A 236,701-nucleotide genomic window follows, 5' to 3' on the forward strand; every position below is an offset into this window, starting at 1 on the left:
GCCCCCATTTCTGCCCGGGCAGACCCCGGCATCGTGCACATCCCTGCCTCGCTCCATGCCTCAGTTTCCCCACTGTACCCTGAGGACGAGCCATCCCTCCAGGCATTTTGTAGGGAGTCATGGCCACCCTCCAGGGCCACGGGCAGGAGAACAGGGTACGGGTGGGAACCTGACCTCCACCAAGGGACAGACCCCAGGCCCGAGCACGCTGCCAGGAGGGGTGGCCAAGGGACACATTTGCCCATTGTTTTCTCCGTCAAACGGAGAGGCAGGAGGAAGCCGGGCTCAGGTTCCACCCCCGGGCTCAGCACCCCAGGGGCCAGCACTGGGCAGGATCAGCTTTGCCTCCCCTCTCTGGAAGGATGCTGGGGTCTGTCCTTGAAGCAGGGGACTGAGGACCACTGTCACCTCCCCTGAATGGCTCCAGGGGAGCAGGGACACGAGGGACAGCTCTGCACCAGCGCGGGAAGGTGGCTGTCCTTGGGGCAGGAGGTGGTCCCGGATAGGGGACCCTGCACTGCGTTTCGACCCCGTGCTCCTCTGCTGCAGGAGCCGGCTGCCACCACAGAACCGCCACCGCTGTCCCCCCGCCACAGCTTCACATTGGATGTGAGATGCTGACACCTCTGGGCTGGGACATTCATGCCCTTGGGCTCGCGGCCAGGGCTCATCCCCCTGCCATTGATCCCCGCCACATCCCCGGTCCCCCCGCTCGGGGAGCACCCCCGGCCTGGGAAGCTCACCCCAAACCCCCACCTGCCCCTGGTTCCTCGAGCTCCCCCTTTGGGTCCCATCCACTTGCCAGCAGCTCCAGCGCCCCATGGGGACGATGGCCAAAACTAAGACAGGCCCTTTGCTGGGAGCAGTGGCTCTGATCAGGCTAAATTGGAACCACTAATTAACAGCAGGAGAGGACATCGATAAGGGAAGCGGCTGGTGCTGCAGCTGGGGCCGGGGCCGGCTGGGCTGGGGCTCCTCCTGCCGCCCGGGGTGCCCTGTGGAGCCCCGTTCCAGCACCTTCCAGCACCGCAATGCCAGGTCTCTACTCTCATCCTGCATCCTCAGAGGAGGAGGATGGGAGATGGATATGCAAGGACAGAGCCAGGTCCCACAGGGAACCCATCACCAGCCTGGGGGTGATGACGGGGGGGGGAACCCCCCCATCCCACAGACCCCAGGCCACGCGGGTGACGGAGACAGAGTCAATGCTCCAGGTCGGGGAGCTCCGGGGTGGGAGAAGGAGTTAATTCCTACACCGAAAAGCTCTTCTCCGGCATCTCGTCTCTAATGGAAGAGTCATGTTGGATTAGCGGGCGGCCGCGCGAGGCGCCGAGCGAGCGCCCCGTCTGCCGGCACCTGGCCCCAGGGAGAGCCGGGGAAGCCATGCGGAATGGCAGATCTGGGCCACTGTGCCAGCGCCAGCGGGGGACGCGCCACGGCAGGGACCGCGGCTGAGGAGGGGCACGAGGAGTCCGCCACAGCAAGCTTTCACGCCAGTTTTTGTCCCCATCGCTGGGTCTTGGCATCCAGCCGTGATGCACCCGTGCATCAGGATGCTTTTCCTCTATTCCCATCCAGCCCGGAGAAAATGGGGTTTGGAAGCAAGGACACCCCAAACCCTTGCGTCACAGCAGCTCCAGTGAGCAGCAGGGCATTCGCGGCTGCGCTCCCTGTGCCTCCGCCGCTGCAATCCAATAGCCGAGGGCGAGCGGTGCCTGGGCGGTGGAAAGTGGGTCAGGCACATTGGACACCATGTGCTTCGCCTCCCCTTTCACACTCCTTATCACAGCCCTGATGGTAAATAAACCAGCGTCTCCCCAGCAACCCAGTGGGCCGCTGGGCCGTGCCGGGAGCGGAGTCCAAGGTGAGCTGCGGTGTCAGCGATGGGAGCCAGCCCGGCCAGCCGGGATCCAGAGGATGAACAATAACCCCCAGCCCATCAGCACGGCACAGGGAGCGGGGTCTGCCCGGCAGCTGAGAAGCGCCGCCCCGGGCACCGGCGTTGTGGGTGGGGTGGGAAAGGTGGGTAAGACCCATTTCTTGGTGTGATGCTGCCTCTGCAAAGGGCACCGAGTTCCCCAAAGCCGCTCAGCGGTTCTGGCAGATCCCGAGATGGGAAAACTCTGGAAAATGGGAATATTTGCCACCAAAAAGCACAGCAAAGTGTTCGGAGCACCTTTAGGGTGAGCATGTCTCTGAACCGGGGTCCCTCCAGTCCCCGGCAGCAGGAGCAATGGCTGAAACCATCAGAGCATCCCTGACCCACTGACCCATAAAAACGAGGCATCCCGGAGGGGCCGCACCCTGTATCATCCGGCTGAGCATCCCCCTCCGCAGGTGACCCCAGCGGCTCCCCCTGGGTAGGGCTGGGCCACCCTGATCCCCCCCTCCCAGCTGCTTAAATCAAGCAGAGCCCTTTGTTTTGTGCTTTCATATTATTTAATTCTCCTCTCCTCACTTGCACTGCAGGGGCAGCGGCTAAGCCCAGAGCTTTGCTAAGCCGGGATCGTATTAAAAGAACAGAGAGGAAGAGAGTTTCTGGTGCAAAGCTGCTTGCGGTAACAGAGATGGATTTAAGGAAACTGCTCCCATAGCGATACTATTGCCCAAAAGCACCCGGCCCAGGGGAAGGCGGCCGGGGATGCGGGGAAAGGCCCCCGGGCTGGTCCTCAGCAGGATGCACCGGCACCGGCACCACAGGGTTGGGGGGGTCTCGCCTGAGGCCACCCAGCAAAGCCCCGTGGGGCTGGGACCCGCAGCTGGGGCTGGGACCGGCCCGTTTGGTGCTGGACGGGCGGCACAGGCAGCGGTGGGTGGCTCACCTGGGCTTTGGTTGTATTAAAAGCTAAGTCCTCCGGCACGGCTTTTTCCAGAGCGGCAGCCAAAAAGGTGCTTACAGGGCCGAGGCGGGAGCCTGCCAAGCCCTAATTAGAGACGCTCAGCGGTACAGTGTGCTAATACGCAACCTTTCGCCTCTGGAGGCCAGGATTTAAACCACAGAGAAATCATCTCGGGGACACGAGCACTGGGGTTGGGTTGTTTGGGCAAGAGGGGAAAAACCTCCCTTCCCTCCCCAAACCGTGGCGGACCTGGAGCTGTTGAGACTCCTCGGCCCGTCCGTGCTTGGCATCCCTGAGGCGGCTCCCCGGCGGGATGCAGGACGATCTGAGCCCGGGCAAGGGGAGAAGCCAGACAGATCCCCAGTCGCTTTCCTCTCCCCTGCTCCCAGCCCCTCTCTTCCTCTCTTCCACATTAACGTGTTAACTTTGGCCAAGAGCTTTTCCCACTGACCTACTGATCTTTCCTATTTCAGTCCCCGGAATTAAGGGATTGCTGAGATTAACTTGCGCTAAAGCCTCCAGATCAGCTCTGGAGCGGGACGCCCAGGTACGGGCGCAGCGGGCAGCTGGGGTCACTGGCCGGCAGAAGGAGGAAGCTGAGAGGTGGCCGATGGCTCACGCGTGGGTGGGTGGGTGGGTGCAGCACCCCACGCTTGAGCAACTCGGGTGCTCTCGGCTCCTGCTTCTCCCCTCCCCGGGGTTTTGGACCCGCTGCGGTCAGGGCTGAGGCTGAGCACCCACCAGGCGATGAGGAGGGTGAGGATGCCCAGAAGCCCCCCAGGGATGGATGGGTGCTTTGAGGACCACCCTGCACCCAGCCTGCCAGGTACTGTCCCGGCAGCAGGGATGCGATCAAGGGTCTGGAGCCAGCGGGGCTGTGCGAGGCTGCAAACGCAGCTGCATTCTCAAACCCCTTCCCCGGGAAGCAGCCGGTTCCCGCGGCAGAGCCCCGAGTGGACAGCCAGGACGGGGCCCTCGGCCAGCACCGTCCTCCTGCCACCAAGCCCTGGCCCCGGGGTCCCGCAGCCGTCCCCGGTCGAGCCCCTGCGGGGGGATGCTCCCGGCACCTGCGTGGCTGCTCTGCTCCCAGCTCGGCCCCTGCAGACCTGCTGGGCAGCTGCCTGAACCCCAGGTCCTCTGCCTGTCCCCCGGGGCGATGCCCCAGTGTCACCAGTCCCCAAAGCCCTCGCTGTCACTGGCAGAGGGGTCTGGCCACCATCTCGGCTGAGCCAAGGGCTATTTTTTTTGCAATATTTCCACAATATTCTAGTTTGGGGGCCAAAAAAAAAAAAAAATCCCAAAATATCCCCTTTTCACCCCAGTTTGGAAACTCCCCCCAAAGGCAAGCTGCTTTTCTGCCTGGAGGGACACCCCCAGGGAGCCCCCATCCCATGTCCCTGCCCCAGCCCCCGGGACCGTGTCCCCACCGCCGTGTGCCCCCATCTGCCCCAGCTCGCCCCTTCCTCGCCATGGGGCACGGGAGAAGCGGCATCACATGAAACTCGGCAATTTTGTGGCTGGGAAGTTCGAAAAGATGGAGGCGAAGCAGGGGGACGGGGTGGGGGCAGGAACAACCCGGCTTTGAAGGTGCCTGGAGATTAACTCAAGGCCACGGTGGAGGCTTGGAGACTTTTACAGCAAAACCTCATTAAGGCGGGAGCGGGGGGGGGGGCGGGGGGAGCAGGGAAATCTTCCAAGCAGGAGGAAAAATGTTTGATTCAGCAGAAACAAGTGGGAAAAAAGCCCCCTCGGGTCCCCCCACTCAGCTTTTATCTGTCTCAGGGGGATCAGGGCGGAATATGAAATCTGCCCCTTTCCTCTTTCCTGTTTATCTCCTAATTATTACGCTGGAGATTCGGCAGCGCCGTGCGGTGCCCGGGCCGGTGCCGAGCGGAGGCAGTGCTGCCCGAGCCGGGGGCGAGTGCCAGGGGGAACCGCTCGGGGAGCCCCTCTGCGCGCCCCCACGCCACCGGGCTGAGCCTCCCGGAGCAGCAGGGAGGGAGGGGGCGGCACGGGGAGGGGGGGGCACAGGACCCTCTTTCAGGCGCCATTATTCGGGCATCATTTGTGCAACGAGGAGCTCCAGGGCTCTGCAGCCCGGCCCCGGAAGACACCGTCTTTGCCGCCTTCCCAGGGACCCTGGAGCCCGGCGGGGCGAGCAGGGCGATGGGCTCGGTGGAGCGTGAGGGCGGCTGGGGCTGGAGGCCGAGCTCCCCCGGAGCGAACCCCCGGGGGCAGATGCTGCGGCCGCCCGCGGTTGCCCGGCACGTCGGCCCACTGACCTACTTTGAGCATCGCTGCGCTGCAGGCGTGCGGGGATGGGGATGGGGATGGGGACGGGGACGGGGACGGGGACGGGGATGGGGATGCCACGCTCCAGCCAAGCAGCGAGGCGATGCTCCATCCCACCCCACGGGCACCCACAGCCGCTGCCCGGAGCACAGCGGGGTCCAGCCCAGCCATGCTCCCCCCTTACACCCAGCCCCTAACGAAGGCTCAGCAGCCACTAATTGCTTGGGGCCCCCCTCGGGGTGCAGGGTGAGACCGAATGCCCCTTTCCCGGCCCACCGGCAGCTCTGCCGGCCACGGCTCCAATTAGCCTCGTTATCCTGCGTCACCGCTGATTAAGGGACGGGTAATTGCTGCGGTGTTGGATGTCCCTTATAGCCACGCGGCAGCAGCTATTGCATAAGTGCCGGGCAGGCGTTATGTGAGCGGGTCAGGCCAGCCCGGGGGCTCCGGTTACACCTGGGCCCGCTGCCCCCCCAGCCCCCACGTAGCCCCCGGCCCCGGGTGGGGACAGGGACAGCCCCGCACGGGCTGCGGGACTCTGGGGCGCACCCCGCTGCTGTCTCAGTTTCCCCCTTCTCCATGCTCTGCTTTGCACCCGCCACCCAGCCTGGTGTGCCCGAGCAGCACCCACCCTGTGCCACGGCCCCGCGCCATGGCCCCGCGCCACGACCCCACACCACGAGCCGTGCCAGCCTTTGCATAACGAGCGCCGTGGGACGGTGACTCACGCCGCTTTGGCAGGGCCACGTGCCCAGTGCCATGCCAGATCCGGCCGGCTGCCGGGGGTTGGCGCAGGCGGCAAAGCCGCGTCTTGTCCCTGTGGTCTGAGGGCGCTGGCCCTGTCCGGCACAGCGGGGGGACCCTTGTCCTACACCACCGGAGCGCTTCGGCAGCGGCGTTGGGAGGAAGGGTGACACCGATGCCATGGAGAGGACAAAGCAGTGGGTCCCTGTCCCTGAGCAGAGGGTTCTCCATGGCGTTAACCCCGCAGCCGGGGGGCCATGTTAAGGCTCGGTGGTTGCAAGTGCCACGGCTCCCCTGCAGCCACCCGGCTCCCACTGCCTGCACCCACTGCCCAGCCTGGCACTGGGGGACAGGACCCCCGCCCAGGCCTGGGGCTGGGGGCTGCCACGGGGCACGTCCCCACACCAGCACCTGAGGATGAGGTTTGGGGGCACCAACGCTGTGGCCCCTGTCAGCGGGTTCACCCCGTGACCCGCTCCCCGCCAGGTAGGTCAGCCGTTCCCGACGGGAAACTGAGTCACGGCGAGGCAAAGCGACCTGGCAGTGCCCACGGCGGGGAGCCCGCGGTAGAGCCACCCCGGGGGCCGGCTCTGCCAGTCAGCTGTGCCGGGGCTCGGTGAGCGCAGGGCAGCCCGGCACAGCCCTGACGGGGGGCTCGGCAGTCTCCGAGGCCGGGTGAAGGGCTGCGGGTGCAGGATGGGGTGATGCTGGCTGGGCGGGCGGAGAGGTTCCCCTCTCGCTGGGTGGGGTGTGAGCGAGAGCAAACAGTGATTAAGGTGCGGTGGTGTCATTCCAAATTCCTGCTCGCCTCCAGGCCAGCCAGAGGCCGACTGGGCTGATCCTGGCGGCGGAGCCATGCTGGCGGTTGCCGCTTCGACGTGGCCACGGGCTGGCAGCGCCCCGGTGTCTGTCCTGGCCCTGACCACAGAGAGTTGGCGGCGAGGCTGGGCCAGGGAGGAGGGGAAAGAAAAGGGCTGGACGGTGGCAGGGTGGCAGAGTTTTTCCTTCTTATCCATTCCCGGTGGCTGTCTCCTCCCCACGCCACCGATGCCCGGGGCTGCTGGTGCTGCCTGCGATGGGCTGGATCCAGCCCCACTGGACACGTCCCCCGGCATCGCCCAGGCGAGTGCAGCTCCCCAGCACCGAGCCCGGTTCTGGCGGCACGCAGGCACTGGACTGCAGCTCTGGCCCCTCTGGCCCTGCTGCTTCCCCATCGCTGGGAATGTCACCGGTTGATGCCGGTGTCAGCGTCTCTGCACCGACTGGCTGCGAGCGGAGCGGCACCGGGCTCCGCATCACAGCACGTGGAGGGGGAGACAGTTTTTAGGGGGGGTTCAGTGACCTCCAGTGCTGCCACATCCGAAAGAGCCCTGAGCAAGGGGGGGGAAGGCTGCTCCCCTCTTGGGAGCAAATGTTATGCCAGGGGCTCAACTGTCACCACTGGTGAACTGACTCCACCTCTGTTCTGGCTTTGCTGGGACCAGGAACCTCATTTAAACCTGGTCGAGTCCGCAGAGTGAGGCCCCAGTCAAGATAAAAGGGGGTCCTGCTCTGTCATAACCTCTCCTCCTCCACCCCTGTGGCCCCAAATCCATGGGGCTGAGTCCCAGACCTGCAGCACCCAGCACCCGCTGCCCCACGGGCCATTCCCACTTGGATGGCCCCTCAGCATCTCCTTTTCCCCCGGGACTTTCCCTGGGCCACGCCAACACCTCTTGGTGTTGGAGGTTGGGCGCCGCACACGAAGGGTTAAGGAGACGGTGGCGGGGAGCGGGTGCGTGGGTCCGACGTTGCTCAGTTGCTCACCGCAGGTGTGGTGCCGCTTATGTAACCTCATACTTTTGGGTTGTGCCGGGGCACTCGGGGAGTATTTTCGCTCTTGCTCTGGTGCGATTTGGCCACGACTGTCCCAACAGCGGCAATTGGGGCCGTGCCGGGCGAGCCAGCGACCGCCTTTCGGGAGGGGCGAGTTCGCCGGGGCCGGACCTTGCGTGCCCCAAAGAGTCACCGCATTGCTCCCAGTCTCAGTTTCCCCATCTATGAAATGGGGCTAATGAGGCTGACCTCCTTCAGGCAGCACCTGTGACCTCTGAGGATGGGCAGTGGCCTCGTGCCGCGCACGCTGCCGGCACGGGGGCTGCCCCCAACTAGGGTCAGTCGAGATGTACGCTGGGGTGGGATTTCAGGGACCGTCCGGGACGCGCTTGCAGAAGCCTCGCTGGAAGCGGAGCCTGTAAAGACCGAGGCGAGACGTCACCCCGCGTCCTGTCTGCGTGCCCATCCATGCGGAGCACAGCGGGGAGGAGGGAGGAAAGCCGGGAGGAAGGAGCAAATCTGACCGGCAAGAGCAGCGAACCCGTTCCCAACCGCCATCAACAAAATCATGTCAGACAGCAGCACTGGAGCGCGGCAGGCGGCTCGGCCCCCTCCGCCCCCCACACCCCTCCACCCCCCGCCCAGCCAACGGCGTCCCCCTCCCCGGCCGCAGCCGCTCCCACGCCGGAGCGGAGCAAGGCAGTAACTCGGCACGCGGGTGGGAGCACACAAAGTGCCACCGTGGCTCAGCCCCTCTGTCCGTCTGCTGCTGCCGCCCACCCACACCGCTGCGGGGGGACAGTGCCGGGAGCGGAGGCGAGAGCTCCTCTGCCACCAGCCCGGCAGCATCCCTGTGCCCCCGGCTCAGCCCCAGGCTTTGGGATGGTCATGGGTTTGAAATCACCCTCTTCAGCCATGCTTAAATGGTATAATTTAAGGGTTTGGGGGCCATGGTGCCCCCTGAAGAGCCCAACCGCGAGGGCAGGGGGGAGTCCTGGGAGGAGGCAGCGATGTCACGTGTGTGATGGTGGTGGATGCCCACGGCTGGTGTAGTGTCTGTGCCCATGCCATGCCCGTGGCCGTGACTGATGCCTTGCTTGTGCCCATGGCAGATGCCACATCCATGGCTGTGTTGGATGCCGTGTCCATGGAGGATGCCATGCCCACGTCCATGGTGGATACCATGCTCGTGCCCATGGTAGATGCCATCTCTGCACACAGCAGGTCTCCAGGCCAGTGCCACTGTCCCCAGGACCCAGGCATCCCTTGGCGCTGCTGAGCACCGCGTCCCTCGCACCCTGAGCCCTGGCCCAGCCCGTGACACGGACCAACCGCCTCCACCCCTGTGATGTGGCACCATGGGGACTCTGGCGACCTGGTGCAAGAGTCACACTGCAAACCCCAGCCATGGGGCTTTGCCCCGTGCCGACACCTCTGGCACTGCACCACAAGGTCTCGTTGCGTGGTCCAGAGCCAGCATTTCTTTGCATTTATTATGGCAGCGCGTTGGAGTGCCCTGTGATCCAGGATATGACCCCAGGCCCCAAAGCCCTCTGTGTGCATCGCAGCATGAAGGACGGGGTGGGAATGGCTCGCTGCCATGTCCAAAGCTCCCTGCTGCTTCCCCTGTGCGCTTTCCGAACTGCAGGTCTCCCAGCCAGGACCACCCCTCGGACCTCAGCATCGGCACCCCGGTGCGGGGACACGTTGGGACTGCTCAGGGTCCCCGCGCTTCCCACATCCCCCCAGAGCTGGGTGTCTGCACCTTCTCCAGGGTCCCCCCACCCTGTGCTGCCTGGGGGTGAGCATCCCTGTGCCGAGCGGGGCACCCCGGGGGGGGGCAGCGGAGCCGCACGGGGAACGGGGTGAAGCAAGGAGGTGGGGTGATTCAGCGGGACACGCAGCCGGCCCCGTGCCTGGGCGAGCCGGGACAGGACGGGCACCGGCACGGCCCTCCCATGGGCGGGCAGCACCCCGGGGGGGTGCAGCGCCGAGCACCCCGCTGCCGGAGCCGTGTGCCCCCTGTCCCGGGGGGTCGAGCAGCCCCCGGCACCGAGGAGGCGCCGGGCACCCCCAGCCCAGTGCCCATGTGCAGCGCCGAGCACCGGCACGGCGGGAGCGGCGGGGATGGAGATGGAGATGGAGGAGGAGAAGGAGGAGGAGGAGGAGGAGGAAGGGCAGGAGGTGGGGCTGGAAGTGAAACCGATTTGGGGGGGTGGGGCGGGGCGGGCTCGTCATGTGAACGGCCGCATGCTCGGGCAGAAGTGGGTCAGCGGCGCCGCGGAGGGGCAGGTGCCAGAGCCGCCCGGTGCCTCCCGGTGCCTCCCGGTGCCGCCGCTCCCCGCCCCGCCGCAGGGACCCCCGCGCCGCCCCATGCGCCCCCCGGCGCGCTCCTGACCGCCGCCCGCCACGATGCGAGGTGAGTCCGGGGAGGGGGGTCTGGGGGCACCGTGGGGACCGCCCGGCTGCGGGGGGGGGGGGGGGGGGCAGCGGCAAAAGTTGTCCCCGGTGGGAGACGGGGGGGACCCCGCATCAGCCCCGCCGGAGGGGGACCCGGCGTCAGCCCGGCCGGGGACACGGGGGGGACCCGGCGTCGGCCCCGCCGGAGAGCGACAGGGTGGGGGGGACCCGGCATCGGCCCCGCCGGGGTCGGTCTGGCTCCTCCAGCCCCCCCTTTCATTAGGAACAGAATTCTTGTTTATTTTGCTTTGCTTTCCGACGCCGGCTTAGACCCGCTCGTAAGCTTTTCCTCGCACTAAACCCCTTAATCTCCTCTTCAATATGTTGCTCCCACCAGGGCTGGATTTATTGTGGGGTTTTTCCCCCTTTTCCCTCTCCCAGCGGTTTCGGGGGGGGGGGGGGTTTAGGGCCGGGCCGGTGCAGCCGGAGGGAGGCTCCTACGGGGACGGGCGAGGGACCGGCCGCAATTTCGGGTGCCCCTTATCCAGGGAAGGGGGTGAGTCGCCTGCCAGCGCCTGCCTGATTTTATCCGTTATTAAAGGCGATTCCTACTTTTCACCCGTCCGCTTTGCAAAGCAGGCGGTTGGGAGGAGGAGGATGGAGGGAGGGAGGGAGGAAGGCTCCGGCAGGACGATCCACCGGGGCCCGGTGATGGTGACGCAGCGGTGGCCGGACCCAGCTCTCCCCGTGCCTGTTCCCGACTGAGCTGCTGGGAGCACGGCTGGGACCTGACGCTGTGGGGTGGGATTTTTATCCCCTTTTAAAGCAGTTTTCCATCATCGCCTGCCGTGCCCGAGCCCTTCACCCCCGCCAGGACTTGCTTGTGCACGTCTTTAGGCTTGTTTTTTGGGTGGATGTGTTTAGGTGTAGTTTTGGGTGCAATATTTAGGTGCATTTTTGGGCGTACGTATGAGGATGTACATCTTCGAGCTCCTCAATTTGGTTTTTCTCCCTCCCTGGCGCGGCTGCGGGTGCTGCGGCTCTGCCAACCGCCGCACTCTTGTGTAATAGTGGGGCCAGGGCTGGGCGAGGGCGAGGCGAGCCCCCCGGGTCCCCTTCCCGCCCCGTGACATCCCGGGATTTCACCTTTATTAGTACGGAGGGAAGCATTAACGCCTGCCTAATTAATAACACCGCCTGGCTCTTATGTCGCACTTGCACAGCCGGCACCGGGCTTAATTAGCAACTGGGTGAACTTTTCCCTTTTTTTTAATTTTTTTTTCCCCTTTTCCCCCCCCAATTACTGTGCATTGGCCCTAGTTAAGGGCCAAACCCCCCTGATATCACACCATTTTCCCCCGTCGGGCGTTTTTCCTGCAGTCCCGCCCGGCGCAGGGTTCCCATCTCTCGCCGAAGCCCGAGCGCCTCATGGCGATGCCGAATCGGTTCAATCTCCGTTTTCTTCCCCCAAACCGCCTCCGCTCTGCCCCTTTTCCCGGGGGCCACAGCAGCTCCTCGCTCCTGTCCTTCCCCGCGCCGGGGCCGGGCGAGAGGCTTTGCCTTGTATAATCCTATAGGGTTTCCAACCCTCTTGCTCGCTTGTTTTGCAAGCGGCGTGGCAAGGAGCGTGCGGTGGCTCGGCAGCCTTTCCGACTTGTCCTAGTGACCTAGATCTGTCATTGGAAAAATCAGAGAGTGGAGGAGGAGCTTCCCTGCCCGTTTAGGCAGCGTGCTCATGCTGGCGCGGGCGAGGACAGCCGGCACCCATCGGCCCTCCCACACGACGGCTGTGCCCTGACCCGAGTACTGCGGGATGGGGATGGGGATGGATGTCTGTGCCCTTCGCCTCCCAAAAACAAGGTTGGAGGAGAAAGGTGGCCCCCAGCAGCGTGGGGTCCCAAGGGATCCAGCCAGGATTTGGGATCCTCGACCCTGATAACCCCGGGGAGCGGCAGCACCTGGAGAGGGAAAGCGCAGTGATGGGGAGAGGCTGCCACCCCTGGGGACAGGGACCAACGGGTTAACCCCACAGCCCAGCCATGCTGGCAGCATCCCCTGCCCGTCCTGCCCGTCCCTCCTCCCCATCGCGTTTAACTTTGAACTCGGCAGCGGCTATTTGGAGAGCTGCTAATGTCTAAATCGTGCCTGGTTTATTGGATGTGGTGAGCAGAGCCGCTCTCACTGCCTCTATTTAGCCCCATGGAGATAACTCCACCTCGATTTAGCTGCGGGTCCAGGGATCTCCCACCCCAGCCCGGTTTCTCCCCACCCCAGGCTGGCGGCAGGTCCCCTTCCCCGCCGCCGCACCTTTGCCACCCTCCTGCGCCAGCCAAAGTGCAAAGGGCTGTGTCCCACGCCGGCGGGGCTGGCCTTGGAGCGGTGCCATGCGGCACAGGAGCTGGTGAACCAGCGCAGCCGGGGCAGGAGCCGGGTGGCCGTGGGGGAGCCTCATCGCCCGCTGCTGCTTGTGGGTGAACTGCTTGCTACGATTTCCAAGCCGGGGACGTGCACTGCACCATGGGACAGGGAAAAAACAGCATGTTGCCAGGGATCGGGGCGGCTACGAAGCCACCGGCCACGTGGCCACCAGCGAAGGTGGCTGAGGGTCGCCCTGGGGCAGGGGGCGAGCAGCTGAGCCCTGTTCTGGCCCAAAGTTTCCAGGAAATCTCTGCTAATCAATTAAGAAACGGGCTCCCACCTCCAGCATCACAGCCCGGCACGGGGCCGGAGTTGCATAATTTAAATTTTCCTTATTGCCCACGTGGCCCCTGCCCGGTGCTGCCGGTGCCGCTGCGGCCTGGAACATCATGCCGGGGCCGTGCCAGCCTCATGCTGCAAACCGCCCCGGCCTCGCGCAGCCCCAGCCCGTTTGGGTTTACCCGCGGGACGCATGGATGGGGATGGGATTTGCCGGCGGTGATAGCTGAAATGCTGGGATGCTGGGGGACCCTGGGGCGCTGCAGCGCGGGAGCCTGTTTAAAAGCAAAACCAACAGCAGATGTAAAGGGGTGATTGTTCCTTTTATTTACTTATTTATTCCTCCTCCGCCCACCCCTACCCCACGGCCACCTTCCCAAAATAGAACGGTGGCTAATTGCTGTGGGGAAGCGCGGTGGCTCCTGGAGGGCGGGTGCAGCCGGGAGCAGCGCCGGGTCCTGGGGTCGGAGGTTGCCGCAGGGGACGAGGGAGTGGAGCCGGGTTTCGGGGCAGCGATGGGGAAGTGGGATGGCACCGTAAGTCCCTGCGTGTCCCCGTGCAGCCTGGACCCATCCTCCTCCCCCCCCGCTCTGGGTGCACCGCGGGGATGCTGAGCTGGAGGGGAGAGGACGGTGGTGGCAGAGCATCAGAGCATCCCCTGGCTGGGGCTGGGGAGAGGAGGGAGGGAGGGCTGCGGGGCTGCTGCTAATTACCGGAGGTGCCCATCCTGCGGCATCGATCGCGGCAGCGCGATGGGGCACAGACCTACTTTCCCAGCAGGTTCACCGGGTAATGAGCCAGGGCACCGGGGAAGCCGCCTGCCCCGGCTCTCGCCCCAGCAGCCGAGGGGGTATTTGGGGCAGGGACGGCCACAGGGACACGGAGCTGCTCGCCCCCCTGCCCTGGCAAGGGGCACCCAGGCCCTGGGGGTGGGTTTGCTCCCGTGGCCTCATGTGGCCCACGCAGGGGAGGGGGTGGCCGTATCCTGACCCCAGCCCCATGGGTTGAAGGGTGCGCGGGCTCGCCCCGGGGCAGTCTGCGCAGAGGGCTTTGCAGGGACCTGCCAGTGCCCCCCAAACACCACCCCCCCCAGGAGTCCTCACCCCTCAGCCAGGGGCACCCAGTCCCCATCGAGCCAGCTGGAGGTGGGGGGGGCAGCTCCAAAAATCCTCCAGCAGCAGCAGGGTCATGGCACATCCCGGGGCTCGGTGGGGTGCTGAGGGTTTTGGGGTGATCTCCCCCCAGCACCAAAATTATGCGGCTGAGGGGAGGGATGGGGGGAGGAGGAGGAGGATGGGGCCACCTGTGGCCCGTGCACCACAGAGGGAGGGTCCAGACCCCCGTGGCCGGATCCTGCAGGGCCTGCCTTGTTTTGGGGTGCAAGAGGGATGCCCGCCCTCGGGGCGGAGGCGATGGAGAGGAGGGTGTGCCGGTGCGGGAGGAAGGCCGAGTCTTGCTCCAGGGTGGGCGGCTCTGGCTCTGCCGAAACCACCGGAGCTGCCTGCCCAGTTCAGGGCAAGCGGTGCTGGGCTGGAGGGGACACACACGGCCGGGTCCGGGGGGTGACAGGGGACCCGGGGACTGTGCAGGGATGGACCTGTGTCCCCCACGGAGAGCTGCACCTTGGGGTGGCAAACGGGTGTCCCCAGCTCGAGGTATCACCCCAAAATGCCCCAAAGGCCCCATCCCCAGCGGCGGGAGGTTGGGGTGCAGCCGCGGCTCCGTCCTGGTGCGGCCGTGGCCGTGGGAAGGGTTAACAGCCGCGGCGTTACACAAGTGTGTGGGGCCACGGGCAGAAAGTGTGTCAGTGGGACAGGATGGCTCCAGCCGTGGGGCCACGCGCAGCCACCGGACCGGGGGCCAATTGCCGCCGGCACGGCCGAGCCCCATGGCCGGACGGTGCTGCGGTGCCGCTTACATAAAGGCTGGCCGGTGGCAGCGGGCTGGGAGTTGGGCAAGAAGTATTTACAGTGGGAGGAGAGCAAATACCACGGCCGGGACATTTTAATTGCCAGCTGGAGATTATTATTTATTTTTTTTAAAAGTGTTTTTTTTTTTTCCTGTCCCCTGTTTTAGCCCCGCCAGCCCCTGGGAGGAGTTTTGCTGCCTGCCCTCCCCCGGGCAGGGGGAAGGAATTCGCCTCCACCTAAATAAACCCCCCTTTTGCACAGTGTGGCCGATGCTCATGGGGTTGTGGTGGGAGGAGGAAGAGCCTAGTGCTCCGGTGGGGAAACTGAGGCACGGTGGGGGGGGAGGCCATGCCCGGGGTGTGGCATCTGCTGTGATATTTCCCCCCGATAGTGGTGAGATTTGGGGGATGCGGGGTGCCGCTGTGGCCACCCCACCAGCACCCACGTCCCTCCCCGTCCTGCTGGGTTTGCCCTAGGGGGATGTCCGGCCCGCGCGGGGATCCCGGGGGAGTCGTGGCCACAGCACAAGGGGATGCCGAAGGAGCCGGCGCGGTGATTCAGTCGAGGCTTACGAACAGAGAGGCAATTAAACGCTGTTCTGGGCTGTAATTGCCGTCACGCCGGGGTTACGGCCATATCTCCACGTCAGTTATTTGGGGCGAACGTCTTAGGAGCGGGTCAGGTGCCGGCTGTGGGCACGGCCATGTAATTAGCAGGATGCTAATTAGAGCCCGAAGAGGCTGCAGGCACACGGTGAGCGGTCAGGGCTTCTCCTTCACGGCATCTGGGGGTGATGCTCGGCTCCGGAGGAGCCAGGACAGCGTCGTCCCCACGTACCCTTAGCTCTGCCCACGCTGGTTACGGGCGTCTCTCGGGGGGCTCCCCTCCACCTGGGCCTGGGGGTGCGGGAGCAGGATTTGGCCATCAGCATCACACGAAGCCATCGCCATCGTTGGGAGCCGGCGAACGGCGTTCGGGGCCCCGTGGGTCGAGCGGAGCGGCACCCTCGGGCTCTGCTCGCTGCGTGCTGGCGGGTGCGAGGGCCGCGCTCAGCCCAGCTGTTTTGCCGAGTGCGCGGTGCCGGTAATTGCGGGGGGCCGGGAGTATCGGCCGCGGGCGTGAGGGCGCGGCACGCCGGCGATGCATCACCCCAGCGCTCCCGGCGGCTGCAATTACGTTGCATAACGAACCGACGCCGCTTCCTGCCGGGGGTGGCACCACCTCCCTGTGCCCCCCACGGTGCCACCACCTCCCTGCCATCGCCGCACTCCTCCCCAGGCGATAGGGACAGGGCGTTGGGGCGGGGAGGGGTCCCCACGGTTTGCAGGTTGCACCCCTCTCCGGCGGCACGGGCGAAGGTGGTGGTGAGAGCCGGGGAATTGGGGGGGGTGTCTCGGTCGTCGGAGCCCACTGGCAAGACGGGGGTGGCCGCACGTCGCCCTGCCAGTGCCTCCGTCCCCCCGCCAAAGGGGTGACCCCGGGGCTGCGATGCCAGTGCAGAGTCGGGGGGGGGGGGGGGGAGCTGGGACTGGAGGATGGGAAGATGCCCTGGCCATCCCTGCCTGCTCCCTGCCGGCCCCGGGTGGGTGGCTCTGCTGCCCCAGGCCCAAAAATACAGCAGAGGCACTGGCAGAGGCTTTGGGGAGGGGCAGGGGTGGGATGTGACCCCCTTGGGTCGGGAGGCACACGGCGACACAGCCCTGGGAGCAGCCCAGCTCGGCAGCCCTGGGAAGAGGGGGGCGAACCCCAAAATTGCCTGGTGTATTTGGAGCAGGAGCTGAGCAGCGAGTCAACGGATGGAGGAGGGATCTGTCCCTCCGCTTGCACCCGGACTTGAGGCAAGTCCTTCCCCCATATGGCTGGGAGCAAATCTGCCCCAGGGGGGGACCGATGGCATCCCCAGGGGACCGATGGCAGCCCGGCTGCGCCGCTGCACGGCGAGGCTCAGTCCAGCCTCCCCCAAAGCAGCGAGGGACCCCGGGGCACCGCTGGGTGCCGGGGGTGCAGGCGGTGCTGGCCGAGCACCGGGGCTTGTCACCCACAGAGGTGGCTGGCAGCAAGCCACAAAACATGTCCCTTGACCAGAATCGGTTGCTCCCAGGGGAGGAGAGAGGCAGAAGGGAATTACCCGAGCCGGGGATTTGCACAGGCCCAGGAGATTTGAAATAACCATAATCTGGCCGCGGGGGTTATTTTGGCGCGGTGGCGGCTGCCCAGCACCCTTGAGAGCGACGCCAGGCTGAGCCTGGCCAGGGGGCGCGGGGGCTGGAGCGGGGATTAGAGGGTGCAGAGATGCCGGGAGGCACGTACGAGTCCCGGGGGTGCCCCGCGTCTGTGTGTGTGTGTCCCCCCCCCCCGGTGCGCGCGGGGCGGGCAGGGCCGGCCCAGATCTGGGGCAGCTGGAAAATGAGGAGGACGAAGCCTATTAGCAGCTCAGTGCCAGCGAAGCAGAAGCGGGGAGGGAAGCGGATTTGCGGGGGGAAGGGGGCCGGGACCTTGAGCCAGCGATGGCTATATCGGTCCTGGCTTTTCTAAGGAGCTGCCAAGGGGGGGGTCGGGGGCCCCCCGGCCCTTCTGCTTGGGCCAGACCCCCAGCAGGACAGCGTCCATGGCTGCAGGGACAGGGATGGTCCCTGTGCCGAGGATGTCCCTGTCTGTGGTGCCCCCGCAGTGTGCACACACTGGTTGAAAAATAAGGGGAGTGATTCCAAAACGGGGTCCCGGGCAGGCTGGTGCACAAACATGCTGTACTCTTGTAGCTCAAAGGGCTTTTCTGCCCGTCTCTTGGTGCTGGAGAGGATGGGGGAGCACATGGGGGTACCCCATGCCCTGCAAGGGCCTTTTTGGGGTCCTCTCTGAGGCACAAGCATCCTTGCGGGGGTCTGTGGGAAGGGCTGAGCTGATGGCCGGTCCAGATCTCGTGCTTCGGTTTCCCCAGCTGCCGAGCAGGGCTGCAGCTGTCACGGAGAGAGGGCCGTCTCCCTCGTTCGGTTCGGCGGCGGCCATCATTAACCACCGTGGTTTTCCCCCTTTTTCCTCTCCGCCGCAGCCCAAATCGAAGTGATCCCATGCAAGATCTGCGGAGACAAGTCCTCGGGGATCCACTACGGTGTTATCACCTGCGAAGGCTGCAAGGTGAGCCCAGGGATGCCCAGGGACGGGTGCCAGCGGGCGGGCAGCCACGGGGGCTAGCATCCCGCCGGGCGCTTTTTCCAACGCCTCCCCGTCCCATGCAGGGTTTTTTTCGGAGGAGCCAGCAGAACAACGCCAGCTACTCCTGCTCCCGGCAGAGGAACTGCCTGATCGACCGCACCAATCGCAACCGCTGCCAGCACTGCCGCCTGCAGAAATGCCTGGCGCTGGGCATGTCCCGCGATGGTGAGTCGTGCCCTGGGGACCCCAGGAGCCCGTCCGCTCCTCCTTGGAGTGAGTTGGGCCATCGGGGCCGGAGCTGCTTCTCCCGTGAGGCCAGCCCGGGGAAAGGAGGGGTTTGGGGAGCAAGAAATGCTTTTGCATTTTCCACGGGAAAATTTAAATTGATTCTGTTCCATTTGACCCAGGGTCAGTCTGGGGCAGGGGGCGCATCCGACGGGGCCCCTGTCCCGCTCAGGGCTCATACACCCCCAAACCACGCGCTCCCCCAGGAGCAGGGACCCTTCCCAGGGCAGGCGGGTGGTCGCGGCTGCCGCTCTGCGGGGGCGAAGCTGCCCTGACGCAGCCGGCATCTCCTCCCCGGGCAGCGGTGAAGTTCGGCCGCATGTCGAAGAAGCAGCGGGACAGCCTCTACGCCGAGGTGCAGAAGCACCAGCAGAGCCAGGAGCAGAGCGGCGGTGCCAAGGATGAGCCCGAGCCCCTGAGCCGCGTCTACACCACCAGCGTCAGCAGTGGGCTCTCGGACCTGGACGACATCTCTACGCTGTCGGACGGGCTCCTCTTCGACTTCCCCCTCACCCCCGATGGCAGCAGCACCTACTACAACCTCGACCTGCTCGCCTCGGCGCAGCCCTCGCCCGACCAATCCAGCCTGGACATGGCCGATGCCACGCTCATCAAGCAGGAGTCCATCTACGAGCTGATGCTGGAGCCAGCCCTGTTCGCGCACGGCGCGCTGGAGGGCGGCCAGCTGGCTGCCGATATTTCCATCCTCGAGATTGGTGAGCATTGGCGCCGTCCCGGCGCGATGCCGGGCACGCACGGGGCTTGCAGCCCCGGGGATGGTGTTCGGTGCAGCCCTGGGTGCCCACGCAGCGCCGGGCACGCTCACAGCGAGGGACCGACCCAGCCTCGGCTCTCGGAGCAGCCCCAAGCCCATCCCCTCCTCCAGGCTGAGCACTGATGGAGCTCGGTGCACCTGAGGTCGTGTGGGGCGTCCCCCGCTCTGCCCCGGGGACAGCCCCCGATGCCCCACCTGTCCTCAGATCCCTGTGACATCGCGTGTGAGCCCCTCTGCCCCTCCAGCCCCCAGCAGCCCCACAGGACGCCCGGGAGGGGACGATGTCGGGGTGTGGGGACAGAGGGGCCGGTGGGGTCCCCGGGACTCATCACCTGCTGCCCTCGCCTTGCAGACCGGGTGGCTCAGAATGTGGTGAAGTCGCACCTGGAGACGTGCCAGTACACGACGGAGGAGCTCAAGCGCCTGGCGTGGAGCCTCTACTCCCCCGAGGAGGTCCGCACCTTGCAGAGCAAGGTGAGAGCCGCTGCCACGGCCCCCCCGGCTCCCCGCCACGGCCAGAGCCACCGCAGCCCTCGGCAAGGGCCACCGTTGTCTCCCAGGGCTGCGCCGAGGCAGGGAGGAAGGCGAGGAGGATGAGGGGGGTCTTTCGGTGCTTTGGGAGCTGCAAAAGCCCCGCTGGGGAGGATGTGGGGGTGTAGGTGGCAGGTCATGTCCCAGGTGTCCCAGTGCCACCACCCCCCGTGGGTGGCACAGCACCTGGGTCCCTTCCCTGCCCTGTGCAGTGGGGACAGGAGGGACAGCGGAGCCAGGGTGATGTGGTGGCAGCAAACCCCAGGTGACGGGGTGGCAGCGAGCCCTAAGGGACATCCCCACTGTGTTGGCAGAGCTGCGAGGCCATGTGGCAGCAGTGCTCGCTGCAGATCTCCAACGCCATCCAGTACGTGGTGGAGTTTGCCAAGCGCATCGACGGCTTCATGGAGCTCTGCCAGAACGACCAAATCATCCTCCTGAAAGCCGGTAAGAGCGGGGGACCCTGCCGTCCCCCTCGCGTCCCTGCCGTCCCCCTCGCGTCCCCAACGCCTCTCCCGAGCGTCAGCCATGGTGCCAAAGGCAAATCCCATCTTTTCTCTCAGCTAGTGCTTTCCTTTCTGGATCTCCCCTCCCTCACTGCCCCGGTTGCCCCCGGGCTCGACATCGGTGCTCGGTGAGCAGGTACCGGGCTGGAAGGAGTTTAAGGTCATTTTTAAAGGCGATGGTATAGAGAAGGACGCGGGGAGTGGCTGCCCCAGGCAGAGGCTTTTCTCCATGGTCACCCTCAACCAAATGTCACCCAGAAACCAGGAAGGAAACGAGCACAGCGGGTTTTCCCTCAAGAAAAGGGGTGCCAAACCCAAAGGGGAGCAGGGAGGGAGAAGAGGAAAGGATTGGCCTCTTCTCCCAGCAAGAGACTGGGAAGAAGAGGACAACGGCAGCGCACACCCGTGTCCCCCACCCTTCCGTCTGCCCGAGCCGGTGACACTGTGCCCAGGCGAGGAAGCTGAATGTGCAAAAGCCCCAAAATGCCAAAAAAGGTGGAAAAGCTGTGCAGTTTCTAAACTTTCGGGGCTGGGGAGCTGAGAGCCTCACCCAGCACAGGGGATGTGTGCCAGCGTCCCGGCAGGGTGCTCTATCCCGAAGCCAGAGTTGGCTGTGCCTGACACGCTGGAGTTTAACTCATTCTTTCATTTCTTCCTTCCATTTGCTTTTTATTTATTTTGTTTTCACCCTCTCCTCTCTCGGTGCTCAACCATGACCTCGGTCAATCTCTGTGTCCGGCTGCGAATGCCTGGATAATATTTCCCTTTGGTGAAATATTGTGGTCGCAATTGGAAACCTAAAAAAAAAAAAAAACCCAACCCCGAACCCAAATTGGATTTATTGGAATAACCATTCTGCTCTTGGGAATGAACAATTTGGACTTCAAACTTGCACTGGGGGCTTTCCTCTTTCTTACATTTGGTCCTGGGATGATGGAAACCCCCCTGCCCTGCCCTGCCCTGCCCTCTCTCTGCCTACATCAGGTTGCCTCGAGGTGCTCCTAATCCGCATGATCCGTGCGTTCAACCCCTTGAACAACACCGTCCTCTTCGAGGGGAAGTTTGGCGGCGTGCAGATGTTCAAGTCGCTCGGTAAGAGCCCCTTCGCTGCGCCTCTCTTGGGGCTCTCCTCTCCTTTCGACACCCGGACGGGGCTGGGGTTTGCAGCCAGGTGAAATGCAGCATCCCTGCGGCGGGGCTAAATCCCTGGGGCACGGGAGGGGGCGAGACTCACCTGTGTTCGCTCCCGCTGGGATCGGGTTGATGTGCGCTGTGGTTGGGACCTGCTTTCCGCTCCAGCCCGAAGCCCAGCCATGCCGGGCATCCTCTGCTGGGGACACCCCCTTTACCCCTCTCTTCTCCCAAAAGCTTTCCGAGCCCCGGGTGCCGCTGGGGTCGGCCAGTGGGTGGGATTGTGGGGGTGCCGCTGGGCAGTGCGGAGCCGTGACGTCCCCCTCTTCCCCGCTGTCCCCCACATCAGGCTGCGACGACCTCATCGGCGCCGTCTTCGAGCTGGGGAGGACCCTGTGCCGTCTGCAGCTGTCGGACGAGGAGCTCGCCCTCTTCACCGCCGCCGTCCTGCTCTCCCCCGGTACGGAGGGGCTGTGAGGGGGACGCGGCAGCTGGGACTGGCCAGGGAGGGGGGGGTCTCATGCCAAAGCTGCGGAGAACTGACCCGTAAATCTCAGCACTGCTGGATGATTTAAGTTATTCCCAGGAAAGGAGGTTGGGGTAAAAACGCATCTAAAAATGCACAAAACGCATCTGCCAAAATTCCTCGGTGGGAGGAGGAGCTGCATCCCCCACAGCAGACTGGGGGGGGGGGGGGGGGGGGGTGGAGAGGGGCTGCCTGGCTGTGCCACTGACCCCAAAAACATCCCAGAGGGCGGGAAGGATTAAAAGAGCAGGAGGCCACCACACCGTGTCGGGGGAGACCCCCGTGGCGGCCCTGACCCGGCCACCCGCTGTCTCCCGTAGATCGCCCGTGGCTGACCGAGTCCAAGAAGGTGCAGAAGCTCCAGGACAAGATCTACGTGGCCCTGCAGCACGAGATCCAGAAGAAACACTCCGCCGAGGACAAGCTCTCGAAGGTAGCGGCGCTGCCTGCGTGCGGTACGGGGAGCCCGGCCGGGGCACGGCACGTGTGCCACGGGGAGATGTCTGAACCGGTGGATGTGGCTGTGCTGCAGCTCATTAGCCACGCGCGGGCGTTTTTTTGGGGGGCCGAGCCCTGGGACTTGTTGAAGGAGAAATTCTCTTTCCAAGGGCCGCGCATCTCTGTCGCGGTGCAGGCGGAGGCAGCCGCGCCGTAGGCAGCCCCACGCCGCTGAGCCCGGCGGTGCATTGGGCAGTGGGGGTTTGGGGCAAAAGGAGCCGTTTCAGGAACGCTTTGGGCACGACAGAGCTGGGACGGGGATGGGGGGCACTGAGGGGCTCCTCGCGCCCTCCCAGGCGCTGGTTTTCCTGCGGAAAGATGAGGGTTTGGAGGCAAGGCCACGTTGCTGCTAGGCTGCCCGAAGGTGGGGGGTGTCCTCTGGTGCTCCCGGCACCGGGCTGAGCCAGTGGTCACCAAACCCACCGGCTTGTCCCCAGGGGAGGGGGAACGGTGGTGCGAGGGATGCTGGCCGGGAACCGAGTGGTCACTGGTTCCAGCTCCTCCTTTCCCCGCAGATGGTTTCCAAGCTGCCCTTGATGAAGACCATTTGCAACCTGCACCTGGACAAGCTGGAATTTTTCCGTCTCCTGCACCCAGAAACCGCCATGAACTTCCCACCCCTCTATAAGGAGGTCTTCAACTCGGAGCTTCAGTACAGCGACCCACGGGAGAGCTAAGGCTGGGAGCCACCGGCCCCCTTCGAGTTCCCCAAAATTCGGAGATGAACTAAACCTCAGAGGTTTTGGGCAGTTTATTTAAATCAAATAATCAAACTCAAGAGAACCTGGGGGGCTGGGGTATCTCCCTGGCCCCGTTTCCTCGCTGTGGATTGCAATAGCTCTTGAATGTAAAGCACCTTGAAGGAAAAAGCAAACGGACTTTGCCATACCAGTGAAATGAATGTGAAATCTCCGCTCGGGAGAGGAGATGCTCCTGGCGGTGGTAAGGGACTGACTCCCCCCCCGCAGTGCACGGATCCAGGGGAGCGCACACCACGCACAGGCCGCCGCGCTCACGGCACGGCCCTTCCCACCGTCCTGGCTGCACTCTCCATCTCTGATTTTTAATTTTTTTTTTTTTTTTAGTTGTTATTTTTATTTTACTTTTTTTACCCAAACACAGGGCATGGGATAAAGAAGGGGCAATGCAGACTCGGCCGGATAGGGGTGAGCCAGGCCAGTGGGGGCAGCTTTGGGCTCCCGGCTGGAGCCAAGGAGAGGGCGAAGGCAGAGCCTTTGCTTTATTCCTTCTCCCACCGGGCAGGAGGTGACCTCAGGAGCTCGGCAAAGAAAGACCCAGCTGTGGCCCGGGGGGGGGGGGGATTCAGCACAGGATTTCCCCGTGGAGGAGGCTGGTTCAAGGGAAAGGATGCCCAACACGGTGGGGGAGAAGCTTTGCAGGGTCTCCATGCCCTCTGTCATGGCATTTTCCCAAATGCCCGGCCAACTCCCCATCCAGCTGGCCGACCGCCTGGCTTTTCGGAGCCGATTCGGCAGGTCCGCCCGCCTCGTGCCACCTTTCCGCATCCCGAGCGCTTCTCGAAGAGGGGCTTTGCCCTTGCAACTGTGGCCAAATCCCAGCTCCCGGCTGCTCCACAGCAGAGGCAGCCGCAGGCGTTGGTGCAGGCGCCGGGGCTCGGTGCCTGTCCCCGTGCATCGTCGCAGGCAGTGGCTCTTTGGGTGCCGGCTGTCGTGTGTAGTTTTCTTATCGAGACCGTTAAAACTGTCCCGTGGCTCAGCACCCAGAGGAGGTTTTGTGGCCTTTCCTCTGCCCAACCCGCAGCCGGTCCTGCTGCCGGGTCCCCGCTTCCCACGCCGGGACTGCCAGGAGCGCCGCCGCCGCGGCTGCTGTCACAGGTTGAGTTGGACCCAGGCTTTTCTCCTGAAGGAGCTCTTTAGAACTGTTATTTTGGGGTTTGCTCTCTATTTAGCAGGACCCGGGAGCCTTTTAGGGGGAGAAACTGCCCGTTGGGGTCAAGGGGAAGCGAAAGTTCCTTATTCCTTCCCCAGGAAGTCGCGGTGTGGTCGGGACCTGCTGCTCCGAGCTTAGGAGGCTCAAAAGGTGAAGAAGGGATGGATTTGTGGGGCGATGCTGCGATAGCACGCAGCCGGCGGGGTCGCTTGAGGGACTCTATGGCCAGGCCCTGCAGATGATTTTTCCGTCCCTGTTCCTGCTCCTCCTGCAGCGAACGCCAAAAGCTACAAGGGAAAAACCAGCTCCGAGGCAGCCCCAGTTTCTGCTGACAAAGGGCTAAAATTCCAAGCCCCTTCCCGCTTCATGTTGATTTCTCGTGCGTCCGACCCCGTCCTCCAGCAGCTCGGATCATCCCCGAGCGTGAGCCGAAGACCTTCAGTTCCATAATTGCACCCCTTAAACTAAACGAGCAGCTTTCTTAGCGATGGTAAGGGATATTCGTGCTTTCGGTTAAAAGACCTCCTAGGGAAGACCATGGACCAACCTCGACCAGGGAAGAGTCGCCAGGAAGCCGACGGGGTTTCTGCTTCGGTGTAAGGCAGAGAAAAACTTGGGACCATGCCACTCCCCGGCAGCTGCCGTCCGCCACATACAGCCGTGCGCTTTCTGGTTTTGCTAACCGCCGTCTGAGCCGCTTCTTGGAGCCTATCTGAGTTTCGTCAGCCTTGTTTTTCTCCCCGATGGCGTTAGAGCCCAGGTCTCCGGTGAAGGCTGGCGGCCCCATGCGATGTTGAGTGCCAACGCGTCGTTCTCCAGCGCAGCGTTCGCCGGGGCGGGGATGCGCAGTGCTTGCTTCCTGCCCTCTCGGATCCTAAAGCTTTGACAGAAGTGAGAAGTCAGTGCTGCCTTTTTCGTCTATAGGGTTGTGCCTTTTTTTTTTTTTTTGAAGCATCATCTCCGACAGCACCGTTCACTTCCCGGCTCCTCTCTGTGGGGGAAAAGCACTCGAGAAAATGAATGTGCTTTGCGGTGGGGGCTCTCGCCCTCCGTTCCTGCAGGGCAGCAGCGCTCCCTTTCTCGGAGGAAACAGCCGCGGGTGTTTTGAAATGTTTTTTGGGGAAAAAAAGAAGCACACACCCTTATTTACGTCCTCGGTATTCGTCAGCCAACGTGCACCAATGGTCAACGTCACTGTTTTCATTTCATCTGGCAAAGAAACCAAGAAAGCACCTTAAATCAGGAAAAGACCGAGCCCTTGCCACTGGTTGCGTTTTTCCGGCTTACGACACAGCATCCATCTCACGGGAGAGATTTTGGATTCCGAGCAACAAAAGCCCCCGTGGGAATCTAGGGAAGACTTGAAGTATTTAACACGTGTAACTCAACCTGCCAAACTGCGGGAACCTGCACTTTTAAGTTCTCTTTAAAGGAACTGACTTGTCGATTAAATGATTTCTCGGGAGGGGATAAGTGATTAAACGTCGATTCAAATGATTTCTTGCCTGGGACGGGCGGCGCGCGTCGAAAGGGATGGCAAGGGCGCGCCGAACCCCCCGCGGCACCTCTGCTGTCTGCAGCCTCTGCTTTCGGCTCGCCTGAATACGTAGGGCAGCGGTGGCAGTGCCAAGGTCCCTCATGCTCCCTCTGTGCCACCAAGAGACAGCTGCTCGGCAGAGCCAGGCATCGAGCTTGTAGGGAACGGGCGAGCGAAACAGCCCAGGCAGAAACGCCCGAAAAAGGGAGGTGTCCGCTCTCCCCTGCGCTGGAGCTGTGTGTGGGGCCGGCGGAGGTGACGCACGGGAGCCCCGAGACCCCCCCCCGACTCGTTTCGATGCTGGGGTCCTCGGCGTCTCGGAGACGTTTCCGTCCCACCGGCCGCGAGACGTTTTGCTGCTTTATTTTCAAACGGACCTCGGCAGCGGTCCCCCTGCGCGGGGCGACCTCGGCCGCGAGGGATTGCTCTTTTCCGGATGAAGATTAATTTTGTGTTTGTTTGTTTGCTCTGGCAGTTTAGCTGAGTGTGCATTTCCACCTCCAGAACCCTCACACTGTGTATAAAAACGGATAAAATATATATAATATATATTCTTGTGAATGTTGGTGCAAAAGAGAAAAATATATAACGTTTCAGTCGGTTTTACGTTATTTTTTATCTATATGAATGAAAGGAAGAAATGGAAAACATTTTTTTCCATTTACCACCCTCCACACACCCCTACCTGTAGATACCGACAGGTTTTATGGAAACGTTTTACTTTTTAGATTTAGGAACATGCTTCTGTTCTCATTGAATGTTCTGTCTTGTAAGATTGTAATTTCTATTTTTTTAAAGAAAAGAAAATAACTAAATAAAATTTCCTCTTTCCGACCAGTCAGCTAGGAAGGGAGGGCAGGGGAGGGAGAACTGTTTATTTAAGGACAAAAGCATTGTCTGAATTTTTCATGACATTAAATAAAAAGTAATATAATGTATGGACAAAAAGCTTTTTATTGAGGTGTATTCTATAGCTAGGTAGATGGATATTGCGCAAAATTTACAGGGAGAAAAATAAAGTCTGTTTTACAAGGTAAAAAAAAAATAACAACGTTGGAAATAGTGACTGTGATTCCAAATTTTAGCAGAGGGTGAGACTGGAAGCGAAGCCCTCAAAGTCACAGAAAAGCCTTTCGTTTCTGCAGCGGGCTCAGGACCGAGCTGTACCAGGAGCCCCGATCCAGGGCAGGATTTGGACACGAGGCTAGATTTTTGGACGTGGTGTCATTGGGTCGCTTAAAGGCAGGCGCACACGGGGAAGGACCCCGAGATCTGGGAAGGGGCTTCGTCTGGGAAACCTCTGTTCAGACACCACCAAGCTGAGGACAGTGACCGCACCTGGCAGTACCGGGGACACGTTTCAGGGCAGGGGGTACGTGGATTCCTTTTCAAACGGTACCCGGTCCTAGGAGGGAGGGAAGGAAGATAACGCGCCCTGGATGCAAGGGCTCCTCTCCGTCAGGACGCGGGTGGTTCAAAGGTGTCGCTGGGTATCAAGCGTGCAGATCTCGCCTTCGTTTCCCCCTTCCGCTTCCCCTGAAAAATCTCACCTGGGTGCACGCTCCCTGCTCCCTGCGCAAACCCGGAGCAGTTGTGTCCCCCGGCAGCAGCAGCTGAACTGTCCGGGAGCTCTGGAGCCGGGAAAAACGATGAAAAGGGGTTCCTCGTACCAGCGGGGTCAGTAAATCCCAGGGTCTTGCCTCACCGGCTGCCCAGCCGCTACCGCTCTGCCACTCCCAGGAGGCAGCACGCGTCCTCCTTCACGCTTCCCACCTGCGGAGTTCAGATATTGCGGGATAAAACCTGGCTGCTAGCGAGGGCCAGGAACAGCCAGAAACACGGCACGGCTCGTGGAGGCACGGGGAAGGGTTATCATCCCGTTCGGAGCGGGAGGGAGCCGAGCTGGGGCGGCCGGGACTGCGGGAGCACGCAGGGACCAGCCGGAGCTGCGGCAGCGATGCGGGCGTAGCAGCCCATGGCCCCGCCAAGCTGCCGCACACTGGCACGTTTATTTGGTTTTCCTTTTTAAAAAGATGTCTTTTTCCACAAAAATCACGTTTCTTCATTTTTTTTTGGGGGGGGGGAAATAAACAAAGCATGGGAAATTAGTTAAAAAACTCCTTGCAAAGAGCTACTCTTTAAACAAAACACTTTTAGGAGAAACTGCCTTTCAGTTCCAGGGGAGATGCTGGGAACTGGCGAGAGGAGCGTTGACATCCGCAGCCCGCGGGAGCCAGCGGAAGACGGGTTCAGGGGGCCCCTGGAAGCCCAAACACCTTCAGCAAGAGGCGGCAGGACGCGGCTGCCCGAGCGTGTCTGTCCCACGCGGGGCACAGCCAGGGCAGGAGCTGCCGGTACGAGGGTGACCCGGATGCCGGGTGTCCCCATCCCTGGGCTCTGCCGCCCCTTCCCCCAGTAAGCACTCCCCCCCCTCTTGGATTTACTGGATTTACTGGGGCGGAGGGACCTCTACTGGTTTATAGCTAAAATATTCCCTGCATGTCCGTGATCCGATCTAGAGATCAATGGAAGCAGGAGGCTTGATCCTCCCCTCCCCAAAAATATTTGCCCAGCTGGCAAATACCGCAGCCGGTGGCGCTGCCTGTGCCCGCTTTGGGGAGCCAGCCCCAGCCCAGGGGGGCAGCCCGCCTAAAGCAGGGGCCGAACGCGAGCAATGAGCCCCAAGACCTGCATTTTCGGGGAACTTTGCAGATTAGGGGTGCGAAGGCCTCAGCGTTTGCTCAGCCAAGTGTTACGAGGGACGAGTCTGAATCAGGCAGCCAGGAGCTGGGAGTGCTGCGTTTACAGAAACCGCAGCCCCAGGGCTTGTAGACGTTTTTAAAGTAGAGTAGGGTTTATATACGGCCGACTTAACAGCATTTATAGAGCTGGGACCTTGGAGATGGACTGGTACCTATGCGAAGGAGTCTAACGTAGCGTGAATAAGGAGTTAAGGAGCTATGGAACCAAAGGAAAGGGTATAAATCCGGAAAGGGCGTAAATCCAGCCGTCAGCGTGGCTGGGGTAGGGGCTTCCCGGTACACGGCTGCCAGCGCAGAGACCTCCGAGCGGCTGGTCTGTTCCACCCTCGCCGCCCCGTTCCGCTGAACCGCAGAAGGGGGCAAGTCGCCCAAGCACCGGGCACCTGCTGCGCTGTTGCCGACGACGATTTCCCCCCCGACCTGTTCAGAAGCGAAACCGGCAGTTAATGACGGATGTTGCGAAGAGCGGCCTGCTCGATGACCACGCGCCGCCCCGGGGTCCCGAATCCAGCCGTCGCCCGTCAACCCTCGTAAACTAACCCAGCAACGAAACCCCGGCGACCCGCGGAGGGGCCCAGCCGGCAGCTGGATGCCGCAAGGCTTTTGGGAGACAGGGGCCTCCGAAGCGGCTCCGTCGCTGGTGTCTCCTCTGCAGGGTGCTGCCAGGGAGGGGCACGGCACGAAGCCCCCCGCTCCCCGTCCCCGTCCCAAACCCGCTCCGGCCGTCGGGAGAAGAGAACGATCCCGAGACGGAGGCCCGCGGCCTGCGCGGGCGGGCAGCACCGCTGGCGCCGAGGGCGGCGGGTGCCTCAGCGCTGGGGTTTTTGACAGTTATGCCGGGGTCAGGGCGAGGGGGGGGTTGGGGGGGGGGGGGGGGGGCCCGGGCCCGGGCCCGTGCAGGGCTGCGCCTTGCCGTCCGCAGCTCCCCGTCCGTGGGGGGCCTCTCCTCGGCCCCGGCGCCACCGCTGAGGCGCCTCCGCCCCTCAGGGGCCATCCACGCACCCGTCTGGAGAACGGACGGGCTGTGACAAACCCACCCCCTCGGTGCGGCAAAGCCCCCCCGGCGGGGACGGGGACGGGGACGGGGACGGGGACGGGGGCGGGGGCCAGGCCGAGGCCCCTGCGCGCCTCCCGCCCCGACATTTCTGTCCCTCTCGGCCCCCGTAGCGGAGTCATCCGCGCCCCAGCCCACGCCCCGTGGCCGGCTGGCCCCTCACGTGACGAGCGATGGGAGGGGGTGCCGCGATGCACACTGGGAAGTGTAGTCCACGACGCCGGGAGCGCCGCGGCGGCGGCCATTGGCGGGACTCTCTTTCCCAGCGCGCCCCGCGGCGGTCTCGGAGGAGCGGGGCTCCGGCCTTGAGGTGGGCACGGTGAGCGGCGGGCCGGGGCCGCGGCTGCGGGGGGGACGGGGCCAGGCCGGGGCAGGGGGCAGGGGGCAGGGGGCAGCGGGCAGCGGGCAGCGGGCAGCGGGCAGCGGGACGGGGCTGGGGCTGGGGCTGGGGCTGGGCTGGGGGCCGGAGGGGGCAGGCTCGGGGGAGGAATGGGGGGGGAGCTGGGGGTCGGGAGGGAGCGCGGGCGGCCTCGGGGACTCGCGGTGCAGCGGGGCCGGCCCAGGGGGTTCGGGGGGGCGTGACAGGGCTGCCTCAGCCCTGGGGGTGTAACGGGGCCTGCCCGGGGAGGGGGGACGGGGACAGCCCTGGGGACAACAGCGATGGGGGTAGCGGGGGGGGGCGGCGGGGGAGGGGGTGTCGGGGGAGCCTGTGCTCGGGGAAGTATTGGGGACAGGTCTGGGGGGATGGCGCGTGTGTGGGGAGGAATCGGGGACAGCCCTGGCGTGGGGGAGGGATTGGGGTCAGCTCCGGCGGGAGCAGCTATCGGGGGCAGCCTGTGCGGGCGGTGCTGGAGACAGCCCCGGCGGAGGGCGGGGGGGGGGGTCCCGTGCCCCCCCCCGGAGCACGGTGGCAGGTGTGTCGAGGCTGCTCCCGTCCCCCCGGGGACTGCGAGCACCCCGGCTGCGCCCTCCGTCCCCTCCCCGAGGGGCGCTCGGTAATTTGCCTCTCACGGCTGCTTTCTGCCCTGGCCGTGTGGGGCCGGCCGGCTGGGACACATCTGCCAGGGCCGGCGCTCGGGGGCTCCCGGGGGAGCGCAGGGCAGGCCGAGGGGATGAGGCCGGTGTGCTCAGGGCAGGGTGAGCACAGGCCGGCTGCGCGGCTCCTGCTGGGGAGGTTCACGTAAGTGGTTCTCCAGGGACTGTGAGGAGCGAGGGTGAAGCTTTTCGACGTGCGTGGTTTGTGTAACGGCCCTTTCATGTACTGCCCTTGATAGAGGCAGCAGATGGACATTGTCATCTTATTTCCCCCTCTCTGGCTCAGTTTTTTGGTGAGCATTAACTAGCTCAAGAAACTCTTATCTGACCCTGTGATGAAGAGAGCAGTAGCTTAGAAATTAAGCGGGTAACTGATGGATTAATTTATCTGCTTTTTAGTGCTATTCTGCGCCAGCTAATGTTGTTGCTACTGTCTGCAGCCCAGGTCTTCTACGTGAGGCCTGTCCGAGCAGGTGACAAGCGGTGGAATAGGCTTGTGCCCTGAACACGCGTGTTTCTGTGCTTTCTGTCTTCCTCTTGAGCCTTCTGCGGTTCTGCCCCTGAGCGGCCGAGCTTTGCTTCTGGAAGCGGTCGTACCGAAGTCAGTATTTGTCTGCTGTGGGTTCCGTAGTACCTAAGTTAAGGCTTCTGCCCATCTGCTGCGGCAGTAGATACGGCTGTGTAAACGGGCTGGGAGAGACCTGAGGGGAATTGCTTCCGATTGTGCTTTCTCATCCGTTCCAGGATGGGAGATGAGGGGGAGAAGGGGCAGCAAAATGCCCCGTACAGCCAGGCATCCCCAAGAGGCTCCGGTAACTTGGAGCCGTCTGTCAGACTGACGTGGGAGGAGGCTAACCCTTGCTAACTTTAATGTTCCCTGTGCGTTTTCTCAGCGGCAGTGCTGCCGTAACCAGTTTCCCCATTCTCACTGGTCGTGCTGGGTGGCCTTTGGAATTACTTTTTTGGCTGGTTTTGTTGCCTCATCTAATTTGAAGCATGGCCCTGCAAGTGTTGCGCTGGCGTCGCCGAAGGGGCAGCGTCCCACTCTGTGAGGGTTGGCAGCGTGCAGCAGGGAGGGGAAACGCTATCGAATACAAACTGTATCAGCTATATAAAGTCTAGGCTCATAAAGCTGAGCCAAGCGTTTTGGTGCCTTGCAGAGTGACCTCTGCTGCCTTGGGCTCTCTGGGAAGCTCCTGATAAGAGTTGGGCATCTGAATGAGACTCAAAACCAGCCTTTTCTCTTAAAACCAGTGCAGAGTCACCACTTTCTTTTTAAATGCAACTGGAGAGGCATACGAGCAAGGCATTCGCTTGTCTCGGGAACACTGGAGGCTGCACCGATTCCCTGCCAAGCCTGGTGGTTTCAAATCCACGTCTCCCAGATCCCTGCGGGGTGCCCTTGCTTTTAGGCCATTTACTCTTCTGAAATGTCTGGGGTCTGCTGGCTTGCAGCGTGAAGTGACTTCCGAAAGCCTGGTCTCTGGTGATAGCCCTCACCAGAGGGGTAAGCTTGAACCACTTTCAGGAGATGAGCGTTGTGCCCAGGTCTTCTCATTCCACTTGTGCTCTAATCATTAAATCATTGTCTTACGAGGGAGTGTTGGCAAGTTCTTCTGCCGTTGCTGTTATGTACGGATCCTGCCCCTCGATTTGCTTTTGGCAAAGTGCTCTAGATTAAACCCTTGAGTACAGATCTGCGTAGAAGCTCTTAGCCTCGCTACAGTCATCGTATCGGAATGAAAATATAAAAGCAGTACAGAAAATATCCTAAAGCAAGACTTCAGAAGCTGGTGAATTTTGCTGGCTGGAAAGGTTACGATGTCAGGCTCTGCTGGGTTTGGCTGGGACATCTGCGGATGGCACGAGAGGAGCCGGTGTCCTGTGAATCTGGTCTTAGGGGACTTGCCCCAGGTCACCAGGTGGGTTTATGGCAAAGCAGGAATGAGTTCAGCTCTCCCACCTCCCTGTCAGCACTCCTCTTTTGGCCTGTCCTTTATTATTTCCCCTACCGCCCTTCTCTCTTTTTGGAGAAAGGAGTAGAGAGAAAGAACTGAAACTTTTAAAATTATTTACTGTAATACAGGCAGAATAAACAAGGGGACTAAACAGTAACATACATACAGTCATACAGTGTGCCTCAAGCAGATCGCCGCAGGTATTCCTTCACAAAATTTTCCCTAATCTGAGACGGTGAAACGTGTTTCACACTAAAGTCACATTCAAAGTAATCGTGGTGTTGTCCGCCTGGAAAAACAGTGCTGCTTGCATACGTGTCTTGGTTTAAAAGGAAAATGCTGTCTCTTAAAATGGCACAGGGCATTTTTGTCTTTGAAACACTGGTGAAGAAAAGCCCCGGCTGTCTCCAGTGGGCTCTTGTGAGTTACGTGCGTTGGACTGTAAACTTTGGAGTTATTCATTGACCGCGGATGAGCACAGTGGAAAAAGGAAGTTCACTTCACACTGTGGTTTCCTTCGCGTGTGCGGTTTTTTTTTCCTCCCTCCACAAATAGTGGATTATATATGAAGAAATCTCTGCAGTGGAGTGCAGGATGTTGGGTTTTGTCTATTCCCAATTAAACTGAAAATGTTCCGGTGAATAGAGAGCTTATTTATATGTGGTGTTATCTTGCACAAATTCACACGTGGTTGGACGATACCCGTTCATGTACCTGGTTTATCTGTTTTTGCTGCGAATCTATTTCTTTGTGCCAGGATCTCGCAACTGGAGCTAGACGTGAGGAAGTTTAGGCTGCACAGTGAAATTTTCCCCCTAAAGCAGCTTTAGTCACTGGCCATCCGAGCTGAGCAACGTCATCACTTGTTAGACACAAGATTTTTCCCTGACTGTACGTCTGAGGCCTGTTATCTCAAGATAACATATCCCAAGTTAAGCGGTGAGCTGGGGAGGTATGAAAACAGCGAATCCTGTGCAAGTGTATCTCGGAGCACTGAACAAAAATATCATCGGGTTGGATCCTGGAGTCTGAGTTCGTGCCCACGAAAGGTTTGAGCTTGCTGCCGTAGGTGTCCGTGGGGGAAAGCTCCCTTTCCTTTCGGTGGGAGCTGGGCCGGAGTCTCGGTGCAGCTGAGCCAGTGGAAGGTCAACGCATTTCAGGAACTGATTATTCAGTGTAAAACTTGGTCATATGCGCTTGTCCTTGCAGAAAGAAATATTCTTAATGCCGCTTTGCGGTTCCAAAACACGTCTTTCTGTAGGGAAATTACAGTTGTTGTCCCAGGAACTTCTGTGAGATTACTCATAAAAGCAAAGGTTGCTGAAGAGAGGACTATTCAGTCATAGCTTCTTTACATGATAATGTACCCCGCCTTCAAAGCATTAAACCGTGGCTGAGATTTATTAGGAAATGAGCAGGTAAATGAGAATAACTGGGTAAGGTGAGGAGGGAGCGGATCACCAGAATGCTGCTTTCTCTGGTTTTTTATTTATTTATTTGAGTTAAAGCCACTCAACAGCACCACGTTTGTCTCCCTGACAAGGGAGGGCACAGGAGAACTACTGTTTGGCCACGATGGCCCCGTCAAGCCAGGAATGTGTCCCTCAGTCTTTCCTTCTGGTCCCTTTTCCAGTGGACAGACTGACGCCTCCCACCGCTCTGCAGCTGTAAGACACTGGCACTGAAGTACATGAACTAAATAATCCCCTTCTGAAGAAGGACCTTACTCGTTTGCTCATCTTTCGGTGAAGGATTCTTTTCTCTTTGTGCGTTAGCGTAACTGGTGTTCCTGTGTCGTTTGCTCTTCCCCCAAAATTTACAGATCTCAGCTGGGAGCAGCTGCAAATGGGTGGGGTGAAGTTTTAACTGTATTCTTAACTGTCTTCACACTTTATTTTCTATTCCACATTTAAAAAAGGCAAAGCAAAATGCTTCCATTTCTAAATCATAAGTTATGAAACTCTGGTCAGACACTGGGTAATGTCTGTATTGTGGGAAAGCCCGGAGGCTTCAGCTGCGACGGGGCCCCTTGTGCGAGCCGTTAACCAGGGAGTCCCAGCCCTGAGCAGCTCTCGACTGACATAGCTTTCCTGTCCACACTCTGTTGCTTTCTTTAGACTGGTACAAGCAAAATAATACGTTCTCCTCAATGTAGACATAGTTAGGCTTGTATATAACTGCATCTCTACGTACAGGAGGAATAAGCTGCCTGTACAGGTCCCGCTTCTTAGCAGAGTGCCGTCGTCTCCACCAAGGACTGTGCTAGAGTAGCTCAATTAAAAAGGAAAGTGAATGCAACCCCAACAAAATAATTGCGCCAGTGTAAACTCTGCAACCTCCAGACCATACACGGGGCACGCAGGAGGACAGCACAGAGGTGCAGAAAAGGGAAATGAGCTGCTGTAAATCCCGAGGGCTTTGGCTACAACGCAGCTATTCTGACCTCGGTGCTGCAGTTGCTGTCGGTGCCGGCAGCAGCCTGTGGTGTTTGTTGTGTTTTTGTAGGGGCAGTTTTTAGTCTAGACTTCCTTCATTCTTGATGACTCTTGTCAGACCCCGCAGTGCTGCTTTAGAGGGTTGTTTTGTGGTATTCTGTGTTTCCATTCTAGGATTTGCAGGTAGGGGCACACGGTGTTTTTATCCTTAAAGAAGAAGGGGCAGAATCAAAGCTCAGCACAGACCTCTCTGCGGCTTTCATCTGTGTGATCAGTTCTGCCAAAATCAGCAACACGGCTGACACGGAGTCAACTTTGCAGGATTTGATTCTTCCAGAGTTACGGTCACGTTCAATGGCGGTAACAGGAAGAACGAATCTGCGTTTTAAGAAGGGTTGTGCAGAATTATTAAAATAATGAGGGATGTTGGGTTTTGTGTACTAGCTGATTTTTTTTTTTTTAACAGCAGTTTACTTCCCAGCTAACAGTGACTATCTGTTTGTTTCAGCAGCTGGGAAGGTCCACAGCGAGCCAGGAGCTCAACACCTAAATGAGGCATTAAGTCTGGTGAGCTTGTACAAATTTCTCTTCTGCCGTATGTGCTTTGCTGGGTCCCAACCAGAGCTGTCTGTCTCAGCCCGTTGTCTGGCTGCGGCTGGGAGGTGCACACGTTCTGGCAGCGGCTCTCCATGCATCCTCAGCCTTTGCCAGGTACCGCTAAGAGCACATTCGTTTGCTGCTGAATAATACAAGCCTTAAAAGTGGTTGACAGTGGGGTTGTGCTGAATGAGATATTACCATATCTCATGTGGAGCTTCGTATGTACGAGGAGAAATTGTGATCCTTTCTGTAAGGTTCCAGCGTGCCTGCTTTGGGCACTTGGAGACGAGTAGTTTGTAGTGGGAACCCCGGGCTCGCAGTCTGTCCCACACCGTACCGGAGATACTCCCGATTCCAGGAGATTCTTTGGGTGCTGGTTAGTGACGTGTGCTGACCTGATTTTCTTTCTCCAGTAGATCTGTTGCTATCTGTCTGAAACTTCACCAGGGAACACTCGTAATAGAAATGGCAGGTAAGAGCACCTCAAAATACGGCAATGTAGGGAGAAGAATGGTTGCAGAGAATGTTTTTCAGTATGCTGTGATGGCTGTAATGCATCAGGTATGCGACGTGCGTCCCTTCCTGAGATCTTGATGATCCCTAAAGCTCTTCAGCTACTTCTCTTTTCTTGCCTTGGTCACATTCACTTTTACGCTGCATCCACTGTAGATTTGTCAGCTGAGGTTACTGTTCTAGCAACAAAGGCTCAGGTGTGACTTGTTCGAAAGTTTTATGAGGGTGGAATTTATTCACAAAAAAGCACATGAGAATAATTTCTTCCTTACAGAGGCTAAACAGCTTTCCACAGCGTTCCTAGCTGTACTATTGATATTAATACGTCTTAATTTTACTTGTAGTGAAATTAGTAACAAAATTCCTCCCAACTTTTTTAAGATAAGAGAAAGTCCGGGACTTGCATACAGCTGCTGTTCATTGGTAATACAGTTTGGTTTTTGAAAGCACGGGTTGTGCTTGCTGACCTAATGTGTTGATCCTAGCCTTGATGGAGTGCTGTAGCGCTCCAAGCTATGCAGTCAGGCATGAAAGGGGGTATTTTCATTTGATTTCTTTTGTCTGTTCTTGGAAGTAACCCGGAACAATTGAAAACTGCAGGGTCTCTGGGTGGGAAAAAGTGGTCATCTGGCTGCTTGCAGCTGGGCAGCAACAGAGGAGAGGTGTAATCCCGATCTTTGTGTACCCAGCGCACAGTTGCGGAAGTACTTGGAGCATTTTGTGAGCTTGAAAAATGACAGACTGCAGTGGCTGGTGCCCAGCAGGCCAGTTGGTTTTGGCCCCATCATTTGGGACTTCTGCACTAGAGGCTGGCAGCAGCTCTATTGCCCGTGACAGATCTGTACTGTAAGAGAGAGAAAATGGAAGAGAGCAGAACCAAAGTAACTAGCTGCAGCTTCGGCTGTTGAAGAGGGACAGAACAAAATTTTCCTTATCCCTCAAAAAAAAAAAGATTGTTAGAGAACCTGCTTTTACTGTGGTTGGTTAATCTTGGTCTCATTGACTTCCCTAGAGAGCTGTCTCTTTAGCTTTAAAAGCTCTGCCCCCTTCCTCTCCTTTGATCCAGCGTTGTTATGTCCTTTTGTAGGCTGCTGAGACAGACTATCCAGGAGAAAGCCCATTAGGGGTTTATAGCAAACAAAAAAATTAGTGCTAAGAAGTCCAAATTCCTATAGACCTTGAAAGCAGCCGTGGGACATCAGCACTACATGTGATGGGGTCAGCAGTGTTAACCAGTAACTAATACCAGCTTTAGAGGGCATCTGGATTAATGTAAAATGCATTTAGAGGAGATGGGTGAGGAGGGGTGGAAGACAATGTTTGTTTTTATAATGAAAAGTCTGCTGAAAAGTCAAGTTGGGCTGGTGACTTCAGACATGACTCCATATTTAATTCTGAGGTACTCACAGTGGGCGTTATCCTCACCATATTTTCTGCGTGAAAATATGCCTTTCCTTTGCATGAAGTAAAGCCTTTTCTTTCCTAAAGCATGGCTTACAGCTTTAGACTCTTCCCTGCCAACCTTCAAATGAAGCTAAGAAGCTGCTCCTGCAAAATGTCTTCTCACACAGAGATAATGGCAAGAGGAGGGGAACTCTTGTGCTGACAGTTCTTGTTCAGACATTTCCTCTCGTCTTCTGTGCCATTTGGAGGTTTTCCCAGGACATTCTTCATCTCTTCCTCTGGTTGTTTTTAATTCTGTTTACTGGGGCTGAAGTGGACTAGAGACAATTAGTCACAATGCCCTGGAATCAAACTTTAATCAGCACTGGAAGGCAAGAGCAGACATTCCCAAACATGTAGAAACGCACATCCAGGCACACACATATACACAGACAAATCTGCGCGTCTGTTTAGAAGCTGACAGCGGCTGAAATGCAGAGGATTTAGGCATTTAATTACTTGATTTTAAAACATAGTTTCTTCTCAATGTAAGGTTTTCTTCACCATATCGCTTTTGTCAGCATTTGCTGATTTATTGTATCTGAATGCAAAGCTTTTTTTTTTTTTTTGCCTTTTTTTTTTTTGCTGGGGCTTAACCTTACAGGAAAAACTTGACTTTTCAAGAAAAAAGGGTACCTTCGTGAGTCTTGTCACAACAAAATCATCCCTGACATCTGACTTGCCTTCTCTGAACTGGATGATATCCGAGTACTAAATTCCAGTTTGAGAGATGCTTTCCAAAGGCACCCTTCCTTACTGTCACAGGGACGTATCTACTACAGGTCCTAAGGCCTGATCCGTGCGCCAGCAAGCCCACCTACTCAGAGCTCGTGTCTGAAGGTAAATCTGCTTGTCTGGACAATCGCCAGCCTTTCCTCTTGCTTTGGTTTTCTCGGAGGTTGTAACTAAAAACCTCTGTGCAGCCTGTTTCCCCCAGATGTTGCTGGCCTCTCCCCCCTTCCTGGGCAACCTCGTCCTGGAGCTTATTTTAAGGGTTTTTTTTGTCTTGCGGCGCCTTTTGCACAACTTTACACTGATGTCTAAAGGTATCAAATCCACGTGTCGCTTATTAGCTCGTTTCTATTCCTCGCTCTAAGCCTGGCATGTGCTAGTTTAAATATCGTGTCCACTGCTGAGGAAGGAGAACAAGATGTTTGGTGTCTGGGGTGGGGATGAACGCACTGCAGTGAGTAACGTGAATGGCCAGAGCTGGCGATGGTTTTCTCTTTTGATTCTTGTGAGTCCCCTCGACCTAGGGCTCCACGGGTGCGTATTGGGAAGGTGTGGAGGATATTGCACTTGTTCAGCCGTATGAGAATGTTTCTGCATTCAGCTAATATCTGTGTTCTGCATTGTAGAAAAGGTGAATAACTTCCCACCGCTCCCCAAGTTTATCCCTCTGAAACCGTGTTTCTACCAGAATTTTGCTGATGAAATTCCCATCGATTATCAGTCTCTGGTGAAGAGAATCTACCACGTATGGATCTGTAAGTTGAATAAGAAACCTGTGCTGGGAAAACGTATGTGTGTAGTGAAAAAACATAGGTCTCAATTACTTACACACTTTAAAGTTTTGACTGCAATTAGCTGATGAGAAACGATGATTCATCTTAGAATACTGTAATATAACTTTATGTCCAAATTTTAAGCTGCTGTGCCTTGAATCTTTGCCGCAGAGCTGCTGTTGAAGAAAGGAGAGAGTATCAGTGCTAGAAAAGTCTATTAGTAAATTTGAGGAGAAAAAAAGCAGACCGCACTTGATACCTTTATTAATGTCAAGTGATGTTTTACTCCCCAAAATAGCCCTCTTAAAGTAATTCCCAATTCACCTAAACTAAGATGAATAGGAGAATTTTAGGCAAGAAAATAAATGTGGCTCGTTTGCTTGCTACCTGTCTCCCCACTTCGCTATAGGAAGGCTAAAATTCCCCCTTGTTTGTGCCAGCCACAGATTTCCCTTCCCAGCTGAAGCAGTGTCTTCTAGCCGTACGCCGTCTCTTCCTTAGCTATCCATAGCCCGCAAAACGTTCCCCATCCTGCTGGAGGAGGGTGCTGATCCTCTTGGTCACAGCTGGTGATTTGCTGATATTCTGTATGAACAGACCTCCTGGCTCTGGGCTTGTGCTGCCTGGCTTAGCCATTCAAAAGCCAGTAATGAAAATCGACCATTCTTCTCCAAGGAATGAAATCGGATGAAAAATGGTGTGGCAGGCCTAGAGAACCACGGGGAATGCTTTGGAAGATTAAAAATCTTTTTGCCTTGCTTATCTTTTTTCCCCCAAATGCTTGTCATCCTATTTACCCTTCTCACTGAAGGAAAGCTTGTTTTCTGCCAGATATGCATTTGGTGGCATGGCTTTTATTCCAGATGCATGGGATGTGTGTATGAGAGAGATTTGTGTGCATAAATAATAGCATAATCTATCACTCCATTGTCCTTTCGTTATTTAGAGATGCTGAAATGAGCTCTGTAATTTTCTTGCCTGAAGAAACTGCTTGTCCCTTCAGACTAGCTGGTTAAACGTTGCATGCTGTAAAGCTGCCTTTGTCTGCGACTCTTCCGAAACAAAGCGCCCCTCATTCAAGTTAATGGCAGGCTGGAAAGGTGCCAGCCGTTTGGGCAACTCCTCTAGGCCTGGCCGAGGAGGCCCGACATTTTCACCAGGAGTTTTAAACTTCCATCTGCAGTGCACTTTTCTTCTGGGGTCTCCCCGACTTTTTGGGATGGGATGGAGAGAGACACACGCATGGAGGGAAGGCGGTAAACAAGAAAAGGCCGGTGTTAAAAATAGATACACAAAAGTCATTGTTAGAAGGTTGAATGCTCATGACTTTAATTGGATGTGAACGTTTTATTAAGGTGGATGGTGATTTGAGGAAACCTGTACCAGAGCTCCCACTACTGGAGAGCAAACTCCTACCTGATGCGCAGGGAGAACCAGAAGTTCCTTAAAACTCTATCGGTGCTCTTGGCTTGCTGGTTTTGGTTGGGTTTTTTTTTTATTAAGTAACTTTTGGAGAATAAATGACTTCTGAAAATAAACATTTGGGCAAGTACAGCTAATGACCGTATAAATGAAATTTAAATAATGAAAATTCTTTCTTCCCCCCCAATATTAAGATACATCCAAACCATTGCGTATAAAGCCTTGTTGTTAGCTACGCAGAAGAAATTTTCTTTGTAGTAAAACAATGTTTTATTTTAACTCTCATGTAATTTGTATGTCAGAAGCGGCAGCTGGGTTCGGATGCTTTCCATGCTAGATTCTCCCAGCTGTGTTGTCAGTAGTATTTTATGACCACAAAACTTTTGTAGTTGTTTAGCAGCCCCCGGGCTGCATGAAGGCAGGTGGTTCTGTGCCAAGAGGAGGAAAGAGAAGAGTCGGAAGGAGAGGCCAGCCTGGCGTCGGGCATCAGAGGACCAAGCCAGTGATGTGCAGGCGTGCTGCAGAGCCACCGCATGTAGTGAAGAAAGGAATGGGCAGGGCATGTTCACTTACCACGGGTGAAGAGAAATTCAGGGATTTAATTTTGACTGAATAAATGAGGCCAGGGTCCAAAGTGTTACTGTGAGCTCATCACCAGGCAGTACTGAAGGGTCTTTTGTGTTTGGACCCTCTGCCTTCTCATTTCTCTTTATCTGTGCTAATTGATACAGGTTACCGCTGAGTTTTTTAAGATTTACCACCTGTTTTCCAAAATAGGAGCTTGTAATTGGGCTAAGCCTCTTCGAGACTGGCAGAGCCTGGGGGGATGCAAGGACAGCTGCAGGGAGTCCCTGGAGTATTGAGGGGAGCGCGTGGAGGGAAGCGGGGAGCCCCTGGCATGGGGACTGAGCTCAGCCTGCGAAAGCTAGGAAGTGTGCAGCCCCCCTTTGCGGTGATGTTGAGCTTCAGGGAAAGGGGGGAGCAGCGTCACTTCATGCACGTCTACTTAGCGCAGCACTGGTGCGCTCTGGGGGCCGTTGTCAACTGTTCCTTTTTATCCAAGTGGCAGGAACAGGGATGCGAAAAGGCCTTTAAGCCACCCCTGTGGTCCCATGTTCTCAGCTTAATTGGAGTTTGCTTATCCCGTCACTCAAGGCAGCACTTACAAGCCCTGAAGCTAACTTCCAGGCTTCCTCGGAGGCCCAGGGAAGCAAAGAGAGAGAGAGAGAGCCTGCAAGGCGCTGTGCTGGCTCTGTAATAGCTCCTGAGGCAGCCTCAGCAAGCACGGAGACCAAAGTCGTATCGAGGCTGGGTGCAGGGCAGTGTTTTACAGCCCTCTCCTCATGAAGGGGTTTTGCTACAAATGGGAATTGAACCTTGCTTGTGATTCATCATAATACTGGCCTGAGTCTTGCATTGGTCACACCAGTTGCTACCCAGCTCTCCCTCCTTTGGCAGGTCCCAAAAGAGTTTCCTCGTCCCTCTGCTGCAGCGCTCCCTCTGGAGATGGATGTGTCTGTCCTGCCGGCTCCTGGGGTCACGCAGGAACCTGCGACTCGCTTGGGGCGGCTGCATCATTGGGCTTGAGTCTCCCAGTGCAGCGCGGACCCTTCCTGTTATAATACCGGGTGTTTGTTTCCTTTTTGCATGAAGACGTGAAACTGCACAGCCTCATGTTCTTTCCTCTGCCCTCTTTACAGTTTATTGCGCCACACTAGTAGTGAATATAATTGCATGCCTGGCGTGGTGGATCGGAGGAGGCTATGGGGTCAATTTTGGTTTGGCCATCCTCTGGCTTATCCTCTTCAGTCCCTGCGGCTACGTCTGCTGGTTCCGACCTGCGTACAAAGCCTTTCGGTAAGTAGAAGCCCATGAGGCGGTTTTGTTTCCGTTTCCTCTGGGAGAGAGATGTGTTGTTACTGGGGAGTGCTCCTATGGAGATCTCTTTGTCTGGGATAAAGACCAAGGACTTGATGTCTGAATGTCTTGTTTACTTTGGAAATGGAGAAGAATGTGGCTACTTATAAATACTAGAGGTAGGACTGAGGGTCACCCGCCTAGGATTGGAGGTGAGCAGCAGCGAGTAGTTTGCCACTTCCATGAGGATGAAATTCATATTTTACTTAAATATCTCAAGCTTAGCAGCACCCTCATATCAGTATAGCATTTAGATAGATAGTAATTTGGTAAAGCTTCATTGAGGCTTATTTTGATGGAAGACTATTAAGTTACTAGTTTTTGAGAACTCTTCTGTTTTTTGTCTCTAGATACTTGAGAGCTTGGCTGCTTTGCTTTTTAGATAAAAGCAGTTCCCTGGAGCGAGTCCTTCTGAAACTCCACAAATATTTAAAGCCATCCTACATTTTCACTTTAATTAATAATATTTTGCATTTGCTCATGCTTGCTGTGGATCACGAGGCGTTATTCAGACATTAATGCATAACGCTTGTCAGAGCTGTGAAGGTCCCGAGCAGTTTCCAGCCTGACGCAGGGAGAGGGGGCACAGAGGAGGGAGGGACCTGCCCAGTGTCACGCTGCGGGTCACCAGCAGACCCCACACACCAGTCAGGGATTTGACTCTGAAGGTGAAGCTCGCTCTGGTTCCCTGTTACCAGAATATTCTGGATTTTGATGATTCACCAGATTCTGTGATGAGTTGGTTTAGATAACAGCAAAAGCAGCTGATAGAAATGGGAGTTGGCAGGGGGGTCCTATCTATTTAGCACATGCTAAATTAGTTGTTTAAATGCTCTTCCGAGTTTACGCTTTGTATACTAACAGCGCTGGGCAGTTAACGCACTGGTGGTACTTAAAACATCAGTGACTACATCATGGAGTACAGGGGAGGATTATTTCTGATGGAAATGGAAGGCCGCTGGGTTGGATTCATTGGAAAGTTTTAAAAGACATGAAAATACTAGCTCTGAACTCTTGCCCTCTGGGGCTGGGGTTTTGTCTCCATCCCTAGTTCAGAAGCCCGAGGGCCTCCGAGTGCCGGCTAGAGCTCTGTTCAAAGAGCAGTTTCCATTCTGAAGTCTGGGAAAAATTACTCCTCCCCGTTGACCTCCTCTGGGCTTCACAAGGACCATTTCTAATTATTTCTTTAATGTTGTTTGTATGTGTTTATGCAACTGAATACTGAAAGGTCCCCGAGGTTACTCTGTGTAAAGGCTTCTACAGTTAAAAAAAGAATAAGCCCTAGGGAACGGACTGGCAAGCCCACAGATCACTGACTTTAACATCAGTTTGTAGAAGAGGCTTGAAAAACACTGCAGTGGGGCAGCACTGTTTCTTGTGGGATTGCAGCTAGTCGTGATTCAAGAAAGCAAGGTCAGACCCACTTGCTGTGCTTGTTCTGGGAAGAGGCAACCCTTCAATATTGGCATCAGGTACTGCGAAGATGCTTTCCTAAAACCTACATCTGCATCCAAAATTAAATTAGCCTGCAGAGCTTTGGCGCTAGGGCAAAGCTGTTGCAAATCTGCACCAGAAAGCTGGATCAGAAATCACCTTTTCTGTGTATCCCCACTAATTCCCACAGATCCTTTCAAATGAAGACTCCTCCAGCCCTTTCAGGTCGTAGTTGCAAGAGTCTGTTTGAAGGCTCAACTTCGAGCCTAATCCTTGTTAATTGGATTATGATAGGCACTACTGTGAACAGTCTGTGTTTAAAGTATTTCTTTCACATGGCTGTACTCTGAGGTGATATTTGAAGGGTGGGATCGTGAGGATACTCGGGGATGGCAAGTTTCTTTCACAGCATCTCCGTGGCCATCTTTTGGAAGACGAAAGATAACTGTACTAACACGCGGCACAGAGCGGCAGGGGTCTGGCCGGAGGCTTTTCCACTTGTCTCGGACTAGCCAGGGTCCACAGCATTGACCTCTCCAGAGCCTGGGGTCCTGCCTCCCTCATCTCCTCTCTAGGCATTAGGGCTAGAATTATAATACTAATAAGCATTAAAATAATAATAATTAAAATAATAAACATTAAAATGCTTTCAGGGTTTGAGCAGAAGCTGGGAGTGACTGGGGCTCTTTTGTAAACTCCCCCTTGCACCAAGATGCCTCATAGGCAACTGAAGTGTTTTTTGTAAATCTCTTCTGTAAATCATGGACCCTTTGAGTTCCTGAGAGAATGGGAATCATTTGTATCATTAAAAATGATAGTTTGGGGAGTTTTAGATGTGCCTGGGCTCACAGTGAAAGGCTGGCTCATCGACGTAGCTGGTTTAATGAGATGAAGATGTTCTGCTGCAGTTCTGTGGCAGAGCCAAAACTCGGGCAAGACAGTGCTGTGCCCCAGTGCACCCATGACGGAGAGATCGTGAACGTACCTGGTCTGTTCAGCCTTCTTGTTTGGGATCATATTCATGATGTCTATTATACCTGCATAAATTAAAGGACCTCACATATTCAGGACCCTCTCGACCTGTGCATCCTGGAGATGTGGAGCCCACAAAGATGCGAAAGCATGCTTCTGCATTTCCCCGGACAGGGTACCACCCGCTTCTCTTGTGGCTGTTTTTCCTCCTGTTATGTCCCAGTGCCGGATTATTAACCGTGGGCGTGTAAGCGTGATGACGAGCAGCCGCTGAGATGTTCCCAGCTGGAATTCTCATGCTCAGCAATCACTTTTAGCATATGGGCAAACTCTGCCTGCAAGCGTTCAGGCCCTCTTGTGCCTACTTGCCAGTGGCTGAGCTGCACAGGTGTCGGGCTGTGCTGTCTTCAGATGTTTGGTCAGACAAACGATTCAGGCACTCTGTTCTGCAGGAGACTGCCGCTCCTCGTGTGTCATCATCAGGCAATTACTTTGGTAGAGGAATTGCAGGAGCCGGGCCTATTGGAAGAGGTTAGGCGCTGATGATTCATGGATCTGCGTGCTTTCACTGCCAGGGAAAGAGGAGTAGCCTTCAAAGTGCATAGCTGTAGAGGGATCTCTTCTGAGATACCACATTCGAGGGTTTGTACGTGATGGGGTCAAACATCAGTGTGAAGTAACGCGAGGTGCCAGTCTCCCCCTAACATCCTCTCTTCCTTCACAGGTCGGACAGCTCGTTTAATTTTATGGCCTTTTTCTTCATCTTTGGCGCACAGTTTATTCTCACGATCCTGCAGGCGATTGGTTTCTCCGGATGGGGAGCTTGGTAAGCAGGATGCTCCTACAGTCTTACAGCTGAGCACTCGGCTCCCATGCCTGAGAGTTTCAGGCTATGGGCTGTTTCCATGAACTTTTGAGAAACTGGTGGGAGTCTGTACAGGGTGGAGCGGAAGAAGCTTTTTGTTTTCCTCTGTGGCATAATTATATCTGCTCTTGGAGTACACAGTTCTGTTTTCACTGCTGTATTGGCAGAAGTCGGATATCCTCACCCGCTTGTTCTTTTTAGCACCTTCCCACAATGTCCATTTCTTTTTACCGTTTAACCAGCCAGTTTCAAGATTCATCTGATCCTCTCTTAGCATTGCCCTCAAAGTATTCGCAGCACATGGTGAGCAGTGCACGATGACTCACTGTTGGCCTATAGAGCAAGTATTGTGAGAGTTGTCCTAAAATAAATGGGAGCGTTTTAGTGTCGGTCCCTGGTTATGTTATAATTGTTTGGCGTTTTAACTTTCTGTCTCTAGAGACTTGAGAGCAATTTCCTGCTGAAACTACCAATGATAGAAAGTCCTAGCGCTCCGAACAGCATTTTGTTTTCTTAACTGCTGATGCTCCCCAGTTGCCCTACCTGGTTATTGCCATCAAAGGAACAGAGATGCAGCGTAAATCATAGGACCCTCATGTTCCCTGTTCCCAGGTCTGGTCTCTAGACGCACAACCTCTGCGCAACCAAAAGCACCTTGGGAATAAATCTTCTCTTCCCAAAGTCTGTGCAGCTGGCTGTCCCCTGAAGGTCTGAGACTGGATTAGCCGAGGGATGCTGGCAAGTGAGATTTGAGATCTTGGGGAAATACCTGCCTGAGCTGCATTTAATTCTGTCCATTTTCTCCATTGTTCTTTTCATTTTCAAGAGCTTTAAAGCTGCCTTGTAATTTCTGGGTATGAGTAAGCAGTTTTTCTGATAATAAGGACGCTTAAAAAAGAGAGCTGTAATGATATTCTTTCTTTCTTTCTGTTTCTTCCAGCGGATGGTTGGCGGCCATTACTTTCTTTAGCACCAATGTCGCAGCTGCTGTGTTTATGCTGTTTCCTGCCATTATGTTTACAATGTCAGCGGTCGCAATGCTGATCTGCATTTTAAGGGTAGGTGCTTCAGATGTCTCTCTGACTTGGAGTATCCGCACTTTGTATAGCAATAAATGTGAACAGGCAGCTCAGCAGCCACTGTAAGCCATCACGGCTTTTAGAGGTTTCATAGTGTAGTCAGTTGGTGTCTCTCAGAGTATCTAGAAGACAACTCCAGATAACACAAGACAGCTGGGGCTGGATGTTGTCACCGTTTGATGTGGCGATGTTCCTTTACGTCACTCGAAGCAAGCTTCATTGCTCGCTGGGATGGTCATTGATGGTACAGGTGAAGCACCTCGAGATGGCCTGCAGTGGGGACTGGGTGGCAGGATGGGAAGCGGTCCTCGGTTCTCTGCAGAAAGAAGGATTTGGAGGTAGGACTGTCTGGAAAGCTTCAGCAGACTGATGGTAGAGGAGGAGAGAAGACAGAAGCCCCGCTGAAGCAGCAGTGTCAGTTTTACAGAGGTTTCGGCCCGCTGGCCTGGGTTGGCTGCCTTGCTGTGGGATCCCCAGCCTGAATCCCAGACGTGTGGCTGAAATGGGTTCAGGTCTTGGGTTGATATTATCTGTTTGCACCTCTGATCACTGTATTATTACATTTTTAGTGCTTTTGTTCCTTGGAAATACAGCTCTTTACAGAGAGAGAAACAAATACACGAACCAGTACCAAAGTGACTATAGCTCTTCTGAGGAAGAGGTGTGGGTACCTGTTGCTGACTTTCCTCTTGTTCTCTCTTTCATCCATTAGGTACATAAAATCTACCGAGGGGCTGGTGGAAGCTTTCAGAAAGCTCAGGACGAGTGGAACAGCGGCACATGGAGGAACCCCCCCAGCAGGGAGGCCCAGTACAGCAATTTTTCTGGGAACAGCCTGCCAGAGTATCCCACAGTGCCCAACTATCCCCCGGGAAACCAATGGCCTTAAGCAGCAACAGCTGCAAACTGCCTGGATTCTCTTCTTTTTGGTCTTTTTATTATTGTTATTTGAAAAGATCATTTGCATTCCTCCCCAAGCACCCCAGTCATCTTGGGGACTTTTTTGGTTTTTGTCTCCTCATCACTGCAGAAGATAATGTGCTGTCAGCCCTTGCCACCTCCGGAGCACTGCACGGCCTTATCGGAAGGTTTTTTTGTTTGCCTTGAGTTACCAGTATTTGTCTCGTTGCAGACTGAAGAACCAACCGTTCACTGCCCTTGCTTGAGGGAATCTTCTCATGACCGTATGTGAAAAAGGCTTCCCCACGACGGCGAACACTACCACGGCTGCTCCTTCTCCTGCCTCCCTGCTTAGTTTTCATCACATGCACAGCACACCACCCAGTCGTCTGTAACTGTAACAAACGCAGTCAGAGCAGTAGTAGCAACCGGTGTTTACTCTCCCGGATAAATAATCTGGAATTTTTCACTCTAAGGGAAATGCAACACCTAAATTATTTGGTACTAGTGATATCGAAGGTATTTGTAAAATCTACAACCTCATTTGCTTGCGCTCTCTGGTGAAGAATCCTTTAGATAACGGCGCTTGCTGTGGGTGAGTGTTGTTCAGATGTGAAGTCCGCAAGAGTCCTCATTTGTCTGGCTAGGACTGTTGTTATGCTGGAAGTCTTGCTTTCCCTGCTGCCAAACGTTTTTGCCAGATCTGTCGGCTTCAAAGGTGCAGATTCATCTCATTTGGTTACCGATTGCTCGCTAAAAGCCTGATTCAAAGCCCACTGGAAACTACTGAAAAGCTTGCTGACACTGGGCTTTGGGCCTGGCTCCCTGGGTGATGCTCACCCCGTTACAGGTAGGCAGCACGAGATCTCTGAGCCAACTTCCACTTATACGGCTGACCCAAGAAATGCCCCATGGGACACACCTTGCCCTGTTGGGACACCCTTTTTTCTGGGCTCCCAGCCGGTAGCCACGTGCAAGATAACTATTGATCTCGGTGCTGGGGCCCCAGTGTGGTTTGGGAGTGATCCTGTTACAATGAATAGTTTTAATTCTGCCTTCTACCGATGTAGTTGAAATCCAAACGTTCTGCAGTGGGGTCTGGTAGACCAAGGAAAGCTTGTTAGTCCTCGTAACTGACGTTAGCTGTGCAGACCTGGACTGCGTTTGTGTAGCCAGCAGCACTTTCCTTCCATGTACGAGCAGAGAGATTTTTGCCTTTTTCCAAGAATCAGCTAAAGGGAGGATAAAGCTGTTGGGAGGGATTGTTTTCCCTGAGAGCTAGCATCCGTCTCGTGGTTCATCTCCATTCTGTGCATGCACGTCAGGACTTCTGTAGCCTGAGCCATCCAATTCCCCCGTGTCCTACAGCGATCCAAGCAGCAAAGGCTGCAGTTTTTTCTTCTCCCTCAACAGCCTGCTGTGAATTTTTTTTTTCAAACCTGTCAAAACTGGGAGGTCAGTTCCCAATATTTTTTATAGGGAGTGAGTGTTCAAAGTCTTCGGCTCTGAAAGTTTCGGCCAATGATCCTGTGAAGGACGGAGAGCTCCGCTGCGGAGACTTGGGAGGTGTTGGGCACCCCGTGGGTCAGACCCGGAGCCTGCCCGGCTTGGCAGGCTGGCGGATGGGATGCCAGAGGTGTTACGGTGTAAGTGGAGTCACTCCAAATTCACACTGAGTAACTGGAAAACAAAATTGGCTCCTGGAACGGGACAGGGAGGTTGTCCTAGCTAGGTGGAATTGATTTGCAAGTGATCTTTTGAAAACTCTCTCTACATGTGCCTTATCTAATAAAATATTAGTTCACGAAGGAGAACTCTTCCTTCCGCATTGCCCCTGCAGAACTTCCCATTTGCTCTATTAACTTTTCCTGTGTCATACTGTAAATACTAAGTGAAGTACAGCTTGGAGTCTGCATGACACCTTTGTTACTAGGGCCAAAGCGAAAGCAAACATGAATCAGAGGGCAGAGCCTCCCTGAATTTCCGTTTACAAGCAACACTGACGCCCTGCTGCAGAACCAGCCTTTTCCTGGGTTTGGGATATTTAACGTGCTCCGAACACGAGGGTTTTTTTTTTTTCTTGCGAGTGTGCAATGTGCTTGTAAGTACGAACGCTTGAAGCCTTCTTAACAGAACACGACCCGATCGCGTTGTCAAGCTTTTAGGTGCCTTTGTCTTGTGTCAAGTGTAATTTTAAGTGTTCTTTGTCGCTTGCCATCGGAGAGTGATAGAAGAACTGCCTGTCGATTAACTCCCTGGAAATACGATTGCACTACGGGGGAGTGAGGGGAGGTTAATGGGGCTGAATGCGAGGTTTGTCATACTTGGAAGCCAGAACATGGTCCACCTGTGTACCACGCTCCCCCCGGCCCTGCCCCTCGCCATCCTCAGCCTCTTGCCAAAATTTTTCAGAAGCGATTGGTGTCTGTCCTTTTTTAGGGTGTCAGGTTGGAGATTTCAAAGGAACCAGGAGGAGAAGCATCGCCGGGGACTCCGCATCCTGCTTCTCTTTCTCCCCCCCCCCCCCTTGGATAATCTGGGGGGCTGTTTTGAAGCACCCACGTTCACTCACGTTGCAAATGCTTGATGCAAGGGGAAGGGGTACTTAGGAGCCTGCCCACCAAAACGGTCGGAGCCAGACACCAAAATCGCGACCCGTTAGCATACGCTGCTTGAGATCCCTACAGAGCTTAAACGAACCTCTCTGGATGGGATCTGCCATCTCTCATCCCCCCCCTCCATCCTCTTCGATGCCAGAAACCGTAATTCCAGAAAGTTGACTCAACACGCTGCCTGAACTACCGTGGCTTATTTTTTTGGGACGACTCTGTATGTTTTAAAATGTTTACATTAGATTTCTAAGACTTCTTAACACCATTAACCTGGGCCTGGCTCCTGGTTTCCTTCGGCATCACGTGGCGTGTGTGTGCGCGATGTTTCCCGTCGCTTGTGGAGCTCTGGTTTTTGTTTGCGTTTTTCTCCTGATCACAAGACAATAAATGCTCATCCTGTGCTTGATGAGAAGAACTGGCCGCATTAGAGAAGTGTGTCTGTTCCTAGGTAACCGGAGTTATCTGGCAGAGGGAAATGGCGAAATCTCTGTTTTCCTCCAAAGTCTCCCACCACATGTTGTTTTTTTCCTTAAAAGAGCAGCATGTTTATGGACGAAGCTCATCCTCTGCTGGGTGGGTGCGAGAGTGGCACGCTATGGTTTGTGCTCTTACAGGTGCCTGATAAGGTGCTGCCATTATTCTCCTTTCCTAACGAAGGGAACGGAGAGCAGAGGTGGGGGCGGGGGTGAGAAAGTCGCATCTCCCGAGCGCTGGGGTCGAGGTCTGTTTTCCTGGGCTCTCCTTAGCTGTCCAGAGACTCGCACCGGCCCCTTGCAGCGCTGGCTTCTGCCTTCTCTGGTTTATTGGCCGGAGGGAGATCATTATCCCTGGAGTAAACGGGCCGTTTGACAGCGAAGGTGAGTTGAATTGCTCTATTTAGCACGTAGCTGAATTTATTGCCCCAAATTACCGTATTGTGGCTACATACCCCAGTTCCGCTCCGTAGCGGATATTTAATCCTAAAAGAGCCGTTTTCATCACAGCTGCTTGGTACGACATCTGCTAATCTCAATGCCTTCCTTATCTCCAAAAGCCTCGTGCCAGGTACCCCCTGCCCAGCCACCGGCATCTCGCTTTCACCGGCAGTGGTTTCCTACAGCCGCTCGCTGCTGTGCCGGTGATGGGTTGAGCACGAGGATGAAACGGCTTTTGCTCAAATTCTTGCTCCAGGCCCTCAAAATCTGAGCACAAGGCACAGCTCTAAGCTCCTGCTCCAGCTGCTGCTAGGGCAGGTCCTTGGCACTTGGGAGAGACGAGTTGTTCGCCTCCGCCGCGCTCCCTGCGCAAGAGCCGGGGCTCGGCAGGAGGACGGGGCAAGGTTCGTCAGGAACGAGCCCGAAGCGCGGGGACGGGGGGGTGGTTGTGCAGCCGAGCTCAGCCCCCCGCCCCGAGGAGCTCCCCAAAAGTCTCGGGGGTCCCTGGCGTCGGGGTGGGGGCTCTTCACCCGGGGGCGCATCGGATGGGACACTGCGAGGGGCCTGGCTTTTTCCTGTGTCTGGTTCTTGATGTGTTTCTGTCGCTCTTCGGTTTCCCAGGCCCTCAACGCAAGTGTTTCACGGCAGGAAGGTTTCGTGCGCCCGCCCCCGAGCAGCTCGTTCTCCCGTGCGTGATCAAGAGGGGTTCGTTTTGTGTTGTCTGCTTGCGAATTAGCCCTAATTAACTCGTGCCCACGGGAGGAGGGCAGGGTTCAGAGCTGGACGCTTTCCCGACAGAAATTCCCCGGCTTTTCTCGCTAACTCACCGGTGCTGAGCCGGTTCCGTAGCACGAGCTGTACAGGTATCTGCAGTACAGGTCTCTGCAGACCACGCCTGGCACACCGCGCCTTCGCTGCCGGAGGTTTGCCTTGAACTAAAATCAAAACGATTTGCTTTCCCCCTCTCCCGCTCCAGAGGATGGGTAAATTCTCAAGCCAAATGTCTGAACAACTCACGTGTCCTCAAAGTGCTTGAAATCGCCTCTTTCTGTGGCGGGGGGGGGGAAGGATGGCTCTGCCGTCGGGTACTTCGGGGCAATTTTATTCTCTCCAGCGGCGGGACGCGGGTCATGGCCCCTCGCCGCCCTCCTGAGCCAGGAGCAGGAGGAGGAGGAGCGCCATGTCGCAGCACGGGGACGGGATGGCAACATCTGGGCTTTACGTGCGGAGTAGCTCATTTTATTTTCCTCATTTTCTAAAATCATAGCCTTTTTTTTCTAGAAGCAAACACCCACAGGGGAAAAGTACTTTAGACAAATGCTGGGGGGAGAGCGTCTCCCTGGAACGGGGGGAGAATCGATTCAAGCGGCTGGAAACGCTGAAATGGGTATTTGGGGTGATGCCGGTGGCTGAAGAGCTGATTCTCCCCCAAAACCACACAAACTCATTTGCCCATTGCCTGAAAATATTTGTGGGGTGAATCCGTCCCATGCCGTGAAGAAGGTGAGAGCAGCGGGATCGTACAGGGGTGCCTCCTCCCTCCAGCGTTACCCCCAAAGGCTCAAGCGGGGACAGCTCTTGTGCCACCAAAAGAAACGATTCTCCCGGCTGTGCCCTCCTTCGCCGAGTGAGCGCAGGGAGAGGATTTTTATGGCCGAATGATTGATCTGAGTAACTCCAAAACTGAAGAAAGCGAAAGGCTTTTGGAGGTGGCGCCGGGGGCCGCGTGCCCGCCCGGCTCCCGTCCCGGTGGGTCCCACCAGCCTGGAGCTCCGTCCCGTTGACCTCCCCTGCGAGGCAGCGGGGACGGCAGCGGCTTTGCTCGGGGCTGGTGTCCCCAGAAAGGCTTCAATGCTTGTAAAACGCCGGCCCCCGGCTTCCCTCTGCTCCCGCGGGACGGGACGGGACGGGGTGGGGTGGGATGGGATGGGGGAGGCTGCAGGGCTTTGCCCACCTGTCCCACGGCTGCACCCCCTCTGCGGGACCCCCCGGACCCAGCTCCTCTCCCCAGAAACTGCCCCGCCAGCCCCTAGCGCTGCTGGGCCCTACGGCGGGGCCGTACCCCGCGGCGGGGGCCCTGTCCCCTATAACCGGCTCGTCACGCCCCGCACCGGGGCCTGTCCCCTCCGGCGGGGCTGTGCCCTGCGCTGGGGCCTGCTCCCCGCGGCGGGGCTGGACCCCGCCCCGAGGACGGTGCCCTGCACGGGATCCCGGCCGCTATCGCGGCGCTATCCCCCGTACCGGGGGCCACATCCTGCAGTGGGACCCGCTGTACCCCTATAGGGTACCCTATAGCGGGGCCTGGCCCCTGTGGGGGAGCTGTGCTCTATACCGGCGCCTAGCGCCGTACAGGGGGGCCCGTAGGCAACGTGGGGGTCTGTCCCCGCAGCGGAGCTGGGCCCCGTACCGAGCCCCCCGCGCCGGGCCGGGCCGGGCCGCGCTCCCGCCCGCCGGGCAGGCAGGGAGTTAAAGGGAGGCCCCGCCGGTAGCCGCCAAGCGCGGCGCTGCCGTAAAGTGCCCCGCGCTGCTGCAAAGCCGCCCTCCCGCCGCCCGCCTCAAGCCTGCTATTCTCGAACGCGCTTTACGCCAACGCCGTTGCGCCACCACCCTGCCGTCGGCTGCGCTTGCGCCGAGCTCCGCCGGGCCTCTCCGCTTCGGAGTTGGTATTCAGGAAGGGCGCTTGCGCCGACGGCGTGGCGGGGGGCGCATGGGTGCGAGCGGAGCCTACGCCGGCGGCGTAGCGTTGTCGCTGGCTGGCCGCTGCCCGCGGAGTGGTGAGGGGAGGCGAGAGGCGGCGTGAGGAGAGCCGGGCCGGGGGCGCCGCCATGGGGAGGCGGCCGCGGGGCAGCGGCAGCGCGGCCCGCCGCTGAGGGCCCGCGGAGGTAACCGCCGGGGCCGCGCCGGGGTGCCCTGTTGCTGCGGTTCGCCCCGGCCGGGACCGGGCAGTGCCGGGGAGGGAGGTGGGGGGGGGCCAGGCCGGGCTGGGCCGGGCGGCGCCTCAGGCGGGGTCCGAGCCCGGGGCGCTGGGGCGGCTGTGGGGGCCGGGCAGGGCCCGGAGGGCAGAAGGGGCCGTGGGGACCGCGGGGCGAGGTAGGTGCTGGGGGGAGGCCCAGGCTTGGCCTGGGGGGGCTGAGGGGGCCGGGGAGGCTGAGGGGCCGGTCAGACTGGCCCCGGCGGCCTGGGGGGCCGTAGGGCTCAGGTTGGGGTCGGCTCGGGCCGGGGGGCTGAGGGCCCAGGGTCGCCTCGCTCCATTTCCTCCTGGCGCCGCCTGTTTCGTAGCACTGAGGAAGGGGTCCGGGTCCACCCGAGATGGCGACCCCCCCCCCCCCCAGGGCCCGTTTGAGGCCGGGTCGGTGGCAGGGATGGGGTCGGGCCTCCCCGGGTTGTGTTCCCCGGGCCTGCACCCTGCCCCGGCCTGCCCGGCGGAGCCGGAGCCTCGCAGGATGTTGGCTCCTTTGTATGTGGCTTTCCTCTCTCTAGAGGGGTTGGGAAGTGTTTATTTGGGGAAAGGGACTGTGCTGAATCTGGTATTTAAAATAGCTTTTTTTTTTTCCCCTCTTTAGCAAAGCGGGTGAGGATGAATGTGAGAAATGGGAAAAATACCCTCCCCCTTCTGCCCCCACCAGACAGGAGCTGACTTTAACTGTTCCTAAGGCAGCCAAGAGGAGAGCTTTGCAGATGAGAAGCAGCTCTCCTGTGGAGCTGGGCCACCAGAGGCCTGTGGCTCCTGTTTGGTGGCTGGCAGAGGAGAATTGAGTGGATCTCTTGGACCTAGGGGGGGCGAATAACGTGAAGTTGTGGGGATGTTCGGGAAGGTGTCTTTTCTTTTGAGGAATGGCTTGTGGTCTGGGCAGCGTGGGGACCTGCCATGTTAGGTGTGTTTCTGAAGTTAAAAAACGAAGTTTGTTAAACGTCTTTCAAGTTGCCATGACATCAGTCTGTTCTGAACAAGCTAGAGGTAACTGGGACCCGAGTCAAACTGTGTGTAAAATGACTGCAGGCGTGCGAATGGTTTGCACCAGTGTGTTTGGAAGTTGCCTCGTTAACTAATCCATTTGTTTTCCTTTTGTACAACAAGTGGTTGGATATCTGGAAATGAATTCTGAGGCGTGTGTAAGTTCATCTGCCAGCTGGACTGTCCTGTCAGCCTGCCACACGCAGCGTGCCCCCATCTCCCCACTGCCAGCACAGAGGTTTAAAAATTGGGCCTTATGTAACAGATTGGAGAAAACGTTTGGTGTTTGCCAGTGCGTCTGTAAAAGAATTGCTGTAAATTAGGGCAGGAGGCCTCCATGGGGATCCTGTGGAGAGGCCTTCTCTGTGGCGGGGTAGGCCTGACTGCTGTGAGGAACTTGCCAAAGATTTGTTGGTTTTGTTTTAATTCGGTGCGTTACAGATAGGAACGTTGGCCGGTGATGATTTTATCACCGCTTAGCACTTTTTGGGCCTCTGGGTGGGTTGTAGTCTTGTGGTGCAGTCAAGGATGGTCTAACCCCAACCTGCTGCCTGGCTAGTGGCAGCTTCTCTCAGGTCTGTGGTGGTATGCAGGCTTGGGGAGCCCCTGGTTCCCCCTGGGTGGGATTGTTTCGTTGGCTTGTAGAGATGGCTGCCCTCCCACGTCAGTCTGCCTTGGGATTTGATCTTCTCCTCATTAGCTTACAAATCTGTAAGGCCTTATAAATCAGTTCTGTAGTTTCTTTGCGAAAACAGCTGCCGCTCTGGTTTGCACTTGCATCAAAACGACTGGGGTGCAGTTGGTGGTGGTTTGCAGGGGAGACTGTTTTTTCTGGGCAGTTTCTCTGGGCGCACTGAATGGAGCTCTGTGTTCCTGCCCTTGCAGCGTGGTTTGTGTTTGGTTTTCTTGTTGCAGCACTCTTCAGAAGAGCGAGTGGAGAGGAGGAAGTTGGCACTTGCAGTTCAGCAGGTTTCTGGATTCTGCCCTGCGAGTGCTTCTCTCCGCTGATGTCAGTACGTAGAGAGGCTTCCCATCGCCTCTTGTTCTGTATTCCATCTCCAAGCTCCTGTTCAGCCTGTGTGTTGTCAAAATTGTTAATACGGGAGTGACTCAGCGGATCAATGGGAATGACATGAGGGTTGTGCTCATGGACAATCAGTATTTTTCCCCCCACCCCCTCCAGCCCCACTGGGCTGGAAGAGACAATGTGCGAGAGCAACTGCCAATAAACATGTTTACTGGACTCAGGCCTGATTGTGCTCTGTAGCCTTCTCGCCCCCTCCCCGCCCCGTGGTTTTCCTAGCTAGGAGGAGCTCTGATGAGCTGTGCTGGAACAGCAATCCTTTGCTTTGGCTGGTCCATCCAGGTATGTGCCTAGCCTCTGGTCGCGGGGCATTACAGGCTGCTAGAAGGACCAGTCCTCGCATGAGCCAGTCTGGGTAGGAAGCTGTTTATCTCTGCCTTTCAGATAGGGGAACAGCAGCACTACAGGCACTAAAGGCTTCTCTGAGATGGTGAGGAAGCCTTGGGTGAGCGGCAACCCCTGCTGCGCTTTGGCTCCTTTCTGGGGGTGTGCAGGAGGGGTGCAGACCTCAGGGCTGTGGAAGAGAGACTCTCCTTTCACTCGGCAGGGCTGGCTAACGTGGCGTTTGGTTCCAGCACTCAGTGGCCTGGTTTGCCTTGCACTACTGTGATTTCCAGCTGCGTCAGGAGTCAAACCCGTCTTCCCTCATACTGCTGCTGAGATGGGAGAGACTCGGGTGCCAACGCAGGAGCTTCCTTCGTGTGCTTACAGTGGCTTTTTGCTCAGAGCTTGTGGGAACACCTCTGCCCACAGCCCTGTAATTGGGCTTTGACTAGGCAGACTTGGCTTGTCCTGGGCGCAGTGAGAAGCTGTGGAACTGAGCCTCCTTCCTCAGGCCCAGCCACGGTGCGGCTTGGAGGCTGCTTTGGTCCTGCCGTACCCTGTGAGCCGGGAGGGGAAGGAGGGGGAGCAGGTCTCTCAGCAGCTCTGGGATTCTGATGGAGAACAAGTTATCTTCCCATTAGAAAAGCTGTGTGCTTATAAATAGTTTTGAGTTTTTATTAGAATGGATGTTGATACTTCCTACTGGCAGTCCGTGTCTCTGGTAGGTCCAGTGCTGTAGAGAAGAAGCAGGACTCGGTTGTGAGGAAAGTGTAAAGGTGACTTTCTGCTGGGGCAGCTGAACACAGAGTATTCGGGCTCTCCATCCGGCTCCCAGATTCATACTAGCTGTCCTCCATCTCCTGGGGAATTCTCCTAAATCCCTGCACAGGCTGCAGCCCTGCAGCCCTTCCTGTTGGACAGCCCACCCCTTGCATGTTACGTTGATGCATTATTTCTAATAACTGGCTTAAAAGCAAGCTTACCGCAGAGCACGCATCTCGCGGAGATGTTCCAGGGTACCTCCCGCGCTGTCTTTACTACACTATCAGCTGCTGGATGGCTCTCTGGCAGCCGGGGTGAAACATGGGTCTGCTCTTTCAAGGCTTGTCTCGACCCAAGGTGCTCAGAGCTGTGATCCCCACCGCTCGCGGGTTCCACCAGCCCTGCTGTGACAGGGAGGGAGAGGTGGTACAGCACATGCTGGGTGCAAGTGCAGTGCCTGTAAACCCACAAAAAGTCTGTTTGTCTTCCGCTTGCTGCGATGGTAACGTTGCAGCAGATCGGCACACTCGATAAGCACTGAGGTGATCCCACGCTGTGCGATTTAGGAAATGGTTCTTCAGGTAAGCTGAAACTTGTAGGTAAGACTTTGCAGGATGTTTTAGAATGCTGCATGGAGCAAGATGTCCATGGTTTCTTTCACAGCTCACAGTAAGGAGAGTTTGCTCCTGGAGTAGAGGAATTCAATTAGTCCTTGAAAGACGTTAAATTGGCTTCTTTGATTCCAAAAAGATGACGGACAGAAGTTTGCCGTGTGTCCAGGAAGATTTCCCTGTGCCCATGAAGTCTGTATTCTGCTGGAAGGTTGGTGACAGTCGCATTTTCCAAGCAGTATCCTGCTGACATCTGCCTTCTCTACTGCAGTCAGACCTGTGTCACTTAAAAAGTTGCAGCATAAACATTCTCACTTGTAGGAAATGAAGGTCTCTATGTCTTGAGACTAGTTCACCTGTGGCAGTAAAACCAAGCGCTGTCATGATCTCGTCTGCTAAAAAGACTTGCAGTAAGATGGTGACGTGGGGGAAGTCTGGAGTCCTCTCCTGTGAGGTCCGGAGGAGCTGAGCCTCGGGCCTGGGAAGGGTTCCCTGTGCCGCAGGCTGAGATCTCTGCTTCCTCTCCAGCGTCAGACGTTAGGCAGCAGAATACAGCCCCGCTGCCGCCTGTTAGGGACAGTGCTTTTGAAACAGAGTTGGGAAGTGCTGTGTTCTACTGTCTGGGGGGCAGAGGTGGCAGTAAGTTGAACGCGAGAGCAGTAGTTGGGATGAGCCGAGACGCTGTTGCAGCCAGGTCTCGGAAATAAGGTGCTCCCTGGGCTCCCAGGGTGTTTGAGACGCTGAGAGTCTGGAGGAAAGAAGCATTCATTTTTTTTTATCGTTCAATTTTACATGTCCACCAACCAAAGAGTGTCCTGTAGCCCTTTGTTATTTAACGTTATGTAATGGGTTTTAATGAGGGAGGCCTGGCTTTTGCTTTCCAAATGGTGAATTAGACAGTTGGCAGGTGACGCGCAGGCTTTGTCAGCCTGAGAGGGATGTTCTTAAGTTAACAAACAGGGGTTAAGGTTGGTCTTGAACTTGGATTTTGTGAAGCTTTCCTTTGGAAGAGCTTTGCAGCCCTGCCAGTCTGCAGCTGAGCAGGCCCGTGCAGGAGGAGCGGTGCTGGGAGGGGTTCATGGGTACCCTGGGAGCCAACGTCTCTGGGGATTCCCAATCTGGAGGCTGGAAAGTCTTGCTAAGAGTGGCTGTTGCCTGGGTGCAGGGGGCTGGATGACGGGCTCTGAAAGGTCAGCAGTAATCCAATTTAAAACCAGAACGGAGGTGTAATGGTTTTGTACTACTCGGAAGCTCCATTCTTGCAGGCTCTTGTCGTTGCCCCATGTTTTCAGGTAGAAAATGTCACTGCTTTTTTGCTTTTGAGATAGCACTGAGGTATAAACAACAAAGCAAGAAACCCTTTTTCTTTTCCTTTTTTTAGCATGGGCTGTTGGCAGTGATGAAGTTTATACTCTCTGCCTGGTTTCCCCAGCTTGATGCAGGGAGAGGATAGTGCTTTCCAGCACCTTCTGTGCTGTACGTGTGGGCGAGGGGCAAGCTAAGGCTCTCCGGGAATCCCCCCACCCCCAACTATGCTGATTCCTCTTATCCTGAAGGCGATGCAGGTTTGAGTTGAAGCCTGGCTTTTGTGTTCCCAAGTACAGAGAATATTAAGGAGGCGACTTAGAACAAGTGCTAGAAGCGGAGGTACAGTCTGTACGTTGGAAGGGGCTGCTCGCAGCCAGGAGCTGAGGAGCAGCAGTTGCATCTGGTGGGTGTGGGGTCAGCGTGCCACGGGACGAGGTACCGGAGGTGCTGACAGGTACAGACTAGTCTCAGCCTTGAGCCTTGGGAATTCCTGCACAAACTTGCCTGCTGGAGCTTGTCGCTCAGTGGGCTTCGGCGGCTGGGGAAGGAATAGGAAGTGCTTGGAGGGATGGAGCTTTAACATTTCCTCCAGGGTAACTTGCAGCTGATTTTAAACTCATGCTGTTTTCATAGGGGTGTCTGTCCGATCCGGGGGTCCCGAGAAGAGATTGTCAGAGTCCCCAGCAGATTCTCCAGCCTGAAGTAGTAGGTGTTTCAGTGCAGGGAAGGGAGTAGAGAGAGGAATTCCAGCACAGCAGACCGTCATGGCCCTCCATCTCATGCAATAGCAGGGGATGTTGCTAGGGAGCAGCTCTCCACCGCTCAGGCCCCTCTTCTCTGTCCCAGGCCCACTGCTTGGAGCAGGGGGAGCCGAGCACGGCGCTGCTCGGGCTTACCGGGTCTGCAGGCACCAAGTTCAGGAGAGTGAAAGGGAAGCTTAGTTAACACACCATGCTGAATTTAGCTGGGTATAGAATAAACACTGTGAATGTGAGTTATTGTGCAGTATGCTGTTCAGGCACACCTGTGCTGTGTTGCAGTAACCTTTCTCTAGCTAAAGCTCTCTGGGTAAATCTGTTGCGGCATTTTGCCACGGGGAAATGGTGGGCAGACCCCTTGCGTTGGAGCAAACTCTGGTTTCAGGTGGGTTTTGGCAGGGGCTCCTTTGCCTCGGCTGCGAGGCGCAGACTCAGGCCTGCCTTCAGCAGGAGGTGTGTGAGCAGCATGGTGATGTAGCAGCCCCGTCTGCCGATGGGCTTGGCTCGGCAGCGGCACGGCATCGCAGGGCTGCTTTGGGGTGAGGCGAGGTCAGCTCTGCAGGGGCTCTGGCCGCTTGGGGCTGGCTGCAGAGTCACGACGGGAGCTCTGCTCCCCTGTTCTGTGTGGAAAATGCCCACAGTGTCCCGGAGCCCAGGTGCAGCCATGCTTCAGGTGTACTGACCTCACTGCATATTTATTTTTCTTTTCCCTCCTCACCCTTCCCTCTCCCTTTCATTGTGCTGACATCTCTCTGACTTCTTGGGCTCCTACCTTGCTGAGATATTTTCTTGCAAGAGCTAGCACGTCTGTCAGGGAGCTGGGCTGCCTGCATAGCAGGAACAGCCTAGAGCATCTTCTGCACCGGAGAGATCAGTTTGCCAGGCACGGCTGGATGGTGGTAGGCGCCTTTGAGAATGGCGGTGGTGCAACCAGAGGAGGGAGGACAACGTGTGCAAATGTCCTCACTGCAGTCTGGATGGTACCCACGGTTCCCAGCAGGTCTTCTTTAATGTCTCTCTGAGTATATAAGCACAGACCTGGAAACAAGACTCAGTATAATCCCGTGCACAGCGCAGAGGATGCACTGCAGTGGGCTTGGCTCAGTGACAGCAGACACCCGAGGTGTGATAATGCACGAGCAGGGGACAGTTCCCGCTGCTGGTTGTGGTCCTGGCAGGGGACGTGCAGAGCCTGAAATCTGACTTCTCCGTGGAGAAGAGTATAACGCTCGGTGCTTTGCTCCTATTTTTGTTTGGAGCCAGAAATCAAAGTCCAGAGTGGTGCTTCTGCAGCCAGAATAATTTAAAGGCACTTGCTCTTGTTTTGGGGCCAATATTTAACTTGTGCCTGTGATGAGGAATGCCTGTTAGACTCTAAATATTTGCCTTAAGGAAGAAGTTTGAGGGAAGAACGTCCACTGCTGGGGGGGAAGCAGGGGGGATTTCAGGAAACGAGTTCAAGTCTCTGTATTTACAGGTCTGTCTAAAACAGCCTGTGTTCCCCTTCTGGCGCAGCTCTGGCAGGTACTGAGGCAGCTCTGGCTGAGCCGCAGCGCAGGAGCGTCTGGGAGGAAATGTTTGTGCGCTCCGGCGGCTGGAGCAGGCAGCGGCGCAGGGTGTGTCTGCTCGCACAGCCCCAGTCCTGCGCTCCCGCTGCCAAGGGAGATTTAAAGGCACAGGTTTGGAGCTGCTTTCCAGCTGGGGCTGGTGTGGGCAGCTGGGCTGAAGCGTGTGTAACTTCCCGATAAAAGCAGCTTATCAGAAAAGAAATGCTCTGCTGCTTTTGCTTTCTCTGTGGTCTTTGGTGGCAAGAGTTCATTAGCTGTGAAATCCTCTGCGGTGGATCCTGCTAATGGCAGGATTTCCCATTCCCTGGACCTGCTCAATGAGGTGCTTGTGGCTTCTCCTGTCCTCTCTCGCCTTTCTGTGTGATCCTTCTAGCAGTGTGCCACAAACACCATCACACAGCCTCCGGTAAGCCTGTAAGGGTGTTTGTCTCTGCTGGTCAGCATTGACCTTGTCCCACGTTCCTGGGCAGAGAGCGGCTGTGTGGAGCTGTGTGCTGGGGTGCCGGTGGTGTACGTCAAAATTCAGGTCAGGTCATGCTGGCATCTCTGCAGGCTGTATGGGCTGGTTGTGGTGCGTGAGGACATGGCGATGGAGAGGAGCCTGGTCCTCTGTTCCCAGCTCCTTAGGTGGCCGTAGGCAGGTCAGGCAGCCCCTGTCTGCGGGCAGGGCAGGTTAGTAATTCTGGGTCTGGATGTGAAGTCTGGGCTTCCTTAGTGACATGGTAACACTCTGCCCCAACTTCTCGTGCTCTGTGCTCTGATTGCATGCTTTTGGCCATCCTTGACTATTTTAGCTGAGTTTTGCATAGATACAGAAAGAACATGTTTTCTCTTGAAGCAAAATCAAAGGCACGCGGCTGTTTGCAAGGCAGCCCAAGGGGAAGGCTTTGCCCAGGCTCCTGTGTGCAGAGTTCAGCCCGGCTCTGAAAGGTTGAGAACTTCCTCCTTCCAGTGTAGCAAAGGGCTTGCAGGCAGCCCTCAGTCCCAGCCTGAAGCTATGCTAAGGAGAGCCAAGTCTAGCTGGAGCATGGCTCTGGCTTTTAGTGATGGGTTTGGTGCTGGGGAAGCAAGGACCTCTGTCAGAGCCCCATCCAGCTCAGAGGGTGGCACGGTGCTGGAGTTCGAAGGGGATGGGGGGCTGTATAGGAAGATGGCAAACTGTCTTCCCCCCCCGTTTGCATATTCTGCAGGCACCTGGTACCATCTGTGATGGTGGTGATAACTGAGCTGTGCCTCTTCAACCCAAGGGCTCTGGCAGTGTCCGCACCGCAGCCCAGAGCCGCTGTGTGGTTGCATTCCCAGTTTGAAAGGCTGTAGAGGGGCTCGTGTTCCAGAGCGTGGCTGGCAGCCCCTCTGAGCTGCCGGACCACGGGGCTGGCTGTGGGTGGGCACCCAACAGCACTGTGCAGCTGTGGGAAGTCTTGGCCAGTTTCCATAATGAGTGTTGATGGGTTTAGGCCCACAAATTGGCTGCATAATGAATGAGGGAGCCAGGGGAGCTGTGTCCTGTTTGCAGGGACTGGAAGAGGTGAAGGGAACTAGAAACATGAGTAATTAAAAAAAAAAAAAAAATGTTTGGGTTTTGGATGGAAGCGTGTGCTAGAGAAGGGTGAACGTGTGTTGGCTGGGGTTTCTGGGACAAATCGGAGAAGTGAGAGCCCAGAAATGAGGGAGAAGGGACAGTTTGTTCATGTAAATAATGTTCCAGGTATTAATAGCAGCAAGATGAAATGGGTCCTCCTGGGGGGGGTGTATCCTGCATGTTCCTTCATGTGGGCGATCCCTCTGACTTTATAAATTAAGCCCTTTGTGTAGGGCCCAGAGAAGCAGGTCTGGAGCAGGTAAGGTAAAGGGAGGAACCAGCAGGGTCGCATGAGATCTACCTGTTTGAGAGAGAGCAGTCTTTTGGATGAACCCCTGAAAAGTTTCCTTTCCTGGTCCACAGCACCTCTGTAGCCACTCTTCTGATCCTGTGCAAAATACACACAGGTGGGGAACGAAGGAAGGTGAGAAACAACCTTTGGAACGTGCCTTTCTGATGTGAAGGTTGGTGGCAAACCAGACTGAGTCCTTAATCCGCAAAGCTGTCATGGTGCTTAATAAAGGGTTGTGAGTCTGATCCTCTACGTGAGGGATGGAGGAGTGAAAAGATCCTGAACAATTTGTGGCGTGACCAGGAATGGGATGTAAGGCTCTGTCCCCTCTGTTCTGAAGCTTATCCCTCCCTGCCAGCCAGCAGACTGGGGTATTTGTCTAGGTCTTAGGAATTTGTCCCAGTTAGTCTCCAGTTGAGAATCGCCTTTCTCTACCCCCCTTTTCTTCTGTGAGATCACGGACGTGTTAGAGTTTCATGCTGCTTCGCTTCCCCATCTGTAAAATAAGCAGGTCGCTTCTGTACCTTTGAGAGAGGTTGCAAGGAAAAATGTGTAATGGATTGAGCTGCTTGGTCTTGTAATAGAGCGGGTGGGAAGATAAATGCCTCATGGATCGCTCGTTGCTTCTCTGAAGATGCTGCTGACACTTGCATGTAAGCTGATGGATATTGTCGTGCCACAGAGCATCCCTCCGCCCCAGTTACTCTGCAGGAAAGATTAATCGCACAGTGCTACTCTTTGCTCCCCGCGGTCTGGGCTGTGGGTCCTGCTGGTGGTCCTGGAAGGCTGTCCTTGTTGGGTTGCTGTCCCCGTTGGGGTGGAGAGCTGGGAGCAGCGTACATAAGCCAGCGCGGCAGTGAGCCAGCTCCCGTGTGACTTTGCAGTAGGGAAGCGATTCTGGCATCTCAGTGCAAGGAGTTTGACAGCTCTTCGGGGAGAGGTTTCCCTGTGAACCCCCCCTGGAAGCCTTCCCTTCCCTTCCCATCTTCTTTCCCCCCCAATTCTTAAGGTTGGCAGTCATTTGAGAGGAAACGTGTGGGGCTTCGAGCAGCCTGGGGAAAAATGCAGAGGGGGAAATGGTGTTAGCTTGAATGTGGGACAGCTCGACTTGGCAGAGCTGCAGCTCTGCAACCCAGAAATGGAAACAGCCCTTGTCACCAGTGGGAATGACACCCCCCTCCACCCACCCTGCTCCAGGGCGAAGCGCCCACTCGAGTGAAGTGACTGGGCTGGGACAGAGCAGAGCTGGCATGGTTCCCCCCTTCTGTGCAACCCTCGGGGGGTTGGGGAAGTTGCAATTAGCTGTAGTTTGGTGATTGAAGAGATAACTGGATCCAGGCATCCCTTTTTCCCCTGCCTTGTCTTGCAAAAGGCTACCCCAGATCTGCCAGTACAGCTGCTTCCTAACCTGGTTCTGTCAAGAGGATATGGGTTACGGGGAAAAAAAAAAAATCCTACTATTAAAAGTGCTTATGCCAACCCAGATCCTGCTGACAGAAAAGGGTTTGGTAGCAATACATGACAGGAGGCCAAGCAGATCTCTGCAGAGTGACAGTCCCCAGATGGGCTGAGGAGCGGGGGAACCCTGCTGTCACACGCATCTCGCTGTTGCGGTGCACAAGCCTTTGGCAGCCAGGCTGGATGTACGCTTCAAATCTGCTGAGTTGGAGTCCTTGTGGGTCTGTTTCTCCCCTTTAAACTGTGGCTGGCATGTGAGTGGCTCGTTAGTAACCCCTTCTGGAAGCCCCTTCTAGCTGAAGGCCCCAGAGTGCTCAATTTGCCCCCATTCCCTGCAGGATGAGTAACTATCCCAAATCTTGGAGGTGGGAGATGAAACAGGCTGTGGTTTTCGTTCCTCCAGTGCTGTGTCTCTTTCATCTCTGCCGCTTCCTCCCTTACCCTGGTCCCGAAGTGGGGCTGGGAAGAAGCCCTGTTGTTTGAGGTACTGGGCAAATCTGTATTACAGCAATTGCCCATGAGAAGTGTTCATGAAGGTGATTGGGAAAAACTGTCTGGTATTTCAAAGCCACCCAGATGGGCTTTGCGCTCTCCTGTGGCAAGACCTGGTTGCTTTGCAGCACAGAGTTCCCGGTCCTGTCCCTCATGGGGGCAGCGGGGCTGCCCCGAGCTGCCTGGCCGATGGCCAGCATCTTCTCCCGGCTTAGGCTGCGCTGCCGAGTCTTCCGATCCCCTGCGAGTGCTCCCATCGCCTCCCTGGCTCTGCACTGAGTTTTCTGGGCGGTACAGCACAGCTCACCCTCCTTCCCCAGTTGTCAGGGCTGGGAGCCCCTCCTTTCCCCCACGGCTGTCTGGTGGGAGCCCTGCAGTGGCAGAGACGGGGAGGAAGCAGGAGATAAATGCTCTCCTGTGTCCCTCTGTATCCCCTGACAGAAGGTCAGAGGCTCTTAAGAGGTGGTGCCTGCCCATGGTGGCACTGGCGAGGAGGAGGAGGAGGGAGGTGCTGGCTGAGCTCTGCCTGTGGGCGTCCGCTCCACCCACCTCCTGGAAATGGAAACCAGGAGACAAATCTGAAACCAATCTGGCAACCGCTGCAGCCAGGCCTCTGACCCGCTCCTAGCGTGGAGCGGGGCAGTGCTGCACGAGGCCGGGTTACTGCCCCGGCCTGGAAAAGCGCAGATGACCTTAGAGGGCACAGCAGCCTCTGGGGACCACTGGGCTTTTCTCCCTCTTCTGCCACTGCTTTCTGTGTGATGTTAGGCAGCTTTGTGCCTCGGTTCCCTCTTCTGTAATGACACTTCCTTGGTGAAGTACTTTGAGCCACTGCTGCAAGGAGTAGTATAAGAGCCAGGGGTCACTTATCGTTTGCATCAGCCATCTGGAAAGCCCCTGGAGCTTGTGACTAGGAACATCAGGACGATAAGATGGCTAATGCTGCTGCCTGGATTCTTACCCAGCTTGCTGGGAGGGAAGGAGGTGTGTGCCCAGCCCCTGGAGCCATTTGATGTGCATGCCAGCACAGGGCCGTGGATGTGGTCTCTTCTGGGGTGTCCCACCTGGCGTGACAGATGTGGTCATTTGTGTGTGTTCAGAGGTGGCAAGTACAAGCTTTGAAACAGCAGCATCCACACCTGGTATCATCTAGAGCTCCCTGGTGGCCTGGACTCTGGTCAGACAGTCCGGGCTGCACAGAGGGGGTAACAAGAGAGGGGGTTTTCTCATGTGTGGCCGCTTGGAAAGCTGCAGTTCAGAGAAAAGAAAGTCTGCTGTGGACTTGCAGTGTGACTCCAGTTTGGGCAGCAGGGATGTCCTGCCTTCCAGAGATGGTGGCTTCCAGAAGAGTGAGCATCACCTGCTGTCAGAGCAGGTTTGTGCCCTGGCACATAAATTGTTGGGCTGGTGTAATGTGCTGATGATAGTCCTCTGGCTCCTTGTCTGTCCTGCTCTGGGGCAGCCTTTCCCCTGCTGGCTCCAGGGGCACAGCCCCGGTGGGGTGCCGGGAACCCCCTGCTCCCTGTGCCTTGCACATGAGGAGGCCGTGCAGATGTCGAGCGGAGGGAGTGCGTTTGCTTGTTCTGTGGCTGCTTAGGGGCTGCAGGGAGGGAAAATGGAAGTGCTGAGAGCTAGTGCTCTGCTAAACTTTGATCTCCGACTCCCTGGAAGTTGAGAGCGAGGGGGGATACCCTGGGTTGTTCAGTGATGCTGAGCCAGCTCCGGCCAGTTTCAAGCCATTTGTGTTGTGGGGAGACCCATGGTGTGAGTGTCCGAGGACAGCAGTCTGTTCCCAGTCTCCTGCTTCTGAGGTTATTTGGGAGCCTGTCCGAAGGCTGTGGGGAGGAAAAAGTGCTGAGTGTGTTGCTCTGGCATCCCGCTCCCTGGAGAGGAGAGTGCGTGGCTCGCCCATGCTGGTGTTCAGTCGAGTTCCTCTGAGGGGAGGAAATCTCCTCCAGGTGGATAAAAGGTTTTGAGATTGTCACCCAGCCTGGGCTTGGGGGAGGAAGGGAAGGGAGCCACGCGCATCCAGGAATTGGCTTTTGTTATAGGAAAGGGGTTGGGAAATGTCTCTTATCCTTTGGAGAACAGATGTTGAGCCCCTCGTCCTAGCTACAGCTGATCCCTTGCAACGCCGGAAGGAAGCACATGTGGGATTCAAGGCTGCGGGATCTCTGAGGACATCCTCAAAAGGGTTGCGTTCTTCCTCTGCTCTTGAATGTCTCCCACCACTTGACAGCACTCCCTCTGAGACAGTGCTTGGATGGCTGCCTCTTCCCGTGTCCTCTGCTCCCCTTCTGCTGCTGCCTGGCCCGTGGGATGCAGCTGTGGTTTGTGCTCTGTAAGCAGAGCCATGAAGAGCTCTCCTGCGGCACGTGGGGGGAGGTTTCGCCCCACCGTGTGGTCAGACCCTCTGACTCATGTGCACCAGAACACCTCTGCCTGGACTTTCTCTGGAGCCTCGTCCTGCCGTGACAAGGCATGGATCACCTTGTGGGCAGCATCCCCCTCAGACGATGCCAGCGCAGTGGCTCCTGCAGAAGAGGAGAGCGGATGAGAGGCAGGGGCTGGCAGCGGGAGAGCCGTTCACCCGCAGTCCGGCAGCGTGGGAAAGCTGCGCTGCGCTTCGCAAGGGAGCCTGTTTGTCTCCGCCAGGCTGTCGTACAGAGCAATCCACGACTTGGGGCTGCAGGGGTGCCCCCTTCCTCGGTGACTGGTTGAGAGCTGCTCTTGACCTCCCCATCCATGGGCATTGATAAAGGAGCTGTGTCACCAGCCAGTGGGGAGCTGTTGTGTCGTCTGCTGGCTGCACTGATGGGTGTAGGTCTGGGGCTGCCTGCCATGGGTTGGAGCTTGCTCTGTGGCTCATTGACAAGGGGTGAAGGTGGCACAGCAGCCCCTTGGTTGCGTGTGGTTTTCACATTGTGTGAGGATTGTTGCTGTCATGTCCCGGCTCATTTTCCATCCCCAGGGGGTGGTTGCATAAACAGGAAGAAGTTTTTGCTGTAGGTCTTTCTCAGTGGGCTGTAACAGAGGCTGTGGACCCTGCTCTGCCTTCAGCGGAGTGGAGAGGAGCGATGGCACTGTGCACAGCATCACGTGCGTGATGAGGCTTTATTGATGGTCTGGCCTTGTGGTGACAGTCGGGCTGTCCCAGTGCTGGGAGAGCAGGACACCTTCCCATCTCCCTGTTTTGGTGGGAAGGACTGATTTCATGGGTTGGGATTCAGAAATCTCTGGGAGTTTGCTGTTTCAACTGTCTGACTTCACACTAAAGTTTAAATACACGCGTGTGCTCATGTATACAACTGCAAATTCGGGGGAGGGAGGGAAAACCCCAAAGTTTATTAGCAGCAAGCAGTGCAAAGCGGCTCTGATGCCGGGCTGGGAAATAAGCCCATCACAGTGGGGTGGGAAATGGATGGTTGCTTGCCAAAACATCTGCTCTCCTGCTCTGGTGAGGTGTGTTAACAGGGCTGGCTGTGCGCCATTCTCTGTGGGTCGCTGTGGATGCTGGCTCCAAAAGGCGACGAGCAGGTAGGCTCAGGACCGGCTCTCGGGTGGGCGCGTCGTGGCCTCGCAGCTGCTGCAGTGTTTCCCCTTTCTGCTTTGCTGGGCCATTGGCACGCTTCCCTGATGTTTCCTCACCTGCTGCTGTCCGCTTTTGTACCTGCTGTTCCTCTGGGTTTGCTGCCAAAGTCCTCTTGCGGCAGGTTGTCCCTAAGCCTTTTCCTGGGCAGGTTCTGCAGCCTCTGTCCGGTGGCCTGGCAGGAGGCAGGGCAGCTCTCCGCTGCCATGGCTGTTGCTGCAAAGCAAAGGTGCAGCACGTCTCTGGCTGCAGTGGAGGTGGGGAGAGAGCCTTCCTCTGTTCTGTCTGTGAAACCGATGGCAACTCTTCTTTCACATCCATTTCTGTGCACGCTGCCGGATGTGCACTAAGATCCTTTATCAAGAAAAAGGTGAGCAGCACTTTATCTTGTTTTTATGAAAAGTGTTAGCTTTTGAGGGCATGGGAGTATTCAGGGACAGGGCTGGGGAAGTAGCATGCTGGTAGAGATGGTCTTAACCTTATTTCAGGCTGCAGTGGCACAGGAGGAGGTGTTCTAGCCTGAGATGTGAGATGCGAAATGGAAGCAGTTGTTCCAAGCTGCTGGGTGAAAATTATCTATTTGTCTAGAAGCCTTTTTTTTTTTTTTTTTTTGCCACTGCCTGGCGACCGCAAAGCAGGCTGCGAGCTCTGGAGATGGGGAGGGAAGGAGGTGGAAGGGGAACTTGCTTTACTCGGAAACCTGACATCTGAACGCAGTGCTTTCCTGCCTTGTTCCTGGAGCGTGGCCCAGCACAGGTAGTGTCACAACCAGGCTGATGATCTGGGTTGTGGTGGCAGTGAATTTGTGTGTTCGTGACAAATGTAGGATCATCCCTTTCACAGAAGGGCTTTGCAGGTGCCTGGGTCCCACCGCTGCCGCCTGCCTCTTGCTGCTGAACCAGCATTGTTACCTGAAGTGAAACCTGCTCTCGAAACTTGTGTGGTGCTGGGGGAAGGATGGAGAGGGCACGGCGATGCCTGTTACAGACGTGCTTGTGCATCTCCCGTTCTGCATCTGCAGGCACTGCTCAACTTTCACAAGTCAGTCACACTTCAGCTGGATCCCCATGGTGCTGTGGGCCCGGCAGTCACTTGGAGCACGTCTGGATCTGTGTTGGGCCTCCCTTTCCATGTCTTGTGCCAGGGCAGTACAAGGGTGGCTGAGTTGGCAAGGTGGTTTTTCCCCACAGCTGAAGCAGAAATGGTTAAAAAGGGCCTGTGTCCGGTGGCAGAGGTTGAAATACGGAATAGGGCTGTCCCTGAAGATGTTTTGGGCTCTGGCTCTGTAGTTGTCTTCCAGAGGTCAGTGCTCAGTAGCTGTTTGAGCAGTAGCTCTCCTTGGGCTTCTCCATTTCCCAGGGCACAAATGTGTCTCAGTGATTTGGGATACAGACAATCCTTTGGATACCTGCTTGCAGAGAGAGCCTATTTTACGCGGAGTTGCCAGGCATGAAAGCAAACCTCAGGTTTTGCAGTAGGTGAGCATTAGGGACTTGACCTTTCCCAGTGTGTCAGTCAGATCTGGCTGGATTGTTCTGCTCTGAAGCTTCTTGCGGTCGATGTTGGCTGTACAGCTGAGTCTTAGGCTTTTTGCTCTGGGCATGAATGGAGTAAATAGCAGTATCGGGTCTTGACTGTAGAAACGAAACCTTTGCAGGCTCTCTCCCAAGATGAGCGTGCTTGTGATAATGAAATCGGTGCAAGAACTGGGCAGGACGGGACTGGTTGGAAAAGAAGCAGGTTCTGCTCTTACGTCAACCTTGGTAAATGTGTGGAGGGGAGAGCAGGAGAAGGGGAAGGCGCGGGACTGGTAAACAGGTTTTTGCTGGCCAACTGCTGTGGACTTTTGGAAGGCAGCTGGTTCCTTTGCAGCTCTGCCTTGTAGCAGCGGCATGGATTTAATTAGTATCCGGTGTCTAACTGGAGCTTGCTGCGTTGAGGATGTATTGTCTGGTTTAAATAGAAAACCCACTGGCAGAGCCGCAAAACCCGGCACATGCGAGGGGCTTGACGGCTGAGACCACTTGTTCAAGTAAGTGACTCTGCGTATGAAATGCCTTATTGAATCCAGCTCTTGCGGTGCCGAGCGGGGGCTTGAAAGGCATCGTCAGCGTCTTGGCTGGGGTGCCTGCGTGTGTCCCGTGGAAACCGCTGGAGCATATGGGCTGTGGGAAGGGCTGAAGAACCGGGAGTTGGACTCTGACTACTGTCCTTTTAAGGTCTCCCAGCCAGAGACTCGGCTTTGTCTGTAATGAACTTCCTTTCTTCCAGTACTACTAACTCTACATTAGTAAAACCGAAACCACTTCAACATCCTAGTCGGCTTTTTTTTATGTGCTGAACTGTTAAGATGTGATAGATTCTGCAGAATTACAGTCTTGGGTCATTTACATCACGTAGGGGCAGAAGGTGAGCCTGTGTCTCTTCTGTTGTTCAGAACCAGGTTTATTGCTCTGGTTACCGATCCGTTAACCTACGGTGTCCCTCTTAGGGTAATAGCAAAGCAAGTTGCAGTTTCTCAGACAGAAATTGCTCCATCTGTGAGCAGGAGCACCAAAGCGATGCTAGTATGAGCAGTGGGGCAGCGGGCTGGAGCTGCAGTTGGGTCATTTGCTGATCTTCCCATCTTCCAGCTGTGTACCAGAACCTCTCCTGGCCCAGCAGCCATGAGGACGGCTGTTGCTGGTCTTGGAGAAGGGATACTGGAGTAGAGAGCAGGTAGAAGATGCTGGTAACATCCCAGAAGCATGACGGCAGGGCTGGATGGGAAGGTGGGCAGGTATCTCTTGCTACCTGACTCCCTCCCCTCCCGCAACCAGGGGTTTTGCATTCCAACACCCCACAGTAGTTTGGCGTTGCTGCTGTTTCCGTGCGGTGTGGATCCGGCACAGGGACCATGGGAATGGCTCGTGAGATGGACGTGGCTGGGAGGTGGCTGCCCTGGGGCTTAGCTGGGCACAATTGCATGTCACACAAGGGGTAAATCAAGGCCCATAGTACAGACCCCTTTTGTGGGGTCTGTAAAGTCAACCAAAAAGCTGTTTCCCTTCAAGTCTCTCTAATAAAGTTTCAGTGTGTTTTCTGGTAGATTTTATGAATTCTGTAGCTGGAAGTTTAAATTTGTGGCTGATGAGCCCAAGAAGGTGAATAGGCACTTGGTTCTCGGATGGATTTGTCTGACTTGTGCTGTGTTTGATCTTTTCCAGTCTAGTTTTCAGATCTGGTCTTATTTTAGCGTGCGTATATTTACTATTATTATTTTTCCTAGAGAAGTATTTTTAGCTTCTTGCTTGGTTCCTGTGCTGCTGCTGAAATTTCCATTGTGGTATTTCTGGCTCCTTGGTAAAGCATAGTTAATATTTTCCATCCAGGTGTAACTGCTTTGGACGGGGATCCAACGAAAAGAGTGAAATTCTGCATTCGGCTGGGAGCAAATTGCATAGCAGCTCGCAGCAGTGGAGAGATGCTTCGTGAAGTTTTCTTTGTGGCTGCTTTTACTGAGAGATTTAGGAGTTGCCCTAGAAGAGCTGTTGACTCTGCGAGCTTGTTTGTGTTCAAAACCATTGAGGATCTGGGTTGTTCTGAATTTGGACTGTCCAAAGCACATTGATTTCCATTTCTGCTTATGCAAGCAGGGAGCAAACACGCATCAAAACGGTCCCACTCCTGTTGGTTAGAGGGGCCTGTTTCCTCGTTAGATATTTTTGGGTGCAAAATAATTACAGCTGAACTGCTGCCAGAAAGCTGACTCCTAGTAAAGCTGACGCTATACACACGCAGCCTTGCCTGCCTGCCCACCCGCTGCCGGGCGGGGAGTTTTCCTCGTCCACGCTGAGCTGTGGCGCGAGCAGTCGAGACTTCAGGATGAAGTCATCCAGCTCTGTACCCTTCTGCCAGTCCAGGGGTGTTCTCCGGCGCGTGGCTTGTACGGCTCTTCCGTGTTCCTCTCGAAAAGGAGGCAATTGTTTTAAAATCACGACAGCGTAGGGAATTCACACCTTCCTGTGAGTTCCTATCAGCTCTTCAGAGTGTTGCCTTCTGGGCTCCACTGGAAAATGAAAACACTGCTACTGGTGGTTTTCCCCCTTTTTTACTACTTATTTAATTTCGTTATGTTTAGAGAACACTTCAGTTTTGCTCCCAGTCTCTTTTGTGGCTGTTGCCATGCCGGAGTTGGGTCAGGGGGACACTGTGCACGCTCTGGGTTCGTGAGCACATACAGCTCCTTGGGCAGCAAGAGTCTGGGATGGTTGGGCCGTCCCAGCACTAACTGCACCGTTAGCGGTGCTGGAGTTTGAGGAACAGCTGAGATTTTGCTTTTAAAGCAGGCTGATGGTTTTGAATGGTATCTAAAGATCTCAATGAAATCACGCGTGAGTCATTACTGGTTTTGTGTTGTGAGAACTTGGTGTAGCCGAGCGTTGGTGAGGCCTCCGAGCTGTGAAGTGGGACTCCTGTTCAGTAGAAGCAGTTCTCTGCTGCAGTGTTGAAACTGCTCTTCTCATCATTACGGAGGGAATAATGTGGCACGAACCTATATAAAAAAAAAAAAAAAAATTGAAAATTCATAGTAATCCATTAAAAAGCCATGTTTGTGTTTGGAAGCTGGGAGAAAATAAGTTTGAAGGGATTTGGAGCTTGATCTGTTGTAGGTTAAGAGCTGACCAGAGTACACAGTGTCCAAAAATCTCCTGGGGAAGGGAATAACCAGTAACAAGAGAACACTTCTAATTTAGAGAAAAGCTTAATAGACATGATAGCTGGAAGAGGAAGCCAGAAAGAAAAATTCATCATCTTCACAGCACAGCTCAACTCGGGGGAGAAAAACAAATGCCTTTTTTTTTTTTTTTTTTTTTTTTTAATCCTGGTGTTTTTGTGGCTCGGATGTTTTTTTGGACATGGCTGAGAGCCATGGAGGGATACCAGGGTAAAATGCTAAGGTGCTCAGGCTGGTTGATGGTCTGTGCTGGGAGCAGTACAGCTACACATGGTAAATGCTTTAATCTCTAACAGAGGCTCAGTGTGTTCCTCCTCTGTCGCTTTGTTTGCTATAAGTCATTTTTTTTTTGTTCTGTGTTAACTATACAGCTGGAGGTGATGGTATGTCTGATTATTTCCTCTGTTAGTGGTTGTTTGTTTTGGGTTTTTGGGTTTTTTTTAAATTACAGTGCCAAGAGCAGTGTTAGCTCTGTCTGACCCCTCTGCTGCACACAGCCGTCAGGAGCGGTGCAGGGAGGGCAAGAGCCTGGCCGTGGGGCGCAGCGAGTGGCAGGGGCAGGAGGGGACTGGCGAGGCCGAAGGTGCTGGGAGCGCCCTGCGCCTGCTGCTCAGGGGGCTGAGCTGGGCTAAAGCGTGCGGGTGGACTCCTCCCTCCTCACGGACACACCGTGTTCTCAGTAAAGAGCTGGGAAGCCAGGAAGGGAGGGGAGGTTTGGAACAAGGATGCTCGGATCATGTTGGATTAAAAGCTTTGCTGCCACAATTTAGGGTTTTTGTGGGTTTTTTGGGCTGTTTTTTTTTCCCCTGAACACTAGAAGAAATTCTGGTAGAAACATTAGCCTTGGCTTTATTCTTTTTTTTTTCTTTTCAAGAAACAACCTGGATGGAAAAAAAAACCATATTTTGGACAAACTGCCCTTGCAAATTTCCTAACTGTAAACATTGTGGGGCCAAAAGTGAAACCACGCTGCGGTGTCTCTGTTCGCTGGAGGGGGAGACCAGCCGGAACCGTTCCCGTGTCGAAGGGGAAACTGCGTTTCACCTGGTACAGTGACCATGGTGATAGGACTGTGTCTGCTGTGTAATCGATGACTCAGTCTGATAACACTGTACAGACGTGAACCAGTGTCCATGTTTGTGCGATGAGGGATGTAACGGCTTGTAAGGAAGCAGTCGGGGAGATGGGCTGTAGGGCTTCAGATGAGGGCTGCTCTTTAGGACGAACAGGCTGGTGGGCTTGACCCATGATCCATGAGGATCCAAAAAGTAGATTTTTGACCATTGGATATTCCCCACCGGTGGGCTGATGACCTCGCGTGTGGGCAGCAGGAGTGCAGGTACAGTGGGTGGATTTCACAGGATGGTGTTGCTGTTTGGTAAGGGGAGTTTCTTCAGTCCGTTACTGGGTGCTTGTCTCTTCCCTGAAGAATGCCCTGGAGGAGGCATGGGGAAGGTTGCTGAGCTGTCAGCACTGTTCAAAAGCTGAGAAAGAGCCAAGCCATCTCCCTGGGGACCTCAAATGAACAAGGCAGATGCAGGGGAGTTGTTATCCCAGTGTAATGGCCGGGATGTGAAGGGCCAGGAAGTCAGTACATGCCCAAATCACCAGGGAGGCGGTGGCAGAGCCGAGAGCTCTTGAATTCCAGCCCTGAACCTGAGCTACGAGGCTCCCCCACCTCTCGAAACGCACTGCGTGTTACGCCTGGGTTCCCCGGTGGCTCTGCATCAGCAGTTAAGTAACAAATTATTTAACAAGAGCTTCCTGTTGTGCTGACACCAACATGAATGCACAAAGGAGGAAACGGAGTAAACAGAGCTGGGCTGGCTCCCACCTCGCTGTAAGCTGGGTAAAGTGTTGGAGATTGTGAGGAGGCCTGAACACCATCTCTGCTTAACCCGACCCTGCTGGGGTCGGGGGGTGATGTTCTTGTGGCTGCGATCAACAGAAACTGCGCAAGCATCGTGCATTGCTGGGAAAGCGGCTGCTTTCAGGAGGTCCTGATTTTTAAGGGATTCCCCAGGACAGATGAAGGCCCCTTCACCCCTGCCCTGCTGCTCTGATCCTCCTCAGGGGCTGTCCCCTGCGAGATGCAGCTGGTCCTCTGTCCTGATGGGGTTGGCACAACTCTCCTGTGCAGTGGCAGGTGAGATGCTCACATCCAGAACTCCCTTCTCCGCCAGGTGCCTCGAGTTCCTCGGTCAAAGCACTCAATCCCCTCTTTTCTTGAGGGATTGGGAGGAAATTGGGCCAGAACAAGCCAATCTGCCTTTGCCATAAGGAATATTCTGCTGCCACAGTAGGTTTGCTTGGCTCTCCCGTGACTGGAGCTGTAGCTGGTGGAGGCGCAAGGTGGAGCGAGCTCAGGGTGCTGCGCAGCCCCGCTGCCTCTGCAGCCCATGGAGGAAGCTCCCCTGGGTGGGGGTCAGGACGGGTTTTCTGTAAGCAGCAATGTTTCTCTCTTCCTCCTGGGGAAGCAGCTGATGCAGCTGGGGACAGCCCACCCCACAAACCTGCATCTGAGCTTCTTTAGCACGTTTGCTGTGGGAAGGAGCTGATGGCAAACTGCTGTGTCCAGCTAGGAGGAGAGGTGCACGTCCAGGGGCGGAGGAAGCTCAGGAGATCCCTGTGGAGCATGTTGCATCACCTGAGCCCGGCAGCACAAGGCAGGGAGAGGAGCTTACGCTTCCAGCTTACGACTTTCCTGTTGCCCAAGCAAGTCCAAGTCTTGGAAGGACTCTCCATTTAAAAAAAAAAAAAACAAACAAAAAAATCCTCTTACCAATTGTCTTGTTTCCTCAAAAATCCACCCAGTGTGGATTTTTCTCATAAATGTTGAGACTTGAGTTGCAGGGAGTTTGGCAGCACGCTCTGGAGCATGATGCCACTTCTCCAAGGTAGAAGCAGGAGCGGGCTTAAGCGGTGTCTGACATGGCTGTCTCAAACCGGGCTTTCTGGCACTGGTGTGTGTGTGCACAGAGAGAAGGGGAAGGAAAGCAGCGTGGGGAGCGGGTTCCTGGTACTGCTGCGGGGCTGGGAGTGAGTCACTCCCCCAGCTTTTCAGCTCTGTGTCGGTTGTGGAAGGGAGGAGTTTTGAGCCCATGAGGTTAAATTGGTGCCGAAGGTGTGTGAACGTTCCCACCTCAGTGTAAAGGTGGCTTAGTTCCAGTTTGCTTGTATTTTGTTCTTAAACATCAATTAAATAACAGTGGGTCAAGCTGGGTCTTTACACATGGGTATGTGCTTGCTGTCGCTCCAGTACAGGTTGTCTGGTTGTACTGGTCACATTGGCTGTCCCACAAGAGATGCTAGCATTGGGCTTGGACAAATATCATAGAATCATAGAATAGTTTGGGTTGGAAGGGACCTCTAAAGGCCATCTAGTCCAACCCCCATGCCACAGGCAGGGACATCTTCAACTAGATCAGGTTGCTCAGAGCCCCGTCCAACCTGACCTGGAATGTTTCCAGGGATGGGGCATCCACCACCTCTCTGGGCAACCTGTGCCAGTGTTCCACCACCCTCAGCATAAAAAATTTCTTCCTTGTATCTAGTCTAAATCTACCCCCCTTTAGTTTAAAGCCATTCCCCCTTGTCTTGTTGCAACAGGCCCTGCTAAAAAGTTTGCCGCCATCTTTTTTATAAGCCCCCTTGAAGTACTGACAGGCTGCAATAAGGTCTCCCTGAAGCCTTCTCTTCTCTAGGCTGAACAACCCCAACTCTCTCAGCCTTTCCTCATAGGAGAGGTGTTCCATCCCCCTGATCATTTTTCTGGCCCTCTTCTGGACCCGCTCCAACAGGTCCGTGTCTTTCTTATGCTGAGGACCCCAGAGCTGGACGCAGTGCTGCAGGGGGGGTCTCACCAGAGCAGAGCAGAGGGGCAGAATCCCCTCCCTCGACCTGCTGGCCACGCTGCTTTGGATGCAGCCCAGGAGACAATTGGCCTTCTGGACTGCGAGCACACGTTGCTGGCTCATGGCCAGCTTTTCATCCCCCAGTACCCCCAAGTCCTTCTCGGCAGGGCTGCTCTCAAGCCCTTCATCCCCCAGCCTGTACTGATACCGGGGGTTGCCCCGACCCAGGTGCAGGACCTTGCACTTGGCCTTGTTAAACCTCATGAGGTTCACACAGGCCCACTTCTCCAGCTTGTCCAGGTCCCTCTGGATGGCATCCCGTCCCTCCGGCGTGTCGACACCACTCAGCTTGGTGTCATCTGCAAACTTGCTGAGGGTGCACTCCATCCCACTGTATGTCATTGATGAAGATATTAAACAGTACCGGTCCCAATACAGACCCCTGCGGGACGCCACTCGTCACCAGTCTCCATCTGGACATTGAGCCGTTGACCACTACCCTCTGGATGCGACCATCTAACCAATCCCTCACCCACCGGACAGTCCACCCATCAAATCCATCCCTCTCCAGTTTAGAGAGAAGGATGTTGTGGGGGACCGTGTCAAAGGCCTCACAGAGGTCCAGACAGACGACATCTGTAGCCCTTCCTGCGTCCACTGATGTAGTCTCTCCATCATGGAAGGCCACTAGGTTGGTCAGGCAGGAAAAAAGCATCTGTTTCTCATTCTGTAGCTGCTCACACCCCAGGTGAGTTTTTCCTTTCCTGAGCCTGCTCGACCTGGAAGGCCCCTACTCAGAGCCCTGCATGAGTACCAAGAGTTGTCCTGCTTGTCTTGGGTCTCTGGAGGCCTCGTGTCAGGTGTGGGGCGGATGGAGAGGGCCCCTGCAGCACTGCAATGGTGCCTGAAGGCTGGTGTCCATGCGCTCAGGGTAGTGCTCGCGTGTCTGCAGACTGCTGAAAAGCTGGAGGCTTCCAGCAGCCCATTGCTGAGCTCTTGTGGGGTGCCTTGCGTAGGGATGCCCTGGTTCTCCTGCCCTCCGGCGGGAGGAGGGAACTGCCCTGCGTCCCTCCGGTGCCTCCACTCCCACCTCCAGCTTGACCGTTACCTTTACAGGGGTCTCCTGTGGGAAGCCTGGTGAGGCTTTCCATGAGCCCTTGTTTTGGGAAATCTCTGTGTCGTGGCACAGCTTTTCCCCATTTTGTCATGAGCAGGGTTGGCTGCCGGCACTGAAGACTGGAATACATTTTTAACTACAAACCTTTGTAGACATCATCTGGGACTGTCTGCAGCTTGCTTTAAAGATGTTGGATCTTGCTTTGTTTTAAGACTTGTGATCTCCTTGTAAGCTAAGACTTCATCTGCCTCTTAAACTTTTAAAATTTATTGGGTTTTGGTTTCAGCTGTATAAGGCCACCAGTTGCTTTTTGGGTCTGGATTTTTGTATTGGGAGCCAGCTGATGGGTCATCCTTTGGGACATCAGGGTATTTGTGATTATTTTTAGCTTTTAATTGGCAGTGATCTGTACTTGGAGCTGCGTAGTGTCAAGGGCTTTTCTTTTTTGTGCTCCCAAGAAGCTTTCCTTTCTCTTTCATCTGGATGCAGCTGTGTTTCTCCTTTGCTCGCGAAGCACAGAGTACGCGGGGAAACCAACTTCAAGTAACCATCCCAAAGGCTTGTGGAGATCAGGGCTCGGTACAGTCGAGCCTCTGTGGCCGGTAGCAGCATCACACCCACCCGGGGGTGCTGGCTGGTCCAGGACACCTGGCCTCTGTTCCGAGAAGCACCACGGACCTGCTCCCTGACCTTCACCAATCACTTCCCTGTTCTGGGCCGCTATTTTTTCCTCTTCTTCCCCTCTTTTGTCTTGCCCCGTTTAATTGTAACCTCTTTCGGGCAGGAACACTGTGTGTGTATAAAGGGCCTAGAACAATGTGCCCCAGATGGTATTGTACAAGTCCTTCCTCGGCAGACACGCGGTTTCACTATACAGGAAAGAAATCTTTAAATATACAACTTTTCAGCATTTTATACTTGCAAATGTGGCCAGGAACTTCCCGAGCCTTGATATTTCAGTCCAAGTCACGGGTCTCGGAGACAAGGGCTAGCACTAGAATCACAGCTTTTTCTTTTTTTTTAAAAAAAACCCAAACAACAAACAACCCCCCACCCCCAATCCCTTTCTCTTACCCTCATGACTGCAGGGAAAAGCTTGTAAACGTGACTGGAACAGACCTGGCATGCTCAAAACCAGATGGCAAATAAAAAGAACCCAATATTTCAACAAAAATAACATGAACCCCTTCTTCGGGTTTCAGATGATCGCTTGAGTGTGGTTTTGCCCCCTTTATGGTACTTTCAGTGTTTTTGTGGTTCTGTTTTGGGGAGGTGCTGAAGTCACTTGCACTTGTCTGCAGTTTATTTCGCTTTCAGGTTCCCTGGCTTGGAGCACTTGCATTGCAAACGCTGCAGGGCAGTACTTATTTGTGTTAAGACCACAGCTTGCTTTGGAATTTCTTCTACCAAACTGCAGGCCAATTTATTTTTTTTCTTATTCATCCCCCTCCCTCGCCTTCCCCCCAATGAGAGAAAGAAGTTTTCTTAGTCTCGTCTTGCATCAGATTTGATACCAGGCCAACAAATCCAGCCTAGAAGGTGCTTTTCTGAGGCTGCTTGCCTCGATGTGACCTTCTGGGTGAGGATTCCCATTCAAAATGCAACAATGTGCTGTCGGTTTTATCAGGGGCATCTTCCCCATGGTGCTGCTACCCTGGGGTGGCAGGATGGGGCAGGTCTGGGTCCCTGTTGCCCATCCAGAGGCTGCTCTGTTTTAACAAACACAGGTTTTGCAGGGCTGTTCGCTCCAGAGCAGTGGGAGTCCTGGGACTTTACCAAAGGTTTCTGTTTCTAATTAGGTTGTTCTCAATTTTAAAGGCCAGAGATCTCTTTATGGCACAGAGTGGAAAACCTGACCAGTCACTGACACCGCACAGAGAGGTGGGTCCTGCTTTTGTACCGAGGTAGAGAGAGCCGTCGCCTTTCCTTGGCGCTCTTTGGATGCGAAAATAGATTCCTCCCAGCCCTTGGCTCCCCGTGGCTCATCCATGGGGGAGGCTGGTGGGCAGAGTTTGGAGGAGCATCACTTGCCCTGGCCTGACTCACACAGACGTGGTTCAGTGACTTCCTGCTGCTCTGACCGCCCGGCTTTGGGAACGGGGGAACTGCAGCGCGGCAGCCGGCTGGCACGCAGCCCCGGCGCAGGGGTTGATGCCACGGCCTTGCTGGTCATTGCCCTGGCCCAGCTGCCTGAAATCGGGGTTTGGAGCCGTGCTCTTTCAGGAGGGCTGCTCCCGAGGCTGGGGCTTGCTGCGCAGGCAGGGATGGAGAGTCACGCTACGCTGCTGCCTGCGTTTGTCTGGGCCGGGGGAAGACAGCACAGTCTCCCAGTGCTCGCAGGAAGCGGTATTTATTTTTTCCCTTCTGTTAGGGCTCTGTCTCGCTCCATTGTCTGAAATTCCCTTGCAGAGACTGGTCCATAACTCTTTAAAAAACAATAATCCCAAGCGCGGGGCTGGAGCTCCCTCGGCTCTGGCTGTTGGCTGCCTGACTGTGCAAACAGTCTGGGCCTGAAATCCCCCGGGACTGAACATAAAGGTCTGATTCAAAACGAAAACGGGGTATGAAGCAGCATGGCCTGCGCATCGCTGGCTGCCTGCCCTTCCCTGGTGTGTGGCAGGAGCCACATCCGGGCAAGGTGGCTCCCGAAATGCCCCAGGAGGGCCGTGCCGCACCGCCTGCTCCAGGAGCCGGGAGGTCACAGGGGACATAGCTCCCCAGAGTCCTTGTGCGAGGCCGGCAGAGGTGGGAGAAGCGTGAGACGGGCGGGAGGGCACCGCCATGCGCCGAACCTGGGGCGGAAATTATCGGGGGAGCAAAGAATGAGCAGGATATCACGTGTCGGCCGTGTGCACTCGGGGCTGGGGGAGAACAAAGCGCAGGGAAGCCCTGCTCCGCTGCCGCTCCCACCCCGCTTCCTGCTGGCACAGGACCGAGACCGCTGGCTGCCAGGGGAAGGGAGCGTCAGGGCAGGAGCCGGCCTGCAGCTGCCCGCCTTTGGGGAAGCTGGAAGGCTCTGCGTGCCTCAGTTTCCCTTGGCTGAGATGTGCTGGGTGCAGCAGGATGGTCCCCAGGTGTTGGCCTGCTGGGGGTGGCCTTGGAGGGCCAGGCTGCTCTGTGCTGGGGCTGCTGTGCTCTGGGGATGCTCCGGAGGTGTTGGTCTGGAGGATGGCGCCTGCAGGGGAAGGAGGGGGCTCCCATCCCACGTGAAGCTTTGTTCCCCCGTACTTGAACAGGCAGGCTGCACAGATGGGCGTCATGCACTCGCAGCAGCCCCGAACAGCTGGGCCAGCACCCTGCACCTTCGGTGCCTGCAGCTCCGGTCCCTCCTGGAGAGCAGCGGCATCTTGCCAGGATGCTGTGCACAGGGTGTGGTGGGCCCTGGCAAGGATTCGGTGTCAGGCGAGGACTTGGGAGCGGGGCAGCCCCACAGAGCAGCTCCCCTGCCCACGGACCCTTACACGGCCTGTCCTTCCCCCATGCTGAGCTCTGGCTTGGGTGTCTTTTTCCCCTCTGTCGCTCTTAGACCCTCCTCCATTTCCCCCCATGCACCCTTTAGCACAAGAAGCCTTTTTTTGTTATTAATAGCTATTGAGAGCCAATAAAAAGTTTTACAGGGTTTGGCCAAGCGTCAGGACTTGCAGTGTGCTCATTTCCTGGAGTCTGAGCACTGGAGGGGTGTGGGTTTGCTTGTTTAACCCGCAGGTAATAAGGCCGTGGCAGCAAGGGCTCTCGGTGGGCGTCACGGGAGCCCGGAGAGGAGCGGAGGAAGGTGGTGAGAGGGGGAGCGGAGGCGGGCAGGGAAGGGTGGGGGCTGCCTCCCAGCTCGGGCTCGCTCAAAACACAGCAAGGGCTGAGCTGGGAGCAAAACCAGAGATAATGAATGCTGGGGGAGAGCGGAGCGTGCGTGCATGTGTCGGTCTCTCTGTCACTCACGTGGCCTCCCAGTGTGCACCCCGGCTCCTGCTTGACCCTCTGTGCTTTCCAGCCTGTGTTTAGCTTCCTGGCTGTCCTGTTCCTGACACGCTCTGGCTGCCTCCTGCACGGGCATCCCTGTGAGGAGGGACCGAGCCTGACCTCCCCCCAGGCAGCTCCAGTGGGAGTCCTGGATGGAGGGAGAGCATGGCTCCCTCTTGGGAACCTGGTTCCTTGAGCACAGAGCTGGTCAATGGTACTGGTCATCCCACCCCTCTGGAAGGGAGCGAGGGGCTAATTTGGCCTTGATGTTGGGCTGTACCTGTGTGAACACGGTCAGCTGCACGGGGGGGCTTGTGCGGAGCCGATGTCGTAGAATCATAGAACAGTTTGGGTTGGAAGGGAACTTTAAAGGTCATCTAATCCAACCCCCCTGCAATGAGCAGGGGTGTGCACAATGGGAAGGAGCTCCCTGGTTCGAGGGGCTGAGTCGAGTCCTGCCTGTTTCTGGAGGCCAAGGGGAGCCCCTAGTTACCCCCCTGGCAGCATAGGGCTTTCCCTCAGCCTCACTGGGAAGTGCTGGGAGCTGCGCACATGAGGTAGGCAAGGTGCTGCACGACCATTGAGCAAACAAGCATTCACAGCCATCAGTTACTCTCAGCGAGTGTCACAGCGGCTTTTGCCCAGGCCGCAGCCAGCAGCCCTGTTGGCCACTGTGCCTTGCTCCGAGCTTTGCAATTAAGATCAAGGTTGGTTTGCGAGAGCGGAGGAAGAGGCGGCAATCAGGAGCTCGCTGTGGAGGCAAGCAGGGTGTTAGTAAGTCCTGGGTTCCTGTTTGCCAGTGTCTGTTTCACCCCAGCGTGGCAGGCCTGGGTGGGTTGTCGTGGGAGCCCTGAGTGTGGTCATTCCCCACACACATACAGCTGCTTAGAAACAGTGTCCTCTCCTACGCGTCCTGGCGCAGGGTTGCTGGCACAAAGGTCCCGGCCCAGCCACAACGGAGGCTGGTGCTGGGGGGAAGCGCTCTGACTCACCTGGCCACAGCCTCTGGACCCGCAGGGACCCTCCTGGCAAGCAGCCGCCTGGGGAGAATATCCTCTTTTCACTTCGTAGGAAATTGCATGCCTGGCGTGGTTTGTCCCGTAACGCAGTGGTTTACGTCTGTCCTCTGCTCTTGGGGTTTCTTGGGTCTGACCAGCGGCAGCCTGGCCCCAAGCGCCTTGGCTGGTGCCTCCAAAGGTCTCCCTGCTGCCAGCAGCCCTTTCCCATGGGGACATTGTTCTCCCCATGTGACTCCACTGGCTCTGACCTGGAGATGCTCTTCAAGCATTTCATCTCCTGCCATGGCCAGACTTTTATTTATCTATTTATGCCAGCATCTTAGATGTGGGGCACCCTGCGATGGTCCTGATACCCCAGCTTCGCCCACCCCTCAGTTGCGGCACCCTTCATTGTTGTGGGAGTTATCTGTAACGCAGGGAAGGTGTTGGAGGGGCTCTGCGGAGCTGGGGGCAGGAGCCTGGAGCCTGCAACCCCCTGTTGTCCTCTGCCTCCTTGTTTCCTCGTGCTAATTTTCTCCCTCTCCTTTCCGCAGCTGGGAGACCGAGGAGCCACGCTGGGAGGACCCTCTCCGCAGGATGTTCTCTCCACCAAAGAACTCCCTGTAACAGGCGATGATGACAATCGCGGCGGGACCTTGGAAAGCACTAACATTTCAGTAGCCCAGCACCCGTGGGTGGCCACTTATCCCTCCTTCTCCACACCCCGCCCTCCCATCGCTCACCGTGATGGTGTATTAACCAAGAAGAGCCCTGCTTCTTTCCTCCTCACCCCTCAACTTCCGGCAGCTCTGGGATTTGTATGGCAGCAGCGTAACCGTGGAGAGGCCGGGGTATCACAAACTTATGGATTTTGATAAGAGAGGAGGGAAAGGGGAGCTGGAGGAAGGTAAAAGGATGTCCAAGACAGGTGGAGGAAGGAGCAGTCATGGAAGCCGGAGTGCTGGAACCAACTCGGGAGTCTTAATGGTGGGTCCCAACTTCCGGGTCGGCAAGAAGATTGGATGCGGCAATTTCGGGGAGCTCCGTCTAGGTGAGAAGGGTCGTCTTCTGTCCTCGCTATAACTGCTTGTGCAGGGATTGCCCTGGCATCCACCTCCTGCAGCAGGAGGAGCTGGCACATGCCTGTGACCGTCAGCACCAAGGGTGTTGACCGGCCATGCAGTGTTGAAGCATCGCACGTTGCAGGTAGCCCTTGCTTCCTTTGCAGAATTTCCTTTTCCTCAGCCCCTTCACACTGTGCTTGATCTTTCAAAGCCCATTGCAGCCCGAAGGACTGATCGCAGAGCTGTTTCCCATCTCCTTCCCATACCTACCGCTCTTCGGGTTTGTCAGGGAGAGTGTTACAGTTCAGTCCTGTCTGTTGGAAGTGGTCGTGGCCCACGCAGGCCTGGGTGTGTCCCCCAGTTCAGGAACACTTAGTGAGTAATGTTTCACGAGATGCTGCTGTGTGCTCACCAGATCTTGCCCCACTTGTGCACAGGGTGCTGCCTTCCCGCTGCGCCATGTGCCTCAGGAGAGCGGGTGGAGTGGGGGCCTGTGGGTGTTCACTCTGCTGGCGCAAGCATCTGGGGAAGAGTCAGTATTTTATCCCGGGTAAATTCTCCAGTTGTTGAAGCTGGTTGTTTCAGAGACTCTCCTAAAATTTTATGGGGGGGAGAGAGAAAGGGCTGAATAAAACCCAAGCACCTTCCATGGTCACTTTCCATTTTGAATCAAGTTTATCAGGAAATGGTTCAAGCAAACTCTTGAGGGTGGGGAGGTTGCTCCTCCCCCAGGGACTCGGCATGCCCCAGGAGGCTTTCAGCAAGCTGTTAACTCTTCGGTTGGCATCATGCAGCTGGGAGAGGCCTGGCAGTACCAGGGACTGTTGTGCCAGCAGCACAGTCTGGATATCTCCAGGAATGCATGTTGGACATGTTGATGGAGTGTCTGCCAGGCGGAGCGTTGGCCTTGGCTGCGAGTGCTTTGGGAAAGGGCTTGTGGCCTAGGAAGAGGGAAGAGAGCTGGTTCCTGGAGCAGGCTGGGAGCCTGTGATAGCCGTAGGCCTTGTTGCTCCGTGATATTTTAAGCAGTGCCTTTTCAAACCAAGCTCTGAGCTAAACCTGCAGCAAATGTGGTCGTCTCGGCAGGCTGTTTGCGTGCAAAAGGAGCAGGAGGTGGGAGGCTGCCAGGAGGTGCCGCCGGCAGCCCCGGCTCAGGCACCCGCACGGAGGGTGGGGTGAGTTTATCCACCTCACTGTGCCGCCTCTGTCTGTGGGGAGTTAATGTTAGCTCTTCCCAGCGTGACAGACTGGCTGGTGCCAGTCTAAACCGTCCTGTTCCTGAACTCCCCGATGGGATCACCACTTAATTGCAGAGCTTGGGAAAATGCTCTGTTTAAAATCCAGCCAAGCGGTTCCTGCGTTCAGCAGCAGAGGGTCTGTCTCTCCCGGTGTCGTGAAGAGCTCTGATCCTTCCTCCAGACCCAGGTATTGTGGAAGGAGATGTATTTAGGGATTTTGCCGCACCAGCTGCTCCTCTCGCTACCCAGGTGGATCTGGATACTCCCTGGGGACACTGCACCTCCTGCTGCCAGTGCCTCCCTGCAGGGCTGGCTGGGAGAGGGTGGACGGAGGGCTCTGAGCTGTGCACAGTCTACCTGTGTCCTTCCACCTCCTTTTCCCTGCTCGCCAGTGAACGTCCCACAATGGGTACATGTTTCTGGGTGAGCTATCTTCCAAGATCCCTCCCTAGGCAGGAGTCTGAAACAACTAGGGCTGTGGCTGTTGCTTTGTCTGGCGTGCTCAGTGCTGAGAGTCGGTGTGACCCCCTGCCTTGGCCTCCCCCTCGCTTTTTGGGGACAGCACCAAGGTGGACACAAGTCTCATGTGGATCTGAGGAGCATCTGTGAAACTGGCAGTCTGGGTTGCTCAGAGCAGAGCCGCTGCAGGGACCTGGGAGCAGTTGGGCTCAGTTTGCTCACGGCTGAAGGGACAAGCAGTGAGCTCTTGCTCTGGGGCTCTGCAGCGGTCGATTCTCGCTGTGAGAGTTTGTCCTTGCCACCAGCAAGAGAAACTTCTAGTCCCTTCATGTGGTTTTCCTGCTCTGTCACACTCTGTAGTGCCTGGCCGTAACATGGTAAAGGCCTGAGCACAAGATCTCATCACAGCGGTGGAAGCCACAGCTTTGTGGCTTTTCCCCTAAAATCGCATCTCTCCTTAGGTGTGCCTCTGAGCTGCGTCAGGGCTCAGGAATGTTTTCAGGACTTCACAGAAAGTAGGGATTCCTCCAGCTGCAGATGAATGGCAAGGGACCAGAGGGATCCCGCTGTGAAGTGGTGGCATGAGCAGGGATGCTCCCCAGCTGTTGCTGGACACTCAGTTTTCCCCCTGGAATTCAGTCCTCAAGGCAGGCTGGTTGCAGAGGCCAAAGTGTAGCTCAGTGTTTAAAAGCTCCCAAATCTTCTTTGGGCTCTTTCCTTTCATAAAAAAAGCCAGGAGATCTTGTAAAAACATGCTAGGAGGTGACTCCTCCAGCTCCCAGCGGTGGGGGATGGAGGGAGATGAAGCTGTCTTCCTGAAACGGGTAACACTTTGCCCAATTTCACCAGCGTGCCGAGAGGCAGGTGCCGATCTGTCCTTCCGGGTGCCTCAGCTCAGCTGCCCCAGATTGAGACAAGTGTCCTTCCAGGTACGGAGGTGTCCAAAATCAAAAGTGATTTGTTTAAAATAAAATTTAAAAAAAAATTTGGCATAAGGCATTTGTGGGAAGCCAGAAGGGGAATGACTTGGGCAGGAGTTCCTGGCTGCAGGAGCCATGCTTGGATCCTGCCCCTCCGTGTTCGTGCTGGCCCTGGCATCCTGGGCAATACACAAACATAGTGCCGGTGCCCGTCCCAGTCAGGCGGCGCTGCTGGCCAGTTCCTCGCTGTATGAGAACGACTGGAGAGCTGGGGTGGGAGCTGGAGCGGGGCGGCTGCCCCAGCCCGCTGGCGCATGGGGTTTGGGGGGAGCCATGTGGGGGTTAGCGAGGGGCAGGTTTAGGTTGTGTGGGCAGTGGGTCCTGTTACCTCCCGGTCACCCCATCCTGGTGCTTCACCCCGGGCTGGGCAGGGCACTGTGCTCCGGCCAGCACATCCAAAGTGCTTGTTCCTCCCCCTGCCAGCCTGCAGCTGTGGACGAGCGCCAGCCCAGCTCCTCCTGGGGCTTTCCAAAGGCAGCCCTGGGCAGCACCCGCTGCCTGCAGCCCCCCGAGCTCCCCCCTGCCCTGGCTGGGCAGTACCCCTGCCCATCTGCTGCCTGCAGCCAGCCCGCCTCCATGCCAGGGCTGGATGCTGTCCTCTGAAACACAAGGCAGGAGGAAGCTGGTGGCAGCAGGGGTGACTGGAGCGTGGCTGGTGGCTCGTGTGCCTGGCACCGGGCTACAGCTGAGCGGCGGGAGCCTGCAGCCCGCTGCCTCTGCCAGCTTCCTGCGCCCCCGGGAGCGAGGCCAGCACATACTGCTTGCAGCGAGGGTTTGTTGGTGCAGGCCTCTCTTAGCAGCTCCTCGGTGGTGCTTTGGGGTGGGCTGGGATCGGGGGAGAGGAGGAAAACCCAGACATTAACCAGAAAAGTCAAAAAAGAGCCCAAAGCACCTGGGTGGTATGCAGGCCCCCTTCCCTAAGCTCTGCCTGGTTCTGGGCTGCCTCGGAGCCGCGCTTTGGAGCCAGGAGCTGCTGTTTGTCCTGCCGTGCTGCCTGGGGAGGGGGCTCCCTGACGGCCCCCTCCTGAGCTTGGCCCAAGGCCGGTGCCCCAGCGAGGCTGTGCCGTGGAGCTGCACCAGGGCAGCCTCAGCCCGGGCGCGGGGTGCGGGGAGGGATGGGGACCCGGCGGAGGCTGCTGCTTCTGTTCTTGCAATAAACTTCTGCAAATGTGCTTTTTGCAGCTTTCCTGTGCTCACCCCTCTCTCCCAGCCCGGTGCATTCATTTCTAATGGCAGATTGGAAACACAGCGGCTGTTTTCCTTCGAAGTTAAAAGCTGGAAATTAACTTATTTTTAAAAAGTAAAACCAGCATTTTGGAAGGAAGAAAACGAGGGGGGTGGGTCCTTGTGCGGTGTATGAACCAGCAGCAGGTCACTACTACAGCTGGGCTGAGGCCATGTCCTAGCTGAATGGTCACGTGCGAGTGCTGGGGACGTTCCCAAGCTCTCTTGAACTGTGGCTCGCACCCCTGGCCTGCGGCCTCCCGGCTACTCGTGGGGGGGGTTACTTCTCAGGGGCCACAAAAGGTACCTTCAGAAAATGCGGGCTGGGGTCAGCACACTGCACGTGACACCCTTCTGTCTTCGGCTCCGCAGAGACCTCCGTACACTTGCACGTATAGCGAAGGGTTCAGCCACCTCTAAAAGGTGCCTGGCTGGTCGGAGCCACAGACCCACCATGTGCCAGAGGCCGCTCGCGGGTGTCTTTGGAGTAGGCTGTGGGAGAGAAGGGCCCACGTGCTGCCTGCTAACTGCTCTTCTTGTCTCCCTTCCTAATGGCTCACGCTTGTTTTTCCTCTTGGTCTTGCAGAGCCTCCTCTAGAGGAAGGTCAAACTCTAAAATAACTTTTTTTTTTTCCCCCGATGGTATTAAAACCCAGCGCTCCAAGGAACTGTCATTGCTTGGACTGATGCAGCTTGTGTCGCTGGGGCTGTGGTGCTTGCAGTGCTGGGCCGGTGCCCGGCTGCCTTTGCACAGAGCTGCCTTCTGCGCTCCTCGACTGCATCGCCTGGGGACCGGAGGAGCCAAATTGCCAGTCCCAGCGCCCAGGCACAACTCCGTGCTCCTGCTGCAGGCAGGGCTGTAGCGCGCAGAGGCTCCCGGCGCCGTCAGCGCGGTGCTGTGCCCCGCACCATGCCACGACTGAGGGGCAGCGCCAAGCAGAGGGGCTGGCACAGGGGGAGCCACTTGGATGGGGACCCAGTTAGGAGCCCGGCGCAGAGCCCGGCTCTTCCTCGGGCCCCTGTGATGTGCAGGAGCAGGTGCTGGACACCACCGCTGCCAAATCCGCCTTTGGGCGGGGGACGATTTGGGTGTTAGCACAGGGTTAAAAGAAAGCCACGTCTGGCTTTTAAATGCAATACAGACCCCAGGTCTGGCTGCCTCCTGGGTGGCTTTGGCTCGGCTCCGATCAGACACGCAGTGTCTTGCAGGTGCTGGCAGCTGGATTTGGAGGCGCCGCCAACACTGAGCTGGGCAAAGGCCTTCTGCAAACACAAATATTTGCTTTCTGCCGCCTATCTTGCTGCTCTTCTCTTTTTTTTTTTTTTCCTTTCAAAAGCACCTTTTCTTCTGTGAATCCTGCAGTGCTGCCTGCTTCAGTCCTCCCCTGGGGCAGTCCGTGGACTTCAACACATTTTAGGTGTTAAAGTTGTCATCGTTAGTGAGCGCTCGGCAGAGCGGGCGGCATGGGGGCAGCTGTGGGAGCTGCTCCAGGAACTGGAGTGGGGAGTTCCCTGGCGTGGGCCGGGCCCTGCCGGGGGACAGACCCTGCAGCCCTGCCTCCTCGCTCTTTCGCTTTTTCTTTCCTGTTGCTTTTTTTTTTCCCCTCACAATAGGCTGGTTCTGCTCTTCGCACCTTTTTTTACTGGGGAAGGGGAAGAGGATGGTGGTGGTTAGACAGCAGCAATGGTCTGTGCTCTCTCTGCTCCCCCATCTTCTCTAAGCCCTCCGAGCGTTACAGGAAGGGATGAACCATGAGGGTATCAAATGATTTGGACTCGTTTCTTGGGCTGGGAGAGGGCTGCCAGCTCCCAGAGCATTTTTGCGGGTAGCTTTCTGTGCCAGCGAGCCACAGGGGGGCCAGCGTGGTGGGAACAGGACAGATGCCATATAACAGGGACAGGGGTGGACCTCTCCAAGCACAGCCCTGCTGGGGATGCTCCTGCCTCCTTCCCTTCTCTCTCCCTGCTGTGCTGGGCCGGTTTTGCAGTGTCCCCCTGGCAAGGTGGCAGGTATCCTGCCATGTTTTTTTTTTCCCCTCTTCGGACCCAGCCTAACCTCAGGGAAAAATCCAGCTGTGAGTTTTCTGGTTGCATGTTGCTGCCCTGAAGGCAGCAATGATTTTTTTGGACTGAACCGTACGGCCCTGAGGCCGGAACCCACCTTAGCCAGGGAGCATGTGGGGACCCTGTGCCATTGTCACAGGCAGGGCCATGCCTGCCTGGCTGAGCTCTGCCTGCCCCTGCATCCCGGCCGGCACGTGGGGCTGTTTTGCTCTCCGTTGTGATTGTTTGCAAAACACAGAGGTCCTGGTGTGTGGAAGATAAGCTGCCTGCACGCGCTTCTCCTCCCTGCCAGCTCGCTGCCTTCTCTCCCCGTTAAGTTGCTGGGAGGTGACTGCTCACGGCGGGGGCGAGGGGGCTGCACTGGGGTCCATCGGATTTCAGTTCTTCCCTGCCCCAATCAAGTTCCCAATGAACTGAGGGTTTCCTTGAGCTCTCTAGAGCCATGCATGGGTCTGGAGGATGTCCCACCTCCTCCCCAGGAAATGTTGGTTCGTGATGGGCCAGAAACCCTGGGCCTGGCATACGCTCGTGTTAGCTAGATGTTTCTCCCTCCCTAATCACCTACTTCCTAATCACTGTGAAGGGATTTGGTTTTGCAGAGGCAGGAGACAAAGTGGCTTGGCGGAGGTCCCCTGGGATGGGAGAGGGTTAGCGAGACAGCAGGATTGAGCCCCTCCTTGGCTGCAGAGCCTGTCCCTGGGAGGAGCTGCTCCATTAATATCTCCCATTCATCCCTCTTCCTGTAATCCTGCCGCCGACTCTGGCGCTCAGCAGCTGGCTCTGATGTCACCCAGCAAGGATTTATTGCTGCTTCAGGTGGAGAGCAGCAGTTGAAGCAGATGAAATCTTATGCCAGGAGGAACTTGTTCCCTGAGCAAATTGCTTGGAGAAAATCCGAGGAGACAGATGCAGCTCCATCAGATACGCACATGCCCGGCAGTGGGATCGCGTGTCTGCTGGCTCTGCGTGCCGTGGAAGGGGACCTGCTGCGGTTAACTCCCATCTCCCCAGAGTCCTGGAGGCCTCTGGCAGAAGGGACACTCGGATATTTCTGCAGACCTCTTTAATCTTTGCTTTTATGGACCTGGGGCAGAGGTTGTACTGACGCTTCCCAGGTGTAACACCTTCCTCATGCCCTCCTGGCTCTCTGGGGTGACCAGGGTGATGTGCAGACACCGTTAGTTCAACCTTTCTGTAGTTAATGGGTGTGAAAACTCCTGTGAAGGTGCTGAGGTCTCTAGGAAGTCATTTACAGGGTTTTGGGGTGGCACGGCTGCCCTTTCAGCTCTCCTGGGCACTTGGAGGCAGTCGTCTGGCCCTCCCTGCAGCACATCAGTGCCTTCAGCTCCTCCTCATGCAGTCTGAGCCGTGCTGTGGGTCTGCTTCTGGCTTCCCATGCACCCTCGGGTGAGTGGGAGCATACCAAAGGATGAAGTTGAGCCACACGTGCGCACGCGCACGCACACACACGCGCGCGCGTGCCATTTCCACCTACCTGCGGTATCTTTGACCCACTGCCAGCTGCAATGCCTCAAGGTGCCCCAGTGCTCTTGGGGGTCCTTCCTCCCTGCCACCCTCTGCGTGGTCCCGCTGCCCAAAAAGCAGCATTCCCACAACTCTGTGGACAGCCCTCCCAGAGCAGGGTGACCCCTCTCCGTGCAGGGATGTGGCTGGGAGAAACAGCACGTCCCAGCCTTGTTCTGCCTTGGCCAGTCACATCCCTGCAGGCCTGGACTGGGACGCTGCCCCCTCCCAGCAGACTTGGCTCCAGCCCCCCAGCAGCCTGCCCATCCCAGAGGAATCCACGTACCCCATCTGGGGGTAATTAACAGGCATGTTGCAACTCCCCACAGTGGGTTCCTGCTCCTGCTTGTGCCTCGAGGCCTGTTTATGTGCTGTGGGAGCCACCGAACCTGTTTGGGATGTTCTGCAGCCCAGGAGCCCTCAGGGGACTGCGGCAGGTGTGAAGTGGGGTTAATGCAAAGGCTCACTTGCTTTCAATTGCCTTTTTCGTGTCTCTCCCTGCAGGAAAGAACCTCTACACGAATGAATACGTAGCTATCAAATTGGTGAGTCCCTCCGTGGTCAGGGCGGTGATGTTCAGGCCACCTGGGAAGGAGATTGTTCACCCTCCCCAGGCTGTTAGAGCGGGTCGAGCCGAGTGGGTTGCAATAGGTGATGGATGGGTGGCTGCGCGGGGAGCTGTGCTCACCTCTAGGAATTGAGGGCAGGCAAAGCACCACACGTCATTGCAGGTGGGGTGATCTGGGCCCGGGGAGAGAAGAGCTGGGTCTTTGCTTCTCCAGGACCTCACTGTGGCTTGTGCTGCGCTCAGCCGGTGCCAGCAGCGGAGACCTCCAGGAGAGGGTGGTCCCCACTGATACCTGCTCCCATTAATGTCTACCCCAGCACCCGGATCTCTGGAGGGGGTGGATCTGTCTCCCATATGGGCTGGTTTGCTCTCATCGTCCCCTGAGGCTTCATCTCCATTTTATGCCAGTTTTTCTCAACCCCAAATGCTCTCAGTCCAGCTGCTGCCAGCATGTGAAGGAGGTGTCTGACACCCAGACCTCCCTAACGTCCTGCTCCCTACAACAGCCTTAACTGTTCTCCTTCTCTCCTCCAAGGAACCCATAAAATCCCGGGCCCCCCAGCTGCACCTGGAGTATCGGTTCTACAAACAGCTCGGCAATGCAGGTATGGGGCTGGGCTGAGCTGCCGCGGGGGGCCGGCCGCCCAGGCGACACGGCTGGGAAAGGGAGGCTTCCTATAAATGCGACTCTGCAAATTCACTGCCTGGCATGAGCGACTCCTGCCCATCTGCTCGGCTGGGAGAGGCTGATTTTACACAGAGCCACGTCTAATCTTTGATCCCTTTTTATTTAGTTCTTTTCCCCCCACCTCCCCCGCAGCAGTCAGGGATGCAGATGGAGCTGCCTCCTTCGCCCTCCTGCCAAGAGCAGAGCCAGGCTGGCTGTGGCGCGGAGGGAGGGCAGTGCAGAGACATCCCCCCATCTGCAGCCCCCCATCCCGGCTCCAGCAATGGCATGGCCATGACAGCATGGCTGTGTGCTGCTCAGCCCTGCTGCAACCCTTGACAGCCCCTGCTCTGTCTCTTGCAGAAGGAATTCCTCAGGTTTACTACTTTGGCCCCTGCGGGAAGTACAATGCCATGGTGTTGGAGCTGCTAGGACCCAGCCTAGAAGATCTCTTTGATCTGTGTGATCGGACCTTCACGCTCAAGACCGTCCTGATGATCGCGATCCAGCTGGTGAGCACAGCACCTCCGCCTCGCCCGGAGCTCTGCGTGGCTCACCCTGGCCCGCCTGGCCACAGACCGCCCCGGGGGAGCGGCGTGATGCGTGGGCACGGCGGTCAGGCTGTGTGGGGACCCTGCAGGGAAGGGGAGGGGAAGGAGGGGTGAGCCAGCACCCAGCAGGCCACAGGAGACACTGCCTGCTGGCACATCCCAGGCTGCCTCCCTCCATACCCCACCCTCTCCCTGATGTAGGAGGGCTCTCCTTCACCCCCACGCAACCCCTCTCTGAGCACAGCCGAGCGTCTCTTGCCGTGTGTCCAAGATGCGGCTGGACTGAGCTTGTCTCCCAGGGCTGGAGGACCAGTTGTGCCCGTCCTTTCGACCCAGGGTGACGTACGGGCTGAGGGGAGCAAGGTTGCTGGCTGGGGGCGAGGCAATCAGAGCAGAGTCGGGCCCAGGGGAGGAGGGTGCAGGGATGCGTGCAGTACGCACGGTGCGTCTCTGCCATGGTGCTGACATCTCCTTCTCCCCCAGATCACACGGATGGAGTACGTCCACACCAAAAGCCTGATCTACAGAGATGTCAAGCCAGAGAACTTCCTGGTGGGGCGGCCGGGCAGCAAGCGGCAGCACACCATCCACATCATCGATTTTGGCCTGGCCAAAGAGTATATTGACCCCGAGACCAAAAAACACATCCCCTACCGAGAGCACAAGAGCCTGACAGGGACAGCACGCTACATGAGCATCAACACCCACCTCGGGAAAGGTGTGTGCGCACCGTGCGGCCAGCCCTGCCTCTTGGCCGAAAGGGAGAGGGAAGGGGACTGCAGGGTGCCAGCTCCCCCCTGCCAGAGGCGGGGCTGGGTACAAACTGCCTCTCCGGCTCTTCAGCCTGGGATGTTGGCAGGGGGCTTGGGGTGCTGCAGGGTCTGGCAGGGACAGGAAAGGTGGCTGTAGTGGGAACGTGCCCGTGTCTCTTTTTTTCTCCATGCAGAACAAAGCCGCAGGGACGACCTGGAAGCATTAGGGCACATGTTTATGTACTTCCTCCGTGGGAGCCTCCCTTGGCAAGGCCTCAAGGTAACTGCCAGCTCCCGCTGTCCTTCGTCACGGCTGCCCCGTGGGTCTGGCTCTGCCCTGGCATGGGCAGCATCAGGGTGTGGGGAGGGGAAAGCTTTGGCCCCCCGGGGTGTTGGAGGGTTGGCACCCTGCCAGATGCAGGGGCTGTTGCTCTGAGCTCTGTGCCAGACCTTTGCTGCCCTGAGCGGCTGTAGCTGTCCCCCCTCCGTGTCCCTCCTGCTTTGCGGGCATCCCAGCTGCTCTCACAGTGGCTGTCCTGGAACCGCACTCCTCAGTGTTCGTCTTCCAGACCTGCCCTGGGTGAGGGGATTCCCTGGGAATGGGCTCTCGCTGTTACCTGGAAAAGGGGGACCGAGAAACTGTTTGTGGTCTGACGGCACGCAGTGCCTTCCCCGCTCCCGGGGATGTGCCTGGCCCTCATGCTGACCTACTCCTTGTTTCTGCCAGGCTGACACGCTAAAGGAGAGGTATCAGAAGATCGGCGACACCAAAAGAGCCACTCCAGTGGAGGTGCTCTGTGAGAACTTCCCAGGTGAGGGCACTCTGCATCGCCTGTCCTTGTCCCCAGCCTGGCCCCAGAGCCCGCTGGCCTGGCATCTTGTCCCCCTGCCCCAACTGAGCCCGCTCTGTCCCCGCAGAGGAGATGGCCACATACTTGCGCTACGTGCGGCGACTGGATTTCTTCGAGAAGCCTGACTACGACTACCTGCGGAAGCTCTTCACAGACTTGTTCGAGAGGAATGGTTATGTGTTCGACTATGAATACGACTGGGCAGGGAAGCCGCTGGTGAGTGGCGAGGGAGCGGGGGTGGGCAGAGGATGCTGGGCCCCAGGGTGCCCGGGGGGTGGTGGGCAGCGTGGTGGGGAGTCAGCGTGGTCTGCGGCAGCAGCCAGGGGGGATGCAGGTCAGTTGTCCCTGCCGAGCTCACCTGTGTCCGAGAGATCGGCTCCACCAGTCCTCACCAGACGCCAGCAGCCAGCTCCAAGGGAATCTCATCGGCTGTTGTGCCGATGAGTTAAAGCTGTGACACAGAAATTTGAGGCTCCTGGAGCTAAGGGTAACTTAGCAGTCGAGTTGGCACCTCGCTTTCTGCCATGGGCACCCTCCGTGGGCTCGCTGCAGCCAAACACCAAGCGTGGAGCTGCTGGGGCGGGGGTAGGGGCTGGGATCAGGCCCCAGTTCTGGGGTGTTTTGCATGTTTGGCCAGAGGTTGGATCAGGGGGCGCGGGGCGGCGGGAGGGCTGCTGTGCCATGGCTGATGTTGTCCTTTGTCGTGTCCCCAGCCCACCCCCATCGGCACGATGCACAGCGAGGTGCAGGTGCAGCCCCCGAACAGAGACAAAGCACAGCCACACACCAAACACCAGGTGAGCGGCAGCGTTGCCGGGGCACGGGACCGCGGTCGTGCAGAGCTTGGGCTTCTGCTCCACAGACTCACAGAGCCCAGCAGGGCCTCTGGATGGAGGCAGGGACTGGGGCATCCTTTTTTCCCCAGTGCTGCCTGTGGGAGGGCTTCCTCCCTGCAGGTCTGGGTCTGTGGCTAGCAGGGGGACCAGGGCAGTGTCCCTGGGGCCAGGCGGCCTGGCAGAAGCAGGAGGAAGCAGCCGTGGGAGGCTGTAGCACGGTGGGGAAGCGCCAGGCCTGGGCTTCAGCTGGCAAGCTGCAGGGTTTAGCGCTGGCCAGTGGGTGTGGGCACGGTACAGGCTGAGCCACCTTGCGCTAAGGACGATGTCCCCGGTGCCGCATCCCCATGGGAGTAACTTGCTGCTCTGTTCGTGGTGCCACTTTCATCAATGGGACGGGGACACGGGACAAAGGAGGGGGCTGCCTGGGCCTCGGGGGGGATTCGTGGGGCAGCTTGGCAGCGTGTGGCCCCGTGCCGGAGAGAGGGGCTGGCTTTGCCCTGGGAACCGGCAGGGCACGTGGGGCCGAGCTGGGAGCAGCCAGGGGCAGGGAGACGAGCAGAGCTGTGCAGGCAGCTCCCCGCCTGGGTCGCTGTGGGAAAGGGGCTGGGCTGCCCGGCCCTTCTCCGGTGCCATGGCCTGTCCTACGCTGGAGCAGGAAACACGGCTTTGGGACTGCTGCCATCAAGAGCAAACCTCACGTGTTTCCCCAGTGGGCCCGTACAGACCCTCGTCCTCTTGCCTTGAAACTCCACGGGGAGCAGAGCACCTGCAAACAGGCTGGAGCCGAGCGTGCAGCACCCTGTCCTCCCTCACCCGTGTACCGGCCCAGCGGTGCCCCTTGCTGCTGTGGGCCGAGCAGAGGGAGCCTGGGACAGCCCTGGCTCTCGCTGGCCGGTGGCTGGGCAGCACTTCCTTAGGGAGAGGGTGACTTCTTCAAAGCACCTCTGGCTCGTTCCTGGGACCTTGCTCCCAGTAAGATCTGCTCTCTGCCTCCAGCATCCAAGAAATGCCGTGTTCAACATCCCTTCTCGAGGGCAGTGGGAAAAGCAAAGCACAAAACTCCCACAGTGTGGGAGCAGTTTCCAACCTGGGGATGCAGAGGGGCTGTGCCATGCTCACAGTGGCAAGGGTTTGGCAGCAGGGTCCTCCCGCGCTGTCGGACAAGCTGAGGAGCCCGGCGCCCTCGAGGAGCAGCACAGCTTGCTTCCTCGCAGTCGCCCCGCAAAGATCCGCGTCGGCCTCGGAACATTTGCGCTCGCAGGAGAGTGGCTGGTGGTGTCGCCTTGGCCCGGCTGCATCTCCCCGCGCAGCGAGCGGCACTGCTGTCCCAGCACGCTCCGAAACGCAGCCACCGGCCCTGCGTGGGGCTGGCCGTGTTCTGCAGGGCAGTGTGCCCTCAGCTGCCCGGAGAGGATGTGCCCGGTGCGGGGGAAGAGCCGAGCTCCATTGCTGCGGGGGGTGTGTGTGCGTGTACGTGGCAGGGAGGATGCAGCCTCACGGTGTCACTGCCGGGACCGCTCTGGGGAGCCGCCGGGATGGTGCTGCGCGAGTGCCCTCCGCAATCACAAACTCGAGCTGCTCCGGTCATGTTTTTGCTTTTGCATGTCTTATTTTCTCGATTCCCTTTGCCACTCTTCTCCCTGCCCCTTCCCTCCACCTCTCCCTTCTCTTCCCCATTCTTCCTTTTTTCTTTTGTTTCTTTTCATTCTGTTCCTCCTGCCTGTCGCGAGCAGCCGCCCGAGGGGACGGAGTTGTGGGATCCTCAGGCCAGTGGGCAGCCTGCCGAGGAGCCTTTGGGAGCTCACCTGGCAGCCGGCAGGCTCGGGGGGTCCGTCCAGGTACATGCAACCACGCGCCGAGGGCAGGGGCGGGCGCGGGAGGGAGCAGAGCCAACCTGCGCCGTGCGACCTGCCCACACAGCCGGGCGCAAGCCGATGTGTGTCTGCCGGCCGTGCCAGGGGATCAGCCCCGCTCCCCCGCCCCAGGGTGGCATTGGGGCCGCAGATGCCATGGGGCTGTGCTGCCCTGTCCCCGTGGCGCGTGGGTGCTCACAGCTCGCAGACAAGGCTGGTGCTGCTTCCCGGGGGCTGCCGGGCTCCCTTGGTGCTGCCGGTGGGACTCGGAGGGTGGTTAGAGATGGATGAAGCGCTGGCTCTGTGCCACACAGCGGCACGAGCAGCCAGGCGGGCATCGGGCTCTGCCCCCAGCGCCGCTCGTCCCAGCGGTGCCAGACAACGCGGCCTTATCCCACGTGGGGCCTTCCCTGTGCCTCCTTATTTGACTGGAGCGACGCCTTCGAGCCCTGCTTCTCCTCCCTTTCCCTGGGCAGTCCTCGGACTCGTCTCCCCACCTTGATCCTGCACTTGCGCCGTCGGCCACGTGCTCGCCGCCCTCGCAGCCTTCTGTCCTCCGCCACTCAGCCCCCCCTCAGGCTGGTGGGGTCCAGCCCGCACGGGTGGTGGGGCATCCATGGTGGGTGTCCCCCCCCCAGCTGGGCCTGCGCTGCTTCCTCCGTCTCTGCTTCCGTCCCCGCCGCTGCTGCTCGTTCCTGGTGCTCCGCAGTGAATCTCTGCTGGTGCTCGGTCCCGGGCTTGGGCCCGGCTCCCGCTGCTGCCGTCGCAGGGCTGGGGCAGACCATGGGGCCAGCTCACGCTCTGCCCAGCTCCTCCTGTACCACGTCCCCTCCCTGCCACAGCGGCTGCTCCCTGCTCTCGCTCTGCAAACCACCCCCCACCCCCGTCCTCCGCCTGTGCCCGGCACTGCAGGGGGGGTGTTGGTGATGCACAAGGGTCTCCCGGCTTGTTTCGGGGGCCTGTAGCTTGATGTAGCCCTGCCGGCTGGGCGCTGTGGCTGTCGGATGGCAGCTCCTCCATGAGTCTGGGTAAGGCCGAGCCTCCTCGCTGGGGACGAGCAGCTTGGCAATCCTTTGGCCTGCGCACCCCCAGGGAGCTCCTGGCTTTGCCTGTGGTCAGCGGGTGCAGGAGGGAGGTTTCAGGCAAGTCCCTGTTGCCTATGCCAAACCCGTCCTTGCTTTGGTGACGTGGATCTCCTCCCGGCCCTGGCACCGCACACGGCCCCCGCTGCCCCGGCGAGCGGGCAGGAGCTCAGGGGCACCTCAAGGCTGGCCAGAGCCCGTGGGGCGGGCGCTGGGCTGAGTCCCGCGGGGCCCGGCGGTGTTGGGGCTTGAGGCTGGGGAGCAAGAGCTGTGTCCAGTCGCTCGGCCATGGTAAGGTCTCCTTGGACCTAACAAACAGCTTTGTGGGGCCGTGTCTCCCAGGCACGCTGGAGCTGGCTGCCAGTAAGCCCCTCACGCAGCGCGGTGTCCGGGGGTTCCCAGGAGCCGGGATCCTCCCAGAGATGCCGAGGGCACCAAACCCCTCTGTGCGATGGGGCTGCTTGGGAGTGCTCAGCACCGAGGCCGAGCACCGCTGTCTGGGCGAGGGCACCATCCTGCTGCCCTGCGTTGGGGACCTCGGTGCTCCCAGCTCGCGCAGGGCCGGGGGGGGGGGGGGGGGCCGTGCCACCTCCCGGGGCTGCACCTCTCCGGAACGCAGCTGCTGCAGGGCGGGGGATGAGGCTAAGGACCGGCCCGTGCCCCGCGGGCTGCCCCATGCTGACGCTCGCCTCTCCCCAGGTGATGAGCTCCACCAATGGAGAGCTGAACACGGACGACCCGACGGCAGGACATTCGAACGCCCCCATCACAGCCCCCACCGAGGTGGAGGTGACAGACGATACAAAGTAAGGACACAGCCCCGCTGCCTCCCCCTCGCCGGGGCTGGGACGGACGTGGGTTTTGGCATCTGCCCCACCATGCCTTGTCCAGTCCCCTCCGGGGAGGAACAGCCCAGCTCTAGAGCGAGTAGCTACCGCTCTTCCCTGGGACCCCACAAGGGCTGTCCCTGCAGGGCCACCGCCACCCCCAGCCCCTTCCCACCTCGCCCTGCCCGGCCCCGGGGCTCACGCATCCTCCCCAAAGCCAGCGCAGAGGGGCATGCACGGATCCGGGGCCATTCCCCCTCCGGGAGCCCCTGCCTGACCCCGGCTCTGGCACTGGCATTTGCTGTGGCTGGCATCGCGTGCCGTGGCCGGTGTCACTCGCCCTGGTCGCTGTCACTCGCTGTGGCCAGCGTGGTGCTCCCGGTCCAGCCCCTGCCGTGTTCCGGAGGCACTTCCCGGAGTGGCTTTGCCCACGTGGGGCTCACCAAGACACCGAGGGGTTTCCGTCGTGTGTGTGTGTGTCCCCCCAACCCCGCACCAGCTCTGCCCTGACCGTGGGGCTGCTGAGCCCGTCTGTGTCCAGGCCTGGGCGCTGACGGGGTCCCCTCCGTCCCCAGGTGCTGCTGTTTCTTCAAGAGAAGGAAGAGGAAAACCACCAAGCGTCGCAAGTGAGCTGCCGGGGCCGGGTGGAGCGGCGTGCGCGATGGCTCCTCTCCCTCTGGCCGTGGCTGGATCTTGACCTGCGGAGCCGGCGGTGGCGGCCCCTCCGTTTGGACGGGGACGGGGGGGGGCCGAGCCGGACGGCCTCCCCCAGCGCCCCACGCGCAGGCGGGGAGCGGGGCCTCCCCAAACTGCTTGTCCTTTCCTCCGCCACTCGCCCAGCGCGTGGCCGTTTACTCGAACCAAGCCCAACTTCGCTGAAGTTCCTGCGTCCGTCAAAAAGAAAAGAAAAAAAAAAAAAAAAAAAAAAAAGAAACAAACCGAAACAAATCCACAGCGTCACTTGCTTTTGAGTCTATAACTAGTTTGAAAATGGGGATCAACTCTACAGACTCTGAACCGTCGCTGTCAGAAGAAGCAGAAGACAATTTCGAGAGCAGTGGGCTAAGGAGGAATTTTTTTTTTTTTTTTTTTTTTCCTGTTGCTTCTTTGTCTCTTAAGTTAATTTAAAGTGAGTCTCGGTGCAGAGTGCTGAGTCGTCAGTCTTTGACCGTCATCTTCAGTGTTACTGAATTCTGCTCTTCCTTTAGGCCCCCCCACGTCCCCCGTTGGCCCCCCCCCCCCCCCCTTCGATAATGCCTTTGGTGACGAGCGGCGCGGTCTCCGGTACGGTGAGAAGTGTGGGGGCGGGGGGGGGGGGGGGGGGGGGGGGGGGGGGGGGGGGGGGGGGAAGGAAATGCGTTTACAGTTCATTTTATGATGCACTTTTGCTAGCAATACAGGCGATGTTCGGTCCTGCCAGGAACAGGTCGGTGACTCCCCGGGGCTGGGGGACGCGGGGACAGGGACGGCCGGGCACCGGACTGCCCCGGCCACTGCCGGGGCCACCTGGCCGAGACCAGAGAGACCCGTGAAGGGAGGTGGCAGAGCACGGTAGAAAAGCAAAGCAGCCTCATCTCTGGCGCTGCCATGTCTTAGGGCTGGCTCTGTTGCCACCACAGCTTGAGGTATTTGCAGCGGGGCAGGGGCAGCGCCGCGGCCGCGGGGCATCGTTTTATCGGCCTCTGGTTTTACAGACCGTTTGCCACGGGTCTGAGCCCCCCCCCCGAGGGCCCCGGGGCCGCTTCCCGGGGCGGCAGCGGGTGCGGGGGGGCGGGGGGGGGGGGGGGGGGGGGGGGGGGGGGGGCCGCCGGGGTTGGGGCAGGCGGCACCGCGGGCAGGCACAGAGGCACGTGGTGAGCGTGGCCGGACGGCGAAGGGCGTCAGGGTGGTCCAGCGCTGCCGGAGCTGCTGGCGTGGCGTCCTCCCGCTTGATCCTGGGGCAGGGGGAAACTGGATTTTTTGCAACTTAAACACACGGACACAGACAGAGAGAGAGAGAGAGACCCCCAGACACACACACCCCCTCCCCAGACACACGCCCACACACAGACGCACCCCCCCCACCCCCCCCCACCCCCCCCGGTTCCTCACCACCCCCAGGGCACTGCAGCTTTCCCATGTGACTGAGCCCCTGCGCTGTTGTGTGTACTGATCATGACACATTTGGGGGGGGGGGCGGGAGGGGGGGGGGCACACTTATCTTTACCAAAACCGTGTTGTTCTGCCCCAAGGGAGGGGCTGAAGCTGTGCTGAGGCTTTTGGGGGGGGTGGGGGGTGGGGAATGGGACCATCTGTGGCTGCTTCGAACCATTTGGCCAAACTGACCATCCCTGGGGGGAGGCTGGAGGCCCCGAATCACGGGAGGGGCTGCGCCGGCCTGGGGGGGGGCGGGGGGGATGTGTGTGTGTGTCACCCTGTCCTGCCTGGGCACCCATGGGCCATGGCTGCACCTGGGGGCCCTGGGGAGGGCACGGCGCCACTGCCCCTCTTCCTAAATTCGGGATTGACCCCGGCTTCGGCTTCCGGGCTGCAGCGGGGCAGGAGGGGCCGCGGCAGGCAGGGCAAGGAGCTGCTGCTGCGTCCCCCGGCCGCGGCGGGGGGTGATGTGCAACGTTTGACCTTGTTTCCCCAACGAGGCAAACAAACAAACAAACAAAAACATTTTAAAAATCGCCTTAAATTTTCACTGGAAGAGGACCCTTCTCAGAGCGGCGGCTCAGACCACCCCAAGCGGAGGCCGAAGAGGAGCCGCGGAGGGGAAGGGATGCGGCCGCGGGCGTTTGCCCGGCTCCGTCTGCGCACCCTGTGCCGCCGGCAGCTGCGAGCGGGGCCGCGGGGGCAGCCGAGGACGGTGGCACGGCCCCCGGGACTGACTGTCCTTCCAGCGAGGAGTCCAAATACTGAGATTGTACGTGAGGGCGTTTGTTCCATTGCGAGTTTAGTTACTGCTTTAAAACAAAGTGTACAGAAATGGCATTTAAATTTCTCTGATGCTTCCTGGAAGCCATAGAATTTAGGGGCTTTTTTTTTTTTTTTTAATAAAAACAATTAAAAAATAAAAAAATCTTCAAAACCCTACGCTTTCTTCTGCGCTTGATTACACGGCTCTGAGGATGGGGACACTGACCCAGCACCCCCTTTTTATCTGAGGCTCAGCCGGCAGCGGGTTCCCTATCCCCGGGTGGGAGCTGCCCCAGCCCCTCCGTGGCCGTCCCTCGCACCCGGCCGCGCGCTGCGCAGGGGCCTTTCCTGCTCCGAAATGGTACGGAGCTAAAAATACGTCCCCTCATTTCTTTTTCATGTGAAGCAGCAGGAGGGGGGGGTCAGGGGGGCAGCAGCGAGGCTCATGGCTCCGGGCGTCTCCCTGCCCAGCCTGACCCTCCCCAGGGCTCCCAGCGGACGTGCGCGTAAAAAGCCGCTGAGCGGGGAAGCGGGTGGCGCGGGAGGGCAGTTCCGCAAGCAGGGCTCTGAAAAGGGGCTCCGGCCTGAAGGACCACAGCCCTGATGGGGGTGGGGGAGCCGGGGGAGCACTGGGCCTCGCTGCTAAGGGGGGGGAAGGACGGGACGGGCATCGTGCTCGAGCCAGGCGAGACCCAGCCGTGGCCACAGGACCTTGTGCCTCCTCGAGCGCAGCGCCGATGCGTACGATGGCGGGGAGAGCAGAGGGGCAAGGCTGAGGTCCACCCTGCTCCTGGCACTCCGGTGCCCCCAGTAAAGTGCCCGCAGCCCAGCCCAGGGCAGCCTCCTCAGCAGCCCCCGGCCCCGGGGATCCTGCTCCCCAGGCGGCTCCGACAGGGCCCCGCTGCTCCCTCCAGGCGGCTGATCAGAGCAGAGCCCCGGCTCCTCACCAAGGTGTCGGGCAACGTGCCTGGGAGCTGCTGAAAGGTGCTTTGTTGGGGCGCAGCTGCTGATCTCGGGGCAGAAGGGCGGGCAGAGCCCATCCATCCCTCGTCCCTGCTCCACCGCCCACCGCTTACAGCCCCTCCGCGCCGGGAGCTGCCTTCCAGTCCCCCCCGCGCAGACAGGGCAGGGGAACAGCCCTTTACACCCCCCCTCACAGCAACGTCCCTGCTTTCAGGGACCCAGACTGACCTCTGCAAAGGCCAGGGCGGCTTTTAGCGTGTGTTTAATCGTCAAAAAACCTGCAATCGAGGTTAAAGAAATTCAGTCATAAAATGACAGGCTAAAGCTACCACACCCACAGAGGGGATAACGCTCGCTCAGCGCCTTGTAATAACCTCGTTCCCCAGAGGGTTTGGACTTCCCAAGCAGCGACTCCCGGGGAGCCCGGCTTGTGCCACGAGGCCGAGGACCTCGCACCCTTGGCTGGGGGAGAAGGGCCGGGAACCAGCTCGGCACAGGTCCCCCCCCCTCCGCCTTCCCTTTGACACGCCGGCGGCCGTCAGCTCTCCTCAAATCATAAAGAAACTTCTGTAAAGACAACCTGAATGTCTTTATTGATTTCCTATTTACAAATCACAAAGCTGGCCAAAAGCAGAGTGTGAACACTGAACGAGAGCATCGGATACATTCATCAATATAGCGCTGGAGTCGAGACAGTTCCAGCTCTGCTCGGAAGGTGACGTGGTACAACAGAACGTCTCGTACTTTTGGAAACAGGCATGTCCAACAATGAACTACATTCATCTATCTACAGAAGCCAGAATTGCATCAAACTGCATAAAAGCCGTAGGTTGCTCAGGTGTAGTTCAGTTTGACTCCTCTCCCCTCCCCGACAGGACAAAGCTACCAGACCTACCTTGTGGGGCGACGGCAGGAAGGGTGGATTTGGGAAGAGAAGCCGCGTAACGAAACAGTAGTAAAACCAGATGCTTCCAGGGAAGAGCCAGCAGGGAGGCGCCCACCTGGGCTGAGCAAGGCCTGCCCTCGAGTCCTGCTCTTTCCCCAGCCACGCGCGCAGCTTCGCTTCTTCCAAATTCCAATTATTTCCACTATTGCCACCTATATACAGACCCCCCCAGGTGCCATATCCACGGCAGACGGCCCACCCCCGGGGAAGGCGCAGGCCCCGACGCGGTTCTCGGGCGCTTGCAGCGACGTTCCCACAACCTTTGAGAAGAGGGGGCAGAGGCGGGAGGCGAGAGCGGGCGCAGCTATGTACATCCCGACGGGCCGCCTCCCTTGCGGGAAGGAGCGCGCCCGGTCTGTTAATCCGTCTCACAACACTGTTCGCATTGCACAGAGTCAGGTTCAGTAACGAAGTCATGGACCCATCTTTTTTTTTTCCTTTTTTTTTTTTTTCTTTTTTTTTTTTCCTTTTTTTAGTACTGGCCATATTAAAAACATCCTACCCTGAAGCAGGCTTACAATATACACATCTTACAACGTCTTCCTAGAGAACGTAACACACTATTGACATCTCTAATAGCTACTGGTTAGGAGGTGCCGGGTGTTCCCGACAGTATCACTGCTGCGCGGCTGACGAGGAGATGCCCGGTCAGCCACAGACCCGACCGGAGGGAGCAAGAGGAGGAGACGTCACTTCCCCAGCGAGCGAGCAGGCACCGAGCCATCCCCGCACCAGCGCGGGACGACCAGGTTTTAACTTCTAGCAGCTAAATAAGGTGACAACCGCTGCCCGGCGAGTTACGATGGCTTCGTGTGCCTGGAGCGGAGGGGGAGGTTTGCAAAGGGGAACCTCGGCTCGGCGGCGGCACCACCCCTTGCCAGCGAGTCCCAGAGAGACTTCGGAAGGCTCTGGCCGCGCTGCCAAGCAGTCCTTTAATTACAGCTTCCTCTGCGGAGGAGGAGGAGGAGGAAATAGTCTCGTAGTCTTCACCAGCGGGCAGCGACCGTGAGGCTGGTCAGGCAGCCGCAAGTACAAGCCACCCGCCTCCTCCCTGGCAGGACGGCGCCTTCCCTGCTCAGCTCACGTCGTACCTGCTTATGGGGAAAAGCAACCGGCCCTGAACGGGCGAGGAGGGGGCGTCTTCAGGATTACTGAGCTCAACGGCCCAAAGCCAGGTGATAGTTGTAAATACCGCATCTTCCTCCTGCGCCTGTCCAAACAGGCAGACTGTGCAAACGTACACGGGCAAACAGAACATCTTTGTTCTCCTGAACTGTTTCATAAATCCTCATCCATCTGCAACAGGCAGTTGCACGTCAAGCCTCTTCCTATTTCGCATCAGGGCGGCACGCTCTGGAGCGGCCTGGGGTGGGTTAGCAACGCACAGAAACAAAGAGAAAAATGCATTGAAACGTGCATGAAAACAGCAGCAACACACAGGAACAGGGGTCCAGGGGAGGCAAGTTCCCTTGCTTGCTTCAACTGACAAACCCCGGCACCATCTGCCAAGGATTTGATTAGCACAGCAACGCCTAGTACGGGTACCCTGCTGCTGAAGGCTGCACGGGGGTTATCTGAGGATCATCCATCGTTTGAAACGCGCTGCGGAGTTTGAAAGAAGCACCACCAGGCCCCAGCGCGGCAGCCTGCAGGCAAGGGAGGAAAGAGCCCGCCCGGCCAGAGCCGCCGCCCCTTCCCCAGTCCGCAGGGCCGCGGGCCGTCCGCAGGGGAGAGCAGTTCGCTGTCGCCAACTGCCCAAGGTAAAGGATTGTCACAAATTAGTGAGAACAGCATGAAAACGCCGCAGTCTCTCCAGAGGCGCTCTAGTTTTGAGGTCTCCCTCAAGACTGTGTAGCAAACAGCAAAGCCTCAGGGAAAAGGCCACTTTCCGTAACTTTTTGAAGGCGGCTGCACGTGCCGTGGCTGGCGGGAGGGAAGGCGCCAGGCACGGGCTGGCCAAGCCCCGCTGTTGCAGCGGCGCTGCCGGGCAGGCGCGGCAAACCGGCTCGCCTCGACTGCTGAGCTAGAGCAGAAGAGGATGGGCCAACACAGCCCTCGACTGTGTCTTTTTGCAGGATTATCTCCTCACAGCAGGTATAACCACAACCAGAGCCACTCGTTTCCATGCTTCTGACTGGTGGAAAAGCATCTACATTCATTACAGTCAAAAAAAATGCATGTTGTTAGATAGGATTAATCGGTAAAGTGAAAAACGACTAGCCACAGACAACCTACAAATGAAACTGGTACACCAGTTAGTCTGGTACGGGATAGCAGCAGAATCACTAGCACAAGGCAAAACATGAGCTTTGAAATGATTTTACTGAGACCTTTGGCTAGTGTGGCTCCAATTGGCGTGGTCAAACTCAGCCAGAAATTTAGTTTAGAAGGTCACGGGGAAGAGAACAGAAGAGTCCAGAGCCAGCTCCGCAGCTGCACTATGTGTAGAAGATGATCTCTGGGATTTGTCCATCCTCCACGGAAGTGCCGTTGTTATTCCCAGCCGCGTAACAGAACGTAAAGCAGGTTTTGGCTCCCGTTGTTGGCGATTCATGGATCACTTTGCGCAGTCCTTTGGTTCCGTAGTGGGAATCTGGACCCTGCGATGGTCACAGAAGACAAGAACAGATCAAGACAGGGATCGCAGCCCCGCAGGAACCTGCTGCCCAGGCACACTCTGGGAGGTTTGGCCTCACAGCCTGGCCCGAAACAATGAGCTTCGGAGATCTCAGCACCTCCCTTTTCTTCCTGGTTCTTGCACCTCAGGTGTTTTGAGCAAAGTTCTCGTCTCTATCAGAACTTGACACTACATTTAACCAGGTCTCAACAGTTAAATATCAACTTTTTTAAGCCATGGCAGGCAGGCTCTGGATTACACGCCCGCAGAACTGACAGCTTATCTGTATACACACACACAAAAAAAAAAATCCCACCATTTCATCACTAATGTAGCCTGTTAATTACCGTACACTTGCAAGACAAGTTAAAAACCAACTCTGAACGCTGGTGGTGAACGTACACATTGCACCACCAGGTGAAGGACTACAGAGCAGACCTTCGAGATTATACTACAGGCCTTGAAAAATGCAGAGCAAGAACCACGTTGCACTGAAGGGACTACAGAAGCCTGCTTTCACCCATCTTTGTACGCCTCTCTCCCACCCGCACCGCCCCAGGACGGTACCTTTAGAGTAGCACATGCCGTATAGTTGACGTTGGGTAAAATCTCAACAGGTTCCTTGAACATGACCCGGAAAGTGTTTGATGATCCGTCACAGCTGAACCCGGTGTCGTTCTGTCCCAGGACCGTGTTACTGTCTGTGTGGATGATCTGTAAAGACACGTGTTAACTTTTAATCTGCACAGTTAGTTGAACGCTGCCCTGCACCGGTGCAGGTGCGTGTCCCCTGAACCAGGCTGAACAGTTTGACCAGCCCCGTTGCGACTGCGCTATCCCATTACTTATGCCCGTCTTCAGTGCTGCGATCACGCCGAACAACGGTGGGCTCGGGTCCCAGACAGCCCAAGACAATCCCTCCTTACCCCGAAGCCTGGCAGAGGACTGCAGGCCGACGTTCTGCGCTCAGATCTTCACTTGCCTTTCTCCTCCAAGAGCTCAGGGGCACTAGAAGGAGACCCTGACAATTAAGGAAGAAGCGCTGACAGACTGTGCTCATCACATCAGCCGTGCTGTGCTGGGGTAACTCTCCTGGGGACAGTTCTTCTCAAGTGATCCAGACCGGGGTTACGTACGCGCATCCAGAACAAGGCGCACAAGACTGCCGTAAGCCGCCCCAGTCTTTGAACAAGATCACAATGGACTTCAGACAACTGAGTCTCCCTCAGTCCGACTCGTCATCTCAAACGGGACACTGATGACGTGAGGCCGCACATCGGCACTGCACAGGCACAGCAATCGCTTTCTTCTCTTCCCTTGTTGAATCGTGGCTGCTCCACTGCATTTGTGCGGAGCAAAAGACGGTCCAAGTACTACTGCAGCACCCAGCTGTTGCTGCAGCACCCACAGGGCAGAACTGGCCTGGCCTGCTCGGTGTGGGAAAACATGCACAGCTTCTTCTCAAACCGCGTCACAACTCTCCGAGACGTATTTTCAAAGGCTGCAAGCGGACTTGGGGAGATATTGCAGTGACGCATGCAACGGGAGGTTGCATAAAAATCGAGAGCAATAATCCCTCTTATCCCCAGCGCCCCATCTGGCCCTCACTGCATCTGCTAACCACCTTATCTAGAAAACAAATACAGTCCCTTCTAACTTAAGATTTTGTTGCATATTCACTAAAATGCGTGCGTTAGTCCCTACAGCAGCAAATATTTTTAACGTAGTAGAGAGATTTACCTGTATATTTACTTGGTAATCCGTTGGCCCATGTATGGATCCGTATAATCCAAACCCAACTACAAATATCCTTTTGTTTACCGAGAACCTGCAGGAACAGATCAGGAAAGTCAGACCAACTTACCACTCCTGTATTGTTTTAGGACAAGGATGATACACAAGTATCTTCACTCACTTTAATTTTATACCTATGATTTAATCAAGCATACTACAGTTTTAAATGCAAGTCTTGCTAATAACTGAAATCCTTCACAGAAAGCTCACACCTTTGACTGTCCTAATGGGCCGGCAATAATTGTTTGCTCGTGTCAAATACAAAGCTGCGCAATCCCATCACCGAACTTCAGAGTTCAGGCTCAGAAAGCGCTTCGAGGTTGCGGTACCATGTCAGCATCCAAAAACGCCAGCCAGGCAAAGGCAGGGTGGCCTGCACAGCATGGAATAGCGCCCACGCTCACGGCAGCAGCAGTCTTTCCGGCAAGGTAACAGCAAAGACCACTTAAAGCGTCATTCGGTATTTCACTGCTGAGCACTGGAGGAGAATTGTTAACGTGCTTCTGAGTATTTGCTGGATACAGCTGCACTCGAGATTTGCCCAAGAGTAGAAAATAAGATTCAGTAGCTCCTGAACGCAGGAATCCCTGCTGCCTAAGGCAGCGAGGGGAAGGATAGTCACCCCACTGCCCCACTACAGCTCCATCTTCTCAGGTAGCAGAAAGCCTCAGTGCCCGCCAAACTGCCAACATAATTTCTTCACCCGTCCACCAACTCTTTCAGTCCTGCGTGTTTCAGGAACAAACATCTGCGGCAGGCGAGAAGCCACTGCTCTGCTACCAGCATGAAATACTCAGTGTTGAAACTGCACACAAGCCTTGCTGAGGACTGACCCTGATGCTGCCAGCAGTTGAACTTGAAGTCAAACACAAGCTCCAAAAGGTCTCTGAACGTTAGATCTGAGAGCAGTAAGTATTTGGAGCTGGCAGCTCTTCCAGTTGCGATCTCCTGTAAGGGGATGAATGGACCAGAAGATCCAACCGACGGCACTATTGATATGCAAGAGAGCCATTGACGAAAAGGCTTAAAAATTTTAAAGAACTGTATTAATGCGAGTCCCCCTTCCACCCAGGACAAAGACGAATCGGGAAATAACCAAGGCTTTCCGATTACCTCCTGTCTTGCTCTAATCGCTTGGCCACACAAGGCTTGCAAACCACCATTTGCCACGCCACACCTCCACGTCTCTGTCACCATGACTGGGCTTTGCTGTTTCTCTACCAGCTTAGCTCTAAACAAACTACATATTAGCAGAAGAGCAAGCATTTTATCCTAATCCCTCCCTCAAATAGGCAAGATTAAGGGGCTTCAACAAGCCACATTTACACTTATAATAGAGCAGGGAACCAACCTGATGGAGCAGTGGTTAGTCGACATACCCAGGCACAGGAGGAAGCCGTGAGCTGCCTGGTGACTCCAACCGCTACGTGCCCGTACAGCTGCAAGAAGCCACTTGAAAAAGAGAGAAATAATCCCCCAAGAGGCCTGTGCTGGAGGGCCACGTTTGCTGGAAACCTTTGCCAATACAGAAGCAAAGTGGCAGCCTGCAGCTGCACGTGCAGGTTAACGCATCAGGCAATGCTTTTGCCCAGCAAAACGCTTTCCCTTCAGGGTTCGCACTAGGTGGAAGTCAGGGTCTAGCACGTAACCTTGCGGGTTTAGGTCTAGAGTAGGCTCAAAGCTCAGTAAACATGAATCTATCAGCAGCAGAATTAGCAGAGAAGCTGACCTTATCCTGTCACTAGTCCCACTGTACCCCCAGCGGCTCTCCACCTGCTGGAAACGGCTGATGCTGCACTCCTTCCCCCGCAGGCAGCAGCGCGGTCTGTCGATGAACTCCACCCGTGGCTTCGGGTTCACTGTGAAGTGGAGGAACAGGCTCACCACTTCCCGGTCCGTGAGGATTCCCGACTGGGCAGGCCCTGCAAAGGAGCACGAAAGCAGCGACGCCGTCAGCCTTCAGAAACCGGAAGGGATCCTTTTGGGATTTACATGGGGAGGCAAACTTGACTTGCAGCTAAGAGTGGGCCAAACCCACATCACACATGGGATCTCGCTGGTGTGCCAGGAAGTTAAACCCCAGAGAGAAACGTGCTGCCTGCCTTTTATTTGCACACCAGTCATGGACGGCAGAGCCTCTGTACGGAGCACGTACACGAAACGGCGATTAAGCGCACAGCTCCACAGAGCCGAAATGCATTTGGCTAACAGGACTGGTTTAAAAACCTAAAACATGCAGCTAATCCTTCCCCCACTCCCTCAGGAGACGGTAATACTGGTAAGAGACAGGGATTTTCATACACCTACACCAGCATTTTATAACATTACTGTTAGAACGTCATGAAAGCCCATGAGGGGTAGTGGGAGGGAATATCACCTGGTTACCATCAACTTAGAAAGTATAGGAGTATTTTTCAGTCAAGACAAGGGTGGTTCAGCTCGTGCCCTGCTTTGACTCCCTCCTTCCCTCAGGCATTTAATCCCTGCTTTGGGTTTGTTTGGTGGGTTTGTTGGTTTTTTTTGTGTTTTTTTTTTTTTTAAATACCTTTATCATAGAACCTAGGGAAAAACTCTAGTGATTTTAGCAAAAGTTGAAATACGTTCTCATCTTTTCCCCAGTAACTAGATGTTTTTTCCAAAGTGATGCTAAACTCAAGCTTTGGAAACTACTTTGAATACTTTCAAAAGCGGAACCAGGTGAAAACTAGTCTTTTAGCATAAGAGTCAAAAGCTGCTCTGCACCTCTATTTGCAGGAGGCTTTTAACAGAACCAAGACTATTGCGTACTGGAGAAACAACAGCACTAAGTGCTCTTTAATGTGGGAAGCAAATGCCTAGCTACTTGTTGGTCCAAAACGACTTGTAGTTGGTTAAATTCGACATGATGTTACGCAGACGTAACATGGTCCAAGGCTGCAATAGGTAGAGATGAAAGAATTTAAGGCAGCTCACTGTTAACAGATAAATGAGCTTATGGATACTTTGCTCAGCAAAAATCAGCCGTCATTGATCATGTCTAAACTTATCCCGTGTTGCTGCAATTCAATTCTCAAATGTTTCAAATTACTTGCTCTAAGGGAAGGGAGTGACACATTTGCCAGTTAAAACATCTTCATGCAAAACTCCACGTTTGATACCAGATTATACAACAAACTGGTGAAACCACTGCCTGTAAAAATCCCTTTTTTTTTTTTTTTTGCTTTTGGGAGAGGGGGGCAGAGGGGAGTGGTTTCCCTCTCCTGCCTCTGCTGCGATCACCAAAGAAATCAGAGTCACTCAGAAAAAGGACGAAGCGGAAGCAATTCCAAGGCAGCCCCTTGTTTAAGGAACAGCTGACCAGCGCAGCCTCTCAGGTTTGGGGTTTCTTTTGTTCATCTTTTAGGTTAAAGTGGATGGAGAAAACTTAAAGAGTTTCTCTCAAAGCAAGACGACTAAAGACCCAAGTTGAACAGGCAGTTGTGACAGACAGTATCGGGAGGGGCACTGACATTCCCAGCTCAAAGGCTTCAACCCAAATATGCCAAAATTAACACATTCCTCCCAGTGAGATAGAATGATACAAGATCTGAAGGAAGGGTTGAAAGAAACGGGATCTACAGAAAAATGCAAAGCTTGGTATACATGAACTGCTCTGATGGCTGTAACGCTATCCAGAAGGAGGATGCTCTCTCCTATCAAGCCGGATCGTAAGCCTGTGATCTGCTGCAACGCTGCTGTTTGGCATGATGCACACCGAGGAACAGAGCGTGCTGTGTTTTCACCCGGTGCCAACACAAAGGAAAGTTACCCAGTTTGGATGAACGGATCTCTGCCTCCCTGACCAAGCCGTTTCTGAAGAGATTCAGGTCCCTAAGACCACATTGCAGCTGGGACAGGCAAAATGGAAAGTGGGTACCAAGTTTTAACCACAGATTTACTTCTTACTAATATCCCTCTTCATCTTGAAATATGTACACTAACTGCCGATAAGCTGACGCCGTCTCTGCCTTGAGAAGTGATCTGCAAAGGAAGTGGTGTCAGTGACCCTTTTTGCTTCTTTGTACACATAACTGCAGCCTAAAACAAGTTTCAGTTTTGAAAATGGCTCCACGGTGTCTTTTAGCATGAAAACTATTTAAGCCGGTTGCCAGTTTTCAATCCCTGGAGAATCACCAGAGTATGAAGTCAAAGACAAACAGGCAATGAAAACAAAACAAAAAATCTTTAGTCAAAACTGTTAAATGATTTAGACATCTTTGTAGATCAAGATTTTAACGTAAACTTGAAAAATGCTTTGAGACACAGACTAAACAACACCAACCCTTCAGCTCAAAGAACATTTTGAAAGTTTTTTCTGTTATGGGGCTCTGCTCTGAACAGCATCAGCAGGACACGGTTAACACCACCACTGGATTACGGGCAGCAGCAAATAGAGGATGGGGAGAAACATCCTCATTTCTCCTTGGGAGCAGGCTACAATCAACAACTATATGCAACTCCATTAGCTTTGTGTAGTTTAAACACTTGGAATGGTTAGAAAGGAAAGCATGTGAACCCCTGTTTGGATCTTTGCTCTCAGCTGAATGAGAAAGTAACCATCTAAACATGCTGAGTACAGCCAGCTATGATCCGACTTGCTCCTACCTGATGGAGCACTGTAGTCTTTAGAATCATAGAACTGTTTAGGTTGGAAAAGACCTTTAAGATCATCAAGTCCAACTGTTAACCTAGCTCTGCCAAGTCCACCACTAAACCATGTCCCTAAGCACTACACATCTTTTAAATACCTCCAGGGATGGTGACTCAACCCCTTCCCTGGGCAGCCTCTTCCAATGTTTGGTAACCCTTTCGGCAAAGAAATTTTTCCTAATGTCCAATCTAAACCTCCCCTGGCATAACTTGAGGCCATTTCCTCTCGTCCTGTCGCTTGTTACTTGGGAGAAGAGACCGACACCCACCTCGCTACAACCTCCTTTCAGGGAGTTGTAGAGAGCGATGAGGTCTCCCCTCAGCCTCCTTTTCTCCAGGCTAAACAACCCCAGTTCCCTCAGCCGCTCCTCATCAGACTTGTTCTCCAGACCCCTCACCAGCCTCGTTGCCCTTCTCTGGACACGCTCCAGCACCTCGACGTCCTTCTTGTAGTGAGGGGCCCAAAACTGAACACAGTATTCGAGGTGCGGCCTCACCAGGGCCGAGGACAGGGGCACGATCACTTCCCTACTCCTGCTGGCCACACCATTTCTGATACAGGCCAGGATGCCATTGGCCTTCTTGGCCGCCTGGGCACACTGCCGGCTCATGTTCAGCCGGCTGTCGACCAGCACCCCCAGGTCCTTTTCCAAAAGGCAGCTTTCCAGCCACTCTTCCCCAAGCCTGTAGCGCTGCATGGGGCTGTTGTGGCCGAAGTGCAGGACCCGGCACTTGGCCTTGTTGAACCTCATACAATTGGCCTTGGCCCATTGATCCAGCCTGTCCAGGTCCCTCTGCAGAGCCTTCCTACCCTCGAGCAGATCAACACTCCCGCCCAACTTGGTGTCATCTGCAAACTTACTGAGGGTGCACTCAATCCCCTCATCCAGATCGTTGATAAAGATATTAAACAGAACTGGCCCCAGTACCGAGCCCTGGGGAACACCACGTGTGACCACTCTTTAAAACAAGAGTGAATGATCATGGATGAAAATAGCATTTACACAGTAGATTTTGTAGATCAGTGCAAATGGGGGATAATCTCAAATTTAAATTACTACAGGATACACAGAGAAAATCCATTTTCATGTACTTGATCCTCTGTAGTTCAGAGAAAGCAAAGACCAGGGTTGCCAGAAACGCCTTTGTTCAGTTACCTGCTGCAAACTCCTCAATAGTCATCAATGGGAAGCGGATAAGAGAAAGCGCTTTGCCCAGTACTTTCCGCTTGTTCTCTGGAATCACCTGAAGTTGCTGCCGTTGACACTCAGCCTCCGACCAGCGAACCACTGCATTAAACAAACGAACCTCCCGGATCCCCAGGGTATCCCTCTCCAGCACCGCAACCAGGGTGTCTGCAAGGCAGGACAGATAGTGACAACTTTAGGCACTAACCCAAATCACCCCATTTTACCTAGCCAGAAGTACCCTATGTACAGCCAAGGTGAGTAAAAAAGAAGCAACTGAAAAAACAGCATCTCCCAGAAGTGCTGCCCACAGCCTCTGAGTAAGATATATCTGCATATTCCATAAGCAAGTAACTCACCGGAGCAGCAAACAGTGCCCAATTAATTGGCACGTTAATGGAAGTGCAGCAGAACTAACTGCAACTTACTTGACATCAAATTTGGATGAAGCAAGCAGCATGAAAGCCAGAAGGTTACCCGTGCCTTACCTCTATAGTCCATCTCATTAGAAGAAGGTTAAAGTCTGAATTTTAATGTTTATTAACTGTGCCCAGCAAGTTTGGAAACTGCATACGATAATTAAAATAGCCGTTCTTGCTTCCAAAAACGCAACACCTTTTTAACTCCCAAGCCTGACGAAGACCTAGGGAACAATGCCAACTCTACAAAAGAAGGCAAGTTACACCCACCCAAAACCTGCCAACATCAACAGAGGAAACAGGCTTTGTATCATGCCCAGAAAACCCAAGCTGCACCAAAGTAAGCAGATTCCAGGATATTTCTGCAAGCAAGCATGCTCTTTTGCAAATGCCTTGTCTCTAGCCACTTATTCAACAGATTGCTCCAGAACAGCAGAGCCACAAAAGAGAAGTGCCAAGTATTAACCTGTAATAACTTTAGAGGCTAGCTTGTTATGAAAGCATGTAGAGGGAGGAGGGAAAAAAGCTTACCCAGATCAATGTCTGTAAACCCCTCCGCATTGATGGCATCTGATGTGTTCTTGTCTATGTTCTCCAGGCAAAGGCTGGCCAGCTGAGGCTCATCAAAAAGTCTTGCCTAGTAATGAAGAAGCAGTCGTTAACACAAAAGATATTTTAAAGTTTACACTAAGTAAGGACCCCCCCTTCTCTCCCAGAGCCCATCTTCATTAGCAATACTATGCCTGACTGCATCATGAATTCAGTGGGCTGCAGCAGTCTTTCACAAGCAGTTAAGCATGACAAGGCAAGCACTAGAAAAATCTGCATTTGGCATCAGTTCTGTTTTAGCTGTGCATGTCTTCAGGCACGTCTTTGTTTTAACATCACATCAGTTAACGCGGCTGTAGTGCTTTCTAGCGCCATACTGACCATGTCAGCTGAGCGTGGGTAATTTTTACTACATCATTTTTATATTTAGAAGAAAGCTTTGCCCAATGACTCCTGGCCTGCTTGCTCTAGGAATATGCAGAGACAGCTTATTCTGTAAGAACATAGGCACGCTGATCTCACGTATTAGCAAAAATGCCTTAGCAGGCACACTGCTTGTGTCCCAGGGAGATGTGCAAAACCCTGTGGGGTACGCAGCCTGCTTAGTGCATTTGCATGTTTTGCCCAGAAACAGCTACTCTAATCTAGTTACCTTAAAGAATTCCCCCCGAAGTAGGTTACTATTCCAAACAAAGCCTGCACACAGCTTGGAGAGTTGCTCAGAATCTCTCTGCCCAACTTAAGTGCAGTCTCGTAACAATTTCACTACCGCTTCAGATCCCCCTAGACCACCAAGACATCTTACCAACCCTGTGCCTAGCATAAGCAGAAATGAGGTAGGAACATGCAAAAGTCACTGAGATGACCTCTTATTTCCAAAGGTTTGGTTTTGCTATTTAGGAAGGAACTGCCTTAACATCACACCTAACATTAGCGCAAGAGTACGCTGGGACTTGAACTCACTGCCACAGGTAAGGTTTAAAAATTGTGTTTTGGGCTGGGAATTCAGTCACTCACAGAGGCTAGCATTATCGAGCATCTTCTGCTTCACCCTTGCTCACGGGCTGTAGAGCTCAGCAAGGCCAACCTTCAACGCTGAGACCTCAAGTGCAGGGAGCTGAAACAACTCTCCATTTTCTCAGGGACTGGGGAAGCTTCAGCAGTCGTCACCTGCTCCTGGGGCTGGAGGATTGCCAGTGCCTTGCGCTCTTGGCATCCAAGAGCTGTGACTGACTCAGACTTTACTACTGTAGCGGCTCTCTTTTGACACGTGAAGGACTTACATTACACTTGCAGAGTTCTCCCCCACAGCGGCTTTAGGTAAGCTATTATTTCCTTGTTGATCAAAGTGACATATGCATGTACGTCTGGCATGAAAGAGGATCACTATGAGGCACAATCAATTAGGAGAGCTATTTGCCACCAGAGATTAGCAGTTGCGTGAAACGCTGTCTATGACATAGTTGCTGGACCAGCAGGATTCAGCAATGATACACGCAGAGGAGGTTTGGGGCTCTACAATCTTAGGTTCACCATCTTAAGCCTGTTGGGAAATGTTTTGTACAAGATGTATCTCAGGTCTGTAACTGACTGTACAAATTGTCAATTTGTTGCAGTAAAAGCAGAAAACAAGAGGCCGATGTTCACATTGAAGGACCAGAACCAAGAGCACTTTGAGAACAGATCCATTAAGTCAGGTGCCTCGCGCAGCCAGTCATTGAGATACTGATACATTTCTCAAAAACACCAGCCTCAAACATTTTAGAGACTTGATATACTCCAATAGTGAACATAAACTAGATATGAATCACCACTGATAATTACTCGTAATGGATAAGCCACAAACAAAAGGAAAGCCTGTCTCCATCTGGCATTTCAGCTGCCCCAGTACAGCTGACAGAGTGCCAGGCAGTATCTTGGTTTTGATATCTGAAAAACTAGGACACCTTCCTCTTTTGCCAAAGAAGGACCTTTGTGACTTGTAAGGAAGTCACCATGAACCTGAATGTTACCTTGCCAAAGCTGCGAAGTCAGGTTGCAGAGACTTAGCATGCCGCAAAAATCCCTGCATAAAGAATACCACCAAAAAGCTGACACCTCTAATCCTCATGAAGTGATGGCTAGCGTAAGATGCCTCTTCAAAACTGCAGCCTACGGGAAAGATCTCTTGGATAAGAGCTCCTGATCTTTCAGATTGCAAGCTGCTGAACCCAAAGAACGGGAGAGCTGCTGCCAAAGAGTTACAATTGTCCTACCATGCATCAGATGGGAGCGCAGATTTGGCTACCATCACCCAAGCAAGAATCTTTAAGTCCTGAATCTTCCCCAGGGAAGTGCAGTGTGGTTCCCCCCATGTCTCAGAGGCTGCCTTGCCCGTTTATGGCATGTGGAAGAGGGCCAAGTTAACAAGGGGATGCGTAAAGAGGGACACGGTATTTTGCAGCAATAGCTGAATCCTAGCAGTGCAGAGTGTCTACAACAGCAATGTAACATGGAACTACTTTGAGAACTTGATCCAAATATTTAAACTCAAATAAAATCCCTGCCTCATCGCAGCAAAGAAGCAAAGAGCTCAGCAGTGACTGCCTCAGGCCAACACTGCTTTAGAGCAACACTGCTTCAATTTCTGCAAAAACTGCTGGTGTAGACACTGCCACCGATGCGGTAACTACAGTCAGAGCCTGAAAGACGCTTGTACTCCTGACAAGGAGGAAAAAAGCCAGCAGACAGATACGTTGGGCAAGACAAGACAACCCCTCAGAGCCAGACCGCCTTAGTGCACTGGTTCCCAAGTCAGGGCAGCTGTGAAAACTCCTCTGCGAGGTTTGTTTAACATCAGAAATCATGGCAGCTTCCCTGAGCTGGCTGCTCAGAAATATTCCTCCAGAGCTAGCCAAAAGTATGGCCATTCCCTAAAGGAAAGAAACTCGCACACACAATGCCTATTTGTTTCTTGTTCCTACGCCACCCAGAACAGGGTGTCCCTGGCAATGCTACAGACACTGCAACGCACAGGTGACAGCACTGCAGAAGTCACTGATGTCATCAGCTGTCAGCAGAGAGGGTGGCAGGGACCAGAAAGAGAAGATGGGGCTAGGAAATGGGAAGGATAGTGATGCTAATTTAATCAACCTGCATGCAAAGTCTGATCTTCTCCAAAATAAGCAGAAGTTGTAAACACTGTCTTCTAGTTCGCTGCTTAGAAGAGTCAAATGGAAGATGGAGGAGTCCAACCTTCACAGATCGGATCAGAGGGGCACAAGGATGCGCAAACGGCCTCACAAAGAGTCAAGAAACACAGCTGCACTGAAACTCCAGGTTTGCGTGCCTTCAGTACAGCGGGAGGGTGAGCTGGAACAGGCTGAGGAAGAGATCACTTTGCTCCTCTCCTAGGAAAATAAACCGAAGCACTCATGAAAAAGTTGCATTTTCTGTCTTTCACCCCCGTTTCAGGGAAACTATTGCAAAAACAGTTCTTCAAAGAACGTCTGACCAGCTAGATGCAGCAAGCTTTGCACAGAGAAAGCTTATTACACCAGTCCTGAATCTGAACAAGCGAAAATCCTCTCATTTCACTTTTCTTCTTGGCAGATGAAATTTTTCCACCCTGTTAATTTCTTCCCCAGATCACACTCTGGAAGGAACCGCCTGCCACACCGAAACAGAAAGCAGATCTGAAATGGCAGCAACATTTGCTGTATTTTATTGTTCTTTGTAAGAACTTGCTCATCAGCACTAGACTCCTGTAAGGAAGAATTCAAAATGACACAGAACTGCTCCATTTTGGATGATCAACTCCGCAACGCTCAGAAAACTTCTGTTTTCCTACTGAGATGGACCTTGCTCAAAGGACTTAACACAAACGATTGCAAACTCACCTGTGTTAACAGCATGAATGCATTGTCTGCTCGGAGGTTTTTTTTAAGAAACTCCACACAATGAGCTTCAAGGGCTGGAACTGCATATTTTTTAGCTGTGTAAAGCGTTGTCATAACAGTTTCTGGTCCAATCTGAACTTCGTCTGAATAAAGGAATCTGAAAGCATGCAAACAAACATTGCTCTGGTGAAGCCAATAAGGTAACAGGGTAAAAACCCTTGCAACTCATAAAAACCACGTTTGTGCTTCTGCCCATCATCCTGGCCCCATTTCCTATACTTGAGAGATGGAAGGGTTTTCACATCCTTTCCACTGACTGTGGTTTACAAGGAGAAGCTTTTTTTTTTTTTTTTTTTTTTTTTTTAAAAACCACGCTCTTTACAGTGTAACTTTTCATGAATGAAATAGCTGGGATATCTGCTGAAGCACTTTGAACTGCCTAGCATCCCACAACCAGCGAGCTGTTTAGCCTCCCACTTACGCTAGGCTAGAACAGTCTCTGGCCAAGTGTACCCCTTAAAATTAACATTTTTGGCTGTTCAATTAGACTAAACAAAGACAAAAATTCAATCCTGCCTGCCTACTTCAGAAGGGAAGCTCCATTTTATATACTAATTCAAAAGTGACCAGAAGCACTCAAACATATACATCCACTGCAGGTGAGGTGTTTTATCCATACCCCACTTTCCCCTCATCTCTTCACTTTATATACCGAACTGTTTAATTTCATTATACGTATAACACTCAGATGTTAAAGTACAGCACACAATGTAACTTCAGCATAAAGCAAGAGTTAATTGCAATGAAAAACAAGGACTGCCACGCTGCTAGCAAAGCATCAGCCTTCACTGTTAGGCCAAAACAAGGAAGTACATTCATACCGCATGGAAAAACAAAGGTCTTCGTAGGAAGCCTGACCGAGCCTCCTCATACCCAAGCATGCTGATTAGAGACAACAGGAACTGGCAGGCTGAGTTCAGTAAAACCAGTTACACACTTGATGTTAGTCCTAATCCCATGCAGTGTTTTTGTTTACTGTTTTTCCTTTAACCAGTCGAGCATTCGCCAATCAGGCTCTGAAAGGCACGAAGCACAGAGGCGTAACATTAAATGTGTTAACTGGGCTTAGCGTTCCTATTCCACGGGATATTTTGGAAACTCCAGCAATTTCTTCTCCGGCATTTCTCTGAATGGGGCACAGCAACATGGCGCATGGCCGCTATTCCTGGAGGCTTCACACAGCAGCAGGGCTCTTCTAGGGGGATGGCAGGCAGCATCCCCACCTGGAGGGACTTGCTGCAGAGCAGCAGTGGAGCTCCTGGTCCTCTAGCTAGAGAGGGCCAGGATGCAATTCAGGGAAGCATAAACAGGGGGATTCAGAGGAAGGGAAGCACTCTCACTGCTGTTGAAAGCAGGCTTTTGTGCTGCTCTAGAGCATCTGTTAATAACAGCATCAAGCCACAGGCTCATGAATGTATTTTGCACACATCCCTTCACCAGTCCTGTTTTCACTAAGTAATCCTTTTTATTACAAGATTAAAAGAACACAGTTGCTCTAAAAACAACTAGTTCTATTTACTTCAATTACTATGTTAGTATTTATTTTAACAATAGTCCAAACAGTGCACGCTAAGAGGGATAACAAGAGAGGCTCAAACTGTGAAAAAGCATAGTATCAATTTAAAAGAAGATTTAGATTATAATCCCAGACAATCAAAAATGTTCTTTGGGTTACCATGAAAATAGTAATAATAAAAAAGGATCTCTCGTGCAATTACAGCAGACCTATTAAAGGCCACCAGCCCACAATCACAATCTAGTGTCCAGAAGGGACCTTCTGCTGAACATTCACGATGGGCACTTTGTCCCTTGATAAGCTCCTGATCCTACAGCATTAGGTCATGGCTTGGACCAAGTCCAGAGACATATGTAAGAATCAGCTGCCATTTTAGATCAGTGTTTGGAGGGACTGGTTTTACTCTAGGAAGGTTTATACCACATACTTGGTAAGCTTCCTACTGGAACGCAGCACCCAAACTTCCTTTGGCATATTTAAGCTCTGAGCATTTTAAAAGCGACAGTTTGATTCTAGATTTAAGCATCTAAGATATCACTGTAGCACACAGCTACTGCAGCATAACTGCAAGCTTTAGAGGCACTGTGATAATCCACACACAATTTGTCCTATACAAAATATAAACATTTCCGTTGAAATCCACCTAAACTCATCACTCCAGTCTTTTCAGATGATGGTTCTCTTCCAAGATCGTATTGTTTATACAAGTGCTGAAATCTCAGCACTGGCTGGGAAACAACACAACTTTGCCTCTAATTCACTCGATATTTTAGCCTCACTAAGTTTCAAAGATAGATACTAACTCTGCACTCCAGAGAGATCTACCTGGCTGACAGAGAGTCATATGCCAATTAGAGGGATTCCCCATGTGCTAGTGTCTGGTTTAAAACGAGCCAAAGGGGAGGGGGCATGGGGCTCCCTATTATTTCTGGCCTTTCACTCTAGTGAAGATCAATTTTAAAATCTTCTAAGATAGCACAGTCAAGACTAAAGCACTTTTTGAAGGTAAAGCAAAAAGTGTGCCAAAGCTATATATAGTCATTGTTCCCAATAGGAAGCAAGCGGGGAACATGTCAAGAGCACAGGACTGGAAACCCCTGGAAGTAGGTTACAGAAATCCTATGGAAATGGGACAATGACTTTTCAGCATACATTCAGGATTGCTGCTGGATGTTATACAGCACCAGCCGAGCTTAAAGAAATCGGTGAATAGGATGTTACAGCCCCTTCCTCCTCCTTCCCCCAGCATGCAGACTTACAACGCATGCTGTAAATGTAAATTCAAAACCAGCTCTCCAAAAGAGGAATAAAACACGCAGAAGGGGAGATACCATACAGAACGGCTGACACTGATTTCACACCCTTACTTACCTGTTATAACTTGCTCATTTTCCCATAAGCTAATTGACCTCCAAGTATTTGTAACTTACGGAGCTTTAAGAGGATTACTTTTCCCCACTTCTCTCAAATAGCCTTTGAATCAAATCAAACCAATTCATGAACGAGAATTTGTGAGACTACGTCTGAACAGGTGAGTTGATACTTAACCACAAGGGCCAGCACGTGCACTTACTCCAGTTGCTAACCAGAACACCTCCCTATTGCTGCATTTGCATGGTGTAGCTACATATAACTACATATTTACAAAGTTATCAACTATCCAGTTTAGTTTTGCCCATACTGCAGATCAGCAGCAGGAGGGCATATATTTAACTACTGCTAAACCAAAACACGGAGCAAGTCAGATATTCTTGTGCAGTAGCTACACTAGACTTTTACCCAGGAAAAGAGGGATTTAACACCAGCATTTACACGCCCTTGAACAGATCAACAAAGAGGCATTTTATTTAGAAACTTAACAATCTCCACTCTACAAAATGGTTCACTGCTTTCATTGAAAATATCCTTCTCTACAATAAATCTGTTCATTCCAGTTATACTGTACATAAGAAGCAGCTTACTTCAGCAGAGCTAGGAAGGCAGCAGGCTCCACATCAGGCAGCTCAATCTCTGTAGAAGTTGTGGCCATTCCACCATTAAACATCGCATCGAAGACTGCGCTGCCCACAGCCAGCACAAACCTAACGTTAAAAAGCAAACAAGCAAGAAAACCTTATGTTAAATCATATTCACTTTCAAAAAAAAATCCCAGGCTAGCCGCTATTCCCCAAGGCCACCCCCAGGGAAAGCAAATTGTTCCCAGCGTTAAAGCAAAAATGTTTTGCAATAGAAGGGAGTGTCAGGCTTTCTGTTCGTTTACTGCAAAAACACCAAAGTTGCAAGCAACTTCATTTTGAGCCCTGTCCCAGCATACAACATAGTAATGGTTCCCCAAAGACAACATTTTGTGCATCACGGAACAAAATATACGTGGCTGCTTTGCAAAGTCCTTGTAGGAGCCTACGGACCAGTCACAAGGTTGAGAAGCTAAGAAACAACGAAGTTAAGGAATTCAAGTTATTCCAGTGAACAGAGCCCCAGTCTTGATGCAATTACCCCCAGTCACACACTGAAAACACTTACAGAAAACTTGTCACTACTCACTACCCATCCTCCTCCCTTCTCCCCAGACGCCAGGAGGACACCCTTGGTGACAGCAGAGCAAGCTCTCAAAACATGCAAATTGCACCGGCAGCATCACCGGGAGCTGCGGACACCAGCACCTCCTGCAGCACCCAGCATGGGAGCTGCCTCCCCCGGGCACGCTGCCGTCTTCTTCAACGCAAAACCTGCTTCGGGCTTAGTCTAGAAGGCAGAGAAAACCTCACTTGAAGCAAACTAGCACCGTTAGGTGCACACAAACCCTTTTCACACTGCTGTGAATTTACGTGGTAATTAACGGCGAGAGGCATGTTATTGGCCCTAAAGAAATAGGAAGCAAGAATTCCCACAAACCAGGTTTGAGACTGAAAATAATATTCCAGCACTCCCATGTAAACAAGATGACTTCCCTCACTGATAAACACCAACTCCTATTTTAGGAGGAGGCACAGACCTGCCTGCTGAGAGGCCTGTGTATATGTAAGCTGCTGTACCTGCCTTATGCCTTAGAAAAGCCATCTTGAGAACTTCCATTGTTTGGAAATGCAGAGACGAGTGTTTCCCAGGAAAAGCAACCTCGTTCCTGGTGTCTGCAATCAAGCAGCTCCCTGAAGTTAAATACAGCACAGGCCACAAAGGTCACAGCTCAGCAGCGTGGGGAAGCAGAGGAGACCAGGCTGCAGAAGAGATTACTGCAACCACTTCTCCAACCGACCGCAGAAAGGAAGAAGCTGGAAAATTCAGGGGCTCTCGCTGCAGCACAGTTTGACGCACGCTTCGACAGAGACAAGCATCAAGAACTGCAGGCAGAAAACCGTTCAGGACAGAAGGCACAAGACAGAAACCTCCAGTGCTCAGACCCCACGGAAAGCCCATCACTAAAGGGGAATTTCAGTTAGGTTTTGCTGCAGTAGGAAGTGATACAGAAGCTTTTTTCTTTTAAACAATTTTTTTCATTTTCTCGCTTTTCACTCCCCTCCCATCCAGAAGAGGCCTTCCACGGACACAATACAGCGAAGTGCCGTGGATGTGCCAGGCTTGTTTGCCGTGACGGACTGTTTGGCTGACAAGCCGGGTTGTATTGTTTCTGATCGGTTAAGAGAGTTAGGGGCAAACCACAGCGGTTAAAAAAAAAAAAAGTACACACATGCATATTTTATCAAACAATTCTGCAGAAAAATGTCAAGAACAAATAAAAAACCTTGTTCACAATACTAGAATTGCCAAATGAAAAAAAAAAAAAATCCTTGTTCCTAATACTAGAATTGCCAAATAAAACAAAAATCCTTGTTCCTACAAAAGCAGTGATGGGGGCAAGACAATCGCAGGCATTATTTGCCACTAAAAATTAACATAAATTAACTGCACTCTAAAATTTTCATTCTCACAGCCAGCACAGTCTACATCCTCAGTGAGCAGACAGCCTCTGGAAGCAATTTGAAAAAGGACATTAATTAAAAAAACTCTCAAATTTTTGCTTCCATTTCACTCAGGGATAAATCAGTCTGATTTTTTTTAAACTGCTGAGCCCTAAAGTGATCCCAGTAGGTGCCCAGAGAGCTACACAGGACTCTGATTTTAAGTTCTCTTAAAACATTAAGGGAACACAACATAAGAAAATCCCTCTCTCTTCATGGTGTCTTCTTACTCTTGCCAAAATTAACACTTAAAGCTATTCTAAAGACACCCCAGAAAAAGCAGGGACATGCACCATTTCTCCTACACAGTTCAACAGTTTTCCCCGACTGCTCAGGTCTGCGAAAGGAAGAGATGGGGTTTGTTTCAGATAACTATTGAGCCAAACTGGCAGAGTAATAGGGCTTTCTTTTGTTTTCCCCTCCTATTTTCCGAAGCACCGTAGCGACCAGCGCACAGCAAGCCTCTCTCCTAACCCCAAGGAGCGCTGCCCGATGCAAACGTGCAGCTCTCAAAAGGGAAATGCAGGTACCCTAAGCTCAGCGTAGTGACCCACCTTTGTCAGAGGAAGAATTCAAACAGAGGGTTATTTTTAAACAACAGCACGGTGGCCAAAACAAAGTGGACTACTGAAAGGATGCAGAGAAGTGATCAGAAGCAGAGCAAAAGAACCAAGAAAGCCACACTTGATTTCTCGTCATTCCCTCTGCACATGTAAGAATCAAAGTAACCTGACTTTCAGCAATAAGAGTCACAGGAACTTCCATGAGGTTAATCATTTGATTTGTCTTCACGAGGATCCAAAGTTGACTCTGAAGGCTTTTGAAGGCCTGCAAGAAAATGTCTTTCATTCTGCTACTTATAGCTTCCTACCCACCAATTTTCACTGCTTCCTTGTTCACCTTGGCAACTCCACCTGCCACCTAGTTTAATTTGTATACCCAACAGTCCTGCTCCCTTTCTAGGCACTACGGTAATATCAATAATAAAATAAACCACTCAAGAACCATGACTATCCCACCACTGCATACCACCTCCCTCCTCCATCCGCTCCACTGCGGAGAAATCTTAAAATATCTATTCCAGAAGAGCTGGCACAGGAACAGAGCAACGCGTGATGTGCTGGAGCTTGGTGAAACTGTAGGTGACAAGAAGCTAATGAATGATGATCGTTTGCTGGCTGCATCCTTCCAGCTCAAGGACTAGAGACACCAGGCGAAATGAGCAGGAGGCAGGTTCAAAAACCCCCAGGAGAAGCCCTTCACACGCAACCCCAGGAGCTGAGCCGTGGGACACCTCGGCACACGGCACTGCAGGTACTACAAGTTAATATGCATCCAAGAAAAGACAGGATGAGATTAGAAGAGAGATACCTGGAAACAGCAGCCAAAAACCTACTCAGACTGTCCCCAAGCTGCAGATCTCCCAGGCTGGAGTATACACAGGGGGGTGTCACCACACACTTGCCCTGTTCCCTTTTGGGCCATGTTTTCTGGCCAATTAACAAGCTTAATTATCACAGCCATGCAGCTCCTGGCTGATGAGGTTTAGATGTTTCTAATCTCATTGATGTTGTGCTCGATGAAGCAGATCTGGAAAAAGACAAAAAAAGAAACCCTTCCCTCTTACTGCTGGGCCTAATCAACGTGTTGACCTTGGCCACGTTAGCATCATGAAGCTTCGAGGCAGCTTGCTCGGTCCGGCCTTGACATCAAAAAAAAACTTAAGGCCGTTCCATCTTCTTCATGGCTGCTTCAGCAGCAAGAGGGAACGAGCTCAAGGCTCAGAGATCGAGCTTGCTCAAGGGTAGGCAAGCAACTTCCACAGGGTCTGGAGCCTCCTAAAGGCAGAAAACGCCTGACCTTCTCAGGGCTGCAGATGCTTCACAGGACAGATGCTTGGACAGATGCACCTTCAGTCGAACCCAGCACAGCCACTTACGCCATTTATCTACAAACACAGCTTTCACACACAAAACGTATGTTTGCTCTTAGTTGCTATGTGAGATATCTATTGTCTGCTTCTACAGCTTTATACGAGCTGCTGAACTTGCCAGACTCTCTTAGAAGCACACCTGAACCTACAGCTGTGTCATGCTCAGAAACCTCCTCCCTGCACCACCACCACTACCACCCATGGAGGATGTCACCTGCGATCACTCAGCATATATGCCATTTAACTACCTCAGCCTACAAATACACCACCTCTGCTCTGCTCGTTCCTGGAGGAGCTTGACCAGGGAGCAGCTGCACTATCACCTCCAGCTACTGCAGGACTGCGAGACTCAGATTATTTGTGCTAACCAGTTTGCTGCCAAAGGCAGCAATTTCTAATGCACCATGCAGCCATATCAAAGATGACAAGTAAGATATTGCAGACCACTCCTCAAGGCACAACTAGCTGCCGTCCAAGAACCCTATTTAGGATATGCTCCTACTGCAGCCACGCTTTATACCTGGCCCGGTCTGAAAATTAACACAATAAAACCAGACTGTAGAAGCAGTACACAGTTAACAGGTAAGTATTTCAGACACCTAGCATCAAAGTACGAACATCTGCCCTTGGTCGCTGAAGCAACACAGTGCCTCTCAAGTTAAATTCATGGTTGCTTTGCGACTCAATTCCAGTGCAAAATATCTTCTGCTGTCAGGCTGCTGTGGGAGAACTGAGCACAGAAGGGGTCTGGGTGGTTTTATTTTAAGCTCTCTGTTTCTGAAATAACCACGGTACTTCATGATTCATCAGGATATCCCAACTGTAATATCATACAGGCAAGTTTTACTAAAATCTATATAATCCGTAAGTGGGATGTCATGGCATGACACATTCTGTTCTATCTTTACCACCCAGAGCACCAGATGGATTTCAGAGCAATTAAGCAGCATTTCACTTTGGGGCTATTTTTTTTAAAGCTTCATTTATTTTCCATTTATTTCTGGGCTGAACATTGCCCCTCCCCACCTAGCAAGCCTAGTTCTCAGAACAGGAACAAGCTTACTCAAATACTAATTAAGCTTCAAATTATAAAAGAACAGAACTGACACCCTAAGCACTCAAACCAGCCTAGAACAAGTGTGTTTCATTTGGAAAGCGAGAGAAAAAGGGAAATCTGAAGGGGAAACTTCCAGGAGTGTGAGCACGTATGAGAAAAGTGATAGTTTGAAAGGGTTTGGAGCGAGGCTCCTTTTGCCAAGCACCACTTCTAAGTACACCAACATGCCTTCCCCCACCCCAGTTAAGGCAGGTCCCGTCTTCGAGCAAAAGGCTCTTGCATTTGCGGTTGGCACAGCCGAGCAGCCCAGGAGGCACTTCCCGGAGCGGTGGGTTGAAAGCGGCATGCATCGATTCACTGGGGTCACCAGAGCTGCCCCAAAAAGCAGCCGAATGTCAATCAGCCACATCAGTTTTGCATTATCCAGGTGGAGGCAATTCCCAGCTTCTCAGCGAGCGAGCAGCTCAGAGCTGCAAACTCTTAAATGGCAGCTCAGCCTTAAGTGTTAACCTCGACTGGTTACCTCATGCCCAGATGTCGTTCTCAGTACAGCTCTTCCAGAATCATGGGGTTTGTTTTACAGTGGCGGATTACCCCCCCAAATATAGGGCTTCAGAAAAGATTCAATAAAGGTTATTTCAAAAAGAAAATGTTGTAGCAGAAATTTGGTTTCTCAAATCATCGCTCTTTCCTTTCCATCCCCAATGCTCTCACCGATCTCTGTATCTGTTGGCAGAGATCAGGCAGTCTCGGAGACCATTCCTCCTCTCCTCCACTACCCACAAAAGCAAGGATTGCTTATAAGGGAGATCCAGGAATTTGGCGTTTTTCCCTGCTGTGCTTGCCCCAGTCGCAACTACGCTCCAAGGAAAACACTCTCAGCCAAAAGCTGGACCCCGTCACCTGGGCTGGTAACCGTAAGAAGAAACACGACATTGATCCGAGGTCTGGGAGAGATCTGAGGCGACAGCAACTGACCACGCCGAGGGGCAGTCGCCTCCCAATATATCAAAGACCAAACCGGGGGGACCCACGCTCTGGACCCCAGTGCTGCCCGGCTCCCTCCATCCCATCGGGTCGTCCGAGGAGCTGGGCCTCGCCATAGCCGGCACGTCCCCCCGAGCTCGGCGGCTCCCGACGGCGGATAAAACGCGGGGTGAAGTTACCCGACCCTCCTTTCTCCTTTCGTGAGGGAGGCACAGAAGCCCAAACCCTGCACCCCCCCCCCACGCTGGCGCATCACCCCCCCAGAGGCTGCGGGGGACCCCCAGACACCCCACAGCAAACCCCGCACCCAGCCCACGGCCCATCCCGAGGCCCGGGACCCCCAACCACCTCGCAGGGCCCCCAGCAGGGCCTACGGGCCCCCACCGGCCTGTCCAGGCCGCCGCGGGGCCCGGGGCACCCCCACGGCCCGCGTGTCCCCCGGAGCCCACCTCGGACGCCCGGGTCGCCGCGCGTGGGGCACCTCACGTCCCGTCCTCCCCCCGCGCGGCCCACCTGTGCGCCGGGATGCGCTGCGAGCCGCGGCCCTTCCCCACCAGGAAGTGCACGTCGCTGAGCACCTCGTTGTTGAAGAGGAAGGCGAAGCGCTCCTGCACCGTCGGCTTCGTCGCCTGCCAGTTATAGACCGGCTCCCGCTGCAGCGCGCCGCCGGGGCCGCCCGCCCCCCCGGCGGCCCCCGCCGCCCCCGCAGCCGCCGCCGCCGCCGGGCCCCCCGCGCCGCCGCCGCTCGCCGCCGGGTTGGCAGCGCCGCACTGGTTGTAGGTGAGGCCGGGAGGCGACGGGGGGGCGCCGTTGGTGCAGGCGGCGGCGGCGGCGGCGCCGTTGCCCGGCGGCGGCGGCGGCGGCTGCGGGCAGGAGGAGGAGAGGCCCCCGGGGCCCCCGCCGCTCCCACCGGCCGCCATCTTGTGCGGCGGAGGCGCAGGAGCGGGCGGCGCGGGGCGGCGCTGCAGCAGCACCAGCACCAGGAGCGGCGGGCGGGACACGGCGGCGGCGGCGGCGGCGGGCGGGAGGGGGGCGGCGATGGCGGCGGCAGGGCGGGCGGCGCTGCGGCGGCTGCTGCTGGTGGCGGTGGTGCTGCTGATGCAGAGAGCCGGGCAACAGCGGCGCATGGGGCACGGCGCGGCGCCGCCGCCGGCCGGGCCAGGGGGGAGCGGCGGCGGCGGCGGCGGGGCGGGGAGAGGGCGTGGGGCGGCGGGCGGCGGGCGGGCGGGGCCGCGCCGGGCCGGGCAGGCCCAGGGTGCGGGGCCGTGAGGGGAGTGGGGCGATCCCTGAGGGGAGTGAGGGGCCATCTCTGAGGAGGATGAGGGGGCGATCCCTGAAGGGCAGTTTCGTGGGGCGAGGGGGACAATGCCCTGAGGGGCGGTTCTGGGGGGCGAGAGGGCAATCCCTGAGGAGCAGTTTGGGGGATGAAGGGGCGATCCCTGAGGGGGAGTGAGGGGGTGATCCCTGAGGGGCGGATTTGGGGGATAAGGGGGCAATCCCCTGTGGAGCAATTTGGAGGGGCGAGGGGAGCAATCCCTGAGAGGCAGTTTGGGGGGTGAAGGGGCGATCCCTGAGAAGGCAATCCCTGAGGAGGATGAGGGGTGATCCCTGAGGGGCGGATTTGGGGGATAAGGGGGCAATCCCCTGAGGAGCAATTTGGGGGGGCGAGGGGAGCAATCCCTGAGAGGCAGTTTGGGGGGTGAAGGGGCGATCCCTGAGAAGGCAATCCCTGAGGAGGATGAGGGGTGATCCCTGAGGGGCGGTTTTGGGGGATAAGGGGGCAGTCCTCTGAGGAGCAATTTGGGGTGGTGAGAGGAGCAATCCCTGAGAGGCAGTTTTGGGGGGCGATCCCTGAGGGGCAGTTTTGGGGGATGAGGGCGCCATCCCATGAAGGGGGTCATTCTGGGGGGGGATGAGGGGCAGGGGGGCACAGGTGGCAGTTCAGGGAGGGATGAGGAATGGGGGGGGTCAATTCATGGAGGGGAGGTTGGGGGTTATGGGGCTGAAGGGGGGTCGGTGCTGGGGGGTGAGGAGTGAGGGATGTTTGGGCCACAAAGAGGGGCAGTGGGGGGTGGAGGTGAAGGGGGGCAGCCCTGGTGGGAGAGGCAGGGGGAGGGGGGGGATGTGGAGGGAGCAAGGGTCGCTCCCTTACCGCTCTTACAAACCAGCCTTTCCTCTAAAGCAGAGACCCAAGCCTCCGCCATCCCCAAGACACCCTGCTTTGTGCCCAGCAATTCCTCAGAATAATTAGCTTGGAGTTAAGGGCCGCCACTGCTGACACCGGGCCTGGAGCACCACGTTACCAGGAGCACTGCGGGTATTACCCTGGACATACCAGGGAGCTGCAGCTCTCCTCAGGGACGGGCTGATCCGCAGCGGCCTGATCCCTCACCTGGTCATGCCCCGCTGCCACCGAGATCCTGTGAGATCTGCTTGGCAGAAAGGCGCGCTGGCCAGCAGGTCCCCACCGATGGCCATCTCCTTGCCAGCCAGCGTGAGGTGGAAAATGGCGGGGGGGGGGGGGGCAGGAGCAGTCTGAAAAGCAGAAGATTAATTAAGAGGCTGTGCCACTGCCTTGCTGTGATCTCAGTAACTGAACCGTTAAACTGATTTATTCTTCATGGGGTAATTACATTCCCCCTTTCTCTGTTATCCGTCCCCTGACGGCTCTTGGAGGTGTCCGCACGTGCATTCAGGAGCAAACGTGGTCCTTGATTCGGTGGGTTCAGCAAGGAGATGTCCTGTCTGCCCCTTCTGTTTTCTATGCCTTTGCACTACAGTTTCTGTAATACACGAAGACGTGCTATTTATATTGATTCAAAGCTTCCAGATCCTTGTAGAGCTCAAGGATCTCACCCAGTAACCACTATGGTCAGACGCTGCCGTGGCACATTGCAGCAGTGTTGTTACACCACTAATTTTGATCAAGAGCTTCCAGCCTGGTTTTGTATCATGTTATCAAATACCTATTTCTGCTGCCTTACGTGCCAGCAGCTTTCTGCTGCATTTTTTAAAGCTGTGTTACACTTCACGTGGACGAGTTTGGGAAACTCCTGTAGCCACAGCTATGCGGAGTTCAGAGCTGGCCGTCCTAGTAGTCCCTTCTGGCATCTGGTCTGTGCATGCGGGAATGAGTAAAAGCCTTTAGAGGAACAGTTCTTTTTTCTGTGAAATCTTCCTTACATTAATAATAACCAAGCATTAAATACAGACGGATTCTCTTTTAAAAACACTGCATCCTTTTGTCTTTCGCGCCGTTTGCTTAGCGCATCACACACTCGCACCCCCTTGCTGGCCGAGCTGCTTCCGTGTCACACTTTTTACTCACAAACGTGATATCTGGATGCCTGCCCGGTCCCTGCTCAGTCCTGTTCAGCTTTCGGATGCTTCATTCGGGCCATAAACATTAGAGGGAGCTAAAGACTGCTGCGTGCGCCCAACTGGGTGGCTGGACGGTTGGACGCTTCTGATTTCTGGCAGGGATGGCCTGGAGCCTTGTCCCAGGGCAGGTGGGCACCGGCTGGTTGGTCCCACAGCCCTTCAGCTCCAGGAGTGCTACCGAGAGGGTCACCAGGAGGCCCCTGCCCTGTCCGGGAGGTGCATGAACATCCAGCCCAGCCCATGCTGGTGGGGATGGAGGTGGTGGAGGCTGAAGCCTCTCCACCGTAGAGTTCCCCGCTCCCAAACCCCAACAAATCCACGGCTGGGCCGTTCTCGATAAACAGTGGTGTCTCCGAGGGGTTGGTGTGCCTGCCAGGGAGGACGCGTGCTTCTCCGTCACGCAGGGAGGGGATTCGATGCCCACCGGAGCGGTACAGCGCCGGCGATCCCTCCCCGTCCAACGCTGATCTCCCCGGCACCACCACCCTTCTCTGTGCCTTACTCACCGTGCCGGCCCTGCCGCGGCTCATTAGAGCCTATTTATTCGGCACGTGATGAAATAAACAAGGATGATTCGTATTGTGGCAATAGCCAGAGGCTCAGCTCAGGACCAGCGTAAAGAAGCACAGCTACAGAAATAAGAAGGGATAATACGGATAGCAGAGAAATCTGCGTGGGACACTGTCGCCTTGGCTCTGTGGGATGGGGCAAGGTGTTTGCTGCAGCATCCCCAGACCAACACAGGAGCGATCAGCAGTGTATCGGACAAAAGAAATACCGTCAAAGAATAGTGCCATATGGGAGACTTCAACATCCCAAAAATAAATCTGAGAACAAACGCTCCTAAAAATGGCACGGTGCCGTTATTTCTGGATCTGATAGCTAACAGATTTCTTCACAAATTAGGCACTCAGCAAAAGGCAGCACTATTTTAGATGGGGTAATCGCAAGATGATAAAAAGCCTAACCACAGCAATAACTCTGGGTGGAGGAATTGGTGTGATTCAGTTGGTGTTAGATGAAGGCTGACCAAATATAGGTCTGGAAATAAAGGGTCTCGGTTGCACAAGGGCAAGCTACGAGCAGCTGGAATGAAACTGGTGGGACCGGAGTGCTCAGAGTTTGACGACAGAGGACACCTGGCCTTTCTTTACCTTGTAGAGGCCAAAAAAAAAAAAAAAGCGCATTTGGAATACATATTCCAAGCAAAAGCTAGGAATGCAGAGGTAGCTCTTACCTGGCTGAGCAGCTCATCTCAAAGGAGTTACGTTAAGATGAAACGAAGCTCCGAGGAGGACTGCGTGGCAAAGACAGAGACATCTTGGGTGTTAGCCAGAGGAGGGCTAAAGTGGGACTTGCCAAACCCCATGCTTTAGCAACAAGCCTCTATTTAAACCTTCAACCAGGTGAGAAGATGAATCACGAGGCCCGTGACCCGCTCCGGCCACAGGCAGCAGCTGAGTTTCTGAGGGACGCAGCCAGAGATGCTGTCCCGGGCTTTGGGAAAACCTGACGCTGCTCTGCTCCCACTGACTGACCGCAGCTCTCAAGGCCTGTGCAATTCCACCCGGAGCTGAAATCCCGTGGGAAAGCCAAACCTGCACCCCGTGGCTCTCCAAAAGCCGCTTTTCACCATCTGAGCCCACAAACACAAGACTGACCAAGGCCTTTTCCAGCCGGCAGAGGAGATGGCCGTGCCACCAAGGCTCGTCCTGGTGCAGAGGGACCAGCCTGCCGCAGGGCATTCGGGTGCAGCGACTGACCGCCGGCAGCGCAGGCAGGGCCAGACCCACGCACTGGGGTCTGCCAGGGTGCACGTCGCTCCCTGAGATGGCTACAGGGGGAGAACCTGCACACCTACACACCAGCCACAAAATGACAGCAAAATGGCACATTCTACCAAAAAAAAAAAAAGCCCCCCGAATTGGTTTGTTTTGGTTGCCTGGACAGGAGTGGTGATTCACTGCAAAATGCACAGTGGTTCTTTCCTTCTCTGCCCCGTCCCGTAAAACATTTTAAAAGCACAGAAAGGAAAATGAACCTTTTTTTGATCCAAAACAGCCCTTCATGCCTTCTTCTCCGCATGCCCAATGTGGTTTTGGGGCTCACTGACTGTTTAGGAGACCAGTCTGGGGCTGAGGGAATGCGTGTTCCTCACTTCAGGGTTTTTTTTTCAAGCAGATAGTGAATCAAAACATTGGCTAACCATCCGGATCGTCTCCTGTCACCAGTATAGCCAGGCTTAGACCCAAAATACTAAAGACACTTCTACTGCCCGCTTGCCCACCCTCCTCGGTGTCCTGTGCCAAAGCCAGGTGTGACCCCACCGGCCACCCAAGCACCGCAGCTGCTCACATCCGATCGTGACCCTGATGGCTCAATTAAATCCTGAGAACAGGAGAACTGACACAAGCCACCATGTCACCCAAAGCCCGACTGACCCGCTATGTCACCCAGGCCACCCCGGCGGCTCTGCAGCGGCCCCTTCGCTCTTGCGGTGCCACCGGGCCAGCATGGGCGGCATCGCCGCTGCTCCTGCTGCGGGGCTTTTCTCCAGTGCAAATCACCGCAGACTTATTTATAGCGTCCTTATCCCAGTGGGAGAGCCTATTTTGGGCCGATGCTCAAGCACCAGAGCGGCACAGGTTATTTTAACCCAGCGTTGATTTATTTTTGGAGCTGCCCTTCTCCGCACGTGCTCTGAGATGGCTTCCAACTACCGGGTGCTTTCTAGGGGTGGTGAAGCCAGGGGTGCGGGGGGGGAAGAGAGACGATGCAAAGAAATGTAACAGAGATTAAAACTTAAATCAGCCTTCACAGCAAAGCTGCCTTTGACACCACTTGCCTGGGATCCACCCAGCATCTGGGAAGGTAGGTCATCTGCAGGATAGGCCATGAGCAAAGGGCAGGAGAGGAAGGGTTTCTGGAGCAGGTAGCTGAGCGCCCAAGGACAGGTGAGACAACACGCAAGAGGGAAAGGAGAGCAGGATACACAAGGGGAAGGGGAAAGAAAAGGAGAGCCGAGAGCTGAATGCTCATAAAATGTCCAGGGTCACGATATGGTGCCCCCAGGAACAGGAGGGAGCAATAGCTTTGTTCAACAGAGGCAGGAACAGCACAGCGGGATGGGACATGCTCCTTCTCGTCCGCTGCATCCAGGGGACCTCAGCTCTGGTCCCACCACGGGCCATCCCGGAGCAGCCTGGGAGGGGAGACTCCTGGAGCCGCTCTGTCCGGATCCGGATGCTGCAGGAAGCAGCTGCACCATTTTTCAAGCAGCGAGCACAGACTTCTCGGCAGCGAATTGCTGCGGGGCTTTCTCCGCTCAGAGCCGCCCTTGCCAGCGTGCAGAGCCAGGAGCAGCAGCTACGGGTCCACAGCAGAACTCACAGCCTCATCCTCAAAACTGGGGGTTTGCTGGGACAGCAGCGCTAGGCGGGGTGTCCCCACCAGCCATGGCAATGGCATCCAGAGGGCTCACAGCTCCATCCCCCAGCAGGGCTGGAAAACTTATTTATACCAGGCCAGAAAATAGCTTAAAAATTAAAATACACTTAAAAAAAAAGAAAAAATTCAGAAAGGTCTTCCCTGCCCATGGAAGAAAGCCCAGCAGGGCTCCTGCAGCCCTTCTCTCCACCTGATCCCCAGCGTCCCGTCCCTGCTGCTGCCCATATACCCAGCCCTCCCCAGCACCCCACCACACGCTTTCCTCTTGCCTCAGTTTCCCCCTCCACAACCTGACAGTTAACCAGGGGGGTGGTGTGTGGAAAACAGGCCAGGGGTGTCTCCAAGGGGCGGCAGGGCAGCGGGCAGCCTCTGTTTGCACCATGACCCTCCAACCCCCATTTGGGGATTCGGCAGATCACACCACCCCGCTGGGAAAAGTGAGTCAGGACCTGAGCTGCTGCCAGCCCGTATTCCTGGCATCCGAACCCACCACCCTGCAGCTCCAGCCCCGCATGGTCCCTGGCCGCCCTCCCAGCCCCCTCGGGACCAGCAGTGGGCTGGGAAGGAGCTGGTGGAGACGGGGAAGGACGACCATGGGAAGATCCCTTGGATGGAACACTGGGGGAGGGGGGGGGAACCCGTTTCCCTCCCCGCCGCCTGCCCCAATCCCCCACGGCAGCCGGCGATGGCCCCGTGCTGCCCAGCCTGCCCGCAGCCACATGCCGACTACGTAGGTCTCAATGCATTTTTATTAAATTCTTACAAAACAGAATACAAAATTCTGGCATCAACAATTGTTATAAAGGAAAACTTCAATTCAGCTGTATCAGTTCACCTGGTACATACAGTAAAGTGCTTGTTTTTGTGGTGGTTTTTTTTTTTTCCTTTTTTGTGTTTTTTTTTTTGTTTGTTTTTTTTTTTTTTTTCCTCCGTTTTCATTTTTATATTCCAGCCAGCCCCCAAGTGGAGGCTGCCATTGTACAAACCAACAGTGCGTTAACGTGACTCTTGTCGAACCAGCTTTGGCAGTCTTCATCAATTGTAAAGTGGAGAAAGTTTCTCCTGTTTTGATAAAAAAAGTTAGCTTCACAGTAAACATTTCTAACCAGTTCTAAGTCGAGTTAGTCGGCTGAGGGAAGGGTGGGGGGGAAGGAGAGGAAGCCAAAACGCTTAAAATTTCCAGCTTAAAAAAAAAAAAAGTCTTTTTTGAAGTTGGTTTCCAAGACAGATGCTCTATGGGGGGGAAAGGCTTTGAAAGAGGAAGAAGAAGGGCGTTGGCGAGAGGGGTTAGCCGGTGCTGGACCGCGGGTCGGGGAGCATCTGTCTGGAAACCACCCCGGGAGAGGCGCTGGCAGCGGGGAGGGGATGTCCAGCCCCGGCACAAGCATCTCCCCAGCCGGCCCGGTGCTATCCCGAGCCCTGCACTGCCGAGGCACCCATGGGTCCCCAACACTGCCGTGAGTCAGGGCTAGAGGTGTTTCCGAGTCGATCCCCCAGCTCTAGAGGCATTTAAGGATCTTCTATAAACGCACAGACCCTGCCACGCACGCCGTACACCAGAGCTGCCGGGAGCTCGCCATCCCGGCAGCACGGCCCCCCCCCCCCCAAGTGCCATGCCAGGAGCACCGGGTCCACGGTCAAACCGAACCCCCGAGCCGAAACGTGAAGCCAAGCCTGGGCTGAGCAACCAGCAAAGAGCTCGGATGCTCTCCGGCACATCCATCCCCTCGACGCAAACACCCGCAGCATCTGCTGGCTGTGGGCATCCCCGGCCGAGGATGCCCACACATCAGCAAAGCGCCCACGGGGACGAGCTCCTACACAGCACGGGTCACCCAGGCCACGTGCCAGCCATCAGAAGAGTGTGTCTATATATATATATATATATATAAAAAAGAGATAGGTCTTACGCATGGGGGAAAAGGGGGAAACTGCCAACAAAAGCACGGGGGGACCAAAAAAAATTTCAGAGACATCCCCCCACCATCCCCTTCCCACGATTTTTTTTTTTTTAAAAAAAAAAAGGCTGCGGCGTGCAGCATTAACAATAGCTTTCACAATACCAGCTCAAGGCATCGCGTACTGTACATCATTCAAGTATTTCTTAATATAAGACAACAAGGAATTATCTACAACTGATAAAACAAAATAAGCTATAAAAAGTAACAATGTACAATCAAGATGGATTTTTTTTTTCCTTTAAAGGAGGCCTCTCCGGGGTGTCCCGGTGCCTGTGGGGGGGGGGGGGTCCTCCCCTCGCCACCGCCCCGCTCCTCCCCACCCCGCACGGTGGGACTGGAGGCACCCGGGGGAGAGGGCAGATCACAAGTGCGAGGCTGTTTTGGGGTGGGGTGGGGTGGGGGGAGAGCCGCCCTCCCTGACCCGCCAATGCCGCTCAGCAGAAGGGCCGGGAAGGGCGAGAAAAGACGGTCCCTGCCCCAAACTCCATCAACACCCGAGATCATCATCTCCCAAGATAACTCACACACACCTCCCTGAAACAAAAAACAACATATATTGCATAGTATTGCTGTCAGCAGTCTTAAAATAAAAAGGAGAACTTTTTTCTTTTTTTCGGAGACAGTGACTGTCTTCAGCTGAAGACCCGGGGAAGTCTCTTCCCCGGCTCAAAGCAAGCTCCCAAAGCCTTCACCTGTGCTCACCACGGGCCAAGGCTACTTTTTCAAAATATAAAGCTCAAAGCATCAAGTTGGAAGAGAGAGGAGATTGCTAACAAAGGGGGCACCCTCCCTCCCGGTGGGACACGGGGACGGCAGCGGGTGCAGCTCGGTGGCACGACCCACGGCGGGGAGCGGAGGTTTCCTGCTCCGGCTTGGTGCAGGGGGTGTTTGGAGGAGCTGGACGCCAGCCCAGCTCCGAGCACAGGTGCTGCTCGCTCGCCCAGACGGATCCAGCCCTGCGCGGCAGAAACCAGCCAAGGGCCTCATCCCGATTCAGCTTCCCAAGTCCTTCCCCCGCGTGCATTCCCTCCCTTCCCCAAAGCAAGCTCCGAGGAAAGGGCAACTCCGTGCACGCACATGAACACAGACGCACAGACATGAACACGCGTGCCCAGCTCTCCCCAGCTGCCCGTCAGCCCCTGCACTGCCCAGGCACTGCTGCCCCAACCCCAAAACCCTCCGGCCCCACATTCCAAGCCCTCCCCAGGCTGCTCCCCCGTGCCGTGGCCCCTGGGTGCTGCCGCCAGCCCGGCCACTCACCCACCGGCATCCCCGGGGCACTTGGCACCCTCCGCGCCCCCAGATCCTCCTGCCACGGCAGCCTCGGGGCCAGCCCGAAGCCACGTCAGGTCGCACCACCCTGCAGCAGGTCCCAACGCTCTAAGGGGGGGGTCCTTTGCTTTCCATAGGGCGCCCCGCTATTCCCAGAGGGGTATTATTTTCTGGCTGCTCTGGCCGCCCTGGAGACCTCATCCCTCCTTGCACCTCCACGAGGGAACAGCCGCTGGCGAGCAGCCCCTCCGAAAACAGGGGTGCAACACCCAACCCGGCACAAGAGCACGGCCCCAGACGCCTGTGCATCCCCCCAGCTCTGACCTTACCCCCAGGGAGCCGCCGGCCGGAGCATGGGAGGAAAGGAAGACATTTCTCCGTGCCCTGTAGAGAAGCACAGCTAGCAGTTTAAAACCAACAATAATTAAAAAAAAAAAAAAGAAAAAGAAAAAAAGGGGGTGAATAGCTTATTCTGGAAGCGGGCTGCCGAGGAGAGAGGGCAGCTCGGTGGGATAGGGCATTGCTTCCTCGCTGGCACCGTCTCTCCCCGGCCCAAGCGGTTCCCTGCACAACGCCCACCGCATCCCCCCAAAGCACAGCTGGGGACACCCCCAAGCACAGGACTGAGGGGCTCCCCGTGCCCAGGAGGTGCCTCCCAGACCCCCAGGAGGGGTGTTTTGTGGGATCTACCCCAACATCGGAGAAAGACCTGCAGCTCCGAGGGGAGGGACGAGGTTAAAATGCGACTCCCGTTGTTGAAAACGCGACCGAGGGTCTTTTGTTCACAGTATGAAATGAGCTGAAATCGTCAAAGCAGCCGCGGATACAAAGAGTCCTTTGGTGTCGGGGAGGGGGGAAAAAAAATGTCAGAGGAGAAACCAAGAGTCAGGAAACAAAAGTCCGTGTGTCTGTCAGATGTCCTTGAGTGTGCCCTGGGTGAAGCAACCTCACACTTGATTTAATACCTTAAAAAAAAAAATCTTAAACCCTCCCACCCCCAAGACCTACAAGATCAGCAAAACCTTGGAAACCAGCCACAGGGACGAGTCCTGATCTTGTCACTAACCAGAAACGGTGGGGTTTGGGGGCGGGGGGGGAGAAAGAAAGAAGGAGGAGGGGGGACATGGGGTACAGCAGGTCCAAGGGACACAGCTCAGGCTTGGTCGGCCACCAGGACCAGCGGGGCCACCAGGTGCTGCCCGGCGGCCACCGCCTTGGCCAGGCTGCTCTTCTGCCGCCGCTTGGCCAGCTTGGACTCGGAGGGGGGGGAGAGCTGCATGGCCCGTGAGGTAGCTTTGATGATGATGGGTCGTGCTTCCTCCTCCGCCTCCTCCTCCTCATCCTCGTCGTGCCGTGTCAGCTGGCGGTTGACAGCGATGGCCTCGGCGGCGAAGGAGGTGAGCTCTTTGGCACTGCTGTTCCTGCGAGGGAGGCAGGAGCTCAGAGTGGGACGTGGGGGCCTGGAGGGAGGTTGGGGTCAAATATCGGGGTGTCCCCCCTTGCGTGCATGCCATGCCAGACTGGTCAGGCACCAAAAACATGGCTCGAACCCAAATCACGTGCTGCAACCGCTGCCCAGAGAGCCACTGCAGAGCCCCCAGAAAGCAGCAAGAGTAGACAGCAGCCGGCTGGGGAGAGGAGCCAGGATCTGGGGGGCTGGGATGTGTCCCCCCCATCCCAGGGCCACCCACACTCACCTCTGCAGGATGATGGGGGTCGGCAGAGTGTTATCCGGGGCGCACTGCAACGAAACGCAGCCGGTCAGAGCCGGGCACCCTGCAGGGGGGTGTCCCCCACCCCAGCTTTTGGGAGCAGAGGGCGGGGAGGGGGGCGGCAGCACTCACCCCCTGCACCCAGGGGTGCTCCAGGACCTGGGCCGCGCTGAGCCGCTTCTTGGCATCTCTCACCAGCAGCTTGGAAATGAGGTCTTTGGCTCCGAAGGAGATGTGCGCCCAGTCCTTGTCAGGAAACTCGTACTTCCCCTCCTGGATGCTCTCAAAGAGCATGTTCTGGGGTGGGGGGGGAGAGAAATAAGAGGGGCTGAGCCGGGAGCGGTGCTGCCAAACCAGTGGCGGGTTTCGGCGATGCCGGGGTCCCCCGCGCACCTGGCAGGTGTGGCACGCCTCGCCCCGGTCCCAGCCGCAGTCAGAGCCGCAGTGGCCCACAAAGGGGGGGTACCCGCTCAGCATGATGTACAGGATGACGCCCAGGCTCCACAGGTCGCAGCGCTTGTCGTAGATGGATGCCTCCTCGTTGAAGGCTTCCACCACCTCCGGGGCCATGTACTCGGCAGAGCCGCACTGCGGGCAGAGGCAGGGGTGAGCCCCGGCACAGGGAAGAGCTGCCGCCCCTCGGCGGGTAGCCCCAAAGGATGGGGGACCAATGGGGCAGAGCTGTGCCGGCCAGGGGGGCTGGGAGGGTCCTGCTGGAGCTACGGGGCTGCACCCCCCGAAATGAGGGTGCAGACATGGCTGCTTCCCGGGTTTGCTCCTGGCAGGGCAGATCACCCCCCCACCCCCACCCCCGCCGGGTTTCCCACCGCACCCCGCCACGCAGGGGATGCCACAGACCTGCCTCTCTGGGGGTCACCCAACTGAGAGCTGCCACCCCCAAAAAAAAAGCCTAATGGGGTGCAACCCCCTCCCAGGCACCCCTGCGGGGCAGCACCGGGGAGGCCGGACCCACACCCCGCAGCGCCGCCGCCGCCACCCAACCGGCTCAGCGGGGCAGCGTCCATCCCATCGCCTGGGAGCAGCCGCAGAACACTGCGGGCAGGTGGCGGGGACGAGCCTGCTCTGCCTGTTTCCCCCGCCTGACGCAGCCGGAGCAGGATCCGGTGCCGGAGGAGTTAACCCTGATGCAAGGAGAGGCGAGAGCCAGCGGCCCCATTCCCCTATCGCTCCCGGGACTCTGGGGCTTTCCAGCGCACGTGACCCGCAGCCCACACGGGCCTCGTGACGAGGGGAGAAAAAAAAGCTGCAGCCAGCAGATAATCACCCCGTAACGAGAGGCCTCCTAACGAGAGACCTCGCCAGCCCCAGCAGCTGATGCCACCGCAGGGGAAAAAAAAAAATCCCAACCCCAACCACCACCCTGCAAGCAGGGCTTTAACCCTGCAGGGACCGGGGCGGCCACCCCCTCCGCCCCCATTGCTGAGAACGGGGAAAACTCAGGACACCTCAGAAATTCAGCCCCTGCCCCAGGAGGAGGGTAAATGTGGAGGAACGAGGGGGCCGGAGTGTTTGGCCCCCACCTCTGCTGTTGTGCACCCCGCATCGGCCAGGCTCTGCCCTCCCTGGCACATGAGCACCCCAAAAACACCGGGGTACAGGGCAACACCCTGCACCGGGGGGGGCCTGCTGCTGGCGATAAGAGGAGCAGGGCTTTCTGCAGGGGAGGGGGCAGGCTCAGTGTCCCCCTGGAGAGTGGGACGGCTCCTTGCAACATGGGGGTCACCCCGGAACCTTTTGGGGTGTCCACCCTGCAGGGTCTGCATCACATGCAAGCAGCAACCTGCACTGGGGGGGGGGGGGGGGGGGGGGAAGGGCAGCCCCCTCTCACCCACAACCAGGGGAATCACGGTGTCCCCCCCCAACCCCCCCCAGCCTCTCGCCTGACCCACTTCTCCCCGTGAGCGCCAGCCTCTGCGCGGCCGCCTCCACCGGGGCTGGCTGTTGCTAAGGCTCGAGGCAGCCCGGGCTGTGTGCCAGCCCCCCCCCTTCCCCGTGCTGCCCGGCCCCCGCCCCCCCCCCCCCCCCCCCGGATTATGCAACCGTATCTCACCCGCCACCGCGGGGGGGGGGGGGGATATGCAGCATCAGCAACGGGAGCAACAAACAAGGGGGGTGTCCACATGCAGCCCCGTCCCCAAAGCCTGTGGGGCAGCCCCATGGACAGCCCCCCCCCCCCACCGCGTTTGCATGCTTACTGGGGTGAGCAGCTCTGGGGTGGAAATGGGGGAGCAATCGCCGTTGAGTTTGATGCCGCTTCCCAGGTCAAAGTCGCAGATCTTCACCGGGGAGACCTGAGGCAGGGGGGGAAGGAGCAGCCAGTGACACCCCCCCCCCCGCCAGCCCCCTGGGGACCTGCAGCCCCGCTTTCACGCCCCAGCTGCTCTTTAATGCCTGGTCCTGTCATGCTTCACACCACCCCTTGTGCTGCGGCAGGGGCATCCCCCTCGGGGACGCACGCCCGCCCCGGCAGCACCCCCTGTGCCCACCCCGGCTGCTCCCCGCTCACCTGGTCCGGGCTCTCGCACAGAATATTTTCTGGTTTTAGATCCCTGTGCGCGATTCCTGGGGGGAGAAGAGATGATGAGGGCAGAAATCCACCCCTACAAGACCTCCATGGTGAAAGGCCTGGGGGTGGCACAGGGACCCCTCCCTCCCTGCCCCAAATCACCGCCTGCGTCATGGCGAAGGGCAAAAATTGCTGCTGGCCCCGAGTCCCGGCCGAACCGGAGGAACAGGCTCCGCACCACGAAAAGCTTCATGATGCAGCTGGGCCTGACCCTGCGTGCCCGGGCTGGTACTGTTCCCCCCGGGGCAGGAGGATGCAGGGAAGCAGCATCCCCCCCGGGGAGGGCACGGCGGCACCCCGGGGCATCCCAGCTCACCTTGTTGTGCAAAAAGTGCAGGGCGCTGGCGATATCCTGCACCACCACGCTGGCCTCCAGCTCGTTGAAGTGGCGTCTCCGGTGGATGTGGGTCAGGATGGAGCCTGTGGCCGGGCGAGAGCAGAGCGGGGACTCGTGGGGGCTCCTGCCACCCCGGCTCCCCCTGCCCCGGCACTGCACTCACCTCCTCTCATCTTCTCGAACACCAGGTAAAATCTCTCCTCCTCCTCGAAGAACTCGATCAGCTCCAGGACGTTCCTGTGGGAACGGCAGGATCAGCCCAGCATCCCCCCCAAAAACCTGCCAGGGTCTGCAGCCCTCCACACCCCCTAGCCAGTATGGGTCCCGGGGGAGGGGACACGGGACGGGAAAATTGGGTTTCCAGTGATTGAAACCACACGGCCGGGGCCCCCCCAGCCGCATTCCAGGGGAGAGAGGGACTTTCGGCGCCCGGCTCCACTCCCTAATTGCTCGCAGACCCTCCTGGCTCGCTCGCCCCTCTCTAGAAACAGCCCCGCTCAGCAGCTTTCCGCAGCGGGAAGGCAAACACCGCCGCCACGGCTCGGCTCGCCCCTTGGCACCGCTCCAACTTGGCCGCCCGCGGCCCCCGTTGTCATGGCAAACTACTTAAAGTCGCCTCGAGATGCTCCTGCGCCGGCCTGCGAAGCCAAGGGGAGGGCGGCCTGGCTGCAGCCCATGGGTGTCCCGAGCGTCAACCTGGTCTCAGCCTACTCCCTGTGCCCGCGGGGGGACGACGGGGGGGGGGGGACGACGGTGGCTCCCCGCGATACCTGTGTCCCTGGCACTGATACAGCATCTCCACCTCCCGGAAGACCCTGCTGCGGATGTGTCCCAGGCGCTTCTCGATGATCTGAAACACAAAGGAGGGGAGACTCAGGGAGAGACACCGCTGCTGGGGGGGGAGGCTGGGGCTGGCAGCCGCTGCACCCCCGCCCAGGCAGCGCTGGGGACCCCCGGGGCCGGGTGGAGGCAGGCGGGGGGTGCCCGAAGGGGTTAAGGCAGCAGAACAGGCTGTTCCCGGCGGCGGTGCCAAGCCGCTCCCTCCCGGGGCCTCGGCCAAGGCGAGGTCCATGTGACACCGCTGAGCCCCGGCGGCAGAGAAGGGCCCTTCGCCCCGACAGGCGCTGGCACAGCAGGTACCCAGTGGACATGCCACAGGGTGGGCAGGGGGTCCCCACCCCTCCCACGGCCTCATGGGGGGAGAGCTGGGTGCTCCCACTGGCCCAGCCCTTCGGGGCACACAGAGCCCCCCTCCGCCACTCAGCCCTCCCCACTGCCTCAGTTTCCCCACTGGGGCACCCAAAGGCCCCCTGGGGCGATGGGGGAAGCCAAGTTCCCCTTGCGTTTGGCTGCATTTTGACATGGGGCCCGTCCCAGCCCCCTCATGCCGTGGCTGGGAGCCTGCAGGGCCACAGGACCACCATCCTCGAGCCCAAAAGCAGCCGGCTCATCCCGACCCCCTCCAGCGCCCACGTGCTCGCAGGGGCATGGAGACCTCCCCGAGGTGAGTGGGAGCCGGCCATCCTGCCAGCACCACACACCCCCTGCTTGCCCCGAACCCCAGATGTGTCACAAGCATTAATTTAATCTCCTGCCTGCCCTAATTTACAGGGAGAGCATGGCTAAGGGGGTTGACCAAGGTCCCGGAGGAGCGTGGCTAAGGGGGTTGACCAAGGTCCCTGAGCTGGGCAGTGGCAGAGGACGGTGTGCCACTTACACGGCCTGGCCCTGCTGCACTCCAGCCCCTCTCCTTCCCCTCCAGCCCATGAAACCATCGTCCTGTGCCAGCACTGGATGGTCATGGGAGCCGGGAGAGCCCGAGATGTAGAGGGCGGAAAGTGAAATGAGGCAGGGGGTGGGAGGGAGCCGGGTCTGCAGCCCCGAGCGGCAGAGCTTTACCTTCACCGCGTACTCCTTGTTGGTGATGAGGTTAACGCAGGATTGGACTCTGGCATGGGCCCCTTCTCCCAGCACCTCCTCCTGCAGCTGGTAAACATCTGGCAGGGGAGAGGTCGCCTGAGCCACCGGCCCCACCGCAGCGTGGGACACCATGGCTGTCCCTTCTCCCTGGGCTGTCCCCAAGCCTGGGGACGCCAGGAGGGCCCCAGCCCTGCCCCAGGCCGGGGGGGACCGCTGGGGTCACTGGGCAGCCCCGCTCACCTTCGAACCTGCCGGAGAAGCTGTCGGTGGCTCTGCAGCGCTTCTTCTTCTTGTTCCTTTTCTTGGCGTCGGGGATATCGATGGGTTGACTTGAAGGCATGTCTGCACCGGAGCAAAGCCACCAGCGTGAGTCACCCCCATCTGCCCCACGCTCCCCCAGCATCGCCAGCCAGGGGGAAGCCCCCCAAAGCCTTCAGGGTAACACAAAGGGCCAACATCCCGGGGGTGAGGATGGGAGGAGCCCCCCTGGGACGCAGCCCCGCAGGAGGGCACCCACAGCACCCGCAGCTCACCAGGACGGGGCGGGCACTCGAAGTTGAAGACAGGCTCCAGGTGGTTGGACTGGTCGAACTCCAGGTTGAAGGGGTTTTGTCCCTGTGGGGGCCAAGAACTGGAGTGGGACGGCAGCCGCCAGATTGGCCGCCACTGGCCGCCCGGTACAGAGCCCAGCATGCTCCTGGTCTTGGCATACTCTGCTCACCCACCCCACCGGTGCAGGACACCAGCTCACGGTGCTGCTGCCAGAGGGACGCGGCAGAGCCCCAGGCAGAGCCATGGGAGGAAAAGGAGGAGAGAAGGAAGGGTTTGACCACATCTCCTGATGGGGATGGTGCTGCGGGGTCATGCCTCCACGCCAGCAGCCCCAGGCCAGCACGCGGGGGATGATGAGAGGAGCCAGGGCTGCCCGCACCAACCCAACCCCAAATCTCCACCCAGACTTGAACTACAGTGAGGGGGGAGGAAAAAAAAGCCACGGGGCAGGACGGGCTCCAGAGCCACCGTGCTGCGACCTCCTGGCTCCCCACAAGGTGACAGTGGGCTGGAGCCCGCTCAGCCCCGCACCGGTGAACGTTGTGCCCACCGGGCTGCCAGACACCTGTGACCTGGCAGGATCAGGCCCCACCCCAAACCCTCCCTGCACCCCAGACTGGCAAAGGGCATGGGAACCGCTGCCTCCCCCACCCCAAACCCCGGTGGCTCCGGTCCCAGCACCCCGAAGGGGACATGGGAACCCTCTGCCCCCTGCTCCCCTGAGCCGCTCCACCATGGGACGGTGCAGCGCCGGGGGTGCCCGGCTGGGGTGGTGAAAGGGCCCCATCCTCTCCAGGGTTACGAAATCTGTTTGGGTGGAGGTGGCGGCTCTCGGCGGCGTTCCCAAACCCGCCCCAGTGCCCCGGTGCCCGGGCCGGCTGCCAGCCCCAGCGCGTCGCAGGAACAGCGAACCCTGGCCACCGCTGCCAGAAACAGCCAGAAAGTGCCTGTTTACTGCCGGGGCAGCTCTCAGGGGGCCGGGGAGGTCCCCACCACGGTGCGAGGGGGGGGGGGGTGGGGAGGGGCACACCGGGAGCACCCCCCACCAAGCAGCACTCCAGATCTCTGGGGCCAAAATGCTCCTGCCCAGCATTTTACCAGCTTCCCCCCGCCTCGCCCAAAAAACCAATCTGAATTTGCAGAAGGCAGCATTGCCCTTCAGCTGCCAGCCCCCCCCCAGCTGCAGGCCACGGCCCCTGTGTCAGGGCAGCCGCCCCCCTTGGACAAGCAGCTCCAGCCCAAGTCCCTGCACCGTGGGCAGGATGAGGCCTCCCGGGGGGCACACGGGGGGCACGGGGCCCTGCCAGCTGCCGCAGCACCGACACACAAAAGGTTTGGGGGATGGGAGGCGCGGGGCGGCTGCTGCGCACCGGCTCCATCAGCACACCCGAGGTGTGCCCCCCCCTCCCTGTCCCCAGCCAGCCGGGGGGGTGGTGGGGAGGGAGCCAAACCTCAGCCAAAAGCCTTAAAAGCAGGATTAGGTGTCAGCTAAAATAAGCCGGGCAGGTTTCGGGTGATCTCCCAGCATCCCTTGGAGCGCCGGGAGCCAAACTAAACAAAGATCCCACGAAGCCGCTCGGCCACACGCCGGGACAAGAGCAAGCATTCAGGGGAGCGGGACCCGGCAGGATCTGGGGCCCCTCCCGCACACCCCGACCGTGACAGCGGCCCCGACGGATGCGGTGTGACGGGGCACAGGGCTGACGGTGCCCTGGGCACCCCCGGGTGCAACCGCAGCTGCGGGCCGGAGAACGCCTGGGCCGTGCTGCCAGGATCTGGCCCTCGCACAAGATGCTTGCACAACAGGTCCCGGGCTGGGCCTGGCGAGCCCCTGCAGCCCCCCACCCCACAGGCAGCCCACCCCCCTGCTGCGGCCCGGCACCCCGCTTGCAGATTAGGGGCGAATGGCTGCAGCTGGGTGGGGGACGGTGCAGCCCACCCCCACCCCCCCCACGGGGGACCTTCGTGGGAGCTGCAGCGGGGTGAGCAAAGCCTTGCTGCAGCATCCCAACGCCCACCCTGGGGCGGGGGGGGGGGGGGGGGGGAGGCGATCTGCTGACCCTCCCTCCGGGAGCACCCCGACACCCGGGGCGGGGGGACAGGGGGGTCCTGCTGCCCGGCTTGGGTGGCAGCGTCCCCAGCGCTTCCCTCCTTCGGGAGGTGTCGGGGGACAGGGCGGGCAGAGGCGGCTCGTGTGTCCCCGTCCCCCGTCCGTCCCCCCCCGCCCCCAGGCAGGGGATGCGGCGCAGGGAGCTGCGGAGCTGCCGCCGCGGGCCCGCACCGGCCCTGCCCGCACCCCAGCCCCGGAGCAGCCCCGGAGCCCCCCCTTACCTTGAAGGAACGGTGGAAACTCGGGATCTCCGATTTCTTCTGCACCATCTTGCTTCGGGGGGGGCGGCGGGGGGCGGCGTTGCTGGGAGCAAGGGGGGGGGGGGGGGGGGGCCGAAAAAAAAAAACCCAAAACAAAACCGGGGGGAGGGGGGGAGGGAGGCGGAGGGACGGGCAGAGCCGGAGGGGAGTCCGGGGGGTGGCCGAGACCTGCGGGGAGAGGAGGGGGGGGGGGGGGGGGGGGGGGGGGAAGGGGGGTGTCAGACGGCTGCGGCCCCGCACGGAGCCCCCGGCCCCCCCGCCCCGGCGGCGCTCACCGGCGCGGCCCCGCAGAGCCGCCGCTGCTGGTGGTACCGCAGCCCGCACCGCCGCCCGCTCCGCTCCGCTCCGCGCCGCGCCGCCGCCGGGAGGGGACGCGCCGCCGCCGCCCCCGAGAGCTTTATAGCGGCGGCCCCGGCCCGCCCCGCACCGCCCCGCACCGCCCCCGCCGCCCCGGGCTCCCCCCGCGCTGCGCCCCGGCACGGAGACACCCCCCCCCCCGGGCCCCCACCGGGGACGCAAACACCCTCCCCGGGCACCCCCCGTGCCGCACCGGCGACACAAATACCTCTCCAGGGCACCCCCGGCGACACAAACACACACCCCCCCCGGGGCACCCCCCCGTGCTTGCTCCGGGGGCCGGAACACCCTCCCCCCTCCCCCCGGCACTCTCCTCGCTGCAGCGAGGGACGGGGACACCCCCCCGGGGGGCTCCCTGCACCCCCGCTCCCGGGCACCCCCCTGTGCTGCAGTCAGGGACAGGGACACCCCCCGGCCACCCCCTTGCACTGCACCAGCGGACGACGACACACCCCCCCAGGCACCCCAACCACCCCACCCCACCCCCCCAGATGGGCACAGGGACAGGGACACCCCCTGGGCACCCTATACTGCACCCGGGGAGAGGGACACCCCTTTGGGGTGTCCCCCCTGCACCCGGGGACAGGGACACTCCAGCTCCGTGTTTCTTTTCTGCGGCCCCGAGGCTCAGGGCTGGGGGGTGGAGGCTGGCCCTGACCCCCCCCCCCAGCCCACACATGCCACGAGCAGGGCAGTGCTCAGCCCTGCAGCCAGGCCTGCACCGAGGGGGGAAGCAGGGCACGGGGTCACGTCCCTCCGTCCCTGCAGGCCACCAAGGTCCTGCTGGATGCGGCCAGCAGCGGTGGGGAGGGGGGTCTCGGGAGTGGGACCCCCCCACTCCAGGCTCAGTGGCACCATGGGAGGCCATCACCGTGTGGGTGCCCCCCCTCTCCCCCCGTCTCGTGTGACGCCAGCCTGGGCTGAGAACAGACGCGCTCGTTGCGCCGAGCAGCAGCGCGAGGGCCAATGGCTGCGGCACCGCGGTGCATGACTTCACCAGCCGCGCCGCGCATTGGCTGCTCGCCCCACCGCCGCCATTGTGCACCCAGCGGGTCCCCCGTTTCGCCGCAGCCGCCTCCCCCGGGGTGCCCCGTATCACACACACACCCCCCCCCCGCGATGCAGCCCCCCGGCCCCACCGTCATGCTCTGGCCCCCCCCCCCCCCCCAGCTTCTCCTCCTCCCCCCGCTGTTTGGGGACATTTCGCTGCAGGATTTGCAGCCCCCCAAAGCCACCGGTGCCATCCTGGTGTGGGGCCGCTCCGGTGGGCTCCCAGCTGCTCCCACCGCCCCCACCGCAGGCCCAGGCCCCTCCAAATCCGCCAAAATTCCTGCTTTTGCCAGGCCTTGATGGCCGCTCCCGCGTCCCGCTCGCAAGCAGAGCAGCCGGGGGAAACCAGGCACCCCAGACCTTTCTTTATTAGGGCTGCTAACGAGAGCTCCCCAATCGGCCCAGGCTGGCGTGGCGGGGGGGCAGACGTGGTGCTGCGGGACGGGGGGGGGGGGATTTGCAGGGTTTTGGCTCCCAGGGTTAGAGGAGGGACAAGGGACAGGGCACGGGGGACGGGGATGGTGCCGCAGGGCGCGCTGGCTGCTGGCACCCGTCGGGTGGCTCCGGCTCTGGCAGAGGAGCCACATGCCTCCAAAATTGCGCACGCCGCCATGTAGGTCACCAAGCTGGTAATGACAGGGCGGCAGCGCCAGCACCCACAGCCCCGGGGGAGCCACCCAGGGGTGCCCGGCCCAGCAGGGACACCCAGGGCCAGCCGGGAGCTTGCCCAGCCTGTGGGGGTCCCCGTCGTCACGCGGGGTGCTGGAGCGCTCGCAGCCGCGCTTGCTGGCAGCGTGCTCACTGCATGTGTGCTGCCTGTTTGCTGCATGCTTGCTGCATGTGCAATGCATGCTCTCTGTGTGTTGGCTGCATGTCGTGTCGTCTGCATGTTCTACACGTGGCCACTGCATCCTCTGCATGTCTGGTGCATGCTCACTGCATGCTTGGTGCCCGCTGTGTGCTTGCCTCGTGGCCTTTGCATAACCTCTGCATGTTTGCTGCACGCCTGGTGCACGCTCCCTCCATGCTTGTTGCGCACACTCTGCACGCTCTCTGCACGCTCACTGCACGCTCAACGCATGCTTACGGCACGCTCCCTCCGTGCTCAAAATGCTCATGCTCCACTATTCGCTCCCTGCATGCTCCTGGCCTCTCTGCACACTCCGCATGCTCGCTGCATGGCTGCACGCTCACTGCACGCTCTCTGCACGCTCACTGCACGCTCCCTCCGTGCTCACTGCTCACGCTCCACGCTCACTATTCGCTCCCTGCACGCTCCTGGCCTCTCTGCACACTCACGCTGTGCTCGCTGCATGCTCTCTGTGCGCTGCCTCCCGCACCGTGTCCCACCTGCGAAAGGCCCCGACCTGGGAGGTGTTGGGGCGATGCTGGTGTCCTTCAAACCGGGGCCGGGGGTGGCAAGAGGCAGCGGCGCGTGAGGGGTGGCTTCCTCCAGCTGCCGGCCCGTGGGTGAGGCTTGCAGCCAGGCGTGGCGAGGGCGTCGGGTCTCAGGCTGCCGGGAGCAGAGAGCGAGCGCCCGGTGCTGTCTGGCTGGGGGGCTCCCGCCGGCGCAGGGCGCTGGGACGTGCTCCCCTTCCCTGCGCTCCCCCCCCCCCGCAGCATCGGCCGCCGGCACCCTGGGGACGGGCACCCGCATGGGGCCACATGCTGCGCAGCAGCCGTGCGTGCACAAAAGCACATGCACGTGTGCGTGAGGGCGAAGCAGGAGGCGGCAGAGCGTCACCCCACGTGGGGTTTGCACACACACACACACACACGCGTGCGTGTGCAGCCGGCACACGTGTACACACGCACACGCAGGTGCAGCCTCTCCAGGTGCATTGCTGTGGAGCCGTGCGGTTGCCCGAGGGCTGGCTCGCGCACGCGCACACACACGCGTACCTGCACACGCGCATGCACATGCACACGTATGTTCATGTGCACACGCATATTCATGTGCACACGCACACATGATCATGCCGGCGCTGTCCCACGTGTTGTTTTTTTGCCTGCACAGGCATTTATCCTGGTGCCTTGCCCGCGTTTCCCCGCCGGGGCTGGGGGCTCTCCCCTTCTCCCGCACAGCTCGGTGGACGCAGGGTCCAGCCAAAATCCCCCCCTCCGGAGCTTAACCCCGGCTGTTTTCCTCTGGGCCTCGCCCGTGCACGTGTGTTTCGGGGGCTGAAGCGGAGGGTCCTGTCCTGCACCCCCCCCTTCACAGCAGCCCTTCCAAATCTGGGCCTGCAGCAGGTCCCCGCTCCAGCCGGCTCCGGCCACGGGAGCACACGTGCCCCCAGCAAACCCAGGGGCAGTGGAAGGGGCCGCGACGGCGTCTGGCAAGAGCAGGCTTTGGCAGCTCACGGCCTGAGCTCGCAGGGCAGGGCATCTGAATTTTTTTCAGGGAAACACGAATTTTGATGCATTTGATGCTACCTGCCTGCTCGGCGGGTGCTGAGCCCCCCCAGCCCTCCTCCCTCCTCCTGATGAACACATCCAGCATCCTGGGGGCTGCAAAGCTGGGGCCAGCGGCAGCAAACCCGCCATGCTCCGTTTTTCACCGGCATCCGTGAGCGGCGAAACACCCCCGGGGCGGCCGCACCCCCACAGCATCGCCTGTCCCTGAGCCCCTTGGTGCCACCGGGATGGGGTCCCCGTGGGTCGGTGGAGCCCCAAGCGCCAAAACCAGCCGAGGGAAAACAGGAAAGCGAGTGGGGCCGTGCCGGAAAGCGGCTATTGTTGGCGTGGGGAGCGGAGGGAGTGCAAGTCGGGCCAGAGGCCGTTGCGGCCACCCTGCCTGCCTGCCGCCCCTCCAGCAGGCAGCACAGCCTGCCCCGAAGCCGCACACGGCTGCCCCGTTCCCCGCGGGTCAGCCCCGGTGTGGGCCGGAGCAGCGGGAAAGCGGCCGCTCGTGGGACGCACGAGGCTTCCTCCTCCCCTGCCCTGCTGCTCCGGTTTGGAAGGGAAAAAAACAAAATAAATCCTTTTTCCTTGTGTTATTTCCCCGGCACAAGGAGGGCCCAGCTTGCCTCCCCTGGAAGCGGGAGGATTTGGAGCCTTGGCTCCATTTCAGATGAAAAATCTTGCAAAAACCCTGGAATTTCCTGCCAGGCAGAAACCCAGAGGTTTGACTCTCCCGGCACTGGTTCTGCTGCTGGGGCGGGACGGGAGGGACGGGAAGGACAGGGGACACGGGGGACATGCACACGCGCACATCCAAGGCACACGTGGGCATACGGCCGCGCTGGCTCACACGCTGGCGGGTCTCCCAGCCTTCTTCCTTGCCCTAACGCAGCCGGGGGAATTTGGGCAGCTCCTGTGGTGCCCGGGCAGGTCTGACCCTCCAACCCGGCTCCCCGCTGCAGGGACAGGATGCCGGGGCTCCACTGCACCCCCAAGTCCCAGAGCTCGCCCCCCACTGCCACCGTGAGGTTTTCCCCAGGGACGTGGCCCCAGTCCCTCGCTCCCCATCTGCTGTGGGGAAGGGGCCGGGGCGAACCCCACTTGGTTTTCCGAGCTCCTGTTTGCACCCATATTTTGGGGCTGCCCCCCCCCCCCCCCACGCCCAGGGACCCCCATAGCAGAGCTGCCTGGCCCAGCCTGTCTCAGGGACAGCGGTGGGACATGGCCACAGACTGAGGAGGGGTGGCCACGCACGGAGGGGGGAAGGTGGTGCCGTGCCTCAGTTTCCCCAGCCGGAGGAGGTGCTGTGGGGTTAAGGACCAGCTGTAACCCGCAGCCGAAGCAGTCGGGCAGCGTGGCCCCGAGGGAGGGCACAAACACGCACCAGGGTGGTTTCACCCCAAAAAAGCCTTCGAGCGGAGATGCGGCTCGATAGGGAGCATCGATGGGGAGCGTCCTCCAGCAGCCCCGCAGGGACACGGCCGGCCCAGGCTCCACCACCCTGCACCAGCCAAAACCCAGGGGACGAGGAGATGGAGGTGGTGGGGCTGGGCTGGGACTCGGCACGGGCATCTGCAGGGAAGACGGACGGAGTCACTGCGGGGAGGGAAATCTGAGCAGCCCCCGAAAAAAGGGACAGGAGCTTTGGGAGCTGCAGCTTCGGGGCAGGGAGGGGGCTCACACCGTGTGCTGTGGTGGGGGTCCCGCCTTGGTCACTGGTGGCAGATGGGAGAAGCATTTCCAGGCGGCTTTTAAACACCCCGGACTCTTTTTGCCCCTCTCCATCCTCCAAATTCCCCGGGAAGGGGTGAAACCCGCAGGAGCAGCCCCAACCCACTGCTGCCGGGTCACCGTGGGGCAGCCCCGGGAGCCGGGGGATGTGGTGGGAGGGGAGGTGCAGGCTGGCACATTGCACGGTTTCCTAGAAGGAACAGAAAAAGTCCCAAACCACCAAAAAAATTACCCCTGCTCCATCGCTGTTTGAAAAGGGCATTGCAGCCGCAGCGGGGGCCCGTGCACCCCCGTGCTGGAAGACGCTGGGTGCCGGCGGCTGCGTCCCAGCAGCCTCTCGGGTTCGCAGGGGGAGTTGTTTGCCAGGAGCAAAAACAAACCTGAGGCTCCTTTTTTTTAAGCTGCCACTGGCAAAGCGCTGGGTAAGCCGTGGCAGCGAGAGACTGTCCCCTCCTGCGGGGACAGCACAGGCACAGAGCGGCAGATGCCCTCCAGTATGGCCTGCGAGCCGCGGGGAGGGGACACGTGCTCCCCGCTCCGGTGCTTTCCCAGAAGGGCTGCCAGATCCTGCCTGTGTTCCCGGCATGGGGCCGGGGAGCTGCTGGCTGCTGGCCTGGCCACGCTGTACAAGGGAGAGGGGAGCACGTGCCGCGCAGGTGACCGTTCCCTTGTCCCAGGAACGGCTGTCACCTCCTCCACGGAGCCCCAGAGCTCAAAACCAGAGGGGGGCAAACCCGCGGCCCCGTTCCCCCTGCCTGGGAGGAGGCGGGTGGCAGGTCAGGGCTGGGGGGCTGCCAGGGCCCTGCAGGGTCCCCTCCAGGGGGGGAATCTGGCCGCAGAGGCATCAGCTGTCTGGGGGGCTGGGGGGAAAAAGCACATTTCAGAGCACTTGGAAAGCTGCCGGCTGCCTGCGCAGGGATGAGGGACGGAGGAGCGGGCAGCCATGGAGCTGCCAAGGTCTGGAGGGGCTGAGCGCGATGGCAGAGCTGCTCGGGGACACGTCCTGTGCCACCCCGCGCCCCTGTTTTCCCAACCGCAAAAGTGCAAGGAGGGATGAGCAGGGGACAAGGCAGCACCTCCTGGGGATGTGAAACGCAGCCCGTGGCCCCTCCGGAGGGGGCACGCTCTCCAGCGCTGGTGTAGCCATGGGACGGTGCCCGGAGCACCGGTGAGCAGCATCTCTGCTGAGCCACTCTGGCTGGAGGGTCAGGGCAGGGGAAAGAACGTGCTTATGTTACAGCAAAGCCCCAGCAATGCTCCGAGCAGGATCTGCTGCTGAAGGAGGCAGCGTCGGCCGGGGACATCCCCGTCCTTGCCCAGCAGGGACGTGCCTCCCGCACAGACCCCACGGACATTTTCTGGCTGAAGACACGCAGCTGCAGGTGCTGTAGGAGACCCCCAGACCCTGCTCTCCTGTGGCTGGTTTCCGAGGGCCCGTGCAATCGCTGTGTCTACTCCCCAGCTTCGGAAACCAGTGGCCAATTTTAAGTAAACCCTAATGGGAACTGAAGTCCTAAAGCTCCTGAGCTCCTCGACATTTGGGGGCCAGAGGAGCCCAGCAGGGACAGGGCGCAGGGCGAGTGATCGTTTCCTTGGGAGCAGTGGGTGACACCACACTGAGCCAAAGAAAAGAAATACTTCCCTTCAACATACGGCCACGGCAGAGTGCCCCGCAGCCCGCGAGCCCGTGCCTGCTCCAGTTCCGGGGCAGATGCCATCTGTGTTTTTTGGGAAGGGGTTAGCCCCGCAGAGGGGAGGCTGCCAGAGCCCTGGGCACGTTACCTGCTCGACCCAGGCAGCCTGGCCCTGCAACGCAGGAGATCTGCAATTCTGTTCTCCTCCGGGCTCTCACCAAAGCCTTCGTGACACCTCGGTCTGCATACCCCACCGGCACCCGGGGAGACGAGTGATAAAATTACCGACAGGTCCAGGTGACAGCTAAACCCGCTCCACCAGGCTGGGCTCAGCTCTAGGTGCTCGCTGCAGCCCGCTCGCCTGCAGACTTTGACTCACTTGCAACGAGGCAGCTGCGACTCACGGGCGAGTAAACACAAGGCCCCCGCACGGGGAGATGAAAGCAGGGTGCTGCGGAGGGGAAGAGGCGGAGGCAGAAGTAGAGAAAGGCCAAGCGCTGGCTGCGGTGGCTTTGCAAACCTGTCTGGGCAACATCCTGCGCTGCCGCACGCCGGGGAGGACAGGCTTGGCTGCAGCAGCACCTTCGGGCCCCGGCGGCTCTTCTCCCCTAAAGGTGCTTTTCTTCCTCCTCCTCCTCCTCCCTTGGCTGAGCCGGTCTCACACGGAAGCGGCCAGATCTTCCCCCCCCAAAAAGGAAGGGAGGGCAGAGGAAGGCGGTGCCCCGCAGCCCCGTGGGTGACAGCTGGGTGGGTGCCGCACGCCCCCGGACTCAGCGCTTATGGCATCCAAGGTCGGTGTGAAAGGAAAAGCAGATGAAAAGCAACGTGAGCTGACCCGGCACCACTCAGCGCCCGCTCGCAGCCCCACCACAGCCTGGCACTCGGGTCCCCATGGGTCTGTGCCCTTCCCTGCTTGTGCACAGGATCCGGCCTTGCTCCTGGGGTGCACCAGGGGCTGGGGGGTTGCTGCACCCTCTCCCAAACAGTGGTGGGTCTCAGCTCCGCAGGGGACTCCGGCCACGGCACTGCGCTGCACCCTCTAGCAGCACCTGGCTGGGGGGAGACATGGTTCCAGCTGAGCTGCACCCATGAAAATCCAGGAGAGGGGCCGGAGGGGGCGTGGGAAGGTCCGGCACCGCCAGCGGGCAGGGAGCCCGCGGCAGCCATGCAAGGGGAGTGGGCAGGAGCTGGTGCTGCAGGCAGGGCACGGCCAGGTCTGATACAGCCAGGAGCTACAGCTGTGAAGCCTGTTACTCCCGTCCCGACCAGGAAAATAACTTGCGGACCCTGAATGCAGAGCCTTGGCCAATCTAGCCCGTCAGCCTCAACGGCTATGCCCACAGCTCCTTTCAGCGGCAGCAAAGAGCCCGTCAGCAAGCCGGTAAGCTTGAACTCACCCCTCCTGCCCGCATCCACCCAAGTTTTAGAGCTGGGAGAATCAGCCCTTGGGTACAGGGACATTGCAGAGACAAGTCAGGACAACCCCAGCCTGCTGGTTGAGCTCCAGCACCCGCCCGCTCTGCCCCACAGCCCTGGGAACGAGCGTGGGGCTCGGAGCAGCCCGGACCCGGCACCTCGAGAGCAGGAGGAATCAAACCTTAGGGCAGCAGAGCCAGGAGCACACACCCAAGAGCTTTTAGCAACTGTAGGAAACAGCTCTCCAGCGTACTTCCCCAGGAGTCCAAACACACCATGTTTGCTTTGCTGATAGAAAGCCTCTGACGAACGCGTAATCATGAGACATTTAGCAATCGGGGCGTGCTATGTAAATACAACATAATTTATTGGTTCCATTTCAGAGAACTATAGTGGTATTTGTACGAGTGTCCTAATGATAGTACAAGAAATGAGAGTCACATATGTACAGAGATTCCAGGACACAGAAAAACTTTGTAAGGAAGAAGTGGTTAGTGGTACAGTTTGGTCACTGTTCATAGAAACCTTTTCTCTTACTGTAAACCCTGCTCCCCCACGCCCCCCCAGATCCTAGGTAGACCTATCTACCTACCTCGGGGGCACTGCAAAGCTCTCGTCACGCAGCGGAGCTGCTTGTGCAAGCAGCAGGCAAGGCTAGCGGTCTCTGGCTGCACACCAGACTTTGGTTACGAGATGTGTGCAGCTGAGCGGGGACGTACTGCTCGGGAAGAGGGAGAAGGCTCCGTACCCTAGCGGGAAGCAGAAAGCGGTCCACACACAGCCAGCAAGCGAGGCTGGAGGGCAAGCAGCCCAGCTCCTTCTCGGCAGGGTCAGCGTACCCCAAGGAGATGGGGAAGTGCAGGTGTTCGAGAAGACGACTTCCCGACGCCTGTCCCAGCGCCTTCCCCCTGCTCGTTCCCACGAGGCACAGGTCTGCTTGGCCTAATGCTGCCAGTGCGGATCCCCGTCCCCCGTGGGGACGGCGCACCCAGAGCCGCAGCTGGGCCGTGCACAGGGAGAAGCTCAGCTCAGAGCTGGTGTTAAGAGGCAAGAGCAGATTCACAACAGCAGCGCTCCCAGCAGTGACTCCATTAGCAGTGGCGGCGCTGGTCTAGCCATGAAAGAAACCCAAGTCCAACTTCTTTCAGAGGGAAAGCAAGGAGGGCCAAGCCTTGGGGACGGGATGCCAAGTGGAGGGCGAGCACAAAAGCAGCTCTGTCTAAAAACTGGACTCGCAGCCAGTGGAAGAGGTGCTGGAACCAAACAGCACCTCGGGGGATCCACGTACACCAGCATTTCTTCCCCAGTCCCCACGTAACCTCCCTTCACGGGCGGGAAATGGGTGTCCGGAGGGAAGTACCGCTTCCATGGCAGCACCAGCTACACGACATGGCTCTATCTGAAGCATCTGGCTCGGCTTGCTTGGTGCCGCTGCAGTGAGGGGACGGGGAAGAGGCAGTACAGGGTGGCTCTTCCCTCCTCAAAGAGCGAGCATTTCCACCAAGTGGCCCAAAATATTTTCTTTTTTTTATAGAAATTACTATAAAAAACTAGTTTATCTAGAGCATCTTTAAAAAAATATTCCTGCAATATCACAGTTTTACATTGAAACTCATTAAAAATATAGAGATTTCTTTAACAAAACGTCTCTGTTCTCCCCTTGAATCACGTCTCCAGTACAGGAGTGGGACTCGGAGTCCTCGGAAGAGACACCGAGCTGGGAGCAGGAAGGTCTGGTCTCAGTGGCACATCCGGGAGGTCATTTCCTTCTGTCAAAGGGACAGAAAAGACAAGGGAGCGTGAATGAAGATCCCGATTGCCAGGTGAGGGTGAAAAAACTTCACCTTTGTTTAGTCGTAAATACCCTTTTCGGGCGACAGGTGACACTGTAACTAAGAGCTCCAGCTGGGGCAGGTCCCTGTTCCCCCCACCACTCCCATTCCCGTGGCACCGGCAGGACACCCTTCCACTGCCCGACGGCTCTGCAGGTCTGCTCTGTTGCTTACGGCTTTAGAAACACCATCACCACCTCCTAGGGCTAACTGGTGACATTCTCCATCCTCCAGACTCCTTGCGAAGGCGGTGGTGTCGCCCCTGCTTTCCAGGATGGGAAGTAAGCACGGGGAGAGGGTTTTAGCCATCCACATCCTGGATGGCTGACAGTGCCGGGCTCACGCAGTGCACGCAAACGAGGCAAGCCAGCTGCTAGAAACACAAGGAGGTTGCTGGAGAACAAGTCAACTTCCCCCAACCGATGCCCAAATGACCCTGGCTCAGCTGTGCCCGCGCGTCCTGACTCACAGTTTCCTGCCGGTCAAACCGCAAGGCCGACCGATGTCCTGAATTTGGGCAACCAGTTTTGAGAAAGTACCAGAGACCTCTGTGACTCCTCCACCCCCAGCCCGCCCCTTCTGCGCTGGCTGCAGACCCCGACAGACCAACGTGCACCCTGAGCCCACCCAGACACTCACCAGTGGTTCCAGCTCCTTGGTGTCTATGAGATTGAACTCTTTCACAAAGTAGTAAAAGTGCTTGTAGCAGGTGTTCACGTGGGCTTCCGACCCCATCTGGGTGATCCTGTCGAAATGGTGGATGTAGACGTGGACAAAGACCCGGAAGAGCCTGGAGAGAATCTTCTTCACCACCGGGAGGAAGTTCTTGGGGAAGGGGGTACCTGGGAGGGAAGACACAACCAGGAGAAACTTTCAGCGAAGTTAAAACTGGTTCCTTGGGGCTAAAATAAATGGATAGAACGGATAGATTGAGACAAAAGGGCTTCTGTCCCTGGTAATTTCCAGTTCCCCTATCCTTTTTCCTTTCCATTTAGATCAGATTTTTCAAAGCACAGATTTCTTAACTGACAGAGTGCTGCACGCCATCGATTGCTGCCAGCGACTGAAAACAAGAGACCAGCCTCGGAGATTCCCGGCAGCTGTTTCAGTCTGATAGAGTTTTCTTCCAGTCCTATTTGGCATGTTTATATAAACAGTGCAAAATACTAGATATGACCAAGCAGCTTCCCAAAAGAAAGAGTCGGTGCTGTTAACTCCCCACAGTTGTCTCTTATTTTGATACATCTTTAGCTCTTTGGTTAAAAATTAAAGACGTTAAGGTCCTCTTTAAAGGCATCAGTTCTTCAGGATTTGTTTAGCCAGGGCCCTGCAGTGGAGCGGTCTGGCCAACCAGCCATCTCAGTAGAATACTACAGTTTAAAGTTCACACAGGTCGTTTCTGAAGGAATGAGGATTAGTTAAACCCTTTCAGTGCTCTGCAAGAACTGCAGCATTTCAGTCGGTGATAAGGGCGAGGAATCTGGTAAAAGCTGAGCTGAAAACAACAGTAACAATAAAAAAAAAAAAAACCCACACAACCCTCCTGCTGTCGGAAACTTGTCTGGCCTCCCCGAACAGAACAAACACCCTGCTTATAGTCCCCAGAGAGTCTTGCAGAAGAGTCCTAACTAAAGGCAACACAGCAGCCGTTTGGGTGGCAGGAGGAACGGGTGAGGAGGATTTCAGTGCTTCAGCTGCCTGAAGAACTGGCTGTTTACGGCCCTGCTCCCCCCCTCTGCCCGCTCAACACCAGGTTTAAGCAGCATTTTGGCACGGGTGGAGGAGCCCCGCGGGTGCTCGTGTGGCAGAGGCGGCAGACGCGTCCCAAACAGGGGCCAACTGCGTCCCATCAGAGCTTCGATGGGATCAACGCCGGGGCAGGAGGGAGGGAGCTCTGTTGCGTCTTGTCTTTTGCATCCCAGAAGATGGGAGCTCTGAATGGAACCAATCGTATTTACCTAATGCTTTAGATACTGAATTCTCACATCTTATTCAACACAAAATAAACAAACCTCCCAACAATCTTTGTCCCAAAGCCAGTACACGAAGCTGCGTTTGGATATGCAGATTTAGGTGTCTTAGGCCAAATTCTCGTTTCCATCACCCTGGCAATAGATGAAACGCCGCCCCTCCCTCCACGCACGTGTCAGCATCCCACCCAGCTGCAACAAACAGCCGAGTGCACGCCGGGAAGCACTGAGCTAGAAAGGGCAGAGTCAGCTAACGCCAGCCTGTAATAACAAAGAGGCTAATTATGGAAACGTGGCCACCATCACCAGGCCGACGCAGAGCACGCGCGTTGAACCCAAGCTAGCAATCAGCTCTAAAAGAGCTGTCCTTCAGGAGACCACGTCCAGCATGAACTACTGAAGAGTCAGGTCAGAGACTGATTTTTCTAAGAGCAGCCTCTTGTTTTCACTGCCTCGGCTCAGCTTGGCTTTACTCGAGGTATCCATGACTCCAAATGGGATCTGGTACAGCTCTGGGTATTTCAGAGGAGCTCTGAAGTTTCTCAGGTGCTCGGAAGAGCTTACTACGCTGCCAGCCTGTGACCAGCACAAAAGGAAACGGCTCTGCTACAAGGGTGACCTGTGCAACAGCATCTCCTGGAACAGAAACGGGACCCGAGGGCTCGAAGGAGAAGGCTCTGCACCAGCCTCCCTCCCCCCAGCCGCAACTGGAACTGAACTCACCAACATTAGTGGGAAAGATGTCCTCGTTGTTGATCTGTACCTCAATCCAGTCCATCAGGAGGTTCATGTACTGGGGAGCAGACAGGGCCGTGGGTTTTCGGTACTTGTGCTCGTCCTGCCATCGGTACTCGTACTTGGGTCCCCCCGACATGACGGGGCAGGACTGCTCTGTGCAATAGTCACTGATGGTGCCGTAGATCAGGTTGATGCGGTTGAAGAAGTCCACCACGTGCACGGCCACCCAGTCATTCTGTTCCTCTCCCGGCGGCAGCTGGACGGCAACTTTCAAGTCCAGGCCAGCGTTGAGTGAGGCTTGAGCCTTCTTGTGCAGCTCAAACCGCTGAGTCCCCGGCTCAAACTTGCGCTTGGGCCGGAAGGTTTTGTCTTTATTGAACACCTGCTTTAAAGCATGGGACATTTTTCTTCTTTTCTTCTTTCTTTTCCAGGTCCGTAGCGATGACAGCCGGAGACGCAGCGCTGCTGGGCCACTTCCCGGGGCAGGGCTGGGGCGACTCTGATCTTCACAGAAACCTCCCTCTGCTCATCTGGTCCTGATCTGCAAGGCAGCACAGAAGGGCAGCGATTAGGAACAGCTCTCTCAACAGGAAACCTTGTCTAAATCCCATAGGAAGAGATCTGGGATACCACCTGGGCCCTCGCCCCAGATCTGAGAAGGGGGGAAGAAGCCGACGCCAGCTTTCTTTCCTCCCCCTTCTCTTTCCTCCCCCTTCTCTTTCCAGCCCAGCTTGCAGCAGAACGGCGGCTCGGCTGTCAGAGGCGACCTGGGCCGAACGAAGAGTCACCCCTGCAAGGTCTCCCTACACGCTCAGCGTGGGGATGAGGGAACCAGCCCCACAGCCCCATAGGGAAGAGGTGCGGCCTCTGCAGGAGATGGCTGCCGTTCACCCCGACGTCACCGCACCAAGAGACCCAAACCCCGCAGAAACAAGGAGAAACTCCACCACCTATTCAGCTCCAATACACCAAATAATTAAGAAGGGTAAAACAAGCTGGGTTTTACCTGGGTCAGATTTTTCACCTACGCTTCCCTCCCTCTTTGGAAACAAGCCTACCGAAAAGGTAGGGTTATAACAACCTACAACAAAATTCAGATCTGTTGCCAGACGTACTCCAGCAAAACAGCTGTTTGAGCAGGAGCTGCGCGCGCTGTCATAGCGCTAAAGACAGGACACGAAAGGGCAGAGGAGAAGAAGAAGAAGAAGTTGCAGCTCAGGCACCCAGAAAGAGAATATCCTGAAATAACACCAGCTCTAAGAGCAGTCACAGCCTCTTCTGCAGGTGCAGACAGACCATAAACATACTTTTCATTTCAGTTTAGCTCACTTCAAGTTGAAGGCCGGTTGAAAGCTGGAAGACCAGGGAAAGCTCGCCTTCCTCTTCCAGTTTGTGGAAAAGAATTAGCTCCAAGAGGATGAGACACAAGTTAAGATCTGAAAGGATGCTGACGAGAAACACAGCTCTGTTTATCTGTAGCTAATTATACCTCCTTTGTTCCCACATCCATCCCCTCGTATAATTTGTGTCAAGCTGCTCTTTGATGGAAGCTCAAGGCAGAAAGCTGTGTGTACCAAAAATATTATTTTATGTGTGCAGGACAGAGAAATAAATAAAGTAACAGAAATTAACTAAAGTTGATGCCTTACCTAATCTGGCAAATAAGAGTTTCCATAATTTTGTAAGAAAGCAAGCAAACAAATCCCTTTCACCAAGCAGAAAATCTACTGAGATTTATAAGAAGCCATAGTGCTGTTCACATAGGTAAATAGTATCCTCAACTGTTGGCAAGAAAATCCCAAATTCAAGGTCAAGACTACCTTTGCCACAATTCCGCCCGTCTCTAACAGATGCTGCACAGTGCTAATCAGCATTTCTTCTCTGGAGAAAGATTAAAAAGATTTAAACCAAGGCCTCTTGTTTTTTTATTTAATTGCAGCAAGGAAGAAAACCCAAACCACTTCAGTTTGTCCCACTAAGAACAGGCTCGACATTTCCTAGTGCTGCTTTTGCTGCAGTAACCTCTTCTGTGCAGGAGCAGAGAGATCCAAACTCCTGTTGCAACATGGGCCACGACACGCGTTGGGAGAAACCGAAAAAGCATTTTAATGTGTTCAGCGAGATCCACCCTGGGCTGCAAGGCGAATTCACCGCACGCATGCTTTCGCTGCACATAGCACTGCTAAAACAGCTGCTGCGACCCCGTAAAGCTACCGTGCGAGAGTCAAAAAAAGAAAAGAAGAAGAAACCCCCCAGAAAACGTGTCCTTAGGAGGTGTTTGATCACACCACAGACACGGTTAGAGGAAGTAGCTGAACGGCGCGGAGGGACATCTGAGCACGAGGCGGCAGCTTTGGTTACCGAGAGCTGTGTCAGAGCCTCACCACATCCTGCAGCAAAACGCCGAGGCGACCCGGCGGGGCGGAAGCACCGGGGGACTGCGCCCACCCCGCCGCGGTGCCACGTCCGGAGCAAAGGCAGGGCCGGCCTCCGAGTAACGAGCAATGTGGACAGCAGGTGCTGAGTCTGCAGCTATTTCCAGCAGGAAATCAGTCCCAGAGAAGTACTTGCACACAATGATTTCCTTACACTGGAGATGGAGAAAGAAACGTCCTTTAAAACAAACAAGCCATAAAGAAGCACGAGCATCGCCCTCCATACAGCTCCCCGGAAGACTGGCAGCATCCTTGGCGCGGTACGACTCTGTTCCTGCTTATTTTCTGTAAGATCTGTCTGATTGCAGCGACCGCGCTCCCATCCGCGCCGGCCCGAGACTGCAGCCGGGCACCGTCCCTTCCGCTGGACAAGGACGTGTTTCTCGAGCAGGGGGCAGGCTGCGGCCGCAGGGCCCGGCACAGGGAAGAGGATGGGGTAAAGCTGAATGGCAAAACCGCAGGGGAAAAAACCAAACATCCCCTGAGCTTGGCCACACACATCAAGAAGCAAACACCGACCATTTCCCAGAAGAAATTGTCATTTGAGCAGGGCGGAGAGACTTTTAATATGGCTTATTTGGTATCGAGGCAGTACCTGTCCTACAAACAACTTCCTCTTCCTACAGAGAGGAAGAGATGAGAGTTCACTCCCTATGAGAACTGGGGAGCTCGAAACAGTAGCAATCATCTCTCAGACGATTCAGCATCTGTCTGAAGGCATTAGCAAAATGAGTAGCTAAGACTTCAAGCAGATGCAGCCTATTTAATTATGGTCTTTGACTGCAACTGAGCTAAAAGAAACATTTAGCTCTAGGGGAGAAAAAGAAAGGAAAAAAAAAGGCACAGACCAAAAGCATCCCTGACATTGCTTGAAGATGATATCACACGTACAACACCTACTTCCACAGGCAGGAGTCGCAGCTCGGGCAGCACTAAGGCACTGCCTTCGCACAGGAGAGAAAGGAAAGGTTAGGAACAATTAGGATATGGGACATGCAAAGCACCTGAACGGTATTTGCAAGCTCCAAAGGTGAGGGAAACCGCCCCCCCCCCCCCCCCCCCCCCAACAAACCTGCAGTACATTTTGTTTACTCCTCCTTTCCAGCCAGCCAAGAGTACAGCACACGTCACCGGTGCTCCGAGCGGACCTTGGCCATCCCTCCGAGATCACACAACCGCCGCAGAAAGCCCCACGCCGTGGCAGGCTGTCCGGAGCACAAACAAACCTCCAGCTTCTCCGCTACTCCCAAGGACACGAGAGGAGCAGCTCGGTATTATGCTGGTTAAGGAGGCGACTTGCCTGCCCAGCGAGGGGTGTCGAGGCCTTGCCCTCCCTTCCCTTCCAAAAAGCTCGTTTTCTCCCCTGACTCCCTGCTCTCACAGCTCCAGTCCTAACGCTGATTTCTGCTGATGGCAATCCAGGGCAGGACCGCGCGTATCGCTCTGCCGTTCCTCTTCCCTCGCCAGGAACGGCAGATCGTGCGGTGCCGCCTCACTTTAAAACCAGGCTCCGGGTAGAGGAAGCCCAGGCGGTCGCTTCCCCGGCTCTTGGTTACTTCTACACGCAGCTCAGAGAGGGTATGAAAAAAGGAGGGACAGTCACCTCCTCCGAAACACCTGGAAATTGCCTCCCCTGGCTGTGGCAATTTGTTTACTCCTCCTTTCCAGCCAGCCAAGAGTACAGCACACGTCACCGGTGCTCCGAGCGGACCGGTGCCACAGCCGTCCCGAGGCCTTCCAGGAGAGAGCAGAGTCCCCGCCGGATCCTGCCCTCCCCGCAGAGGCAGATCAGCCTGAAACCTTCTTCCAGGAGTCCCATGACTGCTCCGTCAGCGCCTGCCCCGAGCAACACCCAGCGCTCCCCTCCGCCGCTAGCACCGTGCAGGGGTGTAACAACAGCCAGGGGAAAGAAAAAAAGAAAAAAAAAAAGCCAGCACGTCAGCAAGCTCCTACCTGCGTTTCTAGCCTCGGCAAGTTACTCTTGCAATCGCTCAGCCCGTCTCTGCAACTTCTGCGAGCGCTCGTAGGCACTGAGGCAAAGAGCTTCCTTTTTCAAAGGAGGGCTGGGGGGGGGGAAAAGTCCCGTTTCATGCGCGGCTGCAATCCGAAGGCTCCCGCAGGCTGGGGAGGGGTCAGACACGGGGCCGCTTCCCTCCCAGTGACCCCAGCGCCGGGGCGGCTCACATCCTGCTGCCTCACTGGTAAGAAAACCCTTAAGCAAACCCCAGTGAGCAATGCATTTCTCAAAATAATTGATTTCTCTAGTTTCCTTTTAGGGAAGCCAACGCTGCTGTCCTGCGAGATGACACCAATACGGTATCGCTGCTCAGCATTCACACCGAGTCCAGCTGAAAGCTCCTTCCGCGGCTGCTTATAATTGCAGCCCTTCGGTGACGAGCCCGTGCCAGTCACCCCGTCCCCACGACTCCCCGGAAGGGAGAGGGGAGCAACGAACCCCCCGCCTTCCCCCCGAGCCGTTTTCGGTGTCCTTACTCACCACTAATGCCCGTCGCTCAGGCCAGAGTTTCCAGTACAGGACACAAAACCACCCGTGCCAGTTTGACAAAGCAGCCACAATAGATCAGACGCATCGAGTAAAAACCGAATTTACAGAGCACGCCCAAGAAGCAAAGCGGCTTCAAAACAGACAATTTAAACAAAAAAGCAAAGACGGACACACACGCACATTTTTTCCATAACTCCCCCCCCCACCTTCACAAATACCTTCCCACAGCCATTCTGCACTAGCTCAGTTTCTCGGTACAAGACGATCCTGGTTTTCTACGATCAAAGGAGACGTTTTAATACGGAGAGCGAGGATCAGACCAATTATGGCAAGCAGGGCTGGACTGGCACTAATGACAGCCAGTTTCTGCGCCTCCGGAGCCAGTCTGGCAACAAACAAGACAGCTCGCCTTCACGGGACGAGGCTTTCGGCTGCTCTTTTGAATCGTTTTATGGTATGAGAAAGAAAGGTCTGTCCCCGTGCTTACCTCGGCCGGGGCAGGGCACAGTGAGGAGCGTGCGGGGCAGAGGAGGAGGGCCGAGCGCGGCTGCGGCAGGCACGCCTGGCCATTCATAATCCCGGCGAGACGGCACTTCCACGTCAGCCGGCTTCCTGTCTGGCACCGAGTCCGGCCTCCCGGCCCAGGGAGCTGCCGATGTTTTCCCCAAAGCTAATCATTCCCCTCTACAAGCTCTGTCGCGGTGTTTCTGTCTTCTCCCCTGCAAGACCGCTCCACGCTGCTGCACGAGGAGAGCCAAGCAGCTGCCCGGCGCTACCCTCAGCATCGCCTTTTCTTGTTTTTCCCTCCGTGCTCGCTCCCGGCAGCAGAAGTTGCTCTGAAGCCGAAGGAGAGGGAGCAGAGAGCGGATCCGGCCCAGCTGCACCGACAGCCCCAGGCCGGGCGAGACGCGAGCAGCCAGTGCGTTCTGTTGCTCTGCAGGACAATACCCACATTTTTCTTTTGGAAACCGCTTTAGTAGCGGCCTTCGCAACAAACTTAACAGAGCCACTCAGAAATGCAGATTTCAAATGTTGAATTCCCAAGGTTTAGGCAAACAAAGAGCCCTTTATTTCACCACAAACTCGGTTTTAAGGAAGTCCTGCTGGTCCCCAGCCACCCCTCGCACCCCGCAATTTAAATCCGCTGCACAATTTGGGAATTCCCAAGTAAGAAACTGGAGACACCCCATCTCCCCGGCACTTTCTGCAAAGAGGCTTGCTGAGGAGCAGGACAGTCTCTTTACGTGCCTCTAAGCCATGCAAACGCAGAGCCTATCTGCATTGCCACATACATAAGAAAGGGAAACAGCATAATAAAAGACCAAAAATAGTTATACCGGGCTTTAATTGGTATCTTCGTTCTCCCCTGAAAGGTTATGCATTCAGACCAATTTTAAAGTCAAATTAGTTTATATAAACTAAAAAAAAAAAAAAAAAAAAAAAAGCCCTGTTAAATTAAGCCATAGCTGGGTTAGGAGAAGACCCAGCCGACGCAAGCGCAGCAGCTCTTGCAGAGCCCATCAGGCAGCTGCCTGCTGCAGCCCGCGCCAGATGGAAACGCACTGAGCGGAAAGCCCAGGTCACGGAGCAGCAAGAGGCATTTTTCAACCATCACGGGCAGGACGGACGAGCGGGCAGTTTATTGCTCAACTCTGAGCTCAGGATTTAGATCCAGACCATGCGGCGATGACAGGAGGGAGGTTATGGGTTTTGTGCGACGCAGCTCGCACCACAAGCGGGTGCTGAGAAGAGGCAGGTAAGGGAAGGAGCGCTGACGGGGCTGGATAACCCTTTCTGGCAGGGGAGAGGGAAGGCGGAATCGCCTTCAAACTCCACATGCAAAAAGACCGAATTTCCAGCGTGGGTTGTCCCCCCCGGCCTTCCAGGCATCCTCCCCGCAGCCACAGAGGGTGGAAAAGCCCCACGAGAAAGTAACTTTTGTAGAAGGTCACCCCTCCTACTTTCCCTTCCCCAAAAGGGGAAGGTCAGACAGCAGATGCTGCAATTTAAAAATCTTCATCTGAAAGCCTAGAAACGACTGCAGGATAGCAGGAACGGCTATCAGAGCCCTGAGCATTACCGATTTAGGGCCAATTTTCTTGCCTCTCACGTGACATCTGCATCTATTGCAATGTCAGAGCCGCAGCTATTTTGAAAGGTTTCCACAGATCGCGCTCACACGTCCACGCCGGGACGACGGCTGCATGTGGAGGCAGAGCTAATCCGCTGCAGGCTTTGCAGATGCTGCGTTAAGCTGACAAGCTGGGTCACGACTCCAGGAGACAGGTTAACTGCACAGACAAATATTTCTAGGATAAACCACAGGCAGTGGGTGGCTGACGGCACGCTAAGAGCGGCTCTCTCTTTTCGAGGTCTGAGGGGCCGTATTTTGCAGCCTGCTCCTTCGGGAAGACCTTTCGCTGTCCCCCAGCCTGGCTTTGTCCCCACTGGAGGACTCGTAAGGGGCAGCGTGATATTTATCGCGTCCGAGCTGCGAGCTACGCGTTTCTTCCTGCTTTTGCAGGCTCCGCGTTTTTGTCCTCACTGGGCCGGGATATTTTTGAACCAACAGCAGTTTCATCTACTCTAACTTTGGATCTGCCCCCACCCAAGTAAAAGGTAACACCAGTTTGGGGCACGCATTTTGCCTTAGGCTGATAAAATGAGTACGGCAAGAGGCACTATTTCAACAGCGTGGCTCTGGGTTTCAGATCACAGGAGATGCCAGGGCTATGAGCTCCTTCACCCAGGGACGGAGCCGGAGCACGAGCTGGCCGCAAGGCCAACCCTTCCCATGGCAGGGCTAATCCCACCGACAAATACCTCTTCTCCCCATGTTAATATTATGCTTTCGGAAGAAAAGCAGTATTGTATCTTGCCGAAAGCAGATGCCCACGAGGCTTGCTCTTCTGCTCCACGAAGAGATATGGCAGTAACCCAACACGTTAGCATGGCTCCAGGCAAGGAATAAGCCCACTGATGTGGAGCTAGAGATCACCTCAAGACTAACCACATCACAAGACCTCCTGCCACACAGAGAGAGGAAAAAGAAGAAGAAAAGAAAAAAAAAGGCTGCAGTTAAGATGAAGAAAAAAATCACAGTGGCTTTCAATACAGCCATGGGCCTTACACACCTCCTGCTTCAACTGAAACAATTTTTGGATGGCTCTAGCTCATTTTCTGTTCCACGGGCTCCCTCGGAGCCAGCGCAGAGGCACGCAGCCACAGCCGTGATTCACCCAAATCCACCCGGTACCTGGGAAATACGGCACCGCGGTCCCCGAAGCAGGCAAGGGCAAGCACCGAGCGTGGTCGCAGCAGGACGCTTCCACCGCGGCACAGCCCTACCCCGGCAGCACACGGGAACGTCCGGTGGCGTCACCACCTTTGCCTCTTCTCAAATCGACTCAAACAACAACAAAGCCAAACACCTAGGGACTTCATCCAGACTTTTCTGGAAGAAGTCAAAGCCGCCGCAGCGCGATGGATTTTTTTTGCGCTGGCTTTGCGTACTTGCAAAAGTGTTTTTTTTCTGGCCTTCGCTGCCTCCGTTCCTCTCCTCTGCTCCCCATCCGCTTCACGTACTCGGAGCAACAATTCGCCCGAGAGCCCTCTATCATTTCATCAGGAGCAGAACAGCACTTTTAGCACAACACCAGCTCCAGAGGGAAGCACGCAGCAGACCAAAGCAGGAGTCACAGATAACTCTGCCTCCCAGGGGCACCTGGAAAAGGGAGGATAAAGACGCAGCCTAAGGTGCACTCTTTCTTGAAAGCATTAGCTGGATATTATGTATTTCTAAAGATAAGCTCCTAAACCTCCAGCAAAGCTGGTTACGGATCCACTTACAGCAGCATTTATGGCTCAAGTATCACAAAATACTTTCCTGTCTTGTAAGAAATTAAAACTCAGAAGTTGAAGGCAATTCTCTTCCCAGATCCGAACGCTGTGTGCAGGACTGGTTGGGTTTTGCAGTCTCTCTTCTCTGACCCCACACGCTTTCACTGCTGATAAGGGAAACATTTTTCCTTTGTGTACTGTGGCCATAGAGATCCCTGGCCCATTTACAGAGAAGCACGAGTCACAGAACACGGCACACGTCAGTACAGTCCAACCTCCACAAACGGGACTAAATCGCACTGTTTCAGTTCCGCCGGTACTTCACATCACATCAACGAAAGGGCCGTGTTAGAGCCAAATGTGGACGAGGAAGCATCTGGCCAACAGCTCCCACACTAGAGGACAGCCGGAGTCGTGCGGGAGGACTTTGCTCAAGATGCTGAGTACGCTTCAAGCTCCCTAAGCCTCAGCCAAGCAGAGAGGAGAGCCCATTGCCATTTCGGACGACGGCACAGTTGACTGCGCAACCCCAAGTGACCTGTCCCAAAGAGCATCCCAGATCCTGAAAGGTGAGCCAGGCACAGGGAACCAGCTCCCTGCTCAGCACCTCGACTCAGCTCCTCGGCGTAAACCGAGGACAGCAGTTTTTGCTACCACACCACCAAGCTGGCACGAATTCCCAGCACTCCTCTCCTCCCTTCCTGGGGATTTTAAAAGGTTACAAGCTCGCCCTCCTGCCCAAGTTAACTTCACAAGTACGTGACTGAGACAGCAAGTGAATCTAAGAGATGGAATATACAGTCCAAGAAACGGCAATAGATAAACACCGAGTTGGATGCGAGCCTAAAGCTCGGAAAGGAAGCAGAGTGCAAGGACAAAGCCCTGGGGACTGTGATAAACAGGTGGCTGGGGAAATTTCACATCTCCTAGCAAAAATCCCCCCCCGCCCTGCAACTTGGCAGAAGACTTCCAGACCAGAAAGGGGTTTTAAAGAAAGAACGGATGGAAATCGAGAAAGCGTGGCCACTCCTCAGCTCCAAGCACTAGGAGAAGGCGATCTTGCCTTTCACTAGCACCAGAGCCCACGACAGAGATGCTTTTTCCCCCAACATCTGTGCCACACGCTGGACAACTTCAAATCCCTCTTCCCTCTCTCTCCAGAGGACTTCCCGCCCTTTCCTTTTCGTCTGTCCTTCTCACACGCAGGAACAGTTTTCTTTGCAGGAGTTGAGATTGTTGTGCTGCAGAACACAGCGGAGGCAGCTACCGTAAGATTATTAGCATGTCTGCGCTCATCGCAAGAGACAGAAGCGGAGCAAGAGTTTGCTTTCAAGCATCGCAAGCTCTTCCTCACGACAGCTGAGCTGCAGCTCACCACGACCAGAAAAAAACGGAGCATCTCCCGTTCTCCCCAAGCACTTAAGAGATTGAGGAGCTTGAACTTCAGGACTATGCCTTTGCCTGCAATAGAAACGTTTATCAGCATAGCTGGAGAGGGATGGGGGGGGGGGGGGGAAAGAGATGGAATAAAATACAAGAGTATCCAAGACTGTAACTTCACGGTTACGCCGGCAAAGCCCTTACTTCACTCTCGGCGCTGGTTTTTTCCCCTCGTTATGAGATTTTTAATTCGCTAGTGAAGGCTGCAGCAGGTTCCGCCACCCCGACACCGGCACGCGAACCCCTTCCCAGGGGAGGGGACGCCGTCAGCCCGGCCTCTGCTCAGGGAAGCCACCGCTACGCACCGCAGCATCCCCCTTGAAGACGCTTCTCCTCCGGGACGTGCCAACGCCAGCAGAACCGGGCTCTGCCGGGCACCGCCGGCTCCCAAACACCCCCCGGGCCGGACCGGGGGCTCCGGGGAGCGCGGCGGGGGCCTCCCCCCGGGCCAGAGGAGGGGTTTCGGTACGGAGCACGGCTCAGCGAGCGCAAAGCCACGGGAAAACTCGCTCGCAACCGCCTTCCGCCCGAGGAGAGGAGAGAAATCGGTGAAAAACGGGGGTAGATTTGGAAGTCCCGGTTCAACAGGTTGCTCGTTACGGCCGGCCCGCGCCGGCGCGACCCTACAGCCCGAGGAGGCCCTGCCCCTCCCGCGGAGCGCGGGCAGCCCCGGGCACCGCCACCCTGGGGGGGCTGGCGGGGACGGCGGCCCCCGGGCAGGGCTTGGGGACCCGGCGGGGGACCCGCCCCGGGGCCTGCCCCGGCCGCCTCCCGAGGCCACCCCGGCCCAGGGACACCCCCGGCCTCCCCCCCCCGGGCCCTCTCCTCCCCCGCAGGCCCCTCCAGGGCCCCTCCAGCCCCCCCCCGGCGCCCCGGTTCCCCCGCACCTGGCCGGTCGCAGCTAATCCGTGGCGGCGCGGAAGCGGCTCCCCTCGTGCGGCCGCAGCACTCCGCCCCCCGCCCGCCCCGCACAACTTGGCGGTCGCCCGCGCGGCCCCTTCTCCGCGCGCGGCCGCCGGCCCTACTTCCTCTTAAAGGGGCCGCCCGCCCGCCCGCGCCTCGCCGCCGCCGGCTCCTCCCGCGGGCGGGCCCGGGCCCCGGGCAGGGGGCAGGGACCGGGGGGCCGGGCCGCACCGGCCGGACCCAGGCCCGCGACCAGGGGCAGACACGGCAGACGCTGTTGTGGAGACAAGTGTTTATTTTTTTCTCTTTTCTGTTTTGTTTTACTCTATTTTATTTTATTCTAGTTTATTATTTTTACTCTAGTTTCTTTTGTTTTACTCTAGTTTCTTTTTACTCTTATTTTCTTTTATTCTACTTTATGTAATATATTTATTCTCTTCTAATTTTTTCTTTTATTCTACTTTATTTTTTCTTTTATTCTACTTTATTTTTTCTTTTACTCTTTTATTTTTTTATTCTATTTTATGTAATGTATTTATTCTCTATTTTATTTTTTCTTTTATTCTACTTTATTTTTTATTCTACTTTATTTTTTATTCTACTTTATTTTTTATTCTTTATTTTTTATTCTACTTTATTTTCTTTTATTCTGTTTTACGTAATGTATATATTTTCTTTTACTCTCTTTTATTTATTATTTTTATTTCTCTGGAGCTGAGGAGAAGGGGCAGCCCACGGCACCGTGGCCGTACCCCAGCCCAGGGATGCTCCGGGGCACCGAGGGGCTGCCCCCCCCCCCCCCCCCCCCCCGCCGGCCATCCTGCTCTGCACCTGGGTGGAATTACGTTATCCACTAAAACCGGAGGAGCCCGGCACGCCGCGGCAGAAACGACAGACTCAGGGGAAGGTTTGCCCGAATTTTTCACACGGGGGGACAGAAGAGCGGGACGAGGTGCCCTGGAAAGGGGCAGAAACGCTCAGAAATCAGAAGCAAAAATTAAATTAAGGTCGGGAAGCCCCCGGCTCCGGCCAGGTTTCACGGAGCAACGGCTCCGGCGTAAGGGCAGGGGAAGGGCCCGCTCCGGAACCCCCGTCAGTCCCCGGAGAAGCGTTTTGAGGAACCCGTCCCCAGCGGCGCCGTCAACAAAACGCGTCTCTTTCCTCCCCCGGCCGATGACAAGCGGGTGAGGGACCTCCTCAGTCCTGCGAGCGTCCTTCCACCCCCAGCTGCCTTCAGACCATCCTGCGAGAAGCCCAGCTCCCTGCCAGCACCTCCCGCCCTCCACGAGCTTTCTTATTTTTCCCATTTCCAGCCCAGCAGCGCTCGATTTGAGGAGCCGGAGGGTGGTTTGTGGCACCATCAGGAGCCAGATGCAGCCGCCGTCCTGCCCCGGGAGAGGGGGAAGCCGGGCAGAGTCAGGCCAAGACTCGGGGCCGGATCCAGCTCCGACGCTGGCCGGGGGTTAAGGGTGGTTTGAGCTGGCTTGGTTTGACCGCGGGGCGGTTGGTCGCGCAGGAGCGGCTGAAGGAACCTGCACGTACTTGAAGTTTAAAGTCATAAAAAGGAGAAGTAGCAGGAAACGCAGCTGCTGGTTCAGAGGGAAATTTTCACAAACATCAGAACCAGGGAAGTCAAACGCGGGTGGCAAGTCCCTGGGAAGCCCAAAAAACAAACCCTGCCGAAAGCTCAGCCGTTCCCCGCACCCCACAGAGCTCCTTCCCGTCTGCCTCGGGTCCTGCACTCCCGAGTGTTTTTCCTACGCTCCTGCCCCTTTGCTCGCACCACAGGGGAGCTCGCTGCTCTCGATTCCCCAAATTGGCGGTCCCAGACCCCCGGCTCGTCTCCACCCGTGGTGCTCGCAGCCCAGCCCCAGCCCGGGGAGCGTGCGGCAACACCCGGGGGCGAAGGCTTCGGCTCCCTTGATCCGGGCCTCCCCCTGCTCCCAGCTGGCCCGGGGCAGCGCGGCCTCTTCCCCATGTTCCCGCAGAGCAGCTGATCCCACTCTCCGCTCCCAGCAGCGGCCTGCGGCCGCGGCCCTGGTGCAGGGGAGGGCTGTTGCCCAAGGGAGGAGCTGGGGCAGCGGCTGCAGCAGCATTAGTGCCTCTCCAGAGAGCGCGGTTGCCAGCGGTTGGGTACCTCCAAGGGATAGATGCTGCTCTGCCCGAGCCGTGGCATGAAACGGCTGCAACCACAAACCTCTGGGGTGGCACCCCCCTTTCCCTGCAAGGATGGTGCAGAGCAGCGTTTCTTTCACGCACTTGTTGGTAACATACTGGGTGCAAAAATACACTTCTATAAGGACTGATTTTCTTTGCCCAGTTGCTCAGTGAATTTTGACATGACGTAAACGCAGGGAGCAGGGCGAGAGCCTGCCTTACTGTTCGAAGCCAGAAGCGCACGGTGCCGGGCTCGCTGTAAACTCCTGCATTGTCCAGTGAAGGTCCCGCAGCTCATTAAATACTCAATGTTTGCTCCAAGAGTGGTTAAACATTGGACCAGGCTGCCCAGGGAAGTGGTGGAGTCCCCATCCCTGGAGGTATTTAAAAGACGTGTAGATGAGGCGCTTAGGGACATGGTTTAGTGGGGATGGTGGTGTTGGGTCGACGGTTGGACTCGATGATCTTAGAGGTCTTTTCCAACCTTAATGATTCTGTGATTCTAAGTGCTTCCTGGGTTTGGTTTTTTTTTTTCCCCCCACGCATTTGCAGAGAGATGGGTGTTCGTTGCTGGTTTTGCCCCGTTTAATCAGATCCGTGCAGTCCCACAACACGGCAGAGCGAGCAGGCAGCCTCCCTGCAGGCCAGTATGGGATCGCAGTATCGGACTCGCACTGCATGCAGAAAACAAATCACCTGGCCCTTCCTTCGCAGCAGGAGCTTATCTACCAGGAACGGGGCCGACAAGTTAGTGCAAGCCAGGGTTTTTTTCTCAGTGCAGAGCTGGTAGCTCCTGGCTGCACGGCCCCAGATATTTTCTATTGTAAGAGATGATGTTCACAGGTTCTGGTCTTACTAGCAACCACTGGGAGCATCAGCAAAACCAATGCCTCAGTTCCTGGTGCGACAGTACTGGACCTTAATCTTCACATTAATGCTACCGTGTTTCCGTCACAAACTTTACTGGATGCCAGGCCGAGAGGAAGAGGCGGAAGGGGCTGATTTCTGTCCTTCAGTTTCTAGACATCTCATCAAGACCAGAGCTCCGAGTGTTCACAAGTGCTTAGATTTCAGCTGCAATTGCGATCCCCCCCCCAAAACCTAATGCAGCTTTAACTGAGGTTGTCTGAATTACTTTTTTTTTTCCCCCTCCTGTAGTTTTTGTGTTAGTGACAACCGTTGCTTGCAATGCTGCCTTCCAACGGAGTGTTAAAGCCTGACAGCCTGACCAGTTAGTTATTCCAGGCGTGTAGGAATCAAAGCTTTGGTGCCCGTGAAAATCAGGTCAGTTTAAAATACAAGAGATGAAGAACAGCACCATTCCAGTCTCCCTCGCTACAGACTCCTTTTCTGCTCACGCACTTCACGCCTTCGAGCTGCTGCCGCTGACAGAGCGGGTCCATGACACGCACCTTAGGGATACAGGACTGGCAGGACTCCCCTTGCTGATGCACACCAGTCCCCAGCCGATAAAAACCCACCACCCCACACAGCGGTGTTAGAAATGACTCCTTACCTTCCCCAGAGCTTTTGGAGCGAGATCCCTCTTGCCTCCCCCCCAAAGACAAGCATTCAGAGCTGGGGTACATCCATGTCATGTCTTTGGGTCCAAACAAACTGGAAGGGTCTTATAAAAGGACTATTTACAGAGCCAAAAATTCAACTTTGTTTTGAAAGTTTATTGGATCATCTTGACACAAAATCATTACAGCAGCTTGTGGTATGTTGTTTTTTTTTTTTTTTTTAAGGGAATGTTGATAGCAAATAAATTTGTGAATGTAACACATCATACAGTTTCAAAATTCTAGAATCACTGCACAGGATTCCGTAAGAGAAGACTCTACATGCTAGAGTGACAGTTTTCATCCATGAATTAAAAAAAACACTAATTGAGGAACATTATCCTTTAAGACAATTTTAATATGTTCAGTTTCTAATACACAAACTGGCTAACCAAGGGAGGTTGACCAATACCAAAACCTACCACTTCACCAGCAGTGAAGCCTGCCGCAAACGAATTCCTGCAGCGCACAAGTGCGGTCAGAATACGAAGCTGGTCCTAGCAATAAAACCACAGCAGAGCCTTTGCAACAATACCCTAATATGGGAAGGGTGTGAAGAGCACAAGACACGCTTAAAGTACAGGACATTCACCCAAAGGATAAGATCAACACTTTATCCTGTTCCCTGCGTAGGGCTGTAGTTCACCCGGGCATTGCTGACGCCCGTCGGAGCGGTGGCGGTGCTGGAGAAGCGCAGACCAACCCAGCTCCTCCCTGGGGACCCTTTCGGTAACAGCAACCAACCATTCTTGACCCGTGCCTCAAAGAAAAACCGTTCAAGAGTGTTCTCAGTTTGCTGGGGATGGAACAGCAAGAACTGGGCGGGGGGGAACCCAAAATACACAAAAGCAAGATATTTTGGAGAAGGACATCAATTAAGCATCTCTGTAAAGGACACAGTGACATCCCCTTCCAGTCAGTGATTCCAAAAGATTTCAATAGTGCAGAATGGGCTTCACTTTGTAGACCCTCCCTTTCTTCCCTCTAAAGTCACCTGCTACAGGGACAAGTCTGCAGCTCCTCACCAACCCCTCCCTCCTGCCACCCGGGCAGGGAGAGTTCTGCTGCAGGGACCCAGTTACACTTGCGCTGCTAAATCTGCATCCAGTGCTGCGAGGGCAGGGCCGTGGGACACTACGGGGACAACTGAGACAGCACGACATCTCTGATTTCACAGCACAGAGGGAGGGAACAGGGCTCTATCTGCAACCTGTTCAGAGTAGGAGGGATTACACATGTGGGCGTTTCTCTAACCTGGTAGTGGTCAACCTCAGCTGGTGAGCAAAATGATAAAAAAGCAGGAACAGACCCCTTTGGATTTCCAGTTTCTTGCTACACCCTAACTTTTCAGGAATGTGAAATTGAAGTGGACTCATAAAACACATCAGCAGAGACTGCTCAAAGGGGAGAGGCATGATAGACTCCATTTGCGCGGGTGGTCAACAGGAGCAGAGAACCAAACAGTAACACTTCCAGCCCGTTTCATGCATTCGCTCTCTTTCAGCTGTCACTAAAAGAAGGTTAAGGCTCAAGGCAACTACTATAAACAGAAACTCAGACATCCCAGTTCTCACAGGGCACATTTGGATTAGCTCAAGGAGATGGAGGATGTTTATATGCTGATCACAATAGATCTTGAGATAACAACAACAATAATAATAATAGTAATAAATCATATATAAAAAAAAAAGAAGAGGCCTTCAGGTCCAGCACCAGCCTCTGCTAGAAATATACATCAACTACAGCAGCCCTGAAGACACATTCCATGGTTAAGGACCAAGTCAACCTTCCCTGGCAATAAGCACAAGCAACAGACTCTGTGCTACTGTTGATAAAATTCTGCTTAGTCCACCATCCCACGCAGATGGCAAGGTTTATGGGATCATCACGAGCTGCTGAATAAATAGCGCCCCTCCCTCCCTCCCTCCTCCAGTCATGTCACCAGGATCTCTTTGGGCTAGAAAGGGTTAACACCACAGTTTGTAAAAAGTTTTGAAATAAAAAGGTAACATACAGCCTTAAAATGTCTAAACTGCAAACAATGGTGGAGTTAACTGAAAAGCACGTGCCCCAGGATAGTACATGCGTACGAGGGAGAAACTTAACACTTGGGTCTGCTCATCTTTACGCATTAGGTGTGTTTCTTGTAGTTGGAATATTTTATAAGGAATATTCAGCACTTGGACAATGTCTCTTTCATCTCATCCAACAAGTTGCTAAGCAGGGTGGAATCATTACATTTCCCATCTATGGATACAGAGTTCTCTCCCTTGGAAAGAAAAAGAAAAAAAAAAATCCATTAGCTCCCCTTCTAAGCGAGGACAATTTTATTCCCAGCCAAGCTCAGGGACTGGAAACAGCCTGCACAGGAACGAAGCAGGCTTAGCCGAGAGGTCAGTTCATCAGCCATCAGTGCTGCTGCTACCCACCAGGGATGCGCTGGGCGACAGAAAGCCCACGGGGAGGTACAAGCTTGGTAGTAGCGCAGCGAGAACTGCTAGATGGGCCAGATGAATTACATTGCCCATGGTGTCCCTGGATGATTTAGACAGGAATATTTCCCTCTTTCTGTTAAGATAGGAAAGGCTGCAGATTTAGCTTCTCTCAGGTCTTGTTTCAGGGTGGTACAATGCTCTCACCTTTTTTACCAGTAGGCAGACGTGATGGCCTTGGATAGAACGACTGTACATTGATGCACACGAATCAACGCGTTCCACAACTATAAAGAAAGCAGGAGTTTTCATTTAGTGGGACAACTTTTAATACAAGGTTTACTTCCCGTGAAGAGGAACTACTGCTTTGCCTGGCCTCAAGGAATAGAAGCTTCTACTGAGTGAGGGGAGGAGGAAGTCAGGGTTAAGACGATGTACGTGCCTGGCTCCTATCTGGGATATTTCACAATAATGAGGTTAGTCATTTGTCTTTTAAGTAAGCTGCGAATGTTTTGTGGCAAAAATGCTGATTAGAATGGAGATCTCTTCCCCAGAAACACTTTCAGTGAGGCAATGTCTAATGCATATACCAGAGCATGATGAAACAGCCATTTGTTTTGCTTCATCCAGTACTCGTGTTTTAATTAGTAAGTCCAAACTTGACTAGCTCGCGCTCTCCCTTACTGAAACGAAGCGTTGGGGAAAGAGGTAGGCTGAAGCACTGCATATCAAATACACCCTCCAGAGAACAGTTACAGCCCTAACTATAAGCAAGCTGCTCCCGTGATACCTGCCACGTGCCTCGCTGGACTGGAGGAAAGCCACAGGGACAGAAGGAGAGTTCATTTTGAAGAACGCTGCATGCTTTCAGGATACCAATGTATCCTGAAAACTGGATAAAACTGGAAAACACACCTCTCCCAAATTTATTTAATCTGGACATCACCTGCTCCTGTCATTGTCGAGGCCACGGAGCGTTGCACTTGCCAAGCACAGCAGAAATTTTAGAATACGGGATTTTGCAGAAGGTTCTGCATTGAGGAAGACTCACCTGAAAAATGATGATGAAAACAGATCTTTGCCAGTAGATGTTGGAAAGAAATGCTAATTCCATCTACTTTAATAGAACTCATGTGCAGGTCTCCAGACTCTAGGAGCTTGGCAAAAGCATCACTGCAAAACAGGAAGGAAAGTAAACACTTGTACTAGAAATTCAAGTGGAATCTGCCACATTAGCCCCATGCAGACCTTGAGACATCTCAGGATGCAGAAGTCTAAGTACTACCAAGCTCTAGGAAAATGGGTTTACAGCAAATATGGGAACCATACTCCAGACTCCACTGGAGCACCCTATGACCTCAACCAGAGCTACTTCCACACGACCTCTGTCAGCCTACAGGCCATATAACTCCTTCTTCAGAATCACTTGAAATAAGTTGCTGGACATATTTTAACAGTCAAACATTACACAAGATAACTGAACTGTAACCAAAGCAATCACAAGCAGCCAAAGTCAAAAGCATGCTGCGTATCTTGCAGAGATGGCCTGCAGCCAAAGCTCAGCTTCACATGGGCGGCAAAAGCACCAATGTTGTGCTCCCTAAATGACACTTACCTATAGCAAGGCGTCGTGATCAAGTATGAAGCGCAACTGAAGTGCAATTTGAAATCTAGTTTTTCATGGGTTGAACCTTCATCATTCTGCAACAGGTCAAAGGAAAGGAGATGAATGGGAGCCCCGAGGCAGCAAGAGGAGGCACCACCCCCACCTACCAAACAGGCACCGATGAAGACTTTAGGGCTCAATTCCCTTTGATATACCCTGGCTGGGCCTGAAGGATCAGTCTGAGAACGACCATCACACTACAACATCAGGCCACTCAGAGAAAAGATTTGGGCAGCTAGGTCGATACATACGCCTAGAGCAGGTAAGGGACACAACTGGAGGGATCTGGCTGCATTTTCAATTGGACCTTGCTGAAATATATCGAGCAGACTGAATTTAAGCTAACACTTGGAGATGTGATTTTACAGTTCGCTATTTCCCAAGCAAAATAATAAATTAATATCTCCCAGATTCTTAGGTACTGAAAATAGGACTAGTATACTATTTTTAAGAAACCCTTAAAATAGAGATAATGGCTGACTCAGAAGTAGCCACAGCTGTCTCCATTCACTTCCTTCGAGCTATTCACACAGCTCCTTCATTAATAGTTTTACTGAAATAAGATTAGAAACCCCATAGTCTTATACAGGTCAATACTTATTAAACAATGCCTTCAGTTAACTTCACTCTTGTTCAGGGTTTCCAACCTTATTAACTGCATCTAATTCTTACTACTATTTTTCCAGCCTTGTACCAGGTAGCAGTGTCCAACCAATCTTTGGGTAACTGAGGTCAGAAGAGACAGACTCTGGGTTGCATCTCTCGCTAGTTGGTTGACCTCCTCTCCCCAGCAGATGCACCACTGCAGCGATCTTCTAGCTGACAATGTGGCATATGTTTCAGGCTGCATTGCTCACACACTGCCAGGAATGACAATTTAGGACATGCTTACGCAGTATTCGGGACACTCTTTGCACAAGATGTCATGTAAAAATACTTCTCACATCACAGAATGGGTTGGTGCAGCAGAGATGAAATGATGCCTAAGAAAAGCTCTAAAGCAGTGCTTTCCACCCAAGTCAAGCTCCCTTATGCAGTTCCAAAGGAAGCAGAAGCACGGAGTTTAAAGCTGCACTTACTTTGACTATAAAGGACAATGTTCCTTTTAACTTCTGAGCCATAACAATACTCTGAAGTGTAAACACAAACTGGGCTTCATTAGAGATTCCTAGCATGAAGAGAGGAGAGGGAGAAGTCAGGTCAGAAAATGGTTTCCATATCTAAGTAATGGTTAGAATAAACTGATCAGTAGCAGCTAAGCTTTATGTACTGACTATTTTTGAACCAAGTTTGAAGTTTTCCATGTAGTTGGAAGAGAGTTATATGCACAGTTCCTGTGGTGAATTAACAGTGTTACAGCACATAGCTCTTGGGGCTCTGAAAAGCAGCAGCGAGAGCTGGCATTTGGCAGAGGTTATTGAGAGCGAGCCTGGGCAAAGATGTCACAGTGGCAATATATTTAAACTGTTTGCATAACTGGAAAATATACGGCTTTCCAAGTAGTTTTCAGAACTAATTTGAATTCTAATGTTTCTCTGTTTTTCTTTTAATACACAAGTCTGTGTCAAGAACTGCCTTACATAGAATAAAAAAGCCCAAACAACCCACTGTTTTCCATGGGGGACCAAAATCCATCCTGAAGCCACTAAATCCCAGATGACTTCTGTGAGCTGTTTCAGTATTCAGATTAACTCTTTGGTGAAGGAAGTGAAATTCAAAGAAGTTCAGTGATTCAACTGTACTATTGTACTATGTATGAAGCCATTATCCTTCATCTCCATGTCTCATATTTCTTAAGGGCTCAGCTCCCCATCCAAATACGCACATACTTATCGCAAACTTCCACTCCATATGGCCTCTGCCACTAAAACAGTGGGACAATAGCTCGAGAATAAATCCAGAGCGGATTATAACGGTTCAAGAACCTATAGCTTAGTTCCATTTTAAATCTCACAGCAAACTCCTCATGAATTTGGGATTCCTGTAGTTGGTGATGCTGGCACGTTCAAAGGTGTGCCAGCCTGCAGTCACCTGAAAAAGGAACTCAGACATTCGGACTCCCAGTCCTACATTATAGGCTTTGCTCTCGCTGTACAGGACTCCCTGCATTTATAGCCATACTGTAAGAAGGCTTATCCTCTCCAGTGAATTGTGTGAAAGCCCAGTGAACACCCAGGCAGAGGGACATGTCCTTCTGGAAAACAGCAAGTAGCAAGAAGTTCAAACAATTCTTTCCACAGGAGGGCAGTGTAGGACTAGACATACTCCAAGAACCCTGTGCAAAGCTGCGCATACCAGGGGGTAGCTGGAAGGGCACAGGTATCCCATCATGTACTGATGATCCTTCTGGTCGGAGCATTTTAGTGTTGAGAGAGTCCAGGACATTTAGTTCCATGCTCTTAAGGAAGCTAGTGCTTTTGTTTTCAAAGATAACAGAGACAGTAACTTGACTATCATTCTGGAGGTTTCCTTGAATATCATAGGTCTGCAAATGAAGGAAAAAAAAAATCACAGGAAAGATTCAGAAACTTCAAACAGCAGAGCACCAGAACAGAACACAGCATCAGAATAAAGCAAGCTTCAAAAAGAAGGTAATTTGGTACAGCTATAGGATAACGAAAAGCACACTAGTGATCAGCTCCACAGTACTGCTAAGTAGTGGGAAAATACCAACTTTAAAACTTGTTAAGTAGGACATCCAAAGGAATGGAAATGGAGCTTGGTTTTGTTTCTACCTCCTGGGATTTAAACAGTTCTTCAGTTAAATGTTGTCCACATAAAGTCGCTATACTATCCCCAGGGTATCCCCTCTTTTCTTAGAGAACACAAAAAGAGAAAACATCTGCATTTGAACGCCAAAAAACTCACCATTTTAATGTATGGATTTTCAGCGAGAAGGCAGTAACTGGACATAGGCTGAAAAACAAGAAAGAAATCACAGTCGCAATATAACTAATTTCTCTAAAAAGAGCTGTCATTCTCCTTCCTCCCAAAACAGTTTAGCTCCTGCCTTTTCCCCACGGCAAGCACTGCCAGTGCACAGCTACTCACTGGTAGTGGTTCATCATCTAGTGTTCCATTCTGTACCGACTCTGTTGTCTCTTCCTCACTGCGATGACTCTTCTTTTTGGACTTCTTTTTATCCTTTGATTTCTCTTCTTTCTCTTTCTTGTGCTTTTTCTTCTTATGCTTGGACGATTTCTACCAAGAAGAACAAGAAACTACAACAAACCCTTAAGGACACCCTGTATTTCCAGCCATTACATCATGACCCCTCTTACCAATCTTTCAACTCTAGACTCGCTCTGCGCAGCCTTCTGGATGACTGAACGCAGTTTCCTACTACTGCAGAAACCCGAAGCAGAGCTCCCATTCCTTAAACCCCAATTGCCATTCTGTGTTGGGTCCCAGCAAACCCTTGCTCCCCACTCAGATGACAATGCCTTAACCCAAAGCAGCCTGGGATCAGCAGAAGGCCAAATCTCTTCAACTGTTTGGAAGCTCAGCTTTAAAACTGCTACCTGACCCTTGGCTCAAGGAACAACCAAACCTCTTACTATGAAGTGTTTAGAGCTCCTCAAGGGCGTAACATCCCACTGCTGCCTATTTGCAGGTGGTCACTACACTGAACAGGATGATGTTGGTAATTCCTGTGTGCTTCTTTTTAAGGAATATGACACACTAGGATAATATGGCTAAGGGTGTCAGCAACTTAAACCACTTACCTTTCCTTCATCCTCCTCCTCCTCTCGCTCTTCCCTTTCTTCCTTTTTTACCTCTTGAGGTTCAGCCACAACAGCAGCACCCACTTCAGGCTCACTCTGAGTAGATTAGCAGAAGGGTTATGACACTAACAGAACGCAGTTGAAACAACTGAATCCCACACCAGAAGAAACCTTAACAGTGACACTGCCCCCCACATCAACTGTTACTTCAAGAATTACATTAGACTAACATGGTATCAAGCCTTTCATTTTATGCCTCTGAAACCCAGCAAATATGATCACCAGAGCACAAGAGACAAAAGATTTCCTCCAATCCCCTTATATTCCCTGTCTCTTCCTCTAAAATCTCCCATCAACATTGATGAGACTTTTCTTTCAGACCCTCTCTCCCATGTCTATTAATATTGCTAGTGTCTAGCTCATACTAGGAAATAAAACCATACACTAATAATGTAATATTAAAAATCACCAATAATATTAAAATCCACCAAGCCTGTAGCTGTATCTGTACTTCTGTCCATTGATCTGCACAGCAGAATGAGCTTGAAACCTCCCATTACCGTGTCTGTAAATGTAAACTGGGGAGATATAAAATCATAGCTTCACAGCAATTAGTTGAGGAGATGAAGCCTATCTTTCCCTTCTCTCCTGCAGCATGACAAAGGCACTCGTATCACAGCTAAAATGCAATCATAAGAAAAAGTTTCCTGTGGTGTGGCAAGATGTCTACCTGTGGCTGGGTAGTGGAAGCAGGCAGTGGAGCAGTGGAGAGCCAGAAATCCAAGTCTTCCCCCTGAATTTCAAGAGAAAACAAAGCCATCGTGGTTGTTTTGATACCATTCTTTAAAAAAAAAAAGACACCAAGAACACCCCCAAAAAACCCAATCATCAATTAAATTAAAACCTCCCATTTTCATGGAAATGCATTGCTCCAGAATGCTCATACACAGATGCTGCAATACATTTAGGAGCAAATAGTTCAAGAAGCTTAACTTCAGCCTTTGGGCACACTTCCAAACCTCAACATAGCCGACAGTAACTGCAAATTACCCTACGTATCACAACATCTACAGGCATTCAAAGCACATCGGCTGCGTCTTAGATGAAACCTGCGTCTCTGCAGAGAGGTTAACAAAAAGGATACTTCAAGTCTTCAGAGTAACTGACAACTAATGTCAGGTTTTATAGCTGAAAGATTCTGAAGTATACGGGGGACAGGATGTAGAACAAAAGTGAGTTCCAGATATTTTGCTAAAGAGTTCCCCATTTTAAGAACAGACAAAATATCAGTAAACTCAAGCTTCCAAATTAGACCTGGAAGATCTGCTGCGTAGGCTGCAGTAAGCTGAATTCTGCTAACTTAGGAGGCTAAGTAAATGTTATTTTTATTAACAAAAAATCTTTAAATGCCTGCTTTTATGGTTGTAAAAATTTAAGGAAATAAAGGTTGAAAACATTCAGCTGTTTGAATTGTCAAATGTGACTGTTCCTAAGCAACAAAACACAGCAATAAATATGGCCCATAACAGCAGTTTCTAAAAAAATGCAAGTCTTGGAGAATTACCTTTTTTCCTTCTTCCTCCTCTACTACCTTTTTCTCTTTCTCTTTCTTCTTTCCTTTGTCTCTCTCTTTTTCTTTGTGTTTCTTTTCCTTCTTTTTGGGTTTCTTGCTCTTCTTCTCTACTAGGGGAGCTTCCGAGTCTGGTGACTTCAGGGTCTCAACATTTCTGTGTCTCTGCACTGGCAGCTTCTCACTGTCTGCTAAAGGTCTTAAAAACAAAGAGACCATCACCCTTCCGCAAACAGTCTCCCTTAGCTCAGATTATCTGCTGGACGCCCAAGACAAGGTATACTTTAAAGCATTGGGCCTCAAAAATCTTAAATCGGCACATACTTCTGTACCTGAAGTTTATTTATGTAACTGCAGACACTGTCCTTGTGGATTAGAAGTTAATAGAAACAACTTGAAGGTGACTGAGAGCCAAGCTCTTGCTGACATGTGATCACTCTTACAAGTGATAACTACAGACTTACAGGCTGAGTAAGACCTACAGAGAATACATACACATAGCGTTACGCTGCCTTTCTGTGGAACCACTCCCAAAGGAAGAGCAAAGATGTGAAGCAGTAGGAAGCATTTGCAACAGTGCAGAAATTCAAGCAGTGGAGTGATAGCATGGCTCAAACAGCCCTCGAAGGGCGTGTTTTTTGTTGTTAATAGATCACTCCAATTGGAAACTCTTTTACGCAATAAATTGTTTCATTTTGGAAGTTTACGCTATGAATCTGTACTCTACCATTACATTTTGAAAGTTGTGTTTAATTTCAGATACCTGTTTCCAAAAAGCATGAGTAGTAGTTCAGATTTACACTGTATCCCAAATCCATTACTTGGTAAAAAAACACCACAGAAATTTCTCCATTCTTGTCAAACACTGTCCAGAGATCAGTGAGAAGTTCACCGATTGCCTCTTTTTCTATTTCTACAGCTTTTACTTAACATTAATTTTCATGTTCGAGCAGCAAACACCAGTTCAGGAAGATTTCTAACGGTCACATCTGCCTTAATTTTTTTGCTTATATTGCATGAAGAACCAGACCCAATTAATTTTTCACTTTGAAACAGATGCTGTAAGGGCAAGGTGGACCCCATCTGTTTGAACAGTAAACAGATCGCATCTTTAAGCTGTTTCACATATACCTGTACAGGAACAGGGATTGGTGCTGAAAGTCAATGATGAAATAGACTCACACAAATTTGAGGGTCAGTGATTTCAATAGTTTCACCTCCCTTCAAGTATTTACACTGTCCACTGAAATCAACCAACCTGACAAAGAAGGTCAACCACTGAGCAGTATATTCTTACCTGGAAGGCTTCCCTGAAACCAGACTGCATGTGAGCGTGACACAGACATAGCAGTGCAAGCACAGAAAGAAAGAGAGAGGACAGAGACATGAGAAAACATGGCAGGAGAGCACGCTGACTCATATGAAATGGAAAGAGAATGGATGGAAACAATACAAAAGTCCAAAGACGCCTCCTGGAGCACAGCATTCAGAAACTGCTCTGCTCAGTGTTTTCTACGCTGTTGAGGCTTGTCATGCAAATACGAGGTCTATAGTCAGAAATTCATTTCCTTTTATACATTTGCCCCCTGCAGACTCAGAGCAACGTGACCAGCTCGTGAAAAAAGGAAGTTTTTCAGAAACTGTTCTTTCGCTTTTTAAAAATGCTACATCACTTTTTTTGCAAGGTACCGAGAGGCCAAACCCCTACAAGATTTGACAATTGCAGAGAACAGCACAGTCTTTAAAGTTAAGTGTCAGAGAGAGAGAGAGAGAGAGAGAGAGAGAGGGAGAGAGATACTACATGCACACACGTGCCTGCACAGTCTTCAAAACTTTACAGAAGGCATCCATGGACCATAAATCAGCAACTATTTTTAGCATGGCAATTTTGTAAAACAGCAACTAAAAAACAATCTCCACATGCAATACTTAACAGCCCACTGCTAATTATCACGTGGCATGCAGGGATTCAGAGTCTGCTGCGCTGCAGCCTGGGGTGCTAGTACTGTAAACAACTCCAGTAGCTGAATGGGGACCAGACTCTGGTCAAAGTTATGACACGCAGTTCACTCAATCATATTAGAACGACATTTTTCAACAGTGGAACCACACTGAATGTCCACAGGGCAACGGGGATGCTACGAACTGGCTGTTACTGGTCAAATGATCACAATGCAGAGCATACGGGCTTGCCATGCGTACAGTGTTTCTGAGATGAACGCAGGTGAATGCAGGTCACACTCGGTGCCAATGCAGGTTAGATCAGAGAGATACTGGTACACCCAAAAGCTCAGACTAACTCTCTCACATCTGATCCCAGCTACACTGCCTGTGCTTTCAGACTCCTTTCAGTCACACAAAATGATTCCCCTGCCCCTCCCCAACCCCCCCCTACTTCAGCAGCTTAGCTTTTATCATCTACACTGCAGTGGGAACCCAAGCCTGGATGACCATCTAAGGTTACATCCAAGATAAGGCGAGAGACTTAGTTTTTTCACCTGGTGGACTGTAGATAGTGCCTTTGCGTGTTTAGCCCCAGACCTGCCGTCATGCATTCTGATTAGCAATTAAGTAAATTCACATACAAAACTGCCACTTACTTATCCAGATCTATATCAAGTGCCTTATATGGATCATTGGGATCTTTGTCATCTTCATCACTGGGCAAAGCATTCTGCAGGAGAGACAAAGAGACCGTCCACTGAAGAAGCAAACCACAAGCAATTTTGAAACTAAAGCTTTACATCACCCAAACCAGTTTTTTTAAGGTTGTTAACCCTGGAACAGGCCAGCTTGCAGTCAGACACAGTAACTTACAGGAACAAGGCACTTTAATGCAGCATCTAGTTACAAGATTAATTTAGAACAAAACCATTCTTCATAAAACTGCAGGATTTGAATTGCCGCTGTTCGGTTTTGATTAAAGGAAATTTTAGGAACAAATTGAGATTACATCATTAGCATGCGCAATTAATTATAATCAGCTGCAAACCTGCTGACTAGACAGCAAGTTAATGTCAAAGTGAAGCAGCAGAGCATAATAAATGAAGTGACTATTTGGACAGCGTTACTTTTATAGCAGAGATGCATATTGGGTTTTTTGCTGGTTGGTTTTTTTGTTTTTCTTTTTTAATAGCTTCAAGTGGCAATTTTTGTCTTTTTGTGCACAAAAAGAAAATCGTTTCTCCCCCTGCAAAGAACAGCCTAGGACCATTCTCAATCAGTCATTTCTTAAACAACTTTGCAGGAAATCAGAGCTCTTGAACTGCAACAATACAGACTGGCTGGCAATTCTTGGGGAAAAATCTCTCAAGAGCAGCACACAGATAAACCCCACAATTCAGACCACCAACCAAAGCAACTGACCTCTGGCATCTCTTCTGTTATGATATCGACATGGTGAGCTGGAGCAATATCCTCCTCACTCTCCGTGTGCAGAGAGTTATGGCGATGATGTTTACCTCTCTTCTCCTTTTTCTGTTTTTTCTTTTTCTTGTCTTTCTCCAGTTTCTGTTTATGTCTTCGCTCTTCTTCCAGTTTCACATACTGGTCAGACATAGGCATTCCTGCGGAGGAAGCCAAACTGCTTTCAGGCTACAGTCCACATGGACATTGATCACTGAAACAGTGTGTTAGGAGTGAACCTTGCTTCTGGCTTCTCAGACTTAAGAGGATCAACACCTCTCTTTGCTTCCATATCATCTCACATGCAGCCCCTCTAGCACCAGCTTTACTATCACACTCCACCTCTACAGAAATAGGACAGAGCTCTATCCTGCTCCCTGATTCTTGACCACATTAACTGGATTACAAAGAGCATCCAAACATCGATATTTTAAGTAGAATTGGTGCCATTGCTGTACTGACAACTTTCCAGACTTTTGGAAAAAACTTTGTTATGTAAGCCTTAAATATTTGCACTTAGAACTCATCACTTGCAACGTGCTGCACTCTACCAACAGCTTTTCAGTGCTATATCAAACCACTCATTAGATATACAACTACCTTTTGGTTTTTGAAACAAGATATTAAAATAGTATCTCTACCATTAGACTCCATTTAATGTCTCCTGATCACCGTCATCAGCCCTTTAAGACATTCCAAAGGTGACTGTTACCTACACAGAGCAGTGGTTAGTTTACGTGTTACAGACTTGGCTGCACAATATACTTAATCACAGAATTACTTCTAACACTGTCTTGAGAGTAACTGCACTTGGACTGCAAAGTACTATTTTCAAACACGTGTGAGTTAAGGAGATATATTTAAGAGTTTAATGAAAGTATGCTCCTTACCCTTAAAAACTTAAGGAGGAATTCCTAAGAAGGAATTATTACTTTTGCTTAACTGAATTTCTGTAATTAATTTGAAATATTAGCTGCACTCACCTGGAACTTTTAAGGGGACAGAAAGGTCGATCTGGACCACAGGTATATGTTCCACACCTGGAGTGTCTTGGTATCGCTGGGAAAATGAGAATTTGTTACATTCTGAGCATTGCCAGATACAAACCTATATAAATAGACACATTTCAAAACATGAAGCAGTTTAATCCTTTAAGTGAACATTTTAAAGGATAGGAATGGAATAGCTCAGTACTAAATCCTGTGTGGTACCAGAGTGTATTTTAAAGCCAGCTGATAACTATTATAAAAGACCCTATTTTTAGCTACAGTTTTTTAACCCTGCTACTGCCCTGAAGAAGGCTTGTTGCAAAACTCTGAAAAAATTTTGGTTTGTGTTTTATTGCTAATAACTTGCCACTTCAAAAGATAAATTTTGAGATTTGAGTTGAGGAAAATGGGGCAGTCCTTAGGATATACAGGGAATAAAGCAGGTTCTTTCCCTGAGAAAGGTGTTAAGAGACCACAACGACCTTTTGATCCATAAAACACGCTGCATGTTCAAGAGGAGCATGTTCAAGGTTCACTCTCTCTTCATTGCTCTTAACGAAGTGCCTGGCAATCTGAACCCTTCCATCACCCAGAGTTGGGACAAACTACCTGCACAGGAATTTGTGACACACAGGCACAGAGAAGCGTTTCTCTACAGCTTTTAGAGAGTCCTTGCTGAAATAGAAACACTGCGCTTTCCATAACAAAGTTAATCCAGATTGTTCCAAACTACTCTGTAATGGGGGTTGTGACAATTACCACTTCCTTGTTTCTACACCGGAGGTCCACCAGAGATTCACAGAAAGCTGGCTGCTCTGGTGATATTAGGTCATTTGTGAGTTTCTCAACACAAACAAGACTTACAAAAATAGTTGTAGGTAGCCACTCCAATTGGCACACTATTACGTGATCAGAACTGCAGTGGAAATACTCAGAATGTCCCAGAGGGAAGCTGCAGCACTGACATTCAGCGAGCCTTCACACAGTTATATGAGAGGCCAGCAAGAGATTTTAATTCAGACTCACTCACCTTCTGTGGGGAAGGAGAGCTTTTAATATAAAATGGGTTGTTTGCCTGTTCTTGTTTCCGGGCTTCTCGACGCTGAAAGCAAAAGAGTATTTGTAGTTAGAATTTTTGTTTATAAGCAAAGAGAGATAAAAGGCATCCAAGTGCAAAATACAATCTCCCTGAATTTTTGGAACAATGCATAACTACTTGCAAAAAGACTACAGCATAGTAGATTGAGCATGATAAACCAGTTCTGAGTTACAAGACATACTAGAATATAACTACAAGTACCGTTACTACTATAACTGATATTCCTTAGAACATCCTTTATTTGCTTTTTAATTCTAGACTAGAGAGACTAACTTCTGAAGACCAGATGTTGATGGCAATTCAAATGTTTCTATTTTCATTTTTGCAAAGAGAGGAAGTGAAGATTCTTATCAATAAAAAATTTTCTCTATGAAAACAAAAAGGTCAGAAGCAAGAAAGGTGGTATCACTACCGAGAACAGTCACATTACAGTAATTCGTAGAAGCTGCTAAAGTCCATGAGCAAAGATGCTGCTTCTTTTCCTGCTGATACAGACAGCACAGAATAACAGAAGTACACCAATGGACGAGGTGTGTAAAAAACCAAATAGAACTCAGCACAAGCGTCCATCCTCAAGACCCCGTACTTCCAAGTGAACTGCACTAGACACCACAGTTTACAGGTCAGATTTTTACAGGAGCGCAAAACTCCTAACGAGGGCCCGGTTTTTACAATATCTTGCTTCCATTTGGACAAGACAGGCAAGCTAGGCTTCCAAGAGAACTTTCTGTCGGATGTATTTCACAATGCCTAAAAAAATACCTGTATTCAAATACATATATTTTGTGCACATCAAATCATCAGATTTCCTGAGCCGTAGAGAGCAGAATGGCTCCCTGGCTACATGGAGAATCCACGACAGCTTCAACCGCTTTAGTAGCACTTACAATATTACCACTGAATTATGTAGGGAAAAGCATTTTAACATTCACTCACTCTGGCCAGTTCCTCTTCATCTATTTCTGGCTGTCTATGTCTGGAATGCCTTTGTTCCTCATCATGAAAAATTGTTTTGGGCTTTTCATCTTCAGACTCACTGTCTGATGGAGGTTCATTGATCCAGGCATCAAGGTCCAAGCTGGTAAGAATTGCAGTAAACAAATAGCTTGACTCAGTACCCCTGAATATTTCAGTGTTTCTCATCATATACTTAGCTTTACTATTTAAGAGTTTAAAAGTTTAAATAAGGCATTGGTAGAGAGAAGGAATCTTACCCCTCTGGAACCGGTACTTTCTTCTGCGCTTTAGGAGCCACAGGGTTCAGCTCACCAGCAAACAGGGCTATTACTTCCTCAGCTACAGGTACTTCTTTTATTTGTAGCTTCTGAATATATTTTATTAGTTGCAAGATGCAAGAAGCCTAAAAACAAACGCAGAAGTAATTTCAGGATTAATATTAACAAACTGAACCAAAAAAATCAACTGCAATGAACGTCAGCAGAAGATAATTCCCTTAATGGAGTAGAACAGTTAAGGGAAGCAGCATAACTGCAGGTTTAGAGCAAATGTAAAAAAAAAATCCATGTTAACCCTCTCTTCTAGCTGTGTCCTTATGTGCTTGCATAATTCTAAAATTAAATTGTTTTGAGTGAAATCCTTGCAAGCAGTCTTCAGAGGTGGTATTGAACTGGAATAAGGTCTGGGCTCTGACATGAAACGTCACCACTCTTCCCAGTCCTCTAGTTCTAGAGCTTCTCTTCCATTGAGTTACACAAAGTACAGAATAAACGCGCCACTCCATTGATAACAATGGCTTATATAAAATGTGCATGTCCACAGAAAATTACATTTATGCTCCAAGATGAATGAGAGACTTTGATAAATTCCAAAGTAATTTTGTTCTCTTACCCTCTCTTGAACTTCTAGATCTGCACTCTGTACAAACTGAGGCAAACGCTCAATCATCAGCTGTGTAATTTCCTGAGCTGCTTCCTTTTCCCCAGATTGCTCTTTCTGCTGTAGGATGGATGCATAGAGCTTCACCATGTTCTGGACATAAACTGCCTGGATGTGGCCTGGTAGAGTTGTAACTTTAGGCCTCAACATCGCTTCTAAAGTTTGGTTTGCTTCCTCGAGGTGTCTATAAAGACAGAGTGGACAGATTAAAGACAGCAATTGAGAAATCCCAACATCTCATTGGTCTCCATGGAGAAGAATTTTTCAAAAACCTCAGTTGCAGTACAAAGTGCTGCAGAAAGGCAGGACAGACTACAAATACATAATCATTTGCTCTCTGCGTGTTTTCCCCTTCCAAATTACAGTAGTAACGTGGCACAGATGAATTTACAGCTTTATCCTTTTACAGAAGGGGAGGGACACCTCAGTTTCCACCTTTACAAGTTCAGTATAACTGAAATGATATAATTTTATATAATTATATAATTATAAATTCCATTAACTAAGCATTGCACTTTAAAGTGCCAACTCCATTGACAGTCTGGCTCTAGCAGCCCAACTACCTTCCTGCCATTCTGTATTTCATCACTCACATCAATGAGGTATTTCCAATCATTTACTGAACAAAAATAAAATCTAGTAGGCAATGCTTAATACACAGAAAAGAATGCAGATCATAACACTTGTTTTAATAAATCTCATGCTCTTATTCAAAACTATCTGCTCACGACTAAATGGAAGATGCACAAAAAAGTTACTGGTCCATTATGAATGGAAAGCTAAAGTTCTTTCGAAGTAAAAATGTGATCAACCTGAAAAAGGAGAGTATGTTCTCTTGCTTCTTAATCTACAGTTTTCTTTGCAGAACTTTTTTAATTAAATGAAGATCTGAGTCGTATCAGTGTTCCCCCCCCCCAAAAAAAATCACACCTACTATATGAATTTAAACTGGAACCAGCGTTCAGAGTGGCAATTACAAGAGACACCAAACCAGATGATAAAAGGAGACTACACTATCACAGTCTGTCCGACTTACCAAAGTGAAAGCTAGGTAAGCATGCATATATGCACACACAACCAGGAGACAAAAACATCTATTTAAGCTAAAAGACACTGTTGGCACAAGAACATTGAAAATGGTGCTACTGTGGGTACAGATAAGTTGTAAGCAAAAAAGATGATTTCTAATCCTCAGAAAGATTAGGTTCTGCAAAAACCTTTCGACAAGGGCAAAACAGGGAGGAGAGCAAAAACTAATTCAGTCAAACATGGTGACTGGACGTTTTCCCTATGATATAAGTGGGGTTAAGCCTTAAGGGTTAAGGAGTTCCTTCAATGTCTTAAGATCTTACCATTTAACACCCACAACTATGCCTTCCTGCATGAGTGGGCAGGACTACAGAGACAAGAAAAAAGACCAGATATTCAAAATGAAGTATCCGTCTTGGCTAGAAACAGCTAAGGAGTCTTATGGGATGAGGGAGCGGGAAAGAAGCAATCATTTTGTTAGCTTTGGGGTATATATTCTGAACTATCCTTCTCGCAAAAATACTTTTCAGTGACCTGAATCTTTGCCCGAAAGAAGCTGCTCAAAGCGTGTCAGGCTTTCTGTTTGCACTTACTCAGAGAACTCCCCACATATCCAAGCAGCAGCATAAAGCACCTCACAGATCCCATTTCTCTGGGTGTTGCTGGCTATGAGATGAGCATTGTCCAGAAGCATGGCCATTTGAGAAACTGCAAATTTACGAATAGCTTTAACTCTGATAGCTACATCTAACATCTGAGCTGCTATAAGATGCCCATGTCGTGTGCCTTCCAACCGGGTCAGCTCCACCAAGATGCTTATGTACCTACAAAAAGTGAAAGGGATGCAATTTTATCAGCAGACAATCATGCATTACCATTGCTGATGATCTCAAAATTGACACATAAAAACACTGACCATTCAAAGTTTGTGATATATTGATAATTGGACTGACTACAAATATCTATGATTTTGGTCAGCAGCTCATCCCGGTATGTCGTCCCTTCTGCTTTATCCACGTGAATCATCAGTTTCTTCACTATCTCCATCAAGTTCTTCTTCGATACCTGTTAAAGAGTTATTGAAGGTGAACCAAAACTAAGCCATTTCCCATACTGTCAAGTCCTTCTAATTCCATTAAAGCAGCTGCTAGCTCTTTGATGGACCTGTATTGTGTTAACAAGAAATCAGAACCACCTCTCTAGGCCCCAGCTTCAGTCACAACTGAAAAAGGAACCTGTTTAGTTCTTCTCAATGTTGTTATTAAAGCAGAATCAGCACAAGTATACAAGACCATGCTGCGGGAGAGCTGAGAATCAGAATTACTAGCAGCAATACAGAAATCCAGGAGAAAATGAATCTTCTACTTCTGCCAGAGTAGCAAATTTAATAGTTTAAAACATTTTTGCTTCTAAACAAAACAAATTTAAGTCATTAACATCCAACAGAATTCTAGCATTTCAAAACACAGCTGTATTAACTTGTTCTGGAAACTTATTTGTCTCAATAAAGTGACGAAAACATTCAGTAAATATCACCAGTTGTTGTGACTTGCTGCTTCCAGCTATGATCTCTCAATAGGTACATGTTAAAGACACCACTAACAAAAGACATATGTATTAGTATTTCTACAATCATTCATTACACAGCACTCTTCCTCAGAGGCAGGGTTGAGCAAAACGGTAGACTCTTTCTCCTAGGTTATCTTTTGACTAAAGATGTAACAAGCAGAATTTAACCTCCAGCAACTAAGAATGAACTCCAATTCTCTTTGCAACAACATTAAAACCACTGTCCTAATCAAACATTAATGAAGTTATCTCGTGAGGAGTACCAGACAAAAGGTGTCCTCCTTATTTTTCACTTTCTCCTCTAGAATAGGAAGTATGAGACACATCTATCACAACCCCTTTGTGCACATGTGGGGGGGGGGCACAGACTCTTGAGTGAAAGGCACTTTACTGTATAAATCATGACCACAGCCCTTTCAGAGATCAAACGTTGTCACTACAAGATTGTCCCTGTAGCCTATGCACATTTTGTAAACTGCCCTGCACAGCTGCAGAATGCACGCACAAAACTGGTGGCACGCAGGAGACCAAACAGAATGAGATTCTGTACCTGTCATTAAAAGGCATAACAAAATTTACAATGAAGGGCAAATTTGACGGTAAAGCAGCTTAAAGCTGCCTTCTCCTGTTGTTTCAGAGTGCTCCAGACTGTTTCCCAGACTTTGCATAACTTACGTCAACCTGAGCTATGGTGTGCTGCAGCGTGGACTGCAACGCAGAACGGCACAGACCTGCCCAAATATGCCTGTGGTCCACTTTAAACCTAGACCAAGGACAGAAGGAGCAGCTAGGCTTAGGCATTAGAGAAGCAGCCTCCTGGGTGACTTCCACAACACCTGAACTCAGAAACTCCTTCCAGTCCGAATCGAAGTTTTTAAAGCCCTCTCATGCTGTGCCAGATCATGTCTTTGTCATAAGTGCCAGAAAAGATATGGGAGTTACTATCACAAGACTACTGGGGAGAGGGGAAGAGAAAGTTGCATGTTTTTCTTAAACATCAGCCTCCTAAAGGGTAACGGGGGCTGGAGAGGAAAGGAAATACGTGTAGAAACATACCATGCCATATAGGAGATCTAAAGCTCTGAGTCGGATAGACTCATCTTTGTCATCCAAACATTGGAGAATGAGATCCTTGTGAGATTGAACTGATTTAGGATGCGTTTTCAGGATTTTGGACATAGCTAACAGTCCCAGGTATTTCACTGTGAAAGACAAAATAAAACTTCTTTCCAAATATAGAAACACTGTTTTGTGTTGAGCATGAAATCTTAATACTGAGTACTTCTACTGAAACCAACTTTAATACACTCAAAAAACTATGATGAGGAAGAGAACTTTTGAGAAACAGTGTATCACAGATTTTCGGTCTTTAATTTCATAATCTCATATACAGGCACGTAATTACATATATATTCTTCATTTCAGTCTTCTTGTACCTCAAGTTTTATCATTGCTTTATACAGAAACTGTGGGTTTTGAGAACAGGCATCCTAGGATGAACACAGCTTTAAAAGCACTAACAGGACTGGTGTATTAAGTAGCAGCTTTGTTCTCAATGGGAAAAATTCATAAGGCAGGAAAAAGGTTTGCACAAAAAAGGATTTCCCAGTGTTCTTTGCAGTCACTAAAATAAGTTGCACTACAGAATAACCCTCACTACTGTCCAAGCAGCAAGTTTATAAAAAGGGAAAGCCCAGAGCATCGAAAGAGAAGTGGTTTAGATTTACAAGACCACAAACAGCAGTAATAATTAATCTCATTTGTTTTAAAAAAACCTCATTATAAGAAGTGATCACTATCAAAAATTATCTCCACATTTAAAAATCCAGCAGTTGTTTACAACATACCAGGCACTACAATACCAAACAAGCTGTTTGGAGAAACAGCTTGTTACTCTAAGGCTGCTGCAATTTCTCGCCAGTGGTTGGTTGCTAAATGCTTCCATGAAGACAAGCAACATACTTACAGTTCTGGTCAGAATCTTCTATCAATATCCTTAACTTCTGAACACAAAGCTGGAAAAAAGATCATGTCCTGCTTATTACAAGCATTTAAGTCTTATTACAAGCCTTAAAAGTCTTAATTAAAATAACTCTTCATAAAGTTTATTCAGCACATAAGGAAGCATTCTGACCAAGACCCGGGACCTCTAGTAAGAGCGTCTGGTTGCATTAACAGATTTCAAAACAAAAGGAACCTCTGTATGATTGTATTGAGAGTAGCAGCTGAGTAAGAGTTAGGAAAACTCTAAATGAGAAGAATCTGCATTTTAGAGCAAAGGAAATAAAGGAATTTATATAGGAAATGCTTCAGTCTGTAGGACTCCGCCTGAGTGAGAGCGCTTCAGGGAGCTATTGCTTTAACTTTTGGCAGAGGAACACAATCCAATTTCTCCATGGCACTCGGTATTACACAGTAGAGCAGAACAAACAACCCTCAGCAAAACCCAGTGTTGTACCTGGATGCTTGCGCTGTGATTAGGCATCCCAGAAGACAGAGAGATCAAAACTGAAATACACAAGCACAAATTTCAGTTAGTATTTCTGTGTTCTGAATGAATGCAACAATACAACACCTGAAGGTCAACAGCTAGCTCAGCCCACAAGGAAAGGTGCCAGTTTATTATGTTGTTTGTCTGTTTGCTTGGACTTTTGGGGGGTATGGGGGGAGGAGAGAAGGTTATGACACTAACTGTAGTTTCATATACCTTAAGAGTAGTAACAGCGGGGCAGGAAAAAAAAGCATAAAGGTAGGAACTGCCAGAACAGCCAGGTCAAAGCTGCTTTTCATTACACTTTGCTCTCATTAAGGTTTACTTTACTGATATCGTGTAGCAGTCAAGACTGTAAACATGTCATCAGCTACTGTATAGCTGAATTTTTAAGTGTGCACTTCCCTAATGTAACGAGATGCAGCAATAGATCCTAGAGTTTAACGTCATTAGATTGGAGCTTTAATCAAGCCAGCAAGAGACTCAAGGCACAAATCAGGTCCCATTGTTGATTATATTGGACATTTGTAAAGCTCTGGCAGCACGCAACCCCACAGCAGAAAAGGTGGCGTTATCTCATTAACTGCTGCTGTCGTATAGCATGTCCATGCCAACACCAACTCTCACTGAGCAAGTCGCACATGCTGACCTCAGTGACAAGTAAGTATAGCGGCATTTTGCTCTCCATAATCCTGCAGAGCTACATTTCAGAGAAGGCGCGTTGGATACTATCATCTCAAGTCATGCAAAGAGCTGGCAGGTGCAAGGTGCCGCTCTAACGCAGGCACACAGCTTCACATCTCATTTTCTGAATTTGAGTTTTACATTACAGTCCCCGAGGTGTCCTGGGTGTGTGAATTTCCCTTTGACCCACAGAAATATCTTATTGAATCTCAGTGAAGCACACTCTCATCCACAATGGAATTAACCTCCGTGTTATCCACCCCCCCCCCATCATAATGTCATCTCACATTTCCCTGAAGGAATGAACGAATACAAAGTGAGTGACAGATCACCCTTTCCTCTTTGAACAGACCCAGGACAGCAAGTTCCTGCATCATTATCCAAACTACCCACAAGAGACAGGCTTATGGCCAAACCGTGGATGTCAATAACCCTGTACTTCCACACTATGATAGGAAAAAAGTGCCAAGTCTGAGCTGGAATACTGTGTTATCCCTTTTTGCCTTTGTTTCTCTCTCCATCTCTGTCGTGGAGTTCACATCCCTTCCCCAGAAACTGAAACTGTAAATCAGTGATTCCAATTACCTCCTTTAAGGAATTACACCAAGTTTTTAAGCTGTGAAATTGCAGAATTAAAAAATAAGTCTGCTCCTTCATCACATAAGAAAACTTTGTCAAAGTTTCCATGAGGCACCAGTCTTTTTTTAATTCTATTGCTGCTGGTATATTTCGTAGTTCTAGCAACACTTAGGAGCTTGCATATAAATAATCACTCATTGTTCGTACTTTGTTTCAGCCTCTAGCAAATACAACATAGCTGTAGTAACTTAGCCTCATCGACTGACAACAAAGGATTTCAGTTATAGTTACACAGTAACACAAATCAAAAGTTTATTTCAGTTATAAAATACATTAAGTTAAAAAAAGGATTACAGATGGTGTTAATTGATGACAAAGTTCATCACGGTTTTTTTCTAGGTTACAAATTTCAGTTCTCACCTGCTATTACTGTGTTCACACATTCATATAAGAGAGACATGGCTGAGGTGCTGAAACAGAAATCAAGTATTTTAAATAAGGAATAAAACCGCCACATTTTGAAGAATTGTCAGCAGTACCTTGGAGCCAGTTAACACCTTTAATTACACAAGAAATTGCCAGTATTCTGTTCCATATACCTTCAAACTAGATGAAAAGATTCTCACTTAAAAACTGTTGCGGGGAGGAAGGGCAACTGCATGTTTTAAAAAAAATAATCTTCTCTGAGAAGCAGCAAGTAACAGCACTGTAACACAAGGAATGAGGAAGGAAGCGGTTACTCAAAACCTTAGTACCAGTTACAGAGCACTGAAGCAATCTTGTCCAAGGATCAAATCAAATCCTCTGTGAAGGTCAAAAATTCACGCTAAGGCAGGCAGATGGAGAACCTCAAGTCTCTCTCTCCAAAGCAAACGAGTCATGCACAAACAGCAGACTCTTGACATGCTCATCCCTATAAGTGAGCAACCCATTTTCAATGTCTGATTTCCCCCAAAACTTAAATTCAAGACAACTTTTGCCAGTTGAACACACACACAGTGCAATTCTGAGGATTTCAAAGGTACTTACAAATCCTGATCTACACAAGAGGGAAACACACAAGAGGGAAACACAGTGAACCTCACAAGTAACTAAGGAGCAGACTCCAGAAGCAAGGTCTGCAAAGGTAATAAGCAAACAACTCTGGAGGCAGCAGTCAGAAGCGATACCGTGAAGGTCACTCAGCACACCATACACCTGACTCTAGTATGCTCAGAACCAAGGCAGTCGTTTCTGCTCCCTATGCACTTCATGGTGGATGGCAGGGTAGTTTGCCTTATGTGTAAGTGATATGAGATCCAAAATGACTGAATGGAGACCAAACCGAACAGGATTAAGTGCTCACAAATAATAAAATGAATGACTAATATGGGAGTTGGGGAGAGGAGGTAGAGGCAGGATTGAAGACATATTCTCCATCTTCCTGCTTTTTCTGGCAAAGTACTGTTTCTGGTGAATTTGTATCTATTTGTCACTGCTGCAAAAAATCCTTTTTAGGTATTTGGATGCAAAGCTGCTGGCTGGTCTGCTCTGAACCAGCCTTAAAGGCACACTAGGAGGACAGACAGAAATTGTTTGCCTAGAACTGCTCTCATGGCTACACGGATATCCGTTTAAAATTTGCTCATTCCCATCTATCTTCTTGCTCTGCCACATGAAGAGAAACAAACCTTTTAATTTAACAACTCATGCATAAGATCACACTTCCTTTTCATAACCGGGAAAATACATGTACTCCCTCCAAGACATCTACTTTCTGATTTCAGTTCAGAATTAGATCCAAGACAACACTACAAACCAGCTTTAACAAGGGACAAGGAAATATCTCCAAATTTATCTAATCTGTATTTAGGATGTATATTAAAGGAAGCTCTTCCAAAACACATCTGGGCTGACAAAGGCATGAGAAAGAACTTTAATAGGCTGCTTGTCATGCTGCTTTGGTGGGTAAGGCACTAACAAAAAAGTCAAGAACCAAACGTGTGCAGGTGAACAGAAGAGGCAAATATACAGCTGAGCCTTTTTTAAGCCGGAGTTTTTATATCCTCCATAGTCATCTCTGGCTTAAAACATAGTGAAAGGAAAGCAAATTGCTCCAATTTTCATGCATGCTTTGGAGAAATTCATGCTGACAGTCAGACACACAAAGATTTTCCTTTAAGGTATTTTATCTCTCTCAGGTTTTCCAGAAATAGTCCTGATATGATTGCCTTTTGATATTTGAAGCCAATATATCGAGACTCAAGAGAAAGTTCAGAAACGCATCCGCAGACCTAGCTACTGACCTACCTAACAGGCACTTCACCAATCCTGAATGAACAAAGTAACATTTGTCACACATACCTATGGATGAGGTTGGTCAGAGGCTCAATCAGTTTCTTTCCCAGCCTAGGTTCTAACGGAGTAAGAGCACCAAACTATTAAAAAAGAAGTGCAGACAAGAAAGTGATTTAATAGCTGCTTTTAAACAGTATAAAAACATGATTTAAATTGCAGCTCATTATATTTAAACCAAGCTATATTAAAATATTTTTCTCTCTTTGGTTTTGTCCACAAACACTAGAAGATATTCCTGGTTTCTTTTTATTCGGATTTAATGGTAACTATACCTCCAAGCAAGAAATCTATTTTCGCACCCAAGGTAATTTAATGAGAACCCCAATCCTGTAAAGATAGAGCCAGAATACTTGCCAGTTTTATAATTTTAATGAGAACCCAATTATTGGTTGACGACGTCATCAACTTGAAAAAGAGCGGAGCAAGGGAAAGGTAGTTTTTGGGATTGCGTCGAGCCAGCTCACAAATAACATTTACTGCAGCAGACTGCACACCTGGGAGAAAGAAGTGGGAAAAGCAGAAATCTCATCAATGCCTTAATTGTAATTGAAGTTTCTGGTGCAGAACCCCCAGAACAAAAGCAGCTAAAGAGTCAGACTTGCGTGTCCAAGAGGAATGGTTCAGCCTCATTACCAACCATGAGGTAGCGAACTAAACACAAGAATGCAAAAACAAACTGAGAAAGGATTTTATTTCATTTTGGCTATTTCGTAATATATCAGTAAGCTGGGTATCTGCTTTGGGCCCAGTATTAGCAAGAACAGGACACTGCCAGCCTCTTTCCCCCTTGACTGCGGATAGCTTGTTTGTGGGACACAGGCAACATAATAATCAATAATCCTACCCACCATAAAGTTTCCAAACGCTCTTGCTTCTTTAAAATGTATTATTTAGACATGTTTAAATACAACACAAAAATAACGAATCCTTAAACAATCTGACTGGACAAGTTCATTCCCTTCTAATTGCTCAGCCTCTAAATTGATTGTTGTCAGTTTGGAATCTTTTAATCTAGATAGTCTGGGTTTTCTAGTAGAGAGCAGTCCTTTTCGCCATAAAGCATAATCGGTACTTTCTTCCCCTGTTTGCAGGCGAGGAGTGTGTGTCTTTTGCTTTCTTTAAAAACATTGTCCCTGGAAGATGCATCTTACATGCCCACACCACATTAGTCCAGTACATGCAATCAAGTTTCTCCCTCTGAACTGGAGATCGCAGAACTGCATCGCACACGGAATTCTTGAAACAAGTGTATGGGGTTTTGGTGCAGCGAGGGAAGACTGAGTAGAAGTGTGACTATGATACAGAGCAATTGCAAATTTCCTGTGCTGCAGGTGAATTGCACTGACACAGTACTGAAGGGCCCAAACAGCAGTCTGGACTCAAAGTTTAAATTGAAAAAAAATAGAGAAAAAAAAATACTAAGTGATGTGAAACTATTTTAAGTACATCCACTGCAAGCCAATAGCTGCAGCTCTGTGAAAGAGCACAGGAAACAACAACAAAAACCCAAACCCTGAAATCAACTGAAATATTTTCAATAGCCAAGTTAAGTAAGCAACAAACCAGGACTCATTAAGTAGCTTTGTCCCATTAAGGTTTAATCCACTCATACAGTTTCAATAGCTTTGGGTTTGAAGTAAGAATTGGACATTTTAAAGAATGTATTTTTAATATGGTAACATCTGTTGAAACTCTCATATGCTCATCTAACTATTAAACAGGCAAATCAGTACCCAAAAGAAGATTACAGCATTTTTCATGTATTCTTCTCTCCACAGGCTCTAAAAGCATGTATACCTAGCTGTTCTGGAGCAGAAGTTATTTACTAAAATCCACTCACCAGGATCTGGATCTTCAAGTTTCTCTTTAAGGCGAGGAAATGCGGGACGGAGGGACTCTGGGTATTTCAAAAAAACTTTGTACATGATTAACACTGCCTTCTTCCTGATGTAAGGCTTTGTATGAGACATCTGTTAATGAAACAATTGCAATCAGGCTCTCAGCAAATTTGTGTTTCCAGATTCTTCTCAAGGTCCTTATGTCCAAAATTTCTTTCTGGGAGACTCAACTGTTTTTCAAAAACTCAGCTTTGAGGGGAGAGCAAAATACTGTCATTTATCACCAAAACTAACAGAACTATTCACGGTAATCCTCTTGAGCTAACTAAGGTCTGTAAAGGCTCCCCAAAAACCCCACAAGAACAAAGCATCAGTTTTCACATGTAGCAGTTCTAAATTTAACAGATATTTACCAGATTTGAACAATTTAACATTCTTTAATTACAGGAAAAAGTTATTTCAATCTTATCAACTCACCAGTGTCATGATATCATTTGCCAAGTCCCTGGCAAGATCTGGAGTAACAAAACAGGACAAGCCAGTCAGTGCAACTCCAGTATCATACTGGTTAGGGCTACTCAGATCCTAAAAAAGGAAAAACAGGCTCAAAAATTTAAGATCACACAGGATGTTGAGAAACAGCTTTCTCAGACCAATTTTATTCACTCCACACATATGAAGCAGAGCTCCTACTTCACGCAAATATTTGTATCAACTATTAACAGAAGTGTCCTCCATCACCTGCTAAAATACAGCTAGCCTGGGGTTTAATAATGGGCATGAGGAATCATAATTAAACAATAGGTGGATGACTGCAACACAAAAGCAATTAGAGATATCGTACCTTGGTGGTATTTTAGGAATGGCAAATAACTTTTAAAAACTCATGACATGATCACAAACATATTTAAAGTCCTAAAAACCTGGTATTAAATACTAACCCTGCTAAATGAAAGCCCAACTGTCATCAACTTCACTGGGAACAGGCGCTCTTGTCGAGTGCTTAACAGTGTCCTAGCTTAATCTATTAGAGAATGAGATTACTTTCCTTCCAAGCTGCTTGCAGCACCATAACTTTCAGTCCATAAAGATGTAACACAAGCTAGGGTGTAGAATAAATCTTATTGGTCAAGTTTCCTTGGACTTATTTGTAGTCAGTATCCTACATAGTCTTTCAGGTATTTCTAAGCTTCAGACTCTTAACAACATTAATATTCATATCTGAGTATGTTCAAGTATAGATTATAAAACCAGACCTCATTGAACACAGAGCATCACAGGACCACTCCTTAACTGCAGTTATTAGGAAACAAAAATACGAAGTGAACTGCACAGAGCATTCCCACATGAACTACCGGAATTAACTGTCCAGATTCACGAGTACACGGAGGCTGCTTTAGGAGAGCTAAACATAGCCAGGCCTTCAGGGTTCTGTGCCATTTGCATCTCATTTTAAAACCTTTTGCAGGTGGTAGGAAATTGGATTCTACTTCAAGAATAACAAAATCTACTTCTTAAGGAGCAACAAAACTTTGCAATTTATTCTGGCTTTAATGTATTTTGAGAACTGATAACCCCTTAAAATACAAAGTTGCTAGATCAATGAAACATGAAAAAGCATCTTTATTTAGGCCTTTAAGTAAAAACTCAGCACAAAAAGGAAGGAATAGCCTAGTAAGTGACTGAAATTCAGTATAATAAAATCTCCATAATAAAGAAAATGGATGGACATGATTAAAAATATGTACTTGTCAGAGCAGAACAGTTTAAAAGATAAAGGGAAAAGCACTAGTTCTTTAGGAAAGATACTGGATAACATCCCACTGATCTTTTTTAAGCAAGTAAAAGACATTTTAGCTACTTAGATGGTAAAAATGTAGGCACATCTTGTACTGGATCATTCAAGTTTTAAAGCAGTGATACTTTAAAAAATTAAACTTAAGAGCTTTAAAAATATATCTGTAATCTGAAGAATAGGAAAATAATCCTGCAACCCAATAACTCTGAAAAAATTCGAGTGCTAAAGCTCTATGAAAATGAATACAACACACTTCAGTACATTAATACAGAACACAACTTTACATATACTCTTCACCATTTTTACACACAATTATACCAAACAAGTCAAAAGCCTGATCTGTTATTGGTAGAAGAAAACGGGCCCTCACAAACAGGAATTTTGTGGAGCTAGGTGACTGCTCATTTTACTTCAGGAATGGGGACATTTTTCTTACCCATTACATTCTTATAAAGGCTGCCAAAGAGACTACTAATATTAACAAAGGTTATTGTTGTCACCATTCACTGTGATAAATAAACACAGAGAGCTGGTATGAGACAGCACGAGGGAAGCCTATGGACAGCTCCTGAGTACTTCATTCAGCTTGTGGAATGAGAGTAGACTGTAAACCAAGTAATTAGAATTCTACTTAAACACCTTTAGATTCCTAAAAGAGATATACTTCATACAGATTTGAAAATACAAGTAGGGAGACAGTGCAAGAAAAAATTAAGAACTGAAGTCAAAAGTTTACCTTTCGGATCTGATTAGTAGTCAACATAATTACATCAGTCCCTTCATGAAAGCACTGAGAGGCAGCTAGGTAACCAATTCTCTGTAAAAAGGCACGGAGAAAAAAAAGACATTAAAAGTAAGTTTAGACAACGTGTAGATGAAAAACAACTGGTAGCTTCATGAGCAATATTAAAGAGATGAACAATTAGACAGTAGGTTTGCATAACAGAAAAGACACGACAGGGTTCTCTATTTGTTCCTGATATAAACCCCCTTTTCTAATCTCAGACAAGTAACATCTCCAGGGATAATACATCTATCTTAAGGATATTAAACTAGCTTCACCTCCTCTACTTTGTTGGAACATACAGGTTCGATGACCACGAAGATGTAGAAATAAAGTAGGATTGTCAGTAGGAGAAATGGAGAATATTACATATATTTTGTCTGTGTTGCATTTAGCACAAAGCAAGAACAACACCCCTTGACTCCTGACTTTCAGGTATTAAAGCCCAATTTGGAAACTATTCCTTACGAGGTAACATTCTGCCTCATTTGGTGAAAAAGGTCTGCAACACAGAGCATGAACAAGACCTTTCAAGAAAAATTATAAAGCTAAATATGGCTGCTACTAGGAATCTTAGGTGGTCTTCACAAAAAAATACCCTGTTTTTTCACAAAAGATATTTGACAGCTATTGTCAAACATCTGGTAGAAAAAGCCTATACTAGCAGGTCAAGTATTATCCATATACTAGAAACAAATACAGTCTACTTCCTTTCCGTATTGAAGAAAGAAAACCAAAAGATGGTGTACCAATGCATTCATTAAATACAGTAATGAAACAGCTTGGCTAGTACAGCTGTAGTTACACAGAGAACTCACTTTGAATGTAAACTTCGATGCACTCATGACTTCAATAATATTGAAAGCAGCCCAACTGATGTCATAGCCCAGCATCTGTAACTGTGAGCAGAGAAGCCAAGATAACAAACTTCTGAAATAAGAGACTCAAGAAAATAGGTAAAGATACCTCAGAAAATTGAAGATGGAACAAGAGTCCAAAAATAATACTATAAGGCATCTCAAGTTCATGAGTAATGTTACATTCTATGCCACTCGCAGTAAGTGAAAGAAGTCTCAAAGTTCCACCAGAAGCAAGTTTTAAATAGTTTGCATTAATTCCAGGTACTACATATGCAGTTATATAAGCATCATTGTGAAGGGTTTTTTCCCTGGATTTTTTTTTTTTTTAAATAAAAACCAGAACTGAACCACAAAAATAATTCTTTAACAGTATTTCCCTCCCCTTCTTCTTGACAAAGGACTGCGCAAAGAGAAACAAACATCAGTTTCAAGTGCTCATGCACCTGTGTGATAAAAAACAATCCAGTTGAAAACAACTTTTTAAGTTGGATTAGTTTTAAATTGGATTAGCTTCCTGACCTGTCTCAAGAAAATAAAATTGTACCAATAGTAGTGCCAGCGCAATGAACAGAATGGGAATATGCAGCCTCTGACGTCAGACACATGTGGGAGCATTTTCACCTGCAGCCTGCACTTACAACAGTCTAAGAAACCGCAGTCTAAGAAAAGCAGGCATTCAGACCGAAGACTAGCTCCTAGTCAGCAAGAAAGAAAAAAACAAAGATGCAATTACATCGTAACCCAGCAAGGCACTTACATATGTAAGTTTGCAGACTGCATTTGCTTTCACTGCAATGTTATCCTGCTTCAGCTCCTGCTTGATCTCATCAATGCACTGGGAGATGTATTTTGCCTGAGGAAAACAAACAAAAATTTGTGCTCATTTACCAGTTTTGTAGATTTCCAGCATGTTAGGGGGGAGAAGCAGCAGAACTCATCATTTGCAAGCACCAAGTCACACACACACTATTTAGGTAAGCACTTAATTCTGACAAAACTACTCATTAACAAGAAATGTCACAGCTCTATTACAAAACCAAAAGTACACCAAGATGTTTCTTCAGTGGTTTCCCTTCTCCCCCGTCTCCCTCGCAATTACACTGTTCAGTCCAGAGCTCTAGTTTCAAAGATTTGTGAAAAAAAGGTGTTCAATGGAGATTGTGTACCTAGGGGTCTGAACAAAACCTGAGTTCCACCATTCCTAGAACACACACTAGTCACTTACCTCAAGGGGAAGTCAGAGATCACCCATTCACTACCTGTCTAGAAAAAAACTATGTCAAACGCTATTAATAGCTCACAAATTTAAGGTGGCTGACAAAAATACTATGAGCTACTCTTCTTTTGGGCACACTGTATACAGATGGCCCTGCAGATGTGCACCCACAACAGTCCTCACGCCTGAAGGGACACAGCACGAGTCTCATACGGGGTACAGGTACTTCTGGCTGTAACCCTTGCCATCCACCCCAACCACAGCGAGGACACCCCCCTCCCTGGTTCACGACTTAGATGAGCAATTTTGCCATCTACACATTTTGAGAAGCAACAGTTATTTGTATGAATTTCTCAGTAATTCAGAGAGCCAAATGTCACAATGTTTACATTTAAATATGGGTCCTTCATTTCTTTCCAAAGAATCACGTCTGTGCTTGTGGGAGGGATGTGGCAAATGCATGATTTAAAGATATCTGTACAGATTTTCCTTTAGAAGTAGGCTTAGCTCAGTCAGAGATTCTTTCAGTTCACAATTAATTATGATTTAAGTACTGAAGGTATCTGCTACAGAAATAATGAAAATTTAAAAGCAGAGAAGTAATCTCTCTTTAGAAAGCCACACATGCACCAGGGCATTTCACATTCAATATAAATAAATCAACTGCCAGGGGAACCAGGTCAGAAACAGATTACCTAGTTCCAAAATAAAATCCTGCCCGAATACCACTACCTTCCCCCCAAAAGATATTTTCAACATAGAAATCTACTGGCCTGCCTTTAATTCACATTTCTCCCCTTTACACTAAATTGTGTATTATCCCAACAATTCATTGGTCTTTTACAATGTCCTAGAGTGATACTCATGCTTCAGGTCATAAAAGTTTGCTGCTAGAAGCAGAGAATGTTATTTTTAACAAGTAGCAGGTGACAATAAAAAGAAATTGTACAAGGTCTATAGCGCAAAGAGACACTGCAATGATCCAGGTGAGGAAAGGTTGCAGCAGAATTTTAATGCAGCAACTTCACACTCCAAGCAGCAGTCATGTAGCAACAATTTACTCTGCTATCATTTAGTCTAGCGATACCAGAATTAGAATCCACCATCAGGACGCACGGTGAATACGCGTAATTCTGAGGAGCAGCAGCTTCACTGGTTTAACAGCTTCTATATAAGCAGAATAATTATCTGGCTTTTCTCTCAAACCTCAAACTTACAGAGGGATAAAAGCCAGCTCCTCCATGGCACGGGTAAGCTCAGGTGGAACCACATTTGTTATTTTGAGACTTTTAGTAAAAGTCTTTGTTGACCTTCATGGAGCTCCTGTCTGACCCATTCCTGCAGCCTATTGAGGTCCCTCAAACAGCAGCCCTGCTCTCCAGCATAACGTAACTCTAAGGTCTGACGAAAGAAAGCTGGCAAATGAATTTACTTGAAGAAATTTAAGATATTCCTAAATGCCTGTATTTGGGGTAGAAATACTATCTTTGCAATGGGAACTTTCATGTTAAGAGAGGGCATGCTAAGCACCAAACAACCCTTTCCTCTACAGAGATACCCATCTGTCCTCCTGGATATGGACGAGTGGATCACATCTGCCAAAACTGGAGATGGCATCGCCCCCAAATGCTTAACAACGTAGAGTCCAAGTGACTTCTCCCAAGAAGCAGAAGACTTGGGATTCTAAACCCATTGCCTGAGTGTGATTCAGGTCCAGACAACTCCCACGGGAAGTTTAAACTCTTGAGTTTAAACTAAAAAAACCTTCTGATAGTAGAAAAGACACACTCGATCAGAGATGCTGAAAGAATGACTTATACAACATGCAACTGATCTACAAATACATCGTACCTAGCCTTGAATTATGCACACATAAGAGCACGCTAGAACAGGGTCACAGAATCCTTCACATGTATATCTCATTGCTGCATCTTGATCAGCAAGCTCAGCACTGGTTCTCAGCGCAGAATACTAACATGCAGGTTCTCAGTCTTTATGTCCATAACCAGAAAGCATTATTGTCATTTCCCATAGCATCTACCCCAAAACTATTTAAACATTAGCATAAGCTTCCTGAAAACCTCTTGGGAGTTGAAGGCAAACCACTGTGTGACCAGGAGAGGAAAATAATAGAGTACAGGAAAGTTCAATAATGTACAGCCTGGCACAGCCAAATACAGGCTCCCGAGTCACTAGCCACACTCGATGGCCCCTGCAGCCTGCAGGCAAACCCCTGTCTACCAGTTAGCCTACCATAATGAGCAACTCCTTTAAAGAGGGTGGAAAAGTATATTACAGAACTCAGAATCAGATCTGAAACTAAAATAAGGGATTTTGAAGAGCAGAAAGAAGTCCTTCCAAAATAGCTGTACTTCAAATCCTAAAAGACCACAAGGAATGAAAGACCCTATATATAGAAAGCTTTAAAGGATCAGCAGGTATTAACTTTTTGTTAATCTCTGTGGAGTAGCACTGCAATGAACGAGCAATATGAAGAAAGCTGATCTATTTAGTCTCCCATTTAAACCTGAAACCCAACCACCACACCCTAGCCAGATTCCCTACCACATTTAACATCTACGTAAATACGAAGGAAACAAGTACGCACGCACGGATCTTTAGCGAAGCTCTTCCCCGGTCTCTGGCTAGTGGAACCGCTGACCTCTGCAAAGCACGGGACAGGAGGCTGCACAAAACATGTTCATGCTGACTGATACCCTCAGGCCCCACACTGCAGCCCGCAAGCTGTTCAATTCAGACAGCCAAGCTAGACGGTGGAAGGGAGAACAACCACTTGACGCAATGAAGAAAAAATGGTAGTCACTCAGCAAGGCCTAAATGTTTGCAGGGAAAAAAACCATTTACGTACAGGGCAAAATCTGGATACTTTTCCCAGCATTGATTCACTGATAGTTTTTGTATAAATCCTTCTAATATAGCGATATCCTAGTGTGGTAATTAAAAATAAGTGCTTCCCAGGATATAACTGGCTCAGTTTTTCCTAAAATGCTTTTGAGATCCCACGAAGAAAGGAATGCAAAAGGAAAATACTTCAGAATTCATTTATGCTCAGAGTATTTATTATAATATCAATATATTTCTTAACTATTATTTCCTTGCTAATTCTGTGACAATCTTATTTGAAGTCTTCCCAGGATGCTACTCAATTGCTCACACAGTTTGGTCAGTCAGCTGAGGAGCACTTCTAAGTCACAATATTTATAGACCTTTGGACATTCCCAGCCAGACTGCTTAGAGCAAGCAAGGCAATTATAAGGAAGCCTTTCACTCCTGGTGTAGTCGAGAACAAGCAGAGCCATTAAGCGAAAGAACACCCTCAGAATGATGGCAATCCAGGCAAAGCTGCAAGTCTGCAGTCAAAAGCTGAAGGGCATATGATAACACAGGGAAAAGAGCTGAGAGGAGCTCTTTTATTCGTGCTAGGCTGCCAGAAGGGAAAGGAGCCTTTCCCAACTCAGTGGAAAAGGCTCCTTAATGAAACACTATAGCAACCACTCGGGTGATTGTTTTCTCTCGCATATCCCTCAGAAGGAAGAAGATTACAGAAACACACTCTGAGCAGCGCAGCTAAAACCCAAGTAAAGCATGCAGATGTTAGCAGTAATTACTCAACAAAGCTGTGAATACAGCACAAAGCCGTTACTGCCATTTCTTAATGTATTCCACCAAACAGATGCAGTAAGCATTTTATGTCCATTAACAAAATACACAAGCTAATTTTTAAAATAAGCCCAAATTCCTCAAGAATTCCAAGACCTCACCCAGAAAATATGTGCATGTAAAGCAGTGCGAGTGGCTAAAATAAGAATGAAGGTATCAAGAATCGAAGACTCAATCCCTCTGAAACAGAGGGAGGCAGGAAGGGAAAAGTGGGTCATGGTAAGAAGCCAAAATGTCAGTTTACAGGATTTTTCATTTCCCAAGCCATGTTTTTTTAATTAACTTTGAAAAAAACACTAAAACTTTATTCCAAGCTCCAGCCAAGACAGAACTTGGGGTTTGCTGACAATTTCAGAGAGGTTCACAAAAGACTAAGATTTTTTTCAAGCAATGTGTGAACTAAGTGGAAAAATCACTAATCTAACTGAACAACAATTACATTCCTAGGAAATGTGATCCTGCCGTACTTTCATCGGCTGATGAGAAGACACTAACGATTAGAATGGATATCACTGCAGATCCTTTACATTAAATTTAATCATGAAAGCTGTTCATTTCCAATAGTCTTAAAGAAGCTGTACTCTTATCTCAACCGTATACCATCTTCCAAAACCAAGAGATGGCAAACTCATATTCTTACCACTTCGGGATACAGGCCAGCAAACCAAAGGCAGCAGAATCCTCCACCAAAGTCCTTGTCAGGATCTAGCCTCAACCCACTGGATCTGCTGCAGCTGATTTGAGATTCAAACCTGTCACTTACTGCAACAGCAAAGTGCTTTCCACCCAGATGAAACAGCAAAATGTCTGTGAACACCAGTCCCTATTTCTCTTGCATTTTCAGAGTGAAATACAGTGTTTTAAGGAAAGGATGATTAACAGTGAACGGCACAAGGTGCAAGATATGATCTGAGATAAATGCATAACTACACCATTCTAAAACAGAAAAAGTTTGGAATAAGTAGAACATAAAAATAAATAACTGAAATAAGCACAAAATATGACATTTCTTTTGTTTTAAGCACTGTAGGATTTATCTGTTTTTGTAGCACTGAGACATATGCTTGCCATTAACTCCATGAAATCACGTTGAGCGCAAGCACATGACGATCTCACATGAAAGGAAGATGCCCACTGCTCCAACTTCCAGATAACCAGCAACAACCACCCTTCCTTTTTTTAAATAATCTTAAGAAATACTACCTGCGGGATGCAAACCATGTGACATGACCACGATGCTTAATGCAAAAGGCAGTTACTCCACAGACACCTTGTGGAGGCGAAGCAACTTTTGAATTTGTGCTTCAAGCAGAAGATCCTGCTGCAAGCACAGCGCAGATCAGCTGCTACCTCCTAACTTAGGAAGAAGGCTGGAAAGAAATACGTATCACTTGCCAGGCTTCTATCAAAACCCCCAACAGCAGTACTTCACATCAACAAACAGCACTGAGCTACTCAAACAGAATTTATACACCTATACTTGACTATAGTACCTGAAACACAAGCATCATACCGTGACAGCACAGACTAAATCAAGTGAAGTAACAGACAAGAGCATAAAAAAGCAAAACATGCCGCTTTCCACTCACTTGGACACAGCGCTAGAGATAAGCATATGAGATGTTAACTTCTGTCATACGTAAGTAAAAATATTGTATTATTTAAATACTGTAGAAAAAGCTATTTGAGATAAGTAACATGATCCTTCGTTAAGACTACTCCATGGCTGGATAAAAGAGAGAGAATTCCAAGGTACATGCTATCTCACAACTAACTTCACTAAAACCATTAACCAAGCAAATTAGATAAGCATGTAACAGAATATAAGCAATAACTGAGAATCTCCACAGCATTCATTTAAGCAGGTTTGCAGCCACCAAAATAAAACGGTGCAGAGGGTAGTCAGGTGCAATAAAGAGCTCAGAAAACATGTTACAACTTGAAAGGCATTTTGAAAAAGCCAAGCTTATCTTTCACTCAGCTGTTGATAAACAGTATTACTACACATGTTTTAACATGTCTTAGATTGCCTTTGTTACCTAGCTTTCCAAGGATTTATTCACTCATCTTGTAGGTAGCCTTAAGATCCTAGACCAATGTACTGCTCTCATCAGTGATAAACACTGGAGGCATGAAGGAGAACCTTTGCCATTTCATTTGCAGCAGTCTTCTCCTATACTATTTATTAGAAACATGATGCACTGTCCACCACCCCCTTGTCTATTACAACCAAAGCGAGACAGCAAGACTCCTTGGCCAAACAACACTGATGGAGGAACACGAAAAGTCAATTTACACTTTCGTCTTTTCTTAATGTTTACTGAAATTATACATACCAACCGAAATTTGGCATGATGCACCATCTATCCTAAATTGATTCATAAACGAATAAAAACCTTTGAACCTTATTTTAAAAATTCAGAGAGATGCTGAGCAAGTACTGCACACCTACCAGTTTCAGAGCAGATACTAAACAACCCCAAACAAACCACCACAACGCCATAAGGCACTGTAGAAAAACACATACAATCTTCCAAACATGTACGTAACACCGAAGGATTGGATTTCAGAAAAGAAACAGATGTAGAGTTGCAGCTGCTTGTCCAAAGTGACTCCAAGCGAGACCCAGGCCAACACATGCACCCAGAGGAGGACGCTGCCCCAGACACGCGGAGCACTGCAGCACCAGCAGCATCTCTCCAAGCGCCGGGGTATTCTGGCAGTCTCCCACAGAGAGCGCCTTTTTGGCAGTTTACCCAAAGACAATTGAAGTATTTCACACAAAAGAGCACCTATGCAGAAGCTGGAGCACAGCTACGCAAGCCATCCTGGACCGCCTCCCCAGGCGGGCTAGTCTGAGATGCTGACAGTTGAGTGGGTATTAGACAGCAAAACTCAAAACAGTCCAACATAAATCAGTAAGCATGTATCATCAGCAAGGCTCTAGAGATGTCCCTTAACACATCTCCAGTCTGATCAGTCCCTTAATATAAATGTGTCTCCAGTCTGATCACAGTATTTGTTAATTTAATTGCATGGCAATTAAACAATCCTCAGGGGCCTGTGCTGTCTATATCATACCTGAGCGGACAACTTTTAAGACCAGAGAGATGCGTCAGATAAAAGTGCTTATCCTGGCAAACACAAGATGTACTCAAACTTTTATTTTTACATAACTATGCAAAAGGCTGTGCAAGTACTTTTACAATAGATTTTTCCATTTGCTAGTTCCAGACATATTTCTGTGCATAATTTCAAGCTTTGATAAAGGTAGGCTTCGTTATAAGCACGCATTTTGTTGTACATATCGGAAACAGTCCCTTCCTTCTAAGGAACTAAAGCAGCTATTGCTTCCGAGACTCAGCTGACTGGTATTAGTTCAGAGGGAAACATCACAAAAAAAGATGCTTAATAATGTATTAATACTATATCAACACGTAACACAAAATATTACAAAGATGTAACACTGATTTATGCAAAGCTATGAGTATTTCTCAGTTATGGAAAGGTAAGAAGGACAATGAAGAAAAAAGATGGCTCGTGGCCATCGCTGACTTCTTAAATTCAGTGCAAATATTTGTGTAATTAAAGTATATTTGCTCACCTACTCCCTGCTGTACAATCGTATCACTTACTCTAAACAAACTTACATTCCTCAAGGCTGAAGCTTAGTCACACCACGATAGCTAGAAGTGATATATTTTATGCAGCCTGAATTTGCCATGAAGATTCTTCCAGTGGGTTCAAAGTTTCAACACACCCACATTGATGCCTACTTCCCTTTATACACCTTTAACATATGAATCTCTCAGCAAAAGCTAACAGGTTTGAACATTTAGGTCATAAAATAAACAACAATAAAAAGGAAACAGCTAATACAAAAACCAGCACTCAACTACGCGGTCTACAAACTCCATTTGATCAGCCTACTGGCCAGTGACTGAGGAGGTAAGCCAGTACGAACCAAACATTTTTTCACGCTCAGTTACGCTTCAGTATTCAATAGGACTTGTAAGTATTGTCAGTTATTTTGAATGTATGCTTCTTATTTAAAAAAAGCACTCAACCGCCTTTATGAGCTACTAACACTACCACCAACCATGTTATTTTCCACACCTTTTACAACCATGTTATTTTCCACACCTTTTACCTTACTCAAATACCTTTATACTTCCTGCCACCTGGATTTAAGCAGACTCTCCTTTAGATTATGAAGCATTTCCATTTTTCAGCGTGAACAATCAGGGTTTTTTAATAACCTAAGGAACACAGATGCTTCTTTGTAACCGGTCCCATGACTCAGCCTTTCTGATGCACGCTGTTTAATGCTTCCCTTGCTGCTCTTCACATCACACCAGAAATGGGACATGCTACCAAAGAATACTTCTAAGTGAAAAACCTAAAGGTACACTTTGTACACCAAATATATTCACTAACCCACATCACAGAGGAAGAGGTTTTTCAGTCACTTTTGTGGACGCTGACGACATTAGAGGAAATCACAAAAGGCCCCATTTTTCGCACTCAGCGCTGGGACAAAGAGAGCTGCATCAAAAAAACCAACTCTCTGAAGATGACCACGGTACAGAAATGTAGTTAGTATCTTTATTCTGCTTTGATTTTTCTGGCCGTTCTTCCACCGGCCTCGCAAAAGGTGCAGTGTATAGGCCGCTCCATTTCTTAGGACGAGGTACCAGAAAGCTCTTCCTCTTCCGTGGACCTGCCCAGGCAGAATTTTTACTTACACGTGTGAGAAAGCGATCTGTCTGGAGCATTTCAAACCCTCAGAAGAGACAGCTACAAAAGGATCTGGACTGGGAACAAAGCTATTAGCCCCACTTATGCCACAGTCAATTAAGTAATATTTAACACAGGAGAAAGCAAGAAGCTAATGAAAGGCAGCACTAATGCAAAGCCTCAGCCACGCTCTGCTTGTAATCACACAAGAAAAAGCCCACACCCTGGCTCGTGTTCCACAGCTCCGGGCCCTTTATTTTCTATGACACAGCAGGTAAGGCAAGGACACTGTTACACTGGGCCTTGCTACCTCTGAGGCCACTACTAGTCTGCTTTTTTACCAATTGGTGTGAGGTCCTTATCCAACCTTCTTTTGTGTATTGTTTCTATTTCTGACTTTGTCTTTTCCAGCGATTCACATGCTCAAAGAATTAACAATAGCAACTCTAGATCCACTTGAAAGTGCGTGGAATAATGAGCTCCCTTCAAAGATATTAACACACATATGACAAGCAGTAACTGATCGAGCATCAGTGACTGAAAGAGCTGTCTGTCATCGATGAACTGCATGCTGCCTAGCAGTTGGGCTGTTTTTTTAGTTTTGGGCACCGACAAGCTTTTTAGCATTCCTCAAAATTCCCCTATTATCTTCTATCCCATATCCTTTACTATTAGATACTAACACTGCAATAGTGGCTAGAGGCCAAGCCGTCAGAAGACCACAGCATTAGATGGTCGTCAGCCTCGTTGACGACAGGCTGCACCCAAAAGACTTTTGTGATGTTAAAAGATTCCTCAAAACTCCTTACGCCATCATTTCATCTGATAACGTGTCAGAGAAGTAGCTGGCAGCGTGCAGTCGAGCGCAGCAGCCCTATATTTAGGGGAAAAGGTTTTTTAACAATACAAGTCCGCTGTCCTTAGGTAACTGTCACTAAGTGAGAACACGCTGCCAGTTTGGTAAGCGCGGTCTTTCTGAACAGTGAAATACATATTTCACAGCATGGACACTCAACACGCCTCTCGTTTAGCATTATATTACCAACTGAAATTAGTTTTTATTTTTTCCAACCAGAAACACTGATTGCTGCTTTCGCTCCTCCAACTTGCTTCTGTACAAAACAACCTCTTAAATGTAAACCAGCAATGAGATACTTATCACCGAACACTACACACAAGAAAATGTGACTTTTTTAATATGCTTTTTCCTGAAAGTATCGATTACCAAAAACATGAAGTGCTAATCCTGGCACACAAGCAGCAGATTTTCTGAAAGAAGAAGGAGGCAATTTTCTCAAGTTATGAGAAGTGCGCAGACATTTCGTGCAGGACTTTAACCCCTTCTCCCTCCTTAAGTGTCCTCCAGTAAATCAAAGACACTTGAAACACAGAGGGCTACGGTCTGAACAGGACAAAGCACCACATATTTAACATCTGTTTCTGTTACTTCATCATTTCAGTTTTATAAAGGAACCTCTCACCGTGGCATCTGACAGTAGCTTCCTTGCTGGGAACAACAAACTTCTTAACTGCAAATACAAAACACTGTGCAAGAGCCAAACAGCATCAAAGGATTATCCCTTCCTTTATTTCACATTCAGGAGAACATCCCTAAACAGAAATAATTTCTCAGTTTGGAATATCTTGGAAAAAATCCATTATACTTTTAACAGGCTATCGTACAAGCCATTCCCCTCTTGAGCCTGCTGTGTAACACATCCCTAAAAAGTAGGCACAAAGTGGGAACAGTTATTCCATAGGGTACAAAACCACCTAACAACAGGTGAAAGAGTCACTGCTTTCATTATCTTAAGGATTCATTTTGCAAATGAAAGAGAGAGCATGAGATATTAGAAGTGAAGGTCAGGGGAGAATGGAATAGGATCGAGTCTTTCTTGCAGGTTTGCCTTTCCCTCAAACTTTGAACTGGCACTGGGAAACACCACAGGGATTAAAGCATCTGTACAGACTGTTGAAAAGTAAACACAACATGTCAAACTAGGAAAAGATCTAATGCTGTTATGCTACCTCATTCCTTCCACACTAGCGTTTACTTCACAGAAGGATGATGCAGCTCCAATTTTCCCCGGAAGACTGGAAAATGGACAGAGTATGTCTGCACAGAAAGGCGACTGTGTTAACTAACTCCTATCCTTTACCTCTCATCCTTACAGGAGACCATCACTTCAGTTTCAGTGTTTTAAACTCAAAATAAATGGGTCAGCTTTGGATACAGACCAGAAACTAGAATGAAAATGGCTTCTGACAGGTAATTAAGCTCTCTGCAGCAAGGATGCAAGCTAAAGTGCCAGGCAGCCTCCAGTACCCTCTCAGTTCCTCTAGTGAGCTGAGGAGGACACTTAAAATTTATTGGTAAAGAGCTTGTGGCGCTCCGTTTACTTCACAACAAGCCTTGGGGTATGTGCTTAAGAGTCCCAGCAATACAGGATGAACATAGAACCATCAAGCAAGAATGCAGTAGGTCTGTTGAAAAGCTGTATTGAGAAACCCATGTCTGAACCGAGGTGACAACCATTTGGCCCATCCTGCACTACAAACACATCCTCGATGCCTCAGTGAAATACGAGATACACTCGCTTGTGATGGTACCTGCGGAGGAAGTGGAAAGGAATAAGTCTTACTGTATCCTATCTACCAGGAGAGACTGCCCAGAAAGATGAGGGGGAAAAGTGATGGCAGAATTTCCATACAATTAAATTCACAAAGACAAAAACCAACACACACAACAGAAATCAACCTTCTGCAAAAAGCATAACTAAATCAGAAGTCAAAGCAATAATCATGCCTTCAATTCCTTCCATGTCATTTTTATTCAACAACCACGGTACCTCCTTTCCAGAGACATCTCTTTCATAGAGTAATTCTTGTTGAGCCGAGATCAACAGCTGATAATCCTTGCCACCAAAGCACGCTGCTGTTTGTTTTAAATAAATTTGCTCTTCTGAATAGGACAAAGTCTTAAGCTTAGACACTTCTCTTGAGGCACACAAATGTCAGTTTAACAACTACATCCAGTATTGGAGCAACACTTAGTAGATACAATGAACAATGGAAGCACTGTAGGAAAAGGAGGAAGAATTTTTGTAGCTACTTCCTCTAAAATACTATTCTGATTTTGTAACATCACCTGAAAACTAGAAAACATCCGTGACCATTGCCTGGGAAGCACTGAATCAACACCCAGCATCTTAGTAACGGAAGGTTTACAGCACTCTTCAGCTAGCTGATCCAGAAAAAGGAACAGTCCTATGCTGTTTGCAGCCACTCTACGTAATTGAGCAAAATCTCTGAAGGATTCTGAAAACAGCCTATGCTACAGAAGACACACATTTCATCAGTGCAATGCCTACTGATCAGCTGAACACACCCTGAAGTTCGGTTTTAATTTCTGCTGTGCACATGAGGATATAAAAGGGAACTATCCCTGAAGTTACCTATTTTAAAATCTCACAACTTGTATTTCAAACTAAAGAGCTACCATCATTTAAAATACTATCATGCTACAGTCCAACCATTGTAACCAACATCAGCCTCTTACTTACAGTAAGAAATAACACATTTGCTTTGACCTCACTGATTCCTAGAGAGCGTGTATACCTGTATAACAACTTCCTTCAAATATACAGAGCCCTACAAAATTGTCTGAGGAGTATTTTTTCCTAACTCCGAAGGAGATCAAAGCCAATGCATTTTAACTATTTCTTGTCACAGACTAAGAACAAACTCAGTATGGCTTACGATGCACAGGAACTTGTCAATCCTGACTGTGTAACAGCACTCGTGCTCTTTATGAAGTCCTGGAAAAGGAGCTATTTGTCACAAAATTATTTTAGAAATGAGAACAGTACATTCAATCCTCCTCAAAGAGGACTGGTGCCACAAAGGCCTGGACCAGCCTGGACCTTCATCAGGGGGATCCTCAGAGGTTTGACAGTTGATGAAACATTTTCTGTCCTATGCACAAAAGAATAAAGCATGTTTACTAAAAGCAGCATAACAGACGAATTGGGCCTAAGCATGCTATGGGGAAGTGCTCCATAGAAATACTGTTCACCTTTTCCAGCTTTGAGTGTAACGCATTAAGCGTCCGCATAAACATACTGTTTCCACTTCTCCATGTAGTTTCCCACATTTTGCAGGACACTGCACACTTCATAGTAGCACTATCTTCCTCTGTCACCAAATCAATACCCATAAATTTAACATACACTAAAACAAAAATGTAAGTTTCCCAGGTATCATCACTAACAAATAACACCTTGTCCTGTGGACAACAGGCTTAAAAGCCATTTGAACATTCAAGTGGGTTTGGAAGTTGTATTTTCTGTTTCAGTCCAACAGTACCAGTAACGAAGATCATAGTTTCCCAAATCAAGTATTTAATTTATTTACATGTTTACAACTTTTCCAGATACTTTTCATAGCTGATACCATCTGGATATTGTACTCATATGAAGAGACATTGTAGTCTACAAATATTTTTAGCCTGTCACTAACTCCACAGCCACTCACTGATACTCCAGCAAAGCATAACTGTTAGACCATTCATAAGAAAGCTTCTAAGGCCACAGCCACTTACTCGAAGATGAACATAAACGATATCCTTAGTGCCCGTTACTTCCCAAATTACATGTGACACTTCAGTGCGGAAAGTCTCACATAACATGTTCTTGACGACTAATTATTTCACCTATACTAATTTCCTGATCACATGCCTCTAATTCAAGAGAGAATAACAGGCCACCACATCCAATTGCTTTCTGCCTACAAAAGCTTTGAAACAAGGAAAATATATCTTAGTCAGAAGCTGTACAACATGAATAATTTGAAAGCTGAATTATGACTGAACCCAGCTTTCCTGCATATCAGCTTCACAATGAAGAATGTATAGTTGACTACAGTAGTTGACAGTAGTGCAATAGGAAGGAATTCCTCTATTTCGTATATAGATGTATCAGGGCTCTCAACACCACAGCAACGCACTAAATGGGAAAGCGAGTACCAAGCGCGACCCTCCCTTATCCTCCTTTCCAACTCGTTGCTCCCCTAACGTTTTCTTTTTCTCCCCGAGTCTTTCCCTTTTGGCCTACACCCCAGCGTCATCTTCCTCGTTTTGATTCCCGCTTCCACCTTCCCCAAAACAACATCCCCTTTCCAGGGTGGCCAAGACACCCGGCTGCTTCTGGGCCTGGCGCAGCCTCCCCTGCGGGGAGCGGGGTGGAGGCAGACTCCCACCCTCCCTGACCCCCCGGAGGAGCAGGACCTGACTGCGAAGCAGGTGACAGCCAGCACGGAGGGATGAGGCGAGCCAGCCCAGGCCGGCGCGCAGGGGAGCCGGCCACGCCGGGACCCGCCGAGGGGAGCCGGCAGCCCCTCCGCTGGGGGTGGTGGGGGGGGAGCCGGGTCCGCTCACCTCGTCCTCCTTGTGGTTGCGGATTCCTCGCACGAGGTCCTGCAGGTTCTTGTCAAACATGCGGTCGATGCTGCCCTTCACCATCTTCAGCGCCATGGCGGCAGCGGGGCCGGGCCGCGGGGCCTGCGCTCGGGGCTGAGGGGCCGGGCCCAGCCGGGGGGGCCGCCGCGGCTCCTGCTACCGCTAGAGCCGGGTGAGACCAGCGGGCCTGAGCCGCTCACATCCCGGGCGGGGAGGCGGGGGACGCGGACGGTGCTCGCCCGCGGCGCGGCACAGGGCGGGCGGCAGGCAGGGGCGGCCCCGGCGGCCGCGAGCCCCAACTCCGGGCTCCGCTCGGCCTCCCAGCGCCTGACAAAATGGCGGCCGGTCAGCTGAGGGCTCGGCCCCGCCCCCTCCCGCCTAACCACGCCCCCGCGCCCCCCCCGCCCAGCCGCGCCCGCCCGCCTCTCCTCTCTCCCGCCCCGCCCATTCCGCGTTGGGCCACGCCCATCCTCGCCCGCCCCGCGCCCGCCAGCGACGGCCGCGTCACAGCTGCAGCTATCCCCGCCCCCCCGACGCCCCGCCCACCGCCTGGCCCCGCCCCCGCGGGGCGCTCCCGCGGCTCCCACGTGGCGGGGGGAGAGCGGGCCCGGGCGGCGGGGACACGCGTGGGGCCGGGGGTCCCTCCGTGGGGCTGGCTGCCGCGGGACCCCTGCGGGCCGGGCCCGGGGAGGCGGTTGGCGGAGCTCCGGCCTCTCCCCCCCGCCGTGGGTGTCGTTAATGGCTGCACAACCGAAAAAGCCAAATTTTGGCCGTGTCCCTCGTGGGGACGCAGCTCCACAGGCTGCCGCTGCCCGGGCACCGGCTGCCGCCACCCCGCGGGGAGCGAGCGCCAACCTCCGTGGACACTCGTGGAGACTTAGGCAGCCTCATGAATACAGTCACCCATTTCCCCAGGTGACCAAGTGCCAGCGTGGGAGAGCTGCTCCGGGTGACGGGTGGTGGCCAGGCGGCCACGGAGCCTCGCGGGTAGCACCACGCAGGCGGGCACAGGGCGGGCAGTGGTTCCGCTCTCCTGCGGCCGCAGCTCGTCCTCACGCTGAACACCCGCATCGTCCCTGTACGTGGGTCTGCCCGGGGGGTGACACGTCCCACTGCGGGTGGGTGGTGCTGTGGAACAGGAGAGAGAAAAGAAAACGTAGAGGAGCCGCTTGCCCACCCCACCTTTGTCTCCAGAGCAGGATTCCAGCATCTGGGAAAGGAGAGGAATAAACGGAAAGGAGCCTGCAGACGAAAAGGAGACGTGACCTTGCCAAGATCTGCTTGGGCTTTAGAGCCGCTTTACAACAGGGGGAAGGAAAAGGATTTCTGTTTGCTTCCAGTGTTTTTCCCCTTTGTTCTCTGTCTTCAGAGTCTGACTTACAGCTTGTTTTTGTTGGACCCCGGCAGAAGAACGGAGCCCGTTGGGTTTGTTTTTGTTTTATTCAGAAATAGCTCTGGACATCAGCTCCTACGCATTAGGTTTCTCTTTTTAAGGGAAAAAGTCAAAGGGTAAGAGTTATGTTCGTAGGAGTCCTCGGGGTATGGCTGACATCCAGGTACCTCGGATGAGGCGGTGGGTTGAGAAGGGGCGGCCGTGCCCACCCGCGCTGCCACCGTCCCCTGCAGCCATCCCCCTGCCTCTGCTGGTGTGCCAGTGCCGCTCTCCACGGGCCTCCGCCGAAAACCTTGCGAAAAGCCCCGGTTTTAACCCAGACCATTTCAGTGGCTCACTTGGAGCCCAGGCCCACACACCGTCACACCGTCACACCTGCAGGACAGGGCCAGGCGTGGAAGCCCAGGCTGGGAGATGCAACACCGCGACGAACTTCCCCACCACCATCACCGCTAACGAACCCTGCGCTGCAGAGTGGGAGCTGGGCGGGGGAGCTGCAACAGCACCCGAGAGCAGGGTGCTGGGGACCGAGCTCACGGAGAAAGACTCCGACAGATGAATTCAGACCCAGGACTCGATCCCTCCCAGACTGAGTTTCCAAGGATTTCTCCTCCTGGGGTGGCCTGACTTGGTTCAGCCTTAAAAATTCAGGGCAGTAATGACTTTTTTACTCTCCTTCCTCCAAACCCTGGAGGGTTTGAAATTCCCTTATGATCACCCTTAATTAAGACCGTGGCTTTAACCCTAATCGTTGCCATAAGTAATAATACCTAAAGCCCTTAAAATTCCCAGCTTCTTGTCTCTTACGGCTTTTGCAGCCCGGGTATTTTCTTTTTTTTAAATAAATAACGCCACCTCCTGTTTTTGCTGTTGTAATTTTGCAGGCGGCTTTCTCGGGGAAGGAACTTTCCCACTTGCAGCTGCGTCTCCTGCCGCTGGCAGCGAGCATCCCTAAGGGATGCTGTGCCATGGGAGAGCTCTAGCGATGGGCTACCGAGTCCCAGTGTCCGTCAGCGGGAGAACACAAGCCTGGCCATCGCATCCCTGATGGAGCTGGACCCAAGCTGCTTCAGTTCAGGGCCTGATCCTGCTTTTTCCCCAAAGGCAGCACTTTTCGTGAGTTTTCTTGCCGTCTTGCGGGGCTCCCCTGCCCAGGCACTCGGAGCGCTCCATGGGTTTCGCTGCCCAGACTCCACCCCAAAGAGGTTTAACGAGGTTTGGCTTGCATTACGTTAATTGCTATTTTCATGTAAACTGATGTGGGGGAAAGAAACATGCAATTGGTGCTCTTCAGCCTCCAAGGGCAAAAATGGGATTTTTTACAAAAGCTGGACTCAGGCTGGGCTCCAGCAACCGCTGCAGCACGGGAGTGACCTCAGGACCGTGATGCTGGACAGGCCAGGCCCAGTGCCACCGGTCCCAGGGCCACGTACCTCCACCGTCCCGTCCCCAAATGGGGAGGGGTTCGCCCGGTGCCCGGCCAAGGCAAGGGGCTGCGGCAGCCTGAGCGCAGCCGGCACTGTCGGGCACTGGGTCTTGTGGTGCTGCTGCCTTACAGCACGTCCCTGCCCCTCGCTGCTGGCCCAGGCACAAGCATGGCGATGGGTGCCTGAGTTGGAGTGATGGGTGCCCATGTTGGGGTGCCCATGCTAGCGTGCCCGTTTTGGGGTGACCGTGCTGGGGTACCCATATTGAGGTGCCCCATGTTGGGGTGCCCATGATGGGATGCTCATGACGGGATGCCTGTGATGGTGTGCCTGTGTTCAGGTGACTTTGCTGGGGTGCCCCATGTTGGGGTGTCCTTGACGATATGCCCGTGATGGGGTGCCTGTGTTGGGGTGACCATACTGGGGTGCCTGTGTCGGTGCCCCGTCCCCAGGTGACCACGCTGGGGTGCCCACGTGGGAGCACCCATGCCAGTGTGCCCATATTGGGGTGCTCCATGTTGTGGTCCCCACGCAGAGGTGCCCATGGTGGAGTGCCCATTTTGGGATGCCCATGCTGCGATGCCCCATGCCGGGGTGCCCATATTGGGGTGCCCTGTCTTGGGCTGCCCGTGTTGGGGTGTTCATGCCGGGGCGCCCGTTTTGGGGTGCCCGTGCTGGGATGCCCCATGCCCGGGTGCCCATATTGGGGTGCCCATATTGGGGTGCCCGTGTTGGGGTGTTCATGCCGGGGTGCCCGTTTTGGGGTGCCCGTGCTGGGGTGCCCCATGCCCGGGTGCCCATATTGGGGTGCCCTGTCTTGGGGTGCCTGTGCCGGGGTGCCCTTGCCGGGATGCCCGTGCTGGGGTGCCCATACCGGGGTACCTGTGTCAAGGTGCCCGTGTCAAGGTGCCCTGTGCCGGGGCGCCCGTTTTGGGGTGCCCGTGCTGGGGTGCCCCATGCCCGGGTGCCCATATTGGGGTGCCCTGTCTTGGGGTGCCTGTGCCGGGATGCCCGTGCCGGGGAGCCCGTGCCGGGGTGCCCCATGCCCGGGTGCCCATATTGGGGTGCCCTGTCTTGGGGTGCCCTTGCCGGGATGCCCGTGCCGGGATGCCCGTGCCGGGGAGCCCGTGCCGGGGTGCCCCATGCCCGGGTGCCCATATTGGGGTGCCCTGTCTTGGGGTGCCCTTGCCGGGATGCCCGTGCCGGGGCGCCCGTGCCGGGGTGCTCCATGCCCGGGTGCCCTGTCTTGGGATGCCCGTGTCGGGGTGCCCGTGTTGCCCCGGCCGCGGCCCCGCTCCGCCGCCTCCCCCAGACGGCGGCCCCCGACCCACCCTGCCCGGCCCTGCCCGGCCCTGCCCGGCCCTGCCCGGCGCTGCGCTCCCCCGCCTCCCGCTCGGTCCCCGCGAGATGGCGCCGGCGGCCCGGGAGAGCCGGGGGGGGGGGGGGGGGAGCACGGGGGGACCTGCCGGGGGTGGGGGACCCGCGTGGGGGTGCCCCGTGTCGGGGGGCAGGGAGCGACCCGCGTTTGGGCGATGGGTGCCCCGCGTTTGGGTGGGGGAGCTGGGTGCCCCGTGTTTAGGTGACAGGTGCCCTGTATTTGGGCGATGGGTGCCCCGTGCTTGCGTGGGGGTGATGGGTGCTCATGTTTGGGTGATGAGTGAGCCGTGTCTGGGAGGGGGTGATGGGTACCCCATGTTTGGGTGATGGGTGCCCCCTGTTTGGGTCACCCATGTTAGGGTGCTCTGTGTTGGGTGACGGGTGAGCTGTGGGGTGGGGTGTGGGGGCAGCTGGTGTCCCCGTGGGCCAGGCACGGAGCGGGGCACCCCGCCAGCCGGTGCTGCTGGGACAAGGGACCCATTCAGGCGGCTGCGTGCGCTGCGGCTGCTTTCGGCTGCTCCGGGCCCTGCGGCGGGCGACTCGGGTCTGGCACCGCGCTGCACGCGCAGCTGGCACGGCCCCCTCGCCTCCCACCCTCCCAGCGCCTTTGTCCCCCCACGGTCCCCTCTGAAACGGGGGCACAGAGCCGGACGCAGTGGGGACGGTGCCATCCTGGAGCAGGGATGGAGCCTGAGGATTAAATACCGTGGCCTCGTGCTCAGAAATGCGACGTCTAATTCCTTGCTTGAAATTGGTTGCAAACGATGCCAGGCTGGAGCGGGCCCGGCCCGGCAAGCTGGAGGCTGGGGAGAGCCCGCCGGACCCTGCGGAAAGCTTGGTGCTGGGTGCCCCCAGAGCCGGCTGCCTTCAGTGGTGCGGGCGGGGAGGGCAGGGGATGCTGGGCCCGGCCAAGAGGCGCGTTGGGGACAAAAGCTGCCCAACTGCTTGAACCGGCTCTGAGCTTCCAAGCCCCAAGAGCTGGGGGTGAAAAAGGGCAACCGAGGTAGGAGGCAGCTACGGGGATCTCTCGCGGGACCTGGTTTGGCCTCACTCTCCTCGTGGGGGGTCATGGCTGTGCCAGGGGCTGGGGCAGGGCAGAGGGTCCCCGCACGGATCCCGTAGCCCCAGGAGCTCTCCAGCAGCATGGCATTTGCTAACGCACGTCAGAGCCGTGGCACTGGGTGGTTCAAGCTCCAGCAGCACCTAAAAGGAGGAAATTGGGGTTGGTTTTCCCTGGCAAAGCAAAGCTCTGACAGAAACCTCCCAGGGCAGGGTGGGAGGGAGCCAGGATGGCATTCGCCGGCTCCAGGCTGTGCCGGGGGGGGTTCAGCAGCTCAGCAGCCCCTGAACAAACCCCGGTCCAGCTCCGTGATGCCCCGTCGGCCTCGGCTGTGCCGGCACCCAGGCAGAGCTGGGTTTTCCAGTGTCCTGGTTTCGGCAGGGATAGAGTTAATTTCCTTTCTAGTAGCTGGTACAGTGTTTTGGATTTAGGATGAGAACAAAGTTGATAACGCACCGATGTTTTAGTTGTTGCTAGGTAATGCTTACACCAGACAAGGACTTTTTAGTTTTCCATGCTCTACCGACTGAGCAGGCTGGAGGGGCACAAGAAGCTGGGAGGGGGCACAGCCAAACTGGCCAAAGGGACATTCCATACCACGGGACGTCACGCTCAGTACATAAACTGGGGAAAGCTGGCCGGGGGGGCCGCTGCTCGGGGACTGGCTGGGCATCGGTCGGCGGGTGGTGAGCAATTGTACTGTGCATCACTTGCTTTGTGTATTATTATTATTATCATATTATTATTATCATTTTATTTCAATTATTAAACTGTGTTTATCTCAACCCATGAGTTTTTTTCTCACTTGTGCTCTTCCAATTCTCTCCCCCATCCCACCGGGTGGGGGGGAGTGAGCGAGCGGCTGCGTGGTGCTTAGTTGCCGACTGAGATTAAACCACGACATCCAGAAACAACTGAGCAAGTGGGTGTGAATGGGTGCATGCAAGCACCCGGGAGGTGCCTGATTTTGGGGGCTGCACGTGCTGGAGAGTCCTGGACTCAGAGTGGAGGCGAGAGCCACCATTTTGTGCCTGCACGTTGCCCTCCACAGCAAAGTAAACCCCTTTGGGGTTTTAACTCCAGCCCAGCCGGGTTTGGGCTCTCCCAGGATGCCTGCCCATGCTGCTGCTCACCCATGGGGTTAATCTCCCACCCGTGCAGGTCAGCAGCCCCGGGGGTGGCCGGCCGCTCTTGCCCCCGTGTCCCGCTGCAGCCTGGCTCCTGGCTGGGCCGGGTGCTGCCACGCGGTGACTCACTGGCACACAGGCAAACCCACACGGCCGGTGGCAGCCTGCGAGCACGGAGCCAGGGCATGGCTCCAGTTCAGAGGCGCCTTCCTTGGGGCTGCCCGGCACAGAGGCACGGAGCGCGGAGGAGGTCGATGGGAGCAGGGGAAGTTTCCCTCCTCCCTGTCCTCCCGGTGCCCAGCCCAGCCTGGCGGTTGTCCCCTGTGGGAGCAGGATCCCCAGGGCCACGGGGCAGAGCCCTTAATCCTGGGAGTGCGGATCTGCCCTAAGGCAGTGGAAAGGGGAAAGCTTGGTGGGGTTGCTGCAGCCCGAGGGGACGGGGACCGGGGGGGACGGCTGGGACATGGGGCTCGCTTGCAGCCAGGGCGGTGCATGGGGAAGGGCAGCAGGAGGGGACGGGCTCAGCGATGCCCTGGTGCATGCACAGGACCTGGTGTTTGCTGCGTGGAGGGGAGAGCTAGGAGGGGGTTGCGTCCTGTCAGCCCCAGTGCTTCCCCCAGCCCATGCTGGCTCCTGATGGGGGACCTCCTGGCTGGTCATGCAACCCTGAGCACCCCCTGAGCACCCACTGGGCCAAAAAGTGCTGAGGTAGCTGCAGCACCCATGGGGATAGACAGCAAGTGCCCTACGGCCCAAGCAGCGGGGACACCGGGGACAGGCACCGCAGCCCACATGGGGCGGGTGGCCATCGCAGCGAGGGGAACGCAGCTCTGCAGGGTGCCGCGCACCCAGCCACGCTGGAGATGTGATCAGTTTGGGCTTGTTCCAGTGGAAACATCCCCGTTAACTTCAGCGGGGTTTGGGTCTGGTCCGGGGGGGGGCTGAGCAGAGACGGCGATTCGGCCGACGTCAGCTGTGCTTGGTGTGGCAGCAGGCTGACAGTCCCCCCGGCTTTTTCCATCTTGTTCCCCGGTGAATTTGGGCCTCTGGCTCCTGATGTACAGCACTTCCATCCCTGGGCGAGGACGGCTCCAGCAGTGGCAGCCACCTCTCAGTGGGGAGAAAAGCCCCCAAACCGGGCTCAAACAGACCAGTTTCCAGGACTAAACAGGACACTCATGACCGAAAAACGCTTTATCCCGCCCGGATCTTTGCCGGCACCGGCGCGGCCGTGGTGGCTCTCACCCACCCTGGTCCCCGGTGTTAACGCAGCTTCTGCATCCTGAAAGGAAACTGTTGCATCATTTTGTTGTTGTGGCAACTGCAGCCGGAGCATCCCTGGAGAGATTTGGCCCAGGGAGCTGCTGGGACAGATGGAAAGGACAGATGCTGCTCCATCATGTGGAAGGGAACTCCCCGGTGCGACACAGGATTGACCCCGGGAAATTAAAATGGGGCTTGGAAAATTGCACGTGGGCCATTTTGCAAGGAGGGGAAGGGAAGCTCTGCACGGCGGGTTTGCGTTCGTATTGTCAAACATCCTGCCTTATTTCACGGGGCCGTCGAAAGGCTAACGGGGGACTGAGACGTGCAATTCCAGTTGGGGTTAAACAGCTTAACTGCTCCGTGAAACAAGCTGTGCAACGGGAGCCATTTGCAGAGCCCGAGTTTTATTGGTCCTACCAGAAAACAGTGAACAGAGCTTGGCCGCGCTCCAGGCTTCAGGGGGAGAGAAGGAAAAACCACGTACCACGAAGGGCACCAGTAACCCCGTCCCAGGGGAGCCCAAATTAGAAATAAACGGAAAGATGTGGGCACCCATAATGAGGGGAGGTTTTTGCAGGGCCGGGGCATCAGCGCAGGGAGCCGGTGTCAGAGCAGGGAGCTGACCCTTGTCCCCTGGGTCGATGGACCACCAGCATCCTGCCCCACCACTACGGGGGCAAATGCACAGGGCTCCGGCTGGAATATTTAATCTGATGGGAACAGACTTGCCTGCATTAACCTGCCTCGTGATCTAACTTGTTATTGTCAACTAAATTGGGTCAATACTCGAGATGAGACATCGCTGAAAAGGCAAGTTTCCAGAGGAGCTGACATGCACCTCGAGCCCCTGCGCCCACCCCGGCCCCCACCCCGCGGCCAAGCACTCGCCCTGCCAGCGCCGCGTCGGCTGCGAGGGTCGATGCACCCACGAGCGCGGCGGTGTGCCGCTGCGGGGAGCCGATCCCGCAGCCCCGAGGGGAATAACGCCAGCGTGGGAATGAGCTCAGGAGGTGCCTTTGCACGTGGCTTGTGCAGGGTGTGCTCGGAGCATCGCTTGTGCAAGACGTCCTTGGTGCATTGATGCCCTCCCTGCATCCCCCCATGCCTGCAGGAGCCGGGACCCCTGTTCCACTCACTGCCTGCCCCCGGGGGGGGGGGTCCCTGGCTGGGGCCCAGGCTGCTGCATGGGAGCAGAGGTGGGACACGGGAGCAGTGGGGCAGGAGGGGCTGCCCGCGTGCCTGCACAGGGCCGGGTACCAGACGCACGCTGTACCTGGCGCCTGCCAGGGAAACCTCCCTCCTCCAGCGCCCCAGAACGGCGGCCGTGTGCGAGGAGCTGCGCAGCGCTTCCCCATTCCTCCCTCAGTCAAACCTGGTTTACCTGGTGGTGGCAAAAAAAAATTCAGCTCCGAATTGTGCCGGTGCGGAGCCAGGAGCTGCAGCCAGCGGGGGATGCAGCAGGGCCAGCAAACCCAGGGAGGAGACAGGCACCTCTCCCCCTGCAAACCTCCGCACCAGCAAAATCCAACAGCTGCTGATTTCGAAGTCGGTCTTGTGACTCTGGAGCAGGCGACGCTGCAGGTCACTGCCTGATGCCCCTGAAAAATCATCGGCCCGTGGAGCCCTGGCAGCACTCGGCAGGTCCTGCTGCAGCGCAGAGCCGAGCTGCAGGCGAGCACAGGGGCAAGCAGGCAAAGACGACCCAAAAAAGCAAAATTTCAGAGCTGTCGAAGGGGGCAGAGCGGCTCCCATCTCTCGGGGGCCAGTTCAGCTCACTGAACCGGCAGAAAACAAGCCACTGCCCTTGCTCGCTTCCCCCTCTTCGCCCGTGTCTTGGTTTAACCTCAGCTGGCAAGTGAGCACCACTCCCTCCATCCGAGTTCACAAACTGAGAAAGAAATGAAAACTGAGAAATCAGTGAAAAAAGGATCTCCTGGTCAGGGCAGGCGTTTCAGAAATGACCTGCTCTCCGCTACCTGCCAGAAGACATCAGCGCTGGCGCTGAAGCACTGCACGGCAGCCAGATGGCCGGGCACCGGCTGGCTCCGTCCGGGAAACCCTTGTAGCTTCGATTACTCTTTATTAGCCGCCCAGGAGCCTGCTTGGGCCACACAAGGGCTTCGACGACGAACTGATTAAAGACCAACCTAACGAACTCAAAGAGAATTCTTTAAATGGAGCCTGCTGTGCCTCGGAGAACTCCTGCCATGTCTATTTATTTAAATTTAATGGAATTTTTGTGGTAAGCTAATTAAATATGAATTGATTATTTAAGAGGCAGTCAGAGCAGTTTAAGCACTGCTGACTTGATGATTTTAGTGTTTTCTTTAGAAAAGCGTTCCTAGTTATGTAGCTTTCTGCACGTATGGACATTTAAGGGGGAAAAAAAGGATACAAAGAGAAGAGCGGCTGAGTTTGGACCCTGACTCAGAGGCATTTCTGGACGAGGGAGCAACCTGCCGTGGGGACAGGAGCAGGGGCACGTCCCAGCCCGAGGTCTCCGTCGCAGGGCTGCGCACCCGCCTCCAGCAAACGGCTGCTCGTCTCAGCTGAAGGCAGCGACCTGTCAAGAAATACAGGTGTTAAATAATGCACAAAATACCTTGCCAGGAAATATCCCGCTCTGGCAAGCGGTGGCTCCGGGATGTGTTTCAGGCATGGTGCATCCCCCCCGCCCTCCCACGCCGCGCTGTCGGGGCGATAGGAGCAGGAGCACGACAGCCGCAGGCTGTGACCCCAACCGTGATGCCGGTTTTCAGCCTAAATATTGGACGTCTCCGTGTGTCGCCGAGGCAGAGGGAGCAGGATCCCAAAGGACTTTGCAGATGCCCACCGAATGCGGGTGGCCTTGCCCGGCCCTGGAGCCGCAGGCCAGCGCAGGAGGAGAGTGGAGGCGATCGCACTGAAGCAGGGGCACCGTGGGCTGGTGCCGAAGCCCGGTTCCGTGGCAGGCGGACTCCCAACCTCCCCAGCATGTTTGTGGCTGACCCACATCATCTCCGTCAGGATAAAAGGAAGATGAGATTAATAAGCTGGGGGACAACAGCCAGAAGAGACAGATGGCAAAAGCATCCTGCCACGAGCCGTGTTTACCTATCTTCGGCTGAGAAAGTGAGAAACCAAGTGGGGGTGCTACCAGCCCCACGCCTGCATCGCAGCGCAGCAGCTCCCAGCACAACTTCCACCGCCATTTCGATGAGGAAACGCTGGTTTTCCTTCCAGAAGCCATCTGGCTCCGCTGCACCCGGCTGCAGGTCAGGCTGCGCCGCGGTGCCCGGGCTTGCCGATGCCCGTCCGGGCTGTGGGCGCCTCCTTGGGACGCTCCTGCCCCGCAGGGATGCTCATCCCCGGCAGACGCAGGTTCACTGCTGCTCTTCCAGCTCTCAAATGGAAACCAGCACCCAGCGTGGCGCGGCCATCCCCCGGCCCCATCCAGCAGCGGGGTGCGAGCGGAGGCGGGCGGCGAGGGTGCGGGTGCTGCAGTGGGTGGACGCCGGGTGCCTGCCAAAACCGCTCTATAACTCCCTTCCTCAGCTGGACAGGGGAGAGAAAATATAACGAAAGGCTCGTGGGTCGAGATAAGGACAGGGAGAGCACTCAGCAATTACCGTCACGGGCAAAACAGATCTGACTTGGGGAAAAATTAATTTAATTTATTACCAATCAAATCAGAGTAGGATAATGAGAAATAAAACCAAATCTTAAAAACACCTTCCCCCCACCCCTCCCTTCTTCCCGGGCTCAAGTTCACTCCTGATTTCTCTATCTCTTCCCCCCCAGCGGCGCAGGGGGACGGGGAATGGGGGTTACGGACAGTTCATCACACGTTGTCTCTGCCGCTCCTTCCTCCTCAGGGGGAGGACTCCTCACACTCTTCCCCTGCTCCAACGTGGGGTCCCTCCCACGGGAGACAGTCCTCCACGAACTTCTCCAACGTGAGTCCTTCCCACGGGCTGCAGTTCTTCACGACCTGCTCCAGCGTGGGTCCCTTTCCACGGGGTGCAGTCCTTCAGGAACGGGCTGCTGCAGCGTGGGTCCCCCACGGGGCCACAAGTCCTGCCAGCAAACCTGCTCCAGCGTGGGCTCCTCTCTCCACGATCCACAGGTCCTGCCAGGAGCCTGCTCCAGCACGGGCTTCCCACGGGGTCACAGCCCGGGCATCCACCTGCTCCGGCGTGGTAGATCCTCCCCGGGCTGCAGGTGGCTATCTGCTCCACCGTGGACCTCCATGGGCTGCAGGGGGACAACCTGCCTCACCATGGTCTTCACCACGGGCTGAAGGGGAATCTCTGCTCCGGCGCCTGGAGCACCTCCTCCCCCTCCTTCTTCACTGACCTTGGTGTCTGCAGAGTTGTTTCTCTCACATATTCTCACTCCTCTCTCCGGCCGCTGTTGCTTTTGTGCAGTTTTTTCTTTTTTTCCCCTTCTTAAATACTTTATCCCAGAGGCGCTACCACCGTCGCTGATGGGCTCGGCCTTGGCCAGCGGCGGGTCCGTCTTGGAGCCGGCTGGCATTGGCTCTGTCGGACATAGGGGAAGCTTCTAGCCGCTTCTCACAGAAGCCCCCCCGCTGCCAAAACCTTGCCATGCAAACCCAATACAGCGCTCTTCCCTTGGGGTCACCTGCTGCCAAGCTGGGGGCCGGAGAGCCCCGACGATCTGGGCGTTGCAGCCTGGCAATGCACTCGTGTCCCACGGGCTGAAAACCACTTAAAAATCACCTGCTGGGAAGAAGCCGGCTGCTTTCGAGGGTGACAGAGGAGCAAGCAGCTGCAGGGCTCCGAACTGACCTGAGGGTGCAGGTTCTTCACCTGCAAGAGCTCTGGGCGCACCGACACCGCCTGGCTGGAAACGCTCCTTCTCCGGAGCAAGGACCGTGTCTGGCAGCTGAGACCAGCTCAAGCTGTCGCGATGCGGTGACGGCAGCTCCCCTGGTCCTGCTCCGACCTTTGGCGTGGACCCTGCCTTTCGGCGACGAGTATTTCTCAGGAGGGATCCCGCGTGTGCGCCCCAGAGGACCCCCCGGGGCTCTGCGGGCAGGCGTGCGCCCTGCAAGGAGCTGGCATCTCCGCGGAGGCTGGCCAAGCCACCGGCGGGTGTTGGGGTGCACCGTCCCTTTACCAAGGTGCAAGCGTGGGGTGAGGTGACCTTCGCGTCACCGGCGGGTGGGACCCCCGCATCGCCTGCCACGGCTGTGCCTGCCCACGTTTCCAGCCCTGCGGGGCTTGCAAGCCATAGCTAATTTGGGGGAGCTGCGTGCAGCATCGGCAGCGTTTCCTCCCGCCTGAATTTTCTCATCCCCGCAAGCGGAGGAGCCCCGGGAGCAGGAGGCCCCTCGGTCCCAGCCCACCGTGGTGCTGCATCCCCGCTGCGCGTGGGGACGGTGCTCCAGGGCTCTGCTAGTAGCGGGAGGGAGCCAGCGCCCACACCCCAGGGCAGGGTGGCAGGGCACCCCGATGTCCCAGCACCCCAGGGCGCCTGCATGTCCCTAAATAAGGGAAATTAGCACCCAAAAGGCCTGATTTTATCACTCAGCTCCCAGCCGGCGCTGGGCACCTATAGACATGCAAAATGGTATCGCTCTGCTCCGGGCCAGTGCTGGGCACCTATAGAGATGCAAAATGATGTCATTCAGGTCCCAGCCATCACCGGACACTATAGAGATGCAGGATGGTGTCACTCAGCTCCCGGCCACCCCCAGGCAGCTTCCCAGGGGCAGCACCCCCACCTGGGGAGAGGGGCCAGGGGGACGCGAGGGGCCAGGGGGACGCCAGCCCTCACCCAGGCCACTTCCCGCCTCCCTCCGTGCCCAGCGCCGGCCATGCCGGCGGTCAGACAGCCCCGGCCGGGTGCAGAGCACCAGCCCCAGCACCAGGACCGTGCTGGGGTGCACTTAGTCCTACTACCAGGTTACACCGTGTTGTAAGGCTGCAGTTGCCGGCGCAGCAGCTCCCTGCCCCCCATTGCTCCTCTCTGCGCCCAGAGCAGCACTTACATTTTCCGCACTTGGCGTTTGCTGCCGATGGACCCCGTCCACCCGTCCCCGTTGGAAGATGCACTGATGCACTCGCAGGGGTGCTGCCTTGGTGCAAGGCCGCGGCTCGGCTTCGCCGGGGGCTCCCGATCCCCCATCCCAGTAAAGCTCCTACTCGGAGACGTGCGGAGCCCCTCGCAGCAGCCTGGCATGCTCGCCCACGTGCAACAGGGAGCCCCTGGCTGCGTCACCTGCATGTGACACACGTGCCTTGCACTATGACCTTGCGGCGCCGTGCGAAGCTCACACCGTCGCCACTTGTGCGCAGACTTTGCACCAGCAGCCACATGGCACGT

The 236,701-nt window shown here is 53.9% G+C and overlaps 7 protein-coding genes across 22 annotated transcripts; 3 read left to right on the forward strand and 4 right to left on the reverse strand.

Moving 5' to 3' along the window:
* Positions 1-9,985: 9,985 nt before the first annotated feature.
* On the forward strand, positions 9,986-26,602 carry LOC143170747 (nuclear receptor ROR-beta-like). The gene is made up of 10 exons (XM_076359284.1): positions 9,986-10,110; positions 17,748-17,833; positions 17,935-18,076; positions 18,439-18,852; positions 19,264-19,385; positions 19,757-19,889; positions 20,933-21,040; positions 21,429-21,539; positions 21,926-22,038; positions 22,619-26,602. Exons 1-10 carry the CDS (start codon positions 10,104-10,106, stop codon positions 22,778-22,780), a joined length of 1,398 nt encoding a protein of 465 aa, XP_076215399.1. The 5' UTR covers positions 9,986-10,103; the 3' UTR covers positions 22,781-26,602.
* A 3,027-nt stretch (positions 26,603-29,629) lies between these two features.
* SCAMP4 (secretory carrier membrane protein 4) lies at positions 29,630-50,477 on the forward strand. Of its 9 annotated transcripts, XM_076359175.1 has the most exons (9): positions 30,733-31,909; positions 32,000-32,324; positions 35,304-35,362; positions 35,809-35,867; positions 38,710-38,838; positions 41,979-42,135; positions 45,326-45,427; positions 46,407-46,524; positions 47,258-50,477. In XM_076359175.1, exons 4-9 carry the CDS (start codon positions 35,861-35,863, stop codon positions 47,432-47,434), a joined length of 690 nt encoding a protein of 229 aa, XP_076215290.1. In that variant the 5' UTR covers positions 30,733-31,909; positions 32,000-32,324; positions 35,304-35,362; positions 35,809-35,860; the 3' UTR covers positions 47,435-50,477. The 9 variants fall into 9 exon arrangements, with proteins under 9 accessions (XP_076215289.1, XP_076215287.1, XP_076215284.1 ...); XM_076359174.1 differs by lacking the exons at positions 30,733-31,909; positions 32,000-32,324 and adding an exon at positions 29,630-29,677 and having other exon boundaries at positions 35,307-35,362; XM_076359172.1 differs by lacking the exons at positions 30,733-31,909; positions 32,000-32,324 and adding an exon at positions 29,643-29,677.
* A 3,274-nt stretch (positions 50,478-53,751) lies between these two features.
* On the forward strand, positions 53,752-101,081 carry CSNK1G2 (casein kinase 1 gamma 2). 2 transcript variants are annotated; one of them, XM_076359227.1, is made up of 13 exons: positions 53,752-53,853; positions 83,952-84,448; positions 92,455-92,495; positions 93,054-93,123; positions 93,549-93,697; positions 94,220-94,454; positions 94,683-94,768; positions 95,216-95,300; positions 95,407-95,555; positions 96,053-96,136; positions 97,909-98,013; positions 99,810-99,916; positions 100,513-101,081. In XM_076359227.1, exons 2-13 carry the CDS (start codon positions 84,262-84,264, stop codon positions 100,565-100,567), a joined length of 1,353 nt encoding a protein of 450 aa, XP_076215342.1. In that variant the 5' UTR covers positions 53,752-53,853; positions 83,952-84,261; the 3' UTR covers positions 100,568-101,081. The 2 variants fall into 2 exon arrangements, with proteins under 2 accessions (XP_076215342.1, XP_076215343.1); XM_076359228.1 differs by lacking the exon at positions 97,909-98,013.
* A 3,285-nt stretch (positions 101,082-104,366) lies between these two features.
* BTBD2 (BTB domain containing 2) lies at positions 104,367-130,498 on the reverse strand. The gene is made up of 9 exons (XM_076359670.1): positions 129,885-130,498; positions 123,397-123,516; positions 119,860-120,016; positions 115,964-116,069; positions 114,984-115,181; positions 110,888-111,080; positions 109,105-109,192; positions 107,932-108,078; positions 104,367-107,347 (listed from the first exon to the last, which is right to left on the reverse strand). The coding sequence occupies exons 1-9, from the start codon at positions 130,496-130,498 to the stop codon at positions 107,186-107,188; spliced, it is 1,785 nt and encodes a 594-aa protein (XP_076215785.1). The 3' UTR covers positions 104,367-107,185.
* A 6,432-nt stretch (positions 130,499-136,930) lies between these two features.
* MKNK2 (MAPK interacting serine/threonine kinase 2) lies at positions 136,931-148,929 on the reverse strand. The gene is made up of 13 exons (XM_076359636.1): positions 148,872-148,929; positions 146,522-146,603; positions 146,229-146,330; positions 145,968-146,065; positions 144,839-144,918; positions 144,232-144,305; positions 144,049-144,151; positions 143,672-143,729; positions 143,361-143,456; positions 141,538-141,732; positions 141,277-141,441; positions 141,130-141,173; positions 136,931-140,853 (listed from the first exon to the last, which is right to left on the reverse strand). The coding sequence occupies exons 1-13, from the start codon at positions 148,917-148,919 to the stop codon at positions 140,586-140,588; spliced, it is 1,413 nt and encodes a 470-aa protein (XP_076215751.1). The 5' UTR covers positions 148,920-148,929; the 3' UTR covers positions 136,931-140,585.
* A 9,430-nt stretch (positions 148,930-158,359) lies between these two features.
* MOB3A (MOB kinase activator 3A) lies at positions 158,360-173,247 on the reverse strand. 7 transcript variants are annotated; one of them, XM_076359300.1, is made up of 4 exons: positions 173,147-173,247; positions 162,024-162,579; positions 159,970-160,172; positions 158,360-159,267 (listed from the first exon to the last, which is right to left on the reverse strand). In XM_076359300.1, the coding sequence occupies exons 2-4, from the start codon at positions 162,439-162,441 to the stop codon at positions 159,238-159,240; spliced, it is 651 nt and encodes a 216-aa protein (XP_076215415.1). In that variant the 5' UTR covers positions 162,442-162,579; positions 173,147-173,247; the 3' UTR covers positions 158,360-159,237. The 7 variants fall into 7 exon arrangements, with proteins under 7 accessions (XP_076215415.1, XP_076215420.1, XP_076215419.1 ...); XM_076359305.1 differs by lacking the exon at positions 173,147-173,247 and adding an exon at positions 167,467-167,572; XM_076359304.1 differs by lacking the exon at positions 173,147-173,247 and adding an exon at positions 167,198-167,406.
* Positions 173,248-176,977: 3,730 nt separating this feature from the next.
* Positions 176,978-222,932, reverse strand: AP3D1 (adaptor related protein complex 3 subunit delta 1). Its single transcript, XM_076359588.1, has 32 exons — positions 222,701-222,932; positions 208,390-208,485; positions 207,591-207,671; positions 206,725-206,805; positions 204,668-204,775; positions 204,193-204,322; positions 202,707-202,846; positions 202,359-202,432; positions 200,436-200,485; positions 198,720-198,769; positions 198,228-198,276; positions 197,318-197,463; positions 195,609-195,757; positions 195,286-195,516; positions 193,616-193,847; positions 192,982-193,127; positions 192,704-192,845; positions 191,699-191,770; positions 190,663-190,738; positions 189,641-189,840; positions 188,875-188,948; positions 186,269-186,473; positions 185,435-185,497; positions 184,705-184,800; positions 184,031-184,180; positions 183,848-183,895; positions 183,275-183,464; positions 182,059-182,147; positions 180,929-181,014; positions 180,365-180,486; positions 179,521-179,600; positions 176,978-179,150 (listed from the first exon to the last, which is right to left on the reverse strand). Exons 1-32 carry the CDS (start codon positions 222,794-222,796, stop codon positions 179,055-179,057), a joined length of 3,648 nt encoding a protein of 1,215 aa, XP_076215703.1. The 5' UTR covers positions 222,797-222,932; the 3' UTR covers positions 176,978-179,054.
* Between the last annotated feature and the right edge of the window lie 13,769 nt (positions 222,933-236,701).

Source organism: Aptenodytes patagonicus, chromosome 25, assembly GCF_965638725.1.
Source record: "Aptenodytes patagonicus chromosome 25, bAptPat1.pri.cur, whole genome shotgun sequence".
NCBI lineage: Eukaryota > Metazoa > Chordata > Aves > Sphenisciformes > Spheniscidae > Aptenodytes > Aptenodytes patagonicus.

What these genes read in the sequence shown, in the direction of transcription:
- AP3D1 (XM_076359588.1), bottom strand. Translation starts at nt 222,796, where the DNA reads ATGGCGCTGAAGATGGTGAAGGGCAGCATCGACCGCATGTTTGACAAG. An exon ending in CAAATGATATCATGACACTG is followed by an intron (nt 204,323 to 204,667) that starts GTGAGTTGATAA and finishes TTTCATTAACAG; the next exon opens with ATGTCTCATACAAAGCCTTA. An exon ending in TATATCACAAACTTTGAATG is followed by an intron (nt 195,517 to 195,608) that starts GTCAGTGTTTTT and finishes CACTTTTTGTAG; the next exon opens with GTACATAAGCATCTTGGTGG.
- SCAMP4 (XM_076359174.1), top strand. An exon ending in AATCTACCACGTATGGATCT is followed by an intron (nt 38,839 to 41,978) that starts GTAAGTTGAATA and finishes CCCTCTTTACAG; the next exon opens with TTTATTGCGCCACACTAGTA. An exon ending in CCTGCGTACAAAGCCTTTCG is followed by an intron (nt 42,136 to 45,325) that starts GTAAGTAGAAGC and finishes CTTCCTTCACAG; the next exon opens with GTCGGACAGCTCGTTTAATT.
- LOC143170747 (XM_076359284.1), top strand. An exon ending in TATTTCCATCCTCGAGATTG is followed by an intron (nt 18,853 to 19,263) that starts GTGAGCATTGGC and finishes CTCGCCTTGCAG; the next exon opens with ACCGGGTGGCTCAGAATGTG. An exon ending in CGCCGTCCTGCTCTCCCCCG is followed by an intron (nt 21,540 to 21,925) that starts GTACGGAGGGGC and finishes TGTCTCCCGTAG; the next exon opens with ATCGCCCGTGGCTGACCGAG.
- BTBD2 (XM_076359670.1), bottom strand. Translation starts at nt 130,498, where the DNA reads ATGCGCCGCTGTTGCCCGGCTCTCTGCATCAGCAGCACCACCGCCACC. An exon ending in GTTTACAGACATTGATCTGG is followed by an intron (nt 115,182 to 115,963) that starts GTAAGCTTTTTT and finishes CCTGCCTTGCAG; the next exon opens with ACACCCTGGTTGCGGTGCTG. An exon ending in ATTACCAAGTAAATATACAG is followed by an intron (nt 108,079 to 109,104) that starts GTAAATCTCTCT and finishes GTGTCTTTACAG; the next exon opens with ATCATCCACACAGACAGTAA.
- MKNK2 (XM_076359636.1), bottom strand. Translation starts at nt 148,919, where the DNA reads ATGGTGCAGAAGAAATCGGAGATCCCGAGTTTCCACCGTTCCTTCAAG. An exon ending in CTGCACTTTTTGCACAACAA is followed by an intron (nt 143,730 to 144,048) that starts GGTGAGCTGGGA and finishes TCTTCTCCCCCC; the next exon opens with AGGAATCGCGCACAGGGATC. An exon ending in AGCACCCCTGGGTGCAGGGG is followed by an intron (nt 141,174 to 141,276) that starts GTGAGTGCTGCC and finishes GTTTCGTTGCAG; the next exon opens with TGCGCCCCGGATAACACTCT.
- MOB3A (XM_076359300.1), bottom strand. Translation starts at nt 162,441, where the DNA reads ATGTCCCATGCTTTAAAGCAGGTGTTCAATAAAGACAAAACCTTCCGG. An exon ending in CATCTTTCCCACTAATGTTG is followed by an intron (nt 160,173 to 162,023) that starts GTGAGTTCAGTT and finishes CTTCCCTCCCAG; the next exon opens with GTACCCCCTTCCCCAAGAAC. An exon ending in CCAAGGAGCTGGAACCACTG is followed by an intron (nt 159,268 to 159,969) that starts GTGAGTGTCTGG and finishes TCCCTTTGACAG; the next exon opens with AAGGAAATGACCTCCCGGAT.
- CSNK1G2 (XM_076359227.1), top strand. Translation starts at nt 84,262, where the DNA reads ATGGATTTTGATAAGAGAGGAGGGAAAGGGGAGCTGGAGGAAGGTAAA. An exon ending in TTTCGGGGAGCTCCGTCTAG is followed by an intron (nt 84,449 to 92,454) that starts GTGAGAAGGGTC and finishes CTCTCCCTGCAG; the next exon opens with GAAAGAACCTCTACACGAAT. An exon ending in TGATGATCGCGATCCAGCTG is followed by an intron (nt 93,698 to 94,219) that starts GTGAGCACAGCA and finishes CTTCTCCCCCAG; the next exon opens with ATCACACGGATGGAGTACGT.